At 40.6% G+C, this 288,358-nt stretch overlaps 7 protein-coding genes, 1 long non-coding RNA gene and 1 pseudogene across 17 annotated transcripts; 4 read left to right on the forward strand and 5 right to left on the reverse strand.

The window, feature by feature from the left end:
* Nucleotides 1-15,029: 15,029 nt before the first annotated feature.
* NECAP1 (NECAP endocytosis associated 1) lies at nt 15,030-45,703 on the reverse strand. Of its 4 annotated transcripts, none has more exons than XM_070270970.1 (12): nt 45,566-45,703; nt 45,316-45,398; nt 41,255-41,316; nt 28,637-28,719; nt 26,589-27,108; nt 21,607-21,707; nt 21,344-21,448; nt 20,547-20,628; nt 19,351-19,459; nt 19,063-19,246; nt 17,406-17,508; nt 15,030-16,760 (listed from the first exon to the last, which is right to left on the reverse strand). In XM_070270970.1, exons 5-12 carry the CDS (start codon nt 26,681-26,683, stop codon nt 16,712-16,714), a joined length of 828 nt encoding a protein of 275 aa, XP_070127071.1. In that variant the 5' UTR covers nt 26,684-27,108; nt 28,637-28,719; nt 41,255-41,316; nt 45,316-45,398; nt 45,566-45,703; the 3' UTR covers nt 15,030-16,711. The 4 variants fall into 4 exon arrangements, with proteins under 4 accessions (XP_070127071.1, XP_070127069.1, XP_070127072.1 ...); XM_070270968.1 differs by having other exon boundaries at nt 41,175-41,316; XM_070270971.1 differs by lacking the exons at nt 45,316-45,398; nt 45,566-45,703 and adding an exon at nt 42,625-43,348.
* C3AR1 (complement C3a receptor 1) lies at nt 45,569-52,878 on the forward strand. The gene is made up of 2 exons (XM_001498682.5): nt 45,569-45,739; nt 50,019-52,878. Exon 2 carries the CDS (start codon nt 50,029-50,031, stop codon nt 51,481-51,483), a length of 1,455 nt encoding a protein of 484 aa, XP_001498732.1. The 5' UTR covers nt 45,569-45,739; nt 50,019-50,028; the 3' UTR covers nt 51,484-52,878.
* Nucleotides 52,879-53,821: 943 nt separating this feature from the next.
* FOXJ2 (forkhead box J2) lies at nt 53,822-72,240 on the reverse strand. Of its 2 annotated transcripts, none has more exons than XM_001498727.5 (11): nt 72,003-72,240; nt 65,795-66,141; nt 64,513-64,587; nt 63,358-63,426; nt 63,033-63,173; nt 62,101-62,299; nt 59,764-60,165; nt 59,243-59,344; nt 58,454-58,663; nt 57,452-57,550; nt 53,822-56,538 (listed from the first exon to the last, which is right to left on the reverse strand). In XM_001498727.5, the coding sequence occupies exons 2-11, from the start codon at nt 66,125-66,127 to the stop codon at nt 56,450-56,452; spliced, it is 1,719 nt and encodes a 572-aa protein (XP_001498777.1). In that variant the 5' UTR covers nt 66,128-66,141; nt 72,003-72,240; the 3' UTR covers nt 53,822-56,449. The 2 variants fall into 2 exon arrangements, with proteins under 2 accessions (XP_001498777.1, XP_070127065.1); XM_070270964.1 differs by lacking the exon at nt 72,003-72,240 and adding an exon at nt 69,092-69,113.
* On the forward strand, nt 71,558-79,752 carry LOC138924719 (uncharacterized). Its single transcript, XM_070270339.1, has 3 exons — nt 71,558-71,605; nt 72,223-73,385; nt 76,607-79,752. Exons 1-2 carry the CDS (start codon nt 71,558-71,560, stop codon nt 73,369-73,371), a joined length of 1,197 nt encoding a protein of 398 aa, XP_070126440.1. The 3' UTR covers nt 73,372-73,385; nt 76,607-79,752.
* A 3,235-nt stretch (nt 79,753-82,987) lies between these two features.
* Nucleotides 82,988-151,679, forward strand: SLC2A3 (solute carrier family 2 member 3). Of its 6 annotated transcripts, none has more exons than XM_023643091.2 (11): nt 82,988-83,426; nt 85,494-85,571; nt 142,483-142,575; nt 143,127-143,287; nt 144,107-144,347; nt 144,691-144,853; nt 145,171-145,358; nt 146,349-146,453; nt 146,827-146,928; nt 147,933-148,136; nt 149,138-151,679. In XM_023643091.2, exons 2-11 carry the CDS (start codon nt 85,551-85,553, stop codon nt 149,354-149,356), a joined length of 1,497 nt encoding a protein of 498 aa, XP_023498859.1. In that variant the 5' UTR covers nt 82,988-83,426; nt 85,494-85,550; the 3' UTR covers nt 149,357-151,679. The 6 variants fall into 6 exon arrangements, with proteins under 6 accessions (XP_023498859.1, XP_023498858.1, XP_070127067.1 ...); XM_023643090.2 differs by having other exon boundaries at nt 83,372-83,779; XM_070270966.1 differs by having other exon boundaries at nt 83,374-83,696.
* LOC138924769 (large ribosomal subunit protein uL23 pseudogene) lies at nt 93,068-93,716 on the reverse strand (annotated as a pseudogene).
* Nucleotides 151,680-170,442: 18,763 nt separating the features above from the next.
* Nucleotides 170,443-178,196, reverse strand: NANOG (Nanog homeobox). The gene is made up of 5 exons (XM_070270972.1): nt 177,726-178,196; nt 177,152-177,303; nt 174,795-175,060; nt 173,529-173,615; nt 170,443-173,388 (listed from the first exon to the last, which is right to left on the reverse strand). The coding sequence occupies exons 2-5, from the start codon at nt 177,300-177,302 to the stop codon at nt 172,960-172,962; spliced, it is 933 nt and encodes a 310-aa protein (XP_070127073.1). The 5' UTR covers nt 177,303; nt 177,726-178,196; the 3' UTR covers nt 170,443-172,959.
* Nucleotides 178,197-204,699: 26,503 nt separating this feature from the next.
* On the reverse strand, nt 204,700-211,963 carry NANOGNB (NANOG neighbor homeobox). Its single transcript, XM_070270340.1, has 5 exons — nt 211,820-211,963; nt 211,446-211,682; nt 206,655-206,941; nt 206,462-206,541; nt 204,700-204,736 (listed from the first exon to the last, which is right to left on the reverse strand). The coding sequence occupies exons 1-5, from the start codon at nt 211,878-211,880 to the stop codon at nt 204,700-204,702; spliced, it is 702 nt and encodes a 233-aa protein (XP_070126441.1). The 5' UTR covers nt 211,881-211,963.
* Nucleotides 211,964-236,561: 24,598 nt separating this feature from the next.
* Nucleotides 236,562-251,418, forward strand: LOC138924770 (uncharacterized). Its single transcript, XR_011439980.1, has 4 exons — nt 236,562-236,696; nt 242,972-243,048; nt 247,576-247,647; nt 249,536-251,418. It is a non-coding gene; the product is annotated as an uncharacterized lncRNA (long non-coding RNA).
* The last annotated feature ends 36,940 nt before the right edge of the window (nt 251,419-288,358 follow it).

The raw sequence follows: 288,358 nt of genomic DNA on the forward strand, positions 1-288,358 counted from the left end.
TTTCGTTGGTTCGAATCCTGGGCGCAGACACGGCACTGCTCATCAAACCACGCTGAGGCAGCGTCCCACATGCCACAACTAGAAGAACCCACAACGAAGAATATACAACTATGTACCAGGGGGCTTTGGGGAGAAAAAGGAAAAAATAAAAATCTTTAAAAAAAAAAAAAAAAAAAGAAGATGTTTAATGTAAACTTCAGGGTAACCAAAAATCAAAAACCTGCAGCAGAGTCACAAAAGATAAAGAGAAGGGGATTAAAGAATAGCCCTAGAGAAAATCATTAATTAACAAAGGAAGGCAACAAGAGAGGAAGAAAGAAACAAGGGAACCACAAATCAGACAGAAAATAATTAAAAAGATGGCATTAGTAAATCTTTACCAATCAATAATTACTCTAAATATAAATGGATTAAATTCTCCAATGAAAAGAGGAGTAGCTGGATGGATAAAAAAATAAGATCCAACTATATACAGCCTACAAGAGACTCACTTCAGCTTTAAGGACACACATAGGCTAAAAGGAAAAGGATGGAAAAAGATATTCCACACAAAGGGAAACCAAAAGAGAGATGAGGTAGGAATACATAGATTAGACAAAACAGACTTTAAGTCAAAAATGGTAACAAGAAACAAAGATATAATTATATATGAAGATCATTATATAATTATCAAGAAGATATAACAATCATAAAAATATATGTGCCCAACATCAAAGCACCTAAGAATATTAAGCAAACACTAACAGTTCTGAAGGGAGAAAAAGACAACAATACAATAATAGCAGACTTCAATACCCCACTTTCAACAATGGACAGATCAACCAGACAAAAAAATCAACAAAGATTTGTCAAATTTCAACCATACTTTAGACCAGTGGACTCCAAAAGACATATACAGAACATTCCATCCAACAAAAGCAGAATACGCATTCTTCTCAAGCACAGATAGAACATTCTCCAAAAAAGATCATATGTTAGATCAAAAACAAGTCTTAGCAAGTTGAAGAAGCTTGAAATCATCCCAAGTATCTTCTCCAACCACAACAGCATGAAACTAGAAATCAATAACAGGAGGAAAGCTGGAAAATTCACAAATATATGGAAAGGAATTCAACAGATTCCTGAACAACCAATAGATCAAAGAAGAAATCAAGAGAGAAATCAAAAAAATATCTTGAGACAAACAAAAATGGAAACACAACATACCAAACTCTATGTGAGGTTGCAAAAGAAGTTCTAAAAGAAAAATTATAGTGATAAATACCTAAATTAAGAAAAAAGAAAGATCTCAAATAAACAACCTCAGTTTACACCTCAAGGAACTGGAAAAAGAAAAATAAACTAAGCCCAAAGTTAGCAGAAGGAATGAAATAACAAAGGGCAGAGTGGAAATAAATCAAACAGAAACCAGAAAAACAAGGAAAAGGTCAACAAACCTAAGAGCTAGTATTTTGAAAAGACAGACCAAACTGACAAACCTTTGGTGAGACTAAGAAAATAAAAAGAAGACTCCAATAAATAAAATCAGAAATTAAAGAGAGGATATTACAACTGGTACTACAGAAATACAAAGGATTATATGAGACAAATATGAAAAATTATATGCCAAGAAATTGGATAATCTACAAAAATGGAAAAATTCCTAGAAACATACAGCCTACCAAGACTGAATCAGGAAGTAATAGAAAATCTGAACAGACCAATAACAAGTAAGGATATTGAATCAGTAATCAAAAACCTCCCAACAAAGAAAAGCCCAGGACCAGATGGTTTCATTGGAGAATTCCACCAAACATTTTTTAAAAATTAACACCAATCTTTCTCAAACTCTTCTAAAAAATTCAAGAGGAGATAACATTCCCAAACCCATTTTAAAAAGCTAGCATTACTTTGATGTCAAAGCCAGATAAGAATATAAGAAAAGAAAACTACAGGCCAACATCCCTGATGTATATAGATACAAAAATCTCAAAATAATAGCAAACCAAATTCAACAGCACATTAAAAGGATCATATATCATGATCATGTGGGACTGATCCCTGGGATGCAAGGATGATTCAACATATGCAAATCATTAACTGTGTTACACCACATTAATAAAACGAAAGACAAAAATCACATGATCATCTCAATAGATGCACAAAAAGCATTGGGCAAAATACAACATCCTTTCATAATAAAAACTCTCAACAAATTGGGTATAAAACAACATAGCTCACACGATAAAGACCATATATGACAAGTCCACAGCTGACATCATATTCAATTGTGAAAAACTGAAAGCTTTTCCTCCAAGATCAGGAACAGGAAAAGGGTGCCCACTCTCACTACTTTTTTTTTTTTTTTAAGATTTTATTTTTTTTCCTTTTTCTCCCCAAAGCTCCCCAGTACACAGTTGTATATTCTTCGTTGTGGGTCCTTCTAGTTGTGGCATGTGGGACGCTGCCTCAGCGTGGTTTGATGAGCAGTGCCACGTCCGCGCCCAGGATTCGAACCAACGAAACACTGGGCCGCCTGCAGTGGAGCACGCGAACTTAACCACTCAGCCACAGGGCCAGCCCCACACTCTCACTACTTTTACTCAACATAGTACTGGAAGTCCTAGCTAGAGCAACCAGGCAATAAAAAGAGATAACATTTATCCAAATCAGAAAGGAAGAAGTAAAATTGTCTCTGTTTGCAGATGATATGATCTGATATAGAGAAAATCCTGAAGACTCCATCAAAAAAAACTGTTAGAACTAATAAATCAATTCAGTAAAGTTGCAGTTACAAAATAAACACACAAAAACCAGTTACATTTCTATACAGTAACAATAAAACAACTAGAAAAGAAATAAAGAAAACAATCCCACTCACAATAGCATCAAAAACAATAAAATACTTAGGAATAAACTCAACCAAAAATTTGTACACCAAAAATTACAACTTTATGAAAGAAACTGAAGACACAAAAAACTTGAAATATATCCTGTGTTCATGGATTAGAAAAATTAATATTGCTAAGATGTCTATATATTTAAATGTATAAAATGTCTGTACATTGGCAAAATGTCTATACCAAGCCATCTATAGATTCAATGCAATCTGTATCAAAATTCCAATGGTATTTTTCACAGAAAGAGAAAAAAAATCCTAAAATTTGTAAGGAGCCACAAAAGACCTCTCCAAATCAATAGCCAAAGTGATCACAAGAAAAAAAGAACAAAGCCAGAGGCATCACATTTCTTCATTTAAAACTATACTACAAAGATACAGAAATTAAAACAGTACAGTACTGGCATAAAAGTAAACACATAAACCAATAGAGCAGATCAGAGAGCCTAGAAATAAGCCCCCACATTTATAGTCAACTAATATTTGACAAGGAAGCCAAGACAGTAAAGAAAGGATAGTCTCTTCAACAAACAGTGTTGGGAAAACTGGATAACTACATACAGAAAAATGAAATTGGACCCCTATCTTACACCACTCCCAAAAATTAATTCAAAATAGATTAAAAACTTAAACATAAAACCTAATACAGTAAAACTCCTCAAAGAAAAACAGGGAGGAAGCTCCTTAACATTGGTCTTGGTAACAATTTTTTAGATATGACATTAAAAGCCCAAGCAACAAAAGCAAAAGTCAATTGCTAGGACTACATCAAACTAAAAAGTTTCTGCACAGCAAAAGAAACAATCAAAAAAATGAAGACAACCTACAGAATGGGAGAAAATATTTCCAAACCATACATCTGATAAGGAGTTAATATCCAAAATATATAAAGATCACACACACCTCAACAACAAAAAAACAAACAATCCAATTAAAACATGGGCAGATAAGCTAAATAGACATTTTTCCAAAGAAGACATGGCCAACAGGTCATTTTTTTTTTCATTTACAAAAGGTAGGCTATGTTTATTTAGAGTCACAAGCAGTTGACTGACTCAGCGTGACTCAAGACCACAAAGAAACCATTTCTACTTCACTCCATTCTAAGTCCTAGGACTGGGGCCCAGACTGGCAGAAGTGATACTTGGGGCCCAGTCACATGAAAAGATCCTCAACATCAGTAATCATCAGGGAAACGCAATCAAAACCACAATGAGCTTTCACCTCACACCCGTTAGAATGCCTATCATCAAGAAGACAAGAGATATGTGTTGGTGAAGATATGGAGAAAAAGGAACACTTGTATGCTGTTGGTGGGAAAAGCAAATTGTACAGCTACTATGAAAAATAGTATGGAGGCTCCTCAAAACATTAAAAACAGAACTACCATATGATCCAGCAATTCTACTTCTGAGTTTATATATAAAGGAAATGAACACAGGATGTCAAAGAGATATACGCACTCCTATGTTTATTGTAGCATTATTCACAACAGCCAAAATATGGAAACAACCTAACTGTCCATTTACAATAAACAGATAAAGAAGTTGTGGTATATATATACAACAAAATGTTATTCAGCCATGAGAAAGAAGGAAATCCTGCCATTTGCAACAACATGCATGGACTGTGAGGGCATTGTGTTAAGTGAGATAAATGAGAGAAAGACAAATACTATGTGATATCATTTATATGTCAAATCTAAAAATGCCAGACTCATAGAAACAGAGAATAGACTGGTGGTTACCAGGGGCTGGGAGGAGGAAGAATTGGAGAGATTTGGTTTAAGGGTACACATTTGCAACCAGCAAATAAGTTTTGGAGATCTAATGCACAGCATAGTCATTACAGACAACAATACTGTATTATAAACTTCAAAGCTGCCAAGAGACTAGATCTTAAGTGTTTCCACCACAAAAAAGAAATGATTATTATGTGATATGATAGAAGTGTTAGCCAAAACTAGAGTAGTAATCATATTGCAATATATATCAAATCAACATGTTGTACATCTAAACATATAGAATGTAAAATGTCAATTATATCTCAGTAAAAATTAAATTTTTTTTTAAAAGGAAAGGAACGCCCATAGTTTTGCCCTTAAACTTACGGTCTTATTGCACATTCTGACAGCCAGAATTGGAACAGCCAGTCAAGCAGCAGCAGCAGTAGTAGTAGCAGCACTAACATAGAGCTTACCATATGACAGGCCCTGTTCTAGGCACTTGAAAAAAGTTTTTTTAAAGATTCTATTCCAAGACGTGGCTATGGGAAGATTTTGTATTATTTTCATATTGGAATTGGAAGAATGAACGCTTTTAGGGGAAAGAAGAATCTGTTTTTTTCCTCTCCCCGAAGCCCCAGTGTCTGGTCCTATGTCCTAGCCGTAAGTCCTTCTAGTTCTCCTGTGTGAGCCACTGCCACGGCATGGTAACTGACAGACAGGTGGTGTGGTTCCGCAACTGGAAAATGAACCTGGGCCACTGAAGTGGTGAGAACACTGAACTTTAACCACTAGGCATCAGGGTTGGCTTGAAAATTTTAATGTTATAATAACCCTATAAAGTAGGAACTATTATACTCATTTTTCATGTAAGGAAACTGAGGCAAACAAAGGCGAAGTAACTTGGCCAAGTTCAAAAAGCCAATAAGTAGCAGAGCAAAATTTCGTACTAAGGCAATGTCTCCTCCCAAATCCATGCTCATAATCACTACTCTTTACTACTCATTAATCATCTATTTTGTGTGGCTGGGGACGGGGCAGGGGGGCGGTCATTAAAATTAATAAGTATATTTGCCATTCAAAAATTTATGTAGGTTTTAAAGCCTGAAAAAAAAACATTATTTTGTACTTCATTTTCTCCCTACTCAAAGAGCTATTTTTCTACATTCCCAATAAACTTTGGATTGAGTGCACGTTTAAACTCCATAGATGACATGCCCCTTGACAGTCTTCATTTATGTCTTTTTAAATGCTTCTCCGATCACCAGAAGTCTGAGCAATATTTCCTCGAGTTGGGCTAGAGTTGCTAGAGGAGTACGCCCTCTAGTGGCCCCATGCTGATATGCAGCCAGGTGAAGCATTCACAGAAAGTATTTCAACATTTCTTTCCTGTTATAGGTTCAGTGGCAGAGCACACGGAAAAAGGGAAAAGAAAATATTAAAAAGCAAACCAAAAACTCCATGATGGGTCTTAATGCATTACCGTGCCTAACTGAGGGGATGATGCTATCCTTAGACTGACAGGGCAGAACATGAGGTCACAATGGAAAATTATTTTGTTCCTGGCTCAGATGTAGACAATTCAACTATACAAGAGCTTTTTTAAAATATACCATCCCTATATCTTGCTATCTTTTGAAAGAGAACTGAAAATGACAATTCTTGCAAAATTTGAAGTAAATGCCAGACCATAAAATTGCTATAAAAATAATCATAAACCTATACATCCCCCAGGCTTACGAGACCTGCAAGTAAAGATAACTCTTTTCCTTTTTCCTTTCTTTCTCAAGAGAATACATGATTGATGAGGAGCTCTAAACCAAATGTATTTTATCATGCACAGTTACGAAGCAATAACAGAAACGGTTAAAAAAATAAAGCTAGAAAATAAAACAAAACCAAACTACAATGTAATCTTAGCCAGTTATGTATAAATAAAGTGAGATGCTAAGATACCAAATTTAGCAGCCACTATGCTACACAGTATCCAGTTTTTCTTTGCCCAAGTCATGAGATTTATGCACCAAAGTAAAACTGTCTTCACTACTGCTTTTTTGATCCCTAATATTGACTGACTCTGGAGCACATAAATGAGATTCTCTGCGACTATGACAAAGCATATAAGGAATACTTATGCCATGTACCTAGAAACAACACAAATAAGAATGAGTAGATTCAAGAGTTTGGAAGACAGCAGTGGAGTAGGATTCTGAAGTCACCTCTTCCAACAGACACAATAAAATTACAACTATCTGTGGAATAATTTCCTCTGAGAGAGATCTGGAAAATAGATAAAAAGAACCTCCACAACAAGGAACAAGGCAGACAGGGAGAAAGAGGCCAAAATACAGCCCTGCTGAGGAAAAACCACACCCTAGCCACAGCACTTCACGGCCAGGAGCGATCTCAAAGGTACAGAAGTTCTCCTGAAGGAGCAGGGTTTGAGTTCGCCATTAGGCACCCGAGCCCTTAGATCCAGCACAAGAGAGAAAAGATCCCATTACACCTGGCTTTGCTGACTTTGAAAACCAATGGGGAATATGCCCAGGAAAATGATAAAGCTTCAGAAAAGGAAAAACTCTCTCTTTAAGAGTGCACACACAGACTCACCTGACCTAGAAACCAACACAAAAACATCAGAAAAAGTGCATAGTCTATTGGTAAAAGAGACTTACTAGGCTCAAACTACATCTTGAAGAGGCAGGAGGCAGCTGGGCCCACAAACCCAGGGACCAAGACGCTGGTGGCAGCAATTATAGTGACCTAGTTCAGTCGTGCTGACACAGACACTGGCAGGCACTAGATATATATTCCTCCCTCTAGCCTGTTAGCACAGGGTTCTGCTCAACCCACTAGAACACCCAAGGTAATGGAACGCAGTCAGACAGCAGGCAGCCTGCCCCAGGGATGGGCTCTGCCCGCTAGCAAGAACATCGCAAACTTGTGGGCCCACAGGGTACGTGTGGGCCTGCAGCAGTGGAACATGTGGGCCTGTGGGCAGCAGGACATCTGGACCCGCAGCAAAGCTGTGCTGCTGGCCATCACAAACAACCACACAGGGGTTCTGCCCTGTCTTCCAACACCTGAAATGCCTGGAGCCAGCTCCACCCATCTGTGCTTCTGAGGCAGCTGTGTACCACAGGAGAGCACAGCCAAGTCTAGCCAGAGGCTTGCCATGCCCAAAAGAGAGCTGATAACAGCCGCACACCACAAGCAGCTACACCTGAGGCCTGCAGCAATTGTGAGCCCTGAGCCTAGCAACCAGCCACACAAGAGGCCTGACTCATGTAATAGCCAAACAGCAGTAGTTGTGTGCTATTAAATCTCACAGCTAGCCATGCCAGGGCTTCCCAGCTCAATAAAAACCATAGCAGCCACATGCAGCCAAGCTTTACACCAAGGGCCAGCCTAGCCTACCCATGCACCCACAGCAATAGTAACCCCGCCACAGCAGAAGAGCACCTGCACACACCACACACAAGGGATACTCTTGAAGCATTTAGCATGGATGATGAGAGGGGAGGCTGTTGCTGGCTTCATAAGGCATCTCTTTTTTTTTTGAGGAAGATTAGCCCTGAGCTAACTACTGCCAATCCTCCTCTTTTTGCTAAGGCAGACTGACCTAGAGCTAATATCCCTGCCCATCTTCCTCACTTTATATGTGGGACGCCTACCACAGCATGGCTTTTGCCAAGCGGTGCCATGTCCATACCCGGGATCTGAACTGGCAAACCCCAGACCACCGAGAAGTGGAACGTGCGAACTTAACCACTGTACCACCAGGCTGGCCCATAAGGCATCTCTTACATAAGGCCACATTTCCAAGATAAGGAGACATAGCTGATCTACCTAATAGATAGACATAAGCAAAGAGAAGTAGGAAAAACGAGGAGGAAAAGGAGTATATTCCACATAAGGGAAAAAGACAAATCCTCAGGAAAAGAACTAAGCGAAACAGAAACAATTGACCTGATAAAGAGTACAAACTAAAAGTCACAAGATTGCTCACTGATCTTGGGAGAAGAATAGATGAACTCAGTGAGAACTTCAACACAGAACAGGAAAATATAAAAAAGAACCAATCAGAACTGAAGAATACAATGATGAAAATGAAAAATTCACTAGAGGGAATCAGCAGAGTAGGTGACACAGAAGAACAGATCAATGATCTGGATGAAAGAGTAGAGGAAATCATCCAAGCCAAACAGACAAAAGAAAAAAGAATTAAAAGGAATGAGAACAGTCTAAGGGACCTCCAGGACAACATCAAGCATACTAACATCTGTATTATAGTTATCCCAGAAGAAGAAGAGAAAGAAAGGGGCAGAGAACTTATCTGAAGAAATAATAGCTGAAAACTTCCCTAACCTGCAGAAGAAAACAGACTTCCAGGTACAGGAAACAGAGCACGAAACAAGATAAACCCAAAGAGGCCCAGACTAAGACACATTATAATTAAAATGTCAAAAGTTAAAAATAGAGATCCCTAAAAGTTCTAAGAGAAAAGCTACAACTTACAAACAAAGCAAATCCCATAAGGCTATTATTAGCTGACTTTTCAGCAGAAACCTTACAGGCTAGAAGGGAATGGCATGATATACTCAAAGTGCTGAAGGGAAAAAACCTATGACCAAGAATACTTTACCCGGCCAGGTTATTGTTAGATGATATGAGAGACAAAGAGCTTCCTGAATACTCAAAAACTAAAGGAATTCATTATCACTAAACCAGACTTACAACAAATGTTAAAGGGACTTTCTTAAGTAGAAAAGAAAAGGCCACAGACAGGAACAAGAAAACTATCAAAGAAAAAATATCACTGGTAAAGGCAAATATACAGGTAAGGTGGTGGATCAACCACCTATAAAGCTAGTATAAAAATCAAAAGACAAAAGTACTGAAATCATCTATATCTATGGTAAGAGATTAAGGGATACATAAAAATGTTTAGGTAACATGATATAAAAACATAAAATGTGGGAGAAGGAGAGTAAAAGTCTAAGTAAAAGTAAGAGGTCAAACCTAAGAGACCATCAACTTACATAGATTATTATATATGAACCTCACGATAACCACAGTCTAAAAACCTATAATGAATACACAAAAATAAAGAGATAGGAACTCAAACATAACACTAAAGATAGTCATCAAATCACAAGGGAAGAAAGCAGAGAAAAAGGAACAGAGAAAAACTACAAAAACATTCAGAAAAACATAGAGTGGCTGAATGGATTAAAAAAAATCAAAACCCATATATATGCTGCATACAAGAGACACACTTCAGACCTAAAGACACTCAGAAACTTAAAGTGAAGGGATGGAAAAAGATCCATACAAATGAAAATGAAAAGAAAGCTGGGGTAGCAATACTTAAATCAGACAAATAGACTTTAAAACAAAAATTGTAACAAGAGACAAAGAAGAGCATTACATAATGATAAAGGGGACAATCCAACAAGAGGGCATAAAACATGTAAATATCTATGTGCCCAACATAGGAGAACCTAAATACATAAAGCAAATATTAACTAACATAAAAGGAGAAATTGACAGTAACACAATAACAATAGGGGACTTTATTTTTTTTTTTTTTTTTTAAGATTTTTTATTTTTTCCTTTTTCTCCCCAACGTCCCCCGGTACATAGTTGTGTATTCTTCGTTGTGGGTTCTTCTAGTTGTGGCATGTGGGACGCTGCCTCAGCGTGGTCTGATGAGCAGTGCCATGTCCGCGCCCAGGATTCGAACCAACGAAACACTGGGCCGCCTGCAGCGGAGCGCGCAAACTTAACCACTCGGCCACGGGGCCAGCCCCAACAATAGGGAACTTTAACACTCTACTTACAGATCATCTAGACAGAAAGTCAACAAAGAAACAGTGGCCTTACGTAAAACACTAGACCAGATGGACTTAGTAGATATATAGAGAACATCCCATCCAAAAGCAGCAGAATACACATTCTTCTCAAATGCACATGAAACATTCTCAAAGATACACCATATGTTGGGAAACAAAACAGGCCTCAAGAAATTTAAGAAGATTGAAATCATATCAAGCATCTTTTCCAACCACAATGGTATGAAACTAGAAATCAACTACAATAAGAAAACTGGAAAAGTCACAAATATGTTGAGACTAAATAACATGCTACTAAACTATTGGATTGATGAAGAAATCAAAAAACACCTGGAGACAAATGAAAACGAAAACACAACATACCAAAACTTATGGGATACAGCAAAAATGGTACTACTAAGAGGGACGTTTAAAGCAATACAGACCTACCTCAACAAACAAGAAAAATTTCAAACAACCTAACAATACACCTAGGAGAACTAGAAAAAGAAGAACAAACGAATGCTAAAATTAGTAGAAGGGAGAAAATAAAATCAGAACGGAAATAAATGAAGTGGAGACTAGAAAGACAATAAAAAGAATCAATGAAACTAAGAACTAGCTCTTTGAAAAGATAGATAAAATTGATAAACCTTTAGCTAGATTCACCAAGAAAAAAACAGATAAGGCCTAAATAAATAAATCAAAAATGAAGAAGGAGAAACTACAACAGATACCACAGAAATACAAATGATTATAAAAGAATACCATGAAAAGCTACACACCAACAAATTGAATAATCTAGAAGAAATGGATAAATTCTTAGAATGATACAATCTTCCAAAACTGAATCAAGAAGAAACAGAGAATCTGAAAAGATTGATCACTAGTAAGAAGCTCAAAACAGTAATCAAAAACTCCAAAAAAACAAAAGTCCAGGACCAGATGGCTTTCTCAGTGAATTCCACCAGACATTCAAAGAAAATTTAATACCTTTCTTTCTCAAACTCTCCAAAAAACTGAAGAGGAAGGGACACTTCCTAACTCATTTTACAAGGCAAACATTACCTTGATACCAAAACTAGACAAGGACAACAAAAAAAGAAAACTACAGGCCAATATTGCTGATGATGCAAAAATCTTCAACAAAAATACGAGCAAATCAAATACAACAATACATTAAAAGGATCACAAACCATGATCAAGTGGGGTTTATACCAGGGATGCAAGGATGTTTCAACATCCACAAATCAATCAACATGATATACCACATTAACAAGATGAAGAAGAAAAATCACATGATCATCTCAACAGATGCAGAGAAAGCATTTGACAAGATACAGCATCCATTTATAATAAAAACCTTGAATAAAATGAGTATAGTTGGAAAGTTCCTCAACATAAGAAAGGCCATATATGACAAACCTACAGAGAAAATCATCTCTATGGTGAAAAACTGAAAGCTAACCCTCTAAGAACAGGAATAGGACAAGGATGCCCACTTTCACCACTTTTAGTTAACATGGTATTGGAAGTCCTAGCCAGAGCAATCAGGCAAGAAAAAGAAACAAAAGATGGGAAAAAAATTGGAAAGGAAGAAGTAAAGCTGTCACTATTTGTGGATGACATGATTTTATATATAGAAAACCCTGAAGAATTCACCAAAAAGCTATTAGAAATAACGAATACAGTAAAGTTGCAGGGTACAAATCAACATAGAAAAATCAGTTGCATTTCTATTGGAAGAATTAACATAGTTAAAACATCTATACTTTCTAAAGCAATCTACAGATTCAATGCAATCCCTATCAAAGTCCCAATTACATTTTTTATGGAACTAGAACAAAGAATTCTAAAAATTATATGGATCAAAAGACCCCTAATAGTCAAAGCAATCCTGAGGAAAAAAGGAACAAAGCTGGAGCTATCACACTCCCAGATTTCGAAATACACTACAAAGCTATAGTAATCAAAACAGCATGGTACTGGTACAAAGACACACACAGCAATGGAAAAGAATTCAGAGCTCAGAAATACACACACACATTTATAGACAGCTAATTTTTGACAAAGGAGCCAAGAACATACAATGGAGAAATGAAAGTCTCTTCAATAAATGGTGTTGGGAAAACTGGACAGCCACAAAAGAATACAAAAGAATGAAAGTAGACCATTATCTTACACCACAGACAAAAATTAACTCAAAATGGACTAAAGACTTGGATGTAAGACCTGAAACCATAAAATTCCTAGAAGAAAACATAGGCAGTATGGTCTTTGATATTGGTCTTAGCAGTATCTTCTTGAATATCATGTCTCCCCAAGCAAGGGAAACAAAAGAAAAAATAAACAAATGGGACTACATTGACCTAAAAATCTTCTGCACAACCAAGGAAACCATCAACAAAATGAAAAGACAACGTAACAATTGAGAGAAGATATTTGTAAATCATATATCTGATAAGGGGTTAATATCCAAAATATATTTTAAAAAACTCACAATACAGCTCAACAACAAAAAACAACCCACCCAATTAAAAAATGGGCAAAGGATCTGAACAGGCATTTTTACAAAGAAGATATACAGATGGCCAAAAGGCACAGGAAAACATGTTCAACACCACTAATTATTAGGGAAATGTAATTCAAAATTAAAACGAGATATCACCTCATGCCCATCAGAACAGCTATTGTTATAAAGACAGGAAATAAGTGTTGGAGATGACGTGTAGAAAAGGGAACACTCATACATGCTGGTGGGAATGTAAACTGGTGCAGCCACTATGGAAAACAGTATGGAGTTTCCTCAACAAATTTCAAATAGAACTACCATATGATCCAGCTATTCCACTTCTAGGTATTTATCCAAAGAACACAAAAAGACTAATTTGAAAAGATATTTGCACCCCTGTGTTCACTGCAGCATTATTTACAATAGCCAAGACTTGGAAACAACCTAAGTGCCCATCGACACACGAATGGATAAAGGAGATGTAGTATATACATACAACGCAACACTACTCAGCCACAAAAAAAGATGAAATCTTGCCAATTGCGACATGGATGGACCTTGAGGGTTTTATGCTAAGCGAAATAAGTCAGACGGGGAAAGCCAAATACTGTTATGATTTCACTTATACGTGGAATATAAAAACAACAAACAAACACATAGATATAGAAATTAGAATGATGGTTACCACGAGGGAGGAGTCAGGGTGATGGCAAAAGGAGTAAGAGGGCACATGTGTACCATGATGGATAATTAGACTTTGGGTCTACAATGTTGTCTGCACAGAAATCGAAATATAATGATGTACACCTGAAACTTATACTATGAACAAATTTTCCCTCAATAAACAAACAGAACAAGTATTTAATGAGCCTCTACTGTCTAGAAAGGCATATGGGAAGTAGTGAGTAGATAAAAATGAAAACATGGTCTTCAAATTCAAAGAGCTTACAAACTAATAAGGAAAAGAGTTTCAACAGCAACCCAAACAACAGATCATCTTTCAGACTGAGTGGATAGGTAACATTCCTCGAAGTGGTATTTGAGCTAGCTTTATAGGATGAGAAGGATGTCAACAGAAGGGAAGGTATTCTAGGCAGAAGGAATTTTAGCAAGCATTCGATGCTCATGGTGCTGACGGCAATTGAAGAACGACTAGTACTCTGGTTTGCTGGAGCATGTTGCGAGTAAAAGGGAAAACTGAGTGTTGAGGATGAAATGGTACTGTGGACTTTATTCTGTAAGCAAAGGAAAATCATTAACGGCAATGAGTAAGGTAAGAAAGGGCATGAGGAGGGCTTGGTTTTAGGAAGATTACTGTGGTGGCAATACATAAACTGAATTGGAGCTGAGAAAGCTAGAGGAAAGCCAACTACCTAGAAGGTTATCAGAATGGAGACAGTGAGGAATAATAAAGGTTCCCATTCGATTGTGAAGGCAGATCAATGTACAACTGGGGGGCTGAGCTACAAAATGACTGTCCACATTTTTCCCCTAACAAAATCTATGGTTTGGGATATATTTCTATCAATGATAGTGTCTCACAACCCTAGTAATGATAAGAAAGGCCACGGCCGGGGAAGCCATCTAGGACCCGCCCTCGGAGAGCCAACAGGGGAGGCACAGCAGAATCTCTGGAGAGAGCATATGCATTACTTTAAAAAAAAAAAAGAGCAAGCGCCCATATCTTTCTGATTTATCTCCTGTAAGAATCACTGAAGAACTCCAAGATCTTTCTGGCTTCCAAAGTCTCTGACTCTGACTTTAGTTCTCTCTTTTATACTGATTCCCCTCATTTATGCTGATTATAGTTCTGGGGTGTGAGAGGTAGCCTAGATTATGAAGAGAATTTGAAGCAAATGAAATTAACTATATCAGCAAATAAGTAATGAATATAAATGATCTCTATAGAGTGAGCTCTGTGGGTTTAGAACCATGAGCACAGAGGTCTAGCTTCAATTTAAAAGCTCTATTTCTTGAGAAAGAGTAATAGATACAAAATATCCTTTTATTACCTACTGGCCCATTTTGTATTAGGTCAATCAAATTAAAAAAGTAATGAAATAGGCAAATTAAAAGAGACACTACCTTTTTCCATATTTTTAATTACCATTATTGCACCAATACAGCATACGCTTTATATACATATATCTTAAACTTCATTTTCAATTTTTCAGCAATTCAAATACATAATATATTATCATCTTGAGACTACAAAGAACACAACATGGAGGAAGATTGAGAAAACAGGTTCCCAGTAGTCAGTCACTAGTGATTCTATAGACTTTCCTTTTAGTGTTTTCTATTGGAATTTTAAAACGTCCTGCCAAGGCTCTGTAAGAATAGAGCTGCCTGCAACAGAGGGCAATGAAAAATAATGGACCCAAAGCTAAAGAGTCGAGAAGAAAATCTGGGAGAAAACGTATTTTGAAACTAAATGTAAGGATTCCCTTTAGCCAGATTGTACACTCCCAAATAGGTGCTAAGGGAAGAAATGATATCCTCCCATTTCATCCTCAAAGTTGCCCGTTTAACAAACAAAACAGATAGTGCCCATTCATCTAAGAAAGGGACCTCTCTTCACAGTATTGTAAAAGGAATGGTGGGGCAAAAGGAAAGAAATGTGATGGGAGATCAACTTGCTTTTGACATACCCTGGGAAATGGGTACCAAAGCCATCACTTGGGCAAAACCTATCACAGTTAAAGCTGTGACTCCCCAGCTTCCTTCAAAAATGACAACACATGTACTAGCAGCTTTCTACTGAAGAGCTAGATGGATTGAAAAATATGTTTACGGAAACGGGCCAGATACCCAGGCAGCAAGGCAACGTGGGTACTGAACAAGAGTTAAGTGCTTTCACAACCTCTCTGCTCTACAAATTAGGTTAAAAACCCTAAACCCTTCAACTTTAGGTCAAATAATGGGGCAAATACCAAGTAAAGCCGTGCTTCAAACACAGCATCTAGATGAAGCTGCACGAAAATAAATGCTTCTCTAGAATATAACTTGGAAAACACAGCCCCTTGAACCTTCTTCATCCAAGAGATCCACTGATCAAAGACTTGCACTATTCAACAAACAAAAGAATAGTGGAGGCGCCACCAATACAACCCTCTTATCATAGGAAGAGACACGTAAACACATGAGAGGGTGATGGAGGTGCACCCAGCAGTGGCTGTTCACTGAATAGGATAAGCCTGAAGGAAGAGATGTAGCAGAGACCCAGGAAAACAGGTCGTTCTTCATACCTATCCCTATCAAAATTCTGAATTTGTAAACACTGAAGTCACTCTTGTCCACTCTTAGAGTCTTGGGTTAATGGAAAAAGAAATTTCAAGGTTTTTATCTCCCCCTGAAATTGCTAAATAGGGCTTCACAAAGAGGAACACAAGGGTCATGAGATGATTTTGAAATAAGTCTAAGAATTTAAAAGCTGGAAAAAAATTTTAGAGGTCATTTCCTTATCAAAGAGACCCTGGCCTTTTGAGGCCTGCACAGTCAGCCACAAGTATGATAAGACCCACTATTCCTCTGCCTAGACAGTGAACAGGAGATAAGAGATACTTTCTTGGCTGCACAGCACATAACAACATAGGGGAGTGACATAAACCAGCTTGAATGCAATGGAGAAGCCATGAAAAAGACTGTCCAGTAATTGTGGTTCTGGGGAGGGAAGGGAAGGAATGTGTGGTTCCCTCACAGATTGGTGCCCTCAAGGTCATTTTTATTCTTCAAGTCTGTCCTTAATGTCCTGTCAATGCTATTCAGAACTGGACCCAGTTGGATGGCTGTGGTGCCTGGTTTGGAACAGAGCTGCAAGACAGGAGAATAGAGAGAAAGTCAACGGCATATTAGGGTAGCTACTCCATTTTTAATAGTTTCCAAGAAATCACTGCCCAGAATTTCTGAAACTACACATCACAGCAATTCTACTTAGCAAAGCCTGAAAGAGCTCACTCAAACTCCATCCTACAGCTTTCTTATCCCACCATCACCAGAACTCCTATACTTCCTTACCTAGAATTCCTGCCAAAGACTCTATGTGACCTGCAAATGCCCTGTTTTCCCAGATCAAAGATCTCATTTGACTGTACATACCATCCATACAGGCAGACCTTGGAGATATTGCAGCTTCAGTTCCAGACCACCGCAATAAACCAAATATCACAATAAAGCAAGTCACGGGAATTTTTTCATTTCCCAAATAAAATATAAAAGTTTACACTATACTGTAGTCTATTAAGTATGCAATAGCATTATGTCTAAAAAAACAATGTAAATATCTTAATTTAAAAATACTTTACTGTTAAAAAATGCTAACCATCATCTGAACCTTCAGCAAGTCATAATCTTTTTGATGGTGGGGGTCTTGTAAAAAACGTAATATCTGCAATGCACAATAAAATGAGGTGTGCCTGTACCCTGATTGAGAGTATGCTGGTTTCACTATGCTCATACCTAGATGCAGTGCTAAAGTCTCCCCACAAGTCACTGCTTGCAGAAACTGGAGCTGGTGCTGGTGTCGTGACAAGAGCAGGAGAATCCAAATCTAAAAGGATATCTGAATATAAGGTATGAAAAGAAAAAAGAAAAGGGGAAACATAATAAAAAACTTAGAAATGAAAACTTATGTTCACAACAAAAATCTATACACAAATGTTCACAGCAGCTTTATTTGTAATAGCCAAAAACTGGAAACAACCTCGAAGTCTTTCCGTGGATGATGGTTAAACACACTGTGATCCATACTATGGACTACTACTCAACAATAAATAGAAACAAACTATTGATATAAACAACAATTTAAATGAATCTCAAGGGAGTTATGCTGAGTTAAAAAAGCCAATCCCAAAAGGTTTATACTATACGCTTCTATTTATACAATATTCCTAAAGTGACAAAATAATAGAGATGGAGAACAAATTAGTGATTGCCAAGGGTTAGGGACCCAGAAGGATGGACAATTGGGCAGAAGGGAAAGAGGCTAGGAGGGAGGGAGCTGTGATTATAAAACGGTAGCACGAAAGATCCCTGTAGTGATGGAACTGTATCCTGACCATGGTGGCAGATCTAGGAAGCTACACATGATAGAAGTGCATTGAACTAAATACACATATACACAGAAATGAGAAGAAGTAAACCGGTAAGACTGGTAGATGGTATCAATGTCCAATTCCTGGTTGTGATATTTGACTATAGTTTTGAAAATGTTACCATTGAGGGAAACTGGATAAAGGGAACACAGAATTTCTTTGCATTATTTTTTACAACTGCTTGTGAATCTACAATTATCTCAAAATAAAAAATAAATCTAAATACTATCTCCAGTGTCTTCTGGCAACACTTACCAAAAGAAGTAGGCTTTAATCACTTTTACCTCAAAAATTCCAGAAAGTTTACTCTTAGCAATCAATTATACGAATTATCTATATCATCCAATACATTAAGTTAAAACTCCCAGATTGTAATATTTAGTTCTCTGATCTTAAGAAAATTTCTTTCCAAGTTCTAATGTTCTCATTCTTTAAATGGAAATAACTATTAGTTATTCTTTTTCCCACCATAGTAAGGAAGAACAAAAATATATGGACAAATGAGATGTTGTCTCATTTTCTCCCAATTGCCCTTGTGAAGAAATCGAAAGGATTACAAAATAACATTTACTGAACGGCTACTATTTTCCAAGTACTGTCCTTTGGGGCATGGCATCATTTAACCTTCACAACCCTGCGGTAGTTTTACATCTCCATTTTGCAGATAAGTAGACTGAGACTCAAAGAACTTAAGTAACGTTACTAAGCACATTCACATATAATGTAGCAGAGCCATGACTGAAATCTTGGTCCATCTAACTCTCAGGAATACTTGCATCTAACCAAGATACAATGAAGGAAACAGTCTTTCTTAATATCCACCCATTTTCTGCCAAAGAACCTACCAGATACCAAGACTCTTGGTTCACTAGAAAAGCTCTGATCCTTGCTAGAGGCTACCAGAATCACCTTGTCAGTACCAAGTGCCATTTAATAGCAAAAACATCAACAGTCTCCTTGGCAAATAAGTGTTAAAATCTAAAATATGATTTCTCAAAGTTAAAAGTACTAGAGAGATTTACCTGCATCACTACCTCCATGGTTAGATTTTGGAATGGGTGGTGGAGTGACATGATTGCTGATGGCAACTGAGGAGGACGGTGGGGGAATAGTGACTTTGCCTCCAGGTGGAGGTGGGAGTAAGCTTAGGCCCCCAGCCCCTGCAGTCTTGGGCTTAGAAGCACCTCCCTTCTTGGTTGTAATGTTCTACAAAGAAAAAAGAGAGGGAGAGGGAGAGAAAAAGAGAAGTCATGGCATATGGAAATACAGTGGGGGTGGAGGACCAGGTCGGGGAAGAAAACCATACTCACCCCAATACTCAAGGTGATAGTCTGTCCCTCCTTGAAGCCCAGATCCAACTTGGGACGAGTATCCATTTCCTGACATTCTTTGGAAATCTCAGATTCCTGCTTTACCCACCTTCAGTAAAAGAGTAACTTATCTTAATTTGAGATTCCTTGAAAGCACAGTCTGACACACATATTTGAGTACAGCTAATTTATGTGAAACAGAACTCCACAAAGCAGAGTGGGGGAACGTGAAGAGTGAGAAAAGAAAGGAAGAAAAGTCAAGAAAAAGGGCAAGTGGAGGGGCTGGCCCTGTGGCCGAGTGGTTAAGTTCGCGCGCTCCGCTGCAGGCGGCCCAGTGTTTCGTTAGTTCGAATCCTGGGCGCGGACATGGCACTGCTCATCAAACCACGCTGAGGCAGCGTCCCACATGCCACAACTAGAAGGACCCACAACGAAGAATACACAACTATGTACCGGAGGGCTTTGGGGAGAAAAAAGGAAAAAATAAAATCTTTAAAAAAAAAAAAAAAAAAAAGAAAAAGGGCAAGTGGGGTTCAATACCACTGAGGAACCACACAAAATGCATATTAAAGTTGTCCCTCCAAAGGAGGGCATTTAGCCACCAACTTCCATCCCCCATGCTTGAGGGCTGCCCCGAGGCCGTGTTAATTCTTCAGTCCTTTAAGGCTGCACCCCTGTGCTGAGTGGTCTTCCAAAATTTTACAGTCTTGAGGCAAAAAAGTAGAAGTATGTCTGTCCTTGAGGTAGGAAGTTGACAGTGTGCATGGTGCTGTCCACCAAAGCTGCATCAGAATCAGGTGGGCTGAAGAAAAGTTGCAGTAAGCACAAAACATGTCAGCTACGTGAAGTAATAAAATTGGCATATAACTCCCCACACACTTCACATACCATCCTGCTGTGATTGTATGCCTCTCTCAGCCACCTAAAAGTAAGGGCAAATTCCCCAGAGGCGTAAACAAGAGCATCATCTCAAACCACTGCACAAGGGATCTAAAACATATGCCGGGCTATAAGGAAAGGATAGAATAGATAGAAAGATAACGTAAGGAAACAGAGTGAATGGGAAGACTTCTATTCACAATGAACTAGTTTACCAAATAAAGAAAGCAGGAGGTAAAAGAGAGAGTGTCCACTCAATTGAGAAGTAGCATTCTCAAAACCATTTAACCTGGTAACCAAGAACAAGCTTCACTCACTTGAAGTGATCTTGCAAGGAGACGTTAAAATCAAAGGCATCACCCCGATCTGTGAAGCCAATGCCAATGAAAGCACTACGCCCTGTGAAAAAGATAGGAAGGAATACTCAGAATAAGAAGTGTCCCTTAGGAAAAATCCTACCCAATGAAAATATAACAGTTACCCTAACTAGATAAAATCTGTGAATGTGAACCATTTTCTCAAAGACTAGGGGTCCGCAAACTACATACAGCTGGCCCAAACATGGGCCAAAGACTGCCATAGCTTGTGTTTGTAAATAAAATTTTACTAGAACACAGCCACGCCAATTTGTTTACATATTATCTATGGCTGCATTCACACTACAATAGCAGAACTGAGTAGATGCAATAGAAACCACCTGACCCGCAAACCTAAAATATTTACTATCTGTGTCTTTACAGAAAAAGTTTGCCGACCTCTGGTATAGACTATGGAGGAAAAATAGAGAAGGATTACCCTAGACATAGATGATTTAAGACAGCCCCACCATAAAACCACCATAAAGAATGAATAGGCAATATGTGTTCATTCTTTTGTTACATATGCATTTTGATTTATTTATGTCTACCCATTAATTACCATGTCTTGAACTCGTGTCAGTATCTATTACAAATAACATTTAATCCTTCTCCTTTAGCAACTATATTAACTTTGGTGAAAGGGGAGGAAAAATTTAGTAAACTAAAGTAAGATACATGCAATTGGGTCACACTTTCATTGAAGTACATTACCTATTTTCCTAATCTCATCCCATTCAAAATTCCAGATGTCTTACCAGTACCATCCTGGATCCGGATTACAAAGTAGCGGCTGGAATCTGTCACTGTCTCCACAGCAATACCAGGATATTGTTCTACTGGTGCCTGAGCAAAGAGCTCCCCTGACAGGAAAAAAAAGACTTTGAGCAAAGGAAGCAAAAACCTAAAACTCCAATTAACAAGTATTTCCATTCCAGTCACTTTAAGTACTTGAAGGTGTTTTTAAAAGCACACTGAACCAATATCCTGAATATGTTAGAAGGTCACCAGCAAAGATTACCTGAAACTTTATCCTCGAGTTTGATATAAGCAATCTTCCCTTTAGAAGTGATTCGGAGACGACCAGTCCAATCAGGCTGATCTAACTTCCAGTCAGATGCCCTAGGACAGGAAAATGGGAAGCCTCAGGCCTAGGGTCCACATCTTTAATATACTAAGAAGCTACACAGAATCATTTGCCATATTTCTATTTCCCTGTCCTGGATTGCTTATTCTTTCTACCTATTAAACAACCAACAAGGATAACTCATGCTCCCTTCAATATAGACGCCTCATGTTATATACAGTCCAAAGCAAATAGAAGACCATGTTACTACCTGAGGATTTTGGATTCCAATAAACATCAATAAAAACATGCATAAGTACAAATAAAAGCAATTTTAAAAAACTGTCATAATGATATTATTTCCATACTGTAGATAATATTTTATATAATAGTGTTTTACTGATCAGATAACAATAAAGTCTACTAAATGAAATATACTGGGTAATAGAAGCCTTCCCAAATCCCTAAACATATTACTATCTTTCATTGAATTCAACCAATATTTATAGAGTGTGTATGAAGTCACAGGCACTATTCTAGGTGCTTGGTATACAATAGCCAACAATCAAGATTCCTGCCTTCATGAGGCTTACCTTCTAAACAGTAGACAAAAAAAAAAAAAACATAATAAATAAGTAAAATAATTCCTATCTCAGAAGGTGATTAAGTGCTAAAGTAAAAAGAAAATGCAGAGACAGAAAAGGGAGACTGGGAAGGTAGCGGGACAGTGAACAGGTTGCAGCATTCAAGAGAGTAGTCACTTTATTAAGGTGAAATAAGAGCAAAAATGTCAAGGAAGCAAGAGTTACCTATGCAGAGATCTGGGGGAAAAGCGTTCCAGATCAAGGACCATGCAGCGCAAAGGGGCTAAGGTAGGCAAATGCCTGGCATGTTGGCCCTCAAGCAGGGAAGCCACTGTGATTAGGATAAAGTAAGAGAGGAGGTGGGAGAGAGAACAGAAGGCTGGATCACATAGGACCTCGTAGGCCAGGCTAAGAACTTTGGCTTTTACTTTGAGTGAGAAAGAAGGCATTGCAGGTTTTCAGCAGAGATGTGACATGGTCTCCTTTTTATTTTAAAAAAGGATTACTTTGTCTGCTGTGTGTAGAAGAGATGTAGGGATATGAGCGCTGAAGCAGAGGGATTAGTTAGGAGACTACAGCAGTAATCTAGGAGAGTCATGATGACAACTAGGAAGAGAGTAGCAGAAGTGTCTCGATTCTGGATACACTCAAATTTAAAGCAGCAGGATTTTCTAATGGACTGGATGTGAGGTAGACAAAAAAGAGAGAAGACAAGGATGACTACAACGCTTTTAGTCTGAGCAAAGGAGTCGCCAATAATTGAGATGAGGAAAGCTATAAGGAGAGAATGTCTGGGAAGAAAGATCAGGAGTTCAGTTTTGGATATGCTGAGTTTGCGAAGTCTAGCAGACTTTCAAGAGAAGATAAAGAGTACGTAGTTGAATATAGGAGTCTAGAGTTCAGGAAAGAAATGTGGGCTAGAAATACAAAAGTGCATGGAAGCATTATAAAACACTGAATGTTTATAATCTGTGTGATAAATGAATTTGAATGACATCTAAGACATTATTCAAATATGACCAATTTTACAAAACACCACATTTGTGATCTTGTTTTGCCAGGAGTGTGGAAAAGGGAATGCAAAGTAAAAGTCATTAATAGCTCATCCTTTAGGAATCTGAAGACTAATATTCGCAGGTTAGAAAGGAAACAATCAGGTTTATCTGAACAAGAATGAATTTAACAAGGGGGTAAGCAAAAGGTGGAAAGGAAGAGAGTGAAAATTAAAATCAGCACAGATTTTGAAGAGGATTTGTTAAGATAAATCCTTGTCATGCCCTTGTCTCTTGCTGCCCTGCCCTGAGGGACTCAAGTACCTGAATCTGATCCAGATTAGAGCACTCTAGAGGTCCTCTGCCCATTAAATTTTTTTAAATGACTCACTACTTATTCTACCATACTATCAAGAGGTAGACACTGTGTAAATGGTTATTGAAAATATTAAGAATGAGCCTACAATGTGTGTTTCTTTGGACAGGTTCCTTGTCGTCTTATCGTGTGTGTCTAGTGACCAATATTTAACAAATTCTCAGTAAGTGAATGGATATTCATGGCAGCAGTTTTGCTCAGCCCTCAGCCTTAGTTCCTCTCCCACTCCTAACACCCAGCCTAAATAACTCCTGGTTTTGCGATCTTCTGACAATACTCTAAACTGGCCTCATATTTTCATTTGCCTTAGCAATAAATCCTTACAGCAGCCATATGCAATAGGCATGAAAGCCTGTCATCTCTCTCTCTCTCTCTCAATGAAGGAAATGACAATAACATGATAAATATTAATGCCTAACTTCAAAGTCCAGCATTCTTTTTATCACATAAAAACACACTATACAGTTTAATATTAATTTAGCTGGGGAGGAATGTAGTGATGAATAAAAAAACAGTTTTATAAGTTGGGAAACCATTTTCCAATCATTTTTAATTTTCTCATCAACCTAAATTTTCCTTCCATAAGTCTGGTCAGTGAAAGTCTGGGAAGCAACAGCTTACACTAGGTGAATCAAAGTCATTTATTCCCTCTGATCTTACTAGCCATTCAAAGAAAGGATTTCGCCTGCTTCCTAAAAATCCCAGTTTCTCCTTTAATGTCAGCCTAAAGAATAAATTGTGCTCATAAGGTAAAATGGGTCCTGCTAAACAACAAGAAAGATTATGCAGACAGAAAGAAAAGTAATATTTATCAAGTATCTATTATATGCCAGGCATTATGCCCATTCTCGTGAAAAATTAAGTGAGAGGATCTTGCAAACTAAGTAGTATTATATCCATTTTTATAGATGAGGAAACTGAAGTCCAAAAGAGTTAAGTGACTTGCCAAAGGTAATCCACCAAAGGTAAGCCAGCAAATAAATGAGATCACGATTCAAACTTTGCTCTGTTCTCTTCACTCATACTAAGAGAAGAGCGGTTGATGATAAAAATGCCTCTTGGAGGATAAGAAATGTCAATAACAAGCATGGAAAACATAGAAGGATAATGAGAAAAAAGAATAAAAGAGGAAAATTAAGAAATTGCTTTGATGGCTCAGTGCAGTTAACTGACATAAGGATAAAGGCTGTGGATAAACTAGGAAGTGAAGGCAGAGAATGCAGATGGGTAAGAGAAGGAAGGTCTTTTAAAAAGCCTGAAGTCGAAGAAAAAGAAGAGAACCCCACTTCAATGTATATCAAATCCTTTAGGAAGTCTTAACACCTAAAGTTGAAAGTCATGAGCTATTTTACCTTATTCAACAGTTCAATCGATGCTAATTTATGTGATTAAATGTAATCTACTTATTTCTTCTTTCAGTTAACATTTACAGAGTGCCCACTATGTGCCAGACACTGTGCTAGACTCTGGGAACATAAAGTTAAAGAAGACCTCAAGCTGTTCATAGTCTAGACTGGAGAAACAGGAGACCAAGCAATCAACTACGACACAGAAGAAAGACCACTGTGAGAGACACAAGCATAGGTGCTATGGAAGCACACAGAGAGCATACCCAAGCCAGACTGGAAGGGTCAAGGAGGCCTTCCCAAAAACAGTGATGTCTCAGATGAGCCACACATATTAGTACCTGTGACTACCATCAAAAAGCGTGTAGATTCCCATTCACAGTCAATTTGGGGTCTGATTGAAAGCTTGAAATTAGGACTACTTCTTTGACAAAAGGCACAACCCACAGGGTCTAGTGCACAGGTCAGCAAGCACAAAGATATCGATTCAAGATGAATGAACCTCTGGTAAGGAGGCAAAACAACAGGCATAGGGAGAGGATAACCTTTCAGCCAAGGTAGTAAATGCCAAGAGGAAAATCAGGATGGTGATGTGGCTCAGAGAGAGGAATAAGAACAGTATCATATATTTATAAACTGCTTTACTGCTTCCTAAATCCTTTCACATTTATTATATGATTTCATTGAATCCTCCAAAAACTTCTGCGGGGTACATAAATAGAGCAGGTTTTATTATCATTAACTTCTTTTTTCCTATTTTACAGATGAGAACACTGAGGCTTGCAGAGCTTAAGAGATTTGTCCCAAATCATACAGTTCTTAAGTTGCCAGGGCTCATACTCATATTATTTAACATGTAACCCAGTCAGTTACACATTAAGTCTTTCGACTACATGATTTCAAGACTTCCTACAGCATCTTCAGACTCTCCCAGTCATTACATTACAAGGTGGTTTGTTAGCCCTACAGAGAAAATGCTGCATTAACTCTGGAAGGAAAAGCTATAGGAGAGGTTAAGAGAGGAGAGGGAGGGAAGGAAGATAGAAAATACTAGATGATCACCAAGAAAATATTGACAAGAATCAGACTGGACAACCATTGGAAAACTTATGATCATAACCTTTGCCCACTGGCAAAAGAGCTGAAAGGAAAACCAAAGGGTGGATGATGATATTTGGTGGCAAGACTGACAACAGCACAAAAGATAAATTAGCTCATGCAGAATGACCAACAACACAAGGATTACCCACAAACGTGCATGGAGTATTAGCAATGGGGGGGTGGGGGGTGAGAGTGATAAGCTGAAGGACGCAGGGAACAGCAAACGAAAGGTGACTGGCGATGGAGCGGGCACGACAGGATGTGGATGATAGGGAGCAGATGGACAACCCAGAGGGGTCCGGGGGAGGACGGGGGGGAGGATGCTGGATGGTAATTTTTTAAAGCAGCGGAAACAAGGATGATGGCAGCTCATAGTGGAGGAAGAGCAGGAGAGGAGGGTTATAACAACCCAGGTAGGGAGGCTAGCAAGGTGACAACCCAGAGGTGGCAGTGGCAGGGACGGGAGGCGTGCTACCTGAGGAAGAAAGTGTCATCCCCAACCAAGTACGCGTACGCTGCAGTGCCTCGGACTTAGTACCTGTAACCGCGGTTGGAGGCTCGGGGCGGAATCCGGTAGACGCTGACGTCGGGCTTCACACACAGGACAGACTCGTACTCCAACTCAGCCGCCATCTTGGCTCTGCTCTCCGCGCCACCGGGGGCGGGGCGTAGGACGCGGGCCGGACAGGGGAGCGGGGAGTTGCGATACGCTCAACTTCCTCTGACGCTACTTCCGCGCGAGTTGGCTTGGTTCCTGAGATTAACCTCGGCCGGCGCGGGTTCGGGGAGCCATGTTGAAACCTGGAAACATGAAGCTGCGCGCCTCGCCATCTTGGGTAATGGCAAAAATGCCCTCCCCGCGCCTGCTTCACGTTATGGAAACCTTCATCCCCGGGAGATAAAGAAGAGCAGTGCTGTCTCGCTCCCGGCAGGTGCCTGCTGTTCTCTCGGAGGACAAGAGCCATCTGGCGAATATTTTTCTTTTAGCAGTCACTTTTTCATCATAGTTGCCAAACGGAAAAGGAGCATCTGCCCGTCGGTGCTCCCAAATTGGGTACCTACAGGAAATGGATGATCCAGTAGTAAACATGGTGAATTTTAACCCTCCAGAGCCTAAATTTTAATAATACCCAGCCTGAGTTAATTGCCTAATAGCACCCTTTTATCTGGGACCTTTCAGAACGGCATCTGTTGAAGTGGGCTGTCGCACTTTGCATGTTTATTCTAGTTATCACTTTGGAAAATTTGACCCTGTTAAACTCTTAAGTGGGATCATCTCAATTCCTGACAAATTCGGGAAAGATAATGAACTATTTAATGGCTGCTATTTATTCCCAGTTCTATTATTATGATAAATCCTACTGAATTGTCTCCGTAAATATATTCCTTGTACACTCAAATGTAAACTTGTCACATTTAAACTCTCACTTAAAAACTATTTAGTTAGCACGGTTAGCAAAGGCAAAACCGATGTACGAACTCGTCTGACTACGACAGCAATGGTCTTCATAATTTCCTTATATTGACTGGTTGAAAACCTGTCTCTCATTTGTCTACTGTATGTAGCAAAGTGGTATCTTAAAATTCAAAAAGAATTATAATATCCATCCCTGGCAAGGATCAGCTACTCTCATACACTGTTGGCAGGAATGTAAATTAGCATTTTGGAACGGAAATTAGTAGAACTGATCAAAATATTGTACATAACCTTCAATTTAGCAAATATGCTAATAGGTATTTTAGAGAAATTCTTACATGCACAAAAAAGTATGTACAAAAATGTTTATCACAGCATTGTTTATACTAGTGAAAAAATGGAAACAACATGAATGTCTACCAATAGAAAATGATTAATGATCCATTACTATAGGATGCTTTGATATATAGATAGATATGTATATTAAATCCATAGAAAGAGATCGAAGATTTAAAAAAAAAAAAAACAGCAAACTTTCCCTTAAAATTTTGGTAATCCTCAACTACTTATGGTTCCCTGAATTGTCCATGATCTTCATATTCTTCATACCTCTATATTCATTAAACCTTGTACCTTAGACACTCTCCCCTAGCCTGTCAATTTGGCAAACTGACATCAGCTCAAATAATATCTCCTCTGTGACTTTTACTTTGATAAATTTTCTCTAATCCTTCCGTTTGCTTCTGTTATACCTTTTCATTGTACCTAATGTATTACTGTAGTTCAGATATCTCCTACTAAACCGTGAGCTCCATGAAGGTGAGAACTTTGCTTTTTCAGCACTCAGCACAATGTCCTTCACATAGTAGGCAATAACAATTGTTGAATAATACAAGATTTATATTTGTCTAATCATTTAACTTAATTTGGCCATTTCCCAAAATTCTCCAATTTCAGGACCCTACATATACTATGCAAAAAATTCAAAGAGTATAAAATGAAAAGCAAAAGTGCACATCTCCATTTACTAACAACATTATGCCAACAAATTCAATAACTTTAATGGTCATTGATGTACACAATTTAGCAAAAATAATTCAAGAAGAGATAGAAAATTTGAATAACCCTATATCTATTAAAAGAATTGAATTCATAACTGAAAACCTTACCACAAAGAAAGCTCTAGGCCCAGGTGACTTCATTGTTGATCAGACATTTTAGGAAGAAATAATAGAAATCCTATACAAACTCTCTTAAAAAACAGAAGAGAAAAAACACATCACAACTAATGTTTATGAGACAATCATTACCTTGATACCAAAACCAGACAAAGATGTTATAAGAAAACAATAGAAAAACATTTCCTCATGAGCAAAAATTCTTAATAAATACCAGTAAGTCAAATCCAGTAATGTTTAAAAGGGGTAATACACCATGACCAAATGAGATTTACCCCTGGAATTTAAGGTTAGTTTGACATTCAAAAATCAATAAATAGAATACACCATATTAACAGTATAAAGAAAAAGCAATAATTATCCCAATAGAAGCAGAAAAAAGAATACAAAAAAAAATCAGTACTCACTCATGATAAAAACTCTCAGAAAACTAGGCATACAAGGGGAATTCCACAATTCAATAAAGGACATCTAAGTAAAACCTACAGCTAACATCATGTTTAATGGTTAAAGATTGTATGCTTTTCTGCTAAGATCAAGAACAAGTGAACAACAAGAGAAGTGTTACACTCTCACCACGTCTGTTATCATCCTAGAAGTCCTAGCCAATACAATAGGGCAAGAAAAAGAAATTAAAAATATACAGATTGGAAAGGAAGGAAAAAAAACTGCCTTGACTTCTTTACTTACATAGAAAATCATGAGGGATCTATAAAAAAACAACAGATCTGAGTTTACCAAAGTTGCAAGATACAAAGTCAGTACACTAAAATCAATTTCATTTCCACATGCTAGCAATAACCAGAAATTGAAATACAAAACAATTTAAAACATTTATAATAGCATCAAAAACCATGGCATACTTTGAAATAAATTTAACACTGCTGAGAGAAATTAAAGTAGACCCCAATAAAAAGAGAGATATACCATGTTTATGTATTGAAAGATTTAATATTGCTAAAAAGTCAGTTCTGCTGAATTGATCCATACATTCAGTGCAATCCCAATCAAAATCTGAGCAGGTGGGGCCGGCGCAGTGGCATAATGGTTAAGTTTGCACACTCCACTTCGGCAACCTGGGGTTCACAGGTTCGGATCCCAGGAACGGACTTACACATTGCTCACTGAGCCATGCTGAGGTGGCATCCCACATTCGAAATGGAGGAAGATTGGCACAGATGTTAGCTCAGGGCCAATCTTCCTCACAAAAAAGAAAATCTAAGCAGGCTTTTTTGTAGAAATCAACAGCCTGATATATAAATGCATATGGAAATACAAAGCCCCTAGAAGAGCCAAAACAACTTAGAAAGTTAAGAACTAAGGTGGAGAATTTTCACTATCTTATTTCGGGAATCCAGATACAAGAATCAGTGCGGGGCCGGCCACGTGGCCAAGTGGTTAAGTTCACGCACTCTGCTTTGGCAGCTACGTGTTTCACCGGTTCGGATCCTGGGCACAGACATGGCACTGCTCATCCCGCCATGCTGAGGCAGTGTCCCACATAGCACAACCAGAGGCACTCACAACTAGAATATACGACTGTGCACTGGAGGGCTCTGGGGACAAGAATTAAAACAAAAAAAAGAATCATCACAGTGTTGCACTGGCATAAGGGTAAACATATAGATCACATAGATCATTGTAACAGGACAGAGGATCGGGAATAGGCCTACAGCTATATAGTCAAATGGTTTTGTTTGTTTGTTTGTTTGTTTTAAACATTTTTTAATTTTTTTCCTTTTTCTCCCCAAAGCCCCCCGGTACATAGTTGTATATTTTTAGTTGTGGGTCCTTCTAGTTGTGGCATGTGGGACGCCACCTCAGCATGACCTGGTGAGTGGTGCCATGTCCGCGTCCAGGATCTGAACCAGCAAAACCCTGGGCCACCGAAGGGGAGAACTCGAACTTAACTACTCGGCCCCGGAGCTGGCCCCTAGTCAAATGATTTTTGGCAAAGATGCCAAAGTAATTCTATGGAGAAAGATGAAGTTTTCAACAAGTGGTGCGGGAACAACTGGTAAAAAATGAATGTCAACCCGTACCTCACACTGTAGACAAACATTAATTCAAATGAATCATAGAGCTATGTGTAAAAGCCAGGGAGCTGGCCCCATGGCATCCCACGTGCCACAACTAGAAGGACCCACAACTAAAATATACAACTATGTACTGGGTGGCTTTGGGGAGAATAAGGAAAAATAAAAAATAAAAGCTAAAACTTCTAGGGAAAAAGAAATCTGTACAAACTTAGGGTAGGCAAAGATCTTTTAGATAAAACACAAAAACCACAAACCATAAAATATTTGATAAATTAAGATTCATAAAAATTGAAAATCTCTGTACTTCAAAAGATACCATTACCACTAAGAAAGCCACAGACTAAGAGAAAATATTCACAATACATATATCTGACAAAGGACTTGTATTCAAAATATATATATGTATGTTAAATTAAATTGAAACCACAATGAGATAACGCTACGCAACTAATAGAATGGCTTAGAAAGAAAACTTGACAACAGCAAAATGCTGGCAAGACTATGGAATAAAGATATGGAGCAACTTTCGTACAGTGCTAGTGGGGAGTTAAAATGGTGCAACCATTTTAGAAAACAAAGTTTAGTATTTTCTTAAAAGTTAAACATACATTTATCATATGACCCAGCATTCCACTCCAAGATATTTACCCAAGGGAAATTAAAATATAGGTTCACAAAAAGACATATATACAAATGTTCATAACAGCTTTGTTTACAGTAGTCAAAAACTGAAAATAACACAAATGTCTATCAGCAGGTTAATGAGTAAACAAATTGTGGTATATCCTTGTAATAGAATACTGTCATATTGACAAAGGCTTAATATCCTTAATATATAAAGAACTCTCGCAACTCAACCGCAAAACATCAAACAACCCAATCAAAAAATGGGCTGGAGACATGAACAGACATTTCTCCAAAGAAGATATACTGATGGCCAATAGGCACATGAAAAGATGCTCATCATCGCTGATCATCAGGGAAATGCAAATCAAAACTACACTAAGGTATCACCTTACACCCGTTAGAATGACAAAAATATCTAAAACTATTAGCAACAAATGTTGGAGAGGTTGCGGAGAAAAAGGAACCCTCACACACTGCTGGTGGGAATGCAAACTGGTGCAGCCACTATGGAAAACAGTATGGAGATTCCTCAAAAAACTGAAAATAGAACTACCATACAATCCAGCCATTCCACTACTGGGTATTTATCCAAAGAGCCTGAAGTCAGCAATCCCAAAAGTCCTGTGCACCCCAATGTTTATTGCAGCACTGTTTACAATAGCCAAGACGTGGAAGCAACCTAAGTGCCCAGCAACAGATGAATGGATAAAGAAGATGTGGTACATATATACAATGGAATACTACTCAGCTGCAAAACAGAACAAAATCATTCCATTTGCAATAACATGGATGGACCTTGAGAGAATTATGTTAAGTGAAATAAGTCAGCGAGAGAAAGGTAATCTGTGTATGACTCCACTCATATGAGGAATTTAAAACTATGGACCAAGAACAGTTTAGTGGATACCAGGGGAAAGGTGGGGTTGGGGGTCGGCACAAAGGGTGAAGTGGTGCACCTACAACATGACTGACAAACATTAATGTACAATTGAAATTTCACAAGATTGTAACCTATCAATAACTCAATAAAAAAAATAATAAAAAAGAATACTGTCATATTGACATACAATAGTAATAAAATAAATAGAAGAGCAATAAAGAGGACCAAACTGCTAATACTCAGTGATGGCAATAAAAAGGTTTGAACTACTAATACCCACAATGACATGGCTAGATCTCAAAAACATATTGAATGAAAGAAGCCAGACCCAAAAGAGTACATACTGTATGACTCCACTTATACAAAATCCTAAAAAAGAGTGGTCTATCGTAACAGAAAGTAGATAACTGGTTGCCTGGTACCAAAGGTGATCAGGGATTAAACAGGAAAATACACAAGGCTATTTGGGGTGGGGGTGTGATGGAAATGTCCTATATCTTGACTACCTTATTGGTTACACAAAGTGTATGTACTAGTCAAGACTCAAGAAAGTATATACTTAAAATGCATGCATTTTTATTGTATGTAAATTATAATAAAAAATACTTTTTAAAAATTTTAAAGTCCACTTCCTTACTCCTCAGGATCCATTCTCCTTTCATTCTCCATTGAATTAACTATTGTAAACAATTTTTTGTATATTCGTTCCTGGTATTTTCTATGCATTGTGCATTTATAAGTATGTGTGTTGTGAGTATATGAATTTACACAAATGGAATCATACTATACATAGTGTCTGCATTTTGCTTTTTACTTAACAATACATCAAGACACCTTTTTATGTCAGTACACATAGGTAGACCTCAAACTTCAACGTTTCATACATTCCATTCAAAGACTACCTATTGAATCTTTTCAAACTGCCTATAAGTTAAATTAATAAGATTTACTTTCAAAAAATCAGTCAATCATTGGAAGGTAGTATAAGTATAGGAACTTTGAATTAGGAGACATACTTAGACATTATTTAATAGTCTTTTCCAAGCGTTTTTATTTACTATGACCCAAAGTAAGAATACATTTTATATTAGAACCCAATGCACCCATATATATACTAGCAGATATGTAACTGAAATAAAGGTTTCCCAAAATATTACCCTTACTAAACATGATGGCAGTTTGTAGTTTTTATTGTGTTTTATTCCATCCTGTTCTTTTTTATGTTGTTGCTCTCCACCCACAAAATTGATTTCAATACACACTAGTAACTCTTGACCCACAGTGAAAAACTAAAAAGAGATCTAACACTGCTCATGGTTTCACAGCTTAAAACAAAAAGTAATTAAGGAAGACAAAGAGCATTTCTAATGATTAGATCATATGCTAAGATCATTATGTACCTTGTACTCTATTTTTGGGGTCATTAACACTCCACTTGCTGTACAATAAAGTCTAAGCTCCTTAGCTAGATGATTCTTCATAATCTTGTCCCAGCTTTTCCTTCCAGCCACACCTAGAGACAGCTTTCACACCCTCTTCCTCACTCTCACTCCCAATGTCCTCTCTAGCTTAGCTGATCACATTGCCATAATTTTCCAAACACACCGTCCTCATTCATGTTAAGTACATTTGCTCAGGCTGAAATGCTCTTCCCATTCATTCCTTGGTAAAATGCCTTCAGAAATTATTTAAATATCAGTTTCTCTGAGAAGCTGTCCTCAACTTCCCTAAATAGAGCTAGTAACTCCCTCCTTTATGCTCCCAAAACATTTTTTATACTTCAGTTTTAGTTCTTATCATATTGCATTCAACTGCTTATAGGTGTGTCTATTTTCCAAGGGCAAGAAACATGTTTGTATTTTCCCACCATCTATCATAGTTTTCAGAATATAGTAAGAACTCTGTACATTTTTTTGTTAAATGAATGATCATTTCTGTCCATCTTTCGGGGATAATTTGTTCTTTCTGAATCAAGAACATTTAAAATGTCTCAGCTGGAATTCACCTCTGCCCACCACTAGGGGGAAGTAGCAACACAATTCAAAAGTTCTGGACTGGAGAATAGATGGTCCCAGAAATTAAGCAAATTTTCCCATATGTGTGACTTTCCAAGATTATGTGATTTAACCAAAAGCCATTTTTGTTGGAAATGACGGAGGCCGCATCCATCTAAATCTTGATTACTTTTAGATATAATTTAACATAAAAGTAAAAGACATGGCTTTCTTGACATCTCCACCAGTTAACATATTTCTCAGCTCTTTCTTTGCCACACACAAAAAGTTATTTATCACAGATTCTTAAATTCTGATTTGCCTTTGCTCAGGGTACTGTTATCTGTTATGAAATGGTACTCGCTAAAGTATAATTTTCCTAAGTGCTGAGGTTGCTGCAAAAGCAGTGATAAAAATTGTAATGAGATTTAAATCATAATTTACAGATCTTTCTTACTTAGAATGGACCTTAGCGATCTTATAGTTAAATCCCACATTTTACATATGAGAGACTTGAATCCCAGACTTACTAAATCATTTGTCCAAAGACACAGTTGGTGCTGCAGCCAGAATTGGAACTTAGTGTCTCATGATTTACAAACTAACGCTCCCTCACCACACCACGCTATCTGCTACAAGAAACACCCAAGACATTGGTTCAAAAATAGTACACTTGTGCAGTTTTGTACACACATCTGTGCTTTTCATTTGATATAAACCATAAAGATAACTTCACAAGTACACAAAGTTATATGGGATATTTATGGCAGTATTTTTGTAATTAAAAATGGAAATAATCAAAATGTCCATCAGTCTGATCAATTCCATAAATAAATAAATTACTATACTTTTACCAATCAAGTACTACGTGTCCATTAGAATTTGAGATTGATCTATATGTTGATATAAAAAGGTAAATTGATAAGTGAAAACTGCAAGGTACATAAGAAAAAGTATACTATTAGGTCATTTGTATAAAAAATGAATATAAAATATTGAGGTTTGATAGGCATAAAATAATTGTGGAACTATAGCAGAGACACCTAACGGGTGCTGTTATTTCTGGGAAATACAAAAGGGAAAAGAAGAGAAACTCTTTTTCATTTTATACCCTTCTTTATATTACCCTTATAATAATAGCAATAACTTGCAAAAGTAAATCAAGAACTGTTCACATAAAATTTTAAAACATGAGGGGCTGGCCCCGTGGCCGAGTGGTTAAGTTTGCGCGCTCCGCTGCAGGCGGCCCAGTGTTTCGTTAGTTCGAATCCTGGGCGCGGACATGGCACTGCTCATCAGACCACGCTGAGGCAGCGTCCCACATGCCACAACTAGAAGAACCCACAACGAAGAATACACAACTATGTACCGGGGGGCTTTGGGGATAAAAAGGAAAAAATAAAATCTTTAAAAAAAAAAAAAAAAATTTTTAAACATGAAAATAAAACTATGTTTTGCTTATGGAGTCATACATATATAAAATAAAAGCACAGAAGTATGTTAAGACCTTAATAAAGCTGATTAGTTACAACTTGATAAAGCTGATGTTAATTATATTTTTGCATTCTTATTCATCTGTTTTAAATATTCCATAATAATAACATGGAGAATGAGAGTCCAAAAAGCAAAAGCTAGAAATTAAATAATGAAGAAATGGCCTTATAAATTACTGAGTGATATAAGTTGCAGAATTATATCTATAGTTTAAAATGAGTATATGCAATGTTCACACAACACAACATTTGCTTACATGTATATCAAAGATTATTTAAAAGGATACACACTACATTTAATAGCAGTCACCTCCTGGGAAACGGACTTGGGAAGAGGAGAAGTAGAGAAAGAATTTTCACTTTTTTTACTTTATACATGTTGCATTTGATTTTTACAGTGAGCAAGTATTATTTTTTTAATTCAAAAACTGAACATTTTTAAAAGTTAGAAACATTGTTCTAGCTTTAGGATAAGTTCACAGTGTTTTAATTAAATAGTAAATGAAGTCAGACATTGACAAAATCTAGCCTTTCCTACTCCTTGCTCCCCAGTGTTCTGCTGCAGCCCCTATGTCAGGCTAAACTGGCCCAGTTTGTGAATTTACCATCTCTAAACCTGAGGGGTAATAAATTCTAACTTTGTCCAGTTGATTTACTGCTGTATCCCCAATACCGAAAACGGTGCCTGACGAGGAGCATACTGGCTAAGAAGATAGGCTCTGCAGGCCAACTGTCAGGTTCCAGTTCTGCCATTTAAATAGTGGTGTGAACTTGGATAATTCATTAGCCTTTTTGCATCTCAGTGTCCTTTTTGACAATGACATACTAAATGAGGTACTAACATTAGTGTCTATCTCATCAATGGAATGTTATGAGAATTAAATGACAAACAGTCAATGAAGTACTTAGTACAGTGTCTGGTAGATAAGCCCTCAATGTGTAAGATATTGCTAATATTAATAATAATTTACTTTTGAAATAAGAATTATGTTTGTTTAGCTAAATATAAACATTGACACACTCATTTTTAGTATTTCAGAAGCTATACAATAGAGAACATAATAACTAAAATGGAATTACCATTCTAACACCATTTTCCCCTACATGGCTGACAAATGTGACCAATGTAGTGTGATTGGAGAAATTTAAAAGGAGCATTTCATCTGAAATGAGTATGTGTTAAACGGTAGTTTATAATAAGAAATATTTATCTTGGTTTCTGCCGCCGGTTCCTGACACAGAGCTCCTAAAACCCTTTTTAAATTCCTAAGAGACAAGAGCACTAGCAGCATCTTTTGTTCTAATATTTGCTCTTTGACCCTAGTGCCTGACACAGGGCTCCTGAAACACTTGTAATTTCCTGGGTGATAGGAGTGTCTTTTGTTCTAATGGGGTGACTCCGGGTGGGCTCCTTGATGAGTGCTGATCACTGGAAAGACCAAGCCACGATTAGAAGTCTGGAATTTTCAGCCCCCACCCCCCATTCTCTTGAGAAGGAAGAAAAGCTGAAAATGGAGTTAATGATCGATCATGCTTACATGGGGAAGCCTCCATAAGATTCCCAAAAGTATGGGATCCAGAGAGTTTCCAGGTTGGTGAACACATCCGTGTATAGGGGTGGGTGAACACACCCCAACCCCATGGGGACAGAAGCTCCTGCACTTGGGACCCACCCAGACCTCATCCTATGTATCTCTTTATCTGGCTGTTCATCTGTACCCTTTGTCATATCCTTAAATAAACTGGTAAACATGTTTCCCTGTGTTCTGTGAGCCATCTAGCAAATAATCAAATCCAAGGGGGAGTAGATCATGGGAACCTCAAATTTGTAGCCAAGTTGGACAGAAGTTTTGGGTAACCTGGGGACCTACCACTCATGATAAGCCTCTGAAATGGGGGGCAGTCTTGTAGGACTGAGCTCTTAATCTGTGGGATCTGATGCTACCTTCAGGTAGATAATGTCAGAATTAAGTTAAATTGTAAGGCACCCAACTGGTGTCACGGAATTGTTTGATATGGGGAAAAAACCCCACAGATTTGGTGACCAGAAGTGGTGTCAGCTGTGTGAAAGTAAAGGAGACACACAAGAGATGAAGAACTGTGTTTTTCCCTACAAAGAGGAAAAAAGTGGGTGATTTTCCAACCCAGTGTGTTTATTATGTATCACCACTTTCTTTTGTCTACATTCTAGTGGAGATGAAACGGGGGAAAAAAGCAAAGGAGAAAGGAAATGGAGAAGACATTTTCTAAATAATGCACAAATAGGATAGCTAACCTGAAAAATCCATAAAAATTTCCTCAAAAATGTATCTAGACTGGACAGCTCATCTTCAACAAAGGTGCCAAGAACATACAATGGAGAAAAGATAGTCTCTTCAATAAATGGTGTTGGGAAAACTGGACAGCCACATGCAAAAGAATGAAAATAGACCATTATCTCACACCATACACAAAAACAAACTCAAAATTGAAGACTTGAAGATAAGTCCTGAAACCATAAAACTCCTGGAAGACAATATCGGTAGTACACTCTTTGACATCAAACTTAAAGGGATCTTTTCAAATACCATGTCTTCTCAGACAAGGGAAACAAAAGGAAAAATAAACAAGTGGCAGTTCATTAGACTAAAGAGCTTCTGCAAGGTAAAAGAAAGTAGGATGAAAACAAAAAGACAACCCACCAATCTGGATAAAATATTTGCAAATCATATATCCGACAGGGGTTAATCTCCATAATATATAAGGAATTCACACAACTGAACAATAAAGGCAATAAAAAAACAAACAGCCCAATCAAAAAATGGGCAGTGGATATAAACAGACATTTTTCCAAAGAAGATATAGATGGCCAATAAACGCATGAAAGGATGTTCCACATCACTAATCATCTTGGAAATGCAAATCAAAACTACACTAAGATACCACCTTACACCTGTTAAAATGGCTCTAATCACTAAGACAAAAAAATAACAAATGTTGAAGAAGGTGTGGAGAAAAGGGAACCCTCATCCACTGCTGGTGGGAATGCAAACTGGTGCAGCCACTATGGAAAACAGTATGGAGGTTCCTCAAAAAACTAAAAATAGAACTACCATATGACCAGCTATCCCACTACAGGGTATCTACCCAAACAACTTGAAATCTACAACCCAAAGTAACATATGTACCCCTATGTTCATTGCAGCACTATTCACAATAGCCAAGACATGGAAACAATCCAAGTGCCCTTCGACCAAGGATTGGATAAAGAAGATGTGGTATATATATATACAATGGAATACTACTCAGCCACAAAAAAGACAAAATCATCCCATTTGCAACACCATGGATGGACCTCGAGGGGGTTATGCTAAGCAAAATAAGCCAGACTGAGAAAGACAAAAACCAAATGGTTTCACTCATATGTGGAATATAAACAAACACATGGACAAAGAAAACAGTTCAGTGGTTACCAGAGGAAGGGGGATGGGGGGTGGACACAGGAGGTGAAGGGGAGCACCTATGTGGTGACAGTCAAGAAATAATGTACAACTGAAATTTCACAATGATGTAAACTATTATGAACTCAATCAAAAAATAAAAATTAAAAAAAATTTATCTAGACCCACATTAATGAGAGCCATCCACTCCCCAATAGTCCTGAATCCTGTCACCCCGCCCCGAAAAATTCCTATGGCTTCTCATTACACTGGTTGAATGCTAACTGAAACCTTTTCCCCTTGTCCACTTTCATTTCATGAAACTAAAGTCACAAAGGGTGTTAATGAAACTCAATTTACTTCCCCATCAGTCTCCCTTCTTCAGCTGTCCTAGATACATCCTGTAATACATACTTAGATACATACTATAGAAAATCAATAACCAACAAATGAACAGAAGAAACAAAGTTCGTTGAATTTTCTTTAAACCACTCAGATTTGAATGATTCATCATGCCAAATTTTCCTAATTTATTCAAGATCCAAGCATAAGTGCTTGGATAAGTATTTGTTATTATCATGAGATTAAGAGTTCTTTGTTTTGTTTTATTTACCTTTCCACTGAATTACTTTACTTTCTGGGTGACTTTGTTCTTCAATTTGTGCTCCTACTTGGTTTTACTATAACTGTGTGCAGGGGCTGGCCCCATGACGTAGCAGTTAAGTTCGTGTGCTCTGTTTTGGTGGCCTGGGGTTCACCGGGCCAGATCCCAGGCTTGGACCTATGCACTGCTCATCAAGCCATGTTGTGGCAGGCATCTCACATACAAAACAGAGGAAGATTGGCACAGATGTTAGCTCAGGGCCAATCTTCCTTAGCAAAAAGAGGAGGATTGGCAGCAGATGTTAGCTCAGGGGCTAATCTTCCTCAAAAAAAAAAAAAATTATAACTATGTACATAATTAGGGAGTTATATTGTAGGGCGGAGAGAGTATGTCTAATCTACATCCTTTAGAGCCATGGGTTGGAATTTGATTTGACAGAAAGGATGTGACTTAACACTGGGAAAAGAACATTCTGTAAATTATTTGCTACACATCCAAGATGAGAGAATAGTTTTGATCTAATGGACAACTGGAAGCCTCATTAGTTTTTTGACATAATAACTGCTAACATTTATTGAGTGCTTGTGTGCCAGCATTAAGCGTTTTCCATGTATTAATTCATTTATTCTTAACAATTCCATAAAGTAGGTACAGCAAATATTCCCCAAATCAGTCATTGCCCAGACAGGAAAATAGAAACCATTATAGGTACTTGAAACAGGATATTTAATACAAGGACTTGGTTGCAAAAGTATTGGAAGGACTAGAGAAATAAATGGGGAGAAGATGATATAACTGCAAGGGGCTGTTCCTTACAAGTGGAAGAGAAAAATAGCAAAGGGTATTACCTAGAACAGGCAAGTATGTACTTATCTTTGAGATTGGGGGTTCTTGCTGCTGCTTAGCAGGAATCAAGGAACTCAGTCTTGTGGCTGCTGCTGAAAGCAGTAATCCTGCTAGAGCACCCAGTAGCCAGCAGCTGCCACAGTCACACCTGCCACCTCCATTGCTGGAGCCCACCAGAGTTGTCTGCTTCTGCAGGAGCCAGAAGCTGAGTGATTCCCCTTCAATCTCTCTTTCTTTTATTTTAGTAGTTTTAATGTTTATTCTATTTTATAGTTTTTATTCTTTTACTTTTAAAATAGATTTGCAATTTCTGTGCACAAACTAAGTTCCAGAATCAAATGTAATGATTCCTTTTTCTCTTCACTTTCCAAGAGCACATGAACATGCCCCTCTGGCAGAAACTATTTAGAACCCAGTGGAGAGAAAGCCTAGGAAGTGTAGCAGCCAGGCTTCCAATAGAGGGATAATAAGGAAGGAGGGGAATGGCTTGAGTCTCAATAGATAGTATCTGACATACTCCCCATTTTACAGAAGAGGAAATGAAGACACAGAGTTTGAATAACTTCTGTACAGTCGCACAATTAATAAGTGGCAGAGCTGAGATTCAAAGTCAGGCTCTCTACTTACCTTCCGTTACTCCTTAGTATGTTCTTTTTACTCTAGCCAAACCACTTTACTTGTGCCATTTACTCACACATTGGGCTCACCTCCACCTTAATATGTGCTTATGTTTCCCCCTTTCTGAACGTCTCTTTCATCTTCTCTCTCCCTGCCCAAACAGAAGAATTATAGATTGTGAGATGTAAAAGAAATCTTAAAGACCATTCAATACAACTCTTTAACTTTACACCTAAAAATAAATTTCTAGGTCAAGTGTCTAGCCTAAGGTCAAGTAGTTATTACAAAAACTGGAACTCAAATTTCCAATCTAGTGCTTTTTTCATCTCAAAAATCTTCTTCCATTAAATTTTCCTAGTTAATTCTAACCACCATCAGTCTTGCCCTTTGCTGGCTAGCCATAGCATTTGTCTGTGTCATCCAGTTTTTGGCACTTGGTATATTTAGTTTAGAATATAGTTGACTGCATACAGTCTAATGATTGAGCTAATCATTTTTCATCAAAATCTTTAAGGGCAGAAACTTTGTCATATATTTATTTTTAATTCTCTCCTAAAAAACAGGCTAGAGATCCGATGACTCTAAAATTTCTTATTTGGGTCAAATGAATACAGATCTCCATCACTGAAACTGTAGAATTAATCAGTGACTCATAAAAGGTTTTAATGTGACTGCCTTTGTAATATATATTCAAACTTTCATTCTGTCCAAAGCATATGATCTCTGCTTAGAAATTTTTAATTAGATACTAAAAAGGAAGAAAACACAAGTGAACTACATAAATTTCCCTCAATTTTCCACATTATACCACGAAACAACTAGTACTTTATAAGAGACAAAAGTCATCCTAGAAATTGGAGCACGATTCCCAAGATGTTTTCAGTAATTTCCTTCCTGATCTGAAAATCCAAGGAATCCAGCTATAAATGCTCCAACTGGTTTTAATTGCTTTATAATCTTTAGAGAGAAAGGAATCAGTAAAACTGAATCCACACCAGAAACAACTTTAAAGACTCAAATTAACTCTTTGAATTGTACTCAAAAGTTAACAATCTTTTCGACCAGTCATTCATTCATTCATTGGTGCCCCAAACATGTATTATACCAGGCACGATAGGAGGCAATGGATATAGAAACAAATTTATGGTCTAGCAGGGTAGAGAGACAGATAAATTATTACTTTATAGCACTATTAATGCCTGTCAAATTCCTACCTACCCTCAAAGCCCAGCTCAAGTGCCACCTCTTCCATGCATCATCTTCCTGTTTGCTTCAATGAAAATTAGTCTTTCCCTCTTCCGTGTTCCCAGAGTATGTTGTGCCCTCCTAGCAGCCCTGACTGTGTTATAATTATATATATGTCTCAATTATTCTGCATTTCCTCCAGGGCAAAGCACGGTGTCTATAGTAGGGGCAGAATACGTGTTTATGATGTTAAACTTAATAATAAAGACCTTACCTTTTGCAAGTGGAAAAGATGCTCTCACCACTGTTGCTGGGAGTGTAAATTGGTGGAGTCTCCTTAGTGGGAAATTCCATCTTTCAAAAATTTCAATGCACATGCTCTTACATTTAGCAATTACACTTCTAGGAACTTACTCTACAGAAATATTTATAGATGTATAAAACACAAGAGTGCTCACTGAAGCATTGTTTATAACTGCTGCAAAGGATTCCTGGACCCAATTTCTAATTTGGCAGGGCAGGGCGGGTGGCAGGCAATGGACACCAGCAGGGTGTCTGAAAATTCAACTCAATTCTGACACTATCTACCCAGAGATAGCATCAGATTCCACAGGTTGAGGGCTCAGTCCTATGAGAATATCCCCCACTCCCCTACTTCAGACACCAGTCATAAGCCCAGGTTGTTACCCGTACTTCTGACCAACTGGCTATAAATCAGAGGTTCTCATAACTTCCTCCTTGGATTTGATTAATTTGCTAGAGTGACTCACAGAGCTCAGAGAAACATTTTACTTGCTAGATTACTGGTTTATTATAAAAGGATACAACTCAGGAACAGTCAGATAGAAGAGATGCATAGGGCAAGACATGGGGAAAGCATGCCACTCTCCCAAATCTCCACATGTTCCCCAACTAGGAAGCTCTCCAAACCCTGTCCTTTTTGGTTTTTATGGAGGCTTCATTACATAGGTTGATTAAATGATCGGCCACTGGCAATTGATTCAAACTCCAGCCCCTCTCGCCTCCCTGGAGGTGTTGGGGGGCGGAGACTGAAAGTTCCAACCCTCTAATCACATGGTTGGTTTTCCTGGTGACCAGCTCACATCCTCAGGTGCTTCCAAAAGTTACCTTACTCACAAAACAAAAGACACTTTATCACTCTCAATGCTTCAGAAGTTCCAAGGGTTTTGGGAGCTGTAAGCCAGGAACTGTGAATGAAGACCAAATATATATGAAAAATATATTTTGGTCATATGAATGATCAAATATGTATTTCTTATAAATCACAATACCACAACTGTTTAAAACTGGATAAAAACAGAATATTCAACAACAGGGGAATAATTGATTAAATGGAATAATATGGAGCAATTAGAAAAGTATGATGTGGGCCACTTTATCTATATCCTGAAATGAAAAGATAAGTAGAAAAAGCAGGATAAAACATGTTTGGTGAAATTACATTTGTATTTATGAAAGGGATTACCTGCTTGGAGCAAAACTAGGGTAGCTGGGAGTTCAGGAAATTCTAGTTTTTGCTTTTATATTTAAGTCTTTTACCATGGAAATGAATTACTTTATACATGTGTGTATATATATTATATATTATATATTATACATATATAATTTATGGTAATACTGTCTCTTTTGTATGCTTTGTATCTCTGCTTTGTGAATAGCTTCATTATTCAATGTTTCCAAATATTGGATTAAAAAAATGAATGTAATTAATAGAATTACATGCACTAACATGAAAATATGTTCTGATATATTAAGTGAAAAAAGTTAAAAAATCACGTGCAAATTATAATCTCGAATTTGTTTGAACCTCTTTTTTAAAAACTGTGTGTTGGGGGTCATTCCCGTGGCCGAGTGGTTAAGTTCATGTGCTCTGCTTCGGCAGCCCAGGGTTTCGCTGGTTCGGACCCTGGGCACGGACATGGCACCACTCATCAAGCCATGCTGAGGCGCTGTCCCACATGCCACAACTAGAAGGACCCACAACTAAAAATATACAACTATGTACCTGGGGGCTTTGGGAAGAAAAAGGAAAAATAAAATCTTAAAAAAAAAAATGTGTGTTGTATTTAGAAAAAATTCACTAAGAATGAATACTAATCTACTAAAAATAGTTACATCTGGGCAATGGAATTGGAAATGAAAACCTTCATTCTTTTACCCTTTATACTTACATATTATTTTAATTTATCTTTGTTTAGAAGTATGTACTACTCTAGTAATTAGAAAATAACAAGGGAAAGAAAGAAATAAAACAATAAAACTCAACTCTTGGCATTTTTCTTGGGTCTTTCTGCCTCAAAAATATTACACGGTTATTTGACTGCAAACACGAGGAGAAGCAACTATCATTGTTTGGACAATAAGCTGATTAATATGGACTGAAGCCTTTACCATAGGTGATAGTGATCAAATACATTTGACCCAAATAAACTTTATTTCCTATGCATACATGTAAATGAATAATGTGCGTGAGAATTCTTTACAACCTACACTTTAAGCAGAAATCATCACTCAAGGTCACTCTTCCGTCCTCTGCTCTCCTTCCTGATGAAATCGTCTAAGTGACGAGACTTCTGCCTGTCCCCCAGTGCCTGACGCACTCTCCCACCCACCGGCCTCTGATATGCTGCTCTCACACTCTAAACAACTTTCCAGCTTTGTCTGCCTATGGAAGTCCTGCAGTTCTTTAAGGGCTTGCTCAGATCTTATTTCTACATTAAGATTTTCCTAGATGGCCCCAGGCTAAATATACCCCTACCTATGACATCTATTATTACATCTATCACAGGCTGCGTCATATTACAGTTTTTTGTGTATAGGTGCATATTCCCACTGGATTGTGAATCTCTAGAGATTAGAATACAGTTTACTTCAGCTGATTTTGCCATGGCAGACTTCTTCACACATATTCAGAATTTAAGAGATGTTACTTGAGATTCCTTACCTGGGGTTCTGTGGGTCCTTCCTCCCAGCTGCTCTCCATCCTCACCCTCACATACCATAGGGTCTTTTTTTTTTTTTGCATTTCTAAAACAAAACAAAACAAAAGCAAAAATCTATAAGTGAGAGGCTTATATAGAGAAGTGCTCTCTCTCTAACCATATCCTGTGTCCTGCGGAAAACATCTGAGAATGATGCCCTCCCACTTCTGTTTTTTGACTTTTCTTTATCTAAGACATTTAGAAATGACTCACTTTGAAACTCTTCCTGTGAAGTCAGATAGTAGCCAAAAGCGTGGAGTTTACCATCAGAACCCAAGAAGGGAAGAAAGAAGAGCTCAGAGCATTTCCTAAACATACTTCACAACTTGACTGCAGTTAAGTGTGGGGACCAGACAGGAGGCCTTCACTTACTGTCTCGGGTTTTTGGTAAGAAAGCCTAAATTCACGTGATGACTTGTGCCTTGCTTGTTTTGCTTATTATGGAAAATGGTTTGAGGGTCATTGTCTTCTATTTCCTCCTATTCTTTCGCCAACTTTTCTGTCTTTTTTTTAACCCTATATCCACCTTTTTCTATTTCTAAATATTCCACATTCTATTTACTTTGCTCTTAATATTTTAATTCTTGAATTAATAGTGAATTTTTATGTCATTTTTCCCTGTCTTAAATTGACTATGTTTCTCTTTCTGACCTTTGATTCCAGCTTTCCTCGTTAGTTTCATTTTTTCAAATCATTGATCGTGAGTTTTTTCCTTACATAGATTTTTTTTTCTCATTCCATTTCCCTCTTTTTTTTCTTTTATTCTTTTGCTCATTCCTTATTGCTGATAGGATGAGTCTGTCATCCTCATTAGTATTTGATTCTGGAATCTACATTTTTTTCCCCTATCATAGTTGAATTTTAGTTTCAGAATTTTACTTACCTTTTTAATTACTATCGGTTAATTCAGTATGGAGAACTGAAAAAAATTCCTCTACTAATCTTAAATGTAGAGGTATCTTTCAGCCAAAATACTTGGAGAAATGTAAAAAGTAATCTTGTTCCAAAAGACTTCTAAGACTCTGATTCATATACATTCTCATTTCAAGATGGATAATATGTGACATTTAAAATATAGATCACACCATATGACTCAGTTTCTTTATATTGGAATTTTGCTCTTTTCAGTCTTTATTAATTCAATTTGTGCAACTCTCAGTACCTCTTCTTTTATTAGCAATACCAAAGGCTTTTCAGTTATCTGATTCTTTGTAGTAAAAAGAGTATTGGTCTGACAGTCACTGGACCTAGGATCTGAGAACCCTCCTAGTTGTGAATATGTGAAAGTCACCTAATTTGCTGAGTTTCAGGGTCAAAATTGCAAAATAAAAGTAGAGACAAGGAGAGATGATTGCTAAGTTGCCTTTTAGTCCTAGCATTCTAGGACTCTATTCTTCTCTCAATAATTTAGGGATCTGTACGTGAATGTGTGTGTTGGAGCACAACAGTGGATGGGTGCAGCTGCCATGCACAACAGGGAAGGCAGGGAATCTGATAGGATCTGAATGTTTGAGTAAGTAAGGCTATAGAAAGGGGAATGAGAATAACTTCTTCTTTTTTACTATTTTGTTGACTCAGTTATTTTAAGTTCTGCTGATTATATAAGAGTCTATGACAACATTTGGTTAACTCAGCAGAACTACTTCCAAGTCACAAAATTATTTTGGGACTCTATGAAATGCTATTATAGCCTGTAAGAATTGGGAACTGGAAAACAAAAAGGAAGTGAGAAGAGGTAGCACCCTTACTGGATTCAAGGCATAAGAATAAGAATTTTAAATTTAGTTGAAAAAGGGAAAAAAAAGGTAAACCCCCAAAATGAGCATCCACCCATTCAAGTAATCTTTATCTTTATGTCATATAAGGCATTGTGCCAAATTCTGTGGAACAAGCATTTAGGAACAAAACTCCTTTTTACCACCATGAAATTTAAGGCCACAATGATGGCTAAGACAGCCACGATAATAATTATAAATACAAGACAAAATGCATTATTGCATAGAGATATGAAAAGAGGTTCAACCCACACATATCAGAAAAATTCAGAGGCTGAAGAACTAATTTCTGATTGATATTATAAGAGAAGCTTTCAAGGAAGATGTAATATTTGAGCTTGATCTTGAAGAATAGCTAGGATTTCAACAAGTAGTGATTAAAGATGGAGGAAAGAGGATATTAAGGTGAAAGACTTAATTCCAGATAGAAGTAAACAGCATTAGCCAAGAAATAGAAAGCGGCATTAACTTGGAATAGTGGGTTGTTTAGGAAAGCTACAAAGTAGGGTATGTTTACGGGGCCCTTCAGAACTAAGGGAGGGTAATGTCACAGAGGCCAAGAGAAGACAGGGTTAAGGAGTCAATGTATCAAATGACACATATTTTACTGTAGAGGATGAAGACAGAAAAAGACACTTGGATGTGTTCTTTAGAGGTGATTTTAGCTTATAAGGACACCTTCCTTATAAGGAGCGATGGAGCAGAAGACAAATTACAAAGGATTAAGAAGTGAGTGGTGAGGGGGCTGGCCCCGTGGCCAAGTGGTTAAGTTCACACACTCCGCTGCAGGCGGCCCAGTGTTTCGTTGGTTCAAATCCTGGGCGCGGACATGGCACTGCTCATCAAACCACGCTGAGGCAGCGTCCCACATGCCACAACTAGAAGGACCCACAACGAAGAATATACAACTATGTACTGGGGGGCTTTTGGGGGGAAAAGGGAAAAATAAAACTTAAAAAAAAAAAAAAAGAAGTGAGTGGTGAGAACAACAGACCCCAAAACAAGCCAGAATCCTTGAAAAAGAGAAATTATGCTAAATTAAGAGACTTAAGAAACATAACATCTGATGCAAAGTGTGATACTAGATTGGATATAATTGTGGACAAATCAACTATAAAGGATGTTTTGGAACATTCTTTGTTGGAAAAAAATTGGATAAAGACTGAGTATTCCTTAAGGTACAATCATACTGTATAATGCGGAGACTGCAAATTAAAAAAAGAAAAGCAGTTTATAGAACAATATTCTTTTACACCCATGTTCATAGCAGCATTATTCACAATAGCTGAAAGGTGGAAGTAACTCAAATGTCCATCAACAGGTGAATAGATAAACAAAACATGGTATATCCATACAATGAAATATTATTCAGCGGTAAAAAGGAAAGAAATTCTGACACATGCTACAACATGGATAAACCTTGAGGACATTATACTAAGTGACATAAGCCAGACACAAAAAGACAAATGCTGTATGATTCCAATTCTGTGAGGTATCCAGAGTAGTCAAACGCATAGGAACAGAAAGTAGAATGGTGGCTGACAGAGGCTGGAGGGAAAGGGAAGTGGGCTGTTTTTCTCCAATAGATACAGCATTTCAGTTTTACAAGACGAAAAATTCTGGAGATTGAGTGCACAATAACGTGAATATACTTAACGCTACTGAACTGTACACTTAAAAATGGTTAAGATGGTACATTTTATATTACATGTATTTTACCACAATTAAAAATTTTTAAGGGGCAGGCCCGGTGGCACAGCAGTTAAGTGCGCACGTTCCACTTTGGCGGCCCAGGGTTTGCCAGTTCAGATCCCAGGTGCAGACATGGCACTGCTTGGCAAGCCATGTTGTGGTAGGCATCCCACATATGAAGTAGAGCAAGATGGGCACGGATGTTAGCTCAGGGCCAGTCTCCCTCAGCAAAAAGAGGAGGATTGCCAGCAGATGTTAGCTCAGGGCTAATCTTCCTCAAAAAAAATATATTTTTTAAACCAATATACATAGTATGATCTAATTTTGTTAAATTTTGCTTAACAAAACATATGCACACATACATACATATATTTATATGAAAAGAAGATTCAGAAGAATGTAAATTAAGGTGCTAAAAGAGTAATCACTCACTGGTGGTATATAACATTTTTATTTTATTTTTGCTTGTCTACATTTTCCAATTTTCTTCATGCACGTTTTCTGCTTCTGCAATAATAAAGCTATTTTTCCCAAGTTATATTCATAAAAAACAAATAAATAAGAAAGAAATGATAAGTGGCGAGGAAATCAGTACAAAGAGGGTAAACAACTCTTGAGAAATTTGATAGCAAAAGGAAAACATGAGGTTATACCTAAAACATAACTTGGTCTAGAGAACCTTTTTCTGTGATGGCGAGTCCTTTGAAAATCCAGTGGAAGGAATGGATGGACCTTCTGCCCTCAGAGAAATAAAAATATGCAAAGCTAAAATTTTCCATATTATTTGAGGTGGTGATGGAGCTTCGAAAGCCCTTTCTTGGATCTCAAGTTGAGAACATCTGATCTGAAAGTTATTATTTGTTTGCTCATTTAACTTGTTTGTTTTAAATAGAGGACCTTAGGAAAGGAATCAGTGGAGAATGAGAGATTGAAAGTACAAGAAAGAGGAGAAATTTACATCGATATGGACTTCCAAATGGAGTTATTATTTTGATACACATTTAAATTGACACAGTAGATTTTAAATTGTCTATCAGAGAACGTTTTTGTGTAATCCAATGGGAAGTCAAGGGTTATAAATTAAAATAGTCTGAGGGCCTTTGTGGTTCTATGTCATTATGTTGGAAGGTTAGAATTCTAAGAATATTCATTTTTTAAAAGATACTCTTAGTTTAAACATTTTTGTTCATCTTTTTCAGAAATTTAGCAATGGAGTCTTTCTCTGCTGAGAGCAATTCAACTGACCTACACTCACAGCCCCAGAATAAACTTCAAGTAATTCTCTCCATGGTCATTCTCAGCCTCACTCTCTTATTGGGATTGCCGGGCAACGGGCTAGTGCTGTGGGTGGCTGGCCTGAAGATGAAGCGAACAGTGAACACAGTTTGGTTTATCCATCTCACGGTGGCAGACTTTCTTTGCTGCCTCTCCTTGCCCTTCTCCCTGGCTCACTTGGCTCTCCAAGGACACTGGCCGTATGGCTGGCTCCTATGCAAGCTCATCCCCTCCATCATTGTCCTCAACATGTTTGCCAGCGTCTTCCTGCTGACTGCCATTAGCCTGGACCGCTGTCTTTTGGTCCTCAAGCCAATCTGGTGCCAGAATCACCGCAATGTGGGGACAGCCTTCACTATCTGTGGATGTATCTGGGTGGTGGCTTTTGTAATGTGTATACCTGTGTTCATATACCGGGAAATGTTCAGTGTAGACAATCATAATATGTGCGGCTACAATTTTGGTCCCTACAGTTCATTAGATTACTCAGACTTCACCTTTGATCTACTGGAAAACGGATCTCTTGACAACGCCTTCGTTCAACTACCTGGAGAAATGAATAATAGGTTAGATTCTTTCTCTTTACAAGCAGGTGATCATCCTTGGACAGCCACCACTGTTCTCCATTCTCAAACATTTCAAAGACCATCTGGAGATTCACTGTCTACGGATTCTGCTAGATTATCCAATCAACATCTATATTATAATTTATTTAAACCTGCTGATGAGATTTCACCTACAGGCCCCGGTGGGTTTCCCATTGAAGATCACAGAATTAACCCACTGGATAACTCTGATGCTTCTCTCTCTACTGATTTAGAGCTTTTCTCTAATGCTTCTAGCAATTCATTCTACACTTATGAGCCATCGCAAGATTTCCTGGATGATAATTTAGGCCAATTTGCATACAGCAATCAAATGTCAACACCCCTTGTGGCAATAACCATCACCAGGCTAGTGGTGGGTTTCCTGGGGCCCTTTCTTATCATGGTGGCCTGTTACAGCCTTATTATCTTACGAATGCGTCGGGGCCGCCTTACCAAGTCTCGGAGCAAAACCTTGCAAGTGGCCATGGTGGTGGTGGTGGTCTTCTTTGTCTGCTGGGCTCCATACCACATTGTTGGAGTCCTATTATTGTTTATTGACTCAGAAACTCCCTTTGGGGAAGCTCTGCTGGCCTGGGACCATGTGTCCATTGCTCTAGCATCTGCCAATAGTTGCTTCAATCCCTTCCTCTATGCCCTCCTGGGGAAAGATTTTAGGAAAAAAGCAAGGCAGTCCATGCAGGGCATTCTAGAGGCAGCTTTCAGTGAGGAGCTCACACACTCTACCAGCTGTACCCCAAGCAAAGTCTTTTCGGAAAAAAACAGCATCAGTACAGTAGTGTGAAAATGTGGAGCAGTTGATGGAAGGAGAGGCTCTTAGGTATTCACCCAGTGCAACATGTTTCTAAAGGGACAAGGAATATGGTGAGCAGGGGATTTCAGAAACCATCAAAGAGTCAATCAGTCCAGAAGTTCTCAAAGTGTGGTCCCAGACTAGTGACATCAGCATCAACTGGAAACTTGTTAGAAATGAAAATTCTGGAGCCCCCCCAGATCTGCTGAATCAGAACCTCCAGCCGTGGGACCCAGCAAATATTTTAAGAAGCTCTCATTTCTGATGAATCCTAAATTTGAGAATCATTGTAAAAATTAGTCTCCTTCTATCCCAAACTAAGCCACGTGAGATAAATGAGAATCTAGTCTGTTTTAAAATGACGTTACCATCATTAAAGTTTTTCTTTAGCATTATCTATATCCCCTTCCAGATTCCATTTAAAACCATTTTTTCCGGTCATACCTAAGTGGAAGATGATCATTTATTCTATGGCTTTGTTGTGGTGGTGGTAGTGACTGTGGTGGTGGTTGGTGGTGACTTTAAACAAAAAGAAAGTGGAAACAGAAAAAGTCTTTGAAACAAGGACTTCTAAGACTGAGTCTGAAGCAGAGTACAATGCCGGATGTCTGCTATTTGGAATACGCCTGGAGAGAGGACATAGGAATTTCAAGTTTCCATTATTGCAACTACATAAGCATCTATTGTGTAAAGACAGACTACTAAGACATCCAAAAACTTACTCACGAAGTGGTATGTAAGCTGCGGTTTGGGGAGTTCTCTATTTTCTGATACTTATGGTATTTTGAAATCATATCCTTATGCTGTTAGTTTTTGTAGACATGATAAAATGACTTCTTGTTTTGAAAGATAATTTTGTCCAAACACATTAGTATTTTTTGTTTATCTAGCATCCCAATATTCATTAACCATCATACTTTAATTTGTTCATGACCACACATTTTCTTCTACTTTGTCTAATCTTTCCAACCATATATACAGCTTTCCTTCTATCCTTCTTTCACTTTCTAAAAACATTCAACTCCCTATCACCTTCTCATTTTTCTCTGTATATAAACTTTTATGTTAAACCTGTAAAATTTTAGGTTTGTTTGTACTACAACATAGCCTCATCTAAGCTGAATATGATGATTTAACCTAACAAATAGAAAATAAGATGTTTTAGACTCGTAAGGCACTACTATATGTTCACTGGTTGAGGTGAGGGTGTAGGACTACAAATTTCTTATAAAGTACTATGCAGAAAAATTTCAAATCACTAGGAAGCGTTTCAGTTGTGAGGTAATAATGTCTGACACGACATAAGATTTGCAATGCTACCTTCCAATTTAATCTGTTTATATATTTGATGTGAATAAATGCTTTCTTTCTCATGGTTCCTCGCAAGGCTCAGAGATTCATGGATCCTTTTAACTGTTTGACATTCAGACTATATCATAATCTCTAATTATGGAACAAACAAATCTCATAGGCTTGTTAAAGTGGCAATTAGCTAGGCTTCTGAAAATCCCAACACATCTCACAAGACCCAGGGTATAAGTTCCAAACTCCTGAGATCAGTGTATAGGATATTAGGGTGAATGATCTTGGCATAGTTACAAACATTCAATAGTTGGCTTTTTTTTTTTTAAGATTTTATTTTTTCCTTTTCCTCCCCCAAAGCTCCCCAGTACATAGTTGTGTGTTTTTAGTTGTGGGTCTTTCTAGTTGTGGCATGTGGGACGCCACCTCAGCATGGCTTGATGAGTGGTGCCATGTCCGCGCCCAGGATCCAAACTGGTGAAACCTGGCGCCGCTGAAGCGGATTGCGCGAACTTAACCACTCGGCCATGGGGCCAGCTCCAATAGTTGGCTTTTTTGGACTCCTTTTGAGAATTCCATTTACCTTGGAAATGTATTCTGAAGAAATTCCTACAATTGGAATTCTCTAATTTCTGATGAAAAACCCTGGTGAGTACCTGTAAGTACTCACAGGAAGTCCCAGATGGGGACCCAACTTCTCCCCAAATTTTAATATTTTTAATCTTTAAAATATCCCAGAATACAAGCAAAATGGCCTAGTCCACACACCAAGCTGCAAGGGGTAACTGCCTCTCCCAAAAATATTTCACTATATTTAATAGGTTTTGAAAAAACGATTGTTAAAGGCATGCTTTTAATTATTCTTTCCCATCAATCATACAAAAAATTTCAGGGTCAACTAATCACACCACGTGGTAGAGGGTCAGGGAGAGGCTACAGGCCAATTGAAAACAAATGCTCTTGCATTTCTCCCTTGCTACCCTGGCCAGAAGAAATTTGAGACCAGTACCAGTAAGACAAAACCATAAACATTCATCTTTTTTTTTTTTATTAAGAAAGCATGCAAAAAACAACAACTTGTGAGACCATACACCCCCTTCCCAGCCTGCACCAATGCAAAGCATCATGGGTGGTATGAAGGACTCACCAAACCAGAAACATGGGGGTTGAAGAGAGGAAGGCAGGGATGGGTGGATCTATACCAAATAATTGCTCCTTCTGTCCCTCTCCTCCACTTTCTCCCTATTTCCTCTTGTAGGCAGTGAGCTCCTGCAGTTTTGCACACATCACCCAATACAACAACAATGACTATACTTCAAGTCCAACAATGCTGGACCAACAAGAAAAAGTAGTTTTCTTTCCATTTCATGGAAGGGAGGGGAAACTGAGGCCCAAAGAAGGTCAGGTTTGTGCTGTGCCGTTTACCAAGGCTGAGTTTAGTGGAGGGGAGCTAAAATCCCAGAAGGTCTGATAGCCAATCTCCAGCTCTAACCCCAAACTTCAGTTACTCTGACTCCCACCAGGGTTCTTAACGAGACTAGTTTTCAGAAGACATGGAATTACAAAAAGGAACATTTACATGTATGATTTAGTCTACCTTTGCAAATCCTGTATGGATCTGAGTAGAAAAGGAGTTTAGAAAAGAGAAGTGATGATTTGTAGAGGGGAAATCTCGAGGAGAACAAATGGGAAGTTGTGTGTAGGAGGCACCCTGATTGGAAGGAATAAGGAAGAGGACACAGGGCAAAGGCATTTTACCACCCTCTAAGAGAAATTATCCTTTCCCCAATGGGAAATATTATGTCATACTTCAACCCCACTAACTGCCCTCCAACACAATGGGGGATTCAAGCCACTCATACCCCCATTTCTTACAAAAAACTTCAAAGAAATAAAGTGCTCTTTAGTTAACCGCCCTTTCTTAACGTCAGCCTCACTGGACTTCTTCAACAAACTCTCATATATAACCCCCTTACAAAGAAAGGAAGGGGTGGATGAGGGGAAAAAGCAGGAGAGCAGAAAGCTAGATCTCTTGGAAATCATGGATAAATAAAAGAGTACGAACAAAAAGCAGAAATCACAGAGGGAGTGGCTTGTCCATTCCGTACATTTTGTCCTGTAGCTTTCAGAAAGTGAACATTCAGTGAAATAAAAACAAAAGTAAACTTGTTCTTCCCTCTCATAACTAAAGTTCAACAATTAACACTAAATATACACTATGTACTTTGCAGCAATAAATCATGGCCAGTCCTTGTTAAAGGAGATAAATTATCCCCAGACCTTTTTCTGAGGGTCTTCCTTGGCCCTCACTGAACTCTTATCTCTAGATTATTTACTCCCCTCCACCAATTTCCTTCACCCTCAAAAGCCTAATTGCAAAAGCCTCAGCCCCAATGATCTGGATTCCAAGAGAAGCATTTGCCCACAGAGTTAAATAAGTGAAATATTCCCTAGCCATGTCTATGCCAGCTCCCTTTTCCTTTCCCCATCCTCCTACCGCCAGTATTAGAGATTTGGTTCTGGTATGATTAGTAGAAAAGAGTCCTAGGACATGATGAAACAAAAAGTGATAATGGGTTACTTTTCTTTCTTGAGAATCCCAGAAAATGGGGGAAGAAAATAAGATGGGTAGAAGAGTTGATCAAACAATTAAAGGAGGACAAAATAATATTTGCTGAATGAGAAAAGGGGATTCAAGGATTTGTAAATGCAAGTAAGAGCCACAGTTAATTTCCAGAGAAAATTATGTTTAAAAAGCCAAAATGGTTAAATTGGTACCATCTCCAAAAAGCTGAACCTATGCTGAATAGTTGTCCTCATCCCTACCATTGAAGCAGAGTTCTGGCTAAGAGTAACCCTATCTCCTATAGAGAATGGGCTAGGAAAAGCCGATGGAAGTTTATTTGATGTAGGAGTATATATCCAATTTCTGACTCTTTTATATTCCATCACCCCTCTATAGTATTCTACTCAACCCAACCCAGGCCTAGGATTTTATTGTCACCCTCCTGCACCACCACCATCACTCTTACCCTTGATGGGGAATGAGGATTGGTAGAAGTAAGGATCGAAGATATAAAAGGACAAGGAAGAGCTCAAAGGACAAAATTAGCACCATTGAGTAAAACCTGCAAATTCATGGCTGCCAAGCAGTGTTTTAGATCCCTTCTACTTGATAATGTGGCCTCTCTATTCCTGAACTGAACTGACAGGAATAGAAAAAAATTCAGGGCCAAAAGGTAGGATTAGCATTGAATTTCTCAAAGAGAAAGGTAAGTCAGAGTTTGAAACCTTTCTCTGCAGCTATCATGGCCTCACCTTCCAGCCAGATGATTTTAAATTAGCAAGAGATGGACATGGTCCATGGTGTAGGGACAAGAGACTGGGGACAGCATATAACCAATAATAATAATAATAATAATATAATAAGAATAATAATAAAGGAATTAGGAAAAAACAAGAAAGAGGAAGAATCAGTCAGGAAAGAGGGGGTTATCTTCGGCAGCATCTTGCGGTGGCTTCTCTGACAGAGAAAGAAAAAAGAGGATATATATCTATATACAGGCAAGGGGAAAGGGATGGGCTGGGGCTCTTCTCTCCCCACTGCCAGACTTCACCACTCAGCCCTGGGCTGATGGCCACACTCTGTGATACACTAAGTGATCAAGTCCCAGTCGAAGTCATCAGGGATCTCCTCATTGGCACCAGGAGGTGGAACCGGTGGCCGAGGGACCATATGGTGTGCTGTCAGGAAGAGAGAAACAGATTAAAAGGAGAGTGGATGGGAAGCCATTCTATCCAACTGGATGGGCAGTGCTTAGCCCCAAATAATACCATGAGAAGGTCTGGTGAAACTACTGTCATTATCAGCCCAGAGTTATTTTTGTTGCCAGCCACCATTTAAGTGACGTCTCAAGAAATAAACTACAGTAAACTAGGTCACATGGCAATATAGTAGTACACAGTCATTAAAAATTATGCTTGTGAAGACTATGTAATAATGACAAAAAACATACAGAATATACTATTCTATGAAATAGCAGTACAGAAATTTGCATATGTGTTACATGGATAAGGAACACATGGACAAAGAGTCAGACGCCAACCAAAAAACTGAAAACCCTTGTGGTTAGGCGGGATGATCATAGTGACTCTTCTAAAATGTATTTAAAGGTGAAGGATCTATTAAATTTATACTATTTACAGCAATTTAGGGTCTCTATCCCCACCTCCACCATCAGAGCTAGTTCAGTCCCAGACCCCTGATACTAGAAGTCAGGTGACAGGAAAGCAGACATGGGCACAAAGCAGGTATGTTTGTTGAACACATTCATTTCATTTGCCTGAGTATATCTCCCATCTAGATTCTAAAGTGTTCCACATATCTATATTTTCTTTATATTCATGTTTTTACTTCTTTTCATTATTGAAGACATGAGCTAATTTTAAAGTAAATCAGTTTTCTTTGGTCTCCCATGACATAACCCCCCCAGCAGGTGGCCCTCCCCCCAGCCTTGGGAATCATGAAGGCTCTTCCCCTCTTGGCTGGTGCAGGCAAAAGGGCAGAGAACGTAGGCTCAGAGCCAGAGGGAAGAGAAAAAACTCTTCAGGGTAGAGAGTGCTCAACTCCTGGTAAAACCAACTGTCTAGCTCTTACCTGGGCGATTGTATCCTGCTGAGTCCTGGGTGGGGATTGGGTACATTGGTGACGGGCCAGGGTAGAGGTGAGGAGCTTGTGGGTGCCCATAAGAGTTCACTGCCAAAGCAAGATGACAGTTTCTTGAGTGGAATCATTATACTCAAAGAAGCAGGGTCCAACAGAGAGGGAAGAAAAGTACTCTTCCTCTCCTTGTCTCTTCTCCCTTCCCTGCTCTGTTCTGTAGCTCCTGCAGGCATGAAGGCTTTCTACAGAAGCTATCGGTCCTCACCACTTACGGTAAAAAGGGACTGGATACTAGCATTGTGAAATATCGAAGATATTAAAACGATAACAAATACAGAAACATGATCATCCAATCTCTCTCATTTCACCAGTTTGAAGAGCATATAACTTAGAGAATCATGCCTTTCCTAATATGATCCACGTAGGGGTTATTGAGACACAAATTTGGAGTGGGAACTTTCTCTCCCTTTTTGTACTTTTTGTTTTTTTTAGGAAGATTAGCCCTGAGCTAACATCTGCTGCCAATCTTCCTCTTCCCCACCACACCCTCCACCGGAGGAAGACTGGCCCTGACCTATCATCTATGCCCATCTTCCTCTACTTTATATGTGGGATGCCTGCCACAGCATGGCTTGACAAGTGGTGCGCAGGTCTGCACCCAGGATCTGACCTGGCAAACCCCTGGCCACCAAAGCGGAACATGCGAACTTAACCTCTGTGCCACCAGGCCAGCCCATCTCCCCCCTTTTCTAAAGTAATTCTGATCTCCCAAATCAAGGTCTAAAAAGGAATCATATGGTCTATTTCTCTGGCATTTTTCAGTATAGGACTTTACTGATACAACAGATGTTCAGTCAAAGTGGCAGACAAACTAGTCCCACTGCTCAGTCTGGATCAGTGCCCACGATGATTTTTCTCAATTCTCTTCTGCCTTTCTCCTCCCTCTCCCTTTTCAGCACAGTCTCCACCCCCTTGGCAACTTGCTTTATTTGGTACCTTGGTTCATAGCTGGCTCTTGTTTGCCACTGGTGAGAGCACAGGAGTCAGCAATGCGGGCAGAGGCTAGTGGCCGGTGAGAGCCCCCTTGAGGGAGCATGTGACCAGTCTGAGTAAGGAAGTGGTTGAGGGAGTCACACAGATTGGCAATGTGATGCTGGTCGAGGCTCCAGTTCTTCTGCTCTGCCTGTCGCAGACTCTCCATCAATTCTACAAATAGAGAAGCAAGAAATGCCAACCTTGCAGTGGTCCCACAGCCCCCACCAGACCCACCCATCTCACTGTTCCAACCACATCATAAATCAACACCACTGATGAGGCACGTTACTAACAACAATTGCCATCTGTTAGAGCTCTAGATTTTAAAACTCTCATTCTATTTGTCCCTTACTAAATTCTTATTATAATTTCCATCTTACTGATGAATAAAGCAAAATTTCAAAGTGACTGAATGAATCAGCCATGGTCACACTGCCAGTAAATGGTGACAAAACTACAAAATAGTGGTCTAGGGTTTCTGAATTCCTGAGAGCCTTCCCTCTCCCAGAGACAGATTAGCTAAGATAATTCTGACAACCATTGTCACACCTTGAGTTAAGGCAAAATTAATTAAAATTAATTTGAAAATAATATCAATATTATCCACCTTGTGAAACATGGAGGGGAAATAATGAAATCCTCAATCCTCAAACTTCACTTAACCACCCCCTTCTGGTTTTGGTTTCTATTGGGTTTCCCCACTTACAAGGTATCCCACTTCCCTCCAATCATCATCCTTTGATCACTAACCTGAGAACTGTGACTGCTCAATGCTGGACCAATTGAGCCGATTCACCATCTTGAAGCTTTCCTTTAAGGAGTCGATATTGGAGCACCAGTCAGGAGGAAAGGCTGTAAAGAGGAAGAGCAAGTGGGTAATAAGATAGAGTAAAGCCAATAAGATGGCAGCCAACTGACAGCAGACTGACTACATGCAAGATTCTTGCATCTACACAGGTTGTCAATTGCATTATCAAGATAATTCTGGAATCCCCCTCCCTGGAGATTTAGGACTAGCAAAGCGACCTATGTTTTAGGTATAGACAGCCCAGCTCGTAAGCAGAATATGTAAAAATATCCCAATTTGTCCAAGAATTCTATATTATAGAGCTCTAAGAAGCAACTTCTGTTTGCTCAGATGAGCCCCCACGGGGGAGCAAGGCTAAAAGACCCACTATTAACTTCCTAATCAATTGCACCTCCAAGCCAGAGTCAGAACAAGGGGGTCATTCCACCCTCCTCTAGGATCTCCCTGCACCCTCCTTACTCACCAAAGCCAGTACTGTTGATAGGAGCTTGGCCTTGTGCCTGCTGCTGTGGTGGTGGCGGCTGCTGGGCAGGGTGGGAGTGGGGATGGTGCTGATGTGGGTGGTAGCCTCCATGCTGCAGTGGGGGTGGATGCATAGCCATCACAGGGGGAGGCCCATAGCCTTCAGCCCCAGCTTGCTTTCCCCCTGGTGGGGTACAACCATCTGGGCTTGGGGTGTGCAGCGGAGGAGCACTCCCTACAGTTGAGGGGCCCTGGGCTGATGCCTGCTGCTGCTGTGGCTGTGATTGTTGGGGTGGTGGCTGTGGCGGTGGCTGCGGCTGCTGCTGTTGAGGCGGCGGCTGCTGTTGCTGGTACATGTAGTAGTTGTTAGAGGGAGGCATGTCCCCCAGGAGAGACGAAAAGCCTGCAGGGTGGGAGGAAGCAGGCAAGTGACTTGGCCAATGCATTTCTCACTTAACATGATTTCTACTGGGTTGACATGGGAGGTCTCAGACAGAACCGCAGACTTCAAAGGGTAAGTGTGTCCCGGGACAGCAAGGATCCCCTTGGCTCCCCCGCCCCTCCCCTTGGCAGGTATAACAGACAGAGGGAGGGCCTTGATAGTGTGACAACCACTGAAATTCCAGCAAAAAGAGATTTTTTTACGCTATTTTTTCAAGGATTTTGGTGTAGGCCTGGAATCACAGTTTCAAAAGTAATCAGACAACAGGTAAAGTTTAAAAGTCAATTATAAATAAAACAAAGCCATTGGACAGCTATTCTCTCCTCTTTTTTTTTTTTTTTTTTTTGAGGAAGATTAGCCCTGAGCTAACGTCTGCTGCCAATCCTCCTCTTTTTGCTGAGGAAAGCTGGCCCTGAGCTAACATCCACACCCATCTTCCTCTACTTTATATGTGGGACGCCTACCACAGCATGGCTTGCCAAGCAGTGCCATGTCCGAACCCGGGATCTGAACCGGCAAACCCGGGGCTGCCAAAGCAGAACGTGCGAAACTAACCCCTGCGCCACCGGGCTAGCCCTCTCTCCTCTTCTTATTGTGTCTACACTCTCCTACCGTACAGGCTTCTTATATTCACTGCCAACAAATGAGGCTTGGGTGAGGAAGAGAGTAAGATGGATGACTTTCTCAAACAGATTCCGCAGGGAAGAATTAGAGGTTGAGCCTACTGGTTTTCAGCCACAATTAAACTTGAGTGAACACTTTGCTGTCCTCGCTCACCCTAATTTTTCACTTTGTTTCTGACAGCCCCTCCATGTTTCCCACTTACAATCAACCAATCATCTGAGTTGGACTCATTTCTCAAGTAAATGCTACAATCTTAGAACACCACTCTAGCTATGAATCCTTCAGGATTTAAAAGAAGAAATTCATGACAATTAATATAAATTTTCCACAAAGTGACCTCTAACCACTTTTTATCATTCCATTAATCTTCTGCTGCCTATACATACAAGGGCACTGCACAGAACAAGGTCTGATGACTCACCTGAAGTCTTGACTTCACCCCTACTTCTAAGTTCTTCAAGCAAAAAAATTAAAAAACAGGAATTGCAGAGGGCTGAAGTTGAGGACCTCTCAGGGAGCTAGCCAATAAGGACTTAAAATCATTCTCACATGATAATTCGGGAAATTTGAGCACGGACAAGGTATAAACTGATAGTAAGGAAGCTTTATTAATTATGTTAGGAGTGATAATGGCAATGGATAACTAAAATAAAAGTCTTTGTCATTAAAGATGCATACTGAAAGAGTATTTACAGGTAGAATGACATGTCTAGGAATTGCACTAAATTGCTCCAATTAAAAAAAAAAGCTTGATGGCAAATGAAATACGCTTAACAAAACATTAGTAACTGTTAAAGTTGGGTGATGAAAACATGAGGATTTATTATTCTATTTTCTCTATTTTTGCATCTGTTTGAAATTTTTCCTAATAGAAATTAAGATAAATATAAATATGCTAAAACATAAAATTAAATTGTTCTCACAACGAAATGCAGGGATTCTCTGGGAAAAGAAACTATGTACTGCTGTCCCCTAGTGGCGATCCTCTAAATGACTTGCCTGAAGCCATAACACGATTGCCCTTAGTTCTAGAAGGGGGATTCCTCCAACCCACATTCTGAAGCTTCTAACCCAGCCTGCTTCTGAAACAGCTGTCCTTCAGAACTAAGCCAGGAGAGCTGGACTCCAAACAGTTTTGGTTCATGACATGCTTCCCCTGAGCAGTGACTGACCTCTCGTGTTAAAAGTAAGAAAGAAGGGAGAGAAGAGAAATATCACCAGCTGTTCAAAGATATAAGGAAATCAATGCTCCCATTCTAACTCCAGACTTACCATGCTGAGAGGAGGAAGAGGATTTCTCCAGCATGGATTTGTAGAGGTTGCGGAAGGACCAGCTTAGATCCTGAAAATTGATCTCTGAGTAGGAGAATTTGAAGTCATGGTTGGTGTTATACAGGGGAGGGGGCCCCTCAGCACTTTCTCGGCCTGGAGCCCCTGCTGCCACTGCTCCACCATCCACAGACCCTGTGCCCTGAAAAAAAGAGGTAAGAAAGACTTGATCCATGTCCTAAAGAGGGACAAATACAATCCTTCAGTGGTCACCCAGCTCTCCTGCCTGTCCTCTTCATCCTGTCCCAACCTTTCAATGAAGGAGCACCATTTTCTCCTTTTCTCATTCCTTCCTCCCTCTTTTTGTTTTTTAATTTTTTTTAAATTTTTTTGAGGACAATTAGCCCTGAGCTAACATCTGCCAACAATCCTCCTCTTTTTTGTTGAGGAAGATTGGCCCTGAGCTAACATCTGTGCCTATCTTCCTTTATTTTATATGTGGGATGCCTGCCACAGCATGGCTTGCCAAGCAGTGCCAGGTCTGCACCCAGGATCTGAACCAACGAACCCTGGGCCACCGAAGTGGAACGTGAAAACTTAACTGCTGCACCACTGGGCCAGCCCCTCATTTGTTCCTATGTTGATGTAGCGTCTTGCCTTTTTCCTATGCTACATCCATGCCCATCTTTCCCTCCTCATAACCTTTTTGGTTCCCCTTCTTCTCTTCTCTCTATTTTATTTTTCTGATCTTTCTCAAAGTTCTGTTATGTCTCTCTCTCTCAGCTTCCCTCTTTTACTTTCCCCTTCTTTCCCAATTTATCTGCCTACTATATCACAGATACTCAATTCATAATTTTGAACGGACAGATATATGAATCTATTCAATCACCCATCCATCCCTCCACCCCTACGGCCCTGCCCCCTCTACTTCCTACCTGGCTGTAGCTGGTGATGGATGTGGGGCTCTGAAGTGACATCTGAGGATTCCCCTCGGGAGGCAGCGAGGCTTCTCCACTCCCTGGAACGCCTCCCCGTGGGCTCTTGTTTGCTTCTTGTTCTGGTGAGTCTTGGGATAGCTGAGGATTGTGAAAGAATAGAAACCTATAAGAAGAAGCTAAACATCCTCCCAAGACCCATGGTTTCACCTTTGTTGGTATTCACCCTTTGCCCCAAATATAAGAAAGGAGTGAAAATACAGGGAAGAATGTGGAAGGAGCAGCTGGCTCAGAAATGGCACCTCGCCATGAGGAGGGGACTTACATCATCATCTGGAGGGTGTCTTCTCTTTCGGGAGATGTCAGGGCAAGTGTCGATTGTCCAGTAAGAGCCCTAGTAGGAGAATCCATCCCCACAGAGAACAAAATCATTATATATGAAAAGTCCCACCTTTGGAAAAGTAGATATTTGGGAGGATTTTCACATAAAATAACAGCTATATTAAGGAAAAAAAACCTGGGGATTCACCCAGAATCCTGAGGGTACTGGCTACTTTTGAGGAGTAAATTTGTCCTAAAAGCTCAGAGTATGTCAGAGGCACCCCCTGGGGTGCAAACACAGGCCCCGATTGGTCTGGAGGGGTGCAACAATGATATTTAGTTCACAGAGCTAGAAAGGCCCATACACAACGCTCCCCTTCCAGGCGACGTGAAGCAAGACTCTCCTGGACTTTAGCGCCCACATCTGTCAAGTGAAGACAATGATTTCTCCCTTCTCCCCTTTCAAGATAAAAGTCATGAGATTTTTATACAGAAAATTTTTATATAATTTTTATAATATTTTATAATTATTTTTCTAACAGAATTTTTATATAGAATATAACAAAGGTTATCAAGTCCACCTTTTACATCTAGAAAGAGTGCTACACGCAAAGAAGGAGGTATCAAAGTCAACTTTACCACAGATATTTCTATTAAAAAATTAAGATTTCGGGGCTGGCCCGGTGGTGCAGCCATTAAGGGCACACGTTCTACTTCGGCAGCCCAGGGTTCGACGGTTTGAATCCCGGGTGCGGACGTGGCACCGCTTGACAAGCCATGCTGTGGTAGGCATCCCACATAGAAAGTAGAGGAAGATAGGCATGGATGTTAACTCAGGGCCAATCTTCCTCAGCAAAAAGAGGACGATTGGCAGCAGATGTTAGCTAAGGGCTAATCTTCCTCAAAAAAAAAAAAAAAAGATTTCACAATCTTCTTAGTCACTCATTAGTCACTCTTTCACTCATTCACTCCTCAGTCACCCCTTAGTGGGGCCCACAAGCTTGATAACCAAGCTCTTCCTTTGAGATAAAATAAAGCTGCTTCTCTAATTAACATGATTTCCTCTTCTGGATAATTAAAAGAGCCGCAGGACTCTGGGCTGTCAACTACTTCTCTCTCCTTCCTGCTCCTCCCTTCAACGCTTATGGCAGTATCTCACCTTCCCAGGGTCATCCCGAGGTCTGGGCACCTTCCGGAAACACTTGTTGAGAGAAAGGTTGTGCCGAATTGAATTCTGGGGAAGCAGAGAACCAAATTAGATTTGAGCATTGTGCATAGCAGAAAATTTACCAAGAGGACACAGAGAGACACAAAAGGACATAACACACAATAAAGTTCAATTATCAGGGTAAACTTAGCACCTCTTAACTCTACTCAGGGAGGAAATTACCAATAGGGAGCAAGAGCAACGAAATAAGAAAAATGCAGAAACTAAACCGATGAGAGGTAATGGCTATAAACTCAACTACCAGGTGCTTCTGGAAAGCTGCTTACATAGTCTTTCAATCTTTCCACCCATCTGACAACAGGCATATAAATGCCTCAAAATCACATCGGCCCAGTTCCTTAATTCATTCTCTCTGTAGTCAAAAAACAACGTTTTAAAACTGTTTATATAAATCACGAGTGAAACAAAGGCACAGTTCACCTTTGTTTTTTCAACAGCCCATGGAATGGTCACATTTGCAGGAAAGAAATACTGTTGTGCATATGTGTTGGGTGGGGTCTGCGCTTGTGGTAGCTAGGAGGGACAAATTTATAAAAGAAAAACTGAATGCTTTCAACAGTCTCCAGCTCATCATCTGGATTCTATGTCAACCAGTGATTTATAGAATGTAAGAATCACGATGAACGGCTGCTCCAAAAGACTAAGAACATCAGCCTTCCTTCTTTGCTTGGAAGAGGAGTCCCCTTCTTCCTTTATCTCCAGCCAAACAACTTATCCTCTCATTATTTGCTTGGTGGATGAGCTGCTGGTGAAAGACCTAATTATATTATTTCTTTCCTGATATACAATTTTTTAAAAGATGATGACCGTGCACAGTGAGGCTCTGGAAATGTGGTGAGAGTCCTTCCTCTAGGTAGGAAGGCGCAATGCTATGCCTTACACAGTGACTTGAACACAGTAGAGTGGCAATAAATATTTGTGAAATGAATGAATCTCCTTTTTGAAGAGTCAAGAGATAAGAGGGTGAGATAAGTAACAACATCCTGCCATGCTCATAAGTATACTTAGTGGTTTGATTTCACAGGAGTTCCCCTGATAAACCTTATGAAAGTCGTTCAACTCTGAAAAAAGTAAGGGATGGGAGATATGAGATTTTAAGTTCATACATCTCTGACAGGTCAGAGTGAAGTGAATCAGGTTACAGAAGAAGCAAAAGTAGAGAAAAATATTGTCGAAGGCTAAAAATAACCCCAGGTTATAGAAGCCGTCCCACCTTCCAACCAATGCCAGCATTCTTGTAATAGGGGAAGTTATCACAGATCCAGCGGTAGATCTCACTGAGGGTCATCTTCTTGGCTGGAGAGGAGTTGATGGCGTAGGTGATGAGGGTGGCATAGCTGTATCGTGGTTTGCCATCCTGGTGGACTGCTGCCTCATCTTTGCTCAGGGTGGCATTAGGATCGGTGGGTGAGCCTGGTGGACACTTGCGGCTGCCCCCTGGAGGCCCAGCCTGGGAGGCACTCCCAAGCTTCTCAATGGTAGCTCGGAGGGTCAGCTGGGGGAGCCAGTCTATGGAGGTGAGGCTACTCTCTAGGTCAGAAGCCATGGTACTTCTGGGTTCTGCAGAGAAAAGGACAAAGGGGAGAGGAAAATTGAATAGGTGAGTGTTACCTCTGGTTACTGGTGGAAAGTAATACTCAAATCCTAGAGCTTTAAGGGAAGTAGCGTTTATTCCCACTATGTTCCCATAGGAGACTCCTCTCAGGGGACAGTCCTCAACCAGCTGTTCCCAGAGCCACAAACGAACATATCACCAACCATCTACCAGATGACAGACTGGTACTTATCCTACATCTTAACGCAGAACATGGCCCAGAAGCCTCTCCTTTCATGCAGGACTAAGAAAGATGAAACCACCCACCAAATTGAGCTATTCTCTCAATTCTCCTTACTTAAAAGCCCTACAACGTAATATTTTTAAGCTACGTAGAAGTAATTTTTCAAAAAAATATTTAGTTAGCAGGGTAAAGTGGCCAAAGTCTATTCTCCAATTATGTGATGCCTATTATATTTACATACGACATCCACGGATAGATAGCACGAGTGAACATATAAAGAAAAATAGTCTGAGAAAACATAAATATACACAAGTGAAGCACACACCAACACTTTTCAAGATGTTTCCTATTAGATATGTTTGAGCATTTGTCTTTTTATCTCACATACATGTGCACGTGAGGCATACTGGATATATCCCAAGCATAAATTACAATACGACAATCAACAAAGGACAGAAGCAAGACAGACACATCAACAGTGGCCCACATACCCAGAGATCATAATTAGATACACAGCATACATTACCAACAGAGCACAAGTCACAGACACAGGTAACAGATCCTAAGGACAGCTGCCCTCACACCTTTAAAGCTACCCCCTGCAAGCTCCCGCCCACAGACACCAACACCAGGAAGAAGTCATCAGCAAGGACCTCCCACCTCTCAGCCCGCTGGGCTTCGCTGAGCCAGGGAGACACCCAGCTGTGTGCACACCGGTAACAATCAGATAGCCTGGCTAAAAATAGCCACTCTGGGGCTAAGAGCTGGCTCCCTTTCTCCCGCCCTCCTCCTCTCTCCTTCCTTCCCAGCCAGGCACGCACACTCGCTGCACCTCCATGCAAACTCCTGGCGCTGCCAAACCGCCCACGCCTGCTGTCTGCATGCCCTGCTGCCACCCACACAGCCTGGGCGCTCTTGCTGGCAGAGAGGAGTAGCTAGAGTGACGTCTTGGTGGGGGAAGGTGAAAAATGATGGGTGATATCTGTATTGCAGGGTCTAGAAAGGCTGACAGGAACCACTTGGTGGCCATTTGGCACTCCACCACAGCTGATGCCAGCAACCTCCTAAGTACTCGCAGCCTAACAGGTTTGTGCCTGTACTGCCACCAGATTCCAGCTAGTATTTCTTCCTCATATCCCTGCTGACTGACCCACCAGGGCATTTCTCTTGAGCAGCCAGGGCTAGCATGCCCAGGGTTCAGAATCCTGGGCAGAAATGCATTATGTATGTAATTGCTAAATCCACACCCAGATAATATGCACAAGCATATACATACAACTACATACAAGTCCACACACTTTGCAATTAAAAGCTCAGTCCCTGATATGACTGCCTAGCCCTCTCTCCTGACTCCAACACCTCTTGCAGGCTACCAGCTCACTCTACCAGTTAGCGACTCTCCACTCCTTGACACTTACTCCTAAGGGTCAGCATTCTCACTCACCTCCCTCTCCCAAGGTCCCCACCCACACAATCTTTGCGTGTACCTGCAACTACCCTGCCTTGTGGTCCTCACCAGCAACACGCCCACTCCACAGGGCTGAAGGAAACACCTTAGTGCCTCAGGGGCCTGGGCAGCAGGAGACCCAATTGCAACCCAAGAATTGTTTGACAAGAGAAAGGAAAAAAAAACTGTTTATAAATAGCATCAGTAGAATCATGAAGGGGTTTCCCCCTTTATCCTTAGCTCCTCTCCCTACCACCCTCCTTTTCATCCCATGACCACCATTTTGCTCTAAAATCAGGGAAACTTGGAAACTAACAGGGACGTTTAATCATCCCAGAAAGCCTCAGACCTCCTAGCACTTTACTAAATCCACATGCCACAGCCTCTGGGGCAAAGCAGAGCACTTTGGGCAGTAATCTGGTCCTGTAGCTGGGTTATCCCAACTGGACAGTGACACAACATGGAGCAGGTTCTCAATGACCAGGGTTCTCCTAGGTCCTTCCTAAAAGGGGAGGTCTGTAAAGAAATTTTACCCTATTCCCTATTATCTCCTGCTAATGATCCCTGGGAAATCTCATCTTAAGAACACAGAAGCCTTCAGTGGATATTTCATCTGAAACGCTCTCAACACTGGACAGGGGCACGAGAGTAGATTTAAAGCGGTTAGCAGAACCCATTTGGCATGTGCCAATCACTGTGAATTCCAGAAAGGGAAGCACTCTCAGCCTTTTGCTAGTGGTTCTATGCCCTCCTCTATCCTTACCCCAGCACCAGGTTAGGACACTGAGGTTAAATTTAACCTTTCTCCAGCACCCTCCCAGTCAGCCCTCCGCATACTGCCACAGCACTCAAAATATATTCCAGTCTTCCCAGCTACAAGAAGCTCGCAGAGAAAAAGCCTTCTGATTTTTCAGCACCATTCTCCCTTAACCCATCCCACTTCCTCACCCCCGCCACTTCCCCATTCTTGAAGGGCAGCCCAGTGTGTGGAACCCCAAAGACTGAGGTTCCTTGGTTCTACTCCCAACCTTGACACTGACTCACTAAATGTCCCTAACTACCCCTTGCTCCCTGAAGTCTTGATGCCTCAGTTTCCCTCTTCAAACAAAGGGATGAAGTCATAAACACTGCTGAAGCTTCCTCCCTGGAGGGAAGTGAATGAAGCTTAATGAGTTTGTGGCTGCCGCACATTCCACACTCCCCAAAATAATGGCACGAGGCTAATGTTCAGGGCTATTATTAGAAAGGCAAACAAGAGGTACTTCCATTTCTCAGTCAAACCAACCTAGTTACCCAGACCTCTCTCTCCAGGTGGGCCTCGTGCCACTGGGCTTGGGCAGAATCTGAGTCAGGCCACATTCTTCTTTGCATGCTGGAAGACTGAAAGGAAATACCCAAAGAAACTGGGAAAGGCAGCCAAAGGGCAGGCTCCATCACATCCACAGGAGGTCTAATGAAGACTACAGTACTGGGAGAAAGGCAGAGAAAAACAGAAAGACATTCTGTTGGAGTGGAAGACTGATCCTGGATGAGAAGTGTAAGATCCAAAACAACAGGCACAGTTTTCTTCCCATTTTATCTGAAAGGCCAGTAATTGTTCTCTGTGCGGTGCTAAAGTCAAGTATTAATGAGTGATAACTTACTGCTCTGTATATAATGCCAAAACTAAGAGAGCAGTGACTAACTTAACCACATTACTAATTACCAGTCAGGCTCCTGGGTTTCAATTCTGGATCCCTTACCTACCGGCTGTGCAACTTCAGGAAAGTTACTTAACCTCTCTGTGTTGTAGTTTCTTCATCTATAAAATGGAGGTGATAACTGTACCTACATAGGGGTTTTGTAAGGATTTATCTTGAGTTACTATCTTTAAAGCACTTAGTGTTATGTAAGTGTAGATATTATTTTTAATAGGAAAAAGAAAGTATTAGAAATTAAAAATTAGAAAACTGACAGACCATAGAGGTAAGGCTGGAAGCAGCAAGCCTGCAATGGTTTACACTGCAAAGTCTGCAGTGAGCTTGCAATAGTTTTCAGGATGTCAGAATCTCAAACGTCTTCTTTGGGGACAGTGTCACCCCAGTACTGACCAATGTCAGGACAGAGTAAACTCCAAGGAGGAAGGAATGGGAGAATAGCATCTCTTCTTTCTCAGGGGGGACTACGGCTAGTCATAAGACATGATCTGGAAAATAGCGCTCTCTAAATCACAGTTAATCCAACCCAAAAGCCATCTGCTTCTAACTGATTTCACAGAGGCAGGGAGAATTAGGGAAACTCAGTCCAAGCAGAGCCAGTTAGACCGTGTGGCGGTGGTACACCTGGAGGTGTGGTGACACAGTTCCCTCCGAGCCATTCAACAAGTTGCATTCCAGCATCTGGTAAAGTACTTTGTAAGAAATAGGCTGCTGTTACACCAGAGCTGTCTCTTTCCAAAAAGTAGGGGAGGAAGTTCTAGAGTTAGGAGCCAAGGATCCTGATTCCTTTGAGACCAGAGATATAAGAAATGAGGCTCTCTTATTAGTCCTAGAAGCAATGCTCCCAGCCTGAGACTGGGCTGCCCTGCTGTGTGGGATGACTTTCATGCAGCCACTCACGAGGGCTCCCCCTGGCCAGGGGAGGCCAAGCCTTTCCTCTCAGTTGGGCATCCTTACCAGCACCCTTTCCAGGTCCTTGCGTGGGGGCACCTGTTGTCAGAGGCCTACCAGAAATACAGAATTCTAGGCCACTGAAAGCTTAGTCTGGAAGTACACATGTACCTGTCTCCACACACATACCTACTCAAAACAGAGACAGAGCCATTCACCTGAATTAAGAAACACGCACATCGTTGCAAAGCACAGCCACACAAACCTGGATCACAGCCCTGTCTCATCTACTACTACTAACAGGTAGCCTCCAGGACCAAGTGGATGTACTTAGGGACTTAGGTAGCCCATCCATGAGCCAGACAGAGAAGGAGGAAACATAAAATTTCAAGTAAGATGAAGCCTCCCACGTGGTCTTGCTGTGGGGTATAATACCCCTTACAGAAGATAAGGTATTTCCTTCTGGCAAGGTAGGAAGGCAGGTACCCAGCTACTGAGCCCAGGTTGAAAGGCAGAGAGCTCCTAAACACACAGCCCGGGCTCAGCTAGAAGGATTTCCTGGCACGTTTTTCCTGCTTTTTCTGAAGATTCTGGACTTTGATGATTCCTGCTCCTACGTTATGAAAGAAAACTTAAATACGAGGTTCCAGAGACCCAGAACAGAACAAGAAACAGGGAGGCAGAGGATGAGACTATTAGGTGCTTTTCTAAAAGGAAACCGCTCCGAGGTCAAGTCTCCCTGGTGGTCAAGTTATTTAGACGGAAGACTGGAAGGAGCTGAGCAGCAACACTCCTCTCTTCCTATCTAAGATCTGCTTTTTCCTGAGGAACTGTCAGCGAAGGACAGGAGTCATGTAGGGCACTGGGGCAGTGGTACAGGGCCAGCATCAGGGAAGAACTTCAACCCAGGAGGTGGCATTCCCTTACACCCTTTCTTCTTGCCTCAGGACATGTGGGATTCCCATTTTCCCTTTGGATTTTATTGGCAGAGGCATACTTCAAGCCAGGAAGGGGAACGTCACGAGAAGAGGCCTCTTGGTGTCTGCAGCACCGTGAGTGGGGACGTACTGCTTTTCTGTCAAGGGGGCAATAACCACAGAGGGTAGAGATCTCTGCTGGACATTAAGCTGAGCTGGGGTTACAGGTAAGAAAACATAATACCAATGGAAGCCCCAGACAAGGCCAGGCCACGAAAGGCCACCATCACTTCAGTGAGGGCCTTCTCTCAGGGTGAAGAGGCCCAAGGATAGAGGGTGGTATGGGAGTGTGGTTGGGATGTGTCCACCACTACTACACAGTATGGATGGAGTTCTGAAAATGCAGGCGTTTTCTGATATCCCTTTGCCGTCAGCATGAAAACACACACTTTCCTAGGGACCTCAAATGAATCCCATCCCTTTAGTCCCGAAACACGAAGAAATCCATTTCTCAGAGCCTCTGCAGCTAGATGTGGGTTCAAATCCAGGAGCTTCCTCAGAACACATTTCCCAGAGGATTCTCTGAGTTATTACTCTACCTTCTCCAGGAATGAAGCCCGAGAGCCCCCATCCCAGCCCCCTACACCCACTAGCGCCTAAAGATGACAGAGAGATGAAAGAAGGCACTAACCTGTCTCCAAGGTTCCTCCAGCAAAGGGAGGGAACCACCTGGTACTGGAGTTTGGGGTTGGAGGGACGCCCCTCTTCAAAGGCAGCTGAAGAGTCTCATCCTCAGTGGCTCTTCCTGTACTTGGCTGAGCCTCCCAAGCTGGGGAGGGGAACTGAGTCCCCCGAGGATAAGGAGCGGAGGGAGGAGGGGGAGGAGGAGAAGGAGGTCCTACCTGGGGTAGGTGGCACACCCCCCACACCCTGCCTGTTACCCTGGGGAGGAGGGGAGGAGCCTCTCCCAACCAGGAGTTGTCTCCTCCCCCTCGGGGGAGTCCCCCTCCCCCCCCAACTGGATCTTTCGGGAGTGGAGGGCTCTTTCTGTCTGCTGGAGGTCCGAGCGGAGGGGCTCTGCCCTGTTCCACTGTCTAGGTACAAGGAAGTTGAGGGGGAAGTTCCTCCCCTCTCCAGAAAGGCTGCGAGCCGATTCCTCTTCTTTCCCTGGAGTGCCCTCTGCTTCTGAACGTGAGGACTCCCCTCCCTGTGAGTACTGGATAGGATGCAGGGTGCCTACTCCATACGCATGTCCCTCCTCTCTTTGCCTCAAAAGTCCTGAAGAGCTGCGAGTGTGTGTTGCAGGGCGGAGGCACGGCGGGGCGGTCTCTCTCTGTCGGCTTCCTCTCGTCAGGATCACCCCTTTCTACTTCTGGAGGGCTATTCCCGGGCCAGTATGGGGATTTTCCTCGCCTCTGGGATGGAGAGACTCGTCCCCTCGAGGGGTCTCTTCTTTCCCTCCCCTGGGTGGTAAGGGTCTTCTCTCCACCAGGGAGAGAGGTTGCGCCCGTCCCCGCTCCCGCCTCCGCTCCTGGGGTGCCCCCGAGGGTGGGGGTTCGTACTCCCCGCTCTCCCGGGCTGGCCTGGGCAGCAGGGTCCGGGAGGCCGCGGCTCCCGACGCCCGTCACTGGCTACTGTGGCGGCAGCGCCTCCTCGAGTCCCGTCCCGTCCGGGCCGCTCCCTTCGGCGCGTGGGGCTCCCCGCGCTGCCACCTCTCGGGCTCCGGCCAGTCCGGGCTCCCGGGGAGCCAGAAGGCGGACGGCCAGTGTCAGGGCTCGGCTCGGGCTCGGGCTCGGCTCGGCTCCGCTGCAGGCCCCGGCTCCTCCCCGGCCTCCGCGCCGCGCTCCGCGCCCCTCCCCCTCCCCCGCCCGCCGGGCCGCCGCCGCCGCCGCCTCCCGGCGCGGGTTAAGGAGGAGCGGCCGCTCCGGGGAGACGGGGACGCGCGCCGCCGCCCCCGGGCCGCTGCGCTCCTTGCGGCGTGCCATCCACCGAGATGCCAGCCCCCTGCTGTCTGTCGGGAGAGTCCCTCGTTCGCACCAAACACTGTCGGTTCCAGCTGAACACTCTAATTCTGGTACACCGCCCTTTTTTTTATTCTGTCGTATTCTATGTACAGATGAACATCTCCGGTTTGCTTAGGAATGCCTTCCATGGGCTTCTCTCCCCTGAGATAGTTTACAAAGACTTACGGGGTTGGGGCGAAGTTAATGTTACCCTGATATCCTGGAGTTCAACAAATGCTTATTGAATGAGTGAATGTATCCAGGGATAAATGAACGTGTAATGGAGAAACCTCTGGACTAAATATCAGAAAATCTAGATGTATAAAAACTTGTGCAAGGCCCTAGTTCAGTGGAATCTTGGTCAGCGAAGAGGGGACCTTGACACTCGCCTTGCCTACCCTATAAGGCTGTTGCAAAGATTAAATGAGATAATTTATGTGAAAATGCTTTTTAAACTATATAGTATACAAAGGATACAAAGTATGACTACTGTTCAGTTCCCCCGACAATCCTATAACATATCTTATCCTGGTCACAGAGTATAGAATGTTCTCATTCTCTGCCCCTTCCAGAATAATCCCCACCCAGAGACAAAATGCTACAGGAGAGAACACCTCCACTCTTCCTCCTGGAGTTGTATTATTCCTCTGCAAATTCTTATATATATATCCTGTGACCTATTGAACTTTTCTCAATCTACTCTACTATTACATAAAATAATATGAAAGCAAAAATATTATCCATAAATATTTGAATTGCTCAAAAAAAGACTGCATACTCAAAGATTACAGCTTGATGACTGCATTTCACATTTAGATAATAAAGTCTTTTTGTCTTCTGGCTAAATATGTGATACTGTATTTTATTTAAATTATACTATACATATAATTACATTGTATTTACAGTGTGCCAGGCATTTATTGAGCTAAGCACTCTGCATGTGCTATCACATTTAATTCTTCTAGCAATCCCATAAGGCACTATTGTTATACCTGTTTTACAGATGAGAAAACTATGAGTTAGAGATACTGAGTATGTCTGAGTTCACATGATTAATAAATAGCAAAGTCAGGACTTAAACTAATAGATCCACATGATTCCAAAGACCTGGCTCTTAACTTCTATTCTGTTGTCCCAAGCTGTCAGAGTTAAAAGTCGTCTTAACCTTAAAAGAAGCGAAGCCCACCTGAGCCTTTTCTTCCTCCCCACCCTTCCAATGTCCAGGTTTAAAGCTGTATATTTTTTCCCCTCTTTGAAACATTAACTCAGTCTCTCATACACAGATAATTTCTCATCAGATGTCTCTTGCCTTGCGTTAGATGTTTTGTAATGTTTCTTTTTCCAACCCTTTTTGACATGTATATGGAATTTGAGGGGAAAGGGTCGAGAGGTAGAAGTACTAAAAATGGAAAAGCTAGGGAAGGATTAGACTCTCTTTTCCTAGAAATCTAGAAAAATTAAAAGCTCAAGAAATTATTTGATATATACAAGATATTCGTTGCAGCATTATTTGTAATGGTAGAAAATTAGAAAAGCTTAAATATCCGTAATAGAGTAGGTGTTAAATAAACTATGGTGCATCTATATAGTAAAATACTATTTAGCTTTTAAAAGAGTAATTGTGGTGCCTGTCCACGCTGAGTGGTTAAGTTCGCCTGCTCCACTTCAGCGGCCCAGGGTCTCACTGGTTTGGATCCTGGGCATGGACCTAGCACCGCTCATCAGGCCATGCTGAGGTGGCATCCCATATAGCATAATCAGAAGGACCTACAACTAGAATATACAGCCAGGTACTGGGGGGCTTTGCGGAGAAAAAGAAAAAAAAAAGAAGATTGGCAACAGATGTTAGCTCAGGTGCCAATCTTTAAAAAAAAAAAGAGTAATTGTATTTAACTCCGGAAGGCAGAATTAGTGAGGAGTTGGTTTTCTTTTATATCTTCTTTACCATTTAGATATTTTTAAATAGGCGTGTATTATTTTAAAGAATCAATTTTTTTCATATATCTGAATATACTGCAGTGATAAATCATGTTTAAAAAGTTTGTGTAATATAATCATATAGTAAAATAGATACGTATGTGTATGTATATATGTATCTGTGTATATACATACACAGACACACTCACGGACATAGATGGGTATACACCAAAGATGTGAACATAAAGATTATTTTAATTTATCTCATTTTCTACTATATCTATAATTAGTGATTGTATGGTTTTGGCTTGTGTAATTTTTAATATTAAAAAAAAAAAACCTGGTAAACCTGGTTTTGTTTGGTTTTTGCCCTAAGACAGGGGAAAGCTCTTGCTGTCATTCTCCCTCACTTTCTATTAAGGAGGATGATATGGAGCAGAATAAACATATAGTCACTTAGACATACTCGGAATCAAAGTGTAAGGATCCACCCTTCTCTGTACTAGAACATATTATGTTTTTCTTCACAAGTGTTAGTCTACCTTGAGCAAAATGCTTCTTCATAATATTGGTGACTAATACACATTTTGGAAGCATTTATTAAAGACCTGTGTTATATGAAAGGTAGTATAGTAGATAAGATTCATGTATTCAAATCTCAGCTTTGGTACTCAATAACAAAGAATTTAAGTCATTTAACTGCTCTATTACTTAGTTTCCTCATCAGTACAATGGGGATGATAATAGTACCTCCTTCACGGTGTTGTGTGGGGACTGTGTGGCTTCATGCAGGTACACTAATGCATTGAAGTCAGCGCAGGAGGGAAGGGACCCCAGAGATTGAAAGAGGCTTAAATGACGTATTAACCAAATGCAATATATGGATCAAGAGACATATCCATCAAATGCAATATGTGAACCTTTCGGGGGATCCTGATTTGAAGAAAACAGCTGGAAAAAATATCATGAAGCAAATGGTGAAATTTCAATCCTGACTTTGGTGATAGCAAGGAATTATTGTTATATTTTAGATGTATTCATAGAATTATTATTTTTTAAGAATTTTATCTTTTAAAGATGGATACTGAAGTATTTAATCATGAAATGCCTGAGATTTGCTTCAAAATAATCAAGTGATGGAGGAGAGAGATATAGATGATAAAAGACTGACCAAGTGTTACTATTATAACATGGATTGTTTTTTTCTTTTAGATACTATTCTCTCTACTTTTGTATGTGTTTGAAATTTTAAAAAATAGTTTTTTTAAAATACTATTTAAAAAGTGCTAGAACACAGTGAGGACTGGGTAAATAATTACTGTTACTACATGCTTTGTATTTATAATATTATCTAACGTTTGTTTATACCTTTCAGATTACAACGTGTTTTCATTTACACAGTGTCTTTTGGTACTCACACGAAACCTAAGGTAGGTATTATTATCCTCATTTCACAAATGAGAAGACTGAACGAGAGCCAAGACTGCCAGGCTGCGAAATATACCACCTCCACTCTTCCAGCTTCAGGGGACCCGCGGAAAAAGGAGTGGGAGGTAACCGACTAGTGACTGCCGTCAGATCTAGAGGGGAGAGAATAACAAACGTACAAACGAGTCACTTAGAAATACTTATCAGACAAAATTTGAGCTCACATTTGCACATCAGAAAAATTCTAGCTGCTACTTTAAAAGGCAATCTCGGGATAAAAGTAGAAGAGATTCATAAAGGAAAAGTTCTCTCCAAGGTTTGTATTTCCTTTACATAACATTATTTTGTTTTATTATTTTAATTTTATATCCTCTACCTATCCTGTTTATTCTCCCTAAAAAATAAGACTAGAACTAAGGCTGGGGGACAGATGAGAAACTGTGGGAAGCGAGGTTGGGAGGCAGGAGGACGTCATCATCCAGTTGTTTTGAGGCCCAGACACCCAACATTTCTGTGCCACCTTAAGAAGCTTTAGCCTCTCCCCTAGCTGAGCAAGCACTCAGCTCCTCCCACTCCCGTGTCAGCCCCGACCCGGGAACGTGGGGAAGGGAGGAGAGACGAACTGAATGGAAAGATTGGCGCCAGAGGCTGCAGGGTCTCTCCTTCCCCCTACTCTACCGGCACGGGGAGGAGCATGTAAAGCACAGGCCATTAGGGTTTGGTTCTTTTCCGGAGGATTCACGGTGGGGATATGTTCTACTGAAATGGGGGGGGAAGGGGGGGATTTGAGGGGTGTGGCTCATCTTGGGGTGTGGTCGAAAGGGGATGGAACTGAGGCTTTTGAGATATGTAGCATGCGGTGATCATTAGTCGAAATTTGTAAGTTCCTGAGGTCCGGGCACTCCTCTTCAAACCATTTCCAAAAGAGGGGGCAAGTTTTCCATTCTCCGCCCCAATTCCTCGTCTTCATTTTAATTGACTGGGTTTAAGGTAGGCTGGGCCCAAGGCTGCTTGTTGATTGGCTCCATAAGTAATCTATCAGGATGACGCAAGCGAGGGGTGGCTATTTGGGGAGGAAGTGAAGATTATTTTCGTACCTCCTACCCCAACTACTGATTGGTTGAGATTTGCAATGACGTAAAACAAGGTATACAAATATTCACTAAAGGGAAGGGCCTATTGGCCTTTCTTGCAGGGACGTTGTCTAGGGCGGGACTGGGAAGAGCCATCCAGACTCAGTTATTGTAGTGAAGGACCGCCTTGACTGCAACCCGGAAATGAGTTTAGAAGGGAACTGAAGGAAAAAGGAAAATCCGCGGCACTTTTCTTGCCCTCAAACAAGTCATTTCCTGCATGGGATGGATGGTTTCCCGTTTACTCAACGAGGTCAGCGTGCGCCCTGGCTTTCTGGAATATACATGATAATTGTATTCTTATGAGCCTTTGGTCCCAGATTTCCCACCTACTTAGGTTACCTAAAAGAAGAAATGAGACAGGGGAAAGGAAAAGCATGGGGTTTAACCCTGCCTTTAGGGGAGGCTAGGGAAACTGAGGTTCTCGTATGGAAAGATAAGGACTGAACGTGGATCACGGTATCCAAGCAGGGGGGTTCCTAAAGAAACCATTCGTGAAATAGAGAGGGTGGGTGGAGGCGAAGAGAACTCTGAACATGTGTCTGAAAGGAGGGCGTTAATCACACACACAAACCTTCTTGGGTAGGGAGTGTATTTTATTCATCCTTGTTTCTCCCGCGCCTGGCAGTGTCAGATACGTCGTAGGTGATCTGAATCAAACTGAACTAAACCAGAATGAGAAGACTTTTATGAAGTATGCTGGACAAATTCTAAAGATGCCAGGGCTTTAGAATATGTTTTTAAAGGTATGTTTGCCAATTTTATGATCCTGGAGAACTGTTTCACACTCACTTAGCACCTGGGTTAATCCAGCCATAATTGAGAGATAGCTCTGCTTCCCAAACCCACCTGGGAAGCTACCTACTTGTGAAAATGTTACCATTTTCTCCTTAACACCCTGAGGCCTTTAAAAGCCAAAGGGCAGTGGGAGGGGAGGGAAATACTAAGAAAATTTTTAAGAATTGTGTCCATGAGAGAAAAATACATTTTGTTCCTAATGTTATATGAATTATAACATACAAAATTGTTTTTAGGTTAATAATTCATATACTTATAGCATTGTCACTTTCCCTTTGATGATGGCCAATAAACCAAAGCAGAAATTGTCTCTGAGGGGACCTAGAGCCCACCAGCAAGTCTAAGGAAGAAAAAAACCCGTCATTGTTCTTAACTGCAGATCCAAGCCCTGCAGCATGTAAAGATAAACCAGTGGCATCTTGATTGGTGAGAACAGGAGGCACTGAGTCAGATAAAATCTTGGGCCTTAGAAAAATCCTCAACTTCCTAGCCTAGCTGACCCCTCTCTCTAACGTGCCCCCTTGTGAAACGGTGATCATGAGTTTCTTTCCTCTCCTGAGACCCAAGAAACAGCTACATGGCCTCAAAAAAACAAGGATGAAAGCTCCAGGTTATACTGCATTTGGCAGTTAGGGAAAGAGAAAAAGGGAAAGCCGGGGTATAGGAGGGGCTGGTAGAGACATCCAGGGGACAATGCACTTACTGTTGTTCAGTCAGATATTCTATCTGTCAGGGTTGGTTGCAGTAAACAGAATCCACTTTATTTTAAGCAGAAAAGGCCTCATTACAGGGACATAGTGCTTACGAAATCATTGGCAGGACATAAGGAGCAGGGTCTATGCTGTATTCCAGAAATGGCTCCAAGAATGAGATTACTAAAGTCATCCACCAGGGAAGCTTCAGAAAGATGAGGAATCAAGAGTGTATTGCTGGGGCCGGCCCCGTGGCTGAGTGGTTAAGTTTGTACGCTCCACTTCAGCAGCCCAGGGTTTCACAGGTTCTGATCCTGGGCGTGGACATGGCACTGCTCATCAGGCCATGCTGAGGCAGCATCCCACATGCCACAACTAGAAGGACCCACAACTAAAAAAAATATACAACTGTGTACCAGGGGACTTTGGGGAGAAAAAGGAAAAATAAAAATCTTTAAAAAAAAAAAAAAGAGTATATTGCTGAAACTGTTGAGTTCAAGAACACAGGGGCCTAGCTGTGATCCAGGAATCAGGAAGCTACTGTTGCTAACACTGCTTCAGCAACCTTCAGTGGTCATGAAGCTAGTGAATGGATGCTGGAACACTGCTGAAGAAAAACCCATCTCATGACCACGCTGGCAGCAACAGCCACAGCAGCCAGCAAACGGCCTCTGCCTCACTTCTACTTTTCAAGGCTCTTGGGTGTGCAAATTATGGATAGATCAAAATTCACAACTAGAATCTTAGATGCAAGAAAATCTGGGAAATAGTTTTTGGTTTCCAGCCTCATGCAGTACAGGAGAAAATATAAAAACAAGACAGAATGTGGGTCAGCCATATCCATCACAAGTGTATATGTATCTACATTTAAAAAATGTCCTTGGTAATAAGTAGAATGAAAGGATTCAGAGCTAAAAGCAGCACAAGAATGAAGCAAAAATCTATTTTAGACTTTTTTTCGTTTTATAAACAAATAGAGACACAAGGGGGAGCAGAGAACTTTTTACGTTGTCACATAAAGACATTACGAACTATCGTCTACCATAACCATCATTTCATAAAATGAACATTTTTAACACCAAAAAGGTGGGAAGGTTATACTCTCAGAATTGAAGAACTGGATACATTTTTTTTTTTTGTAGTAGACTGGCCCTAAGCTAACATCTGTTGCCAAGCTGCTGCTTTTTTTTTTTCCTCCCCAAAGCCCCAGTACATAGCTGTATATCTTAGTTGTAGGTTATTCTAGTTTCTCTGTGTTTGACACTGCCACACCATGGCCTGATGAGTGGTACTAGGTCCGTGCCCAGGATCTGAACTGGAGAACCCTGGGCTCCCCAAGCAGAGTGCGAGAACTTAACCACTTGGCCACGGGGCCAGCCCTCACAACTGGATACGTTTAACTTCAAGAAAAATACTACCTTGTCCTTGCCTTTCTCAGTGAACACTTTGTTCCGGTGTGGCAGGGCTGTGAAACCACTGAAGTAGTATAAGGAAGAAACTACTTTCTTGCCCAGCCCTGCTTAAGACTTGCTGAATAACTTTGAACAAGGCACCTTACCACTGGGCTTTCATTTATTGCTAACTACAATTATATTACAAATAAATATTAACATTTAAGAAAGGAGAAGAAGGGGCCGGCCTGTGGCCAAGTGGTTGGGTTCGCGCACTCTGCTTTGGCAGCCCAGGGTTTCTCCAATTCAAATCCTGGGCACGGACATGACACCGCTCATCGAGCCATGCTGAGGCGGCGTCCCACATGCCACAACTAGAAGGACCCACAACTAAAAAATACACAACTGTGTACCGGGGGGCTTTGGGAGAAAAAGGAAAAAAAATCTTTAAAAAAGAAAGGAGAAGAAAAGATATGAAAGAAAGTTTCTAAAAGGAATATATAATAAGAAAAAATTGTTAATTAGAAAATAAGAAAGGCATTAGATTAGTGGACCTCTTGTTTCCCTTACAGTTCTAAAAGTCTATTATTTAACTTTTTTCTGAACTCCTAATAACCTTCCACCTGGACATCAGCTTGTAGACTCTACTTATGTCAACTAGTCCCTTTCAGCGACCCAAATTTAATAAAGAAAAGCACAGATTTTTTTTTTTCATGTCACTCCTTTTGTTCAAAAGCATTACATGGCTACCAATTGTCAATAAAATATAATCCAAACTATTCAGCCTGGTATTCAAGGCCCTCCTCAACCTGGTCCTAACCCATATTTCCCACAATTTCCCCCCAAAAAACAACTGACATGACCTGAATAGGTGCCTTTATTTCTGTTACCCTTTCCCCCTGTTTCATTTCAACAAATATTTAGAGAGCTTATTGAGCATCCTCTATGTGCCAGAATTTGTGTCAGATACTTCAGCAAGTTCAAAGATGAATCAGGCTCAGCCTCTGCTAGAGTGACGGCCCATCCCAGGTGGCCCAGGACTATCTTGGATTTAGCACTAAAAGTCCCTCATCTCGGAAAACCCCTCAGTCCTGGGAGAACTGAGACAGCTGATCACCCTAGCCTCTGCCCACAAGAAATTATGAGGATCTTAAGATCCTTTCTAACTTAGAAACTCTGCCTGGATGCATATTCTTTTCCCCAACTTTCTTCCAAAGTAATTATTTTGGACTTCCCTAACAATTAGCTTACTATCAAAGACTATTCCCAAGCAATGACTTCTGTGTTTGTACCACCTTCTAGACTATGAACTCCTGGAAGGCAGAGCACCTTTCCAGGACTCCACAGTGCCTACTAGTGCCTTACATATAGTGACTATAAAATGAATGTATGTTGACGTGAATAGAGGAGAACTTGGACAAAATAATAGCTCAGGATTTTTTTTCTTAATTAAAAAGTTTTTAAAGTAAAACACGTATGGAAAAATATTCAGGTGGATGATTGTTTTTCCAAAATTAACAGCACCCAGACCAAGTCATAGAACACAGCATCCCTTCTGAGTCATGAACCCTCAAAGGGTAACCACAATCTAGATTTATGACACCATATGTTAGTTTTGCCTGGTTTTGACTTTTACATAAATGGAATCATTCACTGTGCTCTTTTGCACCTGATTTCTTTCACCAAACTTTGTGCGATTCATCCATATAGTTGCATGTCACTGTCGTACATTTGCTCTCATTGCTGTATAATATTCCCTTATGTGAATATACCAAATATATTTATCCATTCTTCTCTTAATAGACATTTAGGTTATTTCCAGTGTGAAGCTATTACATATGCTGCTGAGATGAACACTCTAGTGTCTGTTTTTTGATGAACAGGTGTATGCATTTCTGTTGAGTATAAACCTAGGAGTGGAATTGTTGGGTCATAGCGTATATTCTGTTTTAATAAATAGCTAAATAGCTTTCCAGAGTGGTTGCACCATTTTGTCAATTTATACCCCCATTAACAGTGTATGAGAGTTCTGCATGTTCCACTTCCCCTCAGATTTGGCATTCTCTCTTTCTTTCCTTTTCCTCCTCCTTCACTTTAGCTGTTCTGTCGGGTGTACAGTGGAATCTCATGTGGTTTAAATTTCGAGTTCCCAGATGACCAGTTGCACACCTTTTCCTGTGTTTATTGTTCACTGGGATATTCTCTTTGGGGAAGTGAAGGGTAGCCCTTTTTTTAAAATCTTTAACCCTTTACTAAAGCCCATGCTGTCATGGTGAAGCTCCAAATAATTCCAACCTAGGTTCAGGAGAGAACAGACTCGCCAAAACACCTTGGCATTCTGTCTCTTGGGGTCCCCCTCGCCTGGACAGCATCGACGAGGCAGGGGGAGACGACTTTTATTACTCCTAAAAGCAAAACTCTAGAGGGTGTTTTCCAAGAGGTGGAAGTAAAGAAAAGAAAAGAACTACTGGGTCCAAAAGAACTCCCAGAAACTGCCCTGGGCCATCTTGGCCCCGACTCCGGCCCGCCCGGCAGGGTATCTGGCGCACCATCTCCCGGGCGAGAAGGCGGTGAGGGGACGGGTATCTCTTAAAGCAGAAATGTTAACACCCTCTTAACGGCGACGTTGAGGATGGTGGGGCCCGGAACTGTTTCCCCGTGAAGGGTTCCCCGCCCGCCCGCCCGCCGGGAGCCGCCTGAGGGGCGCCGGGGGGACGCGCGGCGCGGCCGGCGCGGGTCGGTTAGCTGTGAAGGTGAGAAGTCGGGGGCTCGGCGGCCGGGAGTCGCGAGCGGGACCGCTGCTCGCACGCCGGGTGGGGGCTTGCGTCTCGCTGACGGAAGGAGCGGGATAAACCGAGTCACGTTTTCCTACCGCGTCAACGGATCTCTCAAAAAAGAACCCTCGGCATTTCGTAGCGGCGCGGGGGTCCTAACGGCTGCGCTGCGGGCCGGCGGAAGCGCGCTGGCGCCGGCTCTGTCACTGCCGGGCGCGGAGCAGCCGAGCGGCGTGGGTGGCCCCTGAGGTGGGCTGTTGAGCGGAGCCGCAGGGCCCAACCGCAGCTGCCGGCGCGGGCGGCGGGAGCGCGGCTGTCCCTGTGGCCGGCAGGTGGGAGGACGGCCCCAGAGCCGGGCGCCGGGCGAAGCGGGTGGGCCCCACAGCTGGGCTGGGCCGAGGGGCAGGGGTCCCGTGGCTCTGGAGAAACTAGCCGAGGGCCGCGGAGCGCGGGCGACGATAGCTGCGTTTCCTGAGCACCGCGGGGGCCCGAGCGCCCCCTGCTCCAGTGCTGGAGATCCCGCGGTGACCGAGATGCACAGAGGCCCTGCCCTCCTGGAGCCTGTATTCTCGGGAAGGGACAGACACGAAAACGCATAGACACGTAATAAAATGCCAGACGGTGATCCATCTTCTGAAGAAAATATACACTAGGGAATGGGGGGGGGGGGGGGAACTGGTGTATTAAATTGAGGGGAGGGAGAGGGGAGGACCTGAGCAGCCCTTTCTGAGGAAGTGTCTTTGGACCAGAGACCTGAGGGAGTGGTCGAAGAATACTGCAGGCAGAGGGAACAGGACTGAGGAAGAGGGAACCGTGTTGCCTTTGAAAGATGTCCACCAGGGGTTTAAGTGCTGTGCAGACGAGATTAGCTTTGCAGGTTCTTGCAAGGTGAAAATTGGAATTTTCTTAGAAAATTATGGATCATTCATTCATTCAGCGCTGAATTCATTCGGGTCTTTATTCCTGAAATGTGAGAAAGGGTAAGCGCAAGTGCCCTTGGCAAATACTCTTTTAATTTTATCCCAGTTTAATACGTTGACTAAATTTAGAATTTCCATTGATTTTCAAGTAGAGTTCATCTGAGTTAATTTTGCAAATAACTAAGTAGCACCTCACCTTTTAAGAAAAGTATATTTGTTTGAGTTAAAAGAATGGTGGGGTTGTTTTGATTTTGTTTTCTCCCAAATGGCAATGACCTAGAAGACAAGAATTAGCAGACAGAGGAAAGGAGAGCGATGAGGCTGGGGGTGGGAAGGTTGAAGAGAGAAATGAAAAGGAAAAGGTAATAAGGAGACCTGGAATAGTCAAAGCAGTGGTTTGTCCTAATTCTCCTCCGCCTCCTCATAAACTCAGGAAATAATACTGGTGCTTCAACATACAGCATCTCGGCTGATCCCCCAAACTATGCATCCAAGTCAGGAGAGCTGGTAGAGGAAGAAACAGACTCAGACTTGCTAACTGGTTGTGCAGAATCATGATTTCTGATTCCCCTGTAGCCCACTTAGCGGTTTAGGCAAAGGTGATTCTATGAGGAGGTGGCTTGCTTTAAATAGTTTAAATTTTATATGGCAAAATAAGCCACATTAAATCACAAAATTTTATTTTATTTTTTAAATTATTTTATTGAAGTCATATTGGTTTATAACATTGTGTAAATTTCAGGTGAAATCGCAGAATTTTATAACAGCAAGATCACCTAATCCAGTCCCTGCTCATTTTGCTGATGGGCAAACTGCTCGGTAGTGACAGAGCAATGACTCAAAAATATAGAGGTTCTGTTTTCACCATATTCAGCCCTCATTTCTCTCCCCAGAACCCTTAACTTGATAAAATTCTTCCACTGACTACTGAACAAATGGAAGGAGCTCTGTTGAGGACCCCAGAATTGAGTTAGTCTAAGGCATCATTAGAATTATATGAGGTTTCACCTCCTTCCACAAGTATTTGTTGGTGTGGCCTTTGGCCAGGGGGCTAAGCCACAGCTTCTTGTCTCAAGGAGCTTAAGTAGATAGAGCACATAAATAACTAGCCAATTACAATTTACAGGAAGCAGTGCCTTGAAGACGAATTGGAGGGAGAGTCAATTCTTAGTATAGCAGAGAGATGGAGAGCAACAAACACGATGTGAGTATTAAGAATTTATATTAGATTGGTATCAAATTGTTTTGTGATGTTTATGTTAATAATCACATGCCTGTCGTCTTCCTAAATTTTTCTTGTTTTCATAATGTGTGACATAAGTGATGGTGGGAGAGACTGTTGCAGCCAATGGAGTTGGTACATCCCCACATTCTTTCTATTTACAATTAATTAGTATTTGCCATTTGTGGCATTTAGTGCTTTAATATTATCAAGAACAATAAGAATGATATCTGTGTTCAGCATTGTAATTGCAAACAGGCCTCGGTAAAATTATACACAACTGGTCTTGAGGGAATCTCCCTGAGAAAAGCCATGGCTGTATAGATGTGAAGAGTATTATATGAATGTGCACAATAATAAGAGCTATTCTTATAGAGCAGACTCTAGAGTGTAACTGAGTCATATTACTTGCAAAGCATGGCGATGAAGATCCACAAAAAGGTGTTAAGTAATGTATGAGCCTCTGGAATGGCATGGGGGTAGGGTAGGCATCCATCATCTGGTGGCTAAATTTCCTGAAGTCAAGGGTTTACCATGAGTGATCAATCTAGAAAGACTTTAAGTAAGCTTATTCTCTGGGAATTCACTAGTGTCTGAATGGCTGGCATCTCAGACTGCCCGATTTTCCCTGAACTTGTTGATGGTCATGCTAAGGGAAGCAGAGCAGGGGGAGCAATTGCTCTTCTTTAGCATGTTTTCCAGAAGATGGATCTTTTGGAAAATCTAAAAAGTCAACACATTTTTAAAAATGATATGTTTAGATAATTGTTAAGACTGCTTTGGAAAGACATTAGAGGAAGTACTGTAAGAGCAAGATATGAGATAGAAATTAGTCAAAGAGTGATCGTTTTTTTAAATGTCTTTATTCTTCCACCGATCAAGAGCAAAGATTCTGTGCCCCCTGCCCAACCCAGTTCCCCACGAGGCTCTCCTTGTTGCATATTCATTTAATTTAATAACTAGATTTTACTACTTAAGAGTAGGAGTAACTTTGTTTTCCATTTCAAAAATCATAGGATAGTCTACCTGTATTATTTGTGGGCTTGCCAATTATGCCAACCTTATCATTATTAAGATATCGTATATCATTGTTGTTTTATTTAAAAGGAAGTACATGTCTGTGAAACATTCCAATAACACAGAAATTAAAGAACAAAGTCCCCTGAATTTTGATGGGACTTAAGGATCAGTGAAGATTCAAGATGGTTGTTGCTGTTGTTACTGGCGTTACAAACAGTGATTTTACTTTTGACAAGGCCATTTTGACATAGCCAGATATATGTGGCTGTGAAAGTTTGTCCTATTTCATACCTATTAGCCAGACACTATAATTAGCCCTTTGGATGTCCATCTTTGCCAATTATTGTGACAATTAAGTTAGGTAATATATTCTAAGCACTTAGCAAAGTATTTGGCATATAGAAGATGTTAAATACTTGGGAATTTATTATTATTTACATACATTGATTTGTGAGGCAGCTATTATTATCTGACATCAAGGTTTAAGATCTTGAGATAAATTTTCAAGGTCACACAGTGACTACTAGAGCTGGCCTATGACTGATACCAAAACTCTGTTTCCTCTTCTCTTCTACATTGTTCCCCTAGTAGACAGATCAAGAGGTTCAGAATTTAAGAGAAATCAGGAGAAATCAGTTATAGTGTGAAAAAGATAACCTGCATTGTTATCCACCCATTGGATTTCAGCTCAGGTTCAAGAGGACATCAGGAAGGAATACAGAGTTAGAAACAAATCTAAAGACTTTTAAACTTCTTTACTCTCTGGTTCTCTGTAGCTCCTCAGCTTGCTATGTTAGGGAATACCATGGAGGTAAAGTGACACATAAACATCACTTACACAAATCATGATGGGAATCAGACATATTGTTCTTTTATTCAAGTATTATTCCTCTAACAAAATAATTTATGGGATAATAAGTAGGATTTTTTTCCTAGAAAGATGTGGTAATTCTGTATGACTCATTTATTCATTCAAATATTTCTTGAGTGCTATTATATGACAGGCACTATTGGTGCCAGGGACAGCCCTCATGGAGCTTACATTCTAGTGAAGAAAATGATAAATTCTATGAAGAAAAATAAAGCAAGGTAAGGGCATAGAGGGTGAAATTGGGGGGAGGGTTGCGTATTCTAAATAATGTGGTCAGGGAAGGCCTCTCTAAGGTACATTTGAGCAGAAACCAGAATGACGATGATCTGGGAAAAGAGTGTTTCAGACAGTGGGAAGAGCATATATAAAGGCCCTGGATTAGAGCAACAGGTCAGCAAACTCTGTTATAAAGAGCCAAATAGTACATATTTTAGGCTTTGTGGACCATATGGTCTCTGTTAGAACTATTCAACTCTGCTGTTACAAGTTAATGCAGATGCAGACATTATGTAAACAAATGGGCTTGGTTGTGTTACAGTGAAACTTTATTTACAAAATGAGCAGAGGCCCGACATCAAAAGCACCAGCCGTAAAAAGAAAAATAGATAAATTCGGCCTTACAAAACTAAAAAGCTTTTACTCTATGAAAGATTCTAGGTGAAAAGACAGACTATGGAGAAAATATTTGCAAACCACATAATGACAAAGAATTTGCATCTAGAAAATAAAAAGCCCTCTCAAACTCAACAGTAAACTGTAATCAGAACAGTGTGGTATTAGCATAAGGATAGACATATAGATCAGTGGAATAGAATTGAGAATCCTGAAATAAACCTCATGTGTCTATGTTCAGCGATTTTCAATAAAGATGCCAAGGCCATTCTCTGGAGAAAGAATAGTCTTTTCAATAAATGGTGTAGGAACAACTGCATAGCCATATGCAAAAGAGTGAAGTTAGACCGTTTCCTCACCCCATACACAAAAATTAACTGAAAATGGACCAAAGACCTAAAAGTAAGAGGTAAAACCATAAAGCTCTTAGAAGGAAACAAAGATGTAGGCCTTTGTGATCTTGAATTAGACAGTGATTTCTTAGATATGACACCAAAAGCATGAGCAACAAATGAAAGAATAGATACATTGGATATAATCAAGATTAAAAGCTTTTATGCTTCAAAGGACACCATCAAAAAAGTGAAAAGACAACCCACAGAATGGGAGATAATTTTGGCAAATCATGTACATGGTAAGAAACTTGTATCTAGAATATATAAAGACTATTCTGATTCAATAATAAAAGACAACCCAATTAAAAAATGGGCAAAGGATCCATGTAGACATTTCTCAGAAGAAGACATACAAATGATCAGTAAGCACATGAAAAGATGCTCAGTGTCATTAGCCGTTGTTCTTGTTAGTGCCATTGAGTCGATTCCAACTGTTAGCAATGCTGTGTACAGCAGAGCTGAACCCTGCCTGATCTTTGCACCATCCTCTCATCTTCCAGCACTATATCAGACAATGCTGTGCTGCTGTTCATGGGGCTTTCATGGCCAATTTTTTCATAAGTGCGTGGCCAGGTCCTTCTTCCTAGTCTGTCTTAGTGTGGAAGCTCTGTTGAAACCTGCCCACCATGTGTGACCCTCCTGGTATTTGAAATACTGGTGACATAGCTTTCAGCATCATAGCAACATGCAGCTGCCATAGTATGACAACTAACAGACAGGTGGTGCATTTCTCTGACTAGGAATTGAACCCAGGCTACGGCGGTGAGAGTGGCGAATCTTAACCGCTAGACCACCAGTGCTGGGTATCATTAGCTACTAGCGAAATGCAAATCACAACCACAGTGAGATGTTACTTCACACTCACTAGATTGTCTATAATTGAAAATACAAACATTGAAAAGTGTTGGCAAGGATATGGAGAAATTGGAACTCTCATACACTGGTAGTAGAAAGGTAAAATGATACAGCTGCTTTGGAAGAATAGTCTGACAGTTCTTCAAAAGGTTAAACATGGAATTACCATATGACCCAGCAATTCCACTCCTAGGTATATACCCAGGAGAAATGAACACATATGTCCGCGTGAAAACTTGTACTTGAGTGCTCATAGCAGCATTATTCCTAATACTGGAAACAACCCAAATGTCCGTCAACTGAAGATTGGATAAATAAAATGTGATATATCCATACAATGGAATGTTATTTAACAATAAAAAGAAGTAGAGTACTGATACATGCTACAACATGGATGAACCTTGAAAACAATACACTGAGAAAAACAAGCCAGATACAAAAGACCACATATTATATGATTCCATTTATATGAAATGTCTGGAATAGGCAAATCCATAAAGATAAAAAGTAGATTACTGGTTGCCTAGGGCTGGGAGTTTGGAGGAAATAAGAGAGTGACTGTTTATGGGTACAGAGTTTCTTTTTCAGGTGATAATATTGTTCCAAAATTGATTGTGATACTGGCTGCACAATTCTGTGAATATATTAAAAAAACTCGAATTGTCCACTTTAAATGGGTGAATTGTATAGTATGTGATTTATATCTCAATAAAGCTGTTATTAATAAAAAACACAACAGTTAAAAAAATGGGGAAAGACATGAACAGACATTTCACTGAGGAAGATATATAGAGGACAAATAAGCACATGAAACAATGCTCAACATCATTAGCTACTAGGGAAATGCAAATTAAAACCGCAATAAGATATAACTTTGGAATGGCTAAAATGAAAGATAATGCTAACGCCATTTGCTGGTGAGGATGCAGAGAAACTGGATTATTCATATGTTAACGGTGAAAATGTAAAATGGTACAGCCACTCCAATAAAGAATATGAGTTTCTTGGGCTGGCCCTGTGGCTGAGTGGTTAAGTTCGCACGCTCCACTTTGCGCCCAGGGTTTTGCAGGTTCGAGTCCTGGGCGTGGACATGGCACCACTCAACAGGCCATGCTGAGGCAGGCATTCCACATGCCACAACTAGAAGGACCCACAACTAAAAGTACACAACTATGTACCGGGGGGCTTCGGGGAGAAAAAGGAAAAATAAAATCTTAAAAAATAAATATGAGTTTCTTTCTAAACTAAACATGCACTTACCGTATGACCCAGCAGTTGCACTCTTGGGCATTTATCCCAGAGAAATAAATACATAATCATACAAAAACCTGTACTTGAGGGTTCATAGCAGCTTTATTCATCATACCCTGAAACTAGAAGCAACCCAGTTGTCCTTTAATAGATGATAGTTAAACTATGGTACATTCAATATACCACAGAATACTACTCAGTAATAAAAAGGAACAAACTATTGATACATACATGAGGGTGGAGCCTTCATGAATGGGATTAGTGCCTTTATAAGAAGAAGCCAGAGAGCTAGCTTGCTCTTTCTCCACCATGTGAGGATATAATGAGAAGATGGCTCTGTAAACCAGGAAGAGGACCTTCACCAGAACCCAACCATGGTGGCACCCTGATGTTGGACTTCCAGACTTCAGGACTGTGAGAAATAAATGTTTGTTGTTAAGTAACCCAGTCTATGGTATTCTGTTGTAGCAGCCCAAACTAAGATAGGTCCCATTTATATGACACTTGTAACATGACAACTTTGTAGAGATGGAGGACAGATTAATGGTTGCCACTGGTTGGAATTGAGGGAGAGAAATCGCTGTAAAAGGGAAGCTGGGGGATTCTCCTTTTTTTTGGAGATATCCTTCTGATAGAACTCTTCTGTATCTTGGTGTGATGATGGTCATATGAATCTACACATGAAATAAAATTGTGTAGAACTAAACACATACACACGAATAAGTGCATGTAAAGCTGGTAACGTCTGAATAAGATGAGTGGATTGATCAGTATCAATTTCCTGGTTGAGATGATGTATGTTATGCAAGATGTTGCTACTAGGGGAAACTGGGTGAAGAGTATGTAGGATCTCAGTATTATTTCTTAGAACTATATGTGAATCTATAATTATCTCAAAATAAAAAGTTAATAAAAACAACAACAATAAAAAACAGGTGGCAGGCTGCATTTGTCCCACAGGCCATTCAAAGAACGGCAAGGAAGGAATGTGGTGCATCAAGGAGAAGAGTTGTAGGAAATGAGGTTGGGGAGGCAGCCCAGAGCCAGATCATGTAAGGCCTAGTAGTCCATGGTGAAATGTTTAATTTTTTTTTTTCTAGATATGAAGGTAGGTCACTGGAAGGGTTTTGACTAGGGGAGAAATAAGCAGATTTACGGGGAGGGGTTTGGGGAAGGAAGATTGGCCCTGAGCTAACATCTGTTGCCAATCTTCCTCATTTTGCTTGAGGAAGATTGTCTCTGAGCTAACATCTGTGCCAGTCTTCCTCTCTTTTGTATGTGAGATGCCACCACAGCATGGCTTGATGAGTGGTGTGTAAGTCTGTGCCCAGGATCTGAACCTGCAAACTTCAGGCTGCTGAAGCAGAGCACACGAACTTAACCACTCTGCCCCCAGGCTGGCCCCAGATTTATGTTTTTAAGAGAGAACTGTTCCTGTCTGTTGGAGAATGAACGGTGTGGGGGCAAATTTAGAAGCAGAGAGATGAGTTATCGGATATCATATTGGCAGAGAGAGTAATGACTTGGGCGAAGGTGGTAGTAAAGGGTAGTAAAAGCAGTCAGATTCAGCAGGCAGGACATGCTAATGAATTGGACATGAGATGTTAAGGTAATACAGAAATCAATACTAGTTCCTCTGTTTTTAGCTTAAGCAATTGAGGTAGGAAAATTAGAGGAAGAACAAGTTAGCAGAGGAGTAGAACAGGAGCCTGGTGCGCTCCTGGGTACTTCTCCATGTGGAGACATCCAAGTGTGTGGCTTAGAGACCAGGTCCAAGCTGTAGACAGATTTAATATAGGTGGTATTTAAAGCCATGGACCTAGAGGAGACAACCCAGGGAGTGAGTGTATATGGAAAAGAATTTTAAGGATTGAACTTTGGGGACACCCCAGCATTTAGAAATGCTGAGCAAAGGCAAGAAGATAAACTAGAAACCAGGACAGGTTGGCATATCAAAAGCCAAGGGAAGAAATATATTTGAACAAGGAAGGAGTGATCAGTTTTGTCAGATGTTTTTGAGTGGTTGAGTAAGGATAGAGAATTGGTCATTGGATTTGGTGAGATGGAGTTTGTTGATAACCTTGACAGAAGTAGTTCAAATACAGCAGGAGGGACAAAAGCCTAATTGGAGTAGGTTTAATAGAGAATGCTTTAAGGAGCTGGAGGAATTTTACTTTAAAGGAGCAGAGATCTAGGGTGCTAATCTTGAGAAGGACTTAAGAGCAAGAGAAGAATTATTTCTTTCATTTCTGTGAAGCAATATATGTATTATAAGAATTTTTTTTTTTTCTTAAAGATTGGCACCTGAGCTAACAACTGTTGCCAGTCTTCTTCCCCCCTACCCCTGAATCCCCCGAGTACCTAGTTGTATATTTCTTAGTTGTGGGTCCCTCTAGTTGTGGCATGCAGGACACTGCCTCAGCATGGCCTAATGAGTGGTGCAATGTCCGTGCGCAGGATCCAAACCAGCGAAACCCTGAGCCGCCGAAGCGGAGTGTGCAAACTTAACCATTCAGCCACTGGGCCGGCCCAATATAAGAATTTTTTTATGGTGAAAAAATTTATATTTAGAATTAGCCAAGTGGACTCAGTTTAGATGATCCCAGTTTTGTTGGCAACATCCAAAGCATCACAGTCAGGAGCCAGTTGAACGTATGCCCTCTTCTCTCCATTAGGCCTGATAAGGGTGTTGACCTGGCCACGTCAGTGTCATAGAGCTTCTTCACAGCCTGTGTGATCTAGTGCTTGTAGGCCCGGACATCCACAGTGAACTCAAGTGTGTTGTTGTCTTCTATTTTCTTCATAGCTGACTCAGTGGTCAGGGGGAACTTGATGATGGCGTAGTGGTCAAGCTTTTTTTCCTGCTGGTGTTCTTCCAAGGATATTTGAGCTGCCTTCAGAACTGCGGTGTGTAGACACCTTTCAGTCCTGCTTTCTTGGCCTTCAGAGCCTTTGCTTTGGCTTCAGCTTTGGGAGGAGCAGGGGCTTCCCTCTTCGCTTTCAGTACCATCTTCATGAAAAAGGCAAGAATTTTTTAAATGAAGACCTTGATAACCACCAATCTGCTCAAAAAATAGAATCTTACAGGTGTTGTAAGATTCTCGTCTAGCTTCTCACCATGCCATAGTATTCACTTTTCTGAATTTTGTCTTTCTCTAAGGGAAAGTCTTAGTCTTGTTAGGAGGTATTATGATATGGATCTAGGAGAAAGGGAAAAGTTGATGATATACGGGAAATACTTTTAGGATAAAATTTTTTAGTAAGGTGAGAGGGAAAGGAATCCAGTTCTCTGGTGGAAGGGCTGACCTTAGGAGAAGGGGGGCAGGAGACTTCATCCACTGCAACAGGGAGGAAGCTCAGTCTGTGGATACTGATACAGCAAGTGAAGTAGGAAGATAAGGAATTTCTCTTCTTTAGTTTTTCAATGAAATTATCAGCTGAGAGTGAAAAAAGAAGAGGAGATCTTGGAAATTTGAGGAGAGTGGAAAAGATGTGAAATTGTTTTCTTGGAGAGTAGGGAGTGAATTGATTTGGGAAAATAAAGCTTTACAGAACAGTGCTGAGTGCCCACTTGAGATTAGCACCCTAAATGTCTTGTGAAACCAGTTAGCACAGTTGGGGATTTTTCTCCAGCTATGTTTCTTTAGTTATTGAGTGCAAGCAAGCAGAGTAAGTAGAGTTGGATTTAACCAAGAATTGGGATTTTACCAAGGAATACAAAAGAAGGAAAAGAAGTGCCAGGGAGTTCCAAGTTTATGCAAAGGAGCGTTTAGAGTGATGAGTCAAGGAATTGAAGCTGGGTGATGTGGAAAGTAAAAATAGAAGGGTGATGGGCAGCGAAAATTGATAGGGTTAACAGCTTAGAAATCCTGCTTGTGTCAAGAAATTGTTGAAGAGGAGGTGATGGTCAGTGTGAGATGCAAGAAAACAGGTTTTGGACAGAGTGCATTTATTATTAATGGGCAAAGCTGGGGTATCATCATGGGAATAAATGACTGAGGTGGGCTGGAAGACAAGATGATTGGAAATGAGTGGACAAGGAGCAGAGAGGCCAGTGTATGGGATGAGTTGTTTCCACTGGTGACAAAGTCACCAGGAATGATGACAGTATGAGTGGTGTAACCGAGAGAGTGAGTCAGGTTTTAAAATTTCCAGAGAATGAGGGGAAGTGACCCAGGAGATCAGCAGATGATTGCAGTATGCTGATGGCATGTACTTCGAAGGAGCTGAGTTTTTGAGGGACTAGAGGATGAGAAAGAGTTTGGAATAGGCAGTGAGGAGCTCATAAAAGGTACGAATGAAATGCTGAACCTACTTGGTGGTACTTTTAGAGTATTCCGACTTGAGGTACTCTGACTTGTAAGGTCAGAAAGGGGATCATGGAGGGGGAAGTGACATTTACGCTGTACTTTGAAAGATGAAAAGAATTTTGAGAGAAACAGATTTAGAAAGATATTTCTAGCCAGAGAAAATACTATTACTAAGGAAGAAGGAGCTAACACTGTTGGTTCCGCCCACAACTGGTGCTTTTGCAAATCTGCCTTCTGGCTTTTTGCTAGGTTGCCAAGAGCATCCTGGTGTTGCCAGATCTCTTTAACAGTCGGCCACTAGGTGGTGGCAGTGTATGTCTGTGAGGCACCCTTCCTAGTACTGTGTGATTGTGGGGAAATGAGAATCTAGCCACAGCTGTTGCTGGGGTGAGGCAAGTGATGTGTATTGGTGTATTTTGTTAGGCCTAAAAGTGTTGTCATGGTCCTAGCAATGAAGTTGCAAAGCCCTCAAGAGAAGAAAATAAACTTGAGAACCTTTAGGCAAAAGTTCAAGAAATAGATAAAAGGAAAGGAAGCAGTCTCAGGGTAGGGTATGATGGGGTATAAAAAGCGAAGGCCGAAAGAAGGAACCACAAGGAAAGGAAGAGACTTGCAGACTTGTGGGTGTAGGGTGGGGAATGGGCACCAGAGCAATACTGAAGGAAAGATAGAAGCAGTGATCTTTTTTTTTTCTTGTTTGTTTACTCACAAAATAATTTTGGAAAACTATGTAACCCCCTCACACATTTTCAAGTTGACATCTAAAATCAATTTTCTTATATTTAAATAGCTTCCAGGGACTAATTTCTCCTGTCTAATGTATCACATACATGTTTTCAGGGCCACTGCTAGCCTTTCGGGTGCCTTTGTGCCAATTAGAAAAAGGCATCCCTCTGGGGAAAAGCAGAGTGGACAAGTTTTCTAGGGATGGTAGCCTTGTGCAAAGAAAAAGGTGTCTCTCCTTCTGGCTGAGGAGCAGAGTCTGGCCAGTGGATTGAGGGCTGTGTTTCAGCCTCTACTTACCCCAAAAAAGTGCACTACTAGGTTTCAGCCCCCTCTTGCCCCCTAAACTGCACAACCATACACAGAGGCCTTGTAGTCTTTTTTTTTTAGCCTTTGAATACAGACAGCTCATTCAATTTGTGCAAATGTAAATTAAATGACAATGCCATTTCTTCATTGGTAAACCAAATCAGACTTCCTTTCTGTCAGAAAAAATCTGACTTCCTTTTTTATTTTAAATAAAAATGTTAAGGGGCTGGCCCCGTGGCCGAGTGGTTAAGTTCGCACGCTCCGCTGCAGGCGGCCCAGTGTTTCGTTGGTTCGAATCCTGGGCGCGGACATGGCACTGCTCATCAAGCCACGCTGAGGTGGCGTCCCACATGCCACAACTAGAAGGACCCACAACGAAGAATATACAACTGGACCCACAACGAAGAATATACAACTATGTACCAGGGGGCTTTGGGGAGAAAAAGGAAAAAAATAAAATCTTTAAAAAAAAAAAACAAATTTTAAGATATGTCTCCCTGTGCCAACCATCTTATTTAATTCTAAGACATACAGATGCTATGGAACTTTGCTTAGGGTTTCTTTACCAGTTGATGCTTCTAAAAGCTTAGCACACTTAAGAGTCACTTGGAAGGCTTCGTAATACCGATTTCTTGGTCCCGCCCTGGAGAGATTCTGACTCAGCAGGTCTAAGATGGAGCTGAAAGTTTGCATGTCTGCCAAGCTTCCAGGAGATGGTGATGTTGCTCATCCTAGTAGTGGATAAAATAAGGCGCTGCCCACTTTAATATTTCCCATTAATGCCATGTTGTCTGTCACAGCACTCTCCCTCAGGAGCTGTGCACTCTCAAATTGTGTATATTGCACCATAATAAAAAATTAAGATTGGTTACAAATAAGCTTTTCTTTTGCAAAGTGGGAGAAAGTAGTGAAAAGGAAGGTGGGAAAGAAAAAGGAGCAAACCAGACACATTCTTAAGAAAAACAATTTTAGGAAAGAAAACACATGAAAGTTGAAGATCTGGAAAATTACTTATTAAAAACGGGTTGGGGGAGGGTTGACTAAGTCGAGTATAGAGGATTTTTAGGGCAGGGAAACTACCGCGTGATACTGTGTATGTGTATACGTATGATACTATGATGGTAGATAACGAGTCATCATGCATTTGTCTAAACACGTAGAACAACACCAAGAGTAAATCCTAATGTAAATTATGGACTTTGAGCGATAATGATGTGCCAGTGTAGGTTCATCAACCGTAATAAATGTACTACTCTGGTGGGGAATGTTGATAATGAATCTTTAAAAAAAAAAAAAAAAGATACTTCAGTTTGAAGGGTACTGGATAAAAAAAGTGACCAAAGTAGTCAAAATTTCACGTTAGATTTTACACTAAAAAATGTAAAATTGTGTGCAAAATGGTATGGCTAATGTAAATACAAAGAAATTTTTTTGAATCTACTTCATGTTATTAGGTTGGTGCATTAAGAAGGAGTATTTGTGGATTGGAAGGAACCATGGTAAATGTTTAGAGTAAAGAATGCATCATCACCTGATTAAGGAGAATATGAAGCTGTGGGTGTTTTACATGACCTATTTAGGTTTCTTCTTATGGTCACAACATTACCGATAAAAGACCTGTGGGGAGCAAAGGGTGCCAGTCTTCAGAAATCAGATAGGAACTGAAATTGATGTAACTTTCTCAAGAGGATGTAAAGATAGGTTGCCTAACGTCCAGAGTGAAAATTAAGGGATTACCCTGGGAAGTGGTGAAGTCATTTTACTGGGCAAATGACATTCATTGATTTCCCAAGCTACACATATGTAAAGAGACATGCCTTTGAGGAAAGTCTGCCCGTGGGATGAGCTATTGCATGACCTCTGGTTCAAGGAATCCTCACTTTCTGTACTGTGTGGGACTCAGTGCAGTATCAAGTTAGTACTTTATAATGTGCAAAGAACTTTAACATATGTTATTTAATCTTCCCAATAAATCGATGCCTATCACCATTCTACAGACCTAAACTTTAAAGCACAACTCAGCCAAGGTCATACAATTTGTAATAGGCCGTTCACTTTATACCAAAAATTCTTTCTGACATCTGCAGTTGCCCAATATAAAGCCAGTTCTTTGTGTTAATGGAAGCTACTGTATGACTAAACCACAATAATTTATGACTTTTTCAATATCCACTAGCAGATTTTCTTTTCTAATTATGTTTCAGCCAGTGCTAAGTATTTTTTCATTTCTGTAGCTAAGACAGATGGACAGCAGAGAAAATGAACCACAAGTAGCTGGGTGACTGGGATTTAACTTTTATATGGACAATCTACACGTGAATAATAGAAAATTATCCATATCATATCCCTTAGCTTAAGGAGAAGGCAAAAAGAACTTTTATTTATTGATATTGTATTAGGTACTTTTTCCACTTAATCTGATTTAATCCTCCTAATAACCTATGAGATGGAAAAGAACGTCAGCTACCTCTTTTTTTCCCCCTGAGGAATATTAGCCCTCAGCTAACGTCTGTGCCACTCTTTCTCTATTTTTTATGTGGGTAGTCACCACAGCATGGCTCATGAGTAGTGTAGGTCCACGCCTGGGCTCCAAACCCGTGAACCTGGGCCTCTAAAGCAGAACATGGTGAACTCAACCACTATGCCACAGGGTCAGCCCCTAGCTGTCTCTTTTTAGACCTTGTTTAGGGTTGCCAGATAAAATAGTTTTTTGGTATAGGTGTGTCCCAAACATTGCATTAGATATATTTACTAAAAAAAGTGTTCATTGTTTATCTGAAATTCAAATTTAATAACATTCTGTTTGTTTGTTTGTTTCTCCTAAATCTGGCAACTCTGCCTGTTTCTTTTATCCTTCATATTAAGAATAAATTAACTTTTCTTCAAAATACATTGCACATCTTAAACAGATTGCCCAGCTAATACTCTTGTTTTACTGCTACTGTTTGGATTGTAAGAGGACCCAAAAGAGGCAAAAGGTTGTTAATGTTTTGGGTAACTTTTACAGGAATCTACTGAAGGAACTGTAGGAAATCCCAGAAATTTAACTTGTACTATTCCCAGATTTATCTGTGAGTCTCAAATCCTCAGTCCTAATTTTAATTAAGAATTATTTAGGGGGCAGCCTGGTGGCACAGCAGTTAAGTGCGCACATTCTGCTTCTCGGCAGCCCGGGGTTTGCCAGTTCAGATCCTGGGTGCAGACATGGCACTGCTTGGCAAAAGCCATGCTGTGGTAGGCGTCCCACATATAAAGTAGAGGAAGATGGGCATGGATGTTAGCTCAGGGCCAGTCTTCCTCAGCAAAAAGAGGAGGACTGGCAGTAGTTAGCTCAGGGCTAATCTTCCTCAAAAAAAAAAAAAAAAAAGAATTATTTAGTCCTCTTTACAAATCAGCCTTGTGAATAAATATGTTGGTGAAATCACACGAGGAGAATTATAAAATTTTAAAACAGGAAGGGACCTTAAAGATTATCTAATTGTTAGAGTTTCCAGAACCTAACTCAATCTTAGTTGAGAACTGGTGTCTCCAGGCAATAAGAGGACTTTGTAGATGGAGATTCCTTACCTACTGCTAGAGGGCATCAACCTTCCTCACCTTTCCCCCTTTCTTGCATATGCTCCCTCCCAGACAGCTCTCCTTGTCTGAGTACCTAACATTCCAAATATCTTTTGTTCTTAGGTTATAGTGTTATCTATGGCTCCAAAGTGGCGGTGATAAAAGCCGAGCAGGAGAGAGAAAATGATATAGATCAATTAGAGATGAAAATAAATGTGCCCCAGACATGGAAAAATCCCCTTGATGAAAATTGTGACAGGCCTGACAGGGGAGAAAGAGAGGGAAAGGTCAACCCACACAGGTTTCTTAAGTGGATAAACTGTAAGGTTATTCTTCTAAAACCAATAGCATGCAAAGTCAAGAATGCTGAAGAGGAGCAAATGCCAAGGTAGTTAGCACCTGATCTTCTAATGAATATGTAATCTTGCCTCCGTTCTGGAGAAACAAACTAGGATTAGCTGAAACATTTTCTAAAAGACTTTCTTGTTCAAGGAGGGCCACCAGCCCTCAGAAAGGCACTTCTCCATGGTCAGATAGCACATGTCTAGAAGCTTAGCAGTGGCTTTAAGCCATAGTAATATGACAACTCTCTATGAGTATACAGAGAATGCCAAGAGGGCCCAATATATAGTAAGTGATCAATAAATGTGAATTGAATGAGTACCCCAAGGTCAAGATCTGTTTTATTTTTCCTGCTTTGTTACAAATATTTCTGTCTTATTTTTCTCATCTGTAGTTTAGGAAAAACAAAATCAAGCAAGAAATCATAAGATCTACCTTTCAAGGAAATTTACATGAAAGCAGAGGTTTGCGTTAGATGTACTTTTTAAGTCCTTTTGAAACCTGCTATTCCGAGCCCACTGCCAGTACCTCAGTTCAAGTCATCATCATCTATTAGTATAAAAGCCTCCTAACTAGTTTTATACAGTCAGTAATCTTTCTGATTCAAATCTACTCATGTTATTAATATGCTTAAGCTACTAGTTCTCTATGGTACTCAGAATGAAGTCCAAATTCCTTAATCTGGCATATTAGGCCATTTGTGGTATGATCCCTGCTTACTTCCCAGCCTCTTCTCACCTCTTGACCCTCTCCTGTACACTTCAGCCATGCTGAAATTCTCAGAGGATCACAAACACACCATACTCTATCGTTCAAGCCCTCTTTCATACCATACCATCAACCTAGAACACTATGTTCTCCTATCTCCCTCCCTCCTACTTTGTCAGGGCAACTACTACCAAACCTTCAGGTCTTTCTCAACTTACCTTCTCAAAGAGGAAGCCTTCTGCATGCTACCACACCCCTTCCTCCTGCATGAATTTTGTATCTCTTCCCCAAGTCCCCTCATGCAAGACAGGAAGTTGTGCACTGCTGGGTTGCTGGGGAGCTTCAATCATGTAAATTCTGGTGTGAATGGTAATCTGGGGTATGCAGACACAACCTGCACAATGCTATGCAATGTCCCCATTGGAATGTAAGAGTCCCGTGGGTCTCCTATGCTTCATGAGTCTCCTATGCTTCCCTCCTAAGACTAATACTCTGTAGTGACATTGCCGTTATCATTCTTGCCCACATAACTGCAGCCTTTATAATTCTAGGCTCTGTAGTGAGTGCTGGAAAAAAATAAAGGAAACTAAAGGAATTAATATGTACATTCAACTATAATATATAATACATAACAAGATTATGGTTAGTCCTATAGTAAAATTGTAAAAAAATAAGGTACTGTGTAAGCACTCAGGAGAACATAATTAATTGTGAGTACTGGAAAGAGTACACGCTGGGGGACATTTGAGCTGGGCCTTGAAGGGATGGCAACAGCCAGAAAAAGTAAATAACTATATTTCCAGTAGAGGAAATCACAATAAAAAGAGTGTAGAGATAGTCTGTGTGACCAGATTAAATAGGAATAAATGAGGGGGATGGAAATTAAGGTAAATTGTGTAAGGCCTTGCATGCTTCATTAATCAATATGAATTTTATTCTTTAGGAAGCAAATCATTGAAGAGTTTTGAGCACAGCAGTGATATAGTCAGATCTGTGTTTCAAAATATTTTTCACCATTATTTTTTACTACAAAACAAAGCATGTTTTTTTAAAAGTTTGTTCCCGAAAAATATATATATCAGATAAAGTGAAAGGTCTCTATAATCCAACTCAGTTAACTAGTTGGTATAATGCTGCATATTTTTTCTGTGCCTATATGCATGTGTGTATGTGTGTATATATAACTCATTTATTTATAAGAATGAGGTCAGGGGCTGGCCCGGTGGTGCAGCGGTTAAGTTCGCGTGTTCTGCTTCGGCGGCCAGGGGTTTGCCCGTTCGGATCCCGGGTGCGGACATGGCAGCGCTTGGCAAGCCATGCTGTGCTAGGCGTCCCACATATAAAGTAGAGGAAGATGGACACGGATGTTAGCTGAGGGCCAGTCTTCCTCAGCAAAAAGAGGAGGATTGGCAGCGGATGTTAGCTCAGGGCTAATCCTCCTCAATAAAAAAGAAGAGAGAGATCATTCTAACCATACTTTTAGCCATTGCCTTTTTTGAAGTAATGGTATCTTCTATGGCGAGGCAAATCACACAAACATTATCAACTACAACAAAAATATGAACATTTGGAAATATACTTCACTAATAATCAGCATAGAAGTGGTATCCTATTTTACCTATAAGATTGGACAAATTAAAAAGAATGATCAATATTCACTTCGGGTGGGGATATAACGAAAAAGGCATTCTTTACACAAGTGGTAGGAATAAAAATTAGTACTTTAGGAGAAGGAAATCTAGCAGTTCTTTTCAAAATTTAAAATATATGTACCTTTGAACTAGCAGTTCCATATCTACAAATTTTTTCCTACAAAATGCTCTTGGAAGTTCACAAGGTTAAATGCACAAAGATGTTCATTGCAGCACTATTTGTAATAAGAAAGCAAACTAAATGGACAATAAATTATTGTCCACTATCATATTATGGACCACTGTGCAACATATCTAAATGCACTGATATTAAATAATGATTTAATTTTGATTGGAAAAATATCAAAATACTGAAATGATATATATTTATATAATGCCATTTTTAATAATTATACATGTATACAAGCAGAGAGCATGTGTATGTACTCATCTGTATATGTTTACATATATGAGACGTGTTTGTATATTTGTATACACACCCCCAAAGGTTGTAACCATGATTAATCTTGAAATTGGATAGGAATGCAGTGACTGTCTTTAACTTTTTACTTTTTTCATTTGGGTATTTTTTAATTTTTTTACAATGAACATATATTATTTTTAAAATATACAGTGAAGAAATATATGCCTAGACATGTTTTCAAGTCAATATTTATAGTTATATTTGACTCTTTTTAATAACTACATAATATTTCATTGTATGGTTATACCATACAGTGGTTATTCATTCTACAGTTATTGAGAGCTCACTTTACAGCAGGCACCAGGTTGGGCGTTGAAGGAAACAACAAGCACTTAAAATAGAAATTAACAGAGGAGGACCCTGTTTAAGAAAGGTGGCTAGGGGGGCTGGCCCCTTGGCAGAGTGGTTAAGGTCGCACGTTCTGCTTCGGCGGCCCAGGGTTTCACTGGTTTGGATCCTGGGCAGGGACGTGGCACCGCTCATCAGGCCATGCTGAGGCAGCATCCCAAATTGCACAACTAGAAGGACCTAACAACCAGAATATACAACTATGTACTGGGGGGCTTTGGGGAGAAGAAGAAGAAGGAAAAAAAAAAAAAAAAAGGAAGGTTAGCAACAGATGATAGCTCAGGTGCCAATCTTTGAAAAAAAAGAAAAAGAAAGGTGGTTAGGGAAGACCTTTCCCAGTAGTGACATTGAAGCTGAGACCTAAAAGAATATGCTACGCAAGGGAGGAAAGAACCCTCTTGGCAGAGGGAACATATATAGGGCCCTACAATGCAAGAGAGCTTGGTGATTTCTGAGGAACTGAAAAAAATATCAGTGTGGTTGCTGCAGCTAGTAAATAAGGGGGATTAATAGTGCAAGGCGAGATTGTAAATAACATTTTTTTTACTTTTTTTTTGCTTTTTCTCCCCAAAGCCCCCGGTACATAGTTGTATATTCTTAGTTGTGGGTCCCTCTAGTTGTGGCATGCGGGATGCCGCCTCAGCATGGCTTGATGAGCGGCGCCATGTCCGCGCCCAGGATCCGAAGCAGTGAAACCCTGGGCCGCCTGCAGCGGAGCGCGCGAACTTAACCACTCGGCCACGGGGCCGACCCCGTGGATAACATTTTTTAAAACAAATTCCGCTAGATGTTTATGTTGCTTCCAAATTTTTCCTATGACATAATGCCACATTGATCATCTTGTACTTTTATCTGAACACACTGTGGCAGTATTTTGTAGGATCCATGCATGGTAGAAATTATGGGTCAAAGAGTATGAATGCTTACATTTTGTCAAGCTGCCTTCACAAAAGTTTGCAATTTTACATTCATTCCAAGTGTCTATCTTCTAAAACTTTAGCCAGGCCTGTGTATTGTCAGTCTTCATAATTTTACCAGTCTCTGTAGGAGAAAAAAAAAAGCTTTTATTTTCATTTCTTTTATTCTTAGTAAGTTTGGATGTCTTTTCATTTTGGCCATTACTGAGTCTTCCTATGTGAATGCTTGTTTCTGTGCTTGGCCTGTTTTTGTCTCTTATTGTTCATTTCTCTTATTCCTCTGAAAGAGCTCTCTGTATATTATGAAAATTAAGCCTTTATCATATGAATTGCACAAATTTTTGCCAGTTTTTCTTTAAAAATTTTTTATGATGTTTTATCACAATAGAAAGTTTTAACTTTATGTGATAATATTTGTAAATATTTTATAATTCACATGTTCCATGTTTTGCTTAGATCATATTTGTATTAAAAAGGCAACTGTAGTGATGTGGAGGTATCTGGCGGGGAGTGGGGCTGGGGACATTGAAGAAAAGGAGACCAACTGTTATTCACTTTAAATTGAAGCAGTGGCTGTTAGCATGGGGAATAGAAGATAGATTTGAGGGACATTTTAAAAAATATAACAGCTTTATTGAAATATAGTTCACATACAATACAACTCACCTACTTAAAGTGTTACAATTCAAGGATTTTTGGTATATTCACAGAGATGCGCAACTATTAGTCAATTTTAGAACGTTCTATCAGTCCAAAAAGAAGCCCCATAACCATTAGCAGTAATTCTGCATTCCTCCTTAACCAGTCCCAGCCCTTGGCAAACACTAAACTACTTTCTCTCTCTATAGATTTGCCTATTGTGGATATTTCATAAACCAAATCATAAAATATGTGACCTTTTGTGACTGGCCTCTTAGCATGATGTTTCAAGGTTCATCCATGTTGTAGCATGTATTGGTACTTCATTCCTTTCTATGGACAAATAATATTTCATTGTATGATGATTATGCTGCATTTGTTTATCCATTCATTAGTTGATTGACATTTGAATTTTTCCCATTTTTGGCTATTATGAATAATGGTGCTATGAACATTCTTGCCCAAGTTTTTGTGCGGACATAAGTTTTCAATTCCCTTGGGTATACCACATCGGAGTGAAATTGCTGGGTCATGTGGTAACTCTATGTTTAACTTATGAGGAACTGCCAAACTATTTTTCAAAACACTGCACCATTTTACATACCCACCAACAATGTATGAGGGTTCTAATTTCTCCCTACTTTTGCCAATAACAACTGTTATTATGTATCTTTTTTATTATAGCCGTTCCAGTGGGTACAAATTGGTATCTCAGTATGGGTTTGATTTGTGTTTCCTTAATGACTGAAGATATTAAGCATCTTTTTTGCTTATTGGCCATTTGTATATCTTCTTTAGAGGCATATCTATTCAAGTCCTTTGCCCATTTTTTAATTGGATTGTGTTTTTGTTGACTTGTAAATTTTTATATATTCTGGATATGTTCTTTATCAGATATATGAGTTATAAATATTTTCTCACATTGTATAGGTTGTCTTTTCACTTTCTTAATGGTATTATTTGAAGTACAAAAGTTTTTATATTGATGAAGTCCAGTTTATCTAATTTTTCTTTTGTTACTTGTACTTTTGATATCATATCACAAAAGGCTTTGTCTAACCCAAGTCAGCAATGTTTGCATTTAGATCTGTGAACCATTTTGAGTTAATTTTTATGTATGATGTGAGGAAGGGGTTCAACTTCATTTGTGTGCTGTGGATATCCACTTGTCACAGCACTATTTTTCAAAACAAGATTGATCTTGTCAATAACTAGTCCGATATTGTGGGACGTTTTTTGAAAGCACACTTGAAAGGACTTGACAGCTAGAAGGTGAAGGAGATAGAAGAATAAGAAATTTTAGTTTAGGAACTAGATAATTAGTAATGCCATTAACCAAAATGGACAAATCAATTAGAGGAGGAAGAGCAAAAGCAGATTTGGAAGATCAGTTCTGGGCATGTTGAGCTTGAGGTACTTGCAGGATATCCATGTTGAGATTCATAGCAGGCAATTGTAAATTTGGTCTGGAATTCAAAAGAATGTTTGTAGTGAAAACCGTAGATTTGGAAGTCCCCTTCTTCTGTGGGAGTTGAGACCACTGAGAATCTGGTCAAAGATGAACTTAACTTTTAAGAGTCATTGAATGAGGAGAACCAATGAAAAAGAAGTAGAATTAGGAGTGAAAGAAGTTGAAGACTACCTGGAGAATGGTGTGAAAGCCAAGAGAAATTAGGGGGGCTCACTAACAATTTAAATGATGAAGAGAGGTTATGCTTTGATAATAGCCTAGGAGGTCACTGGTTTTGCAATTAGGTCATTCATGCCTTTTGCAACTGCAGCTTCAGTAAATAGGTTGCAATGGAATGTGGGGAAGAGTGTTTGAACCTTCAAGCAAAAAACATCTTAACTTTGGAAATTATTGCTAAATACTATATAACTACCATCTTGGTAGCCTAAGGGAAGGGGCACAAGGAAGGCAGAATGCTTCTCTTCTTCTTTAATTCTAACTCAGTACTCAATACTTACTTAATACAACTGAGATAAGCCTGGAATGTTGAAGCAAGACTTTCCAAAGACTAGGAGATAGAAGAAAAAAATATATTACAAGAGTTATGAATAATAGATATTTCTCTTTTAATGAGGTGATTCACTACAGAGCTGTCTTCCTGAGAAGCTCCTGGCCTAGTTCCATTTGTCAGAGGCCAACTTTTCCTTGTGCCTCTTGGGAGGGTCCTCACCACATCTAAACTCAAAGTCTAAGGAAGCAAGGTCCAGTTTCCTTATACATGTGTGTAAGAGTTCTGGTTTCCTTTTTTGTAGACCCGCCTCTTTTCTCTAGAATGGGAATGTCCACTTTTTTCAGGGAAACCATGCCTTCACACCAGGGTGTGGCCATAGGAGGATAATCATTATTTCAATAAAGTAAATAAGAGTTCCAGTCATACCAAAGATATTGTTAGTAGTAGGTATGTAATTTCATATAGAGGTCTGAACTTCTGTGCAGACCACTAGATATTCTGAAATATGCTGATGCTGAATGAGAGGGAAAGAAATAGAAAGAAGGAGTATAGATCATTCTTTGGAGGAATTTGACAGTAAAGGACAGAGTACCTTATGAGGAGTAGTGGTATAGGAAGAATGAGAGTAGTTCAGGATGGGGATACTTTAGACTCCCATTGGTAGCAGGGAAAGGGGAAGCAGAAAGTAAGAAATATAGGGCAGAAATGGGAATTATGGATGGAATGGTGTCCTGGAGCATAGATGGGATATTCAGATATGGAGAGGAGGACAGAAAACTTCTAAAATAGGCAGGGTTTTAGAACAAATGGATTAAGGGCGAGGTGAGGGTAAGGAATAAAAATGAACAAAATCCATTTTCTGAAAAAGCATGGAATCTGGTCATCTGGGTAAAGGGAGGAAACAGGAATGGGATTGGAGCTTGAAGAGGCTGGGAAAAGGTTTGTCTCTCTAAATGCAGTATTTTCTCCATACCCTAAAATCTTGAGTCGAGCTTCTGTAAAGAGATGTCATTTCATGTACTTAACCCTCCAAAGATAACTGCTTGGTTAAATGAGGCTCTTGCCCAGTAGTCCTCTTTCACCCACCTGAAAAATCTGCAGGATTGATTTAGCCTTCTTTGATATTACACCCGGGGTGCTGAAAAAAACAGACACAACTAGGCAGAGGATTGGTACCATTATAAATTCAGAGTCACCAATCTCATTGAGTTATTGATAATACTCACCAATCTGTAATCATCTAGTCCAATTGCCTACCAAATGTAGGAATAATTATCCAGGTCATCTGTATCATTATTTGGTTACTCATTTATTCAACAAATATTAATTGAGCATGTAGTATGTATCAGGCTCCTTCTAGGCATTAAGTATATTGGACAAATATGTTGAACGGGTCCCTATTGTAATGGGGACAGACAATAACCAAAAAAATAATTTCAGTTGGTGATAAGGTCTATGGAAAAAATTAAAACAGGGAAATGTGATAAATGGTGGGTGAGTAGAAGGGCAACATAGATAGCCTGGTCAAGGAGGCCTCTCTGAGGAAGTAGTTTTGAGCTCACATCTGAATGACAAGAAAGAATCAGGCTTGTGAAGATCTTGTGAAGACATCTCCAGGCAAGCCCTGTGGCAGAAATGAACTGGATATAATAGAGGAACAGAAAAAAAAACCCTATATGGCTGGAGCTCAGTGAAGTAAGGGAATAGTGGTAGGCAGCAAGGCAGGAAAGAGAGATGGGGCCAGGTACAGTTTTGATAGCTCTATGAAGAATGAATTGTAGAAGAATAAGAATGAAATCAGTAAGACTGATTAAAAGACTATTGTAAGAGATCATGTGACAAATTATGATGGTTTAACAAGGGTGGTGCAGTGGAAATGTGAGAGTGGAAAGAATCTGGGTATATTTTGGAGGTAAAGCCGATGGTACTTGTTGGATTAGATGTGGAAGATGTGGGAAAGAGAGAAATGCTGAATAGCTCCTGGCATTTTGGCTTTTGCAAAAGGGTGAGTAATGATAATGTTTACTGAGATGGAGAAGACTGAGGAAGGAAAAGATTTGGGGGCTTGGAAGAGAAATCGGTACTTCTGTTTTGACTTTGCCAAGTTTGAGATGCCTTTTGACCACCCAAGTGGAGATATCACACAGGCTATAGCTATATGACTCTGGAAATAACCCTGGTTCCCCCAGCTGTTCTACATGACCTTGTTTCCAGAAACTTCATCATCCTGGTCAAATTTTCTTAAAGTAGGATGCCAGGGACTAAGGTGATCTGAATAACATGCCCAGAATGTAGAACTGTTATCTCTCTGCTTTGTTATAACTTCAGAAATATGTTTACTTTTTATAATTTGTCTGTTTTCTTCCTTGCTGTCATTAGTGTGTTAGAGTCCCTGCCTGTAGCATACAACGTTTCTTCTAATTTTCTTCTAATCTGTTCTTGGTTTGGAAATCAAATAACCAACTTATGCTCCGTATCAGATATTAACATTTTGCTTTGTATGTTTGGAATATTTTATAATGATTTAAAAAGAGAGAAAGAGTATGTGCTTTCTGAGAGGAGCCAGAGGAGCCTTCCTATGAGTAAAACTTTGAACTCTCGTGAGAAAATCTTTTTTCCTTACTTTGTTTTTCAAACCTATGTTCCAAATAAGTGACTTTTCCAAATAGTTGAGTTCCAGGTGGGTGAGGTATTTCAGTCATTTATGCAGGGATCTCGTTGCAGATGTTCTCAGTCTAAGGTGGTGGTTCTCAAACGGCAGTGATTCTGCTCCCCTGGGACACTTGTCAGTTTCTGCAGCTATATATGGTTGCCATGACTTGTGGCAAAGAGAATGCTACTGGAATCTGTGGGTAGAGGCCAGAGACGCTGCTAAGCATTCTACAATGCACAAGACAAGCCCAATAACAGAGAATTATCTGGCCCAAAATGTCAATAGTACCTAGATTTTAAAACCCTGGACTATAATATTTTTCTGATTTTGTTTACTAACCTTATTGAAAAAAGGGTAGTAAAACCACATGTGAAAAAATTGACACAATTTAAAGTTAATGCATTACTTCTGCTTCAACTTATCACTGCTCTTTTTATTGTATGACACACCCACCCATCTGTTATTAATCCTTCTAGAATTTAATGGGAAAATAATGAAGCACTACTTTTTTCAATAAGAAAAGTTATCATAGCTCCAATCTTCTGTCACCTCTCCCAAACTCCATAATTTTTAGAATATTAACAATGTTCAGTGATCAAATCTGGACATTGTTTTCATAAGCTTTTATTTAAAGCAAATGTACACTCTTACTGTTTCATTGCATTTTCTGGCCTTTAGTTTCTCTTCCCCATATTTTGTTCATTCTTTCTGAAAAGTTATGTTTCTTCAGAAGAGAAATAATCCTGCTTTTCTTCTGTCATCTCTTAACTCTGGATAAATACAATACAACTTAAACTAGAAGCTCTGTTCTCCTTATCTTTCAGGAGCCCCAGTGAGGCATGCAGCTATTTTAGGATGTGGCTATGCTAGTTATAGTCACTAGTTTATTAATGAGAGAGGTGGAGGTGGAAGTTACTTTCCTGTCACTGGTTGTACTTAGAGGTAGAGGTGTAGGGGACAGAGAAGAATGCTGGTCACTACACGTCCTTAATGGTGGGAACATGTGAGTCTTTTCCTGTGGCTGTTTTATTTCTTGGTAGTGACTGCAGCTGTCAAGATCAAAGAGGAAATAATGAGACAGGAGTAAATAGCTTCATTCTCAGGGTACCTGGAAGAAGCAAGTTCTGATGGAGATTAAAATGTGAACCAGGGTTGGGGCTCAGGGGCCAGCCCCGTGGCCGAGTGGTTAAGTTCACGCACTCCTCTTGGGCGGCCCAGGGTTTCGCCTGTTGGGATCCTGGGTGCGGACATGGCACTGCTCATCAAGCCACACTGAGGCAGTGTCCCACATGCCACAACTAGAAGGACCCATAACTAAAAATATACAATTAAGTACCAGGGGACTTTAGGGAGAAAAAGGAAAAATAAAATCTTTAAAAAAAAAAAAAGTGAACCGGGGGAAACAAATTCTTTCCTCGGTCATACCCAGAAACAAGTAGGTGGCATCTTTCAGATGCTTCTAATTTTTCAAATTTCTACTATGTTCCCACTCAGAATCTGGTGGTGAAAATAATCCTTCCCCAATACCTTTATATTCAGAGCTAGAGTTTCATTCATTCATTCATATATTTATTGAATGTGTCTATATGTAAAAGGGACTTGAACCAGGGAAAGCTTCTAAAAATTTGGAAAGTTCAAGTATGTATTTAAAAGAGGAATGATAAGTGAATACCTACTTAGTAATCAAAATATTTATATAATTTATCACCTTTCTTCCATGGGGTAATGATTACTTTACATACATAACTCACTACATATTTGTATAGGCAGAGTATTTGTGGGACCCGTGAGATTGCAGAGAATAAAACAGCTAGGGTCCTTCTCCTTCAGTCCGAAGACCACCCTTTAGAATTAGAGAGCTGAGACACAAGTTTAATGATTTAGCTAATGATTAGCATAGTGTGTGGCACAGCAAGTCAGTACCATAGTCTGAGCTGATACCTGGGTTTTCTAACCTTCAACCTCGTCTTTGTTCTAAAAATAGAAGTGAGAAGATTGTCTGCAGAAAAGATTGTCTGCTTTCCACCATTGTACAAGTTGGTTTCTATCCAGAAAGACTTCTGACTGAAAGAATGGATAGGAGAGTGAAATGAAGCAACAGAGTTTGGGGTTCATGGTTGGGGTTGAGGGAACTTATAGAAAGGGGAGATTAGAAAAAGCACAGAACAAGGAGAACATATTTCAGTTGGGGCAAAGCATATAAGATAAAAGTGACACTTTTGGTATCTCTGGAGTACAGGTAGTATGCTGGTGCTATAAAAAAGAAAAAAATGCCGTAAGATTTTACTTCATTCCTCACCTAAGGGCTTATACTCCAAATAGTATTTCTGGTATTCAAAAACTGCTGTATCATAGCCCAAACTTGCTTTTCTAGCATTATCTCTTACTAGACTCCTATAAGTACCCTACTCTGCAGCTAAGTTGGACAAAGATCTATTCCCCAACCTTCTGCACAAACTTCCTACCACCATATCTTTGCCCAGGCCATTCTACCTTCCTGAAATGCCTGTCTCTAATCTCTGCCTATCTTTTATCTCTTATCCTCCCCATCTCAAGATCCATTCCAAATTCTAACTTCATGAAACCTTTCTGGATTGTTCCCACACGAATAAAATCTCTTGATTCTTTGGCTTCCTTCAGCACTTTCTTTTCTTGTCCTCTCCACAACCAGATTATAATCAACTTGAGGGTAGGGACTTTGGGTCCTCTGCATTGTTCACCAGAATGCTGTGCATTTTGTAGGCACCCTTGATATATTTTAGTTGTTCTCAACATTGCCTTAAAAAAAAGACTCATGATGGGGCTGGCCCCGTGGCCGTGTGGTTAAGTTCGCACGCTCCGCTGCAGGCGGCCCAGTGTTTCGTTGGTTCGAATCCTGGGCGCGGACATGGCACTGCTCATCAAACCACGCTGAGGCAGCGTCCCACGTGCCACAACTAGAAGGACCCACAACGAAGAATATACAACTATGTACCTGGGGGCTTTGGGGAGAAAAAGGAAAAAAAAATAAAATCTTTAAAAAAAAAAAGACTCATCATAATCTTCCTGAATTTAGAAAACTGTTGTTTCTCATTGTTTTTATTAGATGTTATCTTATCCAAAGACTGAGAGGTCCAAGTAAGTATGCAGCTAATGGTCAAAATTTGAGAATGGAATTATAAAAAGCAAGGTTTATGGCTAGGATGTGGGGACAAGTATGACTTAGGTAAAGGGAGGTATTGGGAAAGAGAATGGAATAGACAAAGATAGCATTAAGACAGTGGCTTAGAACCTGAGGAAAATGGAAACAAAGGAAAAAGGAGCAAGAAAGAGAAGGAATTGTGGAAGTTTTGAGATACGTATATTGAAGAGATGGAAGGAGGACTAGTCAAGTCATTAAAAGTGTTATATCTAAGGGGAAGATCCTAGCCTTTGGTTGTCTTTGGGAGGTTCCTTTCCTGGCACGTCAGAAGACCACAGGCAAGAAAACGAACTGAAAACAAGGCAGAATTAAGAGTATCCTCTTATAACCTCCCACTGATCCCTTCCTTGGAAATAGGAATGACTCAGGGAGGCATATGAGGATAAATAAACACTTCCTTGGAAATGTCTCTGTTCTTAGCAAAGTTCTGTCTGCAGCTGCTTTCTCCAGAATCTTGTATTATCTGGTTCACCACCTCACTGTGACTCTCCCCACCTGTGTCTCTACATATATTTCAGACCTCTGGGTTGCTTATGTCTGTTGCCTTAGTAGCTCTACTCTGTTCCTCTAACTGGGCAATATGACTCCATCCATTTCTGTAAGTAAGTTGTTTATAGTATTTTATCACTTGTGTAGTTCCTCTTTTGACTGTCTCAAGTCTCATCTATGTCTTTTCCTTTTGCCTTAGTCCTTTATTTTTCTCTCTGCACCCTTTCCCATTCTACTTCTGTCACTGCTTTTCTTTACCAGCTGGTTTACTATGATTCCATCCCCATGGCAACCCCTTTCTGGCAAAGAATGAGGGGAAAGAGAAGGAAGAGAGAGCCTAGAATAGATGGACATTGAGAAGCTGGGTTGAAGTTGGAGGGCGAGCTTTTGGATTGAGTCCTGGAACAGAGTACAGACAAACTATGTAAATGGATGCCAGCCAAGTTACACAAACCCTAAGGGAACACAAATTGGGGGACCAAATCTGGCCCCTTCTAGCAAAACTCATTCAGCAAATCCCTTCTCTTTTATGCCAGTCTGTCTTCTCTTTTTCCCTCTCTTATGATCCAGATTAACTATTCTTTCTTTCTCTGTTTCTAGGTTTCATGATTCTTATACATGTATGGATTCTAATGTATCGTACTTGAAAAGTGATTTTCTTAAAGATTAATGAGTATTCACATTGGAACCATAAGGTCTGTCTCTTGATGTACTATAGATTTTCACTAGGTTCATTCTGGACACCATATTTTAAGTGATAATGAAGAACACTTGGAATGCCCCTAGAAAAGAACGAAAAAAACCAACTATGAAATGATGTAGTGTACTCTCATTCAAGACCGGAATGCTAGATAAGAGATTTAATAAGGAAGAATGATTTTACCAACAATGGGATTTGTTTTACATAAGCAAAGTTTACTTATAGTAATGGAATCATTCTGCCCAGAGATCTTTAAAACCAGATAGCTATCCATTTCTCTGTAAAGGAAATTGGCTAGATCTGTGCTTCTCAAACTTTAGCCACCTTTTCCCACTGCTTTCCTTGACCCAACCTGGAGAGCTTTTAAACACAAATTCCTGAGCTCCTCCTTTAGAGAGTCTGATTCTGTCAGTCTGGGGTTGAGGAGCAGGGGTGGAGGGGGTATGAATTTACATTTTTAACAGACTCTCCGGAGATGCTGATACTTCTGGTCCGTGGACCACAATTTGAGTAGCACTAGTCTAGATGATTTCCAAAGCCAAGGGATATGGTTGACATACATAGTACATAAATATATGGATATTGCATTGTTCTTTGATTAAAAATATATTTTTCTTTGGGAATGGAGGAGCATAAATGAGCTAAATCAGACAGGTTTTGTTTTTCTCTGCCCATTTGCAAGGCGTGATATCTGACTCCTTTCTTTTTTCCAGAGAGTGACCAACCATGCCAGTGTGCCCAGGGCCTTTCAGTGCTAAAACTGGACTTTAGGTGATCTCTCCATTCAGATGAGGCCAGTGAAATAAGAGGAATATAAAAGGAAAAATGAACTTGACTAGGAATAAGAAAATGTGGTTTCTAGTCCTAATTCACAGTTTATTAATTTTATGGCTTTAAATTGGGCATTTCAATTCTCTGTTTCAGTTTCTACACCTGTAAAATGGAGCTAGTATTACCTACTCTACTTACTTCACAAAAACATTTTGAAGATCTATTGAAACAATATATATATAAAAGATTTTTATGGGGCTGGCCTGGTGGCACAGCAGTTAAGTTACCACATTCCGCTTCTCGGTGGCCCGGGGTTTGCCGGTTCACATCCTGGGTGCAGACATGGCACCGCTTGGCACGCCATGCTGTGGCAGCCATCCCACATATAAAGTAGAGGAGGATGGGCACGGATGTTAGCTCAGGGCCAGTCTTCCTCAGCAAAAAGAGGAGGACTGGCAGTAGTTAGCTCAGGGCTAATCTTCCTCAAAAAAAAAAAAAATTTTATTAAAATACTATACATATATTAAGACAAAGATGTAGCTCATTTTTTTAATTTAGAATTTATTATTTATTGCCAAAAATAGCAAGTCAGAAAGAGAACAGATTAGTGGTTACCAGGGGAAAGAGGGGGTGGGTGGTGGGTACAAAGGGTGAAGTGGTACACCTACAACACGACTGACAAACAATAATGTACAACTGAGATTTCACAAGGTTGTAAACTATCAGAATCTCAATAAAAAGTTAAAAAAAGAGAAAAAATAGCTAGTCAGCAATCCTATTCCTAAGTATATACCCAAGAGAAAAGAGTGCATACATATGGCAAATGACAATAATGTTTATAATAGCTCAAAACTGGAAACAATAACGTGTACGTCAACAGGAGAATGGATAAATACATAGTGACATGTCCATAAGTGGAATACTACTCAGCAATAACAAGGGATGAACTAGTGATGCACACCATGTAATGCTCAGAGACACTACACTGAGTGCAAAAGGAAATCCTAGCACGGAAGGGTACATACTATGTGATTCCATTTATACGTGGATCAAAAACAATAAAATAAACTGATGATGATAGAAATTAGTATAGTGGTTACCTCTGGAGAGGGAGGCTATAGACTGGAACAGGCACAAGGAAAACTTCTGGGGAGCTAGAAGTGTTCTAGAATCTAGATCTTGATCTGGGTAGTGGTTATGAGGTGACTATAGATGTAAATACTTAAGATTAGTGCATTTTTACCTGCTTTAATGTATATATATTATACTTCAGTAAAAAAGAAAAAAGAAAGAAAAAGACATAACAGGAAAAAAGAATTCACCCCTCAATTCTAACACTACTAGAAGACAAATTCTTTTTCTTGAAATGTTTCAATGCTAACAGTCCTAGCATTATTAAAGAGGCTCAGTTTTGTAATTTGAACATCTAATATATGGAACTAGAGGTTATTCCCTTATTCAGAGTTGGTGGTCAGATGTCTCGGTTTCTAGACTTGAGCAACATATGATCATAAAGGGAAGTGGAAACCCTGTGTCACTGGTTCAGGAAGAGGACCAGGTTTACATCCACATTGCAACAAATCTATTTTTTTTTTGTTTTTTCCTTCCTTTTCTTCTTATCTTTCATCTTTGTGTCCTTATGTCTACTTTTCTTAGATTGATTTTTCACCCTCCTCCCATACAACATACCCTTTGGGGGGGGGGGTCTTCAAATTTTCTTCATCTCTCCTCAGTAACCTACTTTCCCATCTTGTCTAATGTGTCGCATTAAACTCAATGGTCCCTCCTGACATTTTCCTTTATGAATCTATTCCAGGGGCTCACATCCTGTCCTCGTGCCCAAGGAGCCTTCAAGTAGCCTTTACAGCTGCATTCTCAGACTTTTATCAACTTGTTTTTGAAACAGTGCCTGTAGCATTCCCACTGTCATTAGGGCATGCCCCTTCCAGGCCTCCAGGGAACTCGCCCTGTTTTAGTACTTTCCCACCCTGCTTTCTACTCAGCAACTATTCTGCTCTAGTGTGTTTTATTCACCCTCAGCCTTCCTTAGGAAAAAAGAAAACATTCATTTCTCCGGAAGGATTAGTCAACTGACTAAATCGTCTGAGGGTCTAAAAAGGGGGGATTAGCTTAGTCCCCCAGCTGGGATTCCTAGGTCCGGGCGGCGACAGGATGTGCTGTGTGGAAGTGTGAAATGTGGAATGTACATAGAAAAAAGAAGACGAGAGAAGAAAAGGGGGGAGGAGAGGACAGAAAGGAACACCAGACCAGACCTGAGACTAAACAGGCGTGGTTGTTGGGGTATGATGGAGGAGTAGAGGATGCAGAATGACACTGCTGAGTGCTGCTAAAAGGGATAAGCTGGGGCTAAGTTGCCCAGAACAAAAGCATCTGCCCTTGAGGCAAAACCTTTGTATAACGTTTTGCATCTCCCTAGAGATGCCTCCGATTCCTGGAAATTGCAACTTTCTCTGGCCTGTTGGGTGGGCGGTCCTATGGGCCCCTGTCAGCTTCTCGCCCCAGGGGAGGGGGGAGGCGTGAGCAACTTCTTCCCGTCACTGTAGAGGACGTGAGGACGTGCGGCGTGGCACGGCGCCCACGGGCACTCGCATCCTGTCGCCGCCCCGGCCCGGGAATCCCGGCTGGGGGGCTGAGCACACTGGCTGGATTCTCTCAGCTTCTTTCCGACCCTGCAGACTGACGTGCACACATGGTTTCTTCCGTATCTGCCTCGGTCTCTACCTCGGGCCAATTTTGGTCGAGGAGGGAGAGCTACAAGTGAAAAGAATGGAAGTGGAAAGCGGTAGGGAGGGCTTAGAAGAAAAAGACGGAGTAGAGAGCAAGAGAGGGGACAAGGAAACTGGAGAGAGGAATGTGTGTGAAAAAGAGGGAGAAAGCGCAGTTAGGGGAAGGGGTGGACAGCTGTATGGAGAAAAGACAGAGAAAAGAGATTATTTTGAACTAATTGAGACGCTGAGAAAGATAAGGCAAGATTGGGAGGGGAAGAGCAGTAAGAATTAATGGAGGCGTCAAAGAAGAGAATAAACTTGTATAGGGAAACGGAGAAAAAGCAAACTGAGGCAGTTGCGGGGTCGTTTTGCGCGCTGCTTGCTGTGGCAGAAGGGGTGCCTGAGGAAAAACGAGAGGAAACCAGGAAAGGGGAAAAAAAGTCTAAGTCAAGACTCTCCTTTTCCTGCCTCATCTTCGTTACTGTTGAGATGTAAATTAATTCCTCTGTTGGTGTTTATTTTTCTTTCCCTTTTTGTGCCATGGAGAAAAACAAGCGCCACGTTTTAAAAACGAGGTGACTTAAGTATCATGACATTTTATTTGTGTATTATGTTGTAGTTGTGCACTTGGTAGTGGTAGTGTCAGTGTAGCATCCGATATATTGTAGAAAGTCAGTCAGTCAGTAGAAAATTGAAGCATGTTCTACTTTATACACACCTATTTGCCAGACTAAAATCTGAATTTGCGAAGAAATGAATTGGAACAAAGCATTTCTATTATAAAATTATGAAGGGCTTTAACCAACTATAGTTTGACTTTGTTTTTTTATAACTGTCTCCCATAAGTGTATTTAAAAATATGACTCAGCATCTAGCAGTGATAGAAATCAGTAAGTGTAAAAAACAAATTAATTGCTTATGTTTAATAATGCTTCCTATTTATAACGTTTTATTCAGGGACCTAACTCCACCAAGGTCCGTATTCATTTGCTATCCTCCACATCCCATTTCTTCACCCATCACTTCATTAGGTATATGGGGAATGGTGGTGGTAACGTTTTGGCCCCAGTCTTTCAGCATCTCACCCCAGCAGAGAGGAGGCGTGAGCAACGGCTTCCTGTCACTGCAGAGGACGTGCATGGTGGCACTGTGCCCAAGGCGCGCTTGCATCCTGTCCCTGCCCCCGACTCCGAAGACTTACGTGCACGCAATTTTTTCTTCCATATCTTTTCTTTTTCCCCATCTTTTTCGACCTCCACTTCTCCATCTGGAAAAAGGAATATTAGAAGATGGGGAAATCCCTGGTAACAGTCTGACTATCAGTGCAGTACTGTACACTTCAGCCGTCCTTACTGGGCTCTTTCCTATACCCTTTGGCAATTATGTAAAGTGCAGTGTGTCTGCCATCTTTTTGGGGTCACAGAAAATGACCATGGAGCTAAGGAAGATAGGGAGACTGGACTTGAAAATTAGCCGACAGCCCATCTTTCGTTAGCCACTTTTCTAATCTATTCCTGAGTTTTCCTCTCCTAATAATGTGGAGGGCAACACCATGTTGAAGGTGGCCACTAGGGATTTAGGTGTTATACCATGTTTCTAGATAGGTAAAAAGAATCAGGTGAACCTGGCAGCCCTCCGTGAATCTAGGGAACCAGTTTGAGAGGGCGCTCTCAACATTGGTAAGTTTTTCTCTCATACCATATTAGGTGGAGTGAGAGAAATTTAGAGGATAAATTTCTATTTCCTAGTCTCAGCCATTTTGCATTTCCATCTTGGTAGGCCCACTTTTTTGCTTCCCTAACAAGAAATCCTCAGAGATCTTTACTACTCAGATTGTCCATATCCCGCCCAATTGTATTCCATTCTTTTCTCTCTTCACCCTCTACTCCTGCTACACTGCCCCATTCTGTTTCTTCCCCTGATTTAGTCCTAGTATAACCCTATACTGTGGGTTCTCACAACTTTAGGACCATAATTCGATTCATCTACTGTCTAACTCATTCATTTTTCTACATTTAGCTAATTCTACTGTTAAGGGTCAGATAGCTAAATATTTTAGGCTTTTTGGGCTGTGTTGTCTGCATCCTAACTACTCACCTCCGCCATTGTAATGCAAAAGCAGCCACTGACAATATAAATGAATGAGCATGGCTGGTGCCAATAAAATTTTACTTATGAGTACTGAAATTTGAATTTCATATGATTTTCATAAGTCATGTAATATTATTCTTATTTTGATTTTTTTCCGACCATTTAAAAATATAAAAACTATTCTTAGTTTATGAGTGGTACAAAAGCAGGTGTTGGGCTCTCCAAATCCTTTTTTTTTTTTAAAGACTGCCACCTGAGCTAACAACTGTTGCCAATTTTTTTTTTTTAATTCTTCTCCCCAAAGCGCCCCAGTACATAGGTGTAGGTTCTAGTTGTGAGTGCCTCTGGTTGTTCGATGTGGGACGCTGCCTCAGCGTGGCCTGATGAGCAGTGCCATGTCTGCGCCCAGGATCCGAACTGGCGAAACCCTGGGCTGCTGAAGCGGAGCGAGAGAACTTAACCACTCAGCCACGGGGCTGACCCCTCCAAATCCATTACTCCTGATGGAGACTCCTCCTTTTTTCCCTTTGGTGTTTCTTGCTGGCAAAGACAAGATTGATAAATAGCAAGAGCTTTCCTTTCCTCATGTAGCCTCCTTCCCTGCCATCCTCATCTCTCCTCAACTAGGAGTATCTTCTCTCTATGGCCTGAGCATAAGGATCTTTACTGAACCAATGAGGGAGGATGGCTCCCTTTTCCTACAACTCTTGAACAGCCACTTATCGTCAGCCTCCAGATTTATTGCACCCCAGCCATTCTTCCTGTTTATGACCAGCTGCTTAAGAAGAAAGCCAAAATAGGCCCCGTTTCTAGGAGGAAAGGGGTGGGGGGTTGGGATGGGGAAACACTGGCTATCCCAGATATTTTTTATTTTATTTTATTTTTTTTAAGATTGGCACCTGAGCTAACATCTGTTGCCAGTCTTTTTTGTTTTTCCTTCTTCTCCCCAAAGCCCCCCAGTACATAGTTGTATATTCGTTGTAGGTCCTTCTGGTTCTGCTATGTGGGACACTGCCTCAGCATGGGTTGATGAGCGGTACTAGGTCGGCACCCAGGATCCAAACTGACAAAACCCTGGGCCACCAAAGCGCAGCACGTGAACTTAACCACTCTGCTGTGGGTTTGGCCCCCAGATACTTTTTTCTGAACTTACATTGGCTATATCCTTCTCCTAATCTGCAGAAATATAGTATAGTACAATCAGACAGCTGGTTCTGCCCCAAACTGTGGGTCCTTGAGCAAATTACTTATAGACTTCTCATGGTAAATCAGAATGATAATACTAAATTTAAACTATTGTTGTGAATTGTAAGAGAGGTAATGTGATGAGAACCTGGCACTTAATAAAAACAGTTTCAATTTATCATGAAGCTATTATTACTGCTACTGCAGAGAATATTTCTGTGATGATTTGTTTGAGTTTCTCATATGTGTTGGAGAATATTTAGAAAGTCTTTATGTTCTTAAAAAGAATGGAGATCTAGATATTAATCCATGACCTGCAATAACTTCTTTATCTCTGAACATATATATTCAACTATGAAATTAAATAGATATGTTTGTTCCATTTTTTTAATTCGACACATATATGACACTTAATACATATCAGGCATTATGCTTAGTACTTTACATATATTAACTGATTTAATTTAATCCTCATAACAAGTCTTATGAACTAGACTCTATTATTTCCTTCATTTTATAGATGAGGAAATAGAACCAAATGAGGCTAAGTGACTTTCCCAAGATCAAGCAGTGTAAGCGCCAGAGCTAGGATTCAAACCCAGGATGTCTGGCTCCAGAATCCATGCTTCTAGCTATACTTGCTTTAAAATAATTTTTTTAATAGAAATAAAAACTAAAAATGTGTATGTAATCCCAACCCACTTGAATTTAAGCTCCAGGCAAACAAGAAGTGGAGTTCTCCTACCACCTGCACTACGGTATCCCCAGTATCCAAAACTGGGCCTGGCAACACAGTAGATCTGTATGAATGAATAAATGAATTAACCTAGACCATTTTTCAGGCCATTTGTATTTCTTCTTCACTCTTGCTGTCAGTATGTTGATCTGCTGCTGCTTATTAATAGTATTGAGAGGGAGCAGGCCAGAGAATAACAAGCTAAGGCCCACAGCCTTTAAAGGGTTGTTTGTCACGGGTATGAGATTTAATGGATTATCTCTTTCCTCTTAATTTTGTAGAAACATGTGTAAACTTGTTTATTTCCAATTAGCTTAAAACAGCAATTTACATGTAATTGGAATTAAATTGGATAGAAAAGTCCACCTGGAACCTAATATTTAGAGAATTTAGATTTTGACTGTAATCAAAGTAACTTCCCCATATTTGAACACTTACTTATAGAATTAGAGGGTCAGGCCATCAAAGTCAACACTTCTTGCACACATTTTTGAAATAGGTACATATTCATTCAATAAATTTGCATCCAGCCATGCAAGAAGCACTCAGGGTTTTACGCGCCCACATGATTGTGCAGATTCATATCAAACAGGGAACAAGAACCAAAGAGGATGAAGAAAAACAGGATGATGAGGGAGTTAAGGATATTGCCTGCATCCCTGGGTAGCATCAGCACAAAAATAAATTCTGTAGGAGGAGGGGAGAAGCAGAAATATAAAGAAGGGACAGAAGCCTTTGGTCAGCTTTGAGTGATGGAACTGGTCACTTCAGAGATTTTGCTGACGTTCTACAAAGCACGTCTGCACTAGCTTACGTAGCCTCTTAAAAACGCAGGCAGGCGGGACTAACCTACAGCATAGACTTAGACTAGAAGAGATTCTTTGGTTTCTGGGCCCGCCTTAGCCAGATATTTCTGTAACTGCCAGATTCAATTTGAGACTGAAAACAAGAAGAACAATGGATTTGATTATTTCTGAAAAAGTTTGCAAATTAGGGAAGCTGATTTTTCACTACAAAGAAAGATCACATGGCACTTCTAAATAAAGGAGACATAGAATTATTATAAGTACGGTGGTTAGAACACTGTGTGGCACATAATAGGCACTTGATAAAGTTTGTTGAATGCATACAGTGTGGACAGTTTTGCTAAGGAGAACACGTTATTCTCAGTTTAGCTCAGGAGGGCTTTGCCTCCACTGCTTCACATCTCTTCCTCTTTGAGTTGCTAAAGGCAAATGCTAAAATATTACAGTGACTGCTCAGATGAGTAAAGGTGAAGACTTTTAGTCTCTTCAAACTATGCCCTGTTCTAAGGATTGGTTGTACTTCTTGCTGAAGTACCCTAATAATAAGTGGCACTATTCCTGCACTCAGAAAAGACTGCTTTCTCTTAACTTCCCCTCTGGCTTGAAAAAGCTTGTTCTTTGTGTTTCTACCTGGAGCCCAGACCATCTCTAAGAGTGGGAGGAGAACCAATGTGAAAACAGATGATGCCTGCAGTTTCCACCCTAGAGTTCCTGTGATGACCCAGGCGGGGTCAGATTCTTCTCCTCCCCCTTCCTACCACATCACACGTTTGGCAGCTCCCTTTGGCTGTTTTGTGTACTCCTTTTTGAGAATGTGATAAGAGCTTATGGTCCCCCTCCCCGTTAGAAAAGTACATTGAAACACAACATTTGCATTCACTTTCAGGGGGTTTGTGTATCTGCCTAGTCCGTATTAGAACCCCATATTAACAAACACTACCCTAGAGCTTCAATAGCCTTTTCTTCCAGAGAACTTGATGAACTTTTTCTCAGGAGTTAGGCTCTGCTGGCCTGGAAGGTCACCAAAGTTAGGGAAGAGCCTTGCTAAAAGAACGTAGACCTTTAATTGTAAAACACTGTATTGAAAAGTGGTTTCGCTCCTTACTTCTTCCACAGATTGGCACTCGCACATGGTTTTTTGAAAGGGTGGATGTGAGTCAGCGTGAGCACTTTAGTTATCAGTATTTGGTAGCTGTCTTCCTGTGAATGAGCTAGGAAAGTGTATCGTGGTGACAGTGTCAGACTAATAACCACACAGAGAAGGAAGGACATTTATAGTTTTAGAGCATTGCTGGAGTAAACTTAAGAAACTCAAAGAAAGCACTTAGCTTCCGGCAAGCAATAGTCTGTCTTGCCTATAGAGCCTTGTATAGAAGTTGATACTTAAAATACTTGTTTAGGGGCCCGCCCCATGGCTGAGTGGTTGAGTTTGTGTGCTCCACTCCGGCGGCCTGGGGTGTCGCTGGTTTGGATCCTAGGTGCGGACATGGCACCGCTCATCAAGCCATGCTGAGGCGGTGTCCCACATGCCACAACAAGAAGGACCCACAACTAAAAAATATACAACTATGTACTGGGGGGCTTTGGGGAGAAAAAGGAAAAATAAAATCTTTAAAATACTTGTTTATGATCCAGCAATCACACTTTTTGGTAATTACCCAAATGAGTTGAAAACCTACATCCACACAAAAACCTGCACATAAATGTTTATAGCAGCTTTATTCACAATTGCCAAAACTTGAAAGCAACCAAGATGTCCTTCAATAAGTGAATAGATAAACTATGATATATCCAGAAAATGGACTATTATTCAGCACTAAAAAAAAAAATGAAAAGACGTGGAGGACCTGTAAGTGCTTATTACTAAGTGAAAGAAGCCAATCTGAAAAGGCTACATACTGTACAATTTCATCTATATGACACTCTGTAAAAGGCAAAACTATGGAAACAATAAAAACACTAATTGTCAGGGGTTGGGGGCTAGGGAGAGGAGGGATGGATAGGCAGAACACAGAGATTTTTTAGGGCAGTGAAACTACTCTATATGATACTGTAATAATGGACACATGCCATTATACATTTGCCTGAACCCATAAAATGTGCAAGACCAAGAGTGGACCCTAATCTAAAGTATGGACTCTGGGTGACTATGATGTATCAGTGTAGGTTCATCGATTGTAACAAATGTACTACACTAATGCAAGATGTTAATAATAGAGAAGTTGAAGGGGTATATGGGAAATCTTTGTACTTTCAACGTAATTTTTCTGTGAACTTAAAACTGCTCCCCCAAAGTAAAGTCTATTAATAAAAAAACAAAACAAGAAAAACCGCTGGCTTATATGTCTCTTTCCATCCCCTTCCGTGAGAACTTAAAGGCAGGAACCATATCTTTTGTATCTTTATATTCCCAGAATCTAGGGATGAAAGAGAAGGAAAGTGTTCTGTTATTAGTGCTTATCCTAAAAATGTCTCAGACTTCACATATCTAAAACAAAACTCTTAATTTGACCCCTCAAACTGCTCCTCTCTCTGCTTTCCTGATTGAAGTAAATGACAACTCCAGTTCTCCAGCTGCTCTGGCTTAGGATCATTCTTGACTCCTTTTTTTCTTTCATGCCCAACATCTAGACTATCAGTTAATTCTTTTGGTTCTATCTTGACAATATATTTCAAATCCAACAACAATTCATTGCTTCCACCATGATAGCTTGTCCAAGCCCTCATCAATTCTCACCTGGACCAGTAGCCTCCTAATTGGTCAGTGTTTTCACTCTTGCTCCCCTCCAACATCTTCTCCATTCAATAGCAAATACTTTTTAAAAAATATAAATCAACCAATATCACTCTTTCACCCAAAAACCTAAAGTGGCTTTGTAGCTTCCTGGCTTTCTGTCGCATTTGAAATATAATCCAGGATCCTCACCACTGCTTACAATGCTTTCCACGATCAGACTCCTTCTTTTCTCTCCAACATCATTTCTCCTACCTCTCTGTCCCTGGTTCACTCCACTCCTGCAAATCAGCCTTTTAGCACCATGCTAAGCACTCATCCTCCTCTTGATGTCTTTGTATTTGAAATACCTTATGTTTGAAATACTGTTCTCACAAGTGCTCCCAAGGCTTGCTCCCTCATGTCATTCAGATTGCTGTTCAAATGTCATCTCTAGTGAGATCAAGCCTAACCACCCTATCTTAAATAATGAACCCCCCTCCGATTCTTTATGACCTTACTTTGCTATTTTACTCTTCAAAGTCCTCCCATTACTTAACGTTATGTATTTATTTATTTGTTTATTGTCTGTTGTATGAGTCTGATAGGGCTGCCATAACAAAATACCACAGACTGGGTGCCTTAAGTAATAGAAATTTACTTCCTCCCAGTTCTGGAGGCTAGAAGTCCAAGATCAGGATGCCAGCAGGGTTGGTTTCTCTGGACACTTCTCTCCTTGCAGATGGCTGTGCTGTGTCCTCACATGGCCTTTTCTCTGCGCACACACCCCTGGCGTCTCTTTCTCTTCTTATAAAAACACCAGTCATGGGGCTGCCCCCATGGCCGAGTGGTTGAGTTTGCGCGCTCTGCTTCAGCGGCCCAGGGTTTCGCCAGTTCTAATCCTGGGGGCGGACATGGCACCGCTTCTCAGGCCATGTTGGGGTGGCGCTCCACATGCCACAGCTAGAGGGACCCACAACTAAAAAAATATACAACTGTGTACCAGGGGGCTTTGGGAGAAAAAGGAAAAATAAAATTTTTTTTAAAAAAAGAACATCAGTCATATTGGATTAGGGCTCCATTCTTATGACCCCATTTAAACTTAATAAACTCTTTAAAGTCTCTGTCTCCAAATACAGTTACATTCTAAGGTCCTGGAGGTTAGGGCTTCAACATATGAATTTCAGGAGGACACAATTCAGTCCGTGACCCCACCCTCTGGCCCCCCAAAATTCATATCTTTCTCACATGCAAAATACATTCACCTCCACTCCAACAGCCCCAAAGTCTTATCCCATTCCAACCTCAATTCCAAGTCCAAAGTCTCATCTGAACATCACCTAAATCAGATGAGGGTGATACTCGAGGTATGATTCATCCTGAGACAAAATTCCTGTCCAGCTGTAAACCTGTGAAACCAGACAAGTTATGTGCTTCCAGAATACATTGGTGGGACAGGCATAGGATAGACATGTAGGTTCATCAGTTGTAGCAAGTGTACCACTCTGGTGGGAAATGTTTATAATGGGGGAGGCTGTGCATGTGTGGGGGTAGCAGGTATATGGGAAGTCTCTGTGCCTTCCTCTTAATTTTGCTGTAAGCCTAAAACTGCTCCAAAAAATAAAATCTTTTTTAATTCAAGTATAATTGACATATAATATTATAGTAATTTCAGGTGTACAGTATAGTGATTCACTATTTATATAAATTATGAAATGCTCACCACAATAAGTCTAGTTACTTTCTGTTATACAAAGTTACTACAATGTTATTAACATATTCTCTACACATTACATCCCATGACATTTATTTTATAACTAGAAGTCTGTACTTCTTAATTCCTTTCAACTATTTCGCCCATCTCCCCTCATTGGTAACCACCAGTTTGTTCTCTGTATCTATGAATCTGCTCCTGTTTTGTTTCGTGTTTTAGATTCCACATATATGTGAAATCATATGGTATTTGTCTTTCTCTGTCTGACTTACTTCACTTAGCATAATACTCTCTAAGTCCATCCATATTCTCACAAATGGCAAGATTTCATTCTTTTTATGGCCAAGCATTATGCACAATGTGTGTATATATATATATATATATATACACACACACAATATATATCTATAAATCTCATGTCTTCTTTATCCATTCATCTATCATTGGACACTTAGGTTGCTTCCATATCTTGGCTTTTGTAAAAAATACTTCAGTGAACATAAGGGTGCATATGTCCTTTTGAATTAGCGTTTTTCTTTTCTTTGGATAAATACTCAGAAGTGGAATTGCTGGATAGTATGATAGTTCTATTTTTAATTTTTTGAGGAACCTCCATACTGTTTTCTGTGGTGGTTGCACCAATTTGCATTCCCATCAACAGTGCACCAGGATTCCCTTTTCTCCACATCCTCGCCAACACCTCTTATTTTTTGTCTTTTTTTTTTTTTTATTGGCTGAGGAAGATTCACCCTGGCTAACATCTGTTGCCAGTCTTTCTCTATTTTGTATGTGGGTGCCACCACAGCATGGCCACTGACGAGTGGTGTAGGTCCACACCTGGGAACTGAACCTGGGCCACTGAAGTGGAGTGTGCTGAACTTAACCACTAGGCCGCAGGGCTGGCCACAGTTATTTTTTGTCTTTTTGATAAATAGCCTTTCTGAGAGGTATGAGGTGAAATCTTTTTGATTTGCATTTCCCTGATGATTACTGATGTTGAGAACTAAAAAAATTAAATCTGGGGCTGGCCCCACAGCCAAGTGGTTAAGCTCCACTTCAGTGGCCCAGGGCTTCGCTGGTTTGGATCCTGGGTGCAGACCTAGTACTGCTCATCAAGCCATGCTGAGGCAGCGTCGCACATAGCAGAACCAGGAGGACCTACAACCAGAATATACAACTATGTACTGGCGGGCTTTGGGGAGAAGAAGAAAAATAAAATAATAAAATAAAATCTTAAAAACAAAAAGATGACCATTTCTGTATACAAGCAATCTTATCCAATCTTGAAAGCAGAGGCTGTGTATATTTCACTTCTGTGTCTCTTCCTCCAGCATCGTTTCCATCACTCTCTCAATACTTCGCACAATACATTATTTAGAGTAAATATTTGATAAGTATTTAGGGGACATTAAAAAGTTTCCTTTTGGAGGCAGACAGATCTGCATGGGAGAGAATGTACTGATGGGACATAAACTCTTCATTCTTATTGGTAAACCAGAATGCCAATTAAAAATTTATAATCTGCCTCTTGTCACTTTCACTAGAACAACTTGATTTTTAAGCCCTGCCTAAGTGGTCAACCAGGTTTGCTCTTTGTCACTTCTTTAATGAAATTCAATTATTAATTTCTATCGAACAATTAATCAATTGGTAAGAATGTTATATGGAAAAAACAGTAAACTTTGCTGTTTAATACCATACTCCAAAACTTCTTTGAATAATCCCTTATTTAGTACTTATCTCCTTAGAAACCTCATTTCATGCTTTTAAATCTGTTTGCCAATTCCAAGTAATTATTTTTTTTTGGATCAAGTACTTTTTAATACTTGGCAGAGATTAAATGGATTCTACTATGCCATAGCATCATGTATATTGTACTTAATAATCAATAACAGTATGTTAGAATATGCTCTAAACAATATCTGGAAAGATGAGTAGATCATTGAAGTTGACAAAGGAAGATCTGAAGAAAAAGGAAGAACCAGGTTACTAAGAGGGAGAAGTGACTGTTTATGTCACAATGCAAACTAAAAAAAAAAAACACTACCTTATACAACAGCTGCCCATAATTCAGCCCCAAACTCTCCTCAGTCCTCATATGCCGAACTAATTTTGAAAGATAAGCAGCACAGAGAAAAATCTTTGGGTTTATATTTATAGACTCTCTCCAGTGTTTTCTTAACTTGTCTTCTTCCAAGATTAGAGAAAGAAGTGACACGCTCTCTTCGCAGAGCATCTCAGTGCTTCCCTGAAATGATCACCCACCACTAAAGCAGAAGCTCCTTCTCTGACACCGCCCCTTACTGACCACAGCTGCCTTGGTGGGGCACTAATATCCTCCTCACTCTATACACCCTTGTCAACACCCAGCAGAGACTGCCATTAGCATGTTCCCTATTTCCTCTTATTATCAATACTAGGAAGAATAGGTAAGAGAGAGAATAATTATAGTTAAGTGTAATCGACTAAGCAGAAGATTGGAAGTCAAAAGAGCAGAATCTGAGTCCATGAACGTGAATTAGAATACGAACTAGAGTTTAGACATTTGAACAGGTCATTTAACTTCTCTGAGTCTCAATTTCAGTTTTTAAATCAAAGACCTTAACACTCAGCTCATGGAATTATTGGAAAATTAGATGAGATAATGCAAGTGAAAAATAAACCTGATAAACTCTAAAGCCCTAGCAGATATTAAGTCAGTCACTTATGCATGCCCTACATTAACACATCATAATCATCCAAAGTCCATACTTTACCTTGGGGTCCGCTCTTGGCCCTGTACATTCTAGGGATTTGGGCAAATGTATATTGACATGTTATTACAGTATTATATAGAATAGTTTAATTGCCCTAAAAATCCTTTGTTCCACCTACTCATCCCTGCCCCTCCAGAACCTGGCAACCAGTGATCTTTTTTACTGAATCCATAGTTTTGCCTTTTGCAGAATGTTGTATAGTTGGAACCATACGGTATGTAGTCTTTTCAGATTGGCTTCTTTCACTTAATAATATGCATTTAAGGGTCCTCTATGTCTTCTCATGGCTTGATAGCTCATTTCTTTAAAGATTTTATTTTTCCTTTTTCTCCCCAAAGCCCCCCAGTACATAGTTGTATATTTTAGTTGTGGGTCCTTCTAGTTGTGGCGTGTGGGATGCCGCCTCAGCATGGCTTGATGAGCGGTGCCATGTCCGCGCCCAGGATCCAAACCAGCGAAACCCTGGGCCACTGAAGCAGAGTGCGTGAATTTAACCATTCAGCCACCAGGCTGGCCCCGCAAATAGAGATCTTATAGCCTCTGTTTGAAAATTTTCCCTGGATTTTTGGGCAACGGTGCTTCCATAGCAGTCTGTATCTCCAAAGGCTTCTTCCCCTTTTTTTCCTTCAGTCTTAGGAGTCATGGGTGGTCTAGATTAGAGTTCTTGGATAGGTTACAAGCCTTTTTGAGATAAACAGGGAAGGTCAGTTGCTTTTGAAAGGACTGAGATACCCATCCGATTACCTTAATTCGTTTCTTTCCCTCTGAGTACATAGTTTTATTTTAGCTTAGTCCAGGTAAACCCTAGAAAAAAAAATTATATCAGGCTCTGAATATGAGCTTCCAATTTGGCCAACTTTCTCATCATAAGTTACTAAATCCTTTCAAATATCTTGTTAGGTTTCAGCTAGGATAAACAGTGAATATTTCTGGCAGTATTAAACAACTCCGTTACTACTCCATTAATTTTTTAATGTTAGTTTTCCCTTTGTTGTTTAATGCAATAACATAGCCGTTTACCAGAGGATCTCTCAGAGTCTTGTTAACTCTGGGAGGAGCCAATAAGGGAGGACTCTCCTTAGAAATTAGATATAGGGTGTCTGTAAAGGCATTAATTTAATGGACTTTTGTTTATGGTCATATAGTCTTTTCTTTTAGGTACGCCTTATATCTTTAATTTTTCATTAGCTTTTTGCAACAAAACTTTCAATAAGGCTATTTTGGAATTTTGAAGGCTTTGGTTTTAAATGCATTTCTTTAATTAGCTTATCTAATTAGAACATTCCTTATAATGGCTAATGTAATTCTCCTGAGGGCTGGCAGCAATTTGGTAGGACCCTAGCCACAAATAGAGTTCAACATGCAATTTTGCCCAGCCATATCTGGCCACAAATGGGGTGCAACCCACGTTTCTGTCTGACCATATTTTGGGCCCCAAACCTGACGGCTATGCAGCTAAGCTCTCAGGACACAAAACAAGCTTAATAAGATTGCGCTGTTCTTTGTAAGTATTTATTGCTTCCAGGACCATAGTTTGTAAGCAGGTGTGCCAGAAGGTGGTGTGCTTGACTCTTTAGAAATTAAATATCTTATTTCTGGTCTTAAATCTGCTGCTCTCAAAACTAATGTGCAAAAAGACAAGTTTTGGAAGCTCAAAAGAGCCCCAAAGTGGCCACTATACTTTTAAATCATCTTTAGTATTATCGGTCCACCAGGACAAAAATTTACAAGAGGAAGGATTGTAGTTCTTAAACATAAACCCAACTGGAGTTCCCATGGGACAAATATCTTGGAAAGTTTTAGAAGATGAAATTCTCATGTAAAAGCAAGGCCCAGACAAAAAGACAAAGAGAGGGCTGGCCTGGTGGTGCAGCGGTTAAGTGTGCACATTCCACTTAGGCAGCCCGGGGTTTGCCAGTTTGGATCCCGGGTGCAGACATGGCACCGCTTGGTATGCCATGCTGTGGTAGGCATCCCACATATAAAGTAGAGGAAGAGGGGCATGGATGTTAGCTCAGGGCTGGTCTTCCTCAGCAAAAAGTCGAGGATTGGCAGCAGTTAGCTCAGGGCTAATCTTCCTCAAAGAAAAAAAAAAAGACAAAGAGATGCCAGTTGCAAGTCTCAGATTATTACCTGTGCTTCTGACCCACTGACTATAGCTGTTTGGACAAACAACACAAAAGACTCACTGAGTACTCCCCAGATAGAGAATAAACCCTTCAGATAGCCATAGCTGTGAGCCGGCTTTGAGACAATTGTCTCCTGGTTGATCAACCCCAGTTTGGGCTATTGCCCACAGAATCCCAAAGAAAGGCAGTGACCTCAACCAAAAGGAAAGGAGATCAGAACCTAAGAGAACTCACGATTAGAGAAGCCAGTGGTCCATGGAAGCGGTAAGCACAAGGGCCTCTTGTAGGTACTGTACCCGTTTCTAGGGGACAGTGGTCCACAAAGATGAGATTGCTTCAGATCCCACTTCTGACACCATATGTTAACCTTCAAAAACATATTTTAAGAGGCAAAGCATTTATTTGAGATCAAAGAATTGCAGTTCAGGGAGCACAGATTCAGGTAGAAACTCAAATAGTGTCCCAATTACAGGGTGAAAGAGGAGGGTTTTTATGGGAAAGGAAAGGAGTAATTACATGAAAAGAAGAGGAAGAGGAAAAACAACCTTCTATAGGTGTTAATAAGCTAGGTGGTTCTTTAGCTATACGTGACTGGTTACTGATTCTGTCTTCAGAAAGAGAGTCCATAATCATCAGTCTTTGTGGTCAGGATGTCTGCTTTCCTGTTAGTTTTACAAACAGTTGTTTGGAAGACAGTGTTGATCTGGCACAGTACAAAGGTCTGACCCAGTATGAACAGTCCAAAGGTTCAAGGAGTAAGACATGCAGGCAGTTCCTCTGAATTACCTGCTCTACTCTATTTTAAAATGGCTCCGCTTATGTCAACTTTTCACTCAACAAACATTTATTCATTACTTATAATGTATCAGATATTCAGAATATTGAGGCAAATAAAGTGTAGTCACTGCTGTCAGGAAGCTCACAGTGCATTTGGAGGAGTAAATTTATAAACCAATAATAGCAAAACATTTTTTAGTAATATACAAAATAATATGGTATGGTAATAAATTTGTCTATGTTAAATACACTTAGAAATTACCCACTTTAAAATTAATAACAGACCTAAAACATATAAAATGAGATGTTCTAAGAGATAAGATATTGACCAAAAGCTCACATTTCAAGATACCTATTTAAATTAGGAGTATAGCCTGTAGCTTTTTAATGCTATAGTTAGGATATGTGTCTTCAACAGTATATGCTTACCAATTAAGTGAACTAGCCTAGACTACTACTAAAGTTTTTGGGGTTTTTTTTTGAACATCAGAGAGCTTTACTGACTGATTGGACAGAGCTTCAGAGATGGGTAGTGGTGCCGCACAACAAAACAGACAAAAGACTGATTTTACATTATTTAAATTGACTTTAGGGCCAGCCCCAGTTGCCTAGTGATTAAGTTCAGCGCGCTCCACTTTGGCAGCCCAGGTTCAGTTCCCAGGCGCAGACCTACACTACTCATCTGTCAGTGGCCATGCAGTGGCGGAGGCTCACATACAAAAAGAAGAAGATTGGCAGCAGATGTTAGCTCAGGGTGAATCTTCCTCAGCAAAAAAATTAAAAAATAAATTGACTTTATACTCTACCAATGAAAAATAAAGCTTCAAGGATGCTAGTATACTTGTGATCTTTAAATACATTAAGGGGGGGCCAGCCCTGTGGCCGAGTGGTTAAGTTCACTCACTCTGCTTCGGTGGCCCAGGGTTTCGCTGGTTCAGGTCCTGGGCATGGACCTAGCACCACTCATCAAGCCATGCTGAGTCAGCATCCCACATAGCACAACTAGAAGGACCTACAACTAGAATATACAGCTATATACTGGGGGGCTGTGGAGAGAAAGAAAAGGAAAAAAAAAAAAGATTGGCAACAGATGTTAGCGCAGGTCCCAATCTTTAAAATAAATAAATACATACATACATGCATAAAGGAATGATTCTCAGGAAATAAAAGAAACTGGATCACCTTAATTGAGTTATCAAGCCCCATCCACATACATCCCTAAAAGGATTTTCTTGTCAAAAGAACATTTTTTAAGACTTCTGTGAACCACTACCTTTATTAATGAATCATTTCTATAATCATGTTATATTATTTACTAATTAGGTTATAGATTGTTTAGATACTCAACAGTCCTAAGGATATACTTTGGACATGTTTTATTCAGCTAATTTAACAAACATTTTTGTTCACCTATTTGTTAGACACTGTGGACATAAAGATAGGTAAAATAAAGTCTCTGCTCACAATTTAGAAAGGTAAGCAAATATGTAAACAAATAATCACTATGGGATTTAATAAATACTATAAGATAAGTATGTTTGAGATAGATTGTGGCACAAGGTAATCATATCTTCTTAGGTTTGTCTGGGAATGTTTCACAAAGGGGAAGAGGTGCTGGTTATTGACGTATGACCAGGAGTTAGCCAGTTCAAAAGGACATTCCACATGGAAAAGTACAAAAGAGTGAGTCTGCAATAACATGGCATTATGGACTGAATTGTGCCCTGGCCCCCCAAATTCACATTGAAGTCTTAACCTCTGGTACCTCAGAATATGATTATATTAGGAGATAGAGCTTTTAAAGGAGTGATTGAGGTAAAATGAGGCCGTTAGGGTGGGCCCTAATCTGATCTGATTGATGTCCTCTTAAGAAGAAGAAATTTAAACAAGGAGACACCAAGGATGCATGCACCAAGAGAAAAAGGCCATGTGAGGCCATAGCAAGAAGCCAGCCATCCGCAAGTCAAAGAGAGAAGCCTCAGGAGAAACCAAACCTGCCAACACCTTAATCTTGGACCTCCAGCCTCCAGAATTGTGAGAAAATAAATTTCTGTTGTTTAAGCCATCCATTCTGTGGTGTATTGTTATGGCAGTCTCCAGTGTGTATTTTTCCACGCCACCAAGCACTTCTCCAGTTCTCAGCTGACACTACCTGGGTGCCCTATCAGTTTAACTCAATTCTGACACTATCTACTTGGAGATAGCACCAGATCCCACAGGTTATGGGCTCAGTCTCACAAGACTGCCCTCACTTCAGCCACCAATCTCACGTCCAGGTTGTTACCTGTGCTTCTGACTGACTGGCTATAAATCAGAGGTTCCCATGAACCCCTCATTGGGTTCAATTAATATGCTAGAGAGGCTCAGAGAACTCAGAGAAACATTTACTTACGTTTAACAGTTTATTATAAAGGATACAGATGAAGAGGTACATAGGGCGAGGTCCAGAAGGATCCTTAGAGCAGAAGCTTCTGTCCCCCTGGAACTGGGTTACATCACCCTCCCCAAATGTGGATATGTTCAACCTGGAAGCTCATCAAAGCCTGTTGTTCGAGAGTTTTATATTTGCCAGCTGTGTGTGTAAAACTAGCAAGTTATTTTCTCATTAATAAAATGGATTCTTTGTGTCTCGTCATAGTCATTAGTAGATAATGCATAGTAACTGGTATGGTCATTGTTTTCCTTAAATGGCTCAGTTTAACATAGTGTTTAATAAATGCATATTGAATAAATTGTATAGTATAGATGGAAATGATCTGAAAAATTTGTAAAAGTTGGTAACCTTAAAACTTCAATTCTGACAGCCACAGATCGTTTTTGTTTTACAGTAGCCATAACTTCAAGGCCTTGAACTTGTTGAAATTCAAAGAAATATAACTTTAAAGACTCTTGGCCCTGATAGAATTTTCATTGTTTTATATTCTCAGGAATGTACAATTTCTAAGAATACTTAAAATTATACCCACTCAAATTTAGGATATTAAATCTGCCTTTGACTTGAGGACATATTCATAGAATCATTCTACCAACATTCCTCTTGAGTCAAAAAATGCCTTCTAACTGGTACATTTTACATTTACTTGTTTCTATATTGTTCATGAATAAATAAATGAGTAAATAAAATTGAATAATAAGATTTAGCAGAAATACATTTTATTCTATTCAATTTCTTTTTAGAATACTTGATGTTACCTTTTTTCCTTTTGGTATCATTATGGATTTCTTAGATTTACAATATATTAACTTCAGAAATATTCTTTTTTTGATGTCTAAATTATCTTAACTTTGGCCAGTGAGAGTCCCTTTTAAATTGGTTCTCTGTCCTTTTGACATGACCACATTACTCTTTCAAAGCTTCCTTGCTTTCTGACACAGTAAGATGTTCCAGGCTCATCTTCTATTTCTTAGCCTCAGGTGTAGAATCAGCTATTTCTCTAAGAAGTCTTACTTTTAATGGAGAGTAGTATTAGTCACGAGTAAATCAGTACTTTGAAAAAAATAGAGACTCTGATTTGTAGCATTTGCTAATTTCCATTGTGTAAATCCCCCACCATGATAGATTTCAAGTTACCAACATGATATCACTAAACACAGAGTTGGGAAGACATGTACACAGTTGGCTCTCATGAGCTGGTTCAAGCACAGCAGTGCTACCCTGCTTTATGAATCAGAGCTCACAACATATCCTGGTATTAAAGACTAGTAATATTAGGTAAAATAAAAAATTTCTTTAAATAAAATTTAGAGTGGGCCAGCCCAGTGGCGCAGCGGTTAAGTTTGCATGTTCCACTTCAGTGGCCTGTGGTTCACCAGTTCAGATCCTGGGTGCAGGTATGGCACCACTCAGCAAGCCATGCTGTGGCAGGCCTCCCACATATAAATTAGAGGAAGATGGGCACAGATGTTAGCTCAGGGCCAGGCTTCCTCAACAAAAAGAGGAGGATTGGCAGCAGATGTTAGCTCAGGGCTTCCTCAAAGCCCTTCCTCAAAAAAAAAAAAGAGAGAGAGAATTTTGGTCAACATTAAGACATCAACTGTTAAAATTATAGGCAATGTTTTAATACCTATGAATGACAAAGATGGCTACAATAAAATGAAAGGACCTATGGCTGGCAGATTTGAAGTTCTACTGCAACTTACTATAAAAAAGAAAAAAGATGCATGTTGTTTCTATCTGTGCTCTGTAATTAATACAACAAACATCAAACTTTCTATCTGTCAACCACCAGATGCCTGTTTCTTATGACAAACAACAAAAAAAAGACAGAGACAAGGCAAAATACTATCTCTGGGAGGAAAAGGATCTACAACCCTTGAGTACTCAACCAAATCCTAGAATTGCTAAGTCCAAGAAGCTAGCTTCACCAATATTTTCTCCTGCTAATCTAAATTTAGAAAAGCAAAAAACTCAACCACTCTTGCTTCCATTGGACCCTGCAGGCAGAGATCCGGGAGACTGATGTGGTAAGAACTCTTACCTCCTGCTGGCTCTTGTCAGGGGTCCAAAATCTCTTGGCTGCAGTAGTCCCGGAGCAAGCAGTGTCCAGCCAGTGAAGTTTTATCCTGTCCAAGTCACCAAACTGTAGGTGAGGAAGAACATTTCCTTTACCCACTCTGGATCCTTCTGGCTGGGCTACAAATTAAAATGACATGAGACAGAATAACAGGAGAAAATCAAACAAAGCTTTATAACATATATACATGGGAGGCACTCAGGAAAACTGAGCAACTTGCCAAAATGGTGGAGGCTCTCTTCTTAAATACCATCTTCAAAGGAAGATGTTGGGGGTAGGGAGAGTCAGTTATGAGAGAGTACCAGAAAAGCACAGTAAACAAGAGTAAGGTTATTATGCAGGTTTACGTCCTTGCCTTCTGCACTGATAAGAGTTTCTAGAGATATGGTCATGCCCCCTTCTTCCTGGTACAGAGAGGGATATAGATTTACAGATGGAGATTTCCCTTACAAATGTAAATGTCTCATGCAAAGGGTAAAATTCTACTTTTCAGAGCTTCTCCCATGTCTGCAGGTTTTGTTTAAAGATTGGCACCTGAGCTAACATCTGTTGGCAATCTTTTCTTCTTCTTCTTTTTCTTCTTCTTCTTCTTCTTCTTCTCCTTCTTCTTCTTTTCTTCTTTTCCTCCCCAAAGCTCCCCCTCCCCCCGTCCCAGTACATAGTTGTATATTCTAGTTGTGAGTCCCTCTGGCTGTGCTATGTGGGACGCCACCTCAGCATGGCTTGATGAGCGGTGCCATGTCTGCACCCAGGATCTGAACCAGCAAAACCCTGGGCCACCGAAGCAGAGCACACAAACTTAACCACTCGGCCACAGGGCTGGCCCTGTGCAGTTTTTAAAAGTAACCAGCCCAAAATGATCCTCATGCCAAAGAGACATATTTTGGGGTGGCCGATTCTGATCCCCCACAGGCACTTAGGTTGTTTCCAAGTCTTAGCATTTTAAATAATGCTGCAGTGAATATAAGGGTACATATGTCTTTTCAAATTAGCGTTTTTGTGTTCTTTGGATAAATACCCAGAAATGGAATAGCTAGATCATTTGGTAGTTCTTAGTTTTTAAAAGTAATTTTCTCAGACTGAGTTTAGCCAGAGAAAACAGGTTTCAGATCTCTCTCCCCTTCACCCTCCTTCTTTTTTTTTTTTTTTACCAAGAAAGTATTCTACAGATTTCAAACATCTAAAACTTAACCCTCAGTATTGTCTTTCTCCATAGCTGTTTTACACAAGTTATTTTGGGACAAGTATATTCCTGTGCCTTCGTAATTATTTCCTTTATTCTTTTAATAAATATTGGGCAAATAATTACTGGAGCAAACGCTGTGTTCTGGAATTATATTGGAGCCTGCTCTGAGTAAATGAAGAGATAAAACAGACCTACTTTTTACTTTCACTCCTGTCATTTACTCTTGCAAAACATTAAAAAATAATTATTCTAAGGCTAGGGAGAGGGAGAAAGAAAAGACAAAGTGATTTAAAGCCAAGAAGACATTGTGAGACAAATAATAAAGTCAAACATAAAAAACATTGGAGAAAAAAGTAGAGGAAAAGAGGGGACAGCATGATCTTCTTAATATAAGCTGCAAGGTCCAGCTATGAGCCTCGGGTAGCTGTTGAGCACTTACCTGTAGCTAGGGAGGCTGAGGAATTTAATTGTTAATTTTAATTAATTTAAAATTGAAGAAATTTAAAATATTTTCCCAGTAAACACAACTTTAGTTTTTTTTGGTTTTGTTTTGTTTTGAGGAAATTAGCCCTGAGCTAACATCTGCTGCCAAACCTCCTCTTTTTGCTGAGGAAGCCTGGCCCTGACTAACATCCGTGCCCATCTTCCTCTACTTTATATGTGGGACACCCACTACAGCATGGCTTTTGCCAAGCAGTGCCATGTCCACATCCCGGATCTGAACCGGGGAACCCTGGGCCGCCGAGAAGCGAAACATGTGGACTTAACCGCTGTGCCACCAGGCCAGCCCCATGTTGTTTTGATAGAATGACATGTTACTCTAACTGTAGAAAACTTAGAGTCTAAAATAGAGATGTGTTATAAATGTAAAATATATACTGGATTTTGAAGACTTGGACAAAAAGTAAATTAATAATTTTTATGTTGATTACATGCTGAAATGATAATTTTTTTATATAGCCAGTCAAATAAAATAAAGTTAATTTCTCTTGTTTCTTTTTAAATTTTTAATGTGGCTACTGGAAAATTTAATATTTCTCAAGTGGCTTGAATTATATTTCTATTGGACAGTGTTGCCCTATAGGATATTCTTTGTCCTTCGGCTGCTAAATTCAGTTGCTGTGCTAACTAAAGGGGCCTCTACGCCCAGTATTTCCTGGAAAACCAGGATGAGATGGGGGAGGGGAAGTGTGAACTCTGAGAAGGTTTTCTTGGATGTCACCTTTCACCCGTCCTCAGTTCTCTTAGCTAACAATCAGATTTAGAAGATATTCTCTCAGGGCCAGCCTGGGGGCGCAGCGGTTAAGTGCACAAGTTCCGCTTCAGCGGCCTGGGGTTCACCAGTTCAGATTCCGGGTGCGGACATGGCACCACTTGGCAAGCCATGCTGTGGTAGGTGTCCCACATATAAAGTGGAGGAAGATGGGCACGGATGTTAGCTCAGGGCCAATCTTCCTCAGCAAAAAGAGGCGGATCGGCAGCAGATGTTAGCTCAGGGCTAATCTTCCTCAAAAAAAACAACAACAGATATTCTCATTTAAGGGAAGGAAACATCATCATCTGGTTTGTTTCAGGTCCTGTGGTAGCAATTTGAATTGTAGACCTACAACCAAAACCCCAAAAGAAGATGCATCTCCTCTGGCTACAATTTAGAAAAATTGTATCCCTTTACCAGGCTTCTTTTACCCAAACACCCTCTTACCCCATACTGAAGGGGTTGCTAGGCTACAAATTAATGGGCATTAGGAATTTGACCTTTGATATTTCCCCTCCAGCAAAGCCTTGATCTTATCTCTCACTTACCCAACTCTTTAACCACAACTAAATTGTTTTGCTTTGTTTACCCTCATACTGCAGCCACCTCTCTCCTTTCATTATCCTTCATCTTCCACTGTTCACATTTTTCTTATCTGTTTTTCTTACTTGCTCAGTTTTATAGCTTAGTAATCATATATTTACCTCATACTTTCTTTCAAGAAATTCAGTCTATAGTTACTGAGATATTGATAATTGTCTCATCTGTGTAAGAACCAGTTGGCTTTGCCCTTTTTTATTTTTTTAAGTGGAAGAAGGGAAATACTACAAATTCCTTAAGGATTAGGATTTTTTTGTCCTTTATACTGATAAATTCCCAACTTCTTAAAGAGTACCTGATACATAGTATGTGCTCAGCAAATACCTGTTTAACTGAATTTGACAAATTGTTCCATCTCTAGATGCTATAAACCTGAGACTAGGGGCAAAACATTGCAGAATGGGTAGAACGCAGAATGGGTGGTATGATGAATGCCATATTAAGGATTTTGGATTGTATCCCACAGGCAGTTAATTGTCTCCTTCCTGCAGCCCAGGAGAGTTGGTCTGGCTCCTGGATATTCAGGTTTCCTTACTCCCAGGAGAGATTATGCTAATCTGAGGACAAGTAGAGCCAAAAACTGGTCCAATTTTTCCCTCTCTTTTCTTCTCTCAGACTGTCCTTCCTTCCCTCTCCTTCAAGATTGTAGACCCAGCCTGCAGTCAAAAAGCAGCTGATTAAATGTATAGGATTATGAATTCTTTCTGCTTACACTCCTTCAAAAAACCTTAATTCTCAGATAATAGCACCCACTCGACCTTGCCTTACTTAGATAATATTTATTCTCATCTCTTTATAGATTGATTCAATTCAGAGCAGATGTGAGAGCAAAAGATAAAATTTATTTGCCCTCCCTCCAGGCTTTTCTGGTAGCATTTTGTCTGTGAAACTAAGAGGCTATAGCTGCTATTAAAAGAGGGAAGGACGACGGCGTAAAAAAACCGAATGGGGACAGTAAAGGATGTGGTTTTAAACAAGAGGAAGGAGTATGTCGTTGCCTAGGGTGGAGCCAGAATTTGAGGTCAGAAACTTCTGAGAGGTCACAAGATTACTTGGGAGCCGGTGTGGGGTGGGGCCGGGGTGGGGCCAGGGCGGGGGTTGGGGGGTGGCTTGTCCCCTTCCAGACTCCACCCCTTGCAGAGATTATAAATGGGTGCCTGGCGTGATCTCTAAACAGTGTGGGTGAGGCATAGGAGGACAACTGATGACCTGAAGGAAAACTTGCTGCTGGGGACATTTTTAAGGTTTTGTTGGCTGGAAGAGGTGTTTCTGGAATACTACTCCTAGATCTTTCGTGAAGATTCGAAAAGAATTAAATTAGGGCCATGGGGACACAGAAGGTAAGAATGACACAATTACCAGTTATTTTTGCTTGTTTGGGGTATATTCAGAAAGGCAAACCTTAGTGGTGATTGCTGTGTTCTATTCTAAGTAGCCTAGCCATCTGAAGGCCTTTTCATTCTTGTCCAACCTGCAATGCTACAGTTTCACCAGTTCTCTTTGAATGTCATATCCTGTAAAGGATTTATCCCAGCACCGTTCATCTTCCTGCTGTACAGAAAGTCACCTGGAGAAGTTGTGTTTACTTCTCAGATTTTTTTTTTTACGTAATTACATGCTACTGAAGATTTGAGGATGAGAGGATCAAGCGTTCAGGGGACCAGGGGCAGCTTGGTTGTGGTGATTACAAGTGGGGGTCTCAGAGCCAGCATGAGGATTTCCCTGGAAGCATTAGACTTTGAAAGGACCTGGGATTTGTTTGGAGGTGTGGGTCAGTGTCCAGCTATCTGTTCCATAACCTCTGGGATTCCCTGGATACTAAGGAGAGAGAATTCCAGTTGTCTTTCCCATTGTGGTTATGATTGTGAGTGCAGGAGATGTTAATGTATTATTGTGTGTCATGTATGCAATATTTGTAGGGAAAAAGGTATTTTCACTAAGGTAAACTTAATTGAAAATAAAGAAAGATAAGAGAAGGGATGAAAAATGGGAAAGAAGAGGAAAAGGCCCTCAAGGATGATAGATGATGAGGGGGAAAAGAAGAAATTTTTACTGAAAAGAAAAGGATTAAACAGAAAGAACTATGCACTAGCAGAGGATCTCAGGGGTACTTACGCCTGTTTGCCTGGCAGGCAAGGTCAACTTGGGGAACAGAAAGTCCCAGCCTGCCTGAGAGAGAAGGAGTTTAAGATAAGGAAGGTTTGGGGCCATAGAGGATGGCCCCAGGCATAAAAATTGAGCTACCTTGAGGTGGAAATCTAAGATAACACCCACTTGAATTATTCCCGGCAAGGTGAGATGACTGGGTTGATTCTGCCCCCCACCCTCCGCTAAGAAATGTCTCCTCTGTGTTGGGTTGGGAGTGAGCTTGTGCTCTCCCCCTGCTGGGTGCAGGATAGCAGTACAGTATTAAATAAACGGGAAGAATTTCAAATGGGGCCAGGATGCAGTGGGTAGATACTGTACATTCCATGACCCAGAGATAGTCAAAGAGCAGCCCAGTGGTAAAGACGCACGTGGCCGTCACCACTCCGGGCTTCCATGGAATCTGCGGTACAGATGAGACTACGGTGGACCTAGCTGTTTACAAAATAATCTCTTGTTAGGAATCCTAAAGCTCTCTTTTCCTCTGATCTCCCAGTTCTTTCTATTCTTGGGTGCAATTCTATGCTTGCTTTTAACTGGGGCACTTTTTTGAATGCTTCCAAACGGACTAACCAAGTTCTTTCTTCCTAAATTTTCTTGTCAGTTTTCCCAACTTTATTCTACATGCCTGTCCATTTATCTCCAGATAAGTTCTTCAGTATAACCTCCTCTTTTGTCTTCCCCATTCGTTACCTAAATCTCATTAAGTTTTTGTTCTTTTCTTACTACTCATATGCCAAGTTCTCCTAATACCTCTCCTTAATTAATGAGTCATTCGTCAATCAAGAGCTTTAAGGACTGTTTCTCCCTTCCTCCTCCCCCTCCTCAGGTCACCGCCTCTCTGATCTTTGCCATCAGCATTGCTACAATAGGCTCTTTCCAGTTTGGCTACAACACTGGAGTCATCAATGCTCCTGAGATGGTGAGTGCCCAGCAAGTAGAGTTAGAATTTGGAATAGGGAAATTATTCCTTTAAGAAGGGTTTCAAGAATTAAGACTTTAAGACAAACTTGGTATCTAACTTGTCTTAAGACTGAAGAGGGAGAATAATATTGATGGGAAAGTCTGGTTGAATCACTAATCAAATCAAAAAGCTCATTTGCCCCCTATACTGTGGACTATACTCATTCTTCCTCTCACCCTATGGTGATAGACTTCCTTTATTATTCCTTAGGGGTCAGTTACAAAGAAGAGGGGGTTGTTCTTAGGAGTGGGCTGGGGTAGTCACTGAACATCAGTGCTACTACCTACTGGGATTTTAAGGACAAATAAAAAATTGTTCTTTTCAGAGCTAGTAACATTGGCTCCAGTATGTTATCTATCTCTTCCATCCCATCTATTCATTCCCTTGATTCTTTACTTTTAAGGTAATCATAATGCTGTTCTTTTAGGGGAAGGAAAATCTGCAATATTTGTCTCTTTTCTCATCCAGCTCTAACAGTCTGCCCTCCCATCAACCATTTTAATTTGCAGATCATAAGGGACTTTCTCAATTACAGTTTGGAAGACAAGTTAACATACCGTCCCACTGAGGTGTTACTCACGTCCCTCTGGTCCTTGTCTGTGGCCATCTTCTCCGTTGGTGGTATGATTGGCTCCTTCTCTGTTGGACTCTTTGTCAACCGCTTTGGCAGGTATTGACCAGAAACTGGGCAAGGAAGAGGGTTTTACTGGTTATGCTGAGAAAAGGTACTGAGAATTAGGGTGGGGAAGTGATGATGCGTTCGAGTGAGAGCGCCTCAAATTCTGATCAAGGGAAACCTAGTCCAGCTGGCACTGAATATGACCACTCTTGCCTGGAGCTCTGCTACCCTGCATTGCATCAGATCACCTGGAGGCCTTTTAGAAAAACAGATTGGTGGGCCTTGCTCCAGAGTCAGACCTAATGATTTAGTAATTCTGGGGTGGAGGGGGACAATGTAGCAAATTTCTAACTGTTGCTGTTAGTTTGCGGACCACTTTGAGAATTATTGTCCTAAAAGTGCTTGCTAAAATCTTAGGCCACAGCTAAGACAGGGGAATCTTAAACAAGTTCTCTAGGTGAGTTTTATGCATATAGAGGTGTAAGAACCATTGATCATAGTTAGCCCAACTAGAAATGATCTGATAATAGAAAGTGGACAAGTTAGACCAAAAGAGGATATGTGAGGGGCCAGCCCCATGGCCAAATAGTTAAGTTCGCGCACTCTGCTTCGGTGGCCCAGGGTTTCACCGGTTGAATCCTGGGCGTGGACACGGCACTGCTCATCAAGCCATGCTGAGGCGGCATCCCACGTGCCACAACTAAAAATATACAACTATGTACCACGGGGCTTTGGGAGAAAAAGGAAAAATAAAATCTTTTAAAAAAAAGAGAGAATATGTGAGTTTGGAAAAGAGTAGAATGATAGGAAAGAAGGGGAGAGATTGGGGCCTATTTTGCTAACTTCACTTGTCTTTGCTTAACCTTTCAGGCGCAATTCAATGCTTATTGCCAACCTGTTGGCTGTCACTGGTGGCTGCCTTATGGGGTTCTGCAAATTAGCGGAGTCATTTGAAATGCTGATTCTGGGCCGATTGATTATTGGCCTCTTCTGCGGACTCTGTACAGGTTTCGTGCCCATGTACATTGGAGAGATATCTCCTACTGCCCTACGGGGGGCCTTTGGCACTCTCAACCAGCTGGGCATCGTCGTCGGGATTCTGGTGGCCCAGGTACTCTAGAAGTTATACTTAAGGAATGTTAGTTTCATGGCTCATTAAATGAGTTAACATGGATAAAGTACTCAAAAGAATGTCTGGCACATATTCAATTATAAGTTTCAGATAGCTCACAGACAGCTAAAGAAGCAGGCAGGGTAGAGAAAGGAAAAGAAACATAATTTATCTTTTCTTGTGGTAAAAAAAGTGGATGATTTTCTGAACTTTTTTTTAAATCAACTTGAGACCTATAAAGTACAGGATTTACTTTATACTACTATAATAATACTATATGGGATAAGATAGTGACATAAGATAGTGGCATAATACTATAGTGTTATCTTTGGCTGGTTTCTAGATCTTTGGTCTGAAAGTCATCTTGGGAACTGATGATCTTTGGCCCCTGCTATTGGCCTTCACCATCATTCCAGCTATCCTACAAAGTGCAGCCCTTCCATTTTGCCCTGAAAGTCCTAGATTCTTGCTCATTAACAGAAAGGAAGAGGAGAGTACTAAGAAGAGTGAGTATTTTTCACACCTTCACTATAGGAATTTTAGGGTTGTGGTTCGTTTTAGGGTGGGGGTATTGGATCTATTTTTTGTAATTTCCTTTCCCTGCCCCTCAGAACCCAAGTGGAGAGTTTTCTTATTACTCTTAAGTAAGAAACTTTTTCAACCCTTAAAGAATGAGATGAGAAGGTAAGTTAAGGCATGGATGCTGATTGATCAGCCACATCCAGGGCTCCTCTTGTGTGGCTTCTTCCCAGCTGTCTTTTGCAAAAAATGAATTTAGGACAGCACTTTATATTTATCCTTTCCTCTTTGTTCTTTTTGCTAGTCCTTCAGCGATTGTGGGGCACCCAGGATGTGGCTCAGGACATCCAGGAGATGAAAGATGAGAGTATTAGGATGGCCCAGGAAAAGCAAGTCACTGTGCTAGAGCTCTTTAGAGCACCCAACTACCGGCAGCCCATCATCATTTCCATCATGCTCCAGCTCTCTCAGCAGCTCTCTGGAATCAATGCTGTGAGTATCTACTTTTGTGTCAAAGGTGCCATACAATACTTCATTTAAAACACTTGACCAGAGGGGCTGGCCCTGTGGCCGAGTGGTTAAGTTCGCGCACTCCGCTGCAGGCGGCCCAGTGCTTCGTCGGTTCGAATCCTGGGCGCGGACATGGCACTGCTCATCAAACCACGCTGAGGCAGCGTCCCACATGCCACAACTAGAAGGACTCACAACGAAGAATATACAACTATGTACCAGGGGGCTTTGGGGAGAAAAAGGAAACAAAAAAGAAGTCTGGCGAGTACCAGTATGGAGGCAAATACTCTGGGTGAAATAATAAATTCCTGAGCCATACCTGAGGGACTGACTGAATCTGGATGATCTAGATACTGTGTTCATGTTACCTTGAAGTCTGAGTCCAATATTTTGACATCTCTTTGACAATGATAGTTGTTGCAACCCTATGTTTTAGCACTGTATTGAGTAAATAATAAAAATAGTATATATTAAATAGTAGTTTATTTACTATATTAAATTAAAGTAGTGGCTAGTATTATTTCCTAAAACACTTGGAAAGCACCTAGGGCTAAGAATACTTGCCCAAGTTCTGCTTCTAACTGTATGAGTGAGCTGGGGTTACTCCTCAATTTCTTCACTGTCAAATTGGGACATCAGTGTACTTATCACTGTTTTGAGGGTTAGGGGAAAAGTCCATTGAAAAAGCTTAAATGAAAAACTTAATAAGACTTAAACCTTTATATAAGGTAATAAAGTGAATGTAAGGAAGAGACTAAATGGAGTGGTAGGAATAACCGTAGTTAGAAGAGAAAATGGAAATGAGCCACTAGAATTGAGAATAGAGATAAGATACAAAAGGTATTTCATTTGCAGAAAAGATACTGTGATTGAACCAAAAAACCCTAGAAACTTTTGGGACTTTGACAGTTCTGTTTAACTGCTGTGCATAGTTGCTGTTTCAAGTGTGCGTCTTCTTTTGTTTCCTATTAGGTGTTCTATTACTCAACAGGAATCTTCAGAGATGCAGGTGTTCAGGAGCCAATTTATGCCACTATTGGTGCGGGTGTGGTTAATACTATCTTCACCGTAGTTTCTGTAAGTTGAATGATTTGATAATTTTCAGCAGGGGGGAAGGAGAATTCTTGCTACACGTGTTCAAAGATAGGTTGCATGTCCTTCCACCTCCTTACCATCATTTAGTTAAACCTTTTTTCCTCTTTGGGGAAAAAGAGTTATTGAATGATGAGTGTAAGTAGTCTTCACTCTCTTCAAGCAAATGTGGAATGGATGGGAAAGAAAGAGATACAGAAGAGATTATTATATAGGATGCTTTAAACTTGGAACTGGAAAAGGGGGAGTGTGACTGCAACAAGTATCCTGCTATTGAGAAGGCAGATGCAGGTAGCTCATACAGTGTTTTCATGAAGGGGGAAAGCAGAAGTCTCATGTTATTTTCTTCTTCTTTTAGCTGTTCCTGGTGGATAGGGCAGGGAGAAGGACGCTACATATGATAGGCCTTGGAGGGATGGCTTTTTGTTCTATCCTCATGACTGTTTCTCTCTTATTAAAGGTGAGTGCTCTTTGAGTGAAGGAAAGGAAGGGGACGGGGGAAGGAGAGAGCTTACAGTTGATTCTCTGTGATGGATGGGTACTGAAGATTGGGGGTGGATCGAGTCAAATTTGAGAGAAGCAACATTACCAGAGTTTTAAAAAAAAAGTGGATCATTAGAGATAGGTAATTAAACAACTGCTGGAATCCTTAAATCTGTATAACATATGGCTTGTAAAACACGTTATCTAGGGGCCGGTTCCGTGGCCAAGTGGTTAAGTTCGCACACTCTGCTTCAGCAGCCCAGGGTTTCACCAGTGCGGATCCTGGGCATGGACCTAACACTGCTCATCAAGCCATGCTGAGGCAGCATCCCACATAGCAGAACTGGAAGAACCTACAACTAAAATGTACAACTATGTACTGGGGGGCTTTGGGAAGGAGAAGAAGAAGGAAAAAAGATCGGCAATAGATGTTAGCTCACGGCCAATCTTTATTTTTAAAAAAAGTTATCTAATTGTTAAAGTAATCTTGAGGTAATTATTATTCCCGCTTTACAGATGATGAAATGGTCTCAGTGCAAAATGACATTTGTGTAATCACATAGCTAGGATTCAAAAACCCAAGGCTTTTGGCTCAGTCCAGTAACTCCATTATTCCATAGGACAGAAGGAGCTTTTCATTATCAATCAGTACTCATCTCTGGCAAGCTGGATCCTACCTAAGTCAGGCTGTCTTTATGTTTTTTTTTTCAATGAACTTCCCAAAGCTCAGGTGGTCTTTATTCTCTCTCTTTTTTCTCCTTTTTTGTTTTTATTGCAGTAACATTGCATTATAACATTATATAGCTTTCAGATGTACATCGTAATATATTTCGAATTTTGTGTACATTACATCATGTTCACCACCCAAAAACTGATTATAGTCCATCACCAGACATCTGTGCCTAATCCCCCCTTTTGCTCTCCCCCCTCCCCATCATGCTGTCTTTAATGTTAACTTTTATCTCTTCCTTCCTCATATAGGGTGACTATCAGTGGATGAGTTTTGTCTGTATTGGGGCTATCTTGATCTTCGTGGCCTTCTTTGAAGTTGGCCCAGGCCCCATTCCCTGGTTTATTGTGGCCGAACTCTTCAGCCAGGGACCTCGCCCAGCTGCAGTGGCAGTGGCTGGTTGTTCCAACTGGACCTCCAACTTTTTAGTTGGACTGCTCTTCCCCTCAGCTGCAGTAAGTAAAATAAAACTCACCTAGTCCATCTTGAAACCAGCCCACTTAAGCCAACATGTTTAAGATATACCTTAATAATGGTTACTGACATCATGAAGGATTAGATATCAAGGGCTTTAAAGCAGATTTTTCCCTAATATTCAATGATACATAGAAAAAGAAGGGATTATAGCAGAAAAGATTGAAGCATGAGGGCAAAACTGGAAACTTTTAAAAAGGACTGCTAGTCTGAGATGATACAGGCAGAGTTCTGCCTAGAAACAGAATGATAGTGATAAGCCTCAAAGGATTCCAAACCAATACAAACAGTCCCTGACTTAGAATGGTTCAACTTACAATTTTTCGACTTTACGATGGTGAGAAAGTGATACACGTTCAGTGGAAACCATACTTGGAATTTTGGATTTTGATCTTTTCCTGGGCTAGCAATATGTGGTAAGATACGCTCATGATGCTGGGCAACAGCTTTGAGTCCCAGCTTTCAATCAGCCACACGATGGTGACGGTAAACACCCGATACACTTAGGACCATTCCATACCTGGACAACCATTCTGTTTTCCACTTTCAGTACAGTAGTCAATAAATTACATGAGATATTCTACAGTTTACTATAAAATAGGCTTTGTATTAGATGATTTTGCCCAATTATAAGCTAATGTAAGTGTTCTGAGCACGTTTAAGGTAGGCTAGGCTAAGATATGATGCTCAGTAGCTTAGGCATATTAAATGTATTTTCAACCTAATGATATTTTTAACTTACGATGATGGGTTTATCAGGACATAACCCCATCGTAAGTCGAGGAAGATCTGTACTTAAAATCTATAATTTGAATTAGTGTTAATAGCTTCATGATCTTACAGGCTCACTAAGCATGGGATGTTCATCAATCAGGTTAAATATAGGCGTGAAGCCTATTGGAAATATGGATGTGAAGGAAACTGGAGTTTGTCAATGACCAGATTTTTATATCAACACTTGTTTTTTGTTTCCTTTCACTAGACCTATTTAGGAGCCTACGTTTTTCTTGTCTTCTCCGCCTTCCTTGTTATTTTCTTGGTCTTCACCTACTTCAAAGTCCCTGAGACCCGTGGCAGGACTTTTGAGGAAATTACGCGAGCTTTTGAAGTGCAGGCACAGGATCCTAATAGAGCTGAGAAAGGCCCCATGATGGAGATGAACAGCATCCAGCCTGTCAAGGAGACCACCACCAATGTCTAAGCCATGCCTGCTTCCCGCCCCCCTCCCAACATGGAAAAGCAGCCTCTCTCTGAATGAGGGAGAGACCTCATCAGGTTGTAACCCAGGACTGTTTCTGAATGCTGCTACTTGATTCCTTTCTCATCCCACACACTCCATGAGCACTCAGAGGAACCCAATGCTGAGGTTAGTTGTATCTTCAATGGCTTTTTAAACATTTCATTTCTTGGACATTCTCTTCTGTTTAGGAGAGACCAAGTGAACCTACCTTCATTTCAGGAGGGATTGGCCACTTGGCATATGACAGCTTTGCCAGCTCCTCCCCCTTAGGTTCTAATATTGCCTCACGAGGGCACATAGGGGAATGAGAGTGAGGGTACAATTTCCCCCAGCCTCAGACTTACCAGGAAACAAATATACATGAGTGTGGAGGACAGAGAGGGATTCAATAAGAGCACCTTCCTCACTTCCATACAGCTCTGCAGAGCAAATTAACTTGAGTTTTATTTATTTTACCTTCTGGTTTTATTGCATAAATATTTATTTTTTTAAGTGTAAAGTAATTTTACCAAATAATGAAAACATAAGGAAATTGAGGTTGGAGGGAGGTGCTTAAAGATAGGTTATAGGGTGGAAGATTTGATACTGGAGAGGCTAAGGTGCAATAAGAATGGAAGAATTTAGGGAGAAATGTAATGCGTTATTGGAGGGTATATGATGTGTGTGAGGTTTGCACATTGCCTCTTAACAATTTCTGTCCTTCAGATGGAAAGTTCAAGTTTAATTTCTCAGAAAAGTCATGTGCCTGTGTAAAGAAGCTACTGGTTTCCTTTGGAAATTTTTTCTTTGTTTAAGATTATATGTAGTATTACTTGAAATCCAGGATTATTGCTAAGATGGGCATTGTGGTTAATGGTGGTTGATGGGTTCTAATTTTGGATAGTGTCTAGAGAAGTCAAGGTTATTTCTAGAAATCTTCTCTCCCCTCACTGCATCAAACAACTTCTTCCCCTTGTAGTGGACTCACTTTTTTTTTCAAGTACTTCTACCACGCATTTGATGGGAAAGCCCTCCAAATGACCAACCTAAAATATTGATTCTTGGTAGAGGTTTGTTGTTTCTCCATTTTGTTCTTTAGGAGATTTTAGATGTTGATTTTTATTTTGTTATAAGCCACAGCTTTAAAAGGAATTCGGAGGAGAATGTTCATAGCTAACTTGAAATTTGTAACCTCAGCTCTGGGGGAGGATTTTTTCTTAATGATTGTTTAGTTGAAGTATATTATTGCTTTAGGGTCATTGCATGCTTGTTTATGTCTGTTACCATGTCAAGTTAGCCTGTTACCATGTTACCATAGTATTATGTCAAGTGGTCTTAGAGAACTTGAGTCTTTCCCGCAGGCCACATTTGAGATGGTATTGAGTAAATGTGCGGTGTAGCCCATACTTGAGAGTATGAATGTATGTGCACTGTCACTTTGCTCTGGGTGGAAGTAGTTTACTGGTAACTTGTTTCCTCTATGTTCCCACAGCCCCGCTTTGGGTAGAATGTGTTAAAACTCATCCCTATGTATGTAAATAACACTGCCTCTGCTGGGTCGAATTTGCATCTATGGTTTTCTTCCAGACTTTAGAGTTCAGTCTCATCTGGCTACCTTTCCTTGTTGGAGAGTAGGGGGAGAACTCCCTAAATCTTGAGATTGAGAGTGGAGGGCTCGGCCTCACTCCAGACCCAGACGATGGGAGTAGTAAGGAGAGTGTGAGCTCAGGACATGTGGCCTCCTGGGGACCCTGGAGGAGGGTCTTGGGGGAAAGGGAGGCATTCTTTTCAGGGGCTAAGAAACAAGCTAAAGACTTTTCTAACTAGAGTGTTTCAGAGAGTTGGATGAGGTGGAGGGATTTACACTTGCTACAGGTCACGGACACCTCCACGGTCATCTACTTTCCCAGTATTTTTATAAATGGAGATTGGACCCCGATCTTCCCTTTCTTGTATGTTGCTTGGTCTCCCTTTCCCTCCTTGGTGCTTACACATTTCAGGCCCTTTAGCCAAACCCTTGCCTACGGCAGTATTTTAGTTCTCAGTTCTCACCATTCCCTCTGGTCATTGAGCCTTTGGATAAAAACTCATAGAGCTATGGACTGGGGCTTTGCTGGAACAGGTGACTTTCCTCTAACTGTGCCTCTCCTTCTGGCTCCTCAAAAGCAGTGGGTTGGCAGTGACGGAGTGTGGAAGTTTTCCCGTTTCTCAGTGACCAGATTGTGAATATTTCCAAATGGATTTTCTATTATTAATGTTACTGTAGTTCTTTGTTTTGAAATAAAAATTCTGAAAGTACATATGACATCACAGGCTTGGTTTTTTTTGTTTTGTTTTATTTTTGTCCTTCCTATAACAACAATATCAGCTTTAAATCCTGGTTTGGCCACTCAGTACCTGTTGTAACCTTGAGTAAGTTTCTTCTAAGAAAGTCTCATACATATGAAAATAGTACTTGTTATTCTGCAGATGAAACGAAAAAGCCTTAGTAACATTGCTTTGCATATTTAATATATTACGTTGCTTTCTTCCCCCTGCCCTCCCCCCGTGAGAATTCTTTTCTTCCTTCTTAGAGTCTTTCCTACTTCCTTTCTCCTCCAGTCTTTGATGTCTAAAATTCAGTCTACACTGATGTCAAGGCATCCATATGACATATTTATCACTATCCTACTTAAAATCCTTCTATAGTTTTCAATGGACTACAGAAAAGACTCACACAGCCCTCCAGGGCAAGGTCTCTGCTACCTTTTCGGTCAGCTCCCATTTATGTAAGAAAACACCTCCCACCCACTATGGCACTCATTAACACCTGCATGCCTGCCTTTCTGTAGTTCTGACACTCCCTTCCCTATGTTTCTATTTACTTACTAAAGATATTTGAATTGCTACTGTCTATTTCTGTTCAGCCCAGGCATGAGCTTCCTTACTCTCAACATAATCCTTACAGTGGTACTTTGTATGTTAGAGGAAATGAAAGAATGAAAGACCCCTGACTGTCGCAAAAGAGCCTCTGAGTACACCACATTTTCCATAATTGTGGTTGTGTTAGCTCCCTTTTTCCACCTTTGCTTCCTCATAGTTCATTCTCCACATAATCAGAGTGATCTTTTAAAGTCAGATCATGTCACTCCCCTTCTTAAAGCCTTCCAGTTACATCTTGTCACGCTTAAAATAGTATCCAGACTCCTTTACTGTGGCCTATAAATTGGGTGACCATAAGTCCCAGCTTGCTCCTGTTACCCTGGTGTGACTTTTAGTATACTGCTTTCATTCATTCTCAAAACCACCCTGACAATAAGTTACGGTTAACTTTACCTAAAAGGTTTGTTTTTTCATCTTCCTCTCTTGTTATTCTCTCTGCTCACTGAAGTGTAGCCCCACTGGTCTTCCTAGTTCTCATTACATCAAGTTCATTATCACTTAGTTTCTTTACACTTGTCCCCTTGTGCTTACAATATTCTGTCTCAAAAGTTGGCATGGCTGAGCCTATCTTGCGAGTTAGGTCTTAGTTAAAAACCTCTGTGAAATATAAGCGCCATAATAGCAAGTACCTTGTCTGCCTTGTTCATGCCTAGAACACTGCCTGACATGTAACTGATGTTTATTAAGTCTATCAGTCTGGCTCCTATCAAGGCAAACCACAAAGTTTAGGGGCCAGCCCTGTGGCACAGCAAAGTTCCCACATTTGACTTTGGCAGCTCAAGTTTCATCTGTTCGGATCCCAGGTGCAGACATGGCATCCCTTGGCAAGCCAGGCTGTGGCAGGTGTCCCACATATAAAGTAGAGGAAGATGGGCACAAATGTTAGCTCAGGGCCAGTCTTCCTCGGCAAAAAGAGGAGGATTGGCAGCAGATGTTAGCTCAAGGTTAATCTTCCTCAAAATAAATAAACAGGAAAGTTTAATGTAAAGAATATTAAACTGTAATAAGACTAAGTAAAAAATAAAGTATGTAAGAGAACTCAGTATGGTATCCTAGATACCAAAGCTGAGGTTAAGATGTTAATGGAAAAGGCATAGTTGGAGTCTGCTGGATAGCAGACAAATTTGCTGGATTGCATGGGCCAGAGCTGGTGTGCATTCCCCAGACAAGTGGGACACAATTCTCCAGGTGAGACACAGCTGGTGGCCAAGTATGTGCATATTCAGAGGAAACTACTATGAGTGGAAGGCCTGGAGCCTTGTGGAAATTGATCGCCAGGCCTGGGCTGGGGCCATGAGGTGGCTGAGGGAACTCGCACTCTGGGTTCATGGCTGAGGCAGGGCACACCAAGTGTTCTCTCATGGACACTGCTGACCTATGGTGTGGCCCCTGGAACCAGCAGGAGAAGCCCCCTTCCTCCTACAATATCCTTCCAGCACCCTCTATTAAGAAAACTTCATTGTACTTAACACTCTAAAGAAGAATTGATTTAAAGGAATTCCATCCATTACCACAAAGCAGATATTGAAGGATGAATCTGGAACTTCAATAAATTGATAACTAGCACAATAAACGTTAGACGGCTGTCTGTATGAAGTGGTCCTTGATTGAAATAATTTCCTTCTTCTACACCTCCCAAAGCCACCTGGGCTTTAGATAAAATTCAATTAGAAACATGTCACTTTTTTTTTTTAATCAAAAATATGTGTTGCAGAAATTTGGCCAAAGTTCCAACTGGGTGGCTCCAGCCGAGGCTGCGCTGGCGGCCCCTGTCCAGAGCTGATCAAGTGAGTGAGTCAAGGGAAAAGCACAGGGAGTGCCTCTGCGCCTGGAACCGCAGAGCTGCGAGATGATGTTGGGGACCAGGCTGCGGGTGAGGCCTGAGCCGACTAGATCAGGCTCTACGTTCTGGGTCATCACCACGGAGAACCTCTTGGGTGTCGAGTCCCAGAGCGGCACCAACAAATCATCCAGTAACAAATCTGTGTCCTTGATCCGAGCCAAGGATGCGGCGGCACCGCTGAAAGCGGGGGTGCCGCCAGGAGTCCACCCTCCTTCTGTGCTCGCAGCCCTGCTCTCTCCGATGCCACCGCTCCAGCCTCGACGGCAGCCGCCCGCGAGCACAGAGCGCGCTAGGCGTTCCGGGGCGCGCAGCCCCGACGGCCCCAGGCGTGGCCCTGCGGCCGAGAGCGCCCAGCTGCGCTGCCCAGGCCGTGTTGTTGGCCCGACCCGCGCGGGCGAGCTGCAGATCCTGCAGGAGGCGGGGCTTCGGCCGCGCGGCGCCTTCCGCGAGCCGCCTTCCTGCGCAGGCGCGGGCGCCGCGGAAAGCCGTCGTTCTTACTCCGTTTTGTTCAAGACCGTTAAAACTAGTTCTAGCTATAGCCCCAGAAAATGCTGGGAACCCAGCAAACTTTCAAATGCAGGTATTTCTCGCCTGTCTTATTCTGAAGTGAATTCAGCCACCCTTCATGGGTTGTTTTAGTGTTTGTGACTTAATTGATAGGGCTGAATCATTTGAGTTGGGCTAGATTTCAGAAATTAGATGCAAATCTCATTTTTTTGAAAATAAGGAAACCCAGTGAATGAATTGGCAAAACTGAAACTGGCACCCCTTGTCTCTTCATTAGATATTCAAGGACTGGAGTAAAGTTAAGTAGCCAACCATGTGTAAGGGTGCCAGTTTCTACGCATTTTTACCAAAATGATTTATTATCAAACATTTAATCTTTATCAGTCTGAAGTGAGAAAAGGATCCTGTGCTTCAAGTTTGCGTTTTTATTATGAGATTGTGCATTTTTTCTCATGGTTAAATGCTATTTGTATTTTCCTATCTGTGAACCATTTGTATGTATCAGAGGAGAAATATTTTGAAAAGGATGTCTTTTGGAGAAGAAACAAGACAAAATAAATAAAATAGGGTTTATAAAAACAGTGGTTACTATATGACCCAGCAATAGGTATATTACTCAAGAAAAATGAAGACAGAGATTCACACAAAAACTTGTTCATGAATGTTCATAGCAGCATTATTCACAGTAACCCCAAGTTGGAAATAACCCATATATCCATCAATAGATGAGTGGAAAAACAAAATGTGGTACATCTATACAATGCAATATTATCTGACCATAAAAAAGGAATGAAATACTATACATGGTATAATATGAATGAACCTTGAAAACATTGTAAGTGTATGAAGCCAGTCACAACAGACCACATATTATATGACTCACATATATATATATGATGACGTATTATAAGACCACATATTATACGAAATTTTCAGAATAGGCAAATCTATAGAGAGAAAGTAGATTAGTGGTATCCTAGAACTACGGGAAGGAAAAAGAAGGAGGGTGAGGACACAGAGGGATAGGGAATGACTTCTAATAGGGACAGGGTGATGGAATCACTCTAAAATGAGATTATGGTGGTGGTTCCACAACTCTGTAAAAATGCTAAAAATCGTTAAATTATATGCTTTAAACAGTTGAACTTTATAAGACATAAATTATGTAAAAATAAAGCTGTTTAATAAAAAGCTTACGACAAGAATGAAAGTAAGGAATTAAAAAGTGATGTAAAAACCTAAATGTTCTGAATAGGAAACTTTACAAACTAAATTTTTTTAAAGATTTTATTTTTCCTTTTTCTCCCTAAAGCCCGTGGGTACATAGTTGCATATTTTTAGTTGTGGGTCCTTCTAGTTGTGGCATGTGGGACGCCGCCTCAGCATGGCCTGATGAGCAGGGCCATGTCCGCGCCAAGGATTCCAATGGGCGAAACCCTGGGCTGCCACAGCAGAGCGAGTGAACTTAACCACTCGGCCACGCAGCTGGCCTCTGAAAACTGTCTTTAGTGCTAGTAAGAGTGTAAAACTGTACCATCACTTTAAAAAGTAGTTTGCTTATCTAGGAAAGTTGAACAAGTCTGACCCCAATTCTTCACCCACCCCACCCCACCCCCAATTCCATGCTCTCTGCTAAGTGGTGTTAGATCTTAGTCCAAACCTCAGTGAGAAGCCTAACTCAGCTAAATCTCTAGCTTGGAGCAGAGCCTAGCCCAGCCTGGATCTGCTGACCCCCTAGCCCATTCACAGATGTGTGAATGATAATAAATAATTGTTACTTTAAGCTACCGAATTTGGGGGCTGTTATGAGCAAAAGATAACTGATGAAATTCAACTACCCAATGACCCAGTAATTCCATCCTTAGTCACGTACCCAAAGGAAATTTTGCACTGAATTTAGGCAACGAGAGATGCAGAGAGACCAGTCAGAAGCTCCTGCAATTATCCAGATAAAAGACGATTGTGGCTTGGTACCCATGGAGCTGGAAGAAGTGGTAAACAGCTATATGCTTTTAACAAGAGATGCGCCTATAGTCTAAAGATCTGGAAATTCAAAAAAAAAAAATTTTAAAGATATGTCAGGCAAACTTTAATTAGAAGAGAGTTATTTTAACTATATTACTATCCAAAATAGACCTTAAGACCAAAATCAAAATGAGGAATAGAGGAATATCACTTCATTAAGACAAAGGTCCAATTCACCATGAAGATTTAGCAATTGTAAAGATGTATAAACCCAATAAAATGGTCTCAAAATATATAAAGCAAAATTGATACAACTAGCAAATCCACCATAATAGCTGGAGAGTCCAACACATCAGTTTCAGTTAGTGATAGTTTAAGCAGACTCTTTACCATGGACTCTCCCTCTTCTTTGTATATGAAAGAAATTAACTTTTTGTTTGTGATATATATTGCAAAGGTAGATTTCTATTTTGGTTTTGCCCCACAGGATTTTTAAAAAATAGTTATTAATCAAATCTCACAATTTGTTCCTTTACAGCCTTTGTGTACCAATTCCTTCTTAAAAAGGACTTTTTCATCCCAGTGTTATAAGTATCAAATATTAAAAATATTTACCAATGTTTCTTCTAGTAATTTGACAGTTTTCATTTATGTTTAAATCTTTGATTTCTTTGGAGTTTGTGAGTATGGTGTGAAATAGGGATCCACCTTTGTGTTTTTTTCCTCAATAACTAACCAATATCATTCACTGAACACTCCTTTTCTTCTCTGATTTGAAATACCAACTTTACCATATATTAAATTTTCATACATACTTGGGGCTATTTTGGACCATCTTCTCCCGTTGATCTGTTTCTTCTGCAGCACCAAATTGCTTACTTATTTTTAAAATATCTGCTGGAGGGGCTGGCCCCACGGCCGAGTGGTTAAGTTCGCATGCTCCACTGCAGGCGGCCCAGTGTTTCATGGGTTTGAATCCTGGGCACGGACATGGCACCACTCATCAAACCACGCTGAGGCGGCGTCCCACATGCCACAACTAGAAGGACCCACAACGAAGAATAAACAAGTATGTACTGGGGGGCTTTGGGGAGAAAAAGGGAAAAAATAAATAAATAAATAAAATAAGATATCTGCTGGGCTACACCCTCTTCATTTTCCTTTTTCAGAATTTTTTTTTGCCTTCTTATTCTCCCCAAAACCCCCCAGTACATCGTTGTATATTCTAGTTGTGAGTGCCTCTGGTTCTGCTACATGGGACGCCACCTCAGCATGGCTTGATGAGCAGTGTCATGTCCGCGCCTGGGATCTGAACCAGCAAAACCCTGGGCCGCCGAAGCGGAGCATGCAAACTTAACCACTCCACCACAGGGCTGGCCCCTAGAATTTCCCAGGATTAATTTTTTTCAGCTTCCAAAAAGAAATCCATCCCTTTGGTATTTTAATTGGGATAACATTGAATATAAATTCATTTGAGAAGAACTAGTATCTTTACAATATTGTCTTCCTATCTGTATATTCCTTAGAAAAGTTTTACAGTTTTATTCGTAGGGGTTCTCAAATAAAATACTTAGGAGATATTTTATATCATTTTATTTTATTGATGCTTATTGTAAATGACATCTTTTCTGTTGAAAGATAGGTTTAATAGAACACTGGAATAAGTTTCATTATTGCAGAGTCTATCAGCAATGTTTTAGGTAACAACTCCTTCAAATATTGTCTTGGTCGGGGTCGGCCCGGTGGCGCAGCAGTTAAGTTCCCACGTTCCACTTCTAGGCAGCCCGGGTTTCGCTGGCCCAGATCCCAGGTGTGGACATGGCACCACTTGGCAAGCCATGCTGTGGTAGGTGTCCCAGGTATAAAGTAGAGGAAGATAGGCACAGATGTTAGCTTAGGGCCAGGCTTCCTCAGCAAAAAAAGAGGAGGACTGGCAGTAGTTAGCTCAGGGCTAATCTTCCTCAAAAATAAAGAAAAAGCAAAAGAAAAAAATATTGTCTTGGTCAACCCTGGTGTGTCCAATCAGTATAGGCAGAGGGGTGGATTTACATGCTTTGTACAAAACTAGGGAGGGAGGCATTCCCCAGTCAGGCACAATATCCATCTATATAATACGTTTGGGTAAAGGAGACACAACCACTTCACATAAAGCCTGTTCAAACATACCAATTTCCATTGAAATTTTCACCTTAGTCCCATCAACCCCTTGTGTTCTTATATACTTCCAACCTAACTGTAGCCCACATTAGGTCTTCACCACCAGGTTTTGGAACCACAGTGCATGGGGCTTCCATGTCAAGGAGTCCCAGAAATGACACTTGTGTATCCCCTGACTGTTTTACTGACTCATGTACATATGGCTTTGGGTCCCCCGCTGGGGATCAGGACAAAGGACCTAGGACCTCTCATCATTTCTTATTTTGATTAAGTTGCAGGAATATTACCCTAGGTAACTGGAGGTCAAGTTTCTTGAATTCCTTCAAACTAGGGTGAATAAAGCAGCTTTGTTTAGAGCCCTTCAGTGTTGAGGGACCAGTAGGGCTCTCATCAGTCCAGCCAACTTCTGATAGTGCTGCATTAAGACCTTTGTTTTGACCCCATCAATGTCTGCTTTATTCGTCTTGTTTCTTAATTGTTTTAAGAATTTTCACCCTGGTAGGACAAATCCCTTGTCTCTTCCCTTTCTCTTTCCCTTTTGTTTCGTCCATTCTCTTACAAATTATTCCTTCTTTGCTATTTGTTATTTCAGCACAATTTTTCCGTTTGGAAGCAAGTCTGAGGCTGGCAGCTGTAGCTCAGGCTGGCCAGAATCCAAGGTTGGCCTAGCATCAGGATCTACCCTAACACTCTCTTGTACTTTGATTTTAGCTATTACAGATAACAATAACCAAGGGATTGCATATTTTGCTTGTTTCTTATTACTTTCTGTTTCCTTATACATCCCATGAGCCCCAGGAGTTGGATCCATCACTTCTGAATTTCAATGGTAACTTTTTACTTCCAGTAGCTGATCACAGCACGGCTGCAGTTCCATACCACCGGTGCCTTTGTGGCCACCCAGGAATCAAAGGCTCATCAACTCCTCTCTCATCCTTTCTCTTCCCAAGCCTCATGTTTCAATGAATCAGTTGACTGGAAGAAGACCACATTTTAAAAGTTAATTTGTTCTAGTTGTTAGGTGCCCTGCATCTTTTACTTATTTTAAATTGCCCTTTTGGGGCAGTCAGTCAGACTGGATTCCAGTCTCCAGCCTCTTTTCCCTATACAATTTTTCTTTCTTTTTTTCTTTTTGAGGAAGATTAGCCCTGAGCTAACTGCTGCCAATCCTCCTCTTTTTGCTGAGGAAGACTGGCCCTGAGCTAACATCCATGCCCATCTCCCTCTACTTTATATGTGGGATGCCTACCACGGCACGGCGTGCCAAGTGGTGCCATGTCCGCACCCGGGATCCGAACCGGCAAACCCCAGGCCGCCCAAGTGGAACATGTGCACTTAACTGTTGTGCCACCAGGCCAGCCCCTCACTGTAGTTTTAATTTGCAGTTTTCTGATGATCCATGATGTTTGGTCATCTTTTCATGTGTTTTTTTTCCATCTGTATGTCTTCTTTGGTTAAGTGTCTGCCCAAATATTTTGCCCATTTTTAATTGGCTTGTTAGTTTTCTTATTATGGAGTTTTTAAAAACCAGCTTTATTGAAGTGTAATTGACATATAACAAATTGCACAACAAGTATACAATTCAATAATTTTTTTACATATGTGTACACCTGTGATGTCATCACCACAATCATGGAGGTGGGATGGAGAGGGGATGGGTCACAGGTTGGTAACCTCTGGTTCTGAAAACAGTTTATTATGTTCTGCATTAGTAATTAAATTTTTTGAGAATCTGATAAAAGTTTTGGACTCTACTGAGAAAAACACACATGCACAAATCCAAAATTTTGCCTGCACTTCCAGGAGGAGCCTGACTCCCTGGACCCGTCAATTCACCTCTTATCTCTGTAGGTAAGACACTTCCTCTTCTGATTAGGAGGCTCTTCCCTGCTGAGTCATGCACTTTATTAGACTACTTTCTTGCCTTTTCCTTTTTCTTTTTCTCTTCATTTCTTTTCTTTCACTTCTGTTTATTTTCATTCTTTTCCTTACCACAAATGTTTTGTGCATACTTTTCTGTCAAGCACTGAGCTTAATGGAAAACCACAGGAGTTTACCACTTATCTGTGGCCGTATTCCATTAGATGAGACAGATAAGAAAACAGGCTGTTGCAGCCTGTGCTCATTCTGAAAAGGAGTGAGTTCTTGAAAATGAGACTAATGTCTCCTCTAGGTGTCAAAGGTGTACTGCTGTAGTCTTCTAGGGTTCCGCAAGGGTTTCCTATGGGCTGTGCCCCACAATTCATTAACCTGCAGTTCACAGCATACTCGTGATAATTAGAAGGGTCTAATGACTCTCACAGCATATTTTGTTGCTAAATTACTTAATCCTTGCTTAGTGCCACAGTTTGCATTCTACCTGGTTAGAGCTATGAGGGTGGTACAAGATAAGTGGTTGAAATTTGACTAAAGCTTTACAGACATGTTGGAAAATTTGCCCCATAAACTGAGAAAGTATTATGACAGATAAAATATGAAAGATAAGTCAAGCAAAAAACTCCACCAATTTTTTTTTTCTGGTGTACCAATTCCAAATTATGCATAAAGGAAAACACAGTAGTTTAAAATGAACTAAGTGGGAGTGGGCTCCCATCCTGACTGTTGGAGTAAGCACTACTAATGCGAAGTGGATTTCTCCCAAGTTGAAAAAGAGTAGACAAAATTTTTCTGGGGTCCAGGTAAGAAGCAGTAACAAAGAAGCTAGACATAACAGACAGGCAAACAGATAGACAGGGTCAGTATATGATATCTACCCGAAAACAACAATATCTTTCTGAAAACAGCTCAAGTATGGAGCTTGCTTGGCACCTGAAGGAAGCAAGACACCAAGGAATTTCACCATATGCACACTTGATCCAAACCCTGGAACTCTACCTCCACTGGTCTTAGGGTCTGTGTTGCTCCGGATCCTTCCAAGAATATATCGATTTTCTGTGAGAAAAGACCACAGAAACAAATTAGAAATAAAACATTGTTATTTATGAGAACTACATTACAGGAGGTAAGCAAAATGCTTATCAGAGAGGACCTAGGTATCAGCACCCCAGGCTTTTAAATTAAAATTATAGGCTCTCCATTATATACATAAATATACCAAAGATCCACTCCAAGATTTGCCTACTGGTAAGTAGAGAAGGAAGAACTTCGTGACACCAGCATGGAAGAGTAGACATTTGGTGCTTAGCAGGTGAGGAAAAGGTGGACCTTATTATAAATTAGCAAACTCCAAAAAGGTCTTTGGAAAGCTATACTGATAATATACATGTGAAAGAGGGTACTGAAAACATATATTGGAAAAGAAGTCACATTTATGTTTGAAAACAAAAGGAATAACACTGTTTAGAAAAACAAAGAAGGGGCCAGCCTGTGGCCGTGGTGGAGTGGTTAAGTTCCCGCGCTCGGCTTCGCTCAGCTTCGATGGCCCCGGGGTTTTGCCAGTTTGGATCCTGGGCACAAACGTGGCACCGCTCATCAAGCCATGCTGAGGCGGCGTTCCACATGCCACAACTGGAAGGACCCACAACTAAGAATATACAACTATGTACTGGGGGGCTTTGGGGAGAAAAAGGAAAAAAATAAAATCTTTATAAAAAAAGGAACAAAGAAGAGTATAATATTGATTTTGTTTTGTTTTTGTTTGTTTGTTTGTTTGTTTGTTGTGAGGAAGATTAGCCCTGAGCTAACATCTGCTGCCAATCCTTCTCTTTTTGCTGAGGAAGACTGGCCCTGAGCTAACATCCGTGCCCATCTTCCTCTACTTTATATGTGGGATACCTATCACAGCATTTCTTGCCAAGTGGTGCCATGTCCACACCCGGGATCCGAACCGGCGAACCCCGGGCTGCCACAGTGGAACTTGTGCACTTAACTGCTGCACGCCACTGGGCCAGCCCCAAGGGTATAATATTGAATATCTATGAAGGTATTATGATGTTTGTCCAAGGGGGCTAAACGTGAAGCATCTTTTCTGTTAGTTGAATTTTTATCTTAGTACATGACTTAGAGTTATTGTGGAAATGCTGATTTCCTCTGTATGGTCTAGTAAGATAAGGACTGAGAATTACCATTGGATTTAGCAATGCAGAGATCATTTGCAATCTTTACAGGAAGAGTTTTGGTGGAGTGATGTTGAAAATGTAATTGTCATGGGTTTACAATAGAATAGGAGGATATCAGAGAGAATATACTTCAAGAAAAGGAGTATTAAAAGAGAATAACAGGATGATAAAATAATTTTTAAGAAATCACAAAATGAATCATTTCATTAGGAAGACCTAATGCCTAGGTCTTGGATCAAATATGCTTGGATCAAAACTATTTAAGAATACATGAAGTAAAAATGGACAGAACTAAAGAGAGAGAGAAACAAATGAAAAATAGTTGGAGTTTTACCACCACCTCTCAGAAATGAATGGAGCAACTGCTCAAAGTTCAGCAAGTATATAGAAGACCCAAACAACTTTACCAACCACCTTTATCTAAATCGCATTTATAGAACGTTACACCCAATGACTGAAGAATACACATTATTTAAAGTACGCATGGAACGTTCAACGAGATAAAGAAAATGCTTATAAACAAGATAAACAATATGCCGTAAAACAAGTCTCAATAAATTTCAAAACACTGAGATCTTACAGAATATGTTCTCTGGCTACAAGAGAATTGAATTAGAAATCAATAGCATTATGAGTGGAAAAACACAAAATACTTGAAAATTAAAAACAGACTTGTAAGTAGGTAATCCATGGGTCAAAAAAATAAGTCACAGGGGCCGGCCCGGTGGCGCAGTGGTTAAGTGCGCAAGTTCCACTTCTAGGCAGCCTGGGGTTCGCTGGTTTGAATCCCGGGTGCGGACATGGCACTGCTCATCAAACCACGCTGAGGCAGCATCCCATATGCCACAAGTAGAAGGACCCACAACAAAGAATATACAACTATGTACCCGGGGGCTTTGGGGAGAAAAAGGAAAAAAAATAAAATCTTAAAAAAATTAGTTCCATGACTCCAGTAGGATCTTTGTAAATACCTAAACTGAGCAGATTTATTTCATATTCCCTTCCTTTTGGCTAAAATAATTATGACTTTCTTTCTTTGTGAGGAAGATTGGCCCTGAGCTAACATCCATTGCCAATCCTCCTCTTTTTGCTCGAGGAGGATTGTCGCTGAGCTAACATCTGTGCCAATCTTCCTCTATGTTATGTGGGATGCTGTCTCAGCATGGCTTGATGAGCAGTGCTAGGTCCACGCCTGGGATCCGAAACTGCAAACCCTGGGCCACCGAAGCGGAGCACACGAACTTAACCACTACACCACTGAGCCAGCCCCTGATTATAACTTCCTTAAAAGCGTTTTTTAAAGATTTTTTTTTAATGCTATTTGCTCTAGAACAATAACAGAACTTAGTTCTTGATTCTTGAAGAAGTTCATTCAAATTGGTCCAGTTTGTTTCAAAATGAAGATGCCTGGTTTAGCATCTGTTAGCTTCCTAAGGGAAATGTAGCCTTGTACTTACTGTGACCTTGATTACTGGTTTATTACCAAACAATGTAAGTCAGGAACAGCCAGATAGAGGAGATGCACGGGGCAAGGTGTGCGGGAAGGGGTGCGGAGCTTCCATGCTCTTTCCAGGAACACCACTCTGCCAGCACCTCCACGTGTTCACCAGCCTGGAAGCTCCTCCAGTAGGACTGTTTTGTCATAAAAATGAATTCAAATTTTATTCAGTAGGCCTCTTGACTCTCTGACTTTACCATGCTTAAGCATTATCTAAGGTCCTTGTTAAAATGCATATTCTTGGGCCAGAGATTCTGATTCTGTGCATTTGTGATGATTTCCCAGAATGTGCATTTTTTATAATCTCCAAAGACCATTTGGATTAAGATAGTATACTAAAGAAACACTATAGGATAGGCAAATGTGAGGCATTAAAAGGTTTTGAGGAGGGGCCGGCCCGGTGGCCCAGCTTTTAAGTTCGCATGTTCTGCTTCAGCGGCCCAGGGTTCCCCGGTTCGGATCCCCGGTGCGGACATGGCACCGCTTGGCAGGCCATGCTGTGGTAGGCGTCCCACGTATAAAGTGGAGGAAGATGGGCACGGATGTTAGCTCAGGGCCAATCTTCCTCAGCAAAAAGAGGAGGATTGGCAGCAGATGTTAGCTCAGGGCCAAACTTCCTCAAAAAAAAAAAAATGGTTTTGAGGAGTAACACACTTAGAAGAGCATTTTAGATTACTCTCCTATGGGGAGAAGGAATTGCAAGGGGGAAGGTATTGCAACGGGGCAACGCTAGAAATAAATTTTAATAATTAGGCCTACCAATATGGGTCTAGATCAGGATCCACTGGAAAACAGTGCAGCAAGAACATCTGGGGCTTTGGAGTCAGGCAGTTAAGAGTTTGAATCTAGATTTTACTGGTTTGAACCAGTACCACCTTTGCCATGTCACTTAAGCTCTTGCCTTCTTTTTCCTCATATAAGAATGGTTATAATACTATCTCCCTCACAGGAATATTCTGGGGAGTACGAAGAAGCTCATTACACACTACTTGCTCAATATCAGTAGCTAACATGGAAGCCTGTTGATTGGTTTGGAATATATTAAAGAGAGACTTGACTAGTAACTATTTGGATATGGGAGGTGGAGGAAATGAGGTGTCCTAGGATAACCATCAGGCTTCCAGCCATGATAAGAGGGTGGATTATAGTGCCATGAATAGCATGAAAATGCTGAAAGAGGAGTGGGGAAAGAAGATAATGGGTTTGATTTTGGACATGTTAAGTTTGAGATGCTAGTGGAATTCCCACAGTGAGAATTGTGGTTACCATTTACTGAGTGCCTATCCGGGAGGTCTTTTACATACATTAGCACCAATCCGCACCACAACAGAGTAAGAAAATTATTACTCATATTTATTTACAGACGAGGAAACTGAGTCAGGTTAGCATGAATGGAGATACCAAGTAGGCAGATATGTCTGGGGTCGGGGCACTGCAGACTCTTAAACTGCAGATACAGAGTGGAGAACAATTAGCCTAGAGGTATAGAGGGGCTAGTGGAAAACAAGGGGAAATCATGAAAGCTGAGACTAGAACCGAATCCTGGGCACCACCACTGTTCATAGTTAGCAGAGGAAGAGAAGCCCATAAAAGTTTGTAAAGCTGGGAGAGGCATTCACATGCCTAGGGAATAGAGGATTGTTTTTAAAAATGGTACAATACAATTAGAAATAAAAATATACTAAAATTGGAGGTTGTGTCAACATTCTGAAATGGAGAGAAATTAGTATAGAAGTATAGCTAAGATTATGAGTTCTAGAGTCAGTTCAGGATGTGTGTCCATTGGGAAGTTGTTACTCATGCTCTAACCCTCATCATCTCTAATAGGACAATATCTCATTTTACAAAAATTAAACGAGAGAACGCATTTAAAGTAGTTATCACAATACCGGGCACGTAGTTGCTATAAATGTCCATTTAGAAAGAGTCAAGTAAGATAATATCTAAGGTCAAAGGATTTAACCATTCGTTACCTCCAAGAAAACAGGCACTGTGTCTATTTTGCTCACCTCAACACCTAGCAAAATATCTGATACCTAGTATTAACAAATATTAATTGAATGAACGACTGAAGCATTAATTTTGAGGTGATTTTTAAGTTTTAGCTTGACTTATTACAATGGCTTAAGGACAGAAAATAGATTTCTCAACGGAGACAGGCATTATAGTCGACTCAGACTGTGAAGGGGAGGCAGTGAAACAACATGGGATTTGTTACCTAAACTTTCAGAGCTTTAGTTTCTTCACATATAAATGGTAGTTAACCTCAGAGTGTAATTTAAGGATCATGTGAAATAAAATTTATACATATTTTCCCATGTAAAAGAGTGCTGTATAAATGTAAAGAACTCTTATAGATATTTTCTCCAAGTTGAAACTCACTTTATTTTTCACTATGCTTTTGGAAGATGCAAGTGGCATAAGGAAAGACAGTAACGAGCCATTGGTGGACTTAAGAATAATAATCATATTTTTCTTATCCTGACAGAGACTGACGTAGCAGATAATTAAACAAGGGCTTTTCTTCCGTAGAGTTTCAATAGATAAAAGGAACCATTTTTATTGACCTAATGAGATAAGAATTTATCAGGGCACCAGTGGGTATGGACAATTTTGGGGTTTTTTTTTTTTTGAGTAAGATTAGCCCTGAGCTAACATCCGCTGCCAATCCTCTTTTTCCTGAGGAAGACTGGCCCTGAGCTAACATCCCTGCCCATCTTCCTCTACTTTTCCTATAGGACACCCACCACAGCATGACTTTTGCCAAGTGGTGCCATGTCCGCCCCAGGATCCGAACCGGAGAACGCCGGGCCTCTGAGAAGCGGAACGTGCGCACTTAACCGCTGCGCCACCGGGCAGCCCCTGGACAGTTTTGTTTTAAAGACTTTATTTTTCCTTTTTCTCCCAAAGCCCCCCCCCCCCCCCGGGTACACAGTTGTGTATTTTTAGTTGTGGGTCCTTCTAGTTGTGGCATGTGGGACTCTGCCTCAGCATGGCGTGATGACTGGTGCCATGTCCACGTCCTGGATTCCAAATGGCAAAACCCTGGGCCACCGAAGGAGAGTGCCGGAACCTAACCACTTGGCAACAGGGCCGGCCCCAGGGATGGACAGTTTTTAATGGTTCATTGGAAAGTGCTGAAGGAATCTGCAAAGCCTTACGCAGTTTGGGAATGTTAAGTATGATTGTAGAATTAAGTGACTGAGGGAGGATATGAGATTTAAATGAGATCTGGGATCTGGGGGAGGCTAAGAAGCAGGGAAGATTGAGAGTTGCAGAAAGGACGAGAACTGTGCAGTTAATCTGGTGTAATGTGTGTTTACTGAACTGTCTGAGAATGTTCACTTTGACTATGGAAGAGAAAACGAAAATTATGTAACACATAAGGCGTATTAACTGTAAATAAGTTAGTGACCGGTACTACGTGGTAGATTTAGATAAGCAGAGTACATGTGCGCAGAACACAAGACACAAAGCGATGGAAGCAGCTAGAAGCACCTCACACTTAGTCTCACACTAAATATCCTTATATGGCAAAGGCGCTCAACATCCCTGACTCTGGAATTGGCCAGCCATTGGTGACATCCATTCTAGCCCACATGTATTCTGCCCAAGCAGTGAAAATAAGTTCTATAGGTGCTCATCAAGCTAAGGAGAGCTACTTCTGTGGCCAGTCTTGCCCTCGGGGCCTCTCATAGAGCAAGCCGGTGCGATTGTGTCCTGGTACATTCCTTCTGCAGAATCCTGGCCCTAATTCAATCTCAAATTCTCATCCTCAGTCCTTGTCCTCATTTTTTGTAACCATATCATGCATCAGAGAGGTCGTATGAATATTGCTACCCTTCCTACCCCACTTGCACTGTACACATCCTAAGTGCATCAGTGTGCCCCATCTCATGCCCCATGCTTTGTGCCATGTGAGTTAAATTAATGATTCTAGCATCTTAATTTGATCTGTGAGCTTTTCCATTTGATGGCTTGCTTGGTAGTATACTTGGAGGTAGTGCTACCATTGCATTAATCTCCCAGGTGCTCAACCTTTTAAAATTCTCAAGGACACTTTGTCCTGGACCCGGAGTTTACATCAACTACCTAGAAACCAGGAATCGCTTAAGGAGAGCCTCGCCACCAGCGGCTGCTTCTTTTCAATCAGGTTCCACTTCACCCTCACACCCCGAGGAACCTATTCAAATGCCTACATTTCGGTATCCTCAGTCGAACTAACTTCCTGTGCCAGAAGCTTTTGTCTGCCCCAAATGGCTTCTTTATTTAACAAATTCCCTGTATCTCCTGCTTGAGGCAGGCTCGCTTGGCCCCAGGAGGCATGCAATATTTACTAAAGGTCCTCCCCCAACTTTCATGCCTGTCTGGCGGTTGTCTGCCTTTACCTTTGGGCTCACAGTCGCAGCCTTTACTCCCGAGAATTGAGTGCTTGAAATTCACTAAGCAAAGCCTATATTCCTCCCATTCTGAGCTTTGAATCCAGACTGTGAAATTCAAAGACCCAAACGCATTCAATCCAGTCTTCTTCCCTTCAAGTACAAACTGAAACGGAGACGCAAGCTGAAAATCAAGACAAAGTGAATTTTAAAAGCTAATTCATAATAAAGTAACCAAAATATGATATCGGAAGTAATCACCACCTCCTTTGGGGAGAATGGAGAGAGCACGATATTCCAAGGGAAGGGATATGAAGATGGAGAGGCTGGCAGGTGAATTTATATTTAATTCCCTTTTTGCCTCATCTCCCTTTGTTATACTAAATATTCTTGGTGATCCTGTGACCAGGGTATAAGCTCAAAACTTTTAAATGGGGTTTGCACCTGTCTTAATTCTTTTTGACAACTTTTTCCAGCTTCTATGGTGGCTTACACAGATAGTAAATTTGGCTCTGAAATTTGCTTTAATGCTTTAATCTTTTTAGGTATTAACTGTTTTTTAAGTTTTAAAGAACATATAGATTTTCTTAATTTTTTTAACAGTATTTTCTAATTAGTGCTTTAGTAAATTAGCCAGTGGTAGGTGTGAAATCAGCAAGAACCAAAGGAATGGCCAATCCAAAAGTAGTGTGCAATTTCAAGTGTGAATTTAAAGTTCAATCCTATTCTGTTTATGAAAACATTTTTTTCATATTTTGAAAAATGTCTTAACATGTTTAAATAATGCAAAAGTTAATAGCAACATAATTTGCAGTGGCAAATAATGAAAACAGAAATAAGTTGCAGTACAGTAACGCGTATTATACAGCAATTAAAATGAGTCTGATCTAAATTTACTGATGTGGAAAGATACATTAAGTAGAAAAAGCAATTTGCAGAACGAAATGTGTGATATAATTACATATTTGGATAGAAAAAAATGTATTCTAATTCTATTTGTGTCATGTGTACGCATAAAAATGTCTGGAAAGACGACATCCAAGTTAACAGTGATGTCAACAAAGTTAACTTTACATAATGATGTTATTTTATGAATAGCTTTTTTAAAAGGGAATGACAAAGTCACACTGAGATGTTAGGAAGAACCAAAAAACTTAATGTCTCCTCGTTTAACTACCTGAATTTCACTCTTTTCTTCATGTCAGAATTATTTTGACAGAATATTTGAGAAAAAAACTATCTCAACCTTGGCTAATACATTTAAGGAAAATAGGAAATCTTATTTTTGAATGTAACTGTTTTCAATTTTTAATAGATATATAAAATCTCTAAATTATCTCTGAATTCTGACATGCAAAGAGGTTAAAGATGTAATGCTGAGTGGAAAAAAAGCTTTCAGAAGAGAATGTATAATTGTTACACTATCCATTACAATTCAAATATAAAACCACCCATATTATATGTGCTGAATAGATGTGATTACTTGATTTGCTTCATTATTTCACTGCTGCTTAAATTCGTTTCTTCTAAGTTTTGCTATCAAAAGTTCCAATCTTTTGAAAAATCAAGACTTTCCTTGGTTCCTTGATGATTGTGGATTTTACTTTTCTCTGCCTTAGGTTTTTCACCTTTACTATTCACCTTTTGGGTATAAGAAACAATAGATGAATGGCATTTCCATAAATGACTAATTTCCAAAAGCAAATAAAATGATGAACACCAGAAATCAAGTCTTTCTCTTTTCTTCTTTTTCAATCTTTCTTTCCTTTCCTTCTCTTACTTGCTTTCCTTTTTCTTCTCCATCATCTAGCATGATGCTTTAAATGTAATAGATGCTCCTGTCTTTTCTGCCTCTAAACCTTCCTTATCAGCCCTTCCTTGCCTATTCCCAGTCTTACAGCTGAACTTAATCCAAAGCAAAGACCAGGGTGTGAAAAATTGTTCCACAGCATGGTTCAGTACTGGAGAACTAAATTTGGGAGTTTCCTGGGTTGTCACTTTAAAATAGCTATTTTCCCAAATTTCTAGGCTCTGGTTCACCATTTAGTATTTCCTCAAATTTGCTGTCAATTCATTATGTGCATTTAGTTAGAGCCAAGGATTTTGTAAAACTGTTCAAGTTGACAGATCTTTAACAAAAAAAGTTCTTCAATCTCTTCTAAGAATTTTTCCTTCACTTATACATTTCAAATATAAGTGAAAAAAGCCAGGTGGCAGGACCAGTGAGATTCTGTTTTTTTAGTCACACTTTAATCTGTTTGAATTATAAGACTAAAAAGTGGTGACTTAGAGAATGAGATTTCATGTGCCAGTTTAACTGCTCAATCAACACTGTTTCCATTATCTACTCAGTTCATAATATGGTGCTTGGCACAAAACTCAAAATTCATGTGCCAGTTGAAAATATCATGTTGTCCTTAGGTCTTGGCAGAAATTAATTATCCCTGACTTGCTCTTTTGTCAAATGTCTAGATAACTGGGTTGGACACTATTACAGAGCAACGTTGGAAAACTGGGGGAACCGAGGGAAATGACTAGGAAAACTGCTTTGGTTGTTCCCTTCATCTCTGCTGCTGCTGGAGGCTGGAGGTTCCCATGGAGCAGGAAGGCAGAGTGGTGAAATGAGAGGGCTCCCCATCAGATCAACTTAGGGCAAGCTAGGATGGGGTAAGGACAGTAAAAAAAAGGATTAGCATACTTCATAAGATTCCTGCTTAGCTCCTTCTAAGCTAAGAGCATAGTTTAAACTGAAAAAAAAAAAAAAAAATTCAAACCAGGCTTAGAATTTACTTATATATCGGTCTCTGATCCAATTTTTTAAACTGTTATAGATTCATACATTAAGATAACGCATTAAATTGTACTTTGTAGGGGCGGGCCCCGTGGCCGAGAGGTTAAGTTCTCGCACTCCGCTGCAGCGGCCCAGGGTTTCACCCAGGGTTTCACCGGTTCGGATCCTGGGCGTGGACATGGCGCCACTCATCAGGCCATGTTGAGGCGGTGTCCCAAATGCCACAACTAGAAGGACCCACAACTAAAAATATACAACTATGTACTGGGGGGCTTGGGGAGAAAAAGCAGAAAAAAAAAAAAGAATTGGCAAGTTGTTAGCTCAGGTGCCAATTGTTAAAAAAGAAAAGAATTGTGCTTTGTAGTTGGCCTACAAATTTAACAGTGCGTAAAAAATAAAAGCTCGCATTTTTTTTAATGTTTAAAAATAAGCTTGTTTCAACATAGTTCTTTCTGGCAGGGTGTTTGTACAGAAGAGCAGTCACAGAACCTTTCCTATGTGTGAGTTGCAGGGTGAGATAAGTCACTTTTTCCCTCCTCCTTTAGCTCCCTTCTACACCTTCCATCATTTGCCTCTCCCCTTGGCTGTCCTTCATTTATCCTCTTTACAAACCTAAGATCTCTGCTTATCACTTCTCCGTTCCATATTTTCCAGATGTGGCACTCTTCTTTAACTGCAAATAACCATAAATTTTATCGTTTCAGTAACATTACACACACAGGGAGTAAATAGCTTTGTTCAGGTTTGGTTAATCAGTCACCCAGCATTGTATACTTGGTTACCTTTCCTTTATTCATTTCTAAGATAGCAATCTCCCTAACAGCTAAAAGATTTCAGTTAATTTCCCCCCCACCTCAAAAAATGTAATTAAGACCCATGTTTAGTCAAATTTTTACTCCTTGAGCCACTGGGTGAAATCAAGATAGAGACAACTAAAGGTAAAATGTATATTTTATTTATTTGTACTTAAACTTATAAACCAACTGGCCAAACTGGTTCTATTATTATTATCATGATGCAGCAAAAATATAAAGCCTCTTTCTACAAGCACTAGAGTAAGAACAAATTAGGGGTTGCAGTAAAAGAGCAAAAGGGGTAGAGGAAATTAATGAAGCACTTAATAGCTTAACCCTTCACCTTAACAAGTGAGGTTTTTCAGAAGTAAAGTCTCCCAATCCCAGAAAATAGGATAATCCTTCACCACCCGTCTTTGTACTGTTACTTCCTAGAGATTAGATTCTAGACCCTAAAGACATCCAAACTAGTATTCTATCTAGTTATCTGCAGCCAGAGACACCTGTTACCATGTTGGCCACAGCAGCCAAGGCTACCGAGCCCTCTAGAATCCGTCATACTCTCCTGACTCTCCAGATTGACACAATGGGCATAATTAGAAGCAGAATATCAAGAAAAATCCTAGAAGTAATATAGCCACTGCCCAAATCGAGATTCAATGTAGCCATCTTCACATATCTTCAGGCTGTATGTTCATGGGGTAATTTGGGAATAAATCCATGATTTGCTGGGTACTAAAATACTTAGCAGTTTGCTGTGTTGCGTTATGGCTTTCCCCAGCGGTTTCCAAGGTGGCCTCCAGGTCACTGACAGGAGAATTTTGCTGGAACTGGATCTGGGGCTGCAGGAAGTCCTCTCCACAGCTGTGGAACGGACTGTTCCAGGCCTGATTGTTCCAAGCCTGGTTATTCCAGGCTTGGGAGCACCAGGTCTGACTGTTCCAGGAATGGTTGCTCCAAGACTGGCTGTTCCAGGTCTGGTTGCTCCAAGCTGGGTTATTCCAGGCCTGGTGGCTCCACATTGGAACGTTCCCAGCAGTGTTCACCAGGCACCCCTGGTGGTAGGAATAGAGCCCCGGGTAGTCTGTAGTTGCTGAGCCCTTGGGAAAAAGAATGGTGGGTTAACTGAAACGGTACAAGGAAAATCAGAATTGTCTGTAGTTGGGTTGTATTCTTCAGCAATGGATAAAGCTAAAAAGTCATCCTAAGGAAAGAGCAGAAAAAATAAGTTTCCTCTTACCTGAGTGACACTGTTGCTAGTCTTCGGCCAGTTGTTTTTCTGCCACCTCTTACATTTCATTCTCTGGTTCTGGAACCAGGTCTTAACCTGCAGGAAAAAGGTGACAGGAAAGCATAAAATACTAGTAATGCGGATGTGCTAAGGATCAAACAATACAGTTAACCTTTTTTTTCCTCACAACTACCACCATCTGAAGTTCAGGAACGAGTTTGATTTTCTAGAGTCCTTTCTTAAATCTTGAACCAATATCCCATGAATGAATTTTCAAGCCCCTCAAGTCAGTTGGCTGCTTTTTGTTTAATAAACCTAACCAGTTAGAGAAGACACTGCAAATCTACGAACCAGGACTTCACATTTAAATGTCTATTCATCTCCCTTTTCATAAGGTTTACCCATGCCATTAGTCACAGTTAAAGGTATTATATGGGGCCGGCCCCATGGCCAAGCGGTTAAGTCTACGCACTCTGCTTCGGCGGCCCAGGGTTTCACCAGTTCGAATCCTGGGTGTGGACATAGCACTGCTCAGCCGGCCATGCTGAGGTGGCGTCCCACATGCCACAACTAGAAGGACCAACAACTAAAAGTACACAACTATGTACCGGGGGGCTTTGGGGAGAAAAAGGAAAAATAAAATCTTTAAAGGTACTATATGTTTGCAATAAAAAGCCCCCTTCATATAAGCACATTTACATTTAATGTGGTGATGGTGGTCTTTTAATTCAGGAATTATGAAATATACCACTAGGACAACTATTTAGAAAACGAGATCACAGAAGGACTAGAAGAATATATATATATATTATAAAATCATGGGGTAGAGGACTTTCTAAGTATGGCACTAGTGATAGAAACCCATAAAATATTTGACTGAATAAATTGAGCAATAAATGCATGAAAAATGATTATCCTCATTAGTAATCAAATACACAGTTTTTATTTTAATGAGAACCAGTGTTGGTTAGGCATTCTCCTACCCTGGAAGATGGGATTATATTCCTCCTTTAATTAAGGAAAAATTGCAAACATTTTCACAATTTTGGTTTGTGCAATAAGGGAAAGTGGCTAATTTATGGCATAGTCCCACAATAGAGCACTTACTGAAAAAGGGTCATGAAATACATTACAAAAAGAGTCCACTTTCATATTAAATTATTTGTAGGGAGAGTGCATAAACACAGAATACCTAGAAAGATGTGAGCAATGCTCACCTGCAAATTAGCTTTATTTTTTATTTCTTATTACAATGACAAAACAAAACAGTCCTACCTGTTTGTAGCTAAGGTTCAGGATGTTGGAAAGTTCTTGCATCTGCTGGAGGCTGAGGTATTTCTGTCTCTGAAATCTGTCATTGAGGACACAGAGCTGGGTCTGAGAGAACACGGTTCTGATCTTCTGTTTCTTGCCATGGACCTTCTCTTCCTTCTTTGCCTCGCTCGTCTCTGCGGAAGCGGGCAGCGGTTTTACTCTGGGACTGGTGGATGAATCGGGGCTGTCCTGAATGAGCAGTTCCATGGAGGAAGGCAGAGGAGAGACTGTTGGGAATAAAATGACGCTTTTCTCTAAAACATTTCAAACATTAAATCACATTTACAAATTTATTGTTTTCGAAGCACGTTTAAAGTCCTCACAACCTTAGAGCTAGATAGTAAGTAACAATTCGTAAGTGACCCTGAATGCTTTGCCAACATTTGTACCGTCCGGTAAGTGTACCACTGTCACCATTTCACATAGAATGCACATGGTTAACATCATATATTAACCTTTTGACCACCGATTTTTACTGTAAACTGATGCTCAGGAGCCCACATCCTGGCTGCTCATAAAGGTCAAAACGATCACTTGACTCCCACTTGCTGTGTTCCCTCCATAACTTTCTTTTGTAACCTTATTCATCAATCTACATGATTTTTAAAACTGATGATCAGATTCTGGGGACCCGATAAAATCAGCAGTTTATTGCCCCGTTCTAAATACCAGGACTAGCAGGAAATGTGAATTTCGATAGGCTTCCGTTTCAATCCAGACTTTACCTTTTTACTAACTCTGTGACCCCTTCTCCAAAATTATTTCTCCTTCAGAGTTTCCTCATTGATAAAACGAGATAATAGATAAAAATTGTCTAGCATGGAACTTTGTGTACATTGACTGTGTAACGGAAAATTTCCTCTATTACCTAGCGTTAGTAGGCACTTATGCCCTAATTTGCACTGAGGCATTCCCAGTGCTCAACTCCACGTCTACCCTAGTAGTGGAATAAATAGACAGGCTTAAAAGGCACAAATTCGAGGCGGCCCGGTGGTGTAGTGGTTAAGTTCACACGCTCTGCTTTGGCTGCCCCGGATTCACTGGATCAGATCCCTGGCAGGGACCTACACACCGCTCATCAAGCCACGCTCTGGCAAGTGTCCCACATATAAAAATGGAGGAAAATGGGCACAGATGTTAGCTCGGGGTCACTCTTCCTCAGCAAAAAGAGGATTGGAAGTGGGGTTTATCCTAAAAATTAGCTATCTATAAAAACTTACACTTGGCTTGCTAATAAGGACATGCCCACTTGCTCACTCCCAAGATATTTCTCTTACAAACCCCACTGTATACTCAACGTTTGAGGTTATAAAAGGACATTAACACAAAGTTTAGGAAAATGGAGTAACATGAAAATCTAACCTTGAAAGATAGAACAATCATTTTACTTATCCCTTCTCCACAACTTAGCTTTACAGATGTAACCGTAATATAGATAGATTTGAGCTATTATTTTATACTGTAAATGCTAAAATTGGCATTTTGGGTAAAGGTTGGCTTACCTCTTTAACAACTACTACCAAATTGATTTCCAAAAAAGTGGTAGCAGCTTCAACAGTATCCCGAGCTTCCCCCACACTCGCAGTTACCATTTGGAGGCCTAAATACTAGAGTATAGGTTTTGAAGCCAAACTGGATCTCAAATCCGAGATCTAGTCACTCTGCCAGCAGAATAAAGCTTCTGGAATTATCTGCCATAAACTGAGGTGAGCGCTTCCTTTGCATTTAGGGAGCTTGAGAATAGTAGGCACTCACAAACTCGGAGCTGCCCAATGACACCCACACATCCAAAGGGTGGGAGAGGAGCCAACTGCTACTGTTGTAGAAAGGTAAAACATTTCCACAAGGTGGAGATTCACATAATTGGCCAAGCCGTTTCTGGTACTCCTTGAATAGACAAACCAAAAAGATGATGCACCCACCCCCCCAAGCTGTGATGTTATAACTTGTGGCTCAGCAGCAACATTTCCTATTACTGTGTGCCTGGCACCAAGATTTATACATCAGCTTACTTATCAGACACTTGTTTCCAGTGGCCACACATGTAAACTCTCAGATATACAGTACAGTTGGACTACTGACTCCTGTGTCCCTCGCCTCAGTCCAAAACTCCTGACACCTGGGACATAAGTGAAAGGGCATATGCCACCAGGTTACAGTTGAAAGAGAGGTATAAAGAGGATTAATAAATAATGACACCCGCTTGTATTAATGGGCTATAATTGCTCAAGAGGGAAATGGATGATCTTTACCTCCCGCTTCCTTCTTTCTCTTTCCCTTAAGGAAATTAGCCTTTCAAGGATTCAATTTTTTCTTACCAGTCTCCATGTGGGGTGTCTCAGCAGACGACATCTGCAAGGATGCGTAATTTTCTTCAGGCCCATAAATCTCAGGCACTGGTGAAGATCCCCTGGAATTGGATGCTTCAGGGCAAGGCAGGCTTTGGGGAAGAGCGGGATCCACACTCATGCTGTTAAGTTGAAGGAGAGGGCAAGAATCCAAAGGGTGAGATTGTAAAAAAGGCCCAGGCTTAAGTATCCAGGCAGAAGACCTTAGAGAAATACGAAGATCGCCAAACGGAAGTTACCAAAAAGGCAGGATTTAGCGAGTCACCTCTGCAGTAACAGAAGCCATTCAGCCCAATCTCTCACTCAAGGTAAGAATTTTGGAGGCTCCAGATTTATAAGGAAGGCTCAACCATACGTAGACCCGCCCCTCCTGGCAGCCCAACGCCCACCCACACCCTTGCGAATTCTCAGTTAATCCTGTCTGCCAGTCTCACCAAGGCCATTGTAATGCAAAAGGTAGCTGCCGAATAACCCAGACTGGGTGGGGAACTAGCCAACTGGGGCTACAGAACCTGGAGACAAAATAAACCCAGCAATTGAGTACCTGTAGATTCACCATGTTTCCACCTTTTAAGATCAAAGATGCACCCCCAATTTCTGAGGCTACCTCAGGTGATTGGAATTCCCACCAGGACAATTAATTTCTTGATCTGAGACCCTTTGGGGTCTCAGTCGGGCTAATGGAGGCAGAAGCTTCCACTAGCTCCATTTTCCTCTTTGATTCACCCTAAGGTCACAATAAAAGACATTTTGTATGTTGCTAAGGCATCAGTTGATGTTAAAAATAAATACTTGTTTTCAACTCCCACTTTAGTTCTTTCTTGTTTTTTAGCTTTCAGAAAGGCAGGCAAGTCTCCCCACCAGGACTGTTATCTTATTTTTAACAAAAGCCAGAGGAAAGGAGCTGCGAGCTGCGGACCTAAGGCACTTTGGTGCCCTGTAGTAATTAGAGGTTATACCATGACTACGGAAGAGTTTTAATTAGTTTTTATACACATGTTCTGGATAGACTCTTGGCTCAGCCACTTTAGTAAATCTCAGTTTCTTCATCTGTAAGTAAGGATGAAAGTAATAATTAAGGAAAATTAAGCACTAAGTACTCTTAATATTTGATGTGTCAGTGATCTACAAACAGTGGCTGTTAATAGGAATTCTATTAGGATCCCACGCCCATGACCTCCAAGTTTGAAATTACCTTTATGCTGTAATTTTTATTTTAATCCAGTGAGCAACATGATAGAATGAAAGCACCCCCTTTTAGTTTTACCTGGGACATTACTAGATGTGAAATAAAGGCATTTATTGACCTGTAAATCCACCCAAGTGAAAGGAGGGAGGCAAAGAAGAACGCCCTCTAGGCAAATGACCGTCCTGTAACAGACCTGCCCAAGCGGTTGTGGTTTGTGACGCGTTCCTTTTAGAATCAATTTTTGCCCTCCTAGCCCTCCTTCCCAAGCTCTCATCTTTTTCTGGCTGTTTTTCCCCCTGGCTCGCTCTTTAATTAACTTTTCCTTCTCTAGCCTGGCGATCCTTTCATGTCCTTCAACGCCACTCCATCCCCACTCTGTCAATTTGTTTCTTTTTTGCTATGTCTTCCAAAGGAAGTTTTTAGAGTTGGGTTCCAGCACTAAAATATTTATGGACAAATATAACAGTTCACAGCTTTCAATTTTCTTCCCCATTCCCAAATTCAACACTCAAGAAACCTAACTTTACTTCCCTTTTTCCAATCTCCCACCCCTAAAAGTAAACCCATAGCAAATTCCAGTTATATGTTTGTGTAAGATGCAACTCTTGGCTAATCCTCCCACGCACTCTGCTACGCGGGTCTCCAGCTGGAGCTGCTGGCTTTGCTCCCATGCAAGCTGATTTTCGTTCACCAGGCAAAGATGCCAACTTGTGAGCGAAGGAGTGTTGCCACATCCAAACAAGGGATGAAATTTTATGTAACCTTTTCTTTGTCTTCTCAGACTATCATTCTGGAAGGCAATAGAGTTTGGAATAGGAACGTCAAGAAGAGGGTGGGTGGAAATACAGTCACATGTCGCTTAACGATGGAGGATAGCCTTGAGAAGAGCGTTGTTAGACGACTTCATCATTGTGTGAACATCATAGATTCTATTTACATGAACCTAGGTGGTATAGCCTGCTACACACTTAGGCTATAGGGTACCAACCTTATGGAACCACTGTCACCTATACGGACCATGGTTGACCCAAATGTTGTTATGCTGCCGGTGACTAACTACATTGTTCTTTAGGCAGATAGTCCCTGTCTCATTAGAAATAAAATATAATTTCTTTAAAAACGGGAATATGAGGTGATGACTAAACTTATTTATTTAGATGAGTGTTGACTTACTGTGGTAATTATTTCGCAACATATATCTATCAAATAATTATGTTGTACACCATAAACTAGTACAATGTTATATGTCAATTACATCTCAATCAAACTGGGGGAAAGAATAAATAAAAAAGGGGAAAACTAGACTTCCTGGTTCAGTCAAGCCCACCAAATTACCTCAGTTTGCCCACAGCTCTCTAAACTGCGGGCAGGAGAAGCTTTGTTCTTCGCTGACCAGGGTCTTGGCAGGAAAGCCTGGGACGAATTCACCCCATCCCCCAAGCCGCGTCCCATTGTATCTAGGGGAAGAGCCTCCGGAGTGAAAGACCAAAGGGCAGGGGGCTGGTGGCGGGAAGGCAGACTTACCACATTCTTGGCCCAAGGCAGCTATTTGAATAAGGTTGAGAATGCTTCCGAAGCTGTCGGAGACCTTGGGTTTGTTGGGGTGGGCTGTGTGGGTGGAGGAGGGGTGTGTTATAATGTGCTAGAATTCAGGACCACAAATGCCGAAGTGATTCAATGAAATCTTGATTTTAGATTTTATTTTTCTCAGAGCATCACCAGAGAATGAGAAGGGGAAAAAGGCTGAATGTTACAAATGAAAAATAATTCACAGATATGATTTATTCCTCATTTATAAATAAGAAATGCATTTTAGGGCACACAATCTTTTAAGAGACCAGGTCCTGCTACCTTTCTATCAAATTTACCTGAATTGTCTAGGTAAGGAGGAAGTGACAATCATAATGAGTATTAATATAGTCTTCACCAACCCTCAAGTCTCAGGAATAGGATATTACACTAAACAGGTGGAATTATCAAATTTATTTCTGATTTATCATTGGCAGAATTATTGAATTTATTATTATTATTATTTTTCAAGATGTTATTTTTTTCCTTTTTCTCCCCAAAGCCCCCCGGTACATAGTTGTATATTTTTACTTATGGGTCCTTCTAGTTGTGGCACGTGGGACGCCACCTCAGCATGGCTTGATGAGCGGTGCCATGTCTGTGTCATGCCATGTCCCAGGATCCGAACCAGCGAAACCCCGGGCTGCCGAAGTGGAGCGCGCAAACTCAACCACTCAGCCACGGGGCCGGCCCCATGATTTATTATTGATTTATCATTGCTTTTACTCTTCACTCCATTGTCCACTTGAGTTTGCTTGAGTATATTGAAACAGATAGGCATTCACTTGTTTTCTTTTTATTCAGTTCTCATGTAAGTTTCTGCTCCTGTTCCTCTCTTCTTTACATTGTTTCGTTCTACCTAATAAACCCATTCTATAAGTAACTGTTTCTTGTCAACATCTGTGCACACACATGTGTCGTATATTTCGTGATTTAACAAACACCTCCTGTAGTCTTCTCCATCTCAGTGTATGACAATTCCATCTTTCTGGTTGCTCAGACCAAAATCTTAAAGCCATCTTTGTTGACTATGCCGTCAACATATGTCTAGAATCCAATTGCTTTTTTCTAAAAAATTTTTTCCTCCACAGCTTTCCTTTTTCCGCTGTTTGAATGAGTTTTTGATCATCACCTGGATTTGGGCTTGGAGAACTAGCAGAGTAGTAAGAAACGGTTAATTCTTTTAAAGAACATGTATCTATTTTATTATGGCTTGTGTCACAGGAGAGCTGGGGGCTTGAAAGTGCCTGCATCCTTTGGCAAAACAGTAAATTCAGATTGGTAAGTGTGCCAACACAAGCTGCCCTCGATGTTTTCTAGGTTTCTCCAGGGCACCACCCTATCCAAGCTACCTTCTATCACGTCGATTATTCCAACAGCCTCCGGACTGGTCTCCCTGTTCACACCTTAGCTTTCCTAAAATCGAGTCTCAACCTATCGGCCAGAATGAATTTTTTTAAGACGGGTCACGCCAAGCTATTCCTTTGCTCAAAATCTTCCTTTGGCTTTCTCAGTTTCAGAGTGACAAGTCAAAATACTCAAGTACATTAACTTTCCTCTGGCCTTGTACTTCTTGTATTCTCCTCCACCCTCATGAAGCTGGCCTCCTTCCTGATCCTGGAACAAGCCAGGAAAGCTCCAGCATCAGGGCTTTTGACCCTACTTTGATTTTATCTCTGATCTGCTCTTCTCCCAGAAATCTAACCAGCTTGATCTCTCCCCTCCTTTAAATCTCTAATATTGCCTCCTCAATGATGTCTCCCCCTTCCTATCCTTCTCCTCTTCATTTTTCTTCATAGTACTTATTACCATCTTGCATAATATATATTCCGTCTATATTCATCTATCTATCTATCAGTCTATCTATCTATCTCTATCTATCATCATCTTCTATCTCCCACTACCACTAAAATATAAGTTCTGTGAGGGCAATTATTTTAATTTTTCTCTATTTTGTTTCGCGTAGTATCCCCAGCCCTGAAAGAGTGTGGTCCATAGACCAGCATCATCAGCATCACCTGGAAGCTTGTTAGGGACACAGATGGATGGGTTTTGCCACAGAATTCCTGAATAGGAATTTCTGGTGGAGGTGACTAGGAATGTATGTTTAAGAAGTTCTCGGGGTGATTCTTTCCCCTGCTATTGTTTGGGAACTACCCGTCTAGAATAGTACCAGGCAAATAGTAAACACATCATCATTATTTGTTAATGAAGGAAATTGTTTAAATGAGACCTAGGGCTTTGTAAGCAAATAAATAGTAGGAACCGTTTCCTTACATTTAAACATTGTTTGCTTCAATGTGATATATAAAATAACCCTTAAAAAACAATGCTCTTTGCCTCCAGTCCCCTAAACAGAATTCATTGACCCTGGAGCTCTTCTGAAAGAGTCCACTTGAATCTGCAACAAATCATGGATCTTGGCTCCTCTGGGAGATGGATTACTCTCAAATTGCCTATTGTAAAGACGAAACACACAACCACCAAAACTGCTGGTTTAGAGGTTACAACTGGAATTACATAGCATAATCTGTTTATTTTGCCTATTGCAGCTATAACAGCATGAACACACGTTTTCCCCCTAAAAGAACCTTCTCTTGAAAAACCAAATTTACATAGTAGACAATATGATAAACCTTATAATGCATCTATCATCCAGTTTAAGTAATTTACTCGTGGCCAATCTTGTTTCATCAATGACCTTACCATAAGCAAAAATTTTGAAGTTCAATAAAACATTCATCTAATGGGAATATATGTAAGACATCATTGACTCCTATTTCTACCATCCAAACCTTTACTCAGTCAATCAATAACTGTCCTGATAGTTTTATTTCCTAGCACTTCTCCAGTCTGTCCCCTGGATGTTCAACACCACTCCTTTTACCCTTGTTCAGGCATCATCTCTTGCCCAGACTTCTGTAGACCTCCGGTCTACCTTCCACAGGCTGAACCAACAGTGCACCAAAGTGATTTACCTTAAATTCAGCTATGGTTTCCCTCTGCCTAAGTCTTCTCTAAGTAAGCTCACAGTTTGCTCTCTGCCTGCCTCTCAAGCCAGTTTCAAGCTTTGGCAAATTGCTCTACCCAAGGAATCCCTGTGTCCTGAGGGTTTTTCTCCCCTCTCCTTGCTCGGTTCTTTTTAGTTATCTTTCAAGACACGGATCAGGTGTCACCATCTATAGTCTCCTTTTTCCCAGTGAATTAGGTTCCCCTCTTCTCTGCCCAACTCCTCCCACAGCAGTTGTCACTTTGCATTTTATGTACTTTTATGTACATTTTATGTACTTTTTATGTACTTTTTTTGTTTGGATTCTGGGCTGGAACGATACCTCCTTAAGGGACTGGTTTGTTAATATAACCAAGTGCAATACTACTCAAAGCTTAGTTCCATTTTTCCGGCAACATCAGCATCACCTGGAAGCTTGTTTGAAATGCAAATTCTTGGGCTGGGTGTTACCCTAGAGCTGTTGAATAAGAATCTCTGTGAAGGGGTCCAGGAATCTGTCTTTTAAGAATCTCTGAATCTTGGTCACCCTAAGGTGAGAGGCACTGCTCTGGAATATGGTGCTTGGCAGCAGGGAAAAAATCTTAATACATATTTATTAAATTAATGAATCAGCTCCAGTGGCTAAAACATTGATATTCAGAAAATTGGAGAATTACAAGAACTCTCAAAAAAAAAAAAACACCCAAATTTCTCCCTTGTCATTCAGTTTTGGATTTGTCAGATCTTATGCTAACCAAAGGCTTTTAATATTTAAGGGCTAAATTATTATGTGACCAGATTCTAAAGTCTCCTAGCGAAGAGTTCAGAAGGAGAAACCATCAAACTGAATTGTCGGAGTCCTGACCCCGAGCCATGTTGATAGCAGGGCACTACTCCCTCTTCCCACCCTACCCTCAGGGGATCTTTGACCCAATGTAAAAAGAGATCTCTTTTTCACCCCTGTTAAGTCCAGCCCCCAGGGAGAGAAGGAACATCTAGGAATGTCTACCGAAGTTTAGCAAATGTATAAAATTGCTCTGGAACAGTGTGATATTATTGGCCCAGAAGACAATAAGCTTCTCAGTTTCTCGGTAGGTGTTAGAGAATGAAGAAGAAGAACTTACAAAAGGAGGCGATTGTGGGAGGAGTTGAGTAAGGTGAAGCGAAGAGCTGGTGGTGTGGAGAATAAAGGGAAAAATCTAGCACCTTAGTTGTTCTAATTAGATGGTAGTGCGATGAAATAAAGCTGTTAACCCTAGAAATACTGCATCTAAATGTTGTACTTCGACTCTTCCAGGATGCCAGAGTATTCTAATATAAACGGATTAGAGGAAGGGGCAGCAAGAGGTTCCTGCCTCCTAGGAGCAAATAAGTTTGATCGCATAAAAGAAAGCATTCCAAGCCAAGGCAAACAGCAGGATGTTGAAAAAGGAATTCGAATTTAAGGAAGCATTTGTTGAAGGTGCTAGAAAGGGTTAGAGCGAGAAGAGGCAATATGGCAAAGGTTTTTTTTTTTTTTAATTTAAATTGAGAAATAACGTACATACTGGAAGTGAGCAAGTCTCAAGTTGTTCAGCTTAATGAATTTTTACTTATGTGTACAACTCAAGTAATGACCACCCGGATCTAAACAGAAGGCATTCCCAGCACCCCAGTAGGCCAGCTTGCATTTTTCTTAAAGGCCCAGGAATCTTGAAATCAAGTTCCTTTGACCTTTGTCACATTCTTTTCTGTTTTAGACATGGAGTCAGACAGCCTCAATCTGAATCCCCTTTCCACCCACTAGTTACGTGACAAGTAGTTTCACATTTTTATGCCTCAGTTTCTTTCGTGTAACTAACTGGTAAATGAGGTAATCTGTATGAACTGATCACAAAGGTACATGGCATATTTTAAGTGCCCAATGAATGTTAGCTATTATTATTTTCTCTGTGCATGCTATATTTTGGGGAATCCATTAATTCCTTCACTCAACAAATTTCTTAATCATCTCTGAAGTGTCAGGTGCTGGGAGAAAGAAATGAATTATGCACGCTTTTTATACCAAGGTATTTTTATGGTGTAGTATGGAGAAGAAGCTGTGTAAACAAAGGAAGGCATTAAAGTGTTCCTGGAGCTGTGGTATAAATATGTGTGAGATATAACAGGAGTACAAAGGAGGGACTTCTTTCTTGGAGGGAAATGAGTTAGGAATATCACCATAAATAGATGGTACCTGAATTCAGTCTTGAAAGATGGGCAGGCAGTAGGAAAAAAGGCAGCAAGTATGAAGAAGCAGCCTGACATCTACTGGGGACTATGCATAGTTTGGTGCAGGTATGGATAGAGATGATGCTGAAACTGGTAAATAGGACCCAGAACTTACAGCTGTATGTCATACTGAAGAGTTTGGATTTTGTACTAAAGTCAGCGGAGTCAGTGGGGAACGGTGTAATCAGTCTTACAAGAACACCTAGGGGCCGGCCTGATGGCGCAGCAGTTAAGTTCGCAAGTTCCACTTCGGTGACCTGGGGTTCTCCAGTTTGGATCCCGGGTGCGGACATGGCACCGCTTGGCACGCCATGCTGTGGTGGGCGTGTCACATATGAGGTGGAGGAAGATGGGCGCGGATGTTGGCTCAGGGCCGGGCTTCCTCAGCAAAGGGAGGAGGACTGGCAGTAGTTAGCTCAGGGCTAATCTTCCTCAAAAAAAAAACGAAGAACACCTAAAGAGGATCTGAGGAAGCGGATGGAGTAGAACCCATTAAGAGACTAACGCAATAATCCAGAGCAGGGGTTGGTAAACTAGTTGGCTACCTGTTTCATATTGTCCATGAACTAAGAATGATTTTTATATTTTTAAATGGTTGGAGACAAAAATCAAAAGATTAATATTTTGTGATTTGTGAAAAGTATATGACATTCAAATTTCAGTGTCCTTAAATAAAGTTTTTTCGGAACCATAGCCACACTGTTTCAATTATGTGTTGTCTACGACTGCTTTCATGCTGCAACAGCAGAGTTTAGTAGCTGTCACAGAGACCATATAGTTTGCAAATACTAAAATATTTACTGCTTGGCCCTTTGCAGAAAAAGTTTGCTGACTCTGGACCTAAACGGAAGTGATCAGGGTCTCTACGACAGTGGGAGCCATGCGGAGGAGGCGTGGGAGTGAATGAACATGAACTACATTAATGGGTGCAATTGATAGGGCTTGCCAACTAATTTGATGTAGGGAGCAAGAAGAAAGGGATCTCTGGGACACTTTTTCTGGCTGGTCTCTGAGTGGATAGACTCAACTTGAATGGCTAACAGAAGTAATTTTGGAGGAGAAGATAATTAAATTTCAGGTGTGTTTAGATTGACGTATCTGAGATACGTCTAGCTGTTGCTGAGATAAGAGATGAAACCCTTTAGAGAGGGCTCATCTTACAGAGATTAGTGTGTTCTTGGTGTCTGGCTGGTAGTTGAAGCTGTAAAATCAGCCAGAGTGAATGGGTGGAGCAGGGTTGCAAACTCAGACATGCTAGGGGCCAGGCAGACAGGGAGTAAGAAAAAATTTGAGAGAGACATGGATGTAGAAAATAACTCACTTTACCCTTAATTTTCATGTAAGGCCAAAATAAACATTTCAGTGGCAAGGATATTCGGCAGGTCTCCCTCAGATTAGAGGGTGGCGGGGAATCCAGGAGACAGTGGAGTGTAGTGGGGACTAAGATGATGGCAGGGATGGAGTTTTGGCATGGGCTCAGCAACGTGGACTTCCGCTCCCCACGACTGACCTAGCCACAGCCACTGCTGAGTGCCCCATCTGCTAGCAGCAGACCAATACTGCATCCCAAATATGGCACCATTCCCCAGCGTAGAGGATCGGCCATCTACCTAGCAGCAGGTGGATTACATTGGACCACTTCCATCTTGGAAGAGGTAGCACTTTGTCGTTATGGGAATAGACACTTACTCTGGATATGGATTTGCCTTCCCTGCATGCAACGTTTTTGCCAAAACTACCATCTGCAGATTTATAGAATGTGTTATCTACCAGCAAATGAAGCGCTGCAATTCGGTCACATGGAATTCACTGGACTCACAACGTCTCCCATCATCCTAAAGCAGCTGGCTCAATAGAATGCTGAGATGACCTTTGGAAGACTCAGTTCCAGTGCCAGCTAGGTGGTAGTGCCTTTCAGGGCTGGGGCCATGTCCTCCAAGAGGCTGTATATGCTCTAAATCAGCATCCAACACATGTCGTTGTTTCTCCTATAATCAGGATTTACAAGTCCAGGAATCTAGGGGGTAGAAATGGGAGTGGCAGCACCCACTATTATCCCGAGTGATCTACTAGCAAGATTTTTGCTTCTGGTTCCCGTGACGTTATGCTCTGCTGGCCTAGAGGTCACGCCCTATGATTAAGGTCAATAGAAAACTACAACAAGCCAACCCAGGCAGGACTACTAATGGTCTAGACCCTTCAGGAATGAAGGTTTGGGTCACCCCACCAGGCAAAGAATCACTACCAGCTGAAGTGCGTTTTTTTTTTTAAGGAAGATTAGCCCTGAGCTAACTGCTGCCAATCCTCCTCTTTTTGCTGAGGAAGACTGGCCCTGAGCTAACATCTGTGCCCATCTTCCTCTACTTTACATGTGAGACGCCTACCACAGCATGGTGTGCCAAGCATTGCCATGTCTGCACCCGGGATCTGAACTGGCAAACCCTGGGCCACCGAAGTGGAACATGCAAACTTAACCGCTGCGCCACTGGGCCAGCCCCTCTTCCTCATCTTATAAGGACATTAGCACTATTGGATTAGGGCCCCAATTTTATGACCTCATTTAAACTTAACGACCTCTTAAAGGCTGTATCTGCAAATATTGTCACATTGGGAGTTAGAGCTTCAACATAGGAATTGGAGGAGGACATATTTGAGTCCATAATAGTTGCAAATGTATGTATGTAGCAAATATTTTTGTTCACATCCTTCTCTTATCCCTGTATCATCTGACATAATATGTATTAATAATAGCTAACTTTATATCATAGTATTTAAGTTACAGGATGTCAAGGAGAAGAGTGAACATCACCCAAAGACTTTGTATCATCTTATTGAGAAAGAGAATGTTTTTGGTGGCACACAGGACAGTTGTATCATGTTAGGCAGAAGTATGACTTTGCTATTTTATTTGGAGATTAAATATGGTTTAAGGAGATGTACGTGGGTGCCAAGTTGACAAGGGGTGAACTATGATGGTTAATTTTATGTCAGGGGCCGGCCCCGTGGCCGAGTGGTTAAGTTTGTGCACTCTGCTGTGGCAGCCCAGGGTTTCGCAGGTTCGGATCCTGGGCACGGACATGGCACGGCTCATCAGGCCCTGCTGAGGCGGCGTCCCACATGCCACAACTAGAAGGACCCACAACTAGGAAAAAAAAATACACAACTATGTACCAGGGAGCTTTGGGGAGAAAAAGGAAAAAAATAAAATCTTAATTTTATGTGTCAACTTGGCTATAGTACTCAGTTATTCAATTAAAGACTATTCTACTGTTACTGTGAAAGTGTTTTGTAGTTGTAGTTAACATCTTCCATCAATCGACTTTAAGTAAAAGACATTATCCTTAATCTGGGTGAGCCTCATCCAATCAGCTGACAGGCCTTGAGCAAAACCCAGGTTTCCCTGAGTAAGAAGAAATTTCACCTGTGAACTGCAGCTTCCGCTCCTGCCTGAGAATTTCTAGCCAGCTGGCCTGCCCTATGGATTTTGGATTTGCCACTTCCCCAGTTCCCACGATCATGTAAGCCAAGCCCTTGAAATAAATATCTATCTGCATAACCATATAGATACATATCTCCTACTGGTTCTGTTGCTATGGTAGAACCCTGACTTATTCAGCTGTTTTGTATGTTAACAATGAATAAACTCAAAGAATGTTAACACCTAGCTGTTGAAAGTGGCATTTGAGGGCCGGCCCCAGCCCGGTGGCAGAGCGGTTAAGTTCACACATTCTGCTTCTTGGCGGCCCAGGGTTCGCTGGTTTGGATCCTGGGTGCAGACACGGCACCGCTTGGCAAGCCATGCTGTGGCAGGCGTCCCACGTATAAAGTAGAGGAAGATGGGCACAGATGTTAGCTCAGGGCCAGTCTTCCTCAGCAAAAAGAGGAGGATTGGCAGCAGATGTTAGATCAGGGCTAATCTTCCTCAAAAAAAAAAAGATGACAAAATAAATTACTAACTGTGGTTATAATAGGATGGCAGGGCAGTAAAAGGGTGACTTTGTCCTTCAATATTTCAGTTTTTCTTTATTTGCATTACTTTTATAATACAAACATTTTAAAATTAAAAAAGAAAATAAATGAAAACTTAGAAAATATGAACAAAGTATGGACATCAGTTAATGACAGTATATCAATATTGGTTCATTAATTGTGACAATTGTACCCTACTAATGAAAGATGTTAATAACAAGGGGAACTAGGCATGGAATATGTGAGAATTCTGTGTACTATCTTCTCAATTTTCCTTTAACCCTTATTCTAAAACAGTTTATCTTCAAAAATCCGTGCCCATCTTCCTCCACCTTATATATGGGACGCCTGCCACAGCATGACTCACCAAGTGTCCACACCCGGGATCCCAACCAGCAAACCCCAGGCCGCCGGAGCAGAATGTGCCGCTTAACCGCTGCGCCACCAGTCTGGCCCATTCTCATCTTTTCATTACATGCTTGATGTGCTATTTACAGCCATGATCACACCCATTCATACACTTCTGTGTCTTGCTTTTTTATAACTTAATATAATATTTTCTCATGTTTTTCATTATATTCATCACTAATTTTAATGAGTGCATAATGTACCATTAATTAAGTGGTATTTCCTTAGACCAGGGGTTGGCAAACAATGACCCTGCATTTGTAAATAGAGTTTTACTGGAACCCAGTCCCGCCCATTTGTTTACATATTTTCTATGGTTATTTTCACGCTACAAACAGCAGAGTTGAGAAGTTGTGACAGAGACCGTATGTCCTGCAAACCTTAAAATATTTACTTTTTGGCCCTTTACAGAAAAAGTTTGCTGACCCCTGCCCTAAATTTTTAAGTGGTTTAAAATTTGGGCTATTCCGAGTAATGCCATTGGAACATCTTTGTGCATATAATTTTTTATACTTTAGGCAACTTAATTGGGAGGCACTGACAAAAGCAGTGTGACTGGTCTACTTAATAAAGATGTTTTTAGGGCTGGCATTGTCTCCTACTGTCTCTCTCAGTTTTCCAGCTATGACATATGTAATAAGGGAGGTGGTAACAAGAATGGAAGGGAAGCCCCAGCGTGGTGCTCTTGAGGGGCAGCACTTCTCTGTTCCCCACATAAGTGCGTCTGCACTCTGGAAGAGCGTATTTTTAGTTTTGATTTAAAGTCAAATGAAGAGGGACAGTAATTTCAACATGAAAACTAATTGAAAAAAAACCTTTTACTTTCTACCGGAGATGAAAAAGCAGACTGAAATAAACTCTCCAGCTGTCAAGGCATATAAAATGCCATTCCAGGCTAGCTTTTGGGACCATGATGCACTGCGAGGGTGGAGCAAGGGAAAGAGGCGACAGTCTCAACAATGAGCTAGCAGTGGCAGCAATGAACAAAGAGGCAGCTAGGAGTAGGGGCTGACAGAAGAAGCATCTATTCCGTTCCTGTGAACACATCCTAGGCATAAACTTGTATATAACTGTAATTAAATGTCTCCAATGAGAAAGTTCTCAAGCAACTACTCTATATTTTTGACCAAAAAAAAAAATTCTTCTATCTGGGAAGGTTTATTCCTCAGAAAGAAAACTTATGGAATGGGACCAGCTAAGTCAACCCTGACTCTCTCTCAAATAAAAGATGAAGCAGTCTGATGGGTCTCCAATCCAATCCTGCATGAATAAAGTAAGCATCGGGGAGAATAGATGTCATCTTCTTTTTTTTTTTAAAGATTTTATTATTTCCTTTTTCTCCCCAAAGCCCCCCGGTACATAGTTGTGTATTCTTCGTTGTGGGTTCTTCTAGTTGTGGCATGTGGGACGCTGTCCCAGCGTGGTCCGATGAGCAGTGCCATGTCCGCGCCCAGGATTCGAACCAACGAAACACTGGGCTGCCTGCAGCGGAGCGCGCGAACTTAACCACTCGGCCACGGGGCCAGCCCCTAGATGTCATCTTCTAAGGGAAATATTCTGTTATGGCTGAGGGAAGCACCAATGAGTGTGGGCACCACAGTCGGTAACCCTTCTCCTTCTGTCTCAGTACTGACAAGGCAGATGAGTTGGATTTCTGGTAATCCCACACAGATTACTTCATGCTGGTTTTTAGTCTCCAAGAGGTCCAGGTAAAACAAGAATCCTATATAAACTTGGGTGGCATCTCCTACATCTAATTCCATCATTTCAAAATACTTAGGGTGAATGCCCACACAGGCATCCAAAGGGGCCCACAAGTGGGCACTTCCATCGCTGCCAAAAATGCTCCAGACCACTGCAGCCCAGGGTCGGCACAAAATCACTTCACTGCTCCATGCCCCAGGGCGGTGCACCAGTGGTACACTGCCTCTCAAACGGGAGAGCAGCAGGGATGCTCAGGCATCGGGGTTCTGCTCTCCTGCTGCCCGCTGCCTCCATTGTCTCCAGGGGCAGGAGGGCTCAGATCTCTACAGGCACACCTCAGAGAGAGTGTGAGTTCAGTTCCAGACCACGGCAATAAAGTATATATCGCAGTAAGGTGAGTCACATGAATTTGTTGGTTTCCCAGCACATATAAAAGTTACGTTTACGCTGGGGCCAGGGCTGAGTGGTTAAGTTCGCGCGCTGGGCTTTGGTGGCCCAGGGTTTCACAGGTTCAGATCCTGGGCGCAGACATGGCACCCCTCATCAGGCCATGCTGAGGTGGCATCCCACGTGCCACAATCAGAAGGACCCACAACTAAAAAAGAAAAAATATGCAACCATGTACTGGGGGGATTAGGGAGAAAAAGCGTAAAAAAAAAGAATATTGGCAACAGTTAGCTCAGGTGCCAATCTTTAAAAAAAAAGTTAAGTTTACACTATACTGAAGTCTATTGTTTGCAATAGCTCATGTCTAAAAAAAGTACATATCTTCATTAAAAAATACTTTATTGCTAAAAATTGCTGAGTCTGATCTTTGTGCTGGTAGAGGGTCTTGCCTCCATGCTGATGGCTACTGACTGATGAGAGTGGTGGTTGCTGAAGGTTGGGGCGGCTGTGGTAATTTCTTAAAATAAGACAATGACGTTTGCCTCATCAATTGACTCTTCCTTTCATGAACCATCTCTCTGTAGCATGTGATCTGGTTGATAGCATTTTACCCACAGCAGAACTTCATTCAAAATTGGAGTAGGTCCTCTCAAACCCTGCCGCTGCTTTATCAACTAAGTTTATGCGATGTTCTAAATCTTTTGTTGTCATTTTGATGGTCTTCACAGCATCTTGACCAGCAGTAGATTCCATCGCCAGAAACCACTTTCTTTGCTCATTCGTAAGAAGCAACTCCTCTCATCTGTTAAAGTTTTATCAGGAGGTTGCACAATTCAGTCACATCTTCAGGCCTCACTTCTAATTCTAGTTCTCCTGCTGTTTCCATCACATCTGCAGTTTCTTCCTGCACTGAAGTCTTGAACCCCTCAAAGTCACCCATGAGGTTTGGAATCAACTTCTTCCAAAATCCTGTTAATACTGATATTTTAACCTCTTCGCATAAATCACAAACGTTCTTGATGGCATCTAGAATGGTGAATCCTTTCCAGGAGGTTTTGAATTTCCTTTGCCCAGATCCATCAGAGGAATCATTGTCTGTGGCAGCTATAGCCTTGTGAAATGTCTTTCTTAAACAATAAGACGTGAAAGTCGAAATTGCTCTTTGATCCATGGACTGCAGAATGGATGTTGTGTTAGCAGACATGAAAACAACTGCTATTGGCAAAATGGCACGATAGACTTGCTAACGCAGGGTGGCCACAAACCCTCAACTTAAAAAAAACCCCAATATCTGCAAAGCACAATAAAATGAGGTATGCCTGTGTTTTCTTTTTTTGTTCTAGAACCGCATCCAAGATTCCACATTTCGTGTAGTCATTATGTCTCCTAAGGCTCCTCTTGGCTGTGACAGTTGGTTCATTTTATTTTAAGGACTCCCACTTCAACCATGTCCTTGTCTATTCTAGCATTCTATCTCCATTTCCCCACCCTCTTCCTCCACTTGTATTTATTGCCTACTCCCTGAACACATGATTTGTTTCAAACTCACTTTTAAAGGCATTATTATATTTCTTGAAGATCTTAATCCCCATTTGGATGGTGCGTGTTCTCTAGAATGTCAAAGGTTATAGCTGAAAAAGATAACGATCCTTTGGTCACAGTAGATATCTGGAATTTTTAAGATTCTACTTTCCTCTTACAAAATTCCCTCAGGTTAGTCCCACTCTCCCACCCTCACTCCTACAAATCGTAGGTAGTGTTGTATGGTTTGGGGGAACCTGGAAAGGTACTGTTAGCTTTGAGGCTAGTCAGAGCTAGGTTTGAATTCCAGATCTACCATTATTCCAGCTTTTGGATCTTGAGTAAATTAATTTAACCTGCCTGATTTTCTAGTGCCATTACCTGTAAAACAGCTGTACGGAAGGCAAAAGTTTACTTCTACTAAAACCCTAACGTTTCAGAGTCTCTGGCTGGGTCTAAGAATTAAGTTGACATAAAACGAGTTAACAAGAGAAAAGCATTTATTTTGTTTAATATTTTTACACATGCAATTCTAAACAGGAAAATAAAGACCCGAAAAGCAGTTCATAGATAAGTGCTTGTATACAAGCTTGAAAAAAACAGTAGTAATTTTGAAAAAGTAACTAAAAAAAGTAACTAAAATATCTTCAAAGAAGATAAAGGTTATTTTAACAAGGTTTACTTACACAGATTCCCCATCTCTCGTGATAAGACTATTCCTTTCTTTCTGGCACATTGAGGGCATCTTTCACATGGGAGTTTTGTCTCCTATTTTCAGGAAGAAAAGGGAGGTCAGAGCACCTTTCATGCATCTGCTGCTTTTTTTTCTTTTTTGAGGAAGTTTGGCCCTGAGCTAACATCAGCTGCCAATCCTCCTCTTTTTTTGCTGAGGAAGATTGGCCCTGAGCTAAGATCAGCATTGCTTGATAAACAGTATTAGGTCTGCACCCGGGATCCAAACCAGTGAAACCCAGGCCTCCGAAGCAGAGCATGCGAACTTAACCACTACGCCATCTGGCCAGCCGGCATCTGCTGATTTTAAGTGCCTTTAGCTCAAAGTAATCCTTATGCATAAGCGGCATCTTTTGGAATGGCATATTCTGCTGTCCTTCATAGAGACATTACTACCCCGCAGGGTTGATTTGAGGTTTAAATGAGATAATGTATATAAAACTCCTAATACATCAACATTTATTTAGCAGGTTTAGCTTTTCCCCTCTTTTGTTATTATTACTCAGCCTTTAGGTCCCTTACTTGAGCAACTTTTGTCACTTTTCTAAATAATCTTCCCCGAGAAATATTTAAAATAGAAGTTATCCATGGTACCAAGTAAATTCACAAATCCTCAAACATCCTGAGTTCTAATCTTTCTTTATTCATACACAGTATTACTAGGAATTGTAAGATATGTGGGGGATTGATTTTTTTCTGATCTAATCTCCAATATCCATATTAATAAATCCATTTTATTGGAAAGATATTTAACTATATTTCAACTTTCTTCTGATAAAATGTTAGCAAGAGTAAAAATACATACCCACAAATTATACCTTACCATCTAAAAAAATCTTTAAAACATGGCTTCTATTGAATCACCACAGGAAATACATTAATCCCTCAATCATTATTCTGAGATGGAAATGGAAAATGGAAACAAAAAAGGTGAACTGATTCAGGCCATACTAAAAATAAGGAATAATCTTAGATCTCTATATTTTTTGTATACTTTCAAATTTTAAAAATCATTTTTACTGCTTAATTTTCTGTGATGACCACTTTTTTTTGTTCTACAACAATTTTTACTAATGTGAAAAATATTCATAATCCTTTTTGACATTAAAAAAATAAAAAACAAAACAAAAATAAAATACAAAACAATATGTATAGTGAGAACCCATTTTTTTAAAAAGTTTTCTTTGCTTTTTTTTTTTAAGATTTTATTTTCTCCTTTTTCTCCCCAAAGCCCCCCAGTACATAGTTGTATATTCTTTGTTGTGTGTCCTTCTAGTTGTGGCATGTGGGACGCCGCCTTAGCGTGGTTTGATGAGCAGTGCCATGTCCACGCCCAGGATTCGAACCAACGAAACACTGGGCCGCCTGCAGTGGAGCGCGCGAACTTAACCACTCGGCCACCGGGCCAGCCCCTTCTTTGCTTTTTATATTTTGTTCTATGAAATATCTGGAATTATTTCTGTGTATGGTGTGAGGCAGAAGACTACTTTTATTATTTTCCATGTGAATGATCATATGGATAAGCCAGTGTTCCAGCACTTGTTAATGAGTCCTTGATCCATTTTTCTTCAGTGCTGTCTTTATCATAAATCATCTCCATATATGCGCCTGTGTGTCTGGAGTCTGCTCAATCTCACTGGTCTACTCGTCTACCTTTCTATAATGCTGCACTGTCTAAATTGATATAGCTATAATAAATATTGATATTTTATACAATAAGTTTTCATATTTTATTTTTCTTTTAAAAAAGTGTCTGGTTTATTTGTGGCTCATGTTATTGACCCAAAGTCCATCACATAAATTATGGACTCAATTTGTCACGTTTTTAAAAAAACACTTTAAGAATTTGTTTTGGAATTACAGTGCATGCGTAGAGATTTTAGAAAGATTCACACATTTAAAATATTGAATTTTGTCATAGAATAAGATTTCTCTCTCTGCATGTCTTTTAAAATTTTTGTTATCAAGATATAGTTTTCTCTGTAGAGGTGTTACAAATCTTTTGTTACATCTATTTCTAGGTCCTCGGAATTGTTTAATGCTATTGTACATCACATTCTTTTCTTAACTTTTCTTTTCTTACTCTTACTTGTAAATTGAAATATAGTAGATTTTTGTATATTGATTTCTGATGTAACAACCTTGATAATTTTTTTTTTTGAGGAAGATTAGCCCTGATCTAACATCTGCTGCCAATCCTCCTCTTTTTGCTGAGGAAGACTGGCCCTGAGCTAACATCCCTGCCCATCTTCCTCTATTTTATATGTGGGACGCCTGCCACAGCATGGCTTGCCAAGCAGTGCCATGTCCGCACTGGGGATCTGAACCAGCGAACCCCAGGCCACAGAAGTAGAACGTGCGCACTTGACCACTGCAATACTGGGCCAGCCCCATCTTGATAATTTTTTTTTTAAAGATTTTATTTTTTTCCTTTTTCTCCCCAAAGCCCCCCAGTACATAGTTGTATATTCTTCGTTGTGGGTCCTTCTAGTTGTGGCATGTGGGACGCTGCCTCAGTGTGGTTTGATGAGCAGTGCCATGTCCGCGCCCAGGATTCGAACCAATGAAACACTGGGCCGCCTGCAGTGGAGCGCACGAACTTAACCACTCGGCCACGGGACCAGCCCCCAAAAAACCTTTCTTTTCTTTTCTTTTCTTTTCTTTTTTTTTAAGTTATTTGCTTTTATTTTTTTTCTACTTTTTCTCCCTACCCCCACCCAGTACATAGTTGTATATTCTTCGTTGTGGCTCCTTCTAGTTGTGGCATGTGGGATGCCGCCTCAACATGGCCTGATGAGCAGTGCCATGTCTGCACCCAGGATCTGAACCAGCGAAACGCTGGGCCACCACAGCAGAGAGCGCGAACTTAACCCCCCCCCATCATGATAATTTTTAAATTCTAATAACTTATCTATAGATTTTAAATGTATAATGTACATAATTATTATCATGTAAATAATGATGTATTTCTTCCTTTCTCAAATTCTTATACCTTTTATTTATCTTTCCTGCATTATTGTACTTGCTAGGATCTCCAGAACAATGTTAAATAGAAGTAATAATGGGTGGCTATGAATTATTCTCAGTCTAAAAGTGAAAGCCCTTACTGTTTTACCATTTAGTAGGATATTTGTTGTAGACTTTTTTTTTTTTTTTGAGGAAGATTAGCCCTGAGCTAACTACGGCCAGTCCTCCTCTTTTTTGCTGAGGAAGCCTGGTGCTGAGCTAACATCTGTGCCCATCTTCCTCTGCTTTCTATGTGGGCTGCCTACCACAGCATGGTGTGCCAATTGGTGCCATGTCTGCACCCGGGATCTGAACTGGCGAACCCTGGGCCTCCGAGAAGCGGAAGGTACAAACTTAACCACTGCGCCACCGGGCCAGCCCTGCTGTAGACTTTTTGTAGATACTCTTTATCAGAGTAAATTCTCTTCTATTTCTATTTTGGTGTTAGTAGTAAAAAATAATGTATGGATGTTGAGCTTTTTGTGAAAACATTTTAAGGTTTTCTTCATAAAGGTTTTACATATCTTTTGTTAGGTTTATTTCTTAAATAATTTATTTATTTATCTTTTTATTGTATTGTGAATGACACTTTCCATCAAATCTTCCAACTAGTTGTTTGTATACAGGAAATCTATTGATTTTTGAATCATAATTTTATTCTTTTTAATTACTGAGTTTTCTTATTCTTTGTAGTAGTTTTTCTGTTGATTCTTTTAATTTTCCAGGAAACAATCATCCGAAAATAAGGATGATTCTGCTTCCTCCTTTTCATATGTAGTATTTAAAGGCAAAATAATGAGTGTGAGCATGTATTAAGAAGAGAGCTAGGGAGGAGCCTGAGCTCTGCCAACTGTAGACTTGGAGAAGAGAATGGAGAAGATTAAGGAAGACCAAGGAGTGGCCAATGCAGTAAGAAATAAATTGGGAGACAATGGTTGGTGTCGTATAAGTAAGTGAAGGAAGTATGTCCAGAAAGAAGGAATGATCAGTTATTCCAAATGATGAGAAATCAAGTAACGTGAGGACTGAGAAGCCAAGAAACCTATAGCCGCAGGGGCTGGCCCCGTGGCCGAGTGGTTACGTTCGCGCGCTCCGCTGCAGGCGGCCCAGTGTTTCGTTGGTTCGAATCCTGGGCGTGGACATGGCACTGCTCATCAAACCACGCTGAGGCGGCGTCCCACATGCCACAACTAGAGGAACCCAGAACGAAGAATATACAACTATGTACCGGGGGGCTTTGGGGAGAAAAAGGAAAAAATAAAAATCTTTAAAAAAAAAAAGAAAAGAAGCAAATTATACATACAGTATGAATCTAATGTTTGAAATATGCACCAAAAATAGCTTAGAAGGAAACGCAATCAAACCTTAAAGGATTATCTCTAGGGGATGTGCTCACAAGTAGGTTTTACTTTCCTTTGGGCTTTTTTTTCCCCAAAAGGGTCTTACTTCTATATTTAAAAAACAAAAAGATGAAAAGGAAAAAAAGGGAAATTCCATATGAGAATGGAAGGAGTTAGCGTTGGAGGAGGTCATTGAGAGAGCATGACCGCTGGTTGATCCTTGAGCTGGATCCGGGCATTCAGAGGCTCCTCGCCCCTCCCTTGTCCTTGGAATGTATGTTCTGCCCACTATTCCCAGTGTGGGAGCTGTTTTCAAGGACGCAGCCTGGAGAGAACAATGTATTGTTGAGATCATCTGGACTGTATGCGTGACTGAACCCAATTAAGACTTCTGTATAAACTTTTGAGATTCTGGCAGGTGGGTGTGGAGATCAACTCTTCTTGCCGCTTCCTAAGACAAGGCTTGTATGTAAGTTCCCTTGCTTATTAAACCTGCCACCTACCAATCTGGAGTGGTCTGCTTCTTTCTTCGGTCTCTCCTTACCTTCTGTGCATGGGGGCCAATTTCAGAGTTCACCTGGGAAATTCTCAATGTTAGGAGTCAACAATTAGTGAGCCAGCCAGGAGACCAAAGGAATAGGCCTTGGGTAAAAGGCATTCTTGGGGGTAGTTGGCCTTCTACCTCTATGTGGGAGGAGTGGCCCATTTGTTAGATGATTGTGGCCCACTGCGTGAATATAAGATGCCCTGAAAATGCCAACTGGTTTGATGAGCTGGTTTGAGGAACTGTGCATAGTGCACTGCAGCAAAGAAGGGAAACGAATGGCTGCCACAGTGGGCTGGCCTCTACTGTGGGCAGTTTGGCTGGCCATCAATTCCCAACTAGAGGCTGAACCTCAAATTAGAAAGTTGGAAGAAAAGCTGAGGTTAGAGAAGGACGTGCGGTTGTCAGTATTCTGCTAGCTTTGGGGCTGGCAGACAAGGTGAGAGAGCAGGAGAAGCTGGAGACCTCAGTGCACTGTTTTGCAAAGCCAAGAGGCACAAACTGTCACAGGTTGCGTTCTGAGCACTTGTGACAAAGCCTAATTGGGATTCTAATGGGTGGAATCCCTGGGTAAGCCAGGAGAGGGAAGAGGAGGATGTTGTAGTGATTGACAGTGAAACACGTGAAAGGCCCTGTGCCATCCAACCCCTGATACAAGGGAAAGCAAAAGCACAGCAACAACAAAAGAGCCAGGGGGCAGCCCCCAGCTCAGGAAATGTTCATGATGAGAGAATGTACTACCACTGTGCTTATTGATATAACTGCCAAGTTTCAGCAAAAGCCCAGGGAAAGTACCCAGGCATGGTTAGTGTAGCTATGGGATATGGAGAGATGGGGGACAATGCCTGAATGGTGCTTGGGGGTTTCAAGGAACTCACTCCCTTATAGACTGGATTATTCTAGCCTGCAGGGAGGTTTGGCCCAATGCGGGGATCTCCCTGAGCATGTGGGACCCTGGAAATCTGTAGAGGAGGTACAACAAATTCTTGGGAGTTGGGAACCAGAGAGGTCATCTATGCCCCTGTTTTTGAAGGCCCTGATTGGGTCACATTCACTGCAGAAATGAAAGCCAAGATACTGCAGTCTGCCCCCAGCACCTGGTACGGGACACAGATATCCATGTTCAGCCCAGTCGTGGGACAAGACACTTAGGATGTTGGGAAATCATTGCTGTTCCGGGGGAAAGACACAAATCCCAGAAATGGGTACATGCTGTGGGAAAGATTTGAGATAGACAGGGAGCTCAGAAAGCCAAAAGGCTATCCCAATTGGCTGTAAAGGCTTTAGTAAAAGTAACCCAGAAGCAAATGTGGTTGGACCTCATTGCTGCCTGGACCACTCCTGAAAAGAGACTGGCAACCCAATGCTGTGTTGGTCAGCCTGGGGAAAACCTTAAAATCTGAATAACAGGGGCCAGCCCTGTGGTCCAGTGGTTAAGCTTGACATACTCTGCTTTGGCAGCCTGGGTTCAGTTCTTGGGTGTGGAACTACACCACTCGTCTGCAGCCATGCTGTGGTGGTGACCCACATACAAAAAAAGAGAGGAAGATTGGCATAGGAGTTGGCTCAGGGAGAATCTTCCTCAACAAACAAACAAACAAACAAACAAACCCTGAATAACAGTTCAGACCTGCTGCACCAGCCCCTACCATCCCTGATGCCCCTCCTGCTCCAGCAGAGGCCCCAGGGATACAGTCCTATTCAGAAGGGCTGCCTCCCATGCATCAGGTATAGGATGCAGGCCAAGACTGCCTCCAGCTGAGGGCTGTTGGAGGTGATGGGAGGCCTAATTTTGAGCTCACTATTCACTGATCCTCCAAAAATAAACAAAAGGAGACAGCTCTGGTTGATTCTGGAGCTGAATGTACTCTACTACATGGTAACCCTCAGAAGTTTTCTGGCCCCCTCACACCCTCGATGGTTACAGGGGGCAAATGATTTGGTCAGAAATGTCCCTTTGACACTGCAAATTAGCCATTCTCGCCTATGAGAATATGAGCTTTTTATCTCTTCAATACCAGAGAACACATTGGGCATTGATATCCTACCAGGTTAAACCGCAAACCTCTGTTGGTGAATTCTGTCTCCAGGTTAGAGTAATCATACCAGTGCTGAGGGGAAACACCAACTGGGAAATTGTAAGTCTACCACCCCTGTGAAGAGTGGTAACTGTCCAACAGTATAAATTGCCTGGGGGCATAAGAAAATAGGAGAAACTATCAAAGAACTGCACCAAGTGGTTATTGTATGCTCGGCCCGTAGTTCTTTCAACAGTCCAGTATAGTCAGTAAAAAAGCCAAATGGCTCATGGCAGATGACTGTGGATAACTGAGAATTGAACAAGGTGGTGCCCCCCTCATCCAAATGGCTGTGCCCAGCATTGCCATCATCTTAGATACCTTGGCCATGGTCTTACAAGTGTATGAGGCTGTACTGGACTTAGCAAATGCTTTTTTCAGTATCCCCCTGACCAATGAGTCACAAGATCAATTTGCCTTCATGTGGGAGGTGCAACAATGGATATTTCAAGTGCTTCCCCAAGGCTACCTGCACAGCCCCACCATATGTCATGGGCTGTTCTAAAGGGATTAACCCTATGGCTTGGACAATAGGAAGCCAACGGGTGGATGATCACAAATAAGCCCTTGCAGGGTCAGGATATGTGGAAAGAGATTTGGGCCTGAGGGAGTCCTCACGTTCTTCCACATCCTGGCTTATAAGGTACTGACAGCCCCTTGGCAATCAGGAAGCTAATGCCCTAACTCAGGTATGAGCTATTACAACTGACCCTTCAGTAGACACAGCAGATTGGGTGCATAGAAAGAGAGGCCACCGTAGTGTCCAGGTGGGATGGCACATTGCCAAGGATGCTGGATTTCCCTTGAAATACAGTGACGTGGTTAAAGTAGTAGCAGCATGTCCCGTGTGTTCTAAACAACACCCAAGGCAACCACCAAAGGAGTCTGGGGCCATCTACCAGAGTTCCCAACCAGCGGAAAACTGGCAAATTGATTATACTGGGCCCTCCCTCTGAGTGAGGTTTCTAAATATGACTTGGTTTGTGTGGACACTGCATCTGGCTAACAAAATATTCCCCTGTCACCGTGCAAACCAGGCCACCTTTAAGGGATTAAAGAAGCTGAGTACTATGTACAGAAACCCTCGTTGAAGAGACAGCGATGGAGGTCACATTTCAAAGGTCATAATATGCAAGACTGGGCAAAAGAAAATGACATGGAACGAAGGTTCCATCTCCTCTATAACCCGCAAGTAGCAGGGCTGGTAGAAAGGAAAAATGGAACATTAAAGCAGCAGATCAAATTACTAACATGTAAAACCACCTTGGCTGGGTGAACTAAAGTACTGTCCCAGGCTTTAACACGTTTGAATGATCAACCAGCAGGGTCCGTTTCCCCATTTGCCGGACTGGAGACCCCTGCCCTGACTCTTACTGTGGATCAGGGTGCTATGCTGTTTAGAACATCAAGTCCCATCATGCCTGGGAAAGGCATTATCTACTGGAATTTCCAGTGGGACATACCACAAGGATGAGTGGGTTACTTTGCACCCCTGGGTGAAGGGGAATCCTTAGTCTCCACTGGGATCCCGCTGTCCTGCTGCAAGCTGGACCTGTTGAAATGCACTATGCTTGGAATGGAATATGCACCATTGAAGGAAGGAGGAAGGTGGGGGTCCTGGTCTGGCATATCCTGCCCCCAGTTTATCTCCTCATGCCAGACAGTGCTGCCTCCCCCGGCCAGCATGTATGGTACACACAACCAGGTCACGTTCCTAAAGCTGCCAATCTCCCTCTCCTCAAGGCCGGGTGGGCACATTCTGTTTTCCACTGGTACAATCATTTGGCCACTATCTTTGTCCCTTCTCCTGGCCTGGAGGATGTTATAGGACACGTAGAAACCCTTACTAAATTCATCCAACAAGCCTTAAATGGTAGCCGGCAAAGCCTGTCTTTATGAACACTGAAATGTCTCTAAGGAGAAAAACTGTCCTCCAAAATAGGATGGCCTTGGACATTATTACTGCCTCGCAACGAGGCACCTGTGCATTGTCTAAATGGAGTGTTGTGTTCCTACCTGACGAGTCTGCTAACGTATCATCTTTATCAAATCACATGAGGACATGTGAACGTCCTGAGTGATCAGACTCCCAGCCTAGGGGACGGAATAAATCAATGGTTTGGATCCTGGGGCTCTTGGTGGAAAAAATGATTATTTATTTTGGGAATGAGTACCTTAATCTGTGTTTTCTCTTGCACATGCCTGTGTTGTTGCTGTGGTATCTGCCTCCAGCACAGCCAGAGATCTGAGGTACATCCTTGCTGATGAAACCTCTTGCTGACTGCTCAGGGCACATTGTGGAAGGAGGGGGCGTGGAAGATTGTAAGAGCCGGTCCTGTAGGGTGGAGTTTTGGAGGAGGTCATGGAGATAATGTGACCGCCAGTTGACCCTTGAGCTGGACCCAGGCACGTCAGCACTGTCTCACCCTCTCCCGTCCTTGGAATGTATGTTCTGCCCACCATTCCTACAGAGAGAGCTGTTTTCAAGGACACAGCCTTGAGAGAACAATGTCTCGTTGAAACCATCTGGATGGTATATGTGACTGAATCCAGTTCAGGCCTCTGTATAAACTCTTGAGATTCTGGCAAGTGGGTGTAGAGATGACTCATCTTGCAGCCACCCGTGACAAGTCGCGTATGTAAACTCCTGGTTTATTAAACCTGCCACCTATCAATCTAGTGGGGTCTGCCACCTTCTTCCGTCTCTCTTTGCCCTCTGTGTACCGGGGCCCAGGTTCAGATTGCACCTGGGAAATTCCTGAGGTTACAAACCATCAGTCAGGGTAGCAGGCAAGGCAAGGGAAGTTTTGTTTTTAGGATCAGAAGGATTTGCACATGTTTGTAGACTGAGAGGAAGGAATGAGTAGAAAAGCTTTGGTGCACTTTGATGAAATCTGAGTTGAAGGAGATGAGATGACAAAAAGAGGTAAGATAAGATAAAAAACAAGAGAGGGAAGAACAATGTTTTCATAACCTTGACATAACCTTTAACATAAACTGCGAAACCACTATTCTGAAGTACTAAATAATAATATGTACAAAAGAAACCCTGACCTCATCTATGACTCTATCTCACACCTAAGGTATTAATATATGCAACCAGAAAGCCCCATTTTGTCTTCTTTCCAGTGATTTTTTTTTTTAGATTTTATTTTTCCTTTTTCTCCCCAAAGCCCCCCAGTACATAGTTGTGTACTTTTAGTTGTGGGTCCTTCCAGCTGCGGCATGTGGGATGCCGCCTCAGCAAGGGTTGATGAGCAGTGCTATGTCTGCACCCAAGATCTGAACCAGCAAAACCCTGGGCTGCCAAAGCGGAGCGCGTGAACCCAACCACTCGGCCACAGGGCCAGCCCCTCCTGTGATTTTTTTTTTTTTTAAAGATTTTATTTTTTCCTTTTTCTCCCCAAAGCCCCCCGGTACATAGTTGTGTATTCTTCGTTGTGGGTTCCTCTAGTTGTGGCATGTGGGACGCTGCCTCAGCGTGGTCTGACGAGCAGTGCTATGTCCGCGCCCAGGATTCGAACCGACGAAACACTGGGCCGCCTGCAGCGGAGCGAGCGAACTTAACCACTCGGCCACGGGGCCAGCCCCCCTCCTGTTATTTTTTTAACCTGATTTTTACCAACAGTATACAACTACCCTGGCAGAGGAGCATTTTGAGAATTGCAAAAGGCTGAGATTTTGCCAGGCATGCAAAAAAGGGCAAGACAACTGAGGTAAGATGGTAATTCAGGTTGTTAACCACATAATCCAGACTTTAAAGACTCGAATGAGACCCGCATGGTGCTGCTAGATCAGAAGAAAATTGAGTCGTCAAGTCAGAAGTTCTCTATCAGGTTGCCTCGAAGCTGTAGGACAGTATGAAACAGCTGGAAGAACAGAAAGAAGTTAGGGAAAGGGATTTCGAGTTTGAGATTTCTGGTGTGAAATGCACTAGATGACAAGGTCTACATCTTGGCCATAAGTGGGTGAAGGTCAGTGAGTTTCAGGCAGTTCAAAAAGTATAAAGCTTAGGTGTTAAATGGTTTATCCAGATGAATTGTGAAAATCACATCAATGTCAAAATCTTTGATGAAATCTGGGGAGTGACCAGAGTAGTGGTAGATAATGCTCTTAAGTTTCTTTATCAATCACTTTCCATATTCCAATGTATCCTCCAACTTATTGTCTCTTGTTCTCATGTTCATTGGTGTCATCTTCTTGCCTTCACTCCCCTCCTTATTCATGGCCCATTCATCACATCTCTTTTGCAAAAAACTTAATAACTTTGCTCTTGTCGTTCACACACACACACCAGACAAAAACCACCCTTATAGGAGCACAGTGAGGTCTGTAGAGAAAAGGCAGAAGGAGCCATTTAGAGACAGACTGACAGACTGCAGGTGCATGAAACCCATTCGATTCTACGGTGGATTTCCCTTGCAATCTCTGAACATTTCCCCAGAGGTTAGTAATTTCTTCACTGATTTTTTTCTTAAATACAATCAATGAACTTGCATTATAAAAACTTCAAATCCATAGGGGGTAAAAAATAAAATGCTTGGACATTCCTTTGCACTCCATTCATCCAGTTCTACTCCACAGAATGAACAATTGTTAATATTTTCTTGTTTATTCTTCCAGAACTCTATTCATACATGGGAATGGTATCATATAAAATGTTTCACAACATGCTCCATGTATTTAATGTATATGTTAACAAAATATTTAATACATTTAACAAAACATATTTAACAAAATATGTTAAATTTGGGAAAAAACTTCCACTGAAGAACAAGGGGATTTTCCTAAAAAAATTTCAAAGGGGTAAAGAAGTTATGGAGGTGGAGAAGATACAAGAAATTTGAAATAGTCTCACAATGGAATTAATAGAGAACATTAGGAGTATACAAACTCTACATTTGAAACCCAGATTGATATGGCCTAGAATATTTCCCAGGTAATAACTGAAAACACACAGCATTTGTAGCTGAGAGACGAAAGCACAAATTCAGGCTTAGACATTTGGAATTGGTACTTGTTGATGGAACTTACATTATTTCCCAGCAATTCAGTGTCCTCATTTGTGGTTTAGAGTGATAACCAACTGAGGTAATACATAAAAATTTGTATGTAAATATACATAAATAATATACTAAAATTCTATATGCAGTCTAATGCTATTAAAAACGTCAATGTTGTTCTTATCTTAATTCCTTCTAACCACATGACATTCTGCCAATTGGTAGAAAGAAACGTCAAACATCAAATATATTCAGCATCTAAGGAAAAAAAACAGACAAAATTATTAAATTATTTTTATTTATTTAAATTAATTATTAATTCTACTGCAATCAATAAAAATCTATCGGCTGTAGCTGTATATTTGGTAATACGATTACATGGTGAATAGTGGCATGTCTATGTAAGCATATGCATTTTTGTGTGTTGAGCAGAGTGAAAAAAGGGCACTAAATTGTTCTTTGTGCCACTGGCTGGAACACGAAAAAGTTTATGGGTTATCCATTAACTATGGGAACACAATCTGTCTCCAAAAGTCAGTATGTTTTTTCACTTCCTTACAACTTAGTGTTCTACATATAAAACATTCTTACCTCTTAAGTCTTTTCTTATATTTCCGCTTTTTCATTTCTTTATTGTATTTCTTCCTCTTTTTACAAAACCATTGATCTATCTGCAAAAGAATTGATGTGGGGGAGGTGACTAATCCAGGAATAAGGATATTGGTTTATATGAGTTATAGTGCTACACAAATGACTCTCTCAATAAAGAAATATGTTGTTACACCTGTTTTTCCGTCATGTTGAATTCAAATGCGAGTGATAGCTTATCTCCTATTGTGGGGCATCTGTTCATCTTGAATGTTGCCCAGAGAGCGTCCATGAGAGGTTTGCTCACTAATCTTTCGTTCTGATCCTCTTCCTGTTTCTCTTCTATTTCATCTTCCTTTTCTTCTTCTTTTTCTCTTTCTTTCCATTTTTTCTCTCCGCTTCTTTCATCTTCACTATGGTTCCTATTTGATTGGTCTGAATTCTGATCACGAGGCTTAGGTAGTTGTTTCTGTGTAGCAAGATCTGTGGAATAAAATCAAGCTGCAGCTAAACTTGACTTTCAGATCATAGTTGACATTTTTCAGTGTAAGAATATATTTGATTTTCTTTTTTTTTTTTTTTTAAAGATTGGCACCTGGCAACTGTTGCCAATCTTTTTTTTTTCTCCTTGCTTTATCTCCTCAAACACACCCCCCCCCCCCCCCCCGTACACAGTTGTATATCTTAGTTGCATGTCCTTCTAGCTGTGGGATGTGGGACACTGCCTCAACGTGGCCTGATGAGTGGTGCCATGTCTGTGCCCGGGATCCAAACCCTGGGCTGCCACAGCAGAGCGTGCGAACTTAACCACTCGGCCACGGAGCTGGCCCCTTGATTTTCATAAACTAGGAATGTTGTACATTGGTGGAAAGCAGAGAAGAAAGAAAAAGGAAAGTTGTCAGACTCAATGAAGATTTTCATCAAAAGAACAACTTAAAAATAATTTTCTTTTGGATTTAAATATATGCTGAAAGGGCTATATATCTAAATTAATACATCTCCTTGTGATGTTAATTAGTGAAAAATGTTACCTTGAAATGCATAAGTTACGAGTGACTTTAGTTAAAGGACCATTAGGCTTTCTATTTCTTCTTGAGGGAGTTTTGGTAAGACATATAATTTTTAGAAATTTATCCATATGTTTCAGTTTTCCCAGGATTGTCCTGGCATATGCCCATGTCCTGTCATAATTATTAATATTAATGATACGACCTTTTACTCTAAAGTACTCTGGTTTAAATTACATATTATATGATCCCCTCTACTTGTACCATTAAAGAAATTAAATCAGTAATTTAGGGCCAGCCCAGTGGTGCAGCAGTTGAAGTGCGCACGTTCTGCTTCTTGGTGGCCCAGGGTTTACCAGTTCAGGTCCCAGGTGCGGACATGGCACCGCTTGGCACGCCATGATGTGGTAGGCATCCCACATAGAAAGTAGAGGAAGATGGGCACTGATGTTAGCTCAGGGCCAGGCTTCCTCAGCAAAAAGAGGAGGATCGGTAGTAGTTAGCTCAGGGCTAAACTTCCTCAAAAAAAAAAAAAAAAAATCAGTAACTTAAAAATAACCAAGACACAACAGAAAAAGAATACAATTAGGAAGTTAATAGAAAGCAATAGTAATTAAGACAGTGAGGTAATATTGTACAGGGGGACAAATTAGCCACTGGAACTGAAAGTGAGTCTAAAAGCAGACCCATGTATATCATCAAAAACTGATATGATAGAGGAGAATTACAGATCAGTGGGGGAAGTAATGAGCTATTTAATAAATACTGCTAGAAAAGATTGATAAAATTTATATTAAAATTGAGAACCAGGGCTGGCCCCGTGGCCGAGTAGTTAAGTTCGTGCGTTCCGCTTCGGTGGCCCCGGGTTTTGCCGGTTCGGATCCTGGGTGCGGACATGGCACGGCTTATCCGCCTGAGGTGGCGTCCCACATAGCACGACTAGAAGGATCTACAATGAGAATATACAACTATGTCTTGGGGGCTTTGGGGATAATTAAAAAAAAAAAAAGATTGGCAACAGATGTTAGCTCAGGTGCCAATCTTTAAAAAAAAAAAAAGAACCAAAGATGCCATAATAAAGTGAAGAGAAAAGTCACAAATCTGGACAAAATATATGTAACAGATAACTGACAAATTATTGGTATCTATAACATACAAAGAATTCCCGTAAATCAATAAGGAAAAGAAAAACAATCCAATAAGAAAAGGGGGATAGCAGGAGTCAGAAATAGACCTGAATGGACAATATTTTGAAAAAAATTTCAGCCTTATTAGTAATTAAGATGAAGATAAAAATGAGCTGCCATTTTATGCCCATTTTATAGGCAGAAACGAAGAAATCTAATAATACCAAGTGTTAGATGGTGGTGGATTGACAAGAACTTTTATATATTTTTGGTGGAAGTGTAAAGCGATTCGAGTTGTTTGGAAAACAATTTAGCACTCTTGTAAAATTATACAGTCTCTTATCCTTGGTGGGTGCATGGAGAACCTCGTGCAGATGTGCGTCAGGAGACAGGAATAAAGACGGACCAGTACTGCCTGAAACAACAGAAGTGGGAATAATCCAATGTCTACTGTCCAAATGAAGTTAATGAATTAAAACCGCATTCAACTACATGGTTAGTTTCAGAAACATAATTTTGAGTAAAAAGAGTAAGTCCAAAAAAGTACATAATGATTAATATTATTTTTTAAAACTTCAAAACCCAAATAATATTATTGGAGGGTACATAAATGTGTGATAAAAATTATAAAACTAAGGAAATGATAAACAAAATCTAGAAAGATGGTTGGAAAAACGAGATAGACTAGAGGAAGCATACAGATAAGTAGAAGAAATGTATGGGTAATGCTGTGCTTATATTGATAATAAGATACTTACATTATTTAATACATAACACATAACAATATATATGGTTTTATTTATTTTTTATTTTTTATTTTTTTGAGGAAGGTTAGCCCTGAGCTAACATCTGCTGCCCATCTTCCTCTATTTTATGTGGGACACCTGCCACAGCATGGCTTGACAAGTGGTGCATATGTCCACACCCGGGATCTGAACCAGCGAACCCCAGGCTGCAGAAGCAGAACATGGGAACTTAACCGCTGCGCCACCAGGTCGGCCCTCACTAATGTATTTAAACAGACGCTGCTATTGCACAAGGCTCAAACAACATAAACGTATACAGCACAAAATGCAAAAGTCCCCCTCGTTCACTGGACACTTTATTCCATTCCCCCTTTGTAACCATAATGAAATTATGTGAGTGTCATTCACACTACACTCTCTCCTTCCATACCTGCACAATTATGCATGTACATAATTTTTACATACATGAGATTATACTAAAAAAAATTTGTAATTTGCATAATATTTCATAGAATACATGTAAAATACTTAAGCATTCTTCCATTGATGAACCTCAGTTTAAAAAAATAACATTGCCTATAATGTTACAATAGACGTCCTTTTACACACAGCTTTGTGCTAATGAACACGTATTTCTTGAACTTGCTAGATCAAAGTCTGTGTACCTTTTCCACATTGTTAAGTACTTCCAAATTTGTTTTCAAAAATATTTTTACTGATTTGGACTCTCACAAACAGGGTATAAGAAATGTCATCTGCGGGGCCAGCCCCGTGGCTGAGTGGTTAAGTTCACGCGCTCCGCTGCAGGCGGCTCAGTGTTTCATCAGTTCCAATCCTGGGCACGGACATGGTGCCGCTCATCCAGCCACGCTGAGGCGGCATCCCACATGCCACAACTGGAAGGACCCACAACTAAGAATATACAACTATGTACCGGGGGGCTTTGAGGAGAAAAAGGAAAAATAAAAAAATCTTTAAAAAAAAAAAAGAAAAAGAAATGTCATCTGAGGGGCCGGCCCCATGGCCAAGTGGTTAAGTTCATGTGCTCCACTTCAGTGGCCCATTCGGATCCTGGGTGCAGACATGGCACCGCTCGTCAGGCCACGCTGAGGTGGCGTCCCACATGCCACAACTAGAAGGATCTACAACTAAAATATACTACTACGTACCGGGGGACTTTGGGGAGAAGAAGAAGAAGAAAAAGAAAACAAGATTGGCAACAGACGTGAGCCCGGGTGCCAATCTTTAAAATAAAAAGAGTGCTGCCATTTCAACAAGTCATTGACCACATGGAAGTCGTTGTTTGGAGGGAGCAGGTACTAACCTCATTTCTAAAAACAAAAAAAGAAATATTATCTGAATATATGTATTGTTTTAGGAATAACTTAAATCCAATCAAAGTAAAAGGGGTAAGCCTATGATTTATGATTGATTTAGGTTTATAACTATTACTCTATAAAAAGGGAGCTCAAAGGTTGCATTTATTTGTCATTGTCCAGAGAAAAAAGAACTATAGACCTCCAGATGTGGCAACACCAGCAAAGTACTACGTCCTCCTGAGACGCTGTGTCAGCAACCAGGTGTCTGACTCTATTTTCAAGTCTTTGCCTTTCCATGAGTTCCTTAATTTGCAGAAAGAGATTCATCTCCTTTCCCTTTGTAAATCTACTTTAAAAAATTCTATGGAATATTGGAAATATGCAAAAACCTAGTTGACATATATTTAATTTATAGGCAAATAAATAACATGAACATGTAAGAATCAACCAACTCAAAAAACAATATATTTATTTTATAAAATATAAAACCGGGGCCGGCCCAGTGGCTCAGCAGTTAAGTGGGCACGTTCTGCTTTGGTGGCCCAGGGTTCACTGGTTCAGATCCCGGCTGCCGACATGGCACCACTTGGCAAGCCATGCTGTGGTGGGCATCCCACATAGAAAGTAGAGGAAGATGGGCACTGATGTTAGCTCAGGGCCAGTCTTCCTCAGCAAAAAGAGGAGGATTGGAGGCACATGTTAGATCAGGGCTAGTCTTCCTCAAAAAAAAAGAAAAAGAAAAAAAAGAAATTAGTGAAAACCATCATATTAATAACTCCATGGAATACCTGCAGACCGAGTAGCATCTGAGCTATTAAGGAAGGCTTTATCACACGTCTTTGTGTCCTGGAGATGTTGCAGGTGGTTCATATATTGTTCATCTTGGGCTAAAAATTGTAGTGCTGAACTCAGGGTCTCTTCAAAGCTCATGCCATTGATGCCATCGATGCCATTGATGCCATCCTCCAAAAGTGGATTTATGTTGCATTTCAGGCCAATCCAGTTATTTTGTGAACTAGGTGTGCCTGTGTGGCCCCAAAATAGTCAATTAGTAATGAATTTCTAAGATTTGGTTATAGGTAAAAGAACAGTTTAGAATGGAATAAAAGGTAAGAGGCAATCGATTTGCTTATTATTTGATTTCTACTTAATTCACTCTTACTCCAACTTTTGGATTTTGTGAAGTTGTCACCAGCTTCCAGCCCTTGCTGATATAGGTCCATGACCGTCTTGTTTTGGGTCTTCTCTCCTTTTCTCTCTTTTAGAGATGAAAAAATTCTCAGCACCAGACGGTTTTATCTAAGTCCTGAAAGAGATAAAAAGTTTATTCTTGTAGGAACACATTCAAAAGCTCTTATAAGTAAATAACTGAATTTTCCATTTCCCAGATGTCTCTAATTTGAAAAAGAACCCCATTAAACTTATTGAATTCCCAACTTGAACGTCATCAGTCTGTTTGTTCAAAATATGGAAAATAGGGGCTGGCCCAGTGGCATAGCAGTCAAATTTGCACACGCTGCTTTGGCAACCTGGGGTTTACTGGTTCGGATCCTGGGCATGGACCGAGCACTGCTCGTCAAGTCACGCATGGCAGGCGTCCCACATATAAAGTGGAGGAAGATGGGCACAGATGTTAGCTCAGGGCCAGTCTTCCTCAGCAAAAAGAGGATTGGCAGCAGATGTTAGCTCAGGGTTAGCCTTCATAAAAAAACCACCACAACAAAAACAAAAACCAAAATATGTAAAATAAAATAAGTACAATTTATAACAAAATGTTTCCAAGTAATATGCTTACTGCAAAAATAAACAAAGTACAAAGAATTTTTTTTATTTCTAAAATTTCAATGATCCCTGTATAGCACAGGATTGCTTAGAATGACTTTGCTAATTTCAGTGTACCTGAAAATATTGTTTTCCCACATTTTGATTTCTCCAGCTAACAAACATAGTAATATAAAATTTTTATCTTCTGATAATTCACAGAAACAGTAAATATTTTCTTGAAAATCTTTGGGGTCATTATAATTTGTGCATTCTAATTTAGCAAACCATAACTTCTACCATCTTCTCCCGGGAGCCCCTGATACCTATTTCAAACTTTGTATTCTCTTTCCCATCCTTGCAACCCTCCAAGTTTCTAAGCAACCCCGTTTCGATTCTGGGAGGCACTATTCCAAATCAGACTTGATATTGCTTCAGTTTTCTCAATTAATGATCTTGTGATCTTAGGTAATTTACTGTGCCTTTCTGTGTTGCACCTCCTTGGCAGTATAACAGGCCCCATGTAATTGTGAAGCCCAAGAATGCTAAAAACAGTACCAAAGCCAACATTTGCTTTCATTGTTGCAAGTGATAGACCCTTACTCGTCCTTACAGTACATGGGTGATACTGATGGGGTACGTATGCTTGGTGGTACTACCATTACCAAGCATCCTGGATCATTTCTGCTCTCAATATCTTTCATTATCAATATCCTGGGCTACCCAGTCATTCCTCTCTCCTTCTACTCCCTAAACACCACCTTTCATATGTGGAAACAATCTCTTTAGTCAGAAATGGAGAGCTGAAAGGGAAAGTTGGGAATAAGATTATGATTAAGGCAAAATATAATCATTAACAAAATGAGAAAAACTATCTCTAGAGAGAAGGCTCAAGTTCAGGGATAAGACAAGTTACTTACTAGGCTGTAAAGAAATAGATCTTCTGGGGAATCATTCAATAATTTTCCTTCTCATTAAATTTTCCATATTTAAATTTCTCACATTGTGGGGCCTTCAAATTTTCTTTTCATTCATGTGATAGTCGTTTTGATCCACATACTTTTGAAAATTAAGCGTTTGTAGATGTCTCTGACACAAAATGCTATTTGAAGGTAGGAAACAGTGAGTCCTGGTTCGCTAGGCCCTGTGCCAGACCTACTGGATCAAATGATCTTAGAAAGTGTGATCCAGAATGAAAACTCCATTGTTGACCACTTTTACACCTTTTATTTCCTTGAGGAGAAACTGCCAGCAATAATTCCACAGTAGCTTTTGTTCACTTCCCCTTAGACTTGAATTTGTGTTGGCAGCTGAGGGTTCAATTGCATGTGCTCAATTAGACACATATAGTTACTGACGCTTGTGATGAACCTGCATTCAATCCTGCTCCTCACTGTGGGGTGACAGCAATTATTTCCCAAAAATTCAGAGAGGAAAGTCTTGGGACTTTTCAGTAAGGGCAAACAGGACTATTTTCTATTCTTCTTTCTTTTCAAGTTTTTAGTACCTAAAATTGATGTTTCTTGATAGGTATATGCATTTTCCTTATATAGATTATAGGAGGACAAGTTTCCTCTGTATATTATTGATGTAATTTCAGTCTTATGTCCCAGAGGTGATTTCACTGCCTAATTGAGATGCTCGTCTATATCACATGTTAAATTTATACTCAGATAAAATTACTATTATTTAAAAAAATTGTCACAGAAAAAACTTTGATCTCTCCAGAAAACTAATATGTTCTCTCAAAATACTGCTCATGTGTCCTTTTTAACTTTGGCAGTCAAGAGACTCAAATCAACAATTCTCAATCAAATCTTGGCTCAAAATTAGTATCTAATTAAGATCAAATAGCTTGCATTTTTATACACTATTCCTCTTCATTAATTTAAACTTCTATTCAATTTGGAATTTTCCTGTCCTTGATTTCATAGTTTTTGTTTTATCATATTATATGTGTATTAATTTGCCAGCCTTAGTGGTTAAGATAAGATACTCTCCCTGCTGCAGGCTTGGGTTTGTTTCCAGGTTAGGGAACCACACTACCTGTCTGTCGCTTGTCATACCTTGGTGGCTGCGTGTTGCTGTGATGCTGAAAGCTGCACCACCGGTATTTCAAATACCAGCAGGGTCACCCATGGTGGACAGGTTTCAGCAGAGCTTCCAGGCTAAACAGATTAGGAAGGAGGACCTGGCCCCCCAGCTCTGAAAAAATTGGCCATGAATGCTCTGTGAATCGCAGCAGAGCACTGTCCGATAGAGCGCCGGAAGGTGAGAGGATGGCGCACAAAGGCTGGGCAGGTTCCGCTCTGCTACCCACAGGGTGGCCAGGAGTCAGAATCGACTCAACAGCACTAGCAGCAAACTTATTAATTTAACTATAATTTGAATATTTACACATATGCCAGGCAGTTCTCTACACACTTAAATGCTGTGCTTTTTTAGCTAAGGAGAATGGTAAGTTTTTTTGAGGTTTTAAATAGAGCAAGTAACGTAAATAAATTTGTATTTAAACAAGATTCTGGCTGCCAAGGGAGAATGGTGGAGAAGAGAGCATAGTGGATAACGAGGGCATTAGTTAGATGGGTATAAGTTAGAGTGGTAATGGACCTGCTCTTTTGGGAGTGGGAAGGTGGTAGAGAAAATGAAAAAGTGAATGGCACCAGGAGATACTGAGGCTCCATCTGAAGATCGGAGGATGGTGGTGAGGGAGAGGGAGGTAAAACTAATGACTACTGGGTTTCTGGCTCTGTCCAGGGATGACAGTAGTGCCTCCTGGGGACAGTGATTCAGTGGGAGACGATCCTGAGACTGATGGTGGAGAGGACGAGTTTACTTCACCTTTGAAGACCATTGAAGCCATGAAATGAATGAGATCATGAACTGAGAGGTTGCAAAATGGCACCTGGGGCCAAAATTTAGCAAACAGACATGTTTTGTTTATGCTGTGAATTGTTCACTTTTAAATTAAATTAATTTTTTTAAAGATTGGCACCTGAGCTAACATCTGTTGCCAATCTTTTTTTTTTTCCTTTTTCTTCTTCTTCTTCCCAAAGCCCCCGAGTGCATAGTTGTATATTCTAGTTGTAGGTGCCTCTGGTGGTGCTATGTGGGACGCCGCCTCAGCATGGCCTGATGAGCGGTGCCTCGTCTGTGCCCAGGATCTGAACCTGCACAACCCTGGGCTGCCAGAGTGGAGAGCATGAACTTAACCACTGGGCCACAGGGCTGGCCCCGTGAGTTGTTCTTTTTAAAGCAAAATCTTGAATTTATGGCCAACATTTAAAAATCAAGAGATTCGAAATTAAAATTCAAATGTCCAGATTTAAAAATTTTGAAATTAGTGGTCCTAAATTCCCATGTAATCAACAATTGACTGGATCTGAGGAGTTCTTCTCATCTTTAGATGGAAGCTTCTTTCTCTAACTAGCTACACTCCACATGGCCTGCTTAATTTCACCTGCCAATCACTGGCGGGCAAAAATAAATAAATAAAACACGCACACACATTCTCTCCCTTTTCTGACTCAGAAGATTGCATATTATTTGTACAAATAAAACCTCTCTTCCCATTTAACTATTCAACTCTGCTGGGGTTAAACCTATTCTCTGTTATCGCTGAAATCCATAATTTTTACCATATCCATATCCATAACATTATTAGCAGGAAACATTTAATTTTCACAAGTGACTGCAGTGGAGCATACTGTGACCAGGCTACTAATATCAAGGGGATTTGTGTTTTGTTTTCATTCACTTTCCCTCAACAAATTTCCAGAGATCAAGGTTGATTTAAGGGGAGAAAGAAGAAAGAAAATAAAACAAAAACAGAAGACTTGAGAACAGGCAAGGGATGTGGTTCAGATGTTGGAGCGGAGACCACCACAGAAAGAACACAGGCACGTTTAAGTCCTGGGTTGATCTGTGGCTCTATCTCACGGGGGAGAAAAGAGCAGCCCAAACTTACACTGCTAGTAAGATTTGTGGTTAGGATTTAAACCCAGATCTGCCAAGCTAAAAACACCTCACATATTCTACTATGGAATATAATGCAGCAATAAAAAAGGTATGAACTAGGTCGACAAAAACTAACATGGAAAGACATCCTAGATATATTTGAGATGAAAGAACAACTTCAAATTAACACATACAATAAAATAAATTTCTCGCATTGAAAAACAAATCTTATAAACACTCATATAATCAGATGGCTGCCCTGCTGAATTCTACCAACATTTAAATAACAATTAAGCCCTTCACAAACTCTTTCAAAAAATAGAAGAGGAAGGAATATTTCTCAATTCATTCTATGAAGACAGTATTAATTACCCTATGTTATCAGTCAGCCTTCAACCAGAACCAGTAGGAAAAACAGAACCAGTAGGAGATAAACATTAAGAGATTTATTGCAAGGAATTGGCTTACATGATTGTAGAAGCTGTCCAGACAAATCTGAAATCCTTCCGGCACCCTTCAGCATGTGAAGCTGCTCTCCACAGGCAGAATTTGTTCTCCTCACGGAAGCCTCAGCTCTACTCTTAAAGCCTTAACTGATTGGATCAGGCTTACTCAAGTTATCCAGGATAATCTCCCTCACCTAAAGTCAACTCATATGGATTTTAATTACATCTAAAAGATACCTTAAAAATACCAGCAGCACCTACCTTAGTGTTTGATTGAATAACTGGGGCCTGTAACCAAGCCAAGTTGCCACATAAAACTGACCATCACGCCCTGATGCCAAAACCAGACAGAAATATCCCAAGATAAAAAAATATTGATATCCCTTATGAATATAGAGGCAAAAATATTCAACAAAATACTAGCAATCCAAATCCAGCCACATATAAAATAATTAGACACCATGACCAAGGGGGATTTATTCTAGAAATGTGAGGTTGGTTCAATATACGAAAATCAGGGGCCGGCCCAGTGGTGCAGTGGTTAAGTGCGCACGTTCCGCTTTGGGGGCCCGAGGTTCACTGGTTCGGATCCCGGGTGCGGACATGGCATAGCTTGGCAAGCCAAGCTGTGGTAGGTGTCCCACATATAAAGTAGAGGAAGATGGGCACGGACGTTAGCTCAAGGCCAGTCTTCCTCAGCAAAAAGAGGAGGATTGGCAGCAGATGTTAGCTCAAGGCTAATCTTTCTCAAAAAAAAAACCTTAAAAAAATATAAAAATCAATCATTGTAATATATCAATAGGACAAAGGACAAAAAACATAAGATCATCTCAATAGAAGCAGAAAAAGCTGTTTTCTAAAAGTGAAACATAGAGTTACCAATGACCCAGCAATTCCTTTCTTAGATACTATATGCAAGAGAAATGAAAACGTATGTCCACGCAATAACTTGTTATATGAATGATCACAGCAGCTTCACTCATAATAGCTAAAGGGGAAACAACCCAAATGTCCATCAACTGATGAATGAATAAAGAAAATATGGTATATATATTCATGCAGTGGAATATTATCTAGCCACAAAAAAGGGAATAAAACACTAATTCATGCTCAATGTGGATGAATCTTGAAAATATGCTAAGCAAAAAAGGTCAGACACAAAAGGTCAAATACTGTATAATTCTATTTATGTGAAATGTCCAGTATAGGCAAATCAATAGAGACAGAAAATAGATTAGTTTTTGTCAGGGATTAAGGTAGGGCAGAATGGGGAGTGTCTGCTAACAGGTTTTTTCTTTTTAAGACTTTATTTTTTTTTAAAGATGTTTTTTAATTTTTTTTTCCTTTTTCTCCCCAAAGCCCCCCGGTACACAGTTGTATGTTCTTTGTTGTGGGCCCTTCTAGTTGTGGCATGTGGGATGCTGCCTCAGCGTGGTTTGATGAGCAGTGCCATGTTCGCGCCCAGGATTCGAACCAACGAAACACTGGGCCGCCTGCAGCGGAGCGGGCGAACTTAACCACTCGGCCACGGGGCCAGCCCCTAACAGGTTTTTTTAAGGTGGTGGAAATGGCCTGGAATTAAATAGCGGTGATGGTTGTACAACATTGTGAATATACTCAAAAACCACTGAATTTTACATTTTAAAAGAGTGAATTTTATGGTTTGTAAATTATATCTCAATTTTAAAAAGTGTTCACATAGCCAAGGGTTATAAAGCCACACTATAGTTAAACTGCTTGCATTAAAAAATTATTTAAATTTAAATTCGAGTTTACTAATTCTATTTTAAAATTTGCAACTTCAGATTTGTGGGATTCAAATCACTTATTAGTTATATCAGTTTCCCCTCTCTACTCTGTCATCTCCATCCACAACATAAACATACTGTAATTGCTACCAGGTTAGGAAAAAAACAACAAAACTCTTGAGTCCCATATCCCTTATCGCTACCATCCCATTTCTTTATTTTGTTTTACAGCAAAACTCTTTTAAAGAGTTCTCTATATTTGCTGTTTGCACGTTGGTGATCTTTTCCTCCTTCTTCTCTCTTAAATGTACTCCAGGCAGGCTCTCGCATCCAACCTCCACGTATACTCCTCTCATCAAAGTCACGAATTAATGACCTTAATGTTGCAAAAATCTAACGGTCAATTCCCAGTCCCCATCTTACTTGAAGTATCAGGAGCTCTCTCCAACTTGAAAACCTTTCTTCTCATGGATCCAGGACAGCCTCCTTTTCTGAGTGTCCTTCTTTATCAATGGTTGTTCCTTCAAGTTTTCTTTGCTTGTTCCTTCTCTTTCTCCCTACCTCTCCCCGACCTTGGATCTATTGAATCACCCAAGGCCAAACCCCTGTATCTCTTATCTCCTACGCATGTAGTCCTACCCTCGGTAATCCAATCTCAGGGTTTTCAATACCACCCAAATGGTGATTACTTCCAGATTTTTATCTCCACGCTTGTATATCCAACTCCCAATTCAATATCTCTGCTTGGATGTCTAATAGGTAATTTAAGTCAGACTTAAAATTCCCCAACTCAATCCTGATCCCCTGCACTGAACCTGACCCTCTCAAACTCTCCCCATTTCAGTAATGCCAACTCCATTAGTCCCGTTGATTGAATCAAAAACCTTGATGGCATCTTTGACTCTCTCCTTTTCTTGTAGTTCAAACTCAATCTGTCAGAAAATATTTCTTTTCTTTCTTTAAAATACACCCAGAATACTACCAGTTCTTATCACCATCATCTCTAGTTATATTTCATAACTCTCTCTGCTTCTGCCTTTTTCCTTCCCAAACCACAGTCTACTTTCAACAAGAGTAGTCCTTTTAAAATGTAAATTAGATAATATCATTCCATGGTTCCAAGACTTGACAATAGCTTACAGAATCCTGTGGGATTTTGTTCCTTGCTACCTTTCTGATTTCCACTAATGCTTCTCTTCACTCTGCTCCATCGCCTCAGCTCGCCTTGCTTTTTTCGGTCAACAAGCCAAGTGTGGTCCCAGTTTAGGCCTTTGCACTTGCTAATTGCTCCGCCTAGAAAGTTATTTCTCCAGATAAAAGCACTACTTCTTCTCTTACATTCTTCAGGTTACTCTCCAAACACATTCATTAGCGAGGCAGTGACCAGAAAGGAGACTTGAATCAGTATTTGAGAAGAGAATTAGGGTTTTCGGATTAGAGTCTGAGGGTAAATGGAAGCTACTGGGGAGTTTTAATCTGGGTTGTGATCAGGTAAAATTTAAATTGGAAAATTGATTAGAGCTGTTCTAAACTGGAAACCAGTCAGGAGGCTGAAGGCTTTTCCAACTCAGGCTAAAGATTTTGTACTAAATATTTAAGATGATTAAACACCATTGAAGGGTTTTAAGTGATGAGATCAGTTGTAGAGTGGAGAATAGATTGAATTAGGGGCCTTTGAGACCAATTACACTGTAGTAGTGGAGGTTACAGAGATTATGGTGATCAGAACTGAGGTAAATGTCATCCATGTCTTGGCTGTCAATGGGCCACAAAACTGAGCAGCCAGTGATAGAATGGACAAAGTGTATTAACAGCAAGTTCACAAAAAGAACACATTTCTAATAGGCATATGAAAATTGCTCAACCTAATCAAAGTGGAAACTAAATCTGAAATGAGATGTATGCTGACACAAAAAATATTATGTGCAGTATGACACAATATCTACACAAATATACTTAATTCAATAAATATTTATTGGCCACTTACCAAGTAGATGGCAAATATGTGTATGGGCAACCTAAGATATGTGCCAAAATGTTAAAATAAATTTTTTCTGGCAGTTAGGAATGGAAGTGATTCTTTTAATCTTTTATTGTTTTATTTAGTTATTGTATTTTCTGTACTGTACAGGACCACTGGTGTGGGTGTAATAAAATTAAATAGAAAAAATAGATGACGCATTTAGGGCATCCAGCTACCCACTTAGCCAATTCTTGGAGCATTTTAATGAAAGGAATAAGATAACATCAAGGGTTAGATTTTTTCTCAGCTAAGTAGTTAGTTTCTAGCAAACAAAGGATAGAATTCAGGTTTTTACGTGGTATGGAAGTTCTCTTTATGACTTGATCTTTGACTATCTCAGATGCTTATTGAAGTATGTTGATGGGAGATACAGCCATTGTACAAGTTGTGTAGTGACTTTCTAGGCAGTGTGAGCAACAGACACTCCCTCACGTCCACCCTAGACACCCCGGCCTACAGCAACAGCCCATCTCCATGCCAGCGGTTCTCAACCACTGATGCACATTAGAATCACCTGGGGAGCCCCCGCCAGCCTTAGAGCAATTTAGTCAGAACCCATATGGGGGTGGGGCGCAGGCGTTAGTTTTTAAAGGCCCTCAGGTGATCGCAGTATGCAATCAAGGATGAGAACCACAGCTTTTCGCTCCCACCTTCCTGCTTTGATTAAATCACAGGTGTTAAGAATGATAATGATATTAGCACACGCTTCTGGGTAGATATAAATCTGGTACTAATGAAGGATCTACATCTGTTTGGCATATATAAAAAACAAACAAATAAATGTGAAACTGGTATGCTCTGCCCAAGTAAGTAGACACTGGAAATCAATGTCATCTTCTCTTTGCTTGAACAAATAAAAAGAAAAATAATAGTGTTGGGAGTAGAGCACTTGTGGAAGAAGTTTCAGAGGATGAAGGATACCCAGCGCATCTCTTGTACAGATTATTTGACAACGGAAAGAAAGCCGAAAGATTGATGGTTTGGACATTGGGATGATAGAATTGATGTGACGTTATTAGATATTTTCTGCTTTCACAAAAGCAACTTGTTTATGATATTTGCCTCTACAATGCAATGTTTTTAAAAAGAATCTATAGCAATATATATTCTGGTGAATTCTTAAAATTCAAGAAAATGGGCTGGGGCCTGCCTGGTGGTGCAGCAGTTAAGTTTGCACATTCTGCTTCTTGGCGGCCCGGGGTTCACTGGCCTGGATTCCAGTGTGCGCTTGGCAAGCCATGCCATGGTAGGTATCCCATATATAAAATAGAGGAAGATGGGCATGGATGTTAGCTCAGGGCCAGTCTTCCTCAGCAAAAAGAGGAGGTTTGGCAGCAGATGTTAGCTCAGGGCTAATCTTCCTCAAAAAAAAAGGAAAAAAGAAAATGGGCCGAATTAGTTACACATTTTTGACAGAAAAAAAGATACAAATTAAATTTAAATTTAAATTAATTTTGAAAAGTGTTAAATTCATGACAATTTCAGACTTCTCCACAATATGAATTAATGCCAAATAATGAAGACATTGGTTTCTGATTGCTTGATCTTAGAGATTCTTATTCAGTGAATCTGGAGGAAGGCTTAGAATTCTATATTTCTAAACCCAGAGAAAATCATAAAATATCAAGAGAAGGTATTTGACCCAAGATGCTGTGTTTAAACAATTGCCAATAGGAAGATATTCTTAGGTCTATAACTCAGAAAATTTACACTCAGGATAAAGTAAAAGGGAAAAAACAGAATGTTTGTTCTATGGATAAGAGGCACTGAGAACTGAACTATCCAGAAGGAAGTGGTTCTGGTGATAGAATTAAGTTCACACAGGCCACGGGCTTGGAACCTCCAGAAGCTCGCCCAGTCTCACGCTGCAAAGACCACAGGAATCGTCACATTTATTGTCTCAATTCTCCCAGGCAACTTTGGTAGCTGCAAACTTTCTCTAATCTCTGGAAAAGGATTCAAAGAGAAGTTTGAAGCAGTTATCATATTAATAATAGCCAGCATTTATTGAGTAATTACTATGCACAGGCAACATAACTTAGAGAGTTTGGATGTGACATACTGCTTGGTGACATTGTCCTCACTGTGCTGACGTTATCCTCATTTTACACATGAGTAAACTGGGGCTTAGAAAAATTGTGTAACTTGCTCATAGTCACATGATAGCAAGTGATAGAGCTGAGCTTGTGACAAGCTGGCTGATCTCAGCGTCTATGCTTTTTTTTTATGGTTAAAAGAATGGCCCTGAGCTAATGTCTGTTGCCAGTCTTCCTCTTTTTGCTTGAGGAAGATTGCTGCTGAGCTAACATGTGCGGCAGTCTTCCTCCAGTTTGTGTGTGGGACACCCCCACAGCATGGCCTGACAGAGCTGTGTAGGTCCGTGTCTGGGATCCAGGCCGGGAAGCCCCTCTGCTGAAATGGAGCAATGAACTTACTACACGGCGGGGCTAGTCCTCAGTGCCCATGCTTTTAAAGACCACATTGTGCTTCCTCTCAGCATGAACAAGAGCTATTTCCACCTTTGGGGAAAGGGGAAGTGGGAAGTTTGATACACATATAAGACTTGCAGGGCAAAGACAGACTTTATGAATTGAGAGGAATGAAAAGAGCAGTATTACAGTTAAAGAAATATGACGTCAGGGCTTTTCTTTAAATGAGAGTTCTTTGAGCCAGAGTTCTTTCCTTTCCGTGTGTGTGCTTTTTAAGATTTGAACACTCAGGGGCTGGCCCAATGGCACAGCGGTTAAATGCGCCCATTCCTCTTTGTCGGCCGGGGTTCGCTGGCTCGGAACCCCAGATGCGGACATGACACCGCTTAGAGACCCATGCTGTGGTAGGCATCCCACACATAAAGCCCAGGAAGATGGGCACGGATGTGAGCTCAGGGCCAGTCTTCCTCAGCAAAAAGAGCAGGATTGGCAGCGGATGTTAGCTCAGGGCTAGTCTTCCTCCAAAAAAAAAAAAAAAAGATTTGAACACTTAAATAGGCCATACCAACTTATACCAAAAGCAGGCGTTTCCCCACACGTGGGTATAATCAATCTTTAAAATATTTGCCAATTTGATAGCAGAAAAATTACATCACATTATTTGAGTCAGTGTGTATTAAATTAATTTCAGTTTGTCATTTTAGATGGTAAGTAGTATTTTAATCATGAACCACCTTAGTGATGGAGGTTATACAACCCACAGAGGAGAAAGCATGGCGGTGGGAGGAGAGGGAGGGTGAGCTGACAGCAACGTTTGAGCTTGGTCAGGGAAAGGTGACTGACTGAAATCTTGGTGAGTTTTTAAGCCGTATTTCAGCAACATCACCAGGTTTGTAATAACAGCTATATAAAAGTGGGAGAGAAGCGCTTGGTTTGAGCTGCGTCGGTTCCTCTGCGGGGGTGGGGAAGCCCCGCGGCGAGGTTGGCTCAAGTTTCTAAAGCCTGAAGAAAAGGAGTAGTTGTTTCTTATCGGTCACCACTGTAGGGAGGTAGCATGCGAGAATTTTCCCTCGAGGGCCATTCTGCGTCCCCACGGGGAAGGGGGTGACTTCCACAGGCGGTACAATGTAACAGGGTCTCTGCGCTGGCCAGGAGCGCGCCGGGGAGAAGCGCGCCCAGGCGATGCTCGGAGGCCAAGCGGGAGCTCCGCGTGATTTTCAGGGTGGTCAGGTGTCCCTGTACTTTGCTTCCAGATTGTCAGATTTTTGAGTTTTATCACAACTGGGGATGAGTTTAGGCTGGAGGCCTCTTAGTTCTCAGAGCTGATTTCCAAGTGTTTGAGTAAATAATGTGGATGAGACTGTGACAGTACAACTGTTCTTTTCTTTATCTTTAAAACGTGAATGTTCCTAAAATTCAGTTTTAACCAGACTTAGTGACCTAGTATTGTCTATGTCCCTGGCCAGTCTTATTGAGGTCCTTATAATTAAGAACAGCATGCATTTCTTGTCCAGAACGGACTCTGTGGCTTCTTAGAAATAGTTTCTCCCGGTCCCAACCTGTGAGAACTCACATGTAACTAATGTTCTGAATTGTCATCCCAGGACTAGATAATTTTTTTTTTTTTTTTTTGTATTTTCTGTTATCGACTTCAACTACCAAGTAATGGCAGACCTTTCTTCAGACTTTCCTGCGCATACGGCTGCAGTCATTTACTGCAATAGTAGTAGTTTCAGACTCATTAGGATGCTGTAGGAATCTTATCTGGGAGCTGATCACATAGATCCCACCCCCTGCCCCCAGGAAGATTAGCCCCCAGCTAACATCCACCGCCAATCCTCCTCTTTTATTTTGCTAGGGAAGCTTGGCCCTGAGCTAGCATCTGTGCCCATCTTCCTCCGCTTTATATGTGAGACGCCTGGCACAGCGTGGCCTGATAAGTGGTGCGTAGGTCCACACCCAGGATCTGAACCAGCGAACCCCTGTGCCACAGAAGCAGAGCTGGCAAACCTGACTGCTATGCCACCAGGCAGGCCCCCATCACATAGGTGTTTTTCCCCAATTTCTCTCCTTTTAGATAATGAAGAATGAGGTAAAATGAACTTTACCAACTTTGGCATTTTGTGGTTTTGTTTTTGAAGATTTTGTTTTTTTCCTTTTTCTTCCCAAAGCCGCCCGTACATAGTTGTATATTCTTCGTTGTGGGTCCTTCTAGTTGTGGCATGTGGGACGCCGCCTCAGCGTGGTTTGCTGAACAGTGCCATGTCCGCGCCCAGGATTCGAACCAACGAAACTCTGGGCCGCCTGCAGCAGAGCGCGCGCGAACTTAACCACTCGGCCACGGGGCCAGCCCCTGTGTTTTGTGAATTAGCTCTACAAGAGTGCTTTTCCCATTGCTGGTCTTAGGGTAGTTGAGAGAAATGTGTGCTGCGGTCCTCCTGATTCCATAAGTGATGTGTCCACTTGCTCAAGGCCCCAAATCAGTCCCGTAACTAACAGTTATATGCACATAGATACAACTGGGCCGTCATTTTCCTCGAATGCACTTTTCCTACCATCTTATCCATTGACAGCCCTGATTTTCTTTTTTCTGTGTTCATAGCCATCCCTTTAGATTTGAGGGGAATTTGTATTTGGACAAGAAGTGAATGTATTGGACTACAGATTTAAGTATAACTGGTAAAAAGAAAAACTGTAAAAACAGCATTGGGTGGTATTGCTAACTAGAATGTTTTTAGTTGTATTTTGAAAAATTCTGTCCAAAAACTGGCATTTATTAATCCGTAACTGATTTTTTCATATTTTATTAATTAGTCATATACCAATCAGTTCTTCTGGCTGACATGGTGTTAGCCACAGAGTGATATAATTTACCTCCAAACAAATAAACTATATTTCATGTATACCACCAAAAGAAAGGGGGGAGGGGAAGAAAGCCAAGACAATTAGAAATTTAGAAACTATAATAAGGCAATTGTCAACCAAAATATTCCAGATTGATCAATTTCACCTACAGTGGCACCAGTGTCATCTGTTACTAATCTTTCCAAAGTGAGTCTGAAAATTTCTAGCATACACTTTGATTCAGTAATAAGCATGAGTTTTCAAGACAGATGAGAGTATAGCCAGTACAGGTGGGTCTTTGAAGTGACGTCCTGGTAAGCAAAAAATGTTTACCCACGATGGGGCCGTGTATACCACAGAAGATATGAAACATTTGTTTGCATCTTGTTTTGCCTATTTCAGTGTTTACAAAATAGAAAGAAAGTGACACATCTCTGTAGAAAAATACTTTAGAAGAAGCTACTTACTTTGTGGCAAAATTGCTAAAACAGCAGACTGGCAGAACAGGCCATTCGAGCTCCCAAATGTATTTTTTTCTAACACTCCTAAAGGTACTGTGAGCCAAAGCAAAACAGTATGTCAGGAGGCAATCTTCTGAGAAGGTCCTTCAGACGCGGCTCTGCCTCCTACCTGAGTGGATGGTGTGGTGAATGTGGGCTTCCACTTGCTTCTGCTGGAAGGAGCCAGACGCCTTTGCTACCTGATGCTCTACTGTCACAGAAAACTACGTGTGATATTGTGATCTATAATAAGAAATATGTACTTGGTCTTTGTCCTATTCCTGGCCCAGAGCTCCTAAAACCCGTGGAATTTCTAAAACAAGAGAGCTTTAAAGGTGTCTTTTGTTATGTTAAGGAGGTGACTAGCAATCTCCCTAGGTAACCTGAAGATGGGCTGGTTGTCAGGGGAACCAACCACGTGGTTAGAGGGTTGGAACTTTCAGTCCCAACCCGTGATCGGTAAACTCCAGGAAGGGAAAGGGGCTGGAAGTTGCGTACAATCACCAATGGCCAATGATTTAATCAATCATGCCTATGTGATGAAGCCTCCATAAGAACTCAAAAGGTTGGGGTTCAGAGAGTTTCCAGGGTGGTGAACCAGAACATATCCATGTGGCGCCTTGCAGGCCCCAAACTCTACGCGGACAGAAGCTGCTTTGTTCGCTACCTCGCCCTATGTATCTCTTCATCTGCCTGTTGATTCCTATCCTTTGTAATAAACCGGTAATCTAGTGAGACTGGTTTCCTGAGTACTATGAGCCTCACTAGCAAGTTAATTGAACAAAGGAGGGGGTTATGAGAACCTCTGCTTTGTAGCCAGTTGGTCAGAAACACAGGTAACAACGCAGACGGCGATTGCCATCTGAAGTAGGGGACAGTCTTGTGGGGCTGAGCCCTTCTCCTGTGGAATCTGATGCTGTCTCTGGGCAGATAGTGTCAGAATTGAGTTGAATTGTAGGACACCCAGCTGGTGTCAGAGAATTGCTTTGTGTGGGGAATAAACCCACACATTGGAATTGGTGTCAGAATTGTACTATGTATGCATTTTTAGTGTTTAATGTTAATTCTATCTACTCATTTGCATATAGGAAATTAGAATTCAAACTTGTGGAATGTGTGGCAGACTTTGCGAGAACATCTTCAGGCGGCAAGTTTAAAGTTATAACCCTAAATATATTGTAATTGGATGGGAATTTGATTTTTCTATTTGTTTTGGAGTTTAGTAACTCTGAACAGGAGGGGATAGATGCTGTATGTAAGACATGCTAAGAGATTATGAAACAGGTTCTGCTGTTATTAGTTGAACACCCACCTGAAGTATCTGTATGCAGCAGGGAGAATGATCAAGAAAAGTGAGTTGATTGTGGGCTGTGCTTTCCTTCCCCGTCGCACACACCACTCTCACACTCTGCTGGAAGAAAGGGCTGCCACTTTGTCAATCCTAGCCAAGTGAAGAGAGTTTCTCAGAATCACTCATAAAGCTTGACTTTTGTATTTGGGCATCCATAGGCACCGGCACCTAACTGAAGCTTGGCAATGTCTAAAGGTGAGAGGCAATCGGGAGCTGTCCATGGTAGGTCATTGTGGACGGAGGTCTTGTTGGTACTGGTGTCACTAGCAAGCTGATCGGGGAAAGGTAAGCCAGATGTATAAGCATCTGACAGAGGCTGGATTTGGTTTCTCATGACAAGGTCGTTGCCTATAGCTCCCCGATCATCCCTCCTAGCAGCTCTTCTTGAAAGACGACCAGAAGATTGCTGGTCAGGAGGGATTGGTGCTCAGGAGGGAGTTCCACAGGATGGGTGTAAGAGGTATAGCTCTCATAAAGAAAACTTGTGGAAAAGGCATCTGAGGGGGAGGTATCTTAAAAACCAACAGAAAATGCTGTGGGAGAACAATCAGAAGCATGATCTCTGCCAAGGCCAGGAGGCACACTTGGCAGAGTTGGCATCATCCCAGTAATGCAATACTTTGCCCTTTTTCTTTAACCTGCCTGTCATCTTCCTGAGTCAGACCCTGACAGGCCAGGGAGGCACAAGTGCTCTCACAAATTTTTAACGCGTTTCCACTGATAATTTTGAAATTGCTTTTGATTATAAAGGGAGTTTCTCTTCATGGCTGACCAGTCTATTATTTGAAGAACATGTTAAACCCTAGACAAAGAACTCTTTTGACAGTCTTAACAAGCCACTGGGTTAAATAGCAGCTCCTTAAAATTCCAAACTTTGAGGTCCAACATCCTTTGGAACACAAGTAGACAACATATTCAGGCACCATTGCCTTCTCCAGGCCTGCTCATATCCTTGCAATCTTGGAACGTCAGCCATTTACGCTGTATAGTAAGACATAGCAAGATTAAGGAATTGAGTAACTGCACATAATTTACCCTTTGTGAATTATGCTGGGATTTGTCTATTGACAAACCTGTGCAAGGCAATAGAAATCCTGGATTTTCAGGAGTTACTTCAGGGCGGAAAAAGTGATGAATCATTGCCATTTTCACCTCAACCTGTGGCTAATGTCTTCCTTTTTTTTTTTTTTTTTTAAACCTAGCCAATTGTTTTCTTCAAATTATGTTTTCAAGCCAAAAAGTTGTCCCTCCAACCCTCGTGAAAACCTGATAAAAACTGAACTGCTGTGATTGAAGTATGAAAGTTGACTAGGTGGGGCCAGCCTGGTGGCACAGTGGTTAAAGTTCGAACGTTCTGCTTTGGCAACCCTGGGTTCGCGGGTTTGGATCCTGGGTTCGGACACGGCACCGCTTGGCACGCCATGCTGTCATAGGTGTCCCACATATAAAGTAGAGGAAGATGGGCATGGATGTTAGGTCAGGGCTAGTCTTCCTCAGCAAAAAGAGGAGGATTGGCAGCAGATGTTAGCTCAGGGCTACTCATGGCTAATCTTCCTCAAAAACAAAACAAAAACAAAAACACAATTTTGGGGCTGGCCCGGTGGCACAGCAGTTAAGTGCACATGTTCCACTTCGGCAACCCAGGGTTCACCGGTTCGGATCTCGGGTGCGGACATGGCACTGCTTGGCATACCATGCTGTGGTAGGCGTCCCACATATGAAGTAGAGGAAAATGGGCATGGATGTTAGGTCAGGGCCAGTCTTCCTCAGCAAAAAGAGGAGGATTGGCAGCAGTTAGCTCATGGCTAATCTTCCTCAAAAAAAAAAAAAAAAGAAAGAAAGAAAGTTGGCCAGGGACCCTTTGAACTCCTAGACATCCTAGGAGCATAGTTAAATAACAGAACTGAGGTTTGCAACAAACTAATGTTTATTTTTTCCTGACTTTGTGTTGAGGGGGAGCATCAGGCAGTCTGGAGCAGTATCATGAGGATTCTCTTTTATGAATTTAATCTGAAATATCTTCCACGGAAGATACTGTGATATATTGTGATCTTCCAGGGACTATCTTAGGCCTCTCAGGTACAGACATTGAATAGATCCAGTTCTAGTTTGTGCTTTCCCACATCCCTGAACTTACTTAGGAAGCAGGGCATGGAGTTGTCTCTATTCTCATATCTCTTAAAAGAGGGCATTCTCTCATATTCCCAAATCTTAGACTTTATCTGAGGCAGAGTCAAGATACAAGATCCCCTTCACTTACATTATACTCTTGATGGTGTTCAGGACATGCTACCCCAAAATATGGCACCCTAGCATATGGAATATTTTAAACTGAAAGAGTTTGAGAAAATGACAGAAGCAGGACGGTCACTCTGACCTCTCCCCTCCTTTTTTCTTGAAACAGACCATCAAACCGTCATGTGAGAAGTACGCTCCCTGTACCCAGAGGAAAGGAACATCCTTATCTGTGAAGCCGAAGGGACTCAAGAAGAATCCGAACAAACAGGACTTGTGAAATTTTCCCCATTTAACTACAATTACCTCATACTCCCTAACATATGATAGTCCTCCATGACTGTCCACTCTTCATCAAAACTGGCATAAAAACACATGGTTCTAACTGTTTCTGTGGGTCTTCATTTCCTTATGAAGGCTCCTGTGTCACATAAAACTTATATTAAATAAATTTGTATGCTTTTCTCCTGTTAATCTTTCTTTTTCAGTTTAATTTTCAGATCCAACCAAGGACCCTAAGAGAGTTGAGTAAAAATGTTTCTTCCCCTACACGCTATAACTTAGACTCCAGACTCCTTCTCTGTATGTCAAAGGGTCTGTGATCTCTGTGCAGTGGAGAAGAGAAGCAAGGCAAAGCTAGGTCTGCTTTATTGTATCTCCTTTAAAATCTTTTGTATCCTAAACCAGACAAACCGCAGGTTGTGCATTTAGAAGCTAAGAATTTGGACATTTTGATTCTCTGGTTTTGCAGTTCCTGAGCTGGGATAAAGGCCCTCTACAAGTAAATGAATTGGTGCGAAGGGCTGCCCAGGGGAGGGGCCACATCTATTAATTCTTGGCATGTGATTCTACTCCAGTAGGGCTGATGAGAGGAATTCTCTGGTTTCTAGCTTGGCGCATGGTGCTTCCACCAGTGGAAAAAGAAAATCCAGAGAAGAAACAGGTGGCTGTGAGAATTAGTTTCAGACATTATGAGTTTGCAGGTACAAATGAAGACATATCACTGGCAGTGGGGAGAGGAGTTTAAAGACCTCAGGAAAGGCTGGAGAAGGTGCACTTTGGAGTCATCAATATGATACTGAAATGATCAGTTTGCATGAGAAATATCTAAAGAGAATGCTTAACATGGCAAGCGCAGTGCTCAGAAGATGCATCTTTTGGGAACACAACACTGAAGGGGAAAAATCAATCTGGCTGTATGAGATAATCACGGGCTGTCTTAATGGGAACATTTTCTGTGGCATTGGGGGAAAATGGACAGAGAAATATAGATAACTCTTTTTAGAAGTTTGAATGGAAAGAGGAGGTGGGGGATGGGTGAAGCTTTTGTTAGAACAGACTTGAGCAAGTTTAAAGGGAGGGGTGGGAAAGGAAGAAAAAGTCTCAGGACCACGCAGGAGAGAAAGAAATCAGGCTCAGATGAGTGGTTGACCTTGAACAGAGGAAGAAAAGAAGAAGGAGTCCGTCAGCCTTTATGTTAGACCCCGGCAGACAGGGATGCAAGTGGACAAGGTAACTCTATGAGAGGGGAGAGGGGTTGAGGAAAATCACATGCGATGGATTTGGTTTTTCTCAATAAGTTAAGAAATAGGATACCTGCTTTTAGAAAGGGGGCCACAGTTCCTTGGGTGATATGAGGATTAATGAATAATAATAACAGTATTGTTTATTGGATGTTTACTATTTAATAAGATGCTATTAAGATAAGGATATTAAATAATTTTATTTAGTGCTTAAAACAACTCTATGAGACAGAAACTATTACAATCCTCATCCTCATGAATGAGGAAGCTGAACCTTAGAGCAGGTCAGTAGCTTGTCTTAGGTCACAGCTAATTAAGTGGCAAAGCCTGGAAAGAAAGAAAGGCTGCCTGAGTCCAAATCCTGAAAGTAAGAGGGATGTCATCCAGGAAAACTAAAGCGGTCATCCCTGCAGGATCTGAGAATCATGACGGTGGTATTTCTGTTAAGATCTACCTAGCTGTTTGAGAATAATAACCATCTGTATTTAATACATGAACAGATGGTTTTGCATTTCCAGAGTGAAAAAGAACAGCACAGGTAAGTGATAAACAGAAGAGGCGTGTCTGAACCTTTCCAGCCAAAATGAAGATAAACCTTCCAAACTCCCTGTGGGGCACAGGACAAATCTGCTTAACAACGACCTGATTAAGGGGTGGACACAGCGAGTGGTCCAGAGGTTTTCTGGTACATTTTCCTTCTCACAAGTGGTCCTCATAGCTGTTCTATTGGAGAGGAACAGACATGGAATTATTGAAATGGGGCCAGCAAAAACCCTCCAGCAACATACCCTACCACCCTCTACCTCCAACCCCTCCCCACCCCAGTGGTTCCCAAACTTTAGAATGCATAATAATCCCCAGGAGGCCTTGTTAAAGTTGAAGTTCTTGGGTCCCAGCTCCGGAGTTTCCGATTCAGAGTTCAGAGGTGAGGTTCAAAAATGTGCATGCCTGGCAAGCTCCCAGGTGATGCCAACGCTGCTTATCCAGGGACCACACCTGGAGAATCACTGCTCTGGCATGCTTCACCCTGTCCACATGCCCATCTAGAGTTTTACAAAAGGACAGACTCTTGGGTTAGATTGGAAGTCCTGGTAAACAAGCTAATGCTGACTCTACAGCTCACCACAAGGGACCACCCAAAGTTCGCTTCAGAGAATAAAGCGCAAAACATACAGCTTCTGGAGCAATAGCAGCTGAAACATGATAGGGATTCCGCGAATAGCTGAAGACTGTGCTCATTTGAATTTTAACCTATTACAAGACTCAGGTTTTTACTATGATGTTCTCTTGAGTCAGAGCAGTAATGCCTTTAAGAATCATTAAGAGCTGCTGTTTAGGGTTTTTCTACAGAACAAGTTTCAGGAAAAGTCAGTGCTTTATATGAGGCAATCACAAGTCTGCTTCTGATGCCTCTGGTGGGAATTTTTTTCAAGCATTCTGTCCAGGGACTCTAATTCTGGTAAAAGTTATGTTGTTTAAAAAAATTCAAATAATAGTGGTAATATATTTTCACATGTTCTTGAGAAAATGGCCTGGTGTTCTAGATGCTGGCAGCTTCTAAATAGGAAGTATAAATTCCCAGAGATCCATTTTGCAGATGAGCCTGCCACAACTTTTTATATCGTAGACTTTTAAACATTTTTTTAGAGGGAGGATAATATTTATTTTTAAAGTATGATGAAAATGACAATAGGATGGTTCTTTCTGAGTAATTAGATTGCAGGCAATTTTAGTTTAATTTAATTTTTTGCTTTTTGTATTATTTGAATTCTCCATGATGAAAATGTAATACTTTTAAAGTTAAGAGAAAATACTGTTTTGTGTTTTTTTTAATGTTAAGGCTCATGACTTACTGCTAGATATTAATACTATTATTCCTGATAAATATTTACTGCAGTTTGGGAGGACATTTTGCAGAGAATATAAACATTGAGACATTCTTGGCAGATCTCAGTGCAATCAAAGAAACTATTCCTTGATTGTTAAATCACAACCCCCCTCCAGGAACATATGTCTGGGTACTGTATCTGATATCTCAGGACTACTGCCAAGATTACTCTGAACCCAGGTCCCTCCAGATTTCAGAACTTAAAATAGTCTGAGAAATATTAAAAACAACAACAGCAAACAAGCAAACAAATGACAAGTAACTCTTGACCCCAAATAGCATTTATATGATTCAAGAGGCCTCTGGTTAAACCGCAGCCAAGCCGGCAGACGGTTTTGAGTACTAATTGGTGAGCTTCGTCCTGCGTCCAGCATGTGTTGTAGTGGAGCGTGAAGCTAATCCTCATTCCCAAGCAGCCAAGGGGGCAACTGAGACGTGACGAGCTGGGAGAGAAAGCAAAACTGTCTCCCTCTAGGTCGGTTCGAGAGTCTTCAGGACAGATTAACACTACTCAATACCGGCCTTTGTCTTTAAGGCTAACACATGCCCGACTCTATGGACTCCAACCTGAGAGGACTTCTCACTCCTGTGTGGCTCCACCTCATGGGCACAGGTGAGCTAGGATATTTCGTGAGTGGGATAGATGAGCTAGAAGTCTATTAGAAAGCAGCGCCCAAAAAGAGCTCTGCAAAGATGCCTGCTGTTTCCTGAACTCTCAAGACTCTGTGACTACAGGCTATTTTTTTTATCTACTCACCAAAAAAGTAGGAGATTTGTTTTAAGCAGGAATTTTTAGCTGTCTCCAAGCAGGAAAGCAGTCAGCAGAGAGGCCCGGGAGTCTGAATTTACACACACACACACAATGAAAAAGAGGTATTTTCTACGGCTATCGTGGTAGAAGAAAAATAAAATAAATGCCATCCTCAGAGGACAATTATCCTCCCCTCAAGACTTTACTGTAGTTGGTTTAGCTGATCAAAGCACTCTTGTTTGGTTTAGAGGAAAAATATAAGATATTTCTTTAAAACTTGACACATTGGGTGGCGCAGCGGTTAGGTTCGTACGTTCTGCTTCTCTGTGGCCCAAGGTTCACTGGTTCGGATCCTGGGTGCGGACATGGCACCACTTGGCAAAAAGCCATGCTGTGGTAGGTGTCCCATGTATAAAGTAGAGGAAGATGGGCAGGGATGTTAGTCAGGGCCAGTCTTCCTCAGCAAAAAGAGGAGGATTGGCAGTAGTCAGCTCAGGGCTAATCTTCCTCAAAGAAAATAAATAAATAAAAACTTGACACATGAGTCCATAGTGTCAATAAACTCTTTATGAAATAAGCATATTTTCAAATGGTTAGAGAAATGTCCTCACTTGACAGTCTCACAGATGTACAGCTTAAGTAAATAAGATGCACAGTGTTAGCCCGCTTTCTGGTACTGCCTATGTTGAAAATGGAGTATCCACAGATTTTTTATTTAAGAAAATCAGATGGACTTGTGATATTGGACTCTAATCTGAAGTTAAAGAAAATCTGATGACCCCTCAAGGTGAAAAGCTTTGTGACAGGTAATATTGTGATCACTACAGTCACGTGCTGCATAATGTTTCCATCCATGACGGATCACAAATACAACAGTGGCCCAGTAAGATTAGTACCATAGAGTTTAGTTGCATAGTAGGTTATACGAACCAGGTTTGTGTAAGTACAAGTACTCTCTATGATGTTCACACACCAATGAAATTGACTAAGGATGCATTTCTCAGAACGTGTCCTCATCATTAAGTGACACCCGACTGTATTTTACAGATGTGGAAATTACGTTGATAAGGTCTCATAGCTAGTAAGTGGAAGAACTGAACCCAGGTCTGTCTGCCTCCTAACCATTATGCTATACTACCACGTCCTGGGCCAAATCTTCAGAAATATTCCTTGGAAGTTAAGACTAAATCTTGTCTAGCCAAGGCATGTGCCTGATGCCAGATAAGATATCAGCATTCCAGAAAGAGGCTCCATCTTTTCCTGGAGTTATCACTTCAATTCTCTTTCCCTAAAGAGATTGCATCGAGAGTCAGCCACACTGGAAAAGGAAAAATCTGTCTACTCCAGGGATGCTCAAACTTGGCTGCACATTGGTGTCACTGGAAGGAGCTTTAACAAATACTGATCCTTGGGCTCCATGCGCAGAGATTTGATTTAATTGATCTGGGGTGTGCCCTGGACATCAGTGTTTCTTAAAGCTCCTCAAGCAATTTCGGTTGTTGAGAGCAGCTGGTCTAATCTGATGCCTTTCAAACTTTTGTGAAGCACTTAGGGATCTTGTTAAAATGTGGACTCTGTTTCAGCAGGTGTTGGGTGGATCCCAAGAATCTGCATTTCTAACAAGCTCCCAGGTGATGCCCTTGCGGCTAGTTCACCTTTTTAGTATAATGGAGTCTATTCAAGGTGACAAAATTATTTTCCTCTAACATAACTGGGGGCATGGGCAGGAAGCAGGTTGTAGTGATAAAAACTCAGCTGGAACAAAAGAGGTGGGGAACTCCTGAGGGAATGGACTATCAGAGAGCACAAAGGTGAAGGATGTCAGGAAAGTGATCAGCTGCCATTAGCGTCATCAGGTTCTGGGGATTTTGAAAGCTGAGGAAGGGTCCCATTTGAGGACCCTAATGGGGCAGGCCAGGAAAGCACCGACAATTTGAGCGACCATTCTGAAGATTTTCTATTGGGAGTACATTTGGTGGCGGGTGGGGGACATTCCCCTGGGTGGTAGTGTTCAGTCTCCTAAGAAATCACAGAGGAGGAGAAGGAGACGGCAAAAACTGAGGCACAGGAATGGACATGTGTGTGGAGGCAGCAGTGGGCCTGTGAGCAACACACATGCGGGACTGTGCTTGGAAGCTCGCCTATTTTTCAATGTCGTATATCTATTCCTAAGAGAGAGGGTAGTAGTCCAAGCTCGGCTCAGCCTTGGGGAGCCAGGGGTCAAAAGAGAAGCAAAAGGAAAAGAGAGCTTTTATGTACGTGATGTTGACACTAAAAAGTGAAGGAAAGTCCCAGGGAAAACCTAATGGTCGACAGCGCCATTGTTGAAAACTTCCAAATTTGGCAAGAAGTCAGGACTGCACTAGAAGACATTATTGAATAATTCATTCATCAAGTCCTTACTGAAGGCCTGTTATGTGCTCAGCAGTCTTTTAGGTCTTTGAGATACATTAGTGAACAAAGCCGACGTGAACAGAGCTGGCAGAGCTTGGATTGTAGTGAGAAAGGGGGAGCGTTGGCAAGACTGGTGGATCTTCTCCAGGAAATGAGAAGCATAGGATCACACTTAACCTTTAGAAATTGGTGAGAAATTTCCAAATAATTTTTAAATTCATAGGCGGGATTTTTTTCTAGAAAACTGGCACCATTTTGAACATGAAACCATGAAAATGTTCATCTCTCTTTTCTGTTTTTCTTGCCTGTTTTTTACTTGCAGCTATCACAGTCCTTGCTGTGATCTGTGTGTGAATAACAAACAGAGAGGTGTGTATTGTTTTAAGACTTGAGCCTTGGGAAGAACTTTGTTTGGGAAATGCTATTTTCAAGAAATTGCTGTTTAGATTTAAGCTGCTCCAGTGCTCAAGGACTTCTGGAAATTTTCTTTCCTTCTTTCTTCCTTCCTTTTCTTTCTTTTCTTCCTTCCTTTCTTTCTCCTTCTCCCTTTCTCCCTTTCTCTCTCTCTCTCTCTCCCTTTCTTTCTTTCCTTCTTTCTCTCTCTATCTCCCTGACTCTCTGGCTTCCTTCCTTTCTTTCTTTGTGTAATCATTAGGGTTGGGTAGGGATTATGATATTCTGTGGAACTGCAAGAAAACGCAACATATCAAAATTTATTTCAACGCACAACTGATTTGAGGCAACTTGCAAGAATATTGGGTTATTGCCATAAGGGTTTAAAGATGCTCAGAATTCTTTTATCTTAAAAAAACAATTCTCCCTTAAACATATGTCTTATTCTAAGCCGTGTACTACACTCTCCTCAGAACACTCCAAGTTCCTAGAAGAGTTATTTATGCTTAGTCTCCCTTTTTCGTCTTCCATCACATATTCTCAACCAATATTTGTTCAATAAATACAGGCTGAGAGTAAAATGTAAACGTAAAAACAATAGTTAGAAAACTGCTAGAAAGGAAAATATTAGTTTGATTAGAAGAGCAGATTGAGAATAGATACACATATTAGGATCAGCAGATATGATTCAATTTAAAAAGATGAGTTAGGGATTTGGGTTAAAAGCCAAGAAACTCTTGATCTGAATAAGATCAGTTAGAGAATAATCCTGAGTCTTTATGAGAATAGGAAGTAGAAGGTGCTGACAAATTAGTCAAAGAATAGAGGAGCATCATTTCACAGTATATGTAAATCACACCATGATGCTGTAGCCATAAACTTATACAGTGATGTATATCAATTATTTCTCAATAAAACTGGGGGAAAAAGTAAGGGGAGAGGGGAAGATGAAAAGAACTGCAGATCTTGATTAATTAGAAAAATGACTAAAAGAAATACTTGCATGAGAGCTGGTATGATCATTGGTTGTGGTTGGAAAGTGGGATGTGTCAGTTATGAAATTATTTTGGGTAAAGATAAGGTCTAGATTGACCAGAGCTTTATAGAAAAGTAGTAACACATTTCTGACTAATGAAATGATAAATGGGGTTTGGAAATGAGGAGAACAAAAGGAAAAGCGAATTATAATCACCTTTGTCCCACCAGTCAGGTACAGAAATATTGATTTGGAGGTTTCTATCTTTGCATTATTTTTGATATCTTTTGTATATGTGCAATATAAACAAAATTGTGAAAACCATATAGTTACTGATTTATACACTGCTTTTTGGGAAAAATTTTAATTTGTCTTTGGAAATACTAGTGAATGCTTACTTTACCTTCCTAAACCCTTTAGCAATTTTCTCTGACTTTTTTTCATATATTATGTCAAGAATATTTTCCTGTTATTAAACATTTTTCAAAATATATGAGTTTTAGTGGGTGTATAACAATCTACTCTGGATCTCTAGCATTGTCCATCAGCTCCTTATGATAAGACGTTTCTGTTGTTTACAATATTTCATTTTTATAAATAATATAGTGACCTATCACATACATTATTGTCCATATTATATCAATTTATATTCAAATGAGAGGTGTTGTCTTATGGTTTAAACAGTATTCCTGAACTTAACCATCACGGTCTCATAGACATGGTCCATTTGGCACAGTAGCCCACGGCACCAGCTGGGAAAGCAAGCAGGAGCACACAGCTCACGTCATTGCATATCCTTGCTTCCTGGCTGAAAGTTGAAACACTAGAAAAGACAGGTATAAACCAGATACCTGGAAACTGCATGTCAACCAAGGGTGCCAGTGTGCACAGATGCTGTGTGTCCTGCCTGCATGATTATGACTGTCTCATGCTTCAAGAAGCTGCAGTCCACTGGCTTATCCCCAGTACTAGAACTTTTTTGCAGGGTTTACATTGTCCAGATTCTCCTTCCTGGCAGATGGGTAGCGTGGATTATAATGAACTCTGGCCCAAGCAGTGAGGATCCTGCAGTTCGTTTATGGGAAGGCCTTGACCCGTCTTGGTAGGTTAGAAATGGGGACACAATTGTGTGGGATTCCATAGGAAGGAGGACTTGTCCTGTGAAAGAGTAGGTTTAAACCAACATATAAGAGCTTGACGGTATGAGATGACATTATCCCTGGTACTTGTACTGTAATTTGATGAAGGTCATAGGGCAGGAACATGCAATTTCATGGGCCTATCATTTTTTATGAAGTCTTAATCCAGTTTTATTATTTGATGTGGCTCTCAAATTCATTAGTGCAAAAGTTAAGGCTTGGGCCAATTTATACTTGTGTTATCAGAGATCTTAGCTATTTTGCTCTTCCCGAGCCTTTTGTTCCTCTCAAATGTGTCTATACATTGAGTATAAAAATGGTAGTGCAAAAATTATCCTACACTGAAATTTACTGAGTTGTAATACTGAGACATTTTCTTCTGCCCTGGGTATGAAAATAGGCAGTCTTCAGTGAGAAATTTTTAAGCTGTTTCTTTTTGACTATAATTAGATCTTCTGCAAGCATAGACTTTTGTACATCCACATAAAAAACACATATTTACCAGATGTATGAATGGATCCATTGGGTTTTTAAATTGAATGAAATTCATTGAAAAGTGTGGGAAAGGAGATACAGGATTGGCCTCATTGCTGTAGCTACCTCACCAGGTTCCTACAGTGTGACCTTAACAAATAAGGCACTCAATTTGTGTAAAATTTTGGGAAGCCAGATTTATCCTCCCTACTTTACCCACACACACAGAATACACATATAAAAACGGCAACAGTAATCTGACAGCTGCAAAATTATCGAACAATATTCTCACAGATTGTATCATTGCAAAAGTCATATTTTTTGGTTCATTTTTTTCTTAGTCCAGGTTTGATCTAATATATTTTCTCTCTCCTGAGGAAAAATATTGGGAAAAATGTTTTTATTTTAATAAGAAAACAGATTCAGTTGGAAGAGAGGCGTTAAAGATAAAACGTTGCTCTTTTGGCTACAGATAAGCCAGTGTGTTTTTTCTCAGACCACATTATTAATTTCCTTTTTAAAAACTGTAATTTAAATATTTTGAAATTAAGTTTTTGTGATATAGGTCCAGATGAGTCTTATCAGTATGCATATCACTTACCTTAAAAAGAAAAGACAATTCGAATCTCTCCCGAAAGTGATACCAAAAAAATACAAAAGAAGTAGACCTTACAGCATCTGAGAATTTTATGTAAGTAACAGACAATAGCAAAAATGAATGAGTAAAAGAAACAATTACAACCTATTGAGGCTTTGCTTGTATCTCATTTGGCTCTATTTTCACAGGCATTACTTTCAATATTTATGTTTAATGATGCATAGGTTTACTGTTGAAGTCTGCCTTTAATTATTATTTAAATAGAGAATTGACCCTACTTTTAAAAGCCAATTAAGGACATCAGAAACTGTGATCAAGTTAATATCAAATAAACATCACATACTTTTAAACTTTGCACCAAATTTCAAATGAAACAATTTTTGTAGGGCCACATTTTTTTTTTTTTTTTTTTTTATTAATGTTATGATAGATTACAACCTTGTGAGATTTCAGTTGTACATTTTTGTTAGTCATGTTGTGGGTACACCACTTCCCCCTCCGTACCCTCCCCCCACCCCCCCTTTTCCCTGGTAACCACCGATCAGATCTCCTTATCAATATGCTAATTTCCACCTATGAGTGGAGTCATATAGAGTTCGTCTTTCTCTGACTGACTTATTTCGCTTAACATAATGCCCTCGAGGTCCATCCACATTGTTGTGAATGGGCCAATTTCGTCTTTTTTTATGGCTGAGTAGTATTCCATTGTGTATATATACCACATCTTCTTTATCCAATCATCAGTTTCTGGGCATGTAGGCTGGTTCCACGTCTTGGCTATTGTAAATAATGCTGCGATGAACATAGGGGTGCAACGGACTCTTGAGATATCTGATATCAGGTTCTTAGGATAGATACCCAGTAATGGGATGGCTGGGTCATAGGGTATTTCTATTTTTAACTTTTTGAGAAATCTCCATACTGTTTTCCATAGTGGCTGTACCAGTTTGCATTCCCACCAACAGTGTATGAGGGTTCCTCTTTCTCCACAACCTCTCCAACATTTGTCGTTCTTGGTTTTGGATGTTTTTGCCAATCTAACGGGGGTAAGGTGATATCTTAGTGTAGTTTTGATTTGCATTTCCTGTAGGGCCACATTTTATAACATGTTCTAGGCTCCTCAAGAACTAATTCATAAACGTTATTAACACATTTCGTTTGCCTTATGCTATTTACATCATATTTTGTTATCACCAAACACCTTTAAAAATAGCTTTCAGAGATTTTTGGCCCGTCTCCGGAGGCTTCACTTCACACATAAAATAAGGTAAGGATCTATTAAGTTATAGCTATAAAAGGCTTCAGTCTAATAAATTATATTCTTTGATTTCTGCTCTATCAATGCAAAAGAGCATCACAAACTCAATTTTTGGGCATTATCTGGTGAAGAGAATGTTATAAATGAGCAGAAGCATAAGATAGGGTTCTGCCAAAATTCAGTCAATCTAAACATTTAGTTTCCTGTGTGCATCTGATTAGGATCAGTAATTATTTTTTCTGCCTTGGGTTTGTCAGTATAGAATCAACCTAATGTGATTCCCAGGAATTTAACAGATGTATATTAATTCGGTAGAGGCAGATAATACTCGATGTTCTCATTTTACATTTCTGATTAGCACCTTTCTTGAAGAAAAGCCACCACTCTCTGAGGATGCTGTGTGGTTGTACCCTTAGATCTTTCGACCGTCAGATTTGAGCAGGGCTGCTGACTTCCCGAGCCAGGAGGCCTGGATGCCTCGGCCGTGCTCTCAGTCTGGCTGGGGCCTGAGTTTAGCCCCACCCTTGTGGGACTACTCTGCTGTGCTTGCACACTCCCCTCCCGTTCGTTCCAGGGCACAGCTTGTTTCACCGATGGCGCTTTCTCCCCATCTTTCTAGTGGTCCTTTCAGACATGACAGGTTCTGAGCTGTGCACCATAGGGACCAGGGCACTTGCCACCTGACTGGGCTTGTGCACCTGACTTTGTCAGCTCCCAGGCGGGGCTGATCCTCTCACCTGCTCCTCCCTGTGACTGAGCTCCTGACACCTAGGTGGTTTTGATGGTAGACTCTCCCCTTTGATTAACACCCTCCTTTACCTTTTACTAAAAAAGGGACTGGGGAGTTACCCCAGCTTCGAAGTCGCAGAAGACGTGGTCACAAGCCCGGATTCCAAACCGACCCAATCTCCCTACACACCACCCCCAGTTCCCTTTCCTTCACTGTGATTTGAAATCTTGGCAAAATCTAAGCTTAGGACCATATTCTCTCAGTTACAATCCATGAAGGCCAACCTCACTTAATATTATAAAGTGAAACAGCTACTTATTAAACAAACTACTTGTATTATTTCAAAGCCATTTTAATTTATTACCTTAGATACATTTAATATTTAGAATATATATTTTTATTTAGTATAAAAATGTTAAAACTTATAGTTAGGACTTTTCATACTCATATATGTACAAACACATTTGATAAAAAAATTTTGTATATATTTTGCTTATACGCAAAAATATCTGGGTTTCATTATTTTATGTGACCAGGTAAAATGTAAAAGCAGGGGCTGGCCCCGTGGCCCAGTGGTTAAGTTCGTGCGCTCCACTTCAGCGGCCCAGGGTTTTGCCTGTTCAGATCCTGGGCGTGCCAACATGGCACCGCTCATCAAGCCCCGCTGAGGCGGCGTCCCACATGCCACAACTAGAAGGACCCACAACTAAAAATACACAACTATGTACCGAGAGGTTTTGGGGAGGAAAAAGAAAAAATAAAATCTTTAAAAAAAAAGCACAAACAAAAAACAAACTAGTAAAAGCAGACTATTTTGTGCTTTATGTTCTTTTTAATGCAAAATTTTTCAGACATATAGCATTTGAACACCTGTCCATTTATTTTCTCCTCATGAGGAACCCAGCAAGGAGATGGCAGAGTGCCCATTCATGGTGACTCGAGAAATAAGAAGGCTGTGCACCTGAAGCAATGGGTTAGTACCTCCAGCTGCTTACTAAGTATAAATTATTAACTGCTGCTGTTTTGCCTTTTAAAGTCATGAAAATGTCATGTTTTTATTAATTGACATGAATTAAATTTAGGACACGATGACTCTGTATTCTAGTATTTCCCAGAAACACCGTTCACAGAATCAGGAGGTAATGTATCTGAGAAGCAGACGTTAAGCAAATTGATGTGCGGCTTCTCGCCAGCGTCAGTTCCCAGCAGCAGGCTGGATTGCTGCCGAGAGGCCTCTTGCAGCAGAGGCACCAACAGCGTCAAGAAGAGTTCTGCTCACAGAGGTGCAGCATCTTCCTTTTTCCTCAAGCAGTTATCGGTCAATCTCCTCAGCATTCAGGACAACATGCACAGCCACTAGTTGCTCATTTCTCAGTTGGAGGACTAAAATTTTCTTTCTCAATTCCAATTGTTAAAAACTCTTTGATTTTAATTTTTTCATATGTCCGTTTCGAGGTTCTCAGAACGGCTTCTTTTCCTGTGTTTAGTTTTGAGAATGCAGGGCTTCTTAAGAAAAAGCTGTTAGTAAAAAAGAATCTTGGAAATACAAGAAGGTACTCTTCCTCCTCTGAAACTACAAAAAAAGCTGATACCTCATAAAACTCTCCTTGCATGAAATGTCCACCCCCCTTTCTGAGGCCAGTGCCTCCTGTTTGTACTTCCTCTCTGACTCCTCAAGGACCTGACTCCGGGAGTTCTCATTGTTCTCTATTGTATCATCAGCATTCCCCTTGGTACTTGGTCTTTCCCGTCAGTGTTCAAACATGCTATTAATGCAGAATTCTAGAGCCATCTGGGGGTATCTGATAGTAAGGCATTAAAACTTCTTAATCTATTAAATTTTTTTCCCTAGTTGGCTCAAGAAAATGAGAAAATTGAAATTTTTGATGTAATTGTATTCATATGAGACTCAACCTCAAAACTGGGTCCCACCCAACATTTACTGAATTAGCATTTGCATTTTAACAAAATCCCTAGGTGCTTCATCAAAGTTTGAAAACCACCAAACTAGACAAGTGACTCTCAACAACTGGATTCCCTTGAGGAGCCTTAAAAAATACTGACGTCCAGGGCACACCCCAGATCACTTAAATCAAGATCTCTGGGGGTGGAGCCCAGGGGTCAGTATTTTTTAAATCTCCTTCCAGTGACCAATGTGCAGAGAACCAGTGGAGTAGGCAGACTTTTTCTTTTCCAGTGTGGTTGACTCTTGGTGCAATCTCTTCAGAGAAAAGGAGAGTTTAAGTTAGGATAATCCCAGGAAAAGATAGAGACCTTTGCTGATGTCTTACATGGCATTAGCAGTGGCTAGACAAAATCTAGTCCTGACTTCCAAAGACGTATTTCTTAAGATTGGCTCAGAGGAGGGCCAATGAGACTCCTTCTCAAGAATGAGAACCTGGAGAGCCAAACCAAACTAACTGCTGTCCATTGTCATGAAACCTAAGCATACAGCAACAATAAGGAAGATATATTCAGGGATACAGATGACTGGATGAGAAAAAAACCCCAAAACTCGTGGTAGATGGTGGCCAACAGGGTGGCAGAGGGGAATAGGTACCTATCTCACAGGGTGGCTTGTAAGGGTTAAGAGATGACCATTCTGCCTATGCCTGTTTCAGTCAACCAAAAAGTGGAGTGCTGCATGGAAGCTGCAGGAGTCCAAATGGTTTTTCAATAACCATTCTGGTTACCACTCCTAACTCATCTGAAATACTCAGTTTTAGTGAGTTAAAAAAACCTGAGAAATCAGACTACTCCTCCTCAATCTTGAAGAAGGTTGTCAGCTTCTAATCCATTTCTTAGAGCTTCATCTTGCTTAGAACCCCTGGTCCAGCAGCTCTTATCACCCAATCCAGTATCCAATCTAAAACCACGCATTACATTTGTTTTTAACACCTCTCAAGTCTCTTTTAATCTAGGACAGTCTTTTTTTTTCATGACATTGACATGCTAAAGAGACTGGATCCTTTAGAACGTCTCGTATTTTGGATTTTTCTGATTACTTCCTTCTTATGTCACATTGCTTGTTCCCTATAGTTTTCCTATATTTCTATAAACTAGAAGTTAACAAATCTTGGTAAGAATATAAAGTAATATTATGGACACAATATAAAATAATTGATGTGGGGCTGGCCCGGTGGTGCAGTGGTTAAGTACGCATGTTTCGCTTCAGCGGCATGGGGTTCGCTGGTTCGGATCCTTGGTGCGGACATGGCACCACTTGGCAAGCCATGCTGTGGTAGGCGTCCCACACATAAAGTAGAGGAAGATGGGCACGGATGTGCGCTCAGGGCCAGTCTTCCTCAGCCAAAAGAGGAGGATTGGCAGCAGATGTTAGCTCAGGGCTAATCTTCCTCAAAAAAAAAAAAAAAAGAAAAGAAAAGAAATGTAAGTGGAAAATGATGGGCACCACTTCCCGTTCTGTCTCTAAAAACTTTCCCAAGCACAATCCTTTTTCTCTTTTTCATGTCTATGTATTGAATGGAGAAGATGCTTAAGACCTAGAAAATGGCAGCACACAGGATAGAAGCAGCCCAGGTCTTGGTCATGTGGAAAGGCACCTAACCAAGAATGTTCACGTTGAACTGTGATATGAGCAAGAATACTGTACCCTTCTAGAGAATTTGCTGCAAAGAGGAGCAAAGACACAGGGCAGTAGCTGATGGTAAAAGTAATTTTAAAAGGAGGTTTATTTAGAATGGGAGAAATAAGAACATTTTGATGCTCATGGATGTAACCCACAGAGAAGAAAAAGCTGAGAAAGAAGGAGACAGGGCAAACTGCTGGAGCCACATACTCAGTAAGAGGGGATGGGACGTAGTGCACAAATGCTGAGCTTGGCCTTAGTTCGGAGCAGAGAGAGGCTGTCTGTCGAAACAGGAGAAAAGGCGGAGTATGCGGGTGCAAGCTGGAAAGTAAGAGGGAAATTTTAGTGTGAATTTGATTTACTCCTTAACATAATTTGTATATAACTTAAAAAAATAGAACTAGAAATATATGGATATCCATCCCAGTTAGTGCTGAAAAGTCTAACTCATTTCTGCAAGGTCAGAGGTAATTCCATAATACAGACATACTTTGATTTTTTTAAATATTTGCTTTATAATATTCCTATCACAAATTATGCTGAAATGAAAATGCTTGAAACACAAATCCTTTTGCACATGTTTAAGATAGTTTTCTGGAAGTAACATTGTTTACATTTTGATAGGTACAGTTGTCCTCCAAAATAGTTTTGTTTGAGGAGATGACAGTTGCCCAAGGTGTTTGGTTTGACGGGGCTGGGTTGGAGTAAGTTAGGGTAGGTGTCAAGGTTGACGGTAAAGTAGATATGACTACGGAATTAGTTGTTGGTGTTGGTGGGTGTTGAACATGGGTGCCTCAAGATAACTTGCCCATATTAAGGCTTGGAATCTAGTTGCTTCTGAGTTCCTTTCTGATGTTTCTCTGCTTTTGTCCTTTAGTATTTCTGTTTGCATTAGACATTTAGCTGCTTTTCCATTAGTATCCTAATGGGTTTATTCCTCTGTATCTAGTCAATGCTAAATACCACCCGCAAAGCTTTCAGCTCAAGCCTCTGTAATACTTATCTACCTCATCATCAAACTCATCATCAAGGAAGGTCAAATAGGGGCCCTTCTGACATACCTAAACTGCTCTTCCTTTCCTGAGTAAAATGTGATCGTCTACCAGTTAGCGATCTTAATGGCCCAACCAGCCACACTTCTTCCCCTTTCCACTTCTTGGAAATATCCACAATCTATCAAAACAGAGTTGGTCTCAAGGTATCACTAAAAGCTTTTGAAAAATCATGAAAGGTTGTTGAGGGCAAAGATCTAATAATAGAATACTTATTATCCCATATAGAAACAGTTGGTACTCGGTAACAAACACATGCTTAATAATTTAAGTGCATCACCTGTGGACCTGTTTTTAAGCCTCTCGACATTGTTGTACATTTTCCCTCCCATCAGCAGCTTCTCCTTTAGGCTTTCTAATCACCATTCTATTCAACTACTTCCATTCTTGACATGTCTATTTGAGGATGGGAATCAAAATTTGAAATGCCCTCACAGGATAAAAATCTATGTATGCTCTGAATGAATGCAATCTAGTTAGAACACTGGCAGAAGTAATATCTGTCTTTGTTCATGGAATCATTCATTGATACTATCCGTATGTCTTTTTTTCTCTTTAATCATGCCAAAGTTTTTCAAGTCTCTGCCCAAGGGCAACTTGGAGGGGGCAGAAATCTCTCAGAGGGATATCCAGAGCTCCAAATCCTCCAGCCTCAGAATGTGATGAGCATAACTTGCTGTGGCATTCAAACGGTTCCTTGCACAACTTCTGTAGCCACTATGCAAAACAATATGGAGATTTCTCAAAAAATTAAAAACAGAAATACCATATAACCTAGCAATCTCACTGCTGGGTATTTATCCAAAGAAATTGAAATCAACAATTCAAAGAAACTTATGCACCCCTTTGTTCATTGCAGCATTATTCACAATAGCCAAGACGTGGAATCGACTAAGTGCCCATCCACTGATGAATGGATAAAGAAGACGTGGTATGTATATACAATGGAATACTACTCAGCCATAAAGAAAGACAAAATCGTCCCATTTGCAACGCCATGGATGGACCTTGAGGGTATTATGCTAAGTGAAATAAGCCATACAGAGAAAGACAAACACCATATGATTTCACTCACCTGTGGAAGATAAACTAACACACGGACAAAGAGAACAGCTTAGTGGTTGCCAGAGGGGAAAGGGGTTAGGGAGTGGGCAAAAAGGGTAAAGGGGCACAGATTTATGGTGACAGATAAAAAATTAGACTGTTGGTAGTGAGCATGATACAGTCTATACAGAAACCAATAAATAATAATGTACACGTAAAATTTCACAATGTTATAAGCCATTACGACCTCAATAATTTTTTTAAAAAAGTTCCCTGTGAACCTATGTTTGCCAAGACATAGGCGTCTAAAATAAAATTATTAAATGTATCAGTGTTTAATTTTAATATTAACATGTTACTTATACACATTTAATTGGTACTGATCATTAAAGCAGCCTATGAGCGTTTCCTTCCACTGCTATTCACTGAAAAATAATAGAAAAGCATAAAATATTTCTCTATATGTATACATTTCACAAATTACTATATTAAATAATTAAAAGCCACCAGTCCTTACATAATCTTTACCCTTATATTCTTCTGTACTTTGGCTTCCCATTTTTTGTGTTCTCTGGTTGGTTCAAGAGCTGTCTTTGTTTTCTGGGTTTTTTTAAATGAGAGAATGACATGTATGGAAACGACAACTGTAACGGGATGGGAAACTTGAGAGACAGTTGATTGAATCTTACTCCTCAGTTCAGACCACCTTATCATCATTTCCTACAAGACCACACTCTTGTTTTGTTTTTTGTTTGTTTTGTTGAGGAAGATTCGCCCTGAGCTAACATCTGTGTCAGTCTTCTTCTGTTTTGAATGAGGGTTGCTGCTATAGCACGGCCGCTGCCGAGGGGTGCAGGTCCGTGCCCAGAAACAGAACCTGGGCCGCAGAAGCCGAGCACGCCAAAGTTAGCCACTAGGCCGTGGGGCTGGCCTCATCAAGATACTCTCTGTGTTTCTTTGTTTTATTTTGTTTTGCTTGTTTGTTTATAATCCCATGGGTTTGACGAACATCTTAACTCTTGTCTAAGTTGTTCCTCAGTTTCGGAAATTCTTAGCCATTGTGTCTTCAAACGTTGCTTCTACTTCATTCTCTTTCTTTCAGTTCTCTTTCTGGGACTCAGTTACATTTGCTAGACCTTGTCCTAGTGACCCATACATGCTGCTTTTGCCCTTTTCTGCATTTCCTATCCTTTTGTCTCTGTTCTTCAGTATAGACATTTTCTTCTCATTTTTCTTTCAGTTAACTAATTTCTTATTCAACTGTGTTTAATCTGCTGTGAAACGCATCTGTTGAGTTCTTAGTTTATTTTACTTTTAAATTCTAAATATTTAATATTTTATAGTTTCTAGTTCTCTGCTGCAATTTTTCACCTTATTATATTTTTGAACATATTAATCATAGGTATTTTAAGTCTGATTCTAATGAGTCTAACCTCTCGACCTGGATTTTATTTTATTTTTGGTTTCAGATCAATTCTCGTCATTTTGTATGTTTCATTACTTTCAATTGAATACCAGATATTATGTATAAAAGCTTAAGGTGGAGCGTAACTCCTCACTCCTTAAATGTGGGCTGTGCATAGTGGCTTCCTTCCACAGAGTACAGAACAAAGAAGGAAAAAAGTAACACTATAGTGGAAAACTCTGACAAACACTCCCTCAGCTGGGTGACAAGATCAACATTAACAGTAAGGAGCACGTTGATAACATGTACCCTTGATAATATGTGATAAAAATGGCACTTTATCTCTGGTTTTCCTCCCCCAAACCCATAGCCCAATTTATAATGAGGAAAACATCAAACAAATCCCATTAGAGGGACATTCTACATCTTACATGGCCAATATTTCTCCATTGAGGTCATCAAGAACAAGAAAAGTCTAAGAAGCTGTCACAGTCTGGAGAAGTCTAAGGAGATCTGATAACTAAATGGAGTGTGGTATCCTTGTTAAACTCTGGAACAGAAAAAGGACATTAGGTAAAAACTAAGGGAATCTGAATAAAGTATGGGCTTCAGTTAATACTAATGTATCAATGTTGGATCATTATTGTGACAAATGTACCATACTACTATGAGATGTTAATAAATAGGGGAAACTGGGTATGCAGTATATATAAGGAACTCTGTACTATCTTCTCAATTTTTCTGTAAATGTAAAACCATTCTAAAAAATTGTTTATTTTTTAAAAATTGTAGAAATGAGGTGCTAGATAGTCTTACTTTTTTCCAGAGAAAATTTCCTTTTGCTTCTGGCAGTCAGAGTAAAGGCAGATTATTCTAAATCACGGGTGTCTAGCCCATTATTCTGATGGAGTAAATTCCTTTCCGCACATCCCATGGTGTCCTACCTAAACTAGCAGGAGAACGGAGCACCAAAAATGATATCTAACAGGTGTATTTACTCTCCCTAATTCTATAAATCGTAGTTTGAGTGTTTCCCTCCTCATTGTTTTCAGGATTATTCATCTTATACTGGCAACGTATGTATTCAGTCTTATTCCTTCATTTATTGATCCATTCTGGAAAAGAGAGATGTGGATTAATTTGTTTATTGCATTCGAAATTTGCGACAATTTTGGAAACAATTGTCATTTGGGGGCTTCCTTTCAGTTAGGAGATGTATAGCAAGGGGAAAAGTGGGGGAATATCACAGCTTTGAGGTAATAATTTTAACAAAATAACATTCCTTTGTGGGTAATAATATTAAAAATAGTATCGTACTTCATTAATACTAAGATGCACCTATTTTTCACATTTTAGTAACTCAGAAACTGGGATGTGTCTTACAGTCTAAGCATCATAGTTTATCTGGCAGCTTTTTATTGCTTTCTTTGTGGTCCATAAAATGATCCTCAATAATGTATTAGAGTTGGTGAAATGTTACAGTGCTAGGTAACATTTATTGAGTGGTTATTACGTGCCTGGCACTATTCTTAATATTTTTTCTGTGTAATCTTATTTAATTTTTGCATTAAGTCTATGAAGAAGAGACAGGGGCTGGCCCCATGGCCGAGTGGTTAAGTTCGCGCGCTCCACTGCAGGCGGCCCAGTGTTTCGTTGGTTCGAATCCTGGGCGCGGACATGGCACTGCTCATCAAACCACGCTGAGGCAGTGTCCCACATGCCACAGCTAGAAGGACCCACAACGAAGAATATACAACTATGTACTGGGGGGCTTTGGGGAGAAAAAGGAAAAAAGTAAAATCTTTAAAAAAAAATAAAAAAAAAAAGAAGAAGAGACAGATTGGTATTATATAATAAGAACAGCAGTAAAATAGATATTAGTAGAAAAAAGTTCTCTGAACTTATTATCTGTTTTACTAAATCATCCTGTTTCGAGGAAGTCAGTTATCTTTTCTCTGTTCATGTGTTTAAGCAAGATTAGTAGTATCTGCTCGCCTAAATGCAAAGTCATTAAATTAGGGAGATATTGGGTTTAGATGCTTGGAAAAGTGTAAAGAAAAAAACATTCTTTATGCAGAGTTCTCCTCTGGGGTAAGCTAGTTATGAAAATTCTGGAGATATGTTCCCTCTTTCTTCTTTTCCCGTTTTAGAAACATGCAAAGAAATGTAAAACAAAAACATCAAAATATATTTCTTCAATATTATATGAACTCTGTTGCTTCCTTTATATGGAAATATACTCCTTGTATTTACTCGCCATTTAAAAGGAGGAAAAAAGTTACTGAAACTTCTCCTGTATTTATGACACAGGGTATTTTCGCATGTCTGTATTATGATTTACACACACACTAACCACTGTGAGAGGAGTAGGAGCGGAGCTTTTCCCTGGGCAGCTTCTACCCCTCGAGAGGTGACCTGTTCTTCCACATCTAACACGTACACCCGAAGGCAAGGATGTTTGTTTGCTGGGCCAGATAGAGAGAGCTCAGAATCCCAAGTCTGTCAGTCACGTCTCCTTCCAGATAACAGTATCTTTATCTGAGACTTCTACAGGAATCTTATCTTTTCTCTCTTATGGAATCATCTCCTTTCTTCTTGGATCAGCCATTCAGGTTAACATGATGCATAGTTTTATCATGGCTGATGGTTAAGTCACTGATGCTAGCTTAAGAAATTCTGAGGAGGAAAAAGCAGCAGGGACTGTGGAAAGAAGAGAGAAATCAAAGGAGCAGCATTATGTTAAAATAGTAACACTCCAGAGTGAATTGTCACTGGACTGAATACGCTCCTTAGCAGGTCAACGGGAAATTCCACTGGAGGTGGGAGATAAGAGTATTTCAAACACTTGGCCCTTAGTTGTGGGGAGAAAGGAGTTAACTTTTCCAGGGATGCATAGCATTTCTTGGGACATTAGTCTTTCTTTTTATCAGATTACAGGGTCCTATTTAGTTACTGCTCAAACATTAGCTACTGTGCATATAGTGGAAACAGTGAGAATGTACCCCGTCTAACGTACCTGGTACTCAGGATATGCCTGTGTCTCCTAGCAGGTAATTCTCAAAGGAGATTGAAAACAGGCGAAGTTGATCTTTGCTCTCCTTTTCTAATATGTCTGGTTCCAAATAACCTACTAGAAAACCTCTGGACTACTGTACTTCTTCCCATCAAAACCATTAAGACATTATTATTATTACTATTATTGGTGAGGAAGATTGTCCCTGAGCTGACATCTGTGCCAACCTTCCTCCATTTTTTTTTGGATGTGGGATGCTGCTACAGCATGGCTTGACAAGTGTTGTGTAGGTCCGCGCCCAGGATCTGAACCCATGAACCCTAGGCCACTGAAGCAGAGCATGTGAACTTAACCACTGTGCCACTGGGCTGGCCCCCAGTAAGACATTATTAATTAATCTTCACTAAGGTATGAAATAACAGATGCTGCTATCATACCAACAGGTATATGCCTATCAGACTAATGATGCTTTACTATAAAATTTCATTTTTATTAAGAAAAACCTATATGTACATGCATATCTAGGGGTGGCAGAGCTCTGTAACTCCTGGTGTTCTTTGCAAAACACAACATATTGATTTATTTAATGCAATCACGTAAGAGAAGAACAAATTTACTGGCTGAAAAATATTACTATATTTGCACATAGCTGCCTATGAAAATATAGAAATATTTTTATCACTGTGAGATGTGAGTTCCTCCTGGCTTCCTAGACACGGGGTTTTCCTCCCACTTCTCTGACATTTCTTCTTTATCTCCTTTGCCGTCTCATCTTCTGCAACGTAACTCAGAAAGTCTTTGTCTCCTTTAATTCTTTAACCTAAAACAATACATTCAAAGTTGGAATTTTAAAAATTTAATATTGAACTTTTTCTTCTTCTCAGTGTTTACTCCAGTATATACCATAACACCACCAACCCATTTTTGTGTTCTCTGTTATGAGAGAGAACTCCTGCCATCCGGTCATGCGTTCAGAAACTTGGAAGTTGTCCTAGAAACCTCACTCACTTTCTTCAAACTCCATGTCCAATCTATCACCAAGTCATGTGACCGTAACATCGTAAACATCTTTTGAATTTGTCGGCATCTCTCCATTTCTGCCCCATCCCTGATCCAGGGATGAGGATGAACTACCATGAGTTCTTGTAAGGAATACAAAAATCCTCCTAACTGATCTACTGACATCACCTTTCGCCCCTCTCCAACACATTCTCTCCATTTAACCCAGAAATAATTTAAAATATAATCTGATCCTGTCACCATATTGCTTTTGTGCCTTTCATGGTTCTTACTGCTATTGGATAAACTTCAAATTCTAACTTCACTCTGCATGGTCTGACCCCACATGTTGAAAGCTCAGCCCTTCCTTCAAACCTCCACCTTGCAGTTACAACGACCTGGGTAAGCACTAGTAGTTCCCGTTGCAGAACAGCAAATGTGAAAACGTATAGAGGGTGCTCAGAACCTGGTCTGCAACTCACACTCCGTTTCCATCATCTGTTAGGAGGAGACTGTCCTCTTTGAGCTTCATTGCTACATGTACCAGGACTCTTCAGCTAGTCAGAGGAAAGCTCTGTTATCATGTACTTGATCTTTAGTGGCAGAGTAGAGTTTTTAGCATTCAAACATTTTACATTTACTTGTTTTTAAGATAACATTCAATTTTTTGTGGACAACCACCGATTTTTTCTTTTTTAAAGATTGGCACCAGAGCTAACATCTGTCACCAATCTTCTTCTTCTTTTGAATCCAAATAGGGAGGGAAGAAGTGAAACTCTCGCTGTTTGCAGACGACATGATCTTATCTATAGAACACCCCAAAGAATCCATTGGAAAACTGTTAGAAGTAATCAACAACTACAGCAAAGTTGCAGGGTATAAAATCAATTTGCATAAATCAGTAGCATTTCTATACTCCAGTAATGAACCAACAGAAAAAGAACTCAAGAATACAATACCATTCACAATCGCAACAAAAAGAATAAAATACCTTGGGGTAAATTTAACTAAGGAAGTGAAGGACCTATATAATGAAAATTACAAGGCCTTTCTGAGAGAATTGGATGACGACATAAGGAGATGGAAAGACATTCCATGTACATGGATTGGAAGAATAAACATAGTTAAAATGTCCATTCTACCTAAAGCAATCTACAGATTCAACACCATCCCAATCAGAATCCCAATGACATTCTTTACAGAATTAGAACAAAGAATCCTAAAATTCATATGGGGCGACAAAAGACCCCGAATTTCTAAAGCAATCCTGAGAAAAAAGAACAAAATGGGAGGCATCACAATCCCTGACTTCAAAACATACTACAAAGCTACAGTAATCAAAACAGCATGGTACTGGTACAAAAACAGGTGCACAGATCAATGGAACAAAATTGAAAGCCCAGAAATAAAACCACACATCTATGGACAGCTTATCTTTGACAAAGGAGCTGAGGGCATACAATGGAGAAAAAAAAGTCTTTTCAACAAATGGTGCTGGGAAAACTGGAAAGCCACATGTAAAAGCATGAAAATTGACCATTCTTTTTCACCATTCACCAAAATAAACTCAAAATGGATTAAAGACCTAAAGGTGAGACCTGAAACCATAAGGCTCCTGGAAGAAAACGTAGGCAGTACACTCTTTGACATCAGTATTAAAAGGATCTTTTCGGACACCATGCCTTCTCAGAGAAGGGAAACAATAGAAAGAATAAACAAATGGGACTTCATCAGATTAAAGAGCTTTTTCAAGGCAAATGAAAACAGGATTGAAACAAAAAAACAACCCACTAACTGGGAAAAAATATTTGCAAGTCATATATCTGACAGAGGCTTAATATCCTTAATATATAAAGAACTATCGCAACTCAACCACAAAACATCAAACAACCCAATCAAAAAATAGGCTGGAGACATGAACAGACATTTCTCCAAAGAAGATATACTGATGGCCAATAGGCACATGAAAAGATGCTCATCATCGCTGATCATCAGGGAAATGCAAATCAAAACTACACTAAGATATCACCTTACACCCGTTAGAATGACAAAAATATCTAAAACTAATAGCAACAAATGTTGGAGAGGTTGGGGAGAAAAAGGAACCCTCATACACTGCTGGTGGGAATGCAAACTGGTGCAGCCACTATGGAAAACAGTATGGAGATTCCTCAAAAAACTAAAAATAGAACTACCATACGATCCAGCCATCCCACTACTGGGTATTTATCCAAAGAGCCTGAAGTCAGCAATCCCAAAAGTCCTGTGCACCCCAATGTTTATTGCAGCACTGTTTACAATAGCCAAGACGTGGAAGCAACCTAAGTGCCCATCAACAGACGAATGGATAAAGAAGATGTGGTACATATATACAATGGAATACTACTCAGCTGCAAAACAGAACAAAATCATTCCATTTGCAATAACATGGATGGACCTTGAGAGAATTATGTTAAGTGAAATAAGCCAGCAAGAGAAAAATAATCTGTGTATGACTCCACTCATATGAGGAATTTAAAACTATGGACCAAGAACAGTTTAGTGGATACCAGGGGAGAGGTGGGGTGGGGGGTGGGCACAAAGGGTGAAGTGGTCCACCTACAACATGACTGACAAACATTAATGTACAATTGAAATTTCACAAGATTGTAACCTATCAATAACTCAATAAAAAAAAAAAAGATTGGCACCAGAGCTAACATCTGTCGCCAATCTTCTTCTTTTTTGTCCTTCTTCTTCTCCCCAAAGCCCCCCGGTACATAGTTGTACATTCTAGTTGTGGGTCCTTCTAGTTGTGGCATGTGGGACGCCCGCTCAGCATGGCTTGATGAGTGGTGCCATGTCCGCGCCCAGGATCTGAACCAGTGAAACCCTGGGCCGCTGAAGCAGAGCAGGTGAACTGAACCACTGGGCCAAGGGCTGGCCCCTTGGTTGTAAGTTTTTAAAACTTAGTTTTCTTAAAACTTTAATCTCAATTTACAAGCCATCCAACATTTATAATTCTAATACTTTCCATGATAAAATTTAAAACACTCACTTTCACTTGCTCTTTGATTAATGCTTAATCAGCTTTTAAATTTTATACTTTAAAGACCTGCTTAACATTTACCTCTATTTACAAGCTTAATTAATCAAAATTCCTTTAATAAAGACAGGATCAGTATTTCTGATTTTCCCTTCAGCCTCAAGCTCTAATAGGGCTCTGGTCAACATTATTATTGATCCTGTCTTTATTTGAAATTTTGAGATTTTGTCCATTATGGATTTTTTGCATAAATTTTGACCTTTAGAAATAACACTTTAAAACATTCATCTTGAATACTGAGGTTTTTAAGTGCTCCCTCATTTTGTCCTCGCCTGGATTGCCCATCCTGGTCCCTGTCCTTCCGCTGCCTAATAGATGCCAGTAACACCTACCCCCCCATAACAACCCGAAATGTCTAGACGCTGGCAAATGTCCCCCGGGGAAAAAAACTGCCCCTCGTTGGGAAGCACTGCTCTAGTGGTGTTAAATATTACTTCCCTGGCTCACGCTGCACCTGAACCTCGCTCGGTCTGGAATTCTGGCTCCCTCAACAGTCCCCTCTCTTTCATCCAGATCAACCATGTTTTTAACACTATAAACTGCTTCTTTATTTGGTTCCAGGATTAGAAAACGTGAAAATATTTTTCAGCTGGTGGAGGGTGGCAGCTGAAGAATAGACAGACCTATTTAATTTCTGAGAAGGCGGATACTTGGCAAAGCCTAATAATCACAGGAACAGATGAGATGAGATCTTGTGGTGTTGCCGGTCCCTCGTCCAGATAAGTTAGTGCCCACCCACACCGTCTCCTCACTTTCAAACACACATTTTAGAGGTTGGCCCCCAGAAAGGGTCTATACAGCATAATTTTTAACAATTGGATCTGGTTTTAGTTTCTCCACTTTCTAGTTATGCGACAACACAAACATTTAGTCCTTCTTAGACTTAATTTCCACATCTGTATAGTAGGCATCATAAAGTTTCCCACACAGAGTGTTATGTATGGAAAGGTCACCTAATTTTTTTTTCAGCTTTTCTGGAATCACCAGTAGAAAGTGTTCAATATTGAATGTCTCTCCTACTTAAAAAAAAAAAAAGCTGTATCTCCAGACCGTCGGTTACCAGAGAACTATGATCACCACTCCTGGCATCATTTGTGCTTTTATCCACAGTGTGTGTGTGTGTTGGGTGAGAGTATTCCTATAATCGGATCACACACTACTGTGTGCTGTTAATAAAGAATGAAGTAACAAGATGGTTCATGCAAAAGAAAACAGCAAAACCAAACCAAACCTGAATGTGTCCTTTAGATGCACTGATCTTGAATTTTTACCCAACTCAAATACAGGTGTTTTGATCAGAAGATGATTTTCCTTCTCTTAAAGCGGATATTTTAATTCTCTTGTGCACAATGAGCCCTCGTCGCAAGGACGTTTGCAGCACTGGTGGAGGCAGTGGCGGGAACATTTCTTTTTAATTAAAAGTCGTGTTTTCACTGGGCCATTTGAGCCTCTCTGCTGCCTCCTTCCTGCCTTGTGGAAAACATCCTCACGTTTCTCTTGGACAGGAGGGAAAGGTGGTCTCGAGTCACAGACGTCACAGGCATGAAGAGGGCTTCACTTTTCAGTTCTTTCTGGGCGCAGATCCTGAACCCTAAGTGAAATCCCTGCTTCTTGGCAGCGTGCACGACCTACCGCATTTTTCTGTGCCTCGGAGCTGCACCTGCCTGGATTTAAAATTCCTACCAGCTTAGATGCATTAGAGTCAGGAACTTTGCCCATTTCAATCATGAAGGACCCCTTGCATTCATCTTTTAAGTCTATCATAGAAGAATCTGGAACTGAGATACGCTTAGCTCTTTTCCTTCAGCAAGTTGTACATGTCCCAATGGCTCCATCTACTGTCAGAAAGAGGAACAGCACTTCATCCTTCCCGTTTTAGACCAAAGCCAGTGGTGATTGGGCTGTCTGGCTTCTCCTGCGGCTGCATAATCAGCATCCTCCTGGATTGAGGACTGAGTGAGCAGCATTTGTGGCTTGATCTTTGTTTATATTTTAAGTCTTCAGCTGCTGTTATATTAATAATATTCCAATCTATTTTTTTCTTTTGTGAAAAGGTTTAACTTAGAGTCAGTTAAAAATACACGTATAGGGGCCGGCTCCGTGGCCGAGTGGTTAAGTTTGCACGCTCTGCTGCGGGGGCGCAGGGTTCGGATCCTGGGCGCCGACATGGCACTGCTCATCAGGCCACGTTGAGGCGGCGTCCCACATCCCACAACTGGAAGGACGGTGCAACTAAGATGTACAACTGTATACAGGGGGGGTTGGGGGAGATAAAAGCAGAAAAAAAAAATGGCAAGAGTTGTTAGTCCAGGTGCCAATCTTAAAAAAAAAAAAAAAATACACGTATAACTCTTCAGATTTTTTCCTTCTTCAGATATTATTGGTATGTTGTGATTTCCTAGGATTTTTTCATTTTTATATGTTTTCAAAGTTATTAGGGTAAGGATTTACATAACGCTCTCTTTTTTTCAGCTTATTGAAATAAAATTGATATATAACATTGTGTAAGTTTAAGGTGTACAAAGTGATGATTTGATACATGCATATATTGCAAAATGTTTACCACAGTAAAGTTAGTTACATCCTGCGCCTGACATAACTACCATATTGTTGTTGTTTTGGTGAGAATGTTAAAGCTGTAATCTCTCAGCACCTTTTGAGTATGCAAAACATTATTATTATTATTATTATTTTTGAGGAAGATTAGCCCTGAGCTAACTGCTGCCAATCCTCCTCTTTTTGCTGAGGAAGACTGGCCCTGAGCTAACATCCATGCCCATCTTCCTCTGCTTTACATGTGGGACACCTGCCACAGCATGGTGTGCCGAGTGGTGCCATGTCTGCACCCAGGATCCGAACTGGCGAACCCCGGGGCGCCAAAGCGGAACATGTGCACTTAACCGCTAAGCCACCAGCCGGCCCCCAAAACATTATTGTTAACTATGGTCACCATGCTGTACATCAGATCCCCAGAACTTACTCATCTTATAACTGAAAGTTTGTTCCCTTTGAGCAACATCTCCCCACTTCTCCTACCCCCTTGTCCCTGGCAACCACCATTACGCTCTCCGTTTCTGTGAGTTTAATGTTTTTAAGATTCCATGTATATGTGAAATCATACAATATTTATCTTTCTTTGTCTGACTTATTTCACTTAGCCTAATGCCCTCAAGGCCCACCCACGTTGTTGCAAATGGCAGGATTTCTTTCTTTTTTTAACGGCTGAATAATATTCCATTATATGTGTATATATATATATATATATATATATATATATATATATACACACACCACACTTTCTTTATCCATTCATCTGTTAATGGACACTTAGGTTGTTTCCATGTCTTGGCTATCGTGACTAATGCTGCAATGAAAATGGGATTGCAGATATCTCTTCAAAATAGTGATTTTATTTCCTTTGGATATATACCTAGAAGTGGGATCGATGGATCCTAGGGTAGTTCTATTTTAATTTTTCGAGGACCCTCCATACTGGTTTCCATAGTGGTTGTGCCAATTTACATTCCCACCAACAGTGCACAAGGGTTCCCTTTTCTCCATGTCCTCACCAGCATTTGTTATCTCGTGTTTTTTTGATAGTAGTCATTCTAAGTGTGAGGCTTTCTTATTATAGTTTTAAAGCTTGTAAAGTAAATATAAATGTTACATGTTTTTATTCCTAAAATCAGTATTTGTGCCTTATTTTTATTATTTTTTTAATAATTAACAGTATTTCTGGAGTTTTATCAATCTTACTAGTGCTTTTAAAGAAGCAGTTTTCTACTCTGTTGGTTTTCTTTATTGTGTTGGCTTGCCATTTCATCAATTTTCTTTTTTTCAGTTTCTTAAAATTTTCTGTGTTTGTGGTTAAAAAATATATAATATAAAATTTACCATCTTAACTATTTTTAAATGTGCAGTTCAGGAGTGTTAAGTATATTTACATTACTGTGACTCCAACCTATTTTTAACTCTAATATCAAAATTGGCAGCTAGGACATACTCTTTTTGGTTGACTGCAGTCTTTGCCGTGGTCCTCACTGTCATCAGAATCATTACAAAAATGTAAGTTTATTTATTGCTAGGATGATTGAACAATTATTATACTGATATGAATTGAGTCCATGCATTCCCCTTTAAGTAAATGTATTTGATTTCATTGTAGAAAATTTAAAAAATATTAAAAGAATGAAGAAAATAAAAATAGATAATAAAAAATAAAGTTATAAATAATAAATAAACCCTCACATGAAATGAGTTACCATGAACGTTTTCTTTTCCTCTGGTCTTTGAACATTTTCTCTCCTGCCATGGTGGCCGTGGGTTACAGGGAATCAGGGTTCACCTGGGTCTCGAGAGGGAGCCTGAGAAACCACATCAAAGGAAGGCAGCAGGCATGCAAATTACCCACTCTCTGAGGGGAAGGTGGTGAAGAAAAATAACAATACAGGGCTCTTTTTTGAGACTGTGTAATTGGAATGAGTCCACTTTAAATCCTTTAACGAGGGTCCATTGGAGAGCAAGTTTGGTGCCAGTAGCCGCAGTAATTCCAGCTCTAACAGCATTTATTAGAGCTGCTGCAGTTAAAAAGCTCATAGTTGGATCTTGGGAGCAGGGCTGTCAGCAGCAAGGCAGAAGTGAGCCACCCCTTGTCCCTGCCCCATGCCTCTCTGTGCCCCCTTGGTACTCTTAGCTGAATATTGAGGGGCCAGAAGTGTTTACTTTGAAAAAATTAGTGTTCAAAGCAGGCCCGAGCCACCTGGATACCACAACCAGGAAAAACAGGATAGGACCGTGGTTCTATTTTGTTGGTTTATGGAAGGGAGACCATGATTAAAAGGGGCAGCTGGGGGCATTCATATTGCACTAGGGGTGAAATTCTTGGACCTGCAGAAGCAAAAACAATTTCTTAATAAAAGGGAAAAACTTTTTTTCTCTCAGTATATATAAATGATGCTTGCATGGCCACATACATTTTAGAGGTATCGTGGGAAACTTTACAGAAATAGCCAGGACTGTCAGATGCATCGTAAGCATCTCCTCTACACCAGCAGTTTCAAACTTCAGGAAAATCAAAATCAGAATCACCTGGAGGGGCCGGCCCCGTGCCTGAGTGGTTAGGTTCGCAAGCTCTGCTTTAGTGGCCCAGGGTTTTGCTGGTTCAGATCCTGGGGGAAGACGAGGCGCCACTCGTCAGGCCACGTTGAGCTGGCGTCCCACATGCCACAACTAGCAGGACCCACAATTAAAATATACAACTATGTACTGGAGGGATTTGGGGAGAAAAAGCAGAAAAAAAAAAAAGAAGTTTGGCAACAGTTGTTAGCTCAGGTGAAAATCTTTAAAAAAAAGAATCCCCTGGAAGGTTTGTTGAAACACAGATTGCTGGGTTCCACCCCCTAGAGTTCTGATTCAATAGGGCGGGGGCGGGGCCCAAGGATTTGCATGTCTGAGAAGTTTCCAAGTGACTGATGCTGCTGGTCCCGGGACCACCTTCGCAGCCATTGACCTGCACCATTTGTCTCTATCCAAAAAGGGTGTGTTCCAGAGCCAAGTAGAATGAAGCAGTTGTCCTCCTGGGTTAGTAGAACAATGTAGTTTGCATTCCGACTAGTAATGTAGTGCCTTTCCCATTACTAAAGCAGAGGATTTTCTCAGGAAACCAGATGAGGAGCTTTCAGCAGGGAATGGAGTTTTTGAAAGACTTTTTCTCCTTTTCTCATTCAGACCTTAGATTGACGCTATTGCAAAGTTTTTCTTCTTCGTTGAAAATAGCTCATTGTCATCAAATGACTGGGGAAACCTCGCTAGAAAATGATCTCAGGGGATTTGTGTTGTAGCAATTCCTCAACCAGAAGCCACCAGCATCTGCAACACCAGGCACTTTTCACCAGCCTATGTAAACACACGTCATCAGTATTTCTACTTGTCAGTCAGGGATGGGGGCAGTTTTAGGCGGGTGGGGAGGATTGGGGCCAAACAACTCTTCACAGAATTTGAGGAGAATTAAACCAGAATGTTTAAGAAAAGATCCCCGTATGGCAGACCTTTAAGATCTTTCATTAGTTTTGTCTCATTGTAGCCAAATGCTGTGTCTTTTCCAGAACTTTCAAATTCAGGAAGAACTCTGTCTTCACTAGAATGTGGGGATTGGGGGCAATGTTGTTTTTTATTGCATCACAAGTTTCTAGAACAATGCCTGGCACATAGTAAGTGCTTAATAAACATTTGTTAAATGAATAATTAAAACCTGAATTCTTTAAAGGTAAAAATTTCCATTAGGATAGTCCCAGCTATCGGTGTGCTCCATTGAACTCTCAATTGCTCTGCTTTGGAGGTTACAGTTCTCTGGCTTTCAAACTGCAGGCAGATCCACTCTCCCTAAACAATCAGCCTACCCATTTATATAACTCCTACTGGGTGCGTAATGTGGAGAAGTGGGCTCAAAAAGCATGTGTGTTACCAGAGGGCATGTTATCAGGCCTATTCCCATATGACACAGTCTGCTCTAATAAAAGAAACAAAGGGAAGGAAAACATACTCAAAAACTTCTATGTGTACTCTCTAACCTGACACAGTTACTATATTGGTATTGAGCAGATTCTCTGAATCAATGTGTTTCTGAGAAAATTCAGAAAATTGAGTATTAGCATTTTGATAAATTTTCCTTTGATGCTGAATAGGTTCTGTAGGGGAGGAAGACATTTCCTCTTCCCAAATGTGGGTTCGTCTGGCCGGAGGACGAATTAAATTCACATGAGACAGAATAGCAAGAGAAAATTAAACAAAGCTTTATGAGGAGCCATGGCCCGGGGCCTTTCTTCCGAAGAAAGAAAGGGCACGGAAGAAGTGGGGTGCACAGAGTGGTTATATACCCCCAAACAGGGTGTTTCACATGTGATTGAAAATTCCCTCCCACAATAGTCACAGTGCTTGATGGACACAGCAGGTAGTGGTCTGCTATCTCAGAGGGCGTAGCAGGAAGTAAGTCGATTGTCTGGAGCTGGGCAGCAATCAGTTCCTAGCCTAAGGAAAGATGCTTAATCCTTAAAGAAATGCCAAAGTTGGGAGGGGGAGGGAAGTCAGTTACAGGAGGTTACCAGACAAGCACAATAAAATGCAGATTTAAGTCCTTGCCTTTGGTATTGATTAAGAGTTTCTAGAGAGAAGGTCATCTCCTTTCTTCTTCCTGGTACAGAGAGGGAGGCACCTTTTACAGATAGAGATTTACCTTACAAATGTAAATGTGTCCTAACAAAGGGCAAGTTCCATTCCTCCTTCCCTGTCCCAGTTTATCAAAAGCAATCAGCCTCAAATAATCCTGATGCCAAAGAGACGTATCTTGGGGTGGCCAATTTCAGGTCCCTACAGTTCAGACGCCTCTTCTTCGTATTGCTCATCAGGGTTTAAAAAATTATTTATTTGTTCATTTATTTATTGCTTCTAAGACTCTCAGTAGCCAGAGAAACACACCCCCCTCTATTTCTGTTTCACATGTGGATGGCTGTTATCCTTAAGTATCTGCATAGATGGACACAGAGATGCCACACTTCAAGAATCCCAGCATCCTAGATCTGAACCCTTGAATTGAACCATCTCCACATTCGTGATGTTGCACGATCCTTCTAGCTCTGGCACCCTCTCAGTCTCACTCCGTCTCTAGTTCCTTATCACCTTCATGTCTTCCAGACTATAAGATCCTCCTAGTCTCTCTTATTTCCTTAACTGGTCTGCATCCCAGAGTTGACCATCTGAAACTTTTACCAGTAGCATTATTTACTTTGCACTTCTGTCTTTCCATCCCAGCTGCCTAGCAAATCTCAATCTCTGACAAATGAATGCTACAATCTAAAGTTTCTAAAACTACTCTTGTTTAGTTTAGAACTGAGAGAGAAAATCATGTCACACTGAGGAATTATTTTACTATCGGTGCATGGCCTTCACCTTCATCTAGATTCTCAGTCCCTCTAGTCCCACACTGTCTAATATGATAGCCACTAGCCACATGCAGTGAAGGACAGTGATCCCTGACGCCTGAGAAACAAATGAGGCCGACCCTCCAATTGTTCTAACCTATGGCCTGAACATAGTTTCCAAGCCACAGCACAGAGAAGAGAAACCAGCAGAGCCCAGCAGTCTCACTGAGATGAGATGCTGCTGGGAATCCAGATCGGCCAAGGTATGTAGAGTTTGCAGGGCAGAATGCTAGAGTGGAGGGAGCTACACAGAGAGAAAGAGCTCTGGAAATCTGTAGAGGGTCCTCCTTGAGTAATTAGCTGTGTGATCAGTGTATGTGTGTGAGGAAACTACCAAAGGCGGGAGGCAGGACCACCTTGACTAAGCATAAGAGAGAACAGTGCACAGTGCTCACATAAGGCCAAGAACAGTGCCTGTTCCCACTATCTGGAATGAAAAACCATGACTCATGGGCATTAGGCAGAGGACTCAGAGGGGCTTTGTCTCAGCTGTGGCGAATAATTAGCTCTAGACTGAAAGCTGCTCTGATCCTACCACAAAAAGCCTGCAGGATCAGACTGTTTCCAAGTGACTGAACTGCGTCCTAGAACAAAGCTCAGAAACATTTACAGGAATACAAAAATATCCTGCATTCAACAAAGGAAAATACGCAATGTCTGGCATCTAGCCAAAAATTACCAGACATGCAAAGAAGAAGGAAAACAAGATCCATAATGAGGAGAAAAATCAGTTAATCACAACCAACCCCAAATGACACAGTTGATAGTAGATAAGAACTTTAAAATAATTATCATAATTCCATATCACTTTATTGCATATGTGCAACAAGCTAGAGAAAAGACTGAGCATGTTACGTAGTGATATGGAAGCCATATAGAGATAAAAACTGCAACATCTGAAATGAAAAATACACTAGATGGAGTTAAAAGCAGATTAGACATCATAGAAGAAATGATTAGTGAACTCAAAGACATAGCAATAGAAACTATCCAAAATGAAACACCAAGATATGCTGTAAGTGTGAAATACATACCAGATCCCAAAGACTTAGCACAAAAAATATAGAAAAATAATAATTTTATATTGATTACTTGTTGTAATGATAATATTTTTGATATGTTGGATTAAATATAGTGTATTAATTTTAAAAATCTATTCCTTTGTTTTTTAATGTGTCTACTAGAAAATGTAAAATTACATACGTGGCTCACATTACATTTCCATTAGATAGTGTGTCTGTCCCCTAATTATCCTTAAGTCCTTTTTTCTATTTGGAATCAAACAGCCTTGGTTCCCTCTACACATTGACTAGCTGTGTGATCTTAGGCAAGTCACTTATCCTACTTCCTAACATATAAAATGGGAATGATAAGAGTTTCTACTGCATAGGGTAGTTGTGAGGAGTAAATGGGACAATGTGTTTACAGTACTTAGCATAGGGCTTGGCACATAGTAACATTCAATAAATATTAGTGATGATTATTGTTTTATTATTCACTAATTGTCATGTCAACCACAGAATCTTGTCTCCCTCATTCTAAGCAGATGGCCTTTCTTCCCACTGCACTGAGAAACTGAGGCCATTATGTGATTTCACAGAATGTGTTTTTCTCTCATTCATAGGTTATCTCTGCTTCTGTTCATCCCACCTCCTGCTCTCAACTCTCAAGGCCAAGGCACTCTACCTTCTCCCCCCACCCCCTCCTTTCCCTCCTCTCCATCCTCCTTCTTTGGGGCCAACCATTCACCAGAGCCCTGACATTCCTCTTCCACCTGGTCCAAAGACTTGCTACTTCCTCTCTTCAGTAACATGTTTAAGTTCCTCCTATCAGAACAACACCAGCAACCAAAACCCAAAACTTGGCAAATATTGTACATTCTGTTTCCGTCCAAAATTCTCAAAAGTAATGTCTATATTTCCTGCTTCAATTTCCCTACAACTCCATAGAAACTGCTCAAATTTCCATAACCAAGGATTGTCTTCATATTACGAAACCCAGTGGATAATTTTCAGCCCTTATCTTTTAAAAATTTTTTAAAAATTATTTTTTTTTAACTGCGGTAACATTGGATTATAACATTATATAGCTTTCAGATGTACATCGTAATATATTTTGAATTCTGTGTAGATTACATCATGTTCACCATCCAAAAACTAATTATAGTCCATCCCCTCACATGTGAGCCTAATCACTCCTTTTGCCCTACCCCCTTCCCCTATGGTAACCACCAATCCAATCTCCATTGCTATGTGCTTGTTTGTCATTGTTTTTATCTTCTACATATGAGTGAGATCATATGGTATTTGACTTTCTTCCTCTGACTTATTTCACTCAGCATAATACCCTCAAGGACCATCCATGTTGTCACAAATGGCTGGATTTCATCATTTCTTATGGCTGAGTAGTACTCCATTGTATATCAATACCACATCTTCTTTATCCATTCGTCCCTTGATGGGCATCTAGGCTGCCTCCAAGTCTTGGCTATTGTGTATAATGCGGCAATGAACATAGGGGTACAAGTATCTTTATGCCTTTGCATTTTCAAGTTCTTTGGATAAATACCCAGCAGTGGGATAGCTGGATCATATGGTAGATCTATTCTTAATTTTCTGAGGATACTCCATACTGCTTTTCATGGTGGCTGCACCAGTTTGCACTCCCACCAGCAGTGTATGAGGGCTCCCTTCTCTCCACATCCTCTCCAACACTTGTTGTTTCCTGTCTTGTTAATTATAGCCATTCTGACCAGAGTGAGGTGATACCTCATTGTGGTTTTGATTTGCACTTCCCTGATAGCTAATGATGTTGAGCATCTTTTCATATGCCTGTTGTCAGCCCTTATCTTAATGGCCTCTCTGTTGACATTGATGCTGTTGATCAGGAACATCTGAGCTAGATGCCGAGGAGTCCACATCCTTAGCCCACCGTGGTAGGATGTAGGTGAGGTATTAATGGATGCATAGTTTTCCTTTTGGACTCATTCACTTTAGGAGTACCTCCTTTCTAGTGCAGGAATGGCAAAACCAGAGAATTAAAATGTTTGGATTCTGGGGCCCGCCTGGTGGCACAGTGGTTAAGTTCACATGTTCTGCTTCTCAGTGGCCTGGGGTTCTCCGCTTCGAATCCTGGGTGTGGACATGGCACTGCTTGGTATGCCATGCTGTGGTAGGCGTTCTATATATAAAAGTAGATGAAGATGGGCACAGATGTTAGCTCAGGGCCAGGCTTCCTCAGTAAAAAAAGAGGAGGACTGGCAGTAGTTAGCTCAGGGCTAATCTTCCTCAAAAAAAGGAAAAAAGCTTTGGGTTCTTATCTATGTTCCTTGCACAGCTCTAGCATAAGACAGAAGAGATTTGAAAGATGTGAGTAGGCAGCACAAGCTTAATCTTACCCCTCCCTCACAATCAGATGCCCCTTTGAGATATGGAGGAGGGAGTTGGGGTAGAAAGCTGGAGATTTTGATGTAAGTAGGAGGTATTCTGTACCTTACCCCGTCTGAGGCCAATTCCAGGTGTGGGAGTATAAAACAATGCTGTTTTATTGGGAATCTGAGACTCGGGAGGAACCATGCCTGTTTTCAAAGTAAGTCCTAGAATATGGCAAGGCCCACAGAGAATTCCTACATGGAATCATAGCCAGGTGCTGGTAATTAGAACCAAGATGATGCAGTGTCTGGGTATGAGAAGACTGGAGACACTCCTGTGGGCTTGTCTTTGGTCCTCGAGTGACTGCGATGACATTTAAAAGTTTGGGTGATCCCCAGAGAGAAAGAGTGAGCCAGAGGTTTGGAAAACAGCCTGTGATCTGGCTGAATGCATACTGCATCAGAAGACATGTGCTCAGTCTCACCAGGAAGTAAACGAGCACATGGCTATCTCTTAGCAGAATGTCAGTGTGGCGTGGAACCCACACAGAGACGAAACAGGGTGAGTTAACCTGAAACTAGCACAGGATCAAGAAGTTCAATTTCAAGAAGTAGACGCCCCTCCACGTGAACATCATGGTGTCCTTATCAGCTCCTAAAGCTAATGGAAGTGGAAGAGGAGAAAATTTGAACTTTGATGTATCTGAAAGTGATTGAATTCAATTTTCTCTGTCAGAAGGAATGGTTTCTCAAATAAGAAATTAAATTCTGCTACAGAAAAAAAATTTATAAAGGTATATTCTTGGACTCCTAATGTTTTGGCTTATGATATTAATTTTTATAAAATTCCTGTTCTTATAAGGCTTACATTCTAGTAACACAACCCTTGTAATCTACCTTAAACCATTTCAGCATAGACAGAGTGATGTGTTGTATGTACTTGTTAGTTTAAACTTTAGAGGTAGTTTGCTGCCTTAATCCAGTATCCATACTCCAAGGACTGTCAGGACTTTGTAAGAAAGGCCACACTCTAGAGGCAACTATGAAAAAATGCTTCTGTTATTCATACCTTGATTAAAACCTGAGACTTTGTGAATTTGCAGAGTGAACACAAGAAGTTGGTTTTTATTGGTGAAATTAGAGATGTTAATTAGCATGATAAATTTCAGAAATGGACTCTGTTGAAAATAAAGGTTTTTTTCTTTTTGGTAAGAAAGACTGGCCCTGAGCTAACATCTGTGCCAATCTTCCTCTATTTTGTATGTGGGATGCCACCACAGCATGGCTTGATGAGTGGCACATAGGTCTGTGCCTGGGATCTGATCCCATGAACCCTGGACTGCTGACGCACAGCACACAAACGTAACCACTACACCACCAGGCTGGCCCCAAAGTAAAGATATTTAAGACATGTGCATTGGCAAAAATATTTTAGAGACATTCTCCTTTCTTGCGTGAAGAGGGAATCAGAATTCAACAAAGCCTGAAGGCTTTACCATAATGAATAGATAAAGACTGACTTTTCTGTTTTGACAGAAGTGTTAGTTGCCTCTGGCATGCTGTGACATCTGACTGATGTGAACATTTCATGAAACATATTGATCAGGGGACCTAAAGAGACAGAAAGCTGGAGTTTCACAGAGCTTAGAGGAGAGTTTGTATGAAATGTTTTGTGTGTCTTTGTTAATGAATAAATGTCAACTGTCTGAGTGTGACTCAGTATTTGGTCTGAAGCTTAGTTTCCTTATAACTTGGTACTGAGGATGTGGTGAGCCAACCCTCAAAATTTTTCATGGTACTTATTTTGAAGTTTTTAAAATATTTACTTAATCATTAAATTTACTATTTTAAAAAATTTATTTAATCATTATTTTCTCCTTGAATCTTGGCCACACAGAATTGGATCATCATAATCCTTGGTTTGTGACAATTAGAGTCATATCATCATTAGTCCATGATTGGGCTATTTTATTTATTTAAACAGATATGCCATCAGTTGGTTGTAAAAATTAAATAAGTACCCATGAAACCAGCGTTCAAAAGAAATGCCAGGACCTTGACAATAATCTACATTTCTCCTAGGTTTCCCAACAGCAGCATTATTGACTTCTTGGGCTGGAGAATTCTTTGTCAAGGGGCTGTCCTGTGCATTGTAGGATGTTTAGCAGCATTCTTGACCCCTACCCAACAGATGCTGGTTGCAGGCCCCTTTCAGTCATGACAAGCAAAAATATCTCCAGACATTGCTAAATGTCCCTTGGAGAACAAAATTGTCCCCAGTTGAGAACCACTGATTTATTCATATTGTCCCCTCCTCCAGTATTCATTTTCTATTGCTGCTGTAACAAATCACTACAAACTTAGTGGCTTGAAACAACACAAATTTATTATCTTACAATTCTGTAGGTCAGAATTCTAACACAGATCTTACTGGCCAAAATCAAAGTTCCCTTCTGGAAGGGAACAATCCATTTCTTTGCCTTTTCCAACTTCCAGCAGCTACCAGCATTCCTCAGTTCATGGCCCCTTTACTCATCTTCAAAGCCAGCAACAGTGTGTTGAGCCCTTCGCACATCTTGCGTTAGACTCTGGCCTTCCTCTGTAGTCCCATCTCCCTCCGACTCACTCTTCTTTTTTGCTTCCTTCTTCTACATTTAAATACCTTCTGGTTACTTTGGGCTCACCCCGATAATCCAGAATAATCTTCACAACAGCTGATGAGCAACCTTGATTCCATCTGTAACCTTAATTCCCCACTGCCGCACACCCTCATATATTCACAGATTCCAGAGATCAGGATGTGGACATCTTTGGGGAGCCATCATTCTGCCTGCCACCCCACCATTCCATCCCCCTGACTCCCCCTACTTAAGGTAATAATCATCTTGAATTCTTTGTTCATAAATTACCCTGCTTTCCTTTTGAGATATGTTCATGCCCTCTATATGTATCACTAAAAAAAATATATATATTTGTATAATTTTTTTTGAGGAAGATTAGCCCTGAGCTAACGGCTGCCAATCCTCCTCTTGTCACTGAGGAAGACTGGCCCTGAGCTAACATCCGTGCCCATCATCCTCTACTTTACATATGGGACGCCCACCACGGCATGGCACGCCAAGCGGTGCCATTTCCGAACCCAGGATCTGAAGAGGCGAACCCCAGGCCGCCGAAGAGGAACATGTGAACCTAACTACTGCGCCACCGGGGTGGCCCCCTAAAAAATAGATATTTTTAATTTTTATTGTTTTGTAAAGCTCCACAGGATACTGAGTTATATATGTAGCCTTTCGAGACTCTTTTCACTTAGTAGTTTTTGGCTAAGATTCATCCACAGTATTACATTTGACTGCAGTTCATTTATTTTGATTCCTGTATAATATTCAATTGGTTGAATGCATTACAACTTATTAATTGACTTTCTTGTTGATGGGCTTGTTTCCAGGTTTTTGCCGTTGTGAACAAGACTGATATGAACACTCGGGCATGTCCTCTGCCGCACGCACATCAGCAAGAATTCCCTTGGGTATGAACGTAGGAGTGTAACAGCCAGGTCATGAGTTTGTGAACATTTAAGTTACTTTCCAAAATGCTTGCATCAACTTAGACTCTGTTCACTGTTTATAAGAGACACCACATGCTCTTCATTCAGGGCATAAAATGGTGTCTTATTCTGGTCTTGATTTGTATTTGTCTGATTATTGATTATGTTGCCTGATCATTGATTATGTTGCTTCCAAATCAGATTTCATTTAAACAAAGGGCTCCTTGGCTTAAAAGCATAGAGTTAAGAAAAATCATTCTCTAGATGAAAAAAGAAATGGACTAAAATAGAAAATTTTGGCAGGATCGTTAGAGGGGTAGAGAATGGTTTGTGCGACGTTTCTGTAAGTCTGAAGTAGCTCATGAGAGTCTCTGAATTTATACTAGTTTCACACCTTTGCCAGGTCTGAGTCTTGCTAACAAAGAAGTTTAAAACTGTGAAGTTGCGATAATGAACGGCCTCATCTACCTTTGCAGTAGAGTAGAGGTAAAAGCACGTGAGGATGTGGGCACGACTTGAACAGGGAGTGGTTCCCAAGTGTTTGCCCCTTCTGTTCCCAAAGAGTATGAACCTTGAAGTTTAGGCTTCACTGAACTGCTATTTACACCAATTAAAAGTGTTAGTTGTACAAGATTTAACATGATATTTCAATCATAGAGCATCCAAGGAGAGGAACATCCATTAAAGCAAAAAGAAACCTTAATACCACCAATGGAAGTGTATTTAAAACTTAGAACCTCAAAAGTGCCTCCCCACCCTGATAGGCCCAGTGGATTGAGGGCCCTTCAAGTCTGTCGGTGTTTGTGCTTCTGAATGAACAGTGTGGAAAATCTTTCCGGATGACACATAGCTGGTTCTCTGAAAACTGTGCTGATAGATGCCAGAGTGAGAAATAATGTCCCTTTCCTCATTTTGTGGACCTTGGTATTCTAGCATGAGAACCTCTATGAAGAGCTTCCCATCTTGTGTGCAATAGTATGGAAATTTTTCTGTAGTTCTAAAATGCAATTTTTTCCCCCTGAAGGGTCCTAGGTTATTTTTACTTCTGTTCGAGGCATCATTCAGCAGGATCATAGGATTTTTCAAAAAGGCCTTGTCTTTCATATTTTTCAGACAAAAAACATAGTGTGGTATTTTCAAAATTTAGAAAATTTCCTTTGTTCCCTAGATAAGCTAAGACCCATAAAATGTTCCCAAGGCAAAATGACTCAGGTGTATCATACTATGCCATGTGCTTGAAACTCTCACTCAGTGCTCATAGGTCCATGACTTCTCAAGCTTCTCCCCCATGACCATCTTCCAAGCCTAAAATATCCATTTTCATAAGCTGTAGCTGCTGGAGAATCAAACAGTCAACACAGCATGAGTGTACTGGATGAGCTGGATTTGGTAGGGGGCAAGCAAGAAACAAATTGATGCTTTCTCAATAATTATCCTTTTAATCTTCTCTGTTCAATAGTTCTTTTCTGCCCTTAAATGAAACTTCAGGAAGATCCCAGAGCCTCTCTAGTCTCTCTCTTTTACTAATGGATTAATTACTTATCCGAATATTTAAATATTGATCTAGACAAAACTTTACTCTCTCATTTTCTTAAAAGTTTCTCCACTCTCCCCACAGCTCAGAGGGGTTAGGGTGCAGGTGGATTAGAGAAAAAGAACAAAGTCTTGCATGGCTGAGAGATTGTAACCTGACATTCATGCCCACTGGGAACGGCAGATGTCTAAATGTCTTACCTGCGAGATTTTTGTCAATTCTGCACAGATCCACCTTTAGGAACCTCCTACATGCAATTCCAGGAAAGGGCCGCGCCTCTTGTGACTGACCTCTTAGGAATCATGTCTCAACCAATGGCTACCAGTTGCCCACCCCACGTGGTCTCTGTCTATTGAGTTCACCTTGGCCTTGCAGGTGTTTCTCTGGGATGGAGGCCCTTTCAAGATGACTTGAGTCCAACTCTTTCCTGAGGGAGCCGTATCTGCTCAGTGTGGAACTAACACGTGTCCTCAGAACTCAGAAGTACAGGCAGTTGCCAATAGCTGCTTCTATCTTTGTTCAGCCCTGCTAGGCCATTTCAGTCTCTCCCTCTATCACTCAGGGCCCAGACAGGAAAACAGAATCCACACGAGATAATTCAAACATAGAAAGTTTACGAAGGGGATTTGTTGTGAAAACATTGAAGAGCTCGTGGAGCAAAATGGGCAAAGGAGGGAAACCCAAAGCTTCCTGTTTACAGGCAGTTGCTCCTCACCCAGGGCTGGAAGATCCTGCGAGCGGGAACTCACTCACTGCCAGCAGGGGCTGAGGCTGCTGTTGCCAGATTCCCTGGTTTCTGCTGCCGAAACTGCCAAAGGCTGTAGCCTGCAGCCTCCCACTGTTAGAAGAAGCATTTCTAGACACAGAGATAGAACAGCGGCTTCTCCCCATCTCCTCCCTTCCGGTCTCCCCCAGTGCTTCCCTCGTCGGTCAAACATAACTAGAAGCCAGCTCCGCAGGGATTCCAGGAAATGCCGTTTATAGGGCTCCCGCCCTCTGCGAAACAGAGCAGAGCACAGAAGAGCCGTTCCACCGAAGAAAGGGAATGGAAGTGAGAACACGGGAAAATTGGACCGCTTACCTTTAGGTTTTTGTTTTTAGGGCAATGAGACAGGTGCCAGTCGCCCAGACTCTAGAGAACATGTATCAATTCTCTGAGCGGCTGTGTGCAGCATCTACTCCCTTGCTTGGGGTGGGAAGTAAGTAGTAAAGCACAACAGCAAACGTGAGTCGCTGCGAAATGTTCAAAGTACCGAATAGCGTATTTTAATCTCGTGGTTATCCTGTAACAATTGTGTTGATATTTGCACTGATGGTGCAAAAGCAATGGTGGGAAACACTGCTGGTGCTTCAGTGGGAATCAAGACAGTGGCACCAAACAGTACTGGCAGGTATTGTATTCTTCACCATCGTGTGCTCCCAGTGAACATAAATGCCGTTCCACTTACGAATGTCTTCAAGAAAGAAGTAAACACGCATTTCCATCCTTAACTCTTTGACTAACTCAGTGTGAGGCCTGATGAAGTCACATAATCTCTTGGTGTTCTGTTCTAATCTGTTAAACGAGAATAATAATTCCTGTCCTAGTTTCAGCACACTCCTATTATGAAATTCAAATGTGCTGATGTCTATTAAAGTGTTTGGAAAAGTGTAAAAACCTGTAACACAAAAAAGGATGCTAGGGCTCCCCTCCAGGAATAAACTGGGTACGAGGCCTCGGAAAGACTGTCTTCACTTCCTTCACCGGTCCTTCTCAATACAAATGTAAGACACACACATTCAAAGAAAAATTTAAACCGTTTTTGCTTTTTACCTGACCTCCAGCATATACATCATTTAACAACCAGGTTCTCTCAGTTCTTCAACCTTAAATGAGGAGGAAAATAAACAGATATTGAAAACATTTCCTCCAAAATCCAAATGTATCATCTCAGTGGTCTTCACACAATAAAATACCAGGAGGAAGATACCAGAGAAGGTTATCATATTGGAGTTTTGTTTAGAATAGAGACATATCCGTCCCCTCCAGTCCTCTCTGTGAGCTGATCTACAATTGTCACTTGTCCAGAAGCTAACTTGATAGGAATGATCAAAATTGACTCGGGTTTTTTTTCTTCTTCTCCTCCCTAAAGCCCCCCAGTGCATAGTTGTATATTCTAGTTGTGAGAGCCTCTGGTTCTGCTATGTGGGACGCCACCCCAGCATGGCCTGATGAGCAGCGCCAGGTACCCACCCAAGATCTGAACCGGCGAAACCCTGGGCCGCCAAAGCAGAGTGTGCGAACTTAACCATCTGGCCACAGGGCTGGCCCCTTGGCTCTGATTTCAGTTCCCAGATTTGTTAACATTTCTGTTGCCTGAGCTATCTTGGTCTTCATCTGAAGCCTCTTGTAGAGAATCTCATTTGTCTCTTGCTTTCCATCATCTCTTCTCTGTCTTATTGGGTTATCTGCCTAGGTTGACAAGGCCCATAGTTTTCTCCAGAGCAGACATTAAGTCATTTATGCTGTGTGTTGGTGGAGCCAAGGAGGAAGCAGCAGAAACTGGGGAATATTAAGTTAAATAGAATATTTAACTCAAATTATTATTTAACTTAATATTCCCCAATCTCTACTGCCAAGGAACATTAGGCTAAATAGAATCATTTCAAAGGCACTTTCCACTCTTACATCAAACAGGATCTTTGACAGGAGTCAACGCAGAACAGGATGAGAGGTTCTTCAGCAAGCAAGAATCCAAAGCAAAAAAACAAGCAAATAAACAAAAGCCAATAAAACCCTCTAACTTGGTTCAATATTCATTCTTTCAAAATTCAGGAAGGCAGAGAGTCGATTAAATGACTGATCTGGGCACATCTGACATTCTCAAGCTATTAATTCTAATAGACTGTACTGTCCTTTTGGACACTGGGCATTCTGTGGAAACCAGTTAAAAAATACCCGTTCTGGGGCCGGCCCCGTGGCTGAGTGGTTAAGTTCGCGCACTCCGCTCCAGCGGCCCAGGGTTTTGCCGGTTCGGATCCTGGGCGCGGACACAGCACAGCCCGTCAAGCCACACTGAGGTGGCATCCCACATGCCACAACTAGAAGGACGTACAACTAGAATACACAACTATGTACTGGGGGGCTTTAGGGAGAAGAAGAAAAAAAAGGAAGACTGGCAACAGATATTAACTACGTGCCAATCTTTAAAAAAAACAAACAAAAACTTATGCTAATATGTTTGGGATGTTCTGGTCGCTTCCAGAAAAGGCAAGATTAATGATCATTGATTAGGTGAAAATTGATCTCTGGCGCCTCTCCTGGTAAACTAATTCTAGCCACTATGTCGTGATGGTTCCAGATCCTTCTACCAAAGCTTTTTCCTGAGTAACTATCTGCCTTACTATTTTCTGAACTCACCCCTTACATCATGAGGAAAATTAAAACTGTGCTATCATATTAGGAAATCATTGTTAATTTATTAACCTTTACTGAGGTTGTAAATGAAAAAAATAATAGATAATAGTTGATACCACTTCTTTAGACTACTGTTGTCTTTTTACAGGAATTTTAAAAGCAAATATTAGCCTGTGGAATCCTGTATAGAGCTTATATCTACTTTGTGCAGCCTGTTCCCTGTCTGATCTCATCTCCTGTTTCTTTCCCCGTCCTTTGCTTTATTCCAGCCACACCAGCCCTCGTTGCTCTTTCTCAAACTCTCCTGGCACACCCCCACCTCAGGGCCTTGGCACATACCATTCCCTCAAATTTCAGCACAGCTCCCACCCATACCTTCTTCAGACCCTTACTCAAATGTCACTCGAGACCTTCCCTAACCTTAGTCTCTGTGGAACTATGTACAAGCTTCTCAACAATCCATGTCTACCTCCTCTGCTTTATTTTCTTTGTTGCATTTATCATACACCGCATATCTCACTTGTTAGGTGTATTGTCCCTCCTATGGGTAGAAGATAAGCTCTCTCAGGACAGAGCTTTCTGTTTGTATTTACCTAGTTTTTCCCACTGCTATCTCCCCAGCATCTAAAATCCTCTGCTCAAGGTTATTTAATGAACCAGTGAATGTGCAAGTATATTTATGTAAATTAGTAATTATATTTATCTGTACATTTAAATCTGATGGGGGTTGCAGGGCAGATGTTCTGGAAGCCTTTACCTTCCTTGCATTGGCACTGCTCATGTCAGTTCATGAGTGGAAAAGTGTCTTAGGCATATTTAGGTAGTAGAGCAACTCTATATCCTTCCGCTGCTTGTGAACTTTTGGTAGACATGATGCCATCCTACCAATGAAGAACAGCTATTGCCAGGCCCTTTTGCTAGCGAAGGGCAGTAGAGTGTTGCAGTTAAAAGACTCTTGGGGCCGGCCCGGTGGCACAGCAGTTAAGTTTGCACGTTCGCGGGTTCAGATCCCGGGTGTGGACATGGCACCACTTGACAAGCCATGCTGTGGTAGGCGTCCCACATAGAAAGTAGAGGAAGATGGGCACGGATGTTAGCTCAGGGCCAGTCTTCTTCCTCTGCAAAAAGAGGAGGATTGGCAGCCGTTAGCTCAGGGCTAATCTTCCTCAAAAAAAAAAAAAAAAAAGACAGACTCTTGGGGCCAGCCCCCATAGTACAGCAGTTGAGTTTGGTGCACTCTGCTTTGGCAGCCCAGGTTTGGTTCCTGGGCTAGGACCTACATCACTCATGGCCCTGCTGGGGTGGCGACCCACATAGGAAATAGAGAAAGATTGGTGGCAGATGTTGGCTCAGGGTGAATCTTCCTCAGCAAAAAAAAAAAAAAAAAAAGATAGACTCTAGAACGAGACTGTTGGGGTTTGAATCCCAGTGCTGCTTTAGGTTTCTCATCTGTAAAATGGAACCAGTGAGTTAATAATGTAAAACATTCAGAACAGTGCTGGCTCGTGATAAATACTAGGTGTTTATGTATTTGATATGTAATAGGAAATATGACTATCTGAGAGTGAGCCTGTCACAGCTGCAGAATTCTTTTTTTTTTAAAGATTTAAAAAATTTTTTTTCCTTTTTCTCCCCAAAGCCCCTGGTACATAATTGTATATTCTTAGTTGTGGCATGTGAGACGCTGCCTCAGCATGGCTTGATGAGCAGTGCCATGTCCACGCCCAGGATTCGAACCGATGAAACACTGGGCTGCCCTGCAGAATTCTTTTAAGAAATGACTCGTCTGAATTTCTTCTATTACTAATTCATTTTGATTGCCAAACACTAGCAGAGGAAGACAAATAACATCAACCAAGTGTTTACCACATGCTAAGCAAAGTTTAAGTGTTTTACATGTACTGGCTCATTTGGTACAGATACAGAGAGGCTAAGAAACCTCCCCAAAGTCACACAGCTAGTAACAGCAGAGTTTGTAATGGAATATTGTTGTCTGGATCCAGAACTCACACTCTTCACAATTATATCATGCTGTCTCTTAGGTGCCAAAGGTTTGAGAGCAAGGTATGGGTAAAATAAAATTCAAAACAGCAAAAAATTTTACTACTACAATTTGCTTTGAAACTGTGAAAGATACCTTGGTTCAGTTTTAACGCATAATACTTGGTAGAGGGGCCGGCCAGTGGCCAAGTGGTTAAGATTCCGTGCACTCCGCTTCAGCAGCCTGGGTTCGCTGGTTCGGATCCAGCGTGCGGACATACTCCACTCATCAGCCACACTGTGGCGGCTTCCCGCATACAAGGTGGAGGAAGGTGGGCACGGATGTTAGCTCAGGGCAAATCTTCAAAAAAAAAAAAAAAAAAAAACCGCAAAACTTGGTATAGTTCTTAAAGCAGTAGGATCCACAGTGGCAGACACTGAGAGCATTAGCGTGAACGTTCAGAAGTAGGCAGAAGTACCCAGAGAGGCAATGTGGCAGGAGTTGGATCTAGAGCTTCCGCATGTTAGTAATAGAAATAGCACCTATAATATGATCATTTGCATTTTCATTTACATTTTACATTCCTGAAGGAAATTACGCTTTCAAAGCACTTTGCCAGAATTCTGTCCGATCCTTCCCTCCTCTCCTTCCTCAGGTGATTTAAGCCACTTCACTATTCTTCAGCGTCTGAGTCAGCTAAGGACAGTTCAGGACAAGAAAGCCATAAAAATACTGTTTAAAAACTTAAATAGGGCTTCTAGGCTAGTTAGAATTTTACAAGCCTTGAATCTGGACATTTCCACCATGCTAGACTTTTACTGCTGATAAGGAAAGGTTGAGGAGACAGTGTCCTGTCCCGAACATCAACGGAGGGCGGTGGAGATTACGCCCCCCGCCGCCCCGACCTCGTTACGTTCTGGGAGTAATGGCGCATTCTCCCCAGTAGGTGGCAGAAGACCCAGTTCTCACCTCCGGTTCTTTCCCTTTGCGCCACAGTGTATTCCCATGGGAGGACCTTACACGCTACTATAAAGTGGTCTCAGAAGGCTGTCTTTTACTGAGTCCCTCACACTTTTTTGAGTTATTGTCAAGACAGTGACTCAGCGGGATCCCTTCTGGTCCTAACCTCTTTCCTGTTGGCCGATCAAAATGTGGTCCCCTGACCAGCAGCCTTAACATCACCTTGGAGCAGACTCAGTGCCAGGCCTACTGAAGCGGAATCTGCATTCTAACAAGATCCTCAAGTGGTTTGTGTGCACCTGAAAATTTGAGAAGCTCTGCCGTTAAGCGTTCAAGGCAGGCATTTGGCTTACCTAAGTCTGTCCCTGGATGTTTTCAAATTGGGACCCAGAGAAACTCACAAATCAGAGTTAGATTGGAACTCTGCTGTGGCTCCGGGGAGGTCCCCTCTGCATTCTTAAGGTTGAACAGGAAGGCAAAGCTTGATTTTTCCAAACTGTCAGATAGGGCCCAGGATTTAGAGAAGCCAGACACAGAACTCTCGACGTGAGGGCGAGTGGCTGGCAGACTGGAGCTCCTTATGTTTATTGTCATTTCACACAGGGTAGTTCCAGTGCAGATTATCCTACCAGATAATCCAGCCGCCCTGCTCAGAGGCACTGGTTGGAAATAAAGGCAATCAAACCACTTCAGCTTCCTTCTGCGGCTCTGGAGGAAGGCTTCACTCCTGTGCCAAGGCGCCAGGGCTCCAGTTCTGGATTCCATCCTCTTGTTTTTTGTTTTTGTCTTTTCAAGGTTTCTGAAATCATACTCTGTTTTCCCCAGATCAGTGAATTAATCCGGACATGAACATGTCATAATTGCTATTCCTCTGCTATTTAGGGAATTTTCATTTCTCTGCTGCCATAAACTCACGACAAATATGTGAAAGCAACTGTGGAGCTTGACAGTGTATGAAGATCCCTCGGTGTCCCCATCTCTTTCTCCCCAACAGAAACTGGCCCTTTTTTCCCCCTTATCTCTCCTAAATTTGATCCTCAGTAATTATCTATTCACTTTGTAATCACAGTATTAAATGTGTAAAAGTAGAATACTGGGTAAATTAGGCTCAATCTCCAGGCGACATGAAGGAGTAAAATATTCTGGGCTGAAGGACACTGGACAATATAGTCAACACTCTGACATTTTGGATGGGATGATTCTTGGCTCTGGGGAGCTGTCCTGCGCATTGTGGCTCTTTAGCAGTATCCCTGGCCTCTAACCACTAACCAGTAACACTCCCTTAGTTTCCATATCCAAAAAATGCCTCCAGACATTGCCAAATGTGGGGGGGAGGCGCGGGGAGAGGGCAAAATTGCCCCCAGATAAAAACTATCTTGTGTCGCATCGTCTGTCTGAGCTTGGTATATGCTGCTCTCAACTTCGTACTGATTCTACCTTCTTAGTTTGAGAGGTATAGGGAGTAAAAAGAGTTTAAAGATTGTAAAAAGAAGGTTCAGGGATTGAGAAATATGAGCCACATACACTATTTTCCATGGAATCACTCTTTTTTCTTTCCTGAGAAGGATGCGTGGATGTGAAACTTCAGGTGGGAATGTCTTTACAGATACTGGCAGAGCAGCCAGGGCAGTGGTTCCCAACCTTGGCAGTAGGTTAGAATCAGCTGGAAAATAAACAGATTGATAGATGATGATGATAGATAGATAGATTATTATTATATAAATGTATAAAATATATATAATATAATATGTTTTATATCAGCCTCAAGTCTGTCTAGGGAAATTCACATTTGACAGTCCAGAGATGGGCCCCGAAGAGGTATTGTTTACAAGTGTCCCAGATGAGTCTAACTGCAGACCCTGTTGAGAATGATCTAGGGTTATGAAGGAGCACTGTAGCAAACAATAATTAGACAATACATTTTTTTCATGGATAAAACTTTTGGGGCAAAGAATGATTTTCTGGCAGATTCAAATATCTGAAACGTGGATGCATCTTATCTGAATACAGACAACGTTTTGAGTTTAGATTCCTTTCTAAGTATAAGGAGGAAATCTTCAAAATTTGAAAAAGATATTAATCATTAAAATCAAATGGTTTCTGGGGCCGGCCCCGTGGCCGAGTGGTTAATTTGTGCACTCCATTTCGGTGGCCCAGGGATTTGCCGGTTCAGATCCTGAGTTTGGACCTAGCCCTGCTCAAGCCATGCTGAGGTGGTATCCCAAATAGCACAGCTAGAGGGACCTACAACTAGCAAATAAAGCTATGTACTGGGGAGCTTTGGGGAGAAGGGAAAAAAAAAATTGGCAACAGATATTAGCTCAGGTGCCAATCTTTAAAAAAAAAAACGTAGAACACCAAGCAAGAGGAAAACTGCTTCCAGACTTCACCATCCTGAGCATTAAGGAGCTAAAGGCATTGAATTCTGTAGTTTGGGTAACTCCTCTTGATACTATTCAAACATTCTTTTCTTTTTTTTAAAGGAAGATTAGCCCTGAGCTAACATCTGCTGCCAATCCTCCTCTTTTTGCTGAGGAAGACTGGCCCTGAGCTAACATCCGTGCCCACCTTCCTCTACTTTATATGTGGGATGCCTACCACAGCATGGTGTGCCAAGTGGTGCCATGTCCGCACCCGGGATCCGAACTGGTGAACCCAGGGCCACCGAAGCAGAACGTGCACACTTAACCGCTGTGCCACCGGGTGGGCCCCTCAAGCGTTCTTTAATATATTTGTGACAGAGACTAATAGTTGCTTCTCAAATAAATTCTCTGTCTTCCTTAGTAAAAGACTGTAATTTTTAGCTTGAGATGTTGCTGCTCAGCTCAATGCATACATTTCCAAGCCATTTTTTTTGTTCAGATTTGGCTAACTTCTATTTTAACAAGATAATTCCCTCATGACTCTCCCTGTCTTCTTTTTTCTCTTTCTTTTTCTTCTCCCCAAAGACCCCCTAGTAGATAGCTGTGTATTCTAGTTGTGAGTGCCTCTGGTTGTGGTATGTCGGATGCCACCTCAGCATGGCCTGATGAGTCGTGCCATGTCCATGCCTGGGATCCAAACCAGCGAAACCCTGGGCTGCCAACGTGGAGCACATGAACTTAACCACTCGGCCACGGGGCTGGCCCTCAAGCCATTTTTATAATTAGATACGGCCATGGGATTAAGTTCTAGCCAAAGAAGGACAAGTAGATGTGTTGTATGAGGCTTCCCACAAAGGTCCTTGAAAGGAACGGATTGATGGACAGATGAATGGATAAGCAAAATGTGGTATATACATACTGTGGAATATTATTCAGCTTTAGAAAGGAAGGAAATCCTGATGCATACTACAACATAGATGAGCCTTGAAGACATTATGCCAAGTGAAATGAGCAAATGCAAAAGGACAAGTATTGTATGATTACACTTATATGAAGAGGTAGATAGAATAGTTAAATTCAAGGAGATAGAAGTAAAATGGTGGTTAGCAGGGGCTGCGGAAGGGGCTATGGGGAGTTATTGTTTAATGGCTACAGAGTTTCAGTTGGGGAAGATGAAAAAGTTCTGGAGATGGAGTGTGGTGATGACTGCACAGCAATGTGGAGATATTTCATGCCACCGAACTGGATAATTAAAAATAATTAAAATAATTTTTTTGGTGTGTATATTTGACCACAATTAAAAAAATAAAAGGAAGGGGTTGGGTTTTTGACAAAGGCACAGAATTCAATGGAGGAAAGACAGACTTTCCAGCAAATGCTGGTAGAGCAATGGAACATCTATGGGCAAAAATGTGAACTTGACCTAAGCTTCATACCTTACACAAAAACGAACTCAAAATGGATCATGACTTAAATTTAAAGCATAAAACTAAAAACATAGGATGAATCTTCAGTATCTAGGTCTAGGCAAAGAGATCTTAGAATTGACACCAAAATATGATCTATAAAAGGAAAAATTGATAAATTGAACTTCATTAAAATTAAGAACTTTTGCTCCATGAGAAACCTTGTTAAGAGGATGAAGAGATGAGCTCAGGGTGGGGGAAAATATTTGCAAACTACATTTCCCACAAAGGACTAGTATCTAGAGGATATAAAGAACTCTTAAAACTCAGTAAAAAGGGGCAGGCCCGGTGGCGCAGCGGTTGAGTGCACATGTTCTGCTTTGGTGGCCCGGGGTTCGCCAGTTTGGATCCTGGGTGCGGACATGGCACTGCTTGGCACGCCATGCTGTGGTAGGCGTCCCATATATAAAGTAGAGGAAGATGGGCACGGATGTTAGCTCAGGGCCAGTATTCCTCAGCAAAAAGAGGAGGATTGGCAGCAGTTAGCTTGGGGCTAATCTTCCTCAAAAAAAAAAAAAAAAAAAAAACAGTAAAAAAACCAAACCACCCAATTAGAAAATGAGCAGACATAGAGATGATAAATAAACACATGAAAAAATGTTCAACATTATTAACCATTGGGGAAATGCAAATCAAAACCACAATGAGATATCACTGCATACCTATCAGAATGGCTAAAATAAAAAATAATGAAAATACCAAGCGTTGGAGGATGTGCAGAAACTGGATTCCTCACACATTGCGGGAACGGGAAAGCCACCTGGGAAAGAGTGAGGCAGTCTGTTTAAAACTGTATCCCTGGGTATTTATCTCAGAGGAAAGACACTTACTTTACACATAAACCTTTACACGAATGTTTATAGCTGCTTTATTGATAATAACCCCAAATTGGAAACTGAAAGCAATCTTCAACAGTGAGCAGTTAAACAGACTGGCACAATGACACCGTGGAATACCAGTCAGCGATACAAGGAATGAACTGTTGATACGTGCATACAACATCCTGGATGAGCTTCCAGAGGATTCTGCTGAGCAAAAAAAGTTAGCCCCCAAAGGTTAAATATTGTGTGATTCTTTTTTTTTTTTTGAGGAAGATTAGCCCCAAGCTAACTGCTGCCAATCCTCCTCTTTTTGCTGAGGAAGACTGGCCCTGAGCTAACATCCGTGCCCATCTTCCTCTACTTTCTATGTGGGACGCCTACCACAGCACGGTGTGCCAAGGGGTGCCATGTCCGCACCCGGGATCCGAACCGGCGAACCCCGGGCCGCTGAAGCGGAACGTGCAGCACTCAACTGCTGCGCCACCAGGCCGGCCCCTGTGTAATTCATTTTTATAACATTTTTGAAATTACAAAATTATGGAAATGGAGAGCAGATTAGTGGTTGCCAGGGTTTAAGAAGAGAGTGGGGGCAGATGGTGGTGAGTATGGTTATAAAAGGGTGACATGAGGATCCTTACATTGATGGAGATAAATTTTGACTGTTTCAGTATCAATATCTTGGTTGTGATATTGTACTTGAGTTTTATAAGATATTAGCACTGGGGGAAACTGTGTGTGTGTGGGAATCTGTCTGTCTTATTTCTTATAACTGCACGTGAATCTACAATTATTTCAAAATGAGAAGTTTAATTACAAAAAAAAATTACAAAGAAGGGTCGTGCCCCCATCTGCTTTCCTTCCTTCTTCTGGTTTGCAATGGGGTCGTGATGGCTGAGGCTCTAGCAACTATCATAGATGGTGAAGTGACCTTGAGGATGAATGTCATATGCCAACTTTTGCACATTTACCAGCACATTATTGCATCAGGAAAATCCATAAACCAACTTCATTCATCTCCATCCTCCCAATCACCTACTGGTCCCTCCCTTTATTCAAACAAAGGAGGATCAGGGAAGCTTGTTAACACATCCATGAAGATTGTCTTCCCAGGGCACAGAGCTGGATGAGGAATTCTGTGGAGTAAATCTGGACAGAAAATATGTGATCTATTTTGTAGATTTTGTTAATTAATTTGTATTTGTTAGATAATAAAAATAAGCCAATGAAGGAAATTCAACTCCAAGATAATTTTGGTGTTTTTTTTATATAGGTCCACCCTCACTTTGCAACTTTAGCTCTGGAAAATCAGGGTTTGCAGCACCTGTTATTAAAATAAACAGTAAAAATCAATTAAGAGTTAAAGATGTCACGTCAAAGATTCCTTGACAGTTTCCTTCTTCTTATTCATGGAAAATAATAGCAAATTTCTCATTAAGGCTTGCATTTGAGAGGACTTGAAATTTATTTTATTTTATTCATATTCATAAGCTGGTTTCCATTTTATTTTTTAAGAAATTGGACCTTAACTTTTGGCGTAAAAGAATGAGAGTGATAAGCCATATTCATTATAGTTTATTGTTTAAAGGAAATCAATTTCCCATCAAAAATATCATATACAAACTTTTGTGGGAATATATTTATGTGCATTTTTCTGAGGATGGTTTTCAGCGATCCCCAGAAAAATGGGCTCAGGGTCCATGCAGTTTTAACACTGTCACTGTTCTAACATGAGTTCAGGACTCCTCACCCTACAACTACTGTGCCTTGAAAGGCATTTTAATATGGACTAAGGAAAAAGTCCAGTCCTCAAACTTATACATGTAGGATGTAGGTTAGATGATAAGCTTTCAGTGGAAGTTATAAAGAGACTACATATGAAGATGGACAAATATTCTTCTTTTCTTTCTCCCAGATACTTTCTCTTCTCTATGGTGTACACTTTTCTCTTTTCTTTATGTTTTACCAGTATGCAACGCCAGGCCTGGGTAAACCTATTGAGGAAATAGGCACCATCGCCATTATCCTAGAGGAAAAATGCATGCGATGGGAAGCCTAGATTGATACTACCCCAGGACTGAAGGTGAAGGGAATGTATTTTGAGTCTCTTTTCCCTGCCCCTTCTTGAAATCAGTAGGGCCAAGACCAGGGTGTGAGCCCAGGTGAAAGTACTGTTCCTAGATTAGGGGGAAATTCCTTAAGACTAACATAGTCCTGACTGGTTTTCTTAATAGGGTTTCTTTCTGAAAATGATTTTTCTGGATGGGTAGGACTTATGAAAAAAAATGCCACCAGGTAATGAGCTTTTCTATTTGTCAACAGATTGTTCCCTAAATTAAATCTATAGGCCTTAAGTTTGATGTAAGATGAAGCAACTTTAATAGGGCAGTAGTTTCCATTTGGCATAAATAGTATGTTTTAAGTATAAGACAGCGATTGTCTTTTAATGTGATCATTTGAAAGGATGGGGAAGTTGCTTGCACAAAGGCCTTGAAAAGTATATGCACATTGGGGCTTGTTTTCTTGCTACTGTTGGAACTCTCCTAGAGAATGTGGTGGGAGCATAAAGCAGTGACAGAACAGGCATTGAGGTGATAGGGATGACTTTGGGAGGAGAGGTAGACAATTCTGAATGAAAGAATGGTGAAATCATAATAATTTCAGTATTAAAGTAGGCATGGAAGCAAGATACTAGGATCAGGGAAAGAAGAAAGGAGGAAACCAAAACCAAAACAACCCAGGCCTAGAAGCCTTTGAAAGAATAAAAATGTGACCAGACAAAGAGATGAGAAATTGAGGATCAGTGATATTGAAGAAAGTAGGGAATCATGGGAAGGATATGAGATTCCAAGGAAAAGAGAGAAGGGAATTGGAAATTGCAGTTTACTCTGGATGAATTTTGCCTGAATTTGTTTCGGGCTTCAGGTTACTATTTGGTCATTTGTTCTGAAGGAATTTCTTTCTTTCATATTTTTTCTCCTTTAATTAGTTTGTTCACAGGCTTTTAAAATTAATTTATTTTTTGATGTTTGTTTATTACTTTTTAAATTAGTTTGTTCTAATTAGTTGAATCAGAACTTCTCCTCTGTCCTAAGCTCCTGGAGACTCTGATTTCCCTGGGCCTCTGGCAGTGGAGATGATAACTTGGTGCATTTGTCTTGCTGGTCTGACAAAGAAAGGAGTCTGGTGGCTTGAGATGAAGCCTGGTCTACTGCTGTAATATCCGTCTCATTCTTCAGTGCCTGTTTCATTGTGAGCTCTTTGGGTGAGTTCTTGGCTGAAGTGCAGTGATCTCTTCATCCTTTTCCTGGTCACACTTTATAGATATCCATTAAGTACATTAAGATGTACAATAGTTTTCCCTTTCCTGCCATAAAATGACAACCCTTACTGAGAATGCCATACTTTTCATAAAATAAGTTGTTGTTGGGCCAGCCCCGTGGCCAAATGGTTAAGTTTGCTCGCTCTGCTTTCGGGCCAGTTCGTATCTTGGGCGTGGACATGGTACTACTCGTCAGGCCATGCTGAGGCGGTGTCCCACATAGCACAACCAGAATGACCTCCAACTAGAATGTACAACTATGTATTGGGTTGCTTTGGGGAAGAAGAAGAAGAGAAAAAAAAAAGACTGGCAACAAACGTTAGCTCAGTTGCCAATCTTTAAAAAAAAAAATTAAGTTGTTGGTGTTATTATTATTAATTTTGGATAATTATCTATCCTTCCAGGTTTAGTTTGCCCTGTCTTAGTTGCGTTTTCTTCGTTGTGATCATAACTGTCTCAGTCAGCTTTGGCTGCTGTAACAAAATACCATAGACTGAATGGCTCATAGAACAGAAATTTATTTCCTCACAGTTCTGGAGGCTGAAAGCAGGAGATCAGGTGGCACCATGGTTGGGTTCTGGAAAGAGCTCTTTTTCTGGCTGGCAGACAGCTGTCTTCATGCTCTGTCCTCAGATGGTGGAGAGAGAGAGAAAGAGAGATAGAGAGAGAGAGGGAGGGAGGGAGGGATAGAGAGAGAGAGAGGGAGTTCAGCTCTCTGGTATCTCTTGTTATAAGGGCACTAACCCTATCATGAGCTCCCCACCCTCATGACTTCATCTAACCCTAATTACCTACCAAAGGCCCCACGTGTGTGCCAGTTGTAATCGTAATCACCATCTAGTATAGCATCTCCCACTACTGGGTTTATCAGATCACCAATGTTGATCTGTTCCTTTGTTTTAAAAAGCTTTCTATTGTGAGTATAACTGCCGTTCCTTCTATGATTGTAATAATTGGGTTTTTGGTCTTCATGTGAGAATCTTCCCAATGTGAGAAGGAAATTGTTTGAACAATTATACAATGGAGGAATAAAGAAAATAAATTATTTAATTGCTGCACTCTGCCAGATTTTATATTTTTGCTAGACTTCAAAAATTTCTCTACTCTCTCCTGTACCATTTGGTCATCAAAACTTGCTGTACTTTCTGGTATTATGATTACAAATAGAGATAAAACATGTATGAGGAAGTTACAGAATATGGCTTCCTATGGCAAGTGAAAACATGTTTATAATGGTCTGCAGTTTCCTCCTAGTTGTAAATAGGTCTCACAGTCTTTAGTACAACCCTCAGAAACAGAATGATTACTAAAGTCAAACTTTGTTTTACTTCTTACAGTCAAGGACAAGAGGCAAAAGAGACAGAG

This window comes from Equus caballus, chromosome 6, assembly GCF_041296265.1.
Source record: "Equus caballus isolate H_3958 breed thoroughbred chromosome 6, TB-T2T, whole genome shotgun sequence".
Taxonomy (NCBI): Eukaryota; Metazoa; Chordata; class Mammalia; order Perissodactyla; family Equidae; genus Equus; species Equus caballus.

Excerpts from the sequence above, each read along its gene's own strand:
- NECAP1 (XM_070270970.1), bottom strand. The coding sequence starts at position 26,683 with ATGGCGGCTGAGTTGGAGTACGAGTCTGTCCTGTGTGTGAAGCCCGAC. Across the intron at positions 20,629-21,343 it reads CCGGATCCAGGATGGTACTG|GGCGTAGTGCTTTCATTGGC; the intron begins GTAAGACATCTG and ends TCTTTTTCACAG. Across the intron at positions 16,761-17,405 it reads GACTTTAGCACTGCATCTAG|CTCTGTTCCAAACCAGGCAC; the intron begins GTATGAGCATAG and ends CCTGTCTTGCAG.
- C3AR1 (XM_001498682.5), top strand. The coding sequence starts at position 50,029 with ATGGAGTCTTTCTCTGCTGAGAGCAATTCAACTGACCTACACTCACAG.
- FOXJ2 (XM_001498727.5), bottom strand. The coding sequence starts at position 66,127 with ATGGCTTCTGACCTAGAGAGTAGCCTCACCTCCATAGACTGGCTCCCC. Across the intron at positions 64,588-65,794 it reads ATGCTGGCATTGGTTGGAAG|AATTCAATTCGGCACAACCT; the intron begins GTGGGACGGCTT and ends CTGCTTCCCCAG. Across the intron at positions 57,551-58,453 it reads AGAGCCAGCTATGAACCAAG|TGAACTCTTATGGGCACCCA; the intron begins GTACCAAATAAA and ends TTGCTTTGGCAG.
- LOC138924719 (XM_070270339.1), top strand. The coding sequence starts at position 71,558 with ATGGAAGCCCCAGACAAGGCCAGGCCACGAAAGGCCACCATCACTTCA. Across the intron at positions 71,606-72,222 it reads GAAAGGCCACCATCACTTCA|GTGGCACACCCCCCACACCC; the intron begins GTGAGGGCCTTC and ends TACCTGGGGTAG.
- SLC2A3 (XM_023643089.2), top strand. The coding sequence starts at position 140,497 with ATGTCGTTGCCTAGGGTGGAGCCAGAATTTGAG. Across the intron at positions 144,348-144,690 it reads TCGGGATTCTGGTGGCCCAG|ATCTTTGGTCTGAAAGTCAT; the intron begins GTACTCTAGAAG and ends GCTGGTTTCTAG. Across the intron at positions 146,929-147,932 it reads CTGTTTCTCTCTTATTAAAG|GGTGACTATCAGTGGATGAG; the intron begins GTGAGTGCTCTT and ends TTCCTCATATAG.
- NANOG (XM_070270972.1), bottom strand. The coding sequence starts at position 177,302 with ATGAGTGTGGATCCCGCTCTTCCCCAAAGCCTGCCTTGCCCTGAAGCA. Across the intron at positions 175,061-177,151 it reads GACACCCCACATGGAGACTG|TCTCTCCTCTGCCTTCCTCC; the intron begins GTAAGAAAAAAT and ends TATTCCCAACAG. Across the intron at positions 173,389-173,528 it reads CTAGCAACAGTGTCACTCAG|GGCTCAGCAACTACAGACTA; the intron begins GTAAGAGGAAAC and ends CTTTTTCCCAAG.
- NANOGNB (XM_070270340.1), bottom strand. The coding sequence starts at position 211,880 with ATGGACCTATATCAGCAAGGGCTGGAAGCTGGTGACAACTTCACAAAA. Across the intron at positions 211,683-211,819 it reads CACAAAATCCAAAAGTTGGA|GCACACCTAGTTCACAAAAT; the intron begins GTAAGAGTGAAT and ends GGGGCCACACAG. Across the intron at positions 204,737-206,461 it reads TATAAGAAAAGACTTAAGAG|CTGTTTCATACTGTCCTACA; the intron begins GTAAGAATGTTT and ends CTGTTCTTCCAG.